The sequence below is a fragment of the Hevea brasiliensis genome, chromosome 16, assembly GCF_030052815.1.
Source record: "Hevea brasiliensis isolate MT/VB/25A 57/8 chromosome 16, ASM3005281v1, whole genome shotgun sequence".
Lineage (NCBI taxonomy): Eukaryota > Viridiplantae > Streptophyta > Magnoliopsida > Malpighiales > Euphorbiaceae > Hevea > Hevea brasiliensis.
Window position 1 is genome coordinate 57,586,525 of NC_079508.1, and position 279,509 is coordinate 57,866,033.

A 279,509-nucleotide genomic window follows, 5' to 3' on the forward strand; every position below is an offset into this window, starting at 1 on the left:
GCATATATCGGATAAGAAAGGACTATTGGAAACTTTTTTTTTTTTTTTTTTTTTAAAAAAGCAAGGATTTATGAGAACATTATGCATCCGCTTCTCTTTATCTGAGTTTTTGTGGTTTTCTGCAAGCTGATGAAGATGATGTATGGGTAGAGGAGGACCTTGAAAACCAGTCTGATGAGGAAGATGATATATACGCGTAGCCCATGGAAAAGGGTATATGCTTCCAAAATTGAAAGTAATTAATTGTATGGGCCATGCTCTCCTACTAACCACAAAGCAGATGTGGTAGAGAATACACTTACCTCTTTCCTTGTATGTGCGGCTTGTACTTGCTTCCACGATCTTCATATTTGCCCAAAAACCCTTTAGGAACATGGATATTCTCAGGAATGTGATATCTCAAAATCACTTTTCTAAATTTCTATTGGAAAGAAGAATTTTATAAATTGATTTTATTTTAGTAAATTTTTATATTTACAATAAAAAATTAATTATTTTTAATTTAAAAAAATAAAAATCAAATAAGATTGCATGAAAATGTAATTGAATTTTTTTTTCTTATAAATTATTTATTTAAAAAAAAGCCTGTATGTTATAAAGAAAAAAATGAAAAGTGAAGAATGAGAGGATTCCAACAATATGTAATAGTTGTGTAATGGTATAATATATATACCATATACACAATATCATTTATTTAATTATTATTATTATAATTATAACCAAGCACATATTTTCACTAGAATTTGCTTCATTTTTGTGCTAATTTTTTCTACTACGGAAATTATTTTTATGCCAAATTAAAAGTAATATAATCTAACAATATTTATTACAAATTTGTAATTTTTAGCTAACTAAAATTATGAATATACAAAATTTTTAGTTTTTCTCTAGTAAAATTATTGAATAATAGGCTTTATCATGTAAAGTATACAAAAATCAGAACTTGAAATCAAAATTATGTGAAAAAATGTATGTCCAAAGCTTAGTTTTATGTTTACTATCAAGTTGGAGATAAAATAAACAAATAATAATGATAATTACCCTTCTTTCTAAATAAAATATATCTCCAACTACCAAGTTGAAGAAAAATATATTTTATAAAGAAAAAGTCGGAGGAATGTGATGTTAGCTGTGAAATAACTTCCGTATATGCACGGGTCACAGTAGTATAATTTTAAAAATAATATCGTTCTCACAGAAAATTGTGCTTAAATTGGAAATAAAAGGAGAAGCTAATTAGAATGCTGAAATTTAAAGATATTAGTAATAAAATTTAAAATTAAAATTGGTATTTGAGGAATTTAAGCTAAATCAAATAATTAATTAAATTAATTAAACTAGATTACCAAAATTTAAATTGAAATTGCTAATTATGAAATTGGGAGAAATTAAATCTAGATTCAATAAAAATTAAAGTGATTCCAGAGATAGGGTTTTCAATATTGTTTGCATGTAGTTTATCTCCAATTTAGCCAAACACATGAGAATTACAATTTCAAGGGAAATCAATTCTTAGTTCTTTGAAACTTTTTTCAAGCATTTTAAAGTTGGTATTCATCAAATCAAACTCTGTTTTTACGGTATTTCAAACCTAACAAAAACTCAATTAAAGCTCTAATTAATTTTAAAAGTCCCCTTAATTCTCTTAGCTTATCTCTAATACCAAGAAAGTTAAGTTTATTGCAAGATTATTTATCCCAAATATTCACTTTTCAGCCCATCTGTCAATGATTAAAACTTAACTTAATGAGGGCCCATTCATAAAGTAAGGGAACAAGCTCACAAGCAATAAATTAAAATGAAGCAAATCTTATTTAAATGACTAAATTAGTTCAAAAACCATAATACAAGGCAATATTTATAAAACCCATCTCTAGAATCTCAAAGATCTACTCACAAATCATAGTTTCAAGACAAACCCAAGTATAAAAATGAAGAAATAATGAAAATCTAAGCTAAGGGAAAGAAAAACTCAGTAAAATGATAAAGAATCTGCTGCTGGAGTGTTACAGAAAATGTCCTCTACTGCTGCTGCAAAACGATCTTGCATGCTCCTCCTCCTCTTTCTCTCTCTTGCAAAAATCTCCTTCTTTTTCTCCTTGTAGAAAGAAAGAGAAAAAGAAGTTTTTATATGGTTCAGAGGTCTGCCCTAGAATGGGTTAAAAGGCAGAAGATTCTAGAGAAAGTGATGTATTAAATCAGAGGGACGAAAGTGTCACGTCAGCCATTTTCATTAAAACAACACAAGCTGAATCAGTTGTGTTGCGCCTTGTGTCGCAAGTTGTATAACTTTCTGCCCAAGAAAAACTTCATATCTGACAACGACACAACCTGTGATACAACCTGTGTCATAGGTTGTGCGACTTTCTGTTTCTTTAACTTAACTTCAAAATTTTGTAATTCAACTCTAATTTCTTCCAAATGGTTACTCTGATCAAAATACACAAAAATTCTCTAAATTTAACCTACAAAATAAATAAATTTCAAAAATTAAACTAAGAATGTAAAAAGGCAAAATTGACTAAATATATGCTAATATCTATAGTAATAGCTATAAACAATGGTAAATTATGTGCAAAAATTATACCTAAATGATGATATAAAATGCATGCATCAGAATGATATATCATATAAATTTATTAAAATATCCATAATGAATAATATTTTTTTATGATGCATAATGAATAAATTATTCAAAGGTCTTCATCAATATAATATCAGAATACCATAGGCCTAATTTCCGCTATAAAAAAAAAATCCTGTATAACTATATATTATGCATGGTGAACCAATCCATACATTTCATTTACTGTTTAGGAAATGAATTTCTTGAAAAATTCTTTGAATTGGGCTAACTCCAATTCCATGAAAACGAAAGATGATAGTTAAATTACCAGTAAAGAATTATAATCCTCTAATTGCATTGAAATCCATTATCGGTACATGACAATGACAAAGCAAAAAGTGAAACTTGGGCGAATGTTAGTAGTTCCCTAAAGTACTTCGCTTTATGACTGATGTTAATTTGAAGAGATAACCCTCTGATCCTAGCTATTCTTTGCTACATCATTAAATTGCGAATGTGAGAACCAAGCTGCTTGATGGGGCGTGAACCATATCAAACTGATAAAAGGCTCTCCCACCAGTTGTTTCTATCAAGAAAGAGAAATTGTATTGAAAAATGTAATGTCTCAACTATATAAAGAAGAAGAAAGGTTTATATAAAACTAAAACTTTTAGATTTATGACTTAAAATTTTATTGAATTTGGAATATATCTTTTTTAAATTTGAGTGAAAGAAATATTTCTTAATTGGATGAAAGAGTATTACCTATATATATAGAAAGAGAGAGTAGAAATTATAGTGTTCTTCCTAAATTAAGTTTGGATTCCTAATTAGATTAGGATTGAGGGGATTAACATAAAAATAATAGTATTATGAAGAGATTATTTGGTTTTTGCCTAAGGAAGAAGAGGTTTTTGCCCATTGGAGGGAGAAAGGTATCGGCCAAAGGTGAAAAAAGGTTATAGTCCAAGAGGGAGAGACTATTGTCCATTGTAGTCATATGAAAAGAAAGAGGTTTCAGCCTAAGGTAGACAAATGGCATAGAATTTAAAAGAAAAGAACTCTTGTCCAATAATGTTGGCTCTTACCTATGTAGTTGAAGATACGTGGTGTATAAAGTAGTTAAAGTAGTAATTATATTGGCTTATATCTAAAGAAGACTAAGAGGACTAACTAATATATTTATTATGAGTAGTTATATGATAAGGTTCTCTTGAGTATAATTAAACCAAAAAGTAGATAGTGTTGAGCTTGTAATTGTTAATTTTTTTTATTGATAGTGAAAGATAGCATGCCCGTATATGTAGCCTATATTAAGAGAGTGAAAAGTAAAAATTATAGTTTATATGTTTGTTTAGTTTTTTTTGTATAAAGATTACATGTTTTTGCGGTTCACAACAGAAACTAACTAGCTAACAGCCTCACTTACATAGCCTAACTAACTAACAAACTAAGAATAAATAAGTTGTTGCACTTGTAGCTTGTGTATGTATTTCTCCACAGTTTTTCATTATACTCTATGAGAAGGAAACTTAGATGTTGACTCTCTCGCAAAGCAGGGGTTGTCTCAATTTGAGGATTTTATAGCTTTAATTTAAAAGAGTTGCCATGATTTGATGAAGAATTTATGCCTTGGTTTGCTATGAAACCTATTGAGTTATTTTGTTATTGTGCTGCTGCTGCTGCTGCCATGGTGTGGTGATCGTGGTTTTACCCCCTAGATGTTTCAACTTTGAGTTTTAGTTTTCTCTCGGCTAGTTCTTTTTTCATTCGGATTTGTTGTTTTCTTCATTTTGTAATTGTTGGTCTTCTAGTCTAGAGCTCTATTTTGTCCTTTGCTTTTTTTTTTTTGGGAATTGTACAACAAGTTTGCTGCTGGGCTGATTTAAGAGGGGATACCTTTTATGAGGGTTTAAATTGAGAGTTTTATGCTAATTTTTTTTTTGTTACTACTTTATTATTAATAAAATCATCTACTTATAAAAAAAATTGTATAACTAATAAAATATTCAATTTTAAATATTTAACGGTAATGGTGATCAATAAACCTTTTGTTTAATTATTTGAATTTCGATATATCAGAAGTCTATGTCCTCCAGAAAGTTTCAATCCAAATTTTGGCTTGTACCTTTTATGTTATTATTTGGTCCACTTGTATTGAATGAAACAACATTATCTTTAAAGGCTCTAAACTTGATACATTATCCATATGCTCACTTATTCTATTCAGGGTGTCGACTTGGCTGACAGCAAGAGATGCTAGCTTCCCATACTCTGGATTAGAGATTCTGTTGAATGTCGAGGCTATTAAGTCATAGTTGAATCTTGTTAAACTAAGGCTATTTGTTGCTTAGATTCTCCCTTCTCCTTCATGTTATAAATGGAATGTCGATGTTTTTTTTTTGGGCAAATTGGTCATTATGATATAGGGGGTGTTTTTCAAGACTCACATGGCACTTTTCTTTATATGTTTTCATGTCCAACAGTTATTAAAGAATTAAACATTGCAGAGTTGAAGGCCATTCTAAAGGCTATTGAATTACTATTCCTTTTTCCATAGTTAAGCTTTGCCGCATCCAAAATCTTCATTAAATCAGATTCTAGGAATGCAATTTCCTGGGTCACCAACCTAAAGGCAGCTCCTTGGAAAGTTGAATGAGATTATTAGTTCAATTCTCAATTGTTTAAGTTCTATTACAAATCTCTCGCGCTAAGTAGGGTTTTCCCATTCTCATGACTTTGTTGCTCAGTTGTAAACTATAATTGTTGCACTTCCATGGAGATTCTGCTCCTTGGTTTGCTTCTTCAAGATTTGCTAGATCAACATTGTTGCCTTGAATTTTGTTTCTATTGGATTGCTTCCCTCCTCTTATGGTTACTTCAATCGGCATGGATTTGACTTTCGCTTGTTCTTCTACTGGACACTCTACTTTCCCATCTGTTGTAGCTCTTCTTTTTGGCTCTTAGTAGTTTGTTTATATTGTCTTTCTTGTTTCAAGAACATTAGATTGTCTTTCTTGTTTCTTTCTTTTGTCGTTTTTGTTATTGGTGTTTGCATGGTGTTTGTAATTTTATTGGGCTTTTTTTTTTTACTTAACATAAATTGATTTAGATTGACTTTTTGGGAAGCCTATTTGCTGGGGTTTAGCTGAATTTTATATGCTAAATTTTTCCTTAGTTTACCGAAAAAAAAAAACCTTAAATAATGAGAGTGTTAAATAATAATGCAAAATTTTCCCATTAAAACTATAATAATAATAATAATAATAATAATAATAATAATAATAATAATAATAATAATAATAATAATAATAATAATAATAATAATAATAATAATAATAATAATAATAATAATAATAATAATAATAATTTCACTTTATTATTTCAAAAAAATAATAATAATTTCACTTTAATTAATTTGTCATTTATCAAAAAGAGGAAGTCTAGTTAAGGAAAAATTAGAGCGTGCACAAGAGTACTAAAAATAACATTTTTCATAAATATAAAATTGTAATTATTTCTTAAATTTAATAATAATAAGTCCATATTTTATGAGGGAGAGAGCATATACTCCAAGAATAAACAATAATTTCCCTTGCAGTTTGTTCAAGTTAGTTTAGCGGATGCTTATCATCAATATTTTCAAGTTCAAGCTTGTCATGTGTATCAAAAGGCTAATGCTTGTGTCCATTAATTAGCTAACATATCATGCTATTAGGTTGCCATTGGGATGCATTTCTTCTCAAAACCTTCATTGAATTATGGTTGGAGAAGATAAAATTCATAGTAAGCTAGCAGGATGGAAAGAGAAGCTACTTTCTCAGGGGAAAAAGAAGCGTTGATTAAGGCAATCACAATTGCCATTCCCATCTATGACATGTCTAGCTTTAAGCTACCGGCTTCATTATGCGGAGCCATTAATTCTATGGCAGCAAAGTTCTGGTAGGTTCAAAAGGAAGAAGAGAAAGGACTGAATTGGATTGCTTGGGATAAAATGTGCACTAGAAAAGCAGAAGATGGAATTGGTTTCAAGGATCTTGAATCTTTCAACAGAGCCTTGGTAGCTAAACAAGGTTGGAGAATAATGCAAAGGCCCAATTCCCTCCTTGCAAGACTTTTGAAGGGTAAATACTGTGCAATTTAAGAAAGCAGAAGAGAAAAATATCATTTCACTGAAAAAAATCCTCTGTACAGAAGTTTTTATTATCTCACTAATACATGCACTATTAAGCCCAACAATACTAAGCCAAACATCAATGTTACAGCCCACTAACATAGCATCAGCAACTATACTCTACAATACATCAGCATATGTAGAAGGTTCATGACTTATAGACACATTACACATATAAGTGTGGTAGGAAGGGGTAAACTGTATAGGAAAAATAATACCTGAATGAGAATGTGATGAAATGACTGAAGATGCAGAAGCAAGTGGACTAGAAAAGGAAGCTTGTAAAGTCTTCACCGTTGGTAGTCCGTACATTCTACTGTTCTGACAACTAATGTTTGTCCGGATAGTCAGGATGTCTGGAACTACACTTTAATGATAGTGTAAAGACATAAAATGATAGAATACATAATAAGAAAATACAAGAAAAATTAAGAGAAAATAAAAGAAAGGAAATGCAATAGGTTAAACGATCCGGAACCGTAGCAATGGGTGACCGTACCGAGAAGTCACTGCGTAAACAGTTGACAACCTCAGGACCATGGAGAAACCCGAGAAATATTTTTGGGACATATTTAAAAGTCTACTGAGATATAATTGATATTAAAAATATCAATGAAAATTTAGTAAATCGGTACAGATGAAAACGAAAATTAAAGAAATCGGCAGATCAGCGATTAAATCGGTGTTACTAAAAAATTTGAAATACAACCCAAACAGGGGCATTTTGATCATTTAACACCTAGAGTTGACTTTTGACCTAAATTTCCATTAAAAATAAATAGTATTAAATTTTAAAAATCACATGAAAAATGAAATTAGAAATAAAATGCAATTAAGGGAAATTAAAGGGGAATAATGTGGGATAATTAAAAGTTTAATTATAATATTATTATTTTATAATTAGTGGAGGTATAAAAGGGTACTAAAGGACAAGTAGCACCACTTCAGCACTTCTTCTTCTTCATTCCCTAACCTTGCCAAATTCAAATGCCCCAAAAACCTCCATAGCCATTTCTTCATGCAAAACTTCAATCTCCCCTTTTTCACTATAATTTCCACAAGTCCCCTTCATTAAAGTTAATTCCCACATCACAAGAAAGCTTTTGATAGTAATTTGAAGAGGTAGAAGTGAAGGTTTTAACAAGCTCAACTAAAGGTAAGTGCTTAAATCCTTTACTTGCTTCATTAAAAGTGGAATTGAGGTGGATTTGAGTTGAATTGTGCAAGAAAATTTAGAAAAATGATGGGTTATGAGAAAAGTGTAATTCGGCAGCCTTCAATTCCATGGGATTATGATTTGTTCTTTCATGTATATGGTGATTAGAGAGGTTGATTAGAGTGCTTATATGTTCTAGAACTTAATTGTCAAGTGTATGCTTGAAATGAATACTTTGAGGTAGGGTTGTGAATTGAATATGGAAGTTTAAAGTATATGTATAATTGGACAGCCTTGATGTACTTAGGAGATGCATTAATTTTATGTATATCAATGTTGATTAATGAGTTAATGAATGTGTATTGTTGATGTTGATCAATTAAATTAGGAATTTGAGTTGGTGATTTGAGATTTGTATAATTTGTTGGACAATTGACCTAATTGAATTGAGTGTTGCTGGATATTTAAGTGAATTGAGTTGTTGTTGGACATTGATTTAATTGAACTGAGTTATTGCTGGATAATTAATCAAATTGAGTTGTTGTTGGACAATTGACCAAATTGAATTGTGAACGATATCCATTAGAAGTGCAAATTTTCAAATGCAGGTAGAGGTTGTTGAGGGCAGTATACATTTTAAGCCATAAATGAATTTGTGTGATCCCAATTGATATGAGACCAATTGAAGGTAAAACTAGACTTATAATGGACCAAATTTCATGTAGAAGTCTTGCCAAAATTCTCTCTAAATAGTAACCTAAAAACTGACCAACTCTGGAATTGGAAATGTGAAACCTAGAATTTGACCATATGAACAGTATTCATGTAAATGGCTATAACTCACTGTAGATAGGTCCAAATGACCTAAAATTTATACCATTGGAAAGCTTAGATATAGGACTACAACTTTTGTGAAGATCATATAACTCAGAAATGTCATTAACTAAGTCAAATTGCTTGCATAAGTTGAGGTACCAAAATTGTCCAGAACCATTACAACCCAGAATTTGCCAAATAAGTGCAACTTGACTAGTTTTGGTAAAAAGACCATATCTTGGTCTATACAACTCCAAATGACATGAAATCAGTGCCAAAATTTCAATAAGACATAGACCTACAAAATTGGTAATTGGAACAAAACCCAGAAACTAAGAGAAATAGGTCAATTAGCTTGATTAAGTTGATGCACAAAAATTTGGAAAATGCATAAGTGACCAAGGAATCTAGAATATTCTTTTTAGCATATCTCCCACTAGAAATCTTTAATTGAAATGAGCCATAGCATTCTGGAAACCTAAGAAACAGATCTTCAACTTTGTTTTAGACATCTTCCTTAACTTATGAATGTAAGAAGCTTAAATTATAGGTCAAAGTTACTGACCTAATTGAGGATTATGTTAGTATAGGACAAATGAGTCCAGTCTAATAATGTGGCTATAATAAATTCTACAAGACTTGATAAATTACAACTAGAAATTCTATGTGACCATAAGACATAGGGCAACAAATCCTATAAAGCACATTAGGCCTAAATGTCACTATAAATTGTCCAAATAAATTGGTTAAGTTCAACATCAAAACTGCCTAGTAAGGGAACCAAAATCCAGAATTGACCTAGTTATGGCTATTTAACCATAACTGGAGTTATATAAATCCAAATGACATGATTCAAAAAGGAAAATAAAGATAAGACATAAAGGAACAACTTCCATTGAGGAAGTGTGGCCAAACAGTAGCCACAAATTGCTCAATTTGATATGTAAAGATAAGACATTAAAGCTTAACCTAAAGAAAGGTTCTAGAAATAAATTATTTACTTATCCCTAATAAGTCATTACATGCTAAATTACATGAAATAGATATGTGGAACACACTTTTCTCACTTTCCTACTACAAGGTGACATGAAATTAGTTGATATATAAAATATAAAATTACCTAAATGGTTTGCTAAACACATAAGTCATAGGAAAACACACTTGGAACCTATGTTTCTATCATGTATGAAATAACAATACTATAAATATGTATAGTACATGACATAAAATAATGAGAATGATAAATACATAAGTTATATGAATATGTACTTAGGACCTATGTTCCCATTATAATGACATGAAAATGGTACAAAGCATAGATAGTATATGAAGTGAAATGACAATATGTTATGAATCCTTAATAGTACATAGCATGAAATAATAAAACTATAAGTGCTTAATAATACTAATTTACCCAAAGTGTGCCTAAACTTATATATATATTTGGATCGATTGGTATACCAATTAGGGACTACAGATTGCAGTACTGCCTACATGAATAATCATTGATTGACAAAATATGTCTGATATGATTTCTAACAGCTGGCCTGACAGACAGTTGTATATAGGCTATTATATGCCTGCCCACTGGCCTTGTACCTAACATGACAGATGCCATTGTGCATAATTGTAATTCTGGCTTCAACAGCCTGCCCACATGACAGTTGTATATAAGGTAGACATATAGAAGTCTAACCCATATACTCCCGTGTATCCAGCATTATAGTCTGTTATAGGTTACTTGGGCAGAAATACACTGATATGACATAAAATACACTGATATGACATGAAAGATACTGAAGTAATTTTAAAGACTCTGACATGAGTTTAAAAAGACAGAGAATGAAATAAAAAGACAGAAAAGATACAACTAATTAATTTATTCCCAAAGTGCAGTAAAATATGCAAGTGACATAGAATTACAAAAGTTTACACATAATTATTATTTATAATTATTTAGTTAAATTTCTTTAAGATTATGCACCACTAAGCAATTTGCTTAGCGCATTGGATTTTCCATCGCATCGATCGAGACCGGATCTGTAGCCATAGCGATACTACGATTCTGATTGTCACGATGCACTCTGATCCGAGTCCAGAGTCACCTCATCAGTTATAATATTTTAGTAGGGCCCATGTATAGACTAGTATTTTGGTTCATATAAGTATAGTTGATGATGTAATAAATTGTATTTATATTTTTGAGATTGTAAAATAAGCTTATGAACTTTTGTGTATAATTTCCATATGTATGAATGAATGAAAAATATTATTTTCTTGAAATTGAATGAATAGATATGATATGATATGTTATATGACAAGATGAATAGAACAGATATGATATGAAATTATTTTTGACAGGTAACGATTGGAACCCGCTAGAGGCCAATAAAACAGAAGAGGCTCTGTCCAGGTTTTCATAGAGATAAATTATGATAAAAAAAATATTATCACATGTTTTCTACAAAGTTTAAAAATTAACAATGAACACGACATGATAAGATAGGGTACTCCGACATCGAATGTAGCACGCTTTACTCGGATACACTGTAGACAGGTGATGGGTGTTACATTTTGTGGTATCAAAGCAAAGGTTTAGGCGGTCCTAGACCTAGATAGATAGAAAGAAATAGTTTACATCACATGCATGGGCCTTTAAATAGAGTCAAGGTGACACTAATGCAGATCTATTTTCTCTGGTTATTTTAGGTTAAGGTATGGATCTCAGTCCACAGAAAGTCATAGATTCGAAAAGGATAAGTATAGGAAAAATCTGATCTATTGGGATATACCGTGGTAACTATGCAATATTCTCGATGTATATGCTGTAAGCTGCAGATTACAGTACTGACTTGGGACTAATGTGTAAAGCTACGTATTTTCGATAGTAAATCAAGATGAGGATAAGATTGTAGAGCAAGGATAAATAAGACAGACTAAAGAGAAAGTGAAGTATTATAACACGAAAAAGCGAAAAGACAAGGAGATAGCGGTCCCTCGATTATTTACACTGAGTAAATTTTGAGGATGAAATTTTATTTAGAGGGAAAGAATTATAACGCCCTCACTGTCGGTAATCTGCACGTTCTACTGTTCTGACGACTAATGTTTATCCGGACAGTCAGGATGTCTGAAACTACACTTTAATGATAGTGAGGAGACATAAAATGATGGAATACATGATAAAAAAAACACAAAAAAAATTAAGAGAAAAAAAAAAAGAAAATGCAACTAGATTAAACGCAGTGGGCCGTAGCAATAGGTTATCGAATCGAAGTCATCGTGAGCAGATTGGCGACCTCAGGGTATGGGAAACCCCGAGAAATATTTTCGGGACATAATTAAAAGTCTACTGAGATATAATTGACATTAAAAATATCAATAAAAATTTAGTATATCGGTACAGACAAAAACGGAAATTAAAGAAATCGCCGGATCAGGGATTAAATTGGTGTTATCGAAAAATTGGAAATACAACCAGAAGAGGGGCATTTTGGTCATTTGACACATAGAGTTGACTGTTGACCTAAATGTCCATTAAAAATAAATAGTATTAAATTTTGAAAATCACATGAAAAATGAAATTAGAAATGAAATGCAATTAAGGGAAATTAAAGGAATATAATGTGGGATAATTAAAAGTTTAATTATAATATTATTATTTTATAATTAGTGGCGTTATAAAAGGGTACTAAAGAACAAGTAGCACCACTTCAGCACTTCTTCTTCTTCATTCTCTAACCTTGCCGAATTCAAATGCCCCAAAAACCTCTATAGCCATTTCTTCATGCAAAGCTTCAATCTCCCCCTTTTCACCATAATTTCCACAAGTCTCCTTCATTAAAATTAATCCCCACATCACAAGGAAGCTTTTAATAGTAATTTGAAGAGGTAGAAGTGAAGGTTTTAACAAGCTCAACTAAAGGTAAGTGCTTAAATCCTTTACTTGCTTCATTAAAAGTGGATTTGAGGTGGATTTGAGTTGAATTGTGCAAGAAAATTTAGAGAAATGATGGGTTATGAGAAAAGTGTAATTTGACAGCCTTCAATTCCATGGGATTATGATTTGTTCTTTCATGTATATGGTGATTAGAGAGGTTGATTAGAGTGCTTATATGTTCTAGAAATTAATTGTCAAGTGTATGTTTGAAATGGATACTTTGAGGTAGGGCTGTGAATTGAATATGGAAGTTTGAAGTATATGTACAATTGGACAGCCTTGATGTACTTAGGAGATGCATTAATTTTATGTATATCAATGTTGATTAAGGAGTTAATGAATGTGTATTATTGATGTTGACCAATTAAATTAGGAATTTGAGTTGGTGATTTGAGATTTGTATAATTTGTTGGACAATTGACCTAATTGAATTGAGTGTTATTGGATATTTAAGTGAATTGAGTTGTTGTTGGACATTTGATTTAATTGAATTGAGTCGTTGCTGGATAATTGATCAAATTGAGTCCTTGTTGGACAATTGACCAAATTGAATTGTGAATGATGTCCATTAGAAGTGCAAATTTTCAAATGCAGGTAGAGGTTGTTGAGGGCAGTATACATTTTAAGCCATAAATGAATTTGTGTAACCCCAATTGGTATGAGGCCAATTGGAGGTAAAACTAGACTTATAATGGACCAAATTTCATGTAGAAGTCATGCCAAAATTCTACCTAAATAGTGACCTAAAAACTGACAAAATCCTGAATTGGCAATGTGAAACCCAGAATTTGACCATATGAACAGTTTTCACGTAAATGGCCATAACTCACTGTAGACAGGTCCAAATGACTTGAAATTTATACCATTAGAAAACTTAGACATAGGGCTACAACTTTTGTGAAAATCACAAAACCCAGAAATGTCATTAACTAAGTCAAATTACTTGCACAAGTTGATATACCAAAACTGTCTAGAACCATTACAACCCAGAATTTGCCAAATGAGTGCAACTTGACCAGTTTTGGTAAAAAGACTATATCTTAGTCTATACAATTCCAAATGTCATGAAATCAGTGCCAAAATTTCAATAAGAGATAGACCTACAAAATTGGTAATTGGACCAAAACCCAGAAACTAAGAGAAATAGGTCAATTAGCTTGATCAAATTGATGCACAAAAATTTGGAAAATGCATAAGTGACCAAGGAATCCAGAATATTCTTTTTGGCATATCTCCTACTAGAAATCTTCAATTGAAATAAGCCATAGCATTCTGGAAACCTAAGAAACAGATCTTCAACTTTGTTTTAGACATCTTTCTCAACTTATGAATGTAAGAAGCTTAAATTATAGGTCAAAGTTACTGACCTAATTAAGGATTATGTTAGTATAGGACATATGAGTTCAGTCCAATAATGTAGCTATAATAAATTCTACAAGACTTGAAAAATTGCAACTAGAAATTCTAAATGACCATAAGACATAGGACAATAAATCCTATGAAGCACACTAGGCCTAAATGTCACTATAAGCTGTCCAAATAAATTGGTTAAGTTAAACATTAAAACTACTTAGTAAGGGAACCAAAATCCAGAATTTACCTAGTTATGGTTATTTGACCATAACTCGAGTTATATTAATCCAAATGATATGATTCAAAAAGGAAAATAAAGATAATACATAAAGGAACAACTTCCATTGAGGAAGTGTGGCCAAACAGTAGCCACAAATTGCTCAATTTGATATGTAAAGATAAGACATTAAAGCTGAACCTAAATAAAGGTTCTAGAAATAAATTATTGACTTATCCCTAATAAGTCATTACATGCTAAATTACATGAAGTAGATATGTGAGACACACTTTTCCCACTTTCCCACTACAAGGTGACATGAAATTAGTTGATACATAAAATATAAAATTATCTAAATGGTTTGCTAAACACAAAAGTCATAGGAAAACACACTTGGAACCTATGTTTCCATCATGTATGAAATAACAATACTATAAATATGTATAGTACATGACATAAAATAATGAGAGTAATAAATACATAAGTTATATGAATATGTACTTGGAACCTATGTTCCCATTATAATGACATGAAAATGGTACAAAGCCTAGATAGTACATGAAGTGAAATAACAATATGTTATGAACCCTTAATAGTACATATTATGAAATAATAAAACTATAAGTGCTTAATAATACTAATTTGCCCAAAGTGTACCTAGACTTATATATATAGTTGGATCGATTGGTATACCAACTAGGGACTACAGATTGAAGTACTGCCTACATGAATAATCATTGATTGACAAAATATGTCTGATGTGATTTCTGACAGCCGGCCTTGTGCTTGACAGATAGTTGTATACAGGCTATTATATGCCTGCCCACTGGCCTTGTGCCTAACATGACAGATGTCATTGTGCATAATTGTAATTTTGGCTTCAACAGCCTGCCCACATGACAGTTGTATACAAGGTAGACATATGAAGGTCTGACCCGTATACTCCCGTGTATCCAGCATTATAGTCTGTTATAGGTTACTTTAGCACAAATACACTGATATGACATGAAATACACTGATATGACATGAAAGACGCTAAAGTAATTTTAAAGACTCTGACATGAGTTTAAAAAGACAGAGAATGAAATAAATACACAGAAAAGATGCTGCTAATTAATTTATTCCCAAAGTTCAGTAAAATATACAAGTGACATAGAATTGCAAAAGTTTACGCAGAATTATTATTTATAATTATTTAGTTGAATTTCTTTAAAATTATGCACCACTAAGAAATTTGCTTAGCGCGTTGGATTTTTCATCGCATAGGATCAAGACCGAATCTGATGGCGCCATAGCGATACTACGATTCTGATTGTCGGATCTACTATAGTCCAGAGTCTAGAGTCACCTCATCAGTTATAATATTTTGGTAAGGCCCATGTATAGGCTAGTATTTTGGTTCATGTAAGTATAGTTGATGATGTAATAAATTGTATTGATATTTTTGAGACTATAAAATAAGCTTATGAACTTTTGTGTATAATTTCCATATGTATGAATGAATGAAAAATATTATTTTCTTGAAATTGAATGAACAGATATGATATGATATGTTATATGACAAGATGAATAGAACAGATATGATATGAAATTGTTTTTAATAGGTAACTATTGGAACCCGTCAGAGGCCAATAAAATAGAGGAGACTCTGCCCAGGTTTCTACAGAGATAAATTGTGATAAAAAAAAATATTACCACATATTTTCTACAAAGTTTAAAAATTAACAATGGACACGACAGGATAAGATAGGGTGCTTCGGCACCAAATGTAGCACGCTTTACTCGAATACACTGTAGACGGGTGAGAGGTGTTACAAAGCTGATGTAGCTAACTTAACAAAATCTTTAAGCCAACTAGGTTTATGTACTTGCATATAAGACCTTCTAAGAGGAACAGAAGTAACATGTTCAAGGGAAGAATGTGTTGGTGATTCAAAGGACGATGAAGAAGAATTAATAGAATTATGTTCTAAGACTGACTCATTAACTAGAGAGGAAATATTTGGAGAATTGATTGGAGAATTAGTAGAGGAAGGAGAATCAAAGACAGGAACAGGAACAGAAATGGACTCAGAAGACAAAGTATCTTTAAAGGCGAAAATTGATTCAAAAAAAATAACATGCCTACTCACAAATATATCCCCAATGTTAAAATTATATAACCTATACCCCTTATGGCTCCATGAATAACCAAGAAATACAAACCTAATAGACCTTTCTGCAAACTTATCCTTATAAGGTGAAAGATTAGTTGCATAACACAAACACCCAATAACTCTTAAGTGATCATATTTAAGAGGCCTACCATATAATCTCTCATAAGGACTAACCCATTGAAATTGTTGAATAGGCAATCTATTGATCAAATATGTAACACTAAGCACACATTCAAACCAGAATTTTTTTGGTAATTTTGCTTGAAGTCTTAAAGCTCTAGCAGTATCCAACAAATGTCTATGTTTTCTCTCCACTACCCCATTTTGTTGTGGAGTATAAGGACAAGATTTCTGAGGTAAAATACCATTAGCACTCGTCAATTGAACGCAAGTTTTACTTAAAAACTTAGCACCATTATCTGTCCTAAGAGTCTTAACTATAACACCAAATTGAGTTCGGACATGTTAATGAAATTGGATAGAATTTTAGCACATTGAGATTTGTGATGCATCATAAAAGTCCAAATTGCTCTAATAAAGTCATCCACAATTGTAACAAAATATTTGGCCCCTATAACTGATTCTATTGGATAAGGTCCCCAAATATCAACATGAATGAAAGAAAAAACACGTTCTATTTTGATATGACTAGAATAGAAAGGCAACCTAGACTGTTTTGGTAGAGGACATATCAAACAAGTGAAATTGTCATTAGATTCTAATGACATTCCTTGTAAAGGTTGCATTTTCCTAAAAGAAGCATGTCCTAATCTAGAATTTAACAAAGAAAATGAAAGTTTGGAACCATTGATTTTATTCTGAGAAGTGGAACAAGAAATTCTCTCTTTATTACCTTGATGCTTAGAGTCATGGTATTTACAAAGGGATCAATTGAGCGAAATGTTGAGAAACAGTAAGTAAAACCTATTCTATAGTATGAGAAGAAAAACTTAGTTTATTGATTTTGCAAAGACTTGCTTCATCCTTTCCCACTGCAATAACATCTTCAGTTAGTTGGTCCTGAAATAAATAACAAGTTGGAAGGAAAATGAGTTTCAAATTTGTGGTTTTAAGAAGTTTGCTAATTGACAACAGGTTACACTGGAAATTTGGTATAGAAAGAACATCTTCAAGTGGCAATATGGAATATAAAGAAATGTGACCAGCTTGGGTTACTTGTGTGAAAGTATCATCAGGTAAATGTATCAAAAGTGGTTATGTAAGGTGATGAATTGTGTGGAAAATGTGTTTAGATGGTGTCATATGATATGTGGCCCTAGTATCTATTATCCACTCACTATCTACTTATAGTTTAGCACAACAAGTACGCACTGAACCAAAATTACCAGCACAAGTAGTTAAACTTTGAATAAAAGAACTTCCTATTTGTGACATGAAAGATGGCCCTAGCCCTGTTCCTGCCACCAATGCAGTTTTTCCTTTCACCAGCTTATGAATTTCTTGTTGAAGAGAATTCAACACAGTACTAATCTCTTGAATTCTGGAGTTATCATCAAAAATTTCCAGAGGAGTATCCGAATTACAGATACTCTCAGCTACAGCAACCCTTCTATTTCCATATGAACCTTTAGATTGCTTACCAGACAACGAATTTCCCTTGTTTCTACCCTTAAACCAGTCAGGGTACCCTATCAACTTGAAGTAGCCTTCCCTGGTATGACCATCCATATCACAGTATGTACAATGCCCTTTCCTCGGATCATATTTCCTCTGATCCTTCCTAGCACCTTGTGATTGTGGTTGTAAAGGGCTAAAGAGTCAGTAGACTCAGAAACACTAGACAATACTTGTTTTTGTGATTCAAACTTAAGAACTGTAGAGTATGCCTTATTAATGGAAGGCAAAGGATCTGTCATCAACACTTGATTCCTTACTTGATCAAAAGCATCATTAAGCCCCATTAGGAATTGCATTACCTTATTCCTATTGTTAATTTCATCAATAAGCTTTCAAACACCACAAGTACATGGAGGTAGAATATCAACAGACCCTAACTCATCCCAGAGCTTCTTCAGTCTAGTGAAATACATCGAGACAGAATTATTATCTTGCGAAATTGAAGCTATTTTCCTCTGTAACTAGTAGATTAAAGGGCTGTTACTCCCCATATCTCTCAGTAATATCTAGCCATAACTCTCTAGAAGAGGTTGTGTAGATAAATGCCTCAACCAATTCTCTAGATATTGAATTCAATATCCATGATGTGACCATGTAATCACATCGTTTCCACTGTTCATACATCTCAGAACTCTCATCTGGAATCAGCACTGTACCTTCAACAAACCCTAACTTCTGCTTGAGCAATCCTCATTGCTGTACTCCAAGTTCGAAAGTTTCTACCAACCAGAGGTGCAGATACTAGTAACATACCTGGATGGTCTGAGTTTTGTAGATTCAACGGTCGTCAATATTCTGAACTCTATAATCTTCTTTTCTGGTTGATCCTCGAACAGTTTGCTCTCCATTGTTCCAGCGATCTCCCATTATCGCAATCAAACAAGGCTTCTCTTCCTTCTCAATACCAGTTTTATAGAGAAAAATTGGTAACCATCACTCAAGATCTACCCACTCTAATACCATGTACAATTTAGGAAAGCAGAAGAGAAAAATATCATTTCACTGAAAAAAATCCTCTGTGCATAAGTTTTTATAGTCTCACTAATACATGCACTGTTAAGCCCAACAATACTAAGCCCAACATCAATAATACATCAGCAACTATACTCTACAATACCCTACAAAGACTTCCCCCATACATCTTTTTTGAATGCTCCTAATTGTACAAATATGTCCTGGGGATGGCAAAGTATACTCTGCGTTAGGGATATTTTAGCTTGTGGTTTGACATGGCAGGTTCAAAATAGCACCACTATTCTATGCAAAGAAGACTTGTGGATACCAAAGAGTTTTCCTAACAAGCCCAACCTGAAGCCAAATGCCAACCCAAATATCAATTGGGTATTCCAGCTGATTGATACCGATCGGCATTGTTGGGATATTAATGCCCTTCGTTCAATATTCACAGAAAAATGAAGTTCAGAATGTCCTCACAATTCCGCTGCCTCTTATAAATAGAGAAGATCGCATGATCTGGCAATACACTAGGGATGGCATATACTTAGTCAAATCTGGCTATCAGGCCGCTTGGCAATTGAAATCCCAACATTCAGCTACTTTCTTAGCTGGACCTGGGCCAACTGCAACACATAACAATGGTAATATGTGGAAAGAGATTTGGAAGCTTCCGCTCCCTCCCAAACCATCGATCTTCCTTTGGAAATTTTGTAGAGACAGTCTTCCTTCAAAAACGGCGTTGAGAAGAAGAATTCATAATATTGATATACTTTTTGCGAACAAGAGGAGAATATTAAACACATATTTTTTCTTTGTCCAAGAGCAACTAAGATTTGGATTAATTCACCATTCCGAATGCGTTCCACACAGATTACAGGATCATGTATGATGGATTGCTGGCTGGAAATTAAAGATGGTATCACTCAAGTAGCAAACGGGTTGGATCTCCTTAATTTATTGCCGTTCTTGGTTTGGCAAATATGGAAGAGCAGGAATGCCTTGAATTTCCAAAACCAGAGACTTCATCATCAATACATTATAGATGCAGCAATTAAGCATCATGAAGATTATAATACAGCTCAATTGCTTCCTTTGATTACCCAGCATAGGACTGATCTGCAACAAGAATGGCAACCTCCTCCCAATGAAGTCATTAAAATCAATTTTGATGCTGCTGTCAACAAATAGCAAAGAATGGGAGCAATAGCAGCCACTGCTAGAGACTATCGACGTAGAGTTTTAGCTTGGAGCTGTAAGATCATCCCTTATATTGACGATCCTCTTGTTCCTGAAAGTCTTGCGTGCCGAGAAGCTATTACCATTGCTAAAAGCAGGGGCTCCCATAGGGTAATTATTGAAGGAGATGCCAAAAATTTCATTCAGCGCTTTAACGGGGGAAGTGTTTTATTCTGGTTTCTTCCAAGATCATGTAATAGAGTGGCTCATCAATTGGCCTCTAAAACTCTTCATGATGCATCTTTTGGGTTAATGTTATGACCCAATCTTCTTTTGTATGTAACGAACTCCATTTGGAGATTTGCTGAGTAATGCTATTCCATCTTTTGACAATAATAATAATAATAATGGTTATGGATATGTTAAACTGAATTTTTCATGATAGTAGGGGTGCATGTATTGTCATAGGTGTCTTGTTTAGCTTGGACATTAACTCAGAAAAAAAAAATAATAATAATAATAATAATAATAATAATAATAATAATAATTAATGATTTTTTTTAAAAGAAAAAGATGGATAATGGTGAATATGTATAACTTGGTAGTAACAGATATACACACTGAGAGAGCCAACTGTTTTTTTGATAAGCAGCACCAAGGCTGAGACAGCCAACTGTTAGTGAATCAGAAACTTGCCAAATATAATATAAGGTCTAAGGCTGGCTTAAACAAATAAAAGAAACCTGTCCTAAAGTTTCCTTAAATTCTCACTTTCATCAAGAAATTACTCTACTGATGGGAACGATTGCTGAATTTCTTACAAATCATGCCAAAGGATTTCAGATTTTTCTTTCCTTTTATCCGTGAAAAATTTCCCATTTAAGACAATTCTTACAGCAACAAACTGATCCCTTATTCCTATATATATACCAAAATTCATACATCACTCACTGCTGTCCTTGAGCCATTCATCTGGAATCTTTTTAATTCTTTACTATCTATATGTTCAAGCACAGATAACAAAGAGACGGGAAGAAAATGATACCCAAAAAAAGAAAAAGAAAAAAAAAAAAAAAAAAGAGGCAAGAAATGTAAGGAACAAGAATAATCAACCTCTATTAGTACTGAAATCAAATGTGCACTGAAAGATATATCCATCCAAAATTTTTTAGGCTAAAAACTGGAAATAAATTAACAATAATGCACTTATTACATCTCATAAGTCTGGATCACACAGGAATATTAAAAAGGGCATCTTGAATCTTGATTGCTGCATACCAAATATATATCATATGTATATCTTAAGGAGCAGGTGCATCTTCATCGTCTTCTTTTGGGGGTGGGAGATTAAGATCAAGAACAGTAGTTTCAGGTACTGCAGAAGAAGGGCCAGCAGATTCGCCCTCCTGGGGCTGAACATTAAGATCAAGTTCCAATACTTCCCTGCTTGTTGTGCTTGGAGCAATTTGCTCTCCTTGATTCATTTTTGCAAGGGTCTCTTGAGCAGCATCAAGAAGCGCGGGTATCACTTCTTGTTCCATCACTTTCTGGGTTGCTGCTGGCGATTGCTGCTGACTATCACCAGTGCCCCTCTGAACCCAGTCAGGGTTGTATGCTGGTGGAGGAAAAGCACCTCCCCACTCTCTATTATTATGCGAACGGAGATGCCCAAACAAAGCATAAAATGAAGGAAAACTCCTGCTGCAAACTGCACAAACTGCTGGTACTCCAGCATCAACCCTCCTCCTAGGCCTCTGGCCACCACCACCACCACTGCCTGACGCGCCTGGATCATTGATCCTCCATCTTCTCTTCCTAGATCCCTCTCCGGAGCCACCACCACCAGCAGTCACATCGCCACCCCCACCACCACTCCTACCCTGCAGAACTCTAGCAGGAGGAGCAATACTAGAAGACCTTGGGGGTACAGTCCCAGTTGCTTCAATAGTCACTACTAGGGTAGGAGCAACAGCTTCACTCCTGGAGATAGGAACAACATTAGATTGTTCATCCCCAGCATTCTGGGGTTTCTGGGTGGAGGACTTCTCAGGCTGATCAGAGTGATCCTTTGGGTTGTCCATGGCGTAGAATTTCAAAAAACAGATTAATAATAATAATAATAATAATAATAATAATAATAATAATAATAATAATAATAATGTTCCCGCGTGCCTAAGGGTTGCGGTGCATGGCTTGATCGCTTTTTATGCAATGGTGGCCTGATTTTGGCAGTTATTTTGATCAGTTATGGCAGTTTTTTAAATTCGACCAAAGGTGCGATGTTTGGTTTTGTACCATTTGATGATTGTCGCTTGATGTTTTTTCGATTGTCCCAACGAAATCTTATCGGTTGTGCTTGATGGACCATTCACGTGGACTGATGATTAATCAGACGGTTGATATAGTTTGATTCGTGGTGGTTGTAATTACAAAGGGATAAAGAGTGCCATTTCAAAACGGCGGGAAAACTGATCGTCAAACTTTGGCTCTGAATTCTGATTGAAGATTTCTAAATGGCCAATGTGTATTGCCACAACAAGCAGCATCCATAGCTTTGAAAGTAAACCATACTTTTGTAGTACCATTACATTCGCGAAGTAATAACGATGCTGTGATTGGAAAATTTGATCGGATTCTCTCGCATCAACTCCGAGTTGAATCATAAATTCTAATAACTAGATTGTTACTTTGTAAATGGAAAGAATCATCATTTTCAATGATATATTTTATATCCCGTTTCCTCACATTAACTTCAAGTTGTGTTATAAATTTCATATCATAATAATCAAATCTGTTATTTTATATAATATGACAATGAAATATACAAATATAATGATACATGCATTTTAAAGTAATTAAATTTATTATTGTTTTTAGTAATTATAGACTATTCAATATGCACTAACTAGCTAGTTGTGTGTATCTATATATATATATATATATATGAAAATTATAGATTGAGGAAGATTTTATTTCAACTCATGATAATCACACAGCTGTATAAAATGGCAAACTATATAATATATAACAAGCCCTTTCAATTATTTTTTTAACAAAACAAAAAGAGCAATAATTTTCCTCATTAACGATAAGAGCGAAGTTGCATGCAGCCTCCTACGTACTCTAGTTATTACGATCATCTTCATTGGCTTCTTCTGGCGGAGGAGGCAGATTCAAATCAAAACCGCGTAGGCTTGGATGAATAATAGTAGAAGGGCCAGCAAGTTCTTGTTGTTCCCTATTCAATTCAGTATCTCCAGCCCTTCTTGAAGGAGCAGCAGCATTAGCAGCACCACTACCATGATGATTAGTCATCCTCGCCAAGGCCTCTCTACCCAAGGACAATAATGTTGGAGCCAACTGCTGTTGCAAAATTTGCTGATGATTAATATTTATCGCCCCTGCCTTTTCTTTCGGTGGCGGAAAAGCCCCACGCCACTCTCTTTCTGGATGGGCTCGCATATGTCCAAAAACTCCCTTCCACGAACCAAATTTCTTATTACATATACAACAAACAGGCTCTGATATTGGAGAATCCATTTCGCCTTTCTTTAACCTCTTTTGCACTCCCTCTTCGTCACCCTGTTGATCATTGCTTCCCGCTTTCTTCTTCCTAGAAGAACAACCCTCTTCAGACTCTCCACCAACGGAACTCCCCCCAGGGCCAACCTGAACTTCCGGTGGCGGAGTGGGGGAAGAAGAAGATGATGAAGAAGAAGGAGAAGAGTTGACCATGGCGGGAAGAAGTGATTCGATTGACTGTGTTGTGATCAAAAGAAAGAGACATAAAGTTGGTGCAATTTATATAATGGAATTTGACAGTTACTTTCAGAGCCGTTGTCCAAAGAAAAAGGAATTCGCAAATCGCACCGTTTTGAAGAGGTAACTGATTTGGTTTTTTTAAATCTCGATTTTGCCCCTAAAAGGAAAGTTTAATTTTCAATTTAATTCAAACAAAAAATGGAATTTTCTAGTTAAATCTTCATTTTTAATTTTCATTTAATTCACAATATAAGTAAATTTTTTTTAGGGGATACAATAACAAAATAAAGTTTATTAATGAATATATATATATATATATATATATATATATATATATATATATATATATATATATATATATATATATATATATATATAAAACTGGAATGTTAGAGTTATGAGCAATAACTGCAAAAGAAAAACTGGGATTATGAGCTTCAGAATAACTGCACTTTACATACAAGATTACGGTGGCGGATGAGTCCACCATAGCACCGTGAGAGGAAAATGAAAATCCATTTTTCTTGTTTATGCATAACCGTTTTCAGGTTTAAAAATGAAAACGAAATTGACAAAATTTATATAAAAATAGCAACGCTTAACTGGAAGAATTTCTTATTTAAATATATATATATTTGAAATTGAAGTGGTCTGAACACCTTCCAAAATTTCCAATTTGATTTCTCAGGGTGCAACTCGAGTTGTGCTCCATTATCACTTTACTAATAAAATAATATTTTTATTAACACTGATGAAACTACGCATTACAATTTTATAAAATTAAAATAACTTACATTTTAAAAAAAATGGATTATAAATTTATAATTTTATATTATTTCAAAAAAAAATTATAGCACAACCACATACATTTCCTTATCCAATCACATAACGTGACATAATTAAAAAATTTATTATTTTTTTTTTCATTTCGATCACCGTTTTAAATTTTGATATTTTCTCTCAACAAACTTTAATTATAGAAAGAATTCCATAATTAGTTTTTATTTTTTAATTAAACAACTTAATTATAAATATTTTCATTTAAGCATATAGCATTTATTCTTTTTAACTACCAAAGTTTTCAAAGCTATTATCACGCGCGTCATTTTTTTTTTAAAAAAAATGTATTATTTTAGAAATTATTAAACATATTTAGAACACATAATTTTAATGTTCATTATATTTATGTGAGTAAAGAAATAATCATCCGAACGTATTTTATAATATACCCTTCCTCTGGAGGCAACATTCGCTTTTTCTTGTCATTGACGGATGAGCGCTCATCCGATTATAGCAAGAACTTGCGATTAAAAATGCGGAAATTCTCCAAGCAAATGACAAGAAATCAACCTGTGACCTCCTTCCACCACAATTGATACTTAAATAAAAGCCCCATCAATTTTTTTTTTTTTTTAATTATATTTTCACGTGCAAGAACCAATTATAACAGCAAGAGCAATCCGCAGACCACTCTAATAAAGCATGGTAAAAAAGTAATGCAAATTTAACCATTGACTGCTGTTAAAACTATAAAATAATACCAGTAGCAACCTGCTCGCTCCAAATCGATGCTGATCCCAGAAAATCAATTTAAGAAACCTTTACTTGTCTTTCCATTTACACCAATTTAATTAGTATTCTTTCCATGATCGAGACACCAACAAATGAGACAAAGAAATGAACTTATGATTGGCAGAATGTATATGTTTCCACTAAGAACACGAGACATTTCTACAAGGGGAAAAAAAAAACAACAATTTAACATTTCCAAAAGTTCAAGAAACTTTGCAGACAATTCACATAACAAATCTAAATATAAAGTATGTACAAGACACGCTGGACTGATAACCCTCACTAAGGGAGGAGGGAGAGAGACGATGAGAGATAAGATCATTCTGTGATCAGACAAACCAAGAATGTTCACAGCCCTAACTAACATAATTGAAATTATTTATACCCAAAAAGAGGGCTTGAATACAACTCGGGTCTAGACTGACAAAGTTCAGCAGTCCAAATGGACATTAACCAGATAAAATAGAATGTAAATAAATTACTGACCAGAATTCCCCAAAAGTCGCTCCACTGCGGCATGGACATTCCCTGCAGTAGCAATTAGAGCCCGTATATTCTCTTGTGTGTCAAAGAAACCCATTTCTTGAAGCTGTGACAACTGGGTTGCATAAAGTTCTTCTGGGGGCACTGACAATATGGAAAGGAGTGAATGCAATATAGACAAAAACACAAAAAGGAAAGTACATAAAAACAAGGGCAAGAATAACAACCATTGGATCTGTTGGGAACAGCAAGGCTGCCAGCCCCAAGGCCACCAAACATGTTCATCAACATCTCTAAACCCATATTATTAGGTGTTCCTGCAATTATAAAGACAATAAAAAACAATCCAGTGACTAAATAATCTCTCCAATTTTATTTTGTGCGTGTACACATGCGAGCATGCACCATTGATGGTACATCTGCTATTAACATATGAAAAAGTGTATGGTCCATTGCAGACCCCACAAAACCATGCAATGCCAATTGTGGACATGCAGTTCTAACGGATATCATGGACTTTATTGAACAAAAATAAGCAAAACATAGAATTCCAGAACTTCAGAAATTCATTACAAGAGATCTAATATAGTAGCCTTTCCAAAGATAAATGCTATGACATCACATCTATGCTTAAGACTCTCATGTTTCATCAACTAATGGGTGTGCCAGTGCACAAAGCTTCCCACGCTAAGGGCTCTAAGCGAATTAGATAAATGCAGCTTTACTTGCAATGGAAGGGGATTTCCAAGGTTTGGATCTGTGAAATCCAGGTCAAGATGAAGCAAACTTAACATTGCTCACCCTCCCAAATTTAGTCTACTACGAGGAAACATGCATGCTATTCATCTCAATACACTAACAGACCAAAAGTTAATGATTGTTTCTAAAAATGCCTAATACATAAAATTAATCCCTGATTTTACTTTTGACCTATTACACCATTTTTTTTTAATTTTTATAATCAATAAGGACAATTTTCTCAACTCAATATAAATAATTGATAAATCAAGTTTAATCTATTATAAATTAAAAAAAAAAGATATATCAACCTATATATTTAATTATTTTTATCGATAAATTTAAACCCGGACACAAGGCCGGTTCCGATTCGAACTAGCCCATAACCAGAACAATGAAACCCCCAAGGTTCTAGTTTAGGTTCCGGTTTGATATGGTCCAAATCCAACAGTCTAGATATTTTATCAGATTTTTAAAAAATTTTTAAATAAAAAAGATGGTTCGGCCAAGAATCGTCCGGTTTGGTTCCAATTCAATTCCACCCCAGTTTATTTTCAGTTTGAGTCAAAGACAGGTTTGACCAATTTCGATTTTGAACTGGCCCTAAGGATGTCATAGATCAAAATAAAAGATCAAGGGTGCACTAGGCTTTTTTCCAGATAGTTCAAGGGTAAATTTATGTAGTGGGGCTTTCTATAAAGTTGATTTATAGGTAACATAAAATATATTAAATTACTCCAAAAATCAAAGAGCTCAAATAAAAGGCTAAACATCACCATTTGAAATCCATTTGGAACAAAAACATTGAAATGAAGCAAAGATGGAATCTTATGAGGCCTATTTTTGGAACTTCTCAACATTCACTCACTTTTAGACAGCTTGAATCATGCACAGTAAAAACCATCAAACATAATAAATTAGATTTAGTTACAGCCAAAGAAGAAAGTATATTATAGACTGTCTTCATTACCTGTTCCTGCACCAGTCTGACCTGGTTCCCTGCAAGAAAGCACCAATTTAGTAAACCAAAAGAAATAATTAAACAGCAAACTAACATAAGAATGGGCATGGTCAATATAAAATTTGAAATCATATAGGTGAACCCATCCAAGGTCTTGATGATTTCCAAAGGATAATAAAACTTTCAAAAATAACTAGAGAGAGAGAGAGAGAGAGAGACAGAGAGAGAGAGTGAGAGAAGAGAAAGAAAGAAAGAAAGAAGGTCATTGCAATACTTACTGAGTTGACTGCTGCCGACCAAGCTGAGACAGCAGAGCTTGCTGGAAACTCAAAAGTTGCTGCATACAAGAAACCACAAGGCCTTATGGTTAGCCAACTAGAAAATATTGTGAGAACTATTTTCCAGTTCACTTAAGCACATAATTAGCTTAAACAAAAACAGTTTAATATCTAATTGCAATTTGCACGTCATCTTCCACCCACAGGCATGCACGTGCATACATGCACAAACAAGAGACTAAGATAGCGTACGGGTAAGCACAAACAAAAACAGAATTGTTGTACCTGCATCGTCTCAGGAGAAGTCAATTGACGAAGAAATTCCGGGTTTTGCATCATTTCTCTAAATTGAGAGTTTGAATCAAGCATGCTGCGAAATTGAGGATTAGCACCAAGAATCTGAAACAAAATTGTTGTTAGGGTGCAAGACGTTTCACACAGAAGAATTTTAACAAGCAACAAGATAAATTAGTACCTGGTTCATGTACTGGGGATTGGAAAGGAGACTTTGCATCATTTGTGAAATTGCCGGATTTTGCAACATCTGACTCATTGCATTAGCATCAGGCATAGCACCAAACATGTTCTCAAACTCAGGAAGGCCGAGTCCACCTAGTCCAGCAGGTGCCTGCTGCGGCCTAGCATCCCCAGCAGTATTCAACCCTGTAGTGTTTGTTTGGGCACCACCAGCTGCAAGATTTGCATTCAGTGGTTTTGAAAAAGCAGTCAATTAATTATATGCTATTTTGCATCTTTTTAAGCAATGAAGATTAAAAATTGAAGCAAATAAAACCTTAATCATAAGAAAAATACTTCAACAATTACTTTCAAGGCATATAAAATAAATAGAGAAAAAAAACAAATGATTAAGATCTATACAAAATCACTGAAAAGCTGTGGCATCTTGCATTACCACATAATTTTTCATTAAAAAGAAATTTTCGACCTACAGATTCTAGTGTAAATGAATTGACTAGAAAGGGAATCTCTCATAGGTAAACTAACACCAATGTAGTTAAAAAAATTAATCAGGAGAAGAAGAGGGAGGTAGAAGAAAAATGAAGATAGAGAGGTTTATATTGAACTGCTTCAAAATGTTGAATATCTTTGACCAATTGCTTCAACACCATAAAAAGATGAAGAGAAAAAGCTTACTCCCCGCAGCAGTCCAAGGGTTGGGCAGTGGATTGGTATTTGGAGCGGGGGAACCAGTGGTTGACTCAGAACTAGTAGTTGATGGATTAGTTGACCCATCAGTAGCTTGGTTCCTTGTTTGGTTCCCCAGGAGAGCCGCAAATGGGTTTGCATTATCACCTCCAGCATTTCCAGCCATTGTGGTTGCATTCAAAAATGGCTCCTGAACAGTTTCATACATGCGTCTAAGCATGTTAAATCCCTCAGGTGAAGATTCAATGTTGCTCATTGCTCTGTCAGTGTTGCGCATCATCTCACGCATAAGTTCAGGGTTTCTTGCTGCTTCAAGTGTTTGACGGAGAGTGCTAGGATCATTGAGTATATGAGCTAGCTCGGGATTTCGATCAATGATTTCACGCATTTGTGGATTGTTCACTATCAAGTTCCGCATGATTTCTGGATTATTCATTAGATTCTGAATGGCTGGCATATTCATGATTTCTCTCATAATGTTAGGATTCCGAGTCAATTGTTGCTGCACCTGTTCAAACTCTGGAAGTCCAGCTCCAAACAAACCACCACTGCCACCCAAGCCATTTAAACCAAGTCCTGGAAATAGTGAGGCTTCAAAACCAGATCCTCCAAGTGCTCCACCTTCATTGGAACCAACAGCCTGTGTATTAGTTGAAGCAGTATTTGAAGCTCCATTATTGCTAGCAGGAGCTGTATTGGCTGCTGCAGCTGGTGAAAAACCACGAACCAAGTGGACAGTGTGATCTGCCTCCAAGCCTATAAATCATAATAGATGAATAGTCACATCCCATGAATTCATGCATTGAAAACAAAAAACAGTGACAATTAACTATTATATCATCAATTGTAGATGCTTACATAAGCAACAGAAGTTACAATGCTACTAATGTAAAAAAACATGCTGACAAGAAGTTCCCATTTGATAGAGTTAGGAACCAAACAACACAGAAAATGGATAGAAATACTGAGATTGTATTAAGAATTTCTAAGAGAACACAAAATACAGAATAGGCAATGATCCCAGTACAATATAACTAATCTCAAGACTGAAATTCCAATACAATAAACTCATGAGTTAACATAGCAAACTTAAACATCAGAATATGCAAAGAGAAGAAGTTGCAAGCATATAAAATGGTTTACATAAGATATGCCACAATTTCTAAAGGGGATGATACTTGTAATGGTTATTCTACTAGCAGAGGGAAATGGAATGCAAGCAAAGATGTCTTGCAGTACAATAAGAATCCTTTTCTCTCCTATACAGCAAGCTAAAACCAAAACAAAAAAGTTGTAATTGTGGCCTATAGGCAATGATCCCAGTACAATATAACTAATCTCAAGACTGAAATTCCAATACAATAAACTCATGAGTTAACATAGCAAACTTAAACATCAGAATATGCAAAGAGAAGAAGTTGCAAGCATATAAAATGGTTTACATAAGATATGCCACAATTTCTAAAGGGGATGATACTTGTAATGGTTATTCTACTAGCAGAGGGAAATGGAATGCAAGCAAAGATGTCTTGCAGTACAATAAGAATCCTTTTCTCTCCTATACAGCAAGCTAAAACCAAAACAAAAAAGTTGTAATTGTGGCCTTTAAACATGAAAAAAGGCAATGCGTCAAAAAAAAAAAAAAAAAAAAAAAGCAAAAAAGGCAAACAAAAAAGCTATGACAATTACATAACTTTGAAATATACCACTAAGAATTAAACAAAGCAAGCCAACCTAGCTTACATGTGTAGGGGGGAAAAGGTCAAAGTGACAAATAGGTACCAGACTTACAATTTAAAACACAACTACGACTCGAGGCAGGCAATTGGAGCCTCCTCTCCTTTCTTTCTCTATTCAATTGCCTCACAACTCAGTTCCCAACTTTCAAGATAGTTATCTCCAATGATATGGTGACAAAGGCACTGTGGCAAAAGATTTCTAATAATTCTTAACAAGCTTCCTCCCTTTACAATGATAGAACATCTAAAGGGAATTTGTTAGATTACATTTCATAACCAATCCAAATAAGAGCAGTACTTTATAAAAGCAATGCCAAATTCATTAACAGTTAGTGAAAATATCATTGGCGTTGAATTTATGCATCTCAGTTGATTGTAGAGGAACTGGTCATTGAGACTGGAGGGAACATAGCTTCCACAACGGTTTTCAAGTCCCTTAAGCACATAGGCAACATATAATTGCAATCATAAACATTTTAGCCTGAAGAGTTAAAAGTTCACATGGGAAGATGCATAACGAGGAAGCACGACATAGAGACAATGATAGAATCCAAAAACAGAGTATACAGTTCAACACTCGGAAATATAACTCAGTTCCCTTCCCTGCCAATGCTACATGTCAGTGTGATGAAGCTAAACAAAACTTCTCCAAGTTCACATTAGGGCAATATTATACAGAGAAGAAAGGGCACCACAGCCTATACTCTAAATGGCAATGAATATGGTGTAGTGGCACTGGCAATGCAGACAGCAAACAATGCTGCACTGCTTGACACACACATTGTAAGTGGGATTGTATTGATGCATGTTTATGGACATTTTTACTGTGATTGCTTCTAGTCAGCTATAGCTTTAATAACAATCAGTTTCATTTTGCAAGCGATTAAGTAATAATCATGTAGCTTGTGAAATTTTCCTCTTTTATTCCACTGGATATCCATATATGTTCTCCGGTCCAGTGAATTTGTCTTCTCTCATTACGATTTTTCTAACAAGTGCACCATGTTAAGGTTTTATTTATTACTAATTTTGCATCCGAAATTATCAATATTACATAGAAATATTCAATATTACAACAACAAAAGGTGCATATGTAGTGGAAAATATAATTTCCTATGTTATGGAAGCAAAATTAGTGATAAATAAGCATATTTAACGATACTTAACAAGTGCAATGTTGCACTCATTAGAAGAACCGATTTATAGTTTTATTGAATTTGACCACCACCAGCCGCCCGCCACCACCACCCCCCCCCCCCCCCCAAAAAAAAAAAAAAAGTGTAAAAAGTGTAAATTACGTCCCCCATTTCACAATTAATCATAAAAAGATGCGCATATAATTCATTAACCAGTACTAATTATAGATAGGTGGTATTAAAATCCCTAATCTTTTCAATAAAATCAAATATTGCAGATCATCATATTTCTGCCAAAATTTCAATCATTTTTGTCTACCGAAAAATACAAAATTAAAAATAAAAACACAGAAAATAAAATAGAAACGGATTACAGATTTGGATATACCATAGCTATGCAGTGTTTGATCGTCCTTCAAGATCCGACCCTTGTAAATCAGCCGCTGTTGATCGGCCGGCACATCGCACTTCCCCGCAAGTACGGCCTTAAACGCTTCAACCGTCGAGGATAGGCTTATCCCAACCGAAAACTTTGATCCATTGGAACATCTGATATTGACGGTGACTTCATCCCCACCGCCGTTCGATTCACTGACCTCATCTACAGCTCCATTGCCTCCTCCCATACTCTCTCAGCAAGCTATTTAATTAATCGCCAAAGAAATTAAAAAAAAAAAAAAAAAAAAGACAGCCAAACCGAAACCGAAACCGAAACCCTAACCCTAGATTGAGATAATCGCAAAGAAATCCAATAGGGCAGAAAGAGAGAAGATGAGAGAGGCCGTAAGCGTCGCGATGGTGAAAAAATAAAATTAAGAAAGGGAATTTTGAATGATAAAAAAAAATATTAATATAGATACAATTTTTTAATAAAAAAATTTTTATTTTAGGAATCGAAGGTGACTTGGCCCAGCTAAGCCAGTAAGGTATACGTTGTGTACCTGGGAAAGTTCACGCGCTTTAGATTCGAGTTTGTTCACTTTCTCCTGATACAGTGGTGCGTTGTCGGAAGACAAAACACAAAAGATTCCTAGAACAGAATAGTAAAGTTTGATTGGTAGAAGACTTGGGGCAGTGTTTTCCACGGACTGAGGCTACGCGTGTCTTGGAATTTTCACATTTGGGCTTTTCCTAGATTTTTTAATGTTCAGGGATTTGGGCTTCTAGGGTCCATGTTATTGACCATGCACCTGCCCACTTATATTTGGACTTCAATGCCTGACACGTTTATGGTGATGATTGGTTTATTTTCTATTTTCATTATTAAATCAATGAATAAAAAATTTGAAAAAAATTTATGCAGAAAGTTGATACTGTTTCGCGAATCAATTGTGAATATGAAATCGAAATAAGCAAAATCTATTTTGAAATATTTGTATTTTACGAATTTATTAATTTATTGCAAAAAAGTATTAATTATTTAATTTTAAAATAATGATAAATTTAAAAATTAAAAGTTAAATTATTTTAGTGAAAATTATTAAGGTTATACTGTAAAATATATATATATATATATATATATATATATATATGATGTTTATTTGATGTTGCCTGTGATTTTCAATTCAAAAAACAACTCTCCTGTGACCTGAAATAGGAAAGTATACGAGGTAGGTGGCTCAAGTCAGTAAATATCTAAAATATTTTTTTCTTATTTGAACTCCTCATGTTTTCTTCAAACATCTTGTATCTTTTTTAACACATTGTGTCCTATTTCAACACCTTATTTAATTACCCTAAATGGCCAATATGAATTCAATCCGATACCAAATGATCTAAACACTCCAAAAACTTATTATACTTTTGGTACCTACTATGTGAATATTGTATTATTTATTGAGTTCTATTATTTCTAAATAATTATTTTTTTTAAGTGTCGACACCATATTTTGATCGATCACCAAAGTCAAGGGACTTTAAAATCGACTCTCAGTCGACGTCCTTAATCATAAATGACTTTTTCGAACACATCGATTGCTCGACCATGAAATAAACCGATCTCACACTTAGTTAATTGTTTTCTGATCTCTCTTTATAAATATTGTGGAAATTCATTTAGCTAATACTAGAATCAGGTTCCTCACTTGAATGTCCTAGATATTTCTTAAAATGAAGTTAAGGTTTCTGTCCGGTCTACTGACGATCCCGATCTTAAGAGTTCAAATCAAGTCTTTCCAATGTTCTAAAGATTTACCCGGTGTTTGGTCATGGCTAAGTCCGGTCTCAGGCTTACAATGTTTTTCGATATCTTATACTTAAGTTAATGGTGGCTTTCAGGTTTGATGTCCAATACGTTCAAAAAAATAAATATTCATACGATTTGGACGCTTTCCGATCTTATCAAGAAATTAAACAAAGAGAGGACTTCAATTCATTTCAAAATAAAAATTTACAAGTCATTCGGCAGGAGGGTCTCCCCCAGCCTGCTCCCTAAAGACATTATCAATTCTCTCATCCCTTCCCTCTCTCTCGGGCTCCTCCTCGCTCTCCTCTTCATCTCTAGGAGCAAGATCCACCATCCAGGAGAAGTCTTCCTCGGGATAGTGCTTTTCAAGTTCGACCAGAAGATCGCCATGTGCATTCACATAAGTGCCAGCTTCCCTTGTCACGGCCTCCTCTTCTTTCGCTCTGATCTGCTCAGTAAGGCGAGCGACATCGACAGTTCGACAGGCTCGAGTTTCTTCTAGTTCACGCTCCAATTCGGCTATCTTGTCCTCATAAGATTTTGTCCGATCCTCAATCTCGAGGATATAGTCTTGAGCGGACAAAAGTGGGGCTCGGGCGGAAGCAGCGTCCTGGACCACCTTCAGAATTTCCTACCTCAGGAGATGAGCCTTTTCCCTGATTATGTGTTGGTTCACCAAGCTCTCTACTCTCAAGCTCATCGTCTGAGCCAAAAGATTATCAAGGCTATCCAGGGTCAGCCTGTTCCGGTCATCCTGGAGGCATATGGTGGCACCCAGAACTTTAGGCAAGCCCGAATTCCCCCGAACTGAGCGGTTCTTCTCGAGAGAGTGAATGAGGACCTGGGCACTACAAGAAAGGATCCTTAGAGTAGGTTGAGAAGATCCTCCCTCAGCACTTGAGAAAACAGGCGGAGGTGGCGGTTCTTCCTGTCGAGGAGGGGAAGGAGCGATCTCCACCTCTGGGATCGGTTATTCCGAAGAACGGGACGAAGAGCCCGGCACTTCTCCCGAATCTCACCTTGGCGTCTGGGATGCCGCAGCGATCTTCATTTCTCGTACCTTTCGGGAGACTTGATACTGGAGAGATCAGGGAGTGAGAAGGGACCTGATACTAGAGAGATCGGAAAAGGAGAGGGTCATAATAGGAGATCGAAAGAAATAGAGATCGGAAAGCACGGAGAGATCAAAATAACTTTCAATCAACTCTCTTCATAATCAGAGCCAAGTTAGTTAAAGCGTTGCAGGTGGATCAAATCTTCACCGCACGCCCCGGTTGCAGAAACGCCCACCTAGCTGATAAACGCCAAAATAGTTATGGCAGTCCTGTACACCTCGATCTCCACCGTTGATCATACTTGTAAGAACGGACCCGGAGCCCTTGGATTAAAAAGCAGACGACAGGTTCGGCGCTTTTTATTCCTAGCCCTCATATCCATCTTGTAAGGCAAGACCCTGAACCATTGGATAAAGAAAAGAAAGGACAGATATTCTAAATGAAATCTCAACCCTTCATTTTGATTCTCTTTAATTCTCAGACATCGGATTGTGTCCTTTTGAATCCAAACCCTCCGTCTCCCCTAATGAGATCCTGACCCTTCATGAGGAGCACCCGTTCCCTATAAATACCTGCATGCAATACTGTAGAAGGGACAGACAAAAAAGGTAATGGTGATTATAGTGGAAAGGCTCTGAAATTTGATTCAGTCTTGCTACTTTGCCATTCTAAGCTTTCATAGAATCGAGAAACTTCAGAAACCAGTTTTTTTAAGTATCTCCGTTGAAGGAGTTTTAGACCCTGAAATTCTTTATTTTCAATGTCGGTTCATTACTCTGCGAGACCATTTTTTTGTTCAGTTTTGTCTTCATTGCCCTAACGTCAGCATATTATTCTCCAAGCTTGACTTCATTCCGACCCAGTTACCGTCGCTTTGGCTCAACTGCATTCCGACCTGGTTCTCATTACTTCGAAGTAAGTGTTAGTCCTTCGACCATTAGCTTTCAACTCTACAATATTTGTGGTTCCAGAGTTAATTCAATAGCCTCAACCTCCCACAGGTAAGTGTCTAGACTGTCATTTTGCCGAATGCTCATGTTTTATTTTATCTGTTCTTGTTCTTGAAAATTCTATTATGTTCAGTCACACTAAAATCCCAACGTAGATTATTCAGGCCGATAGTTATTTCCTGAGTCTATTTATTCTATTCATTCGTAAGCTTTATTTATTTCTTCTTAGTTTTCATTTCCTTCGAAAATAGGTGTTCTGGTTGTGGGCAAATTGTAGGCAACTTAAAACATATTTATAGAAGTATCTTAACGTGAAAGTTTTCAAACAAATAAAAATAACAAAAGGCCAAATAGTAGATCAGAGGAATAAGTTATGAGGTCAGGCTACGAAACGAGCCCAGAAGATAACATAATAGAACGGGAATTGAGATGAGATCGGGTCCCGGACTAGTAACCAAAAGAGATCGGATATCGCCAATCAAAGAGCTCTGATAAGGCAATCACATAGGAAATTGGCGAGAGGTTCGGTCTTGTATCCACCCTCTAGTTATAAGGCATCAGTGGGTTAAGAGAAACTTTGCGCAAGTTTCTGGCACCTTCAGGTGCCAGAATCTTTAGTTCAAGGTCCTTACGACATGCGACCCTAACAAACACTCTAAGAGATTGGGGGAGAGTTCTTACCTGATTCTCATTTAAATAAAACACGAAGATCGGAGGAGAGTTCTTATCCGAGATCCTCCACTTAAAAAACTCTAAACCAAATACTTTAAGAGATCAGGGGAGAGTTCTTACCTGATTCTCATTTAAATAAAACACGGAGATCGGAGGAGAGTTCTTATCCGAGATCCTCCACTTAAAAAAACTCTAAACCAAATACTTTAAGAGATCGGAGGAGAGTTCTTACCTGATTCTCATTTAAATAAAACACGGAGATCGGAGGAGAGTTCTTATTCGAGATCCTCCACTTAAAAAAAAACTCTAAACCAAATACCTTAAGAGATCGGAGGAGAGTTCTTACCTGATTCTCATTCGAGATCCGAGATCTTTCGCTTAAAACACTTTAGACTGAATACTTTAAGAGAGCGGGGGAGAGTTCTTACCCGATTCTCAGCTAAAACCTTAATAAAATATGTGGAGATTGGAGGAGAGTTCTTATCCGAAATCTCCCGTTTAAAACTCTTAATAAAACATATTTAGAGATTGGGAGAAGCTTCTCACTCGAGCTCTCTTAACAAAAACCCAAATTAAAATAACACAATACACAAGATAACTCTACACAATACCTATTCACTAAAGGGTCATCTCATAAACTTGTGTTCTTGGGGCAACCTAAAATAAGTGAAATATCAAGTATTCCTTCATTTTGCACGAAGGATTAACATTATCACTATTCCAACCCTCTAATTATCTTTTTTAATTCATAAAAGGGCATAATGTTAAATCTGTTTACCCTCGTTGAGGGACGAGGTGGGGTGCCTAACACCTTCCCCATCCGTATACGGACCCCGAACCTAGAATCTCTGTTTTCGAAGTGGTTGCTTTTTAATTTACGTTCACAAATGGTTTTCTTTAATTTCCCTCAAAATTAAAGTGTCGACTCCTCACTTTTCCCACTTCAGTGAAGAGCCTCGTCCAGGCGACCGCAAATTACATTGCAACACTAAGTACAACATAAAGACCTTTCTATAACACCCCTAATTTATAAATTTATTATTTTGTGGGTAAATATTAATATTTTATTTTATTTAAATTTTGAAAAATTATTTGAAATTTTTTTCAGATTTTAGAAATCGGGTTCGATTTTCTGAAAATATAAAACTTTGATGGTTTTTAAAAATTAATTTAAAGACTAAGTGATAAAACTAAAAATATATTTAGACTCTATGAATTTTTTTTAGTTTTTTAGAAATTTTTTGAAATTTTTGGGCCTCGTTTTCGGTTCCAAGGCAGAGTAAAAGTTCAAAATTTTGTATCCTGAATCGGACCGATCAAATCAAACCGGCCATTTCTCTTTTTCTTTTTCCTCCTCCCACGCGCGCATGACACTTCCTCTCTCCCTCCTGTTTTCTCTCTCCTCTCACCCCCTCTCGCAGTGCCGCCACCACCTCAGCCCTCCCCAGTCGTTGGCGCGCCGCCCCAGCCCTCCCCGCCGCCGACCGACGCTCCAGGCATTCAGAAACATCGCGCAAAGTTTCCCCTGCGTCCGCGCGTCATTTCACCTTCCCAACTAAAATCCGGCCAATCCGGCCACTGATCGGACCGGGTATAGTGTCAAAACTCTTCTACACCTCGGGAGCTTTCTATAGACACCAAAAACACCAAAATCTATTGAGTGGTTTGTCCAATTTTTGTTTAGAAAGTTTTAGCCCATTTTGAATTTTGGGCTAGATTTCTCGCAAACCGTGCATTGAGAGCTTCGCGATAATATAAATTTCAAAATTTTCTGATACCGTTTTTCGATGAGTCCCATTAAACTTCGTAGTGTTTTTCTCAGCACTAAATGAGATTAGAAAATTCCGTAAAAATTATATACTAACTCCTGTGTTGTGGGCTTCATGTAGGTACCTTCAATTCGCAGAAATTCAACGGTTGTCCGGGTCTATAAAATTCCGGTTAGACAGACAGGCTACCGAAAAAATCTTGGAATTGGGTCAAGATTTTGGCTACCCCACCATTGTCAGACATCCCGAGCGTGTTCCCGGGGTCGGAATCGGTATAGGTAAACCTGAACCTTACTTTCTCTTAATTATCTAGTGCTTGAATTGAATTAAAAATCCATAAAATATTCATGGTAGCTCAGAAAATTATAATTCCTTTTGCATTAGCTTAGTAGTATTGCTAAGGACCGCGGAGCAAAGTTTTAAAATTTTTAGAACTTATTTGGGTTGTTTTTGCAAAAGAATTAATTATAATGACTAAACTGTAATTTTTCATATTTTGATTGTTGACTATTTGGATGGGCTCACAAGGGGTTGTGTGATGTGATTGAGTTGTGGGTATGTGATTTGTGGATATAAAAGTGCGTTTTAAGCCCTTTTGTAGGTTAGATAGATCCTAGGTATAGGGGAGACTCTGCCGGATTTTCGGCACGACTTAGGACATCTTTAGTCTTTTCTTAGTTTGTATTGAGTCCAATGTATTAAACTGTCACACCTTACCCCTCTGTAAGGCATAACATGATCCCGTAGAATACCTAATGAATTACCGAACTTCTCTTACCGATAACTCATTAAGTACCCTACAAGGGATTTTAAAACAATTTTCTTATCTTTGACAAGTGGTGAGCATTTCTAATAAGTATTTAATACATTTAGTTGAAATTAAAACTAATTAATATTTTTGGCTATTTTAGTTTTCCGCAAATTTTATAAAAATTTTGACAGAGTTTCCTCTGTATTTTGAGAAAACCGTTCTTCGAATACCTGTAAAAAGCACTTCTAAAAGTTTTTCTCAACCACTACTTCGGTTTCACAATCAAACTCAGTCAACTTCTCAAAATTCACAAGTTCAATAGTTCTCAAAATACTGTCAATCAATATCATTCATATTTCATTAAAAACGAAATAATTTATACACAACCTTACAAATTTATATCAAAAGAAACATAAACTAAACTTTATTACAAACTTCATACAAATTTTTGTACAAGCTGCTCAAGACCCATTTTTACATGTCCATACATTTATGTGCAATATATACATCAAAAGAAGTATTTACAATTGGGGTATAAATTATACCCGAAAACTTTAAGCTGATGCTCCTCACACCTCGTGACTCATCACGCTTCTTCTAGTCTCTCAGATCTGCGATAAGAATAGAAGCTATCGCTGAGTACTAGGACTCAGTGGTGCACAATATACTAAAATAATCTTTATGCAGAATATAATCACATTTATTCAAAAATTTGACTAAACATAAGCATTAAACACAAAACGTGAATTATGAAATTTTAATACAAACCAAGTTCATTTCGAAGTATCAAAATACATTTCATAAAACCCACAGTTAGATCATGCCATTCGAAACAAATAGAATCTCAATAGCCAGAGGCTAAAGAGAAATCATATCACAAGGCTAGCTAGCTCAAATATATGGATATCCATTCACATCCTCTTCTACTGGCACACCTCAACACTTCTCCAGAGAAGGAATCAAAATTCGAAACTAATTACCTTCACTAGTCGTGCTAGTGAGGTGTTCAAATATATGGTCATGACACTGTGGTTTCAAAACTTATCTTAACAATTTGCTAAACATTGTCATTTCAATATACATAACAACTTTCAATAATTTAAATCAAAACATCATAAGAATGCCATAATTAAATATTTCACATTATTCAAAACAGTATGCAAAAGATGATTATAAAAAGTATACGTTGTGCACAAACCTCAAGTGAGTCGCCTCTTGGCCTTGACTCAGTTCCTCGGGTTTTTTTCCGGTATTCTTTTCAACTGAAACACACAATTTTACAATGTTTCAGTACTAGAACTTAACATAAATCCCAAAATAATTTAACTTTACATTTACCTAGTTCTAACATGTTAAATTCGACGTTCTCGAAATTTTTGTGTTTTGGGTTACTATTCATTACACTATTCAAGTCAAATAGTTGACTTTCTAAGGCTTAATAGGTATGGAAACTCCAACTTCACCCACATACCACATTTTGGTCACTAAACTTGTTGGTTTTGGTTGTTTACTCAAATCATAAGTCTTTTAGGCAAATTTGGTAAATTTCAGTTTTGGAGTCCTAAGTTGCACTGTTCCATTAGTCACTTTATTGTTGGAATTTGGTAAAACTTTCTTCATAGAAAATGTTCCCCATTGTCTTAAGTTTATTCTCCTTTTTGAATCACCCCAATTGGAGTTTTGTAGCTCAAGTTATAGCCAAAATACAGATTCGCTCACGTGCAATCGCTCATGCTGCAATTTTGGTTCTAGCAGATTTTTGATCCAACTTCGTTCAATAATTTGATCAAGTTAAGTCCATAATTTGGTCTAATTTCCTTCATACGAAATGTTCTACTATGTCTTAGGTTTCCATCGGTTCAAGATTCACCTAAATCAGAGTTTTCTAGAGAGAGTTATAGCCATTGAAACTTTACTGTTCAAATGGCAATCCTGCAGTTTTGCAGGTTCAGTAACTCAACTGTGCTCAATAATTTGATTAGGTTAATGGCATAATTTGGGTTGGTGCTCTTCATAAAAGTTTTAGATCTATATCTTATCTAATTACTGGTAAAAGTTCAGGTCATTTTGACCTTCCTAGCTCGAGTTATGACCAAATGAACAATTACTGTTCATTTGGTCGATTTATCTGATGTGATCGCTCTAAACCAACTTTGGTCAATTGGTTCACTAGGTTTTGGTCAGTTTTTGGGCATGGTTCCTTAATGAAAATTGTGTCATTTTATGTCTATTTTCATCTCCAATTGGTGGCATATCATTTGGACTTTTAAAATTTCCGTTTTGGTCCTTCAAAGTTGGCTTGGTCATGCTGCCAGCAGCATGACCATTTACCCTACGAATTTGACTTCCATTCTAAAAATTCCCACACATCTCCTTTGGTCATTATTGACCATTTTTCTCTTCACAATAGGTCAAAGTCATCATTTATGCATTTTTCTAAAATTTGCCTCAAAACCCTAGGCCTCCAAACCCTAATCTCACTACTTAATTACCATTAGTAATTTCAAAGTTCCCTACTATAATCCTTCAACTACAGGAGGTCCATAACTCATTCAAACCCATTAAATTCATGCACATCATGGCCCCCTTCAAGCTGGCCGAAAATTCAATAATGGTCCCTCTCCCATATTTTCATTTCATTTCATTAATTCTAAGCTCATTTCAACCATCACATATGCATTTAAAATGGAAAAATGACAAATTAACAAACTAACCTCAACTTAAACACCAATCTTCAATTTTCTCTTTCTTTCTTCTTTCTTTCTTGTTCCTAAGTTGAGATTGCAAGGTCTAGTGAGGTTTTTAGGGGAGTTATGTAAATTGGGTGGGAATTTAAGCTTAGATGTAAGCTTAGATGAAAGATTTTCATGGGAGTTTATGGAGGAAGATGGGGCGGCAACCAAGGGAGAAGAAGAAGTGATTTTTGTTTTTTTTTTTTCTCTTTTCTTTTCTTTATTTATTTTAGTTATGGAAGACCACAAAAAACCTAATTAATTAATTTATTAATTATACCTTTTATGGCATCATGCATGATGTCATGCATGATGTCATCACCCTTTTTACTTTTTCATTTTGCTCTTTTTTTTTTCTATTTTTCTATTAGTTCTTTAATTTAATTCTTGATTCCGAAATTTTCTTTTCTCCGATTTTATTTGACAGTTAGGTCAGGAGTCAGCTCTCGGGGTCAATTGACCAAATTGCCCCTCGCCGGTTCATCCCAGTTTGTAAATAATTCCATACTTCTTCCGGCTCCCTGACCTAATTATTTGACTGGCTTAACAGTTCTTTTTCGTGATTTTCTCTTTTCCACTGTGTTCATAAGGGTCCTAAGGACCGCAGCGTCACTTTTTACGGTTCGAAATTTGAGTTTAAAACGACTTCGCAGTCGTTCCCGAGAAGGTCACCCATCGTTGTGACTCTCGGCTCGTTTAACTTCTTATGTTCTATTTTTCTTATTTATACTTAACTACTTGAACATTACTAATAATTTGTGTTTATGGTTTATCTAATTGTCTTAAGTCTGGTTTTAATCCCCTTAATTGTCCGGACCGACACCGGTCACCGGAGCAGTGAAATATACCAGGCTATACAAATAGGGGTGTTACATAAACAATTGTAATAAAATTGTCAGATGAGCCGGGACAACCTTCCTCCTCCGCTCAGCCGCCACAGTGACTTTGGTTAAGTCTGTGAGTAAAATATTAATTTTAATTATAATTTCGATATTACTATATATTCAAGCATGCCCATGCATCACTTATAAATATGTATATATGTAGTTAAATACTAGGAACATTTTATATTGCATCCATAAATATTGAAGTGCCATGGATATTGTTTTTGGTAATTTGGAGCAGTGTGTGTGCGTGGTGTGCATGTGATATGGTATTAGATATGGACAGGACGGGTAGACACGACTTGAGAGATACTCGCTAGGACCTAGTCCTGTGGGGTCAACACAGCTTGAGAGACACTCGCTGGGACCCCATATTTGGTTTATTAAGCGAAAGTCCGGCTTGAGAGACACTCACTGGCATAGGTTAGATTGAGAGGGTTGTATAGGGGGATCAGCTCCCATATATTTACTGTTTGACAGTGTTGGGTGTGTGAGTTCTCTAAATTGCCTTTTTGATGTGATTTGTATGAAATTTATGATGATGTTGCATTTCACTCTACAGCGTGCATTAGCTTTAGATAGCTATAGAGATTATGGTTAAAATTGATATTTTACTGTCTGAGTCGAACGCTCACCCTTGTTCATCTATTTTTCCAAGCTGCAAGAGGATTATTGTTGTAGCTAACTTGCTCTTCTTCTTTGCAGGTCCATTGATAGTTTTTAATGTGTTTTGTTCTATTGGGCTAAATTCTTAAACTCCGCATGTGTTAGAAACACATATTTTTTATTTTGGGCCTGTAATATAAAAATTATATTGGATCTGTAAAATTATTATTTGCATGCATGATGGGATTGGATGAGAGAGTGGAGCTCCCATTTGAATTATGATAATTTGATTATGAGGAGGGTAATCTGAGCTCCCCAATTTATTATATATTGTGTTTACAGGTCGGGCGAGTAAAAAACTCCTCGTTAAATGGTCCATTTTATGGCCGGACTCTGTCCGGTTGAGTTCTTGAAATTGGGCCCAAATGGGCCTTAGAGTTAGGTTAATGAATAGTTAGGCTTACTACGGGCCTCGGGGGCTTTAGGCTAGCCCAGGTCCTAGTGTCGGTTCAGCCCATAGGTTGGGTCATGACAAATGTGGTATCAGAGCTTAGGCTCCAGATTCATGGGGAATATTTGTCTAAAGTGTTGGGAAGAGTCTAATAGGAGTCACATGCGGAGAATAGGGTCCACATTCGTCTTGCATTGTCATCTTTGCTACTAGTTTCTGCCACATTCATCTTGCATTGTCATCTTTGCTACTAGTTTCTGCTTTATATAATTGTGTGTAAATATGAGTCTATAGAGCTGTGTAACATGCCATTTTGAATTTTTATGGGCTAATGCTCCTGAATTTCAGGAAAACGCATAGAAGCAGAAGAGTTGCCACCTCACCAGAACCAGATGTGCCTGATGAGGTGTCTGCACAGGATGAGGCACCTACCCTGAGGAGGCGGGGTAGGAGGCTTAGAGCTGCTCAAGTACAAGTGCAGCTGCCACCAGTTCAGGATCAGTCTTTTATGGCTTAGGGTCCCATGGACCCAATGGCAGCTATCTTAGCCGGATTACAGAGAACTATTGATATGATGGCACAGTATATGGTCCACCCTCCCCAACAGTAGCAGTCTACCGCACCAAGAGGGGAACCTTATAAACAAATAATTAATTTTAAGAAGTTGGTGCCTGGAACTTATGATGTGTTAGACGATGCCTATCAATTTTTGGATTCCTACAAAAGGGCAGGGATGAAGTTGCAGTTGACTGATAGGAGGCTTATAGAGTGTGTGCAATATGTATTGGGGCCAATGCCAAGACAGTGGATGACAGACTATGTACTACCTCGTATTGAGGGATTATCTTAGACCCAATTTGTAGAACTGTTTATCAACAGGTTTGTGCCAGAAAGTTTCAGAGATCAAAAGCAGTAGGCCTTTGAGGCCTTAAGGCAGAATGACAGATCTGTAGATGAAAATGCTGTAGAATTTCTCGAACTGAGCAGGTATGCCCCTACAGCAGTGGCTATAGAAAATATGAAGGTGAAAAAGTTCCTAAAGGGGCTGGACAAGAGGTATGCAAACCTGGCCATGATGTCTGATCAGTCTTTTGATAAAGTAGTTGATCGAGCCCGACAGATTGAGATTAGCTATATAGGAGATGACAGTGGAAGGGCAAAGAAGAATAGAGCAGAAGGTTCTTCAGGTGTTCCCTACACGGGTACCACGGATAGTGGCAGCCAAGGTCACTGCAGAGGAAGAGGTAGAAGCAACAAGAAGGGTGATTTTAAACACAAATCTCGAGGATTCAGACCAGGGTACGAATCCAGCAATGGTCACAGTTCAGGTTATAGTAGTTCTGGGTCTGGTTCAAGATCCTTCTTTGCACCTTGCACACGGTGTGGAAGAGGACATTCATGACCTTGTATGATGGGTTCAGGAGTATGTTTTTGATGTGGCCAGCCTGGTCACTTTGCTAGAGAATGTCCAGTGTGCAGTGAGCCACAGATGGGGTCACAGAGTTCTGTTGCAAATATTCCTCGTCAGTTGTATCCTAGTGCTTCCAGCATGGCAGGCAGTCAGTTCAGTGGCCAACAGGGTCGAGGATAAGGAGGACATGGATTTGGAGGTAGGTTAGGAGGTAGAAGTCAATATCAAAGTTTTGCAATGTAGGGTAGGGGTCAAGCTCGGGTTTTCACCCTAACCCACCAGGATGCTCAGGCTTCCAATATAATTGTGGTAGGTATTCTTCTAATCTGTTCCTATGAGGCTCGTTTTGATAGATCCGGGTGCTACGCACTCATTTGTCTCCCTAGTGTCTGCCATGAGATTGGGTAAGAACCCTACAACTTTAGAATGCCCTTTGTCTGTAGCTATCCCACTTAGTGATAACATAGATGTAGATATGATTTTTTTGGGTAGTCCAGTAGTAGTGGATGGAAGAATCCTCCCAGCAGACTTAGTTCCTTTACCAGTAATGGATTTCGATGTAATTTTGGGAATGGATTGGTTAGCAACTCATTATGCCACATTAGACTGCAGGAATAAAAAAGTGTATTTCCACATACCTAGTGTGAAAGAGTTTATCTTTGATGGTGACAGGAGCGTGGCTCCATATAATTTGGTGTCAGCAATTAGTGCTAGAAAAATGTTAAGGTGTAAATGTTAAGGGTATTTAGTATTGGTGAGAGACACATCTGTAGAAGGTGTCAACAAGGAAAATGTTTCTGTCATCAAAGAATTCATGGATGTTTTCCCTGAAAAGCTTCCAGGGTTGCCACCAGGAAGAGAAATAGAGTTCTGCATTGATGTTGTGCCGGGTACAAACCTATATCAATGCCTCCTTGTAGGATGGCACCAGCAGAATTGAAAGAGTTAAAGGAGAAACTACAGAAGCTTTTGGACAAGGGTTTCATACGTCTGAGGACTTCACCCTGGGGCGCTCCCATTCTATTTGTGAGAAAGAAAGATGGGTCCTTGAGATTGTGTATTGATTATAGACAACTGAACAAGGTGACTATGAAGAACAAGTATCCACTTCCTCGGATCGATGATCTGTTTGATCAGCTCCAAGGGGCTAGATTCTTTTCCAAGATAGACCTATGATCAAGCTACCATCAGTTGAGAATCAGGAATGAAGATGTGTCCAAAACAGCATTCAGGAAAGATATGATCATTATGAGTTCTTGGTGATGTCTTTTGGACTCATTAATGCACCAGTAGCCTTCATAGACTTGATGAATAGGGTGTTCAGGCCATTCCTGGACAGTTTTATCATCATATTCATAGATGACATTTTGGTATACTCTCGGATCGAGGAAGAACACATGTGGCATTTGAGGATGGTGTTGCAGACTTTGAGGGAGCACCAGCTATATGCCAAATTTTCAAAATGTGAATTTTGGCTAGAAAGCATCTCATTATTTGGACACGTGGTTTCTAGTGAAGGCATTCAAATGGATCCCAAGAAAATTGAGGCTGTAACTAATTGGCTTAGGCCTACAACAGTCACTGAAGTGCGAAGTTTTCTGGGCCTAGCTGGCTACTATAGGCATTTTGTGTAGGATTTTTCCAGGATAGCAACTCCCCTAACTATGTTAACTCAGAAGAATGTTCCATTCATTTGGACAGATGATTGTGAGGAGAGTTTCCAGAAGCTTAAGGAGTGTCTAACCACCGCCCCTGTGTTGACATTACCAATGAGTGGTGAAGGGTATACCGTGTACTATGATGCCTCCATAATTAGCTTAGGGTGTGTTTTGATGCAGAATGGAAAAGTAGTGGCTTATGCTTCAAGGCAGCCAAAGAGGAATGAGTAGAACTGCCCCACCCATGATTTGGAAATGGCGGCTGTAATCTTTATACTAAGGATCTAGAGACACTACCTGTATGGTGAAGTGTGTGAGATATACACCAACTACAAGAGTTTGAAGTACATCTTCCAATAGAGGGATTTAAATTTGAGACAGAGGAGATGGATGGAGCTTCTGAAGGACTATGATTGTACCATCCAGTACCACCCTAGGAAGGCCAATGTAGTAGCAGATGCTTTGAGCATAAAATCTTCTGGCAGCTTGGCGCACATATCAATGGAGAAGAGACCGTTGATTCAGGAAGTACATGAGTTGATAGATCAAGATCTGATTTTAGATCTTTCTAATGAAGGGGTATTATTGGCCCATTTTTCAGTGAGACCAGACCTACGAGATAGAGTCAGAGTTTCCCAGCACAGAGACCAGCAATTGATGAAGATCATAGAAAGAGTACAGCAGGGTGAAGGCGGTGAGTTTGGATTTGCCAATGATGGCACCCTTATACAAGGTTCTAGGATATGTGTGCCCAACGTGGCCAATCTCAGAAATGAAATCATGCGAGAGGCACACTATACACTGTATGTCACACCTCACCCCTCTTTAAGGCATGACATGATCCCGTAGAATACCTAATGAACTACCGAACTCCACCTAACGATAACTCATTAAGTATCCTACAAGGGATTTTAAAACCATTTTCTTGCATTTTAGAAGTGGTAAACATTTTGGTAGGAATTAAAATCATTTATTCGAAGTTTTAAAATTACTTAAAATTTTTGTCCCATTTTATTTTTCCGCAAATTTTATAAAAATTTTGACAGAGTGTCGTCTGTATTTTAAGAAAACAGTTCTTCAAATACCTGAGAAAAACACTTCCAATAAATTTTTCCACAACTCCCAACCAAAAATCAACTCAAATTTCTCAAATCAAACCATTTCAAAATAATTCCATCAACATTGCATTCAATAAAGCTAATTTACATTCACAAGTTTAATTTACAAATATAAAATCCAAAAATAATATTATTACAATTTATAAATACAACTGCTCAACTTTACATTAATACATATGAACAATATTTATTTACATCAAACTAAATTACATTGGGTATAAAATAATACCCGTACAAAATCAGTGAAGGTTTTTCCAGTTCAGCAGCTCACTCTGCTGCTTTTTTCTTGCTCCTATCTGCGACAGCAAAATAAGCTATCACTGAGTATAAAAATACTCAGTGGTACACAATAAAAATTTGAAATACAATACATAAAATATTCATTGATAAATCACAATTTAAATATTTCACAATTACATTTCATAAATTATCAAAACTCATTATCGCACAATTTTGGTCAAACAATTTAATAAACATAGTGTTGCCAATTCATAAACAACTTAAGCCATAACATAAAATTTCCGATCAATGCCGTGTTGTACACCACAACAAAGCGATATACAACCCCACTAATCGAAATCAATGAGGGAGGTGGCTAGCTAGCTAATAAGTACTCATCCGATCTACAACCTCAACTGGTAAACCAGAGAGGGAGAAAAAATAATCGATCTCACCCCATAAATGGAGGAGGAATAATAAGGCACTGTCATGCTAAGTGTGAATCAAAAATCTATTTCAAACATTTTATTCAAATAATTCATGAGAAATTTGATAAATTTCCAAAGTCATAGTTTCATTCACAAGGTGGCAACACAATTCATGATTAACATCAAATTTTTATAAATCATACTAAATCAATTTTTCAATGACAAAACGCTCAAATAAGGTTTATTGTGCACAAACCTGACGTGAGTCGCTTCTAGGCCTTAACTCAGTCTCTTAGACCTTCTGAGTCTTTTTCAGCTGAAAAACAAAATTTATAGTGTCTCAGTATCTTTACTTCATAACAATTCTAATAATTAATTCCAATATATTCAATTCTAGCCCAGTATGCTTAAACTTATATTCTTGAAAATTTTCATGTTGAGATTACTATTTATGGTATTATTCAAGTCAAAATATTGATTTTCTTATACTTAAAAGGTATGGGAACTCCAACTATCCTCATATACCACATTTTGGTCACCAATTTTGTTGGTTTTGGTTGTTTTCTTAAAACTTGGGTCTTTTAAGCAAAATTATAAATTTCCAGTTTTGGTGTCTTAGGTTGCACTGTTCTATTGGTCATGTTGCTGTTAGAATTTGGCTAAGTTTTCTTTATAGAAATTGTTCCTTATTGTCTTAACTTTATTCTTCTTTTTGAATCACTCCATTTGAAGTTTTTTAGCTCAAGTTATAACCATTTGAATCATGGCTGCCCTATTGGACTTAACCCAGATTTCTGGGCACCAAATTGTTTCTGGCAGTTTTAGGTCACCAATTTTGGGTGGCCAAATAACTTGGTTAAGGGCATAATTTGGGTTTGTGTTCTTCATGAAAGTTTTAGGTCTATATCTCAGGTTTCCACTAGTAAAATTTCAAGTCATTTAGACCTACGTAGCCTAAGTTATGGCCAAATGAACAAACACTGTTCATTTGGTCATTTTTGTACAGGTCAGATTACCTAAGTCCGGATTTAGTCAATTTGTTCACTAGGTTTTGGTCACTTTTTAGGCATGATTCCTAAATGAAAAATGTGTCATTTTGTGTCTAGTTTCATTCCCAATTGGCCTCACACCAATTGGGCTTGTAAATTTTCAGTTTTGGTCCCTGAAAAGGACCTTGGTCATGCTGTTTGCATACTGCCCTTAACCAGTCCGAATTTCCATTTGGTTCTAACACTTCCAACATATACCAATTAGTCACAAATGACCATTTCTCACCTTAAACAAGGTCAAACACACTATTTGACCACTTCTTCAACTTTTTGTCTTCCAAACCCTAGGTGCCAAACCCTAATTACCCTAATTGTTACATTTCACTAAATCAAAGCCTACCAACATCATTCCTCAACTCAATTAAGTTTCCATACACTTTTAATTATATCAAATTCATATATTACCATGGCAAACCCTAGCTAGCCAAAATCCCTACCTAGACTTCCAATACTTATTTTCATTTCATTTTAAGCATTCTAACAAGTTTAATTCATGCATTTAAACATAATAATTCAACTAGAAATTAAAAGTTTAGCTTACTAACCTCACTTTGAATTTTCACCTCTTCAAAACTTCTTCCTTTCTTCTTCTTTTTGTTGTCAAGTTCTCTATCAAAGCTTAAATTGAAGATTTAATGATGGAAAATTAAATTTCTATAGTGGGATTTAGGGTTTGATCATGCTCAAAATGAGCTTCCATGGAGTTTGTGGAGAGGGAGAGGTGAGAGGGTGAGAGAGACGGCAACTTGATGAAAAAATGAGTCTTCTTTTTTTTTTTCTTCTTTTCTTTTATCAATTTTTATCCTCTTGGAAAACCAAAATTATCCAAATTATTATTCTTATTTTTAGTGTTTATTGCATCATGCATGATGTCATGCATGATGTCACCACTTTCCACTTTTCCTTTTTTTTTCATTTATTTTTTTTAGTTCTTTAATTTAATTCCCGATTCCAAAATTTCCTTTTCAACGATTTTATTTGACAATTAGGTCAGGAGTTAGCTCTCGGGGTTAATTGACCAAATTGCCCCTCGCCAGTTCGACCCGGTTTACAAATAATTCAACATTTCTTCCGGATCTCTGACCTAATTATTTGACTGGCTTAACAATTCTTTTTCATGATTTTCTCTTTTTCCACCGTGTTCGCAATAGTCCTAAGGACCACAGCGTCGCATTTTACGGTTCGAAATTTGAGTTTAAATTGACCTCGCAGTCCTTTCCGAGAAAGTCACCCATCGCTGTGACTCTCAGCTCATTTAACTTCTTGTGTTCTATTTTTCTTATTTATACTTAACTAATTGACAATTACTAATTATTTGTGTTCAGAGCTTATCTAGTTGTCTTAAGTGTGGTTCTAATCCCCCCAATTGTCCGGACCGACATCGGTCATCGGAACAGTAAAATATACCAGGCTATGCAAATAGGGGTGTTACACTGTACAATGTCCACCCAGGCTTCATCAAGATATACCATAATGTGAAAGATAGCTACTGGTGGAATGGCATGAAAAGAGATATAGCAGACTTTGTGTCCAAGTGCTTGACTTGTCAAAAGGTGAAGTTTGAATACCAGAGGCCGTTAAGAAAGCTATAAGAGCTCCCTATCCCGGAATGGAAGTGGGAAATGATTACTATGGATTTTGTGTCTGGGTTGCCTCGTACCACACGGGGGTATGATTTGATATGGGTAATTATAGACCGTCTAACTAAATCAGCTCATTTCTTGCCTGTGAAGATCACATATTCTGTTGCACAGTACCCCCGGCTCTATATTCGAGAAATAACCAGATTGCATGGAGTTCTTGCTTCTATAATATCTGACAGAGGGCCTCAGTTCACTTCTCGATTTTGGAGGAAGTTGCAAGAGGCACTTGGAACACAGTTGAACTTTAGTACCGCTTTCCACCCTCAAACAGATGGGCAGTCCGAAAGGACAATCCAAACACTGGAAGACATGCTTCGCATGTGTGTTTTGGATTTTGGAGGTCAATGGGATGACCAGCTACCCTTGGTGGAGTTTGCCTACAACAACAGTTACCATTCCAGCATAGGAATGGCACCCTATGAGGCACTATATGGCAGAAAGTGTAGGTCTCTTATGTGTTGGATGGAAATGAGAGAAGCGAAGGTGTATGATATAGACCTTGTGCAGTACACTTCAGAGATAGTTTCTTTAATCATGGAACGATTGAAAACAGCTTTCAGTAGGCAGAAGAGTTATGCAGATCCCAGACGAAGGGATGTGGAGTTTGCAGTAGGTGATTACATATTCCTGAAGGTTTCTCCAATGAAAGGAGTCATGAGATTTGGAAAGAGGGGCAAGTTTGCACCTTGATATATTGGACCTTTTGAGGTTACTGATAGAGTTGGAGCAGTTGCCTATCGGTTGGAGTTACCACCCAACCTTTCTCATGTTCATCCTGTATTTCACATCTCCATGCTTAGGAAATACATTCCTGATCCTTTTCATAAGCTACAGCCAGATGTAGTAGAGCTAAAAGAAAACTTAACGTTTGAGAAGTAACTTGTAGCCATAGTGGACTACCAAGTGAGGTAGCTAAGATCAAAACAGATCCCTATGGTTAAGGTTTTGTGGAGGAGCCAGTCAATGGACGAGTGCACCTGGGAGTCAAAGCGGGACATGCATAGCAAGTACCCTTATCTATTCAATGTATAATTCTGTACTTTATTCTACCATATGTAAAAATTCGAGAACGAATTTTCTGTAAGGGGAGAAGAATGTAACACCTTTAATTTTTAAATTTATTATTTTGTGGGTAAATATTAATATTTTATTTTATTTAAATTTTGGAAAATTATTTGAAATTTTTTCAGATTTTAGAAATCGGGTTTGATTTTTCAAAACTATAAAACTTTGATGATTTTTAAAAATTAATTTAAAGACCACGTGGAAAAACTATAAATATATTTGGACTTTACGAATTTTTCTGAGTTTTCTAGAATTTTTTCATAATTTTTGGGCTTCATTTTTTGTCCTAAGGCAGAGTAAAAATTTAAAATTTTGTATCCTGAATCGGATTGGCCAAATTGAACCAGACCAGATCAGACCGGTCCAATCGAACCAGCCATTTCTTTTTTTCTTCTTCCTCCTCTCGCGCGCGCCCGACACTTCCTCTCTCCCTCCCGTTTTCTCTCTACTCTCACCCCCTCTTTCCGCGCCGCCGCCACCCCAGCCCTCCCCACTCTCCGGCGCTCCACCCCAACCCCTCCCTGCTGCCGTGCGATGCTCCAGGCATTCGGAAACGTCGCGCGAAGTTCCCCCTGCACCTGCGCATCGTTTCGCCTTCCCAACCAAAATTCGGCTAATCTGGCCACCGATCGGACTTGATCTTATGTCAAAACTCTTTTATACCTCGAGAGTTTTCCATAGACACCAAGAACACTAAAATCCATTGAGCGGTTTGCCCAATTTTTGTCCGGGAAGTTTTAGCCAATTTCGATTTTTGGGCTAGATTTCTCATAAACCGTGAACCCCACGAGAAAACTGAGAGTACTGGAGCGCTCCACTCGTCGAGAGCTTTGCGGCAATATAAACTTTAAAATTTTTCTATACGATTTTTTGGTGGGTCCCATGAAACTTCGTAGTGTTTTTTCGAGCACTAAATGAGCTTAGAAAATTCCATAAAAATTATATACTAACCCTTGTGTTGTGGGCTTCGTGTAGGTACTTTCAATTCGAGGAAATTCAATGGTTGCCCGTGTCTATAAATTTCCGGCCAAACAGATAGACTATCGAAAAATTCTTGAAATTAGGTAGAGATTTTGGCTACCCCACCATTGTCAGACGTCCTGAGTGTGTTCCCGGGGTTGGAATTGATATAGGTAAACCCGAACCTTACTTTCTCTTGATTATCTAGTACTTGAATTGGATTAAAAATTCATAAAATATTCGTGGTAGCTCAGAAAATTATAATTCCTTTTGCATTAGCTTAGTAGTATTGCTAAGGACCGCGGGGCAAAGTTTTAGAATTTTTAGAACTAATTTGGGTAGTTTTTGCAAAAGGGTTAATTATAAGGACTAAACTATAATTTTTCATATTTTGATTGTTGACTGTTTTGATGGACCCAGGAGGGGCTGTGTGATGTGATTGAGTTGTGGGTGTGTGGTTTGTGAATATAGAAGTGTGTTTTAAGCCTTTTTGCAAGTTGGGTAGGTCCTAGGTATAGGGGAGACTCTATCGGATTTTCGGCATGACGTAGGACATCTTTGGTCTTTTCTTAGTGTGTATTGAGTCCAATGTATTAAACAATTATAATAAAATTGTCAGGTGAGCCGGGATAGCCTTCCTCCTCCGCCTAGCTGCCACAGTGACTTCGGTTGAGTCTGTGAGTAAAATATTAATTTTAATTGTAATTTCGATATTACTATATATTCAAGCATGCCCATGCATCACTTATAAATACGTATCTATGTAATTAAACACTAAGCATATTTTATATTGCATTCATAAATGTTGAAGTGCCATGGATGTTGTTTGTGGTAATTTGGAGCAGTGTGTGTGCGTGGCGTGCGTGTGATATGGTATTGGATATGGACAGGATAGGTAGACATGGCTTGAGAGAAACTTGCTTGGATCCGGTCCTGTGGGGTAGACACGACTTGAGAGACACTCACTGGGACCCCGTATTTGGTTTATTAAGCGAAAGTCTGGCTTGAGAGACACTCGCTAGCAGAGGTTGGATTAAGAGGGCTGTATAGGGGATCAACTCCCATATATTTACTGTTTGACAGTATTGGATGTGTGAGTGCTCTAAATTGCCTTTTTGAGGTGATTTGTATGAAATTTATGACGATGTTATATTTTACTCCACAGGGTGCATTAGCTTTAGATAGCTATAGAGATTATAGTTAAAATTGATATTTTACTCTCTGAGTCGAACGCTCACTCCTGTTCATCTATTTTTCCAGGCTACAGAAGGATTATTGTTCATCTATTTTTTCAGGCTGTAGGATGATTATTGTTGTGGCTAACCTGCTCTTCTTCTTCGCAGGTCCATTGATAGTTTTTAATGTGTTTTGTTTTATTGGGCTAAATTCTTAGACTCCGCATGTGTTAGAAACACATATTTTTTATTTTGGACCTGTATTATAAAAATTATGTTGGACCTGTAAAATTATTATTTGCATGCATGATGGGATTGGATGAGGGAGCGGAGCTTCCATTTGAATTATGATAATTTGATTATGAGGAGGGTGAGCTGAGCTCTCTAATTTATTATATATTGTGTTTACAGGTCGGGCGAGTCAAAAACTCCCCGTTAAATGGTTCATTTTATGGTTAGACTCTGTCCAGTTGAATTCTTGAAATTGAGCCCAAATGGGTCTTAGAGTTGGGTTAAGGAATAATTAGGCTTACTACGGGTCTCGGGAGAGCTGGCCCAGGTCCTAGTGCCGGTCCGGCCCATAGGTTAGGTTGTGACACTTTCTTTCAAAACTAGGTCTATAGTTTTATAATGAAAAGTTTATATAATAATCGCTTTACAAAGATAATCAATTATTAATAATAATTTAATAACGAATTTTAAGCTAAAATTTCTATATCCTTTTTTCCTGAAAAGGAAATACAGACAATACAAACCAACAGGTTATATTTAAGAAAATAAAACTTTTAGTATTGATGGATATAAATATAAATCATATCATAATCTATTACTAATTTTACTTTATTTTTTTTTTAGATTGGTTTGGATCAAAATCATCTGTTCTCAATTTAATGATCCAAAAAGACTCGGAATTGAGTCGCAGGGTCCCTTCCAAATTCAATTTAACTTTGATTTTGTTAAATTTTAATCAAATACAATGGTTTTAACAATTTTTAAAGGAAAAAAAAATCCAATTTTTACTCAAACTTAGATAATTTTAGTTCGATTCAACAGATTTTAGGTCTAAGTTAAGCTAACCAGGTCAAGCCAGGCCTTTCATTGTGTGTTTATATTGTGATATATATATATATATATATATATATATATATATATATATATATATATATATATATATATATATAATATGGCATAAATTTGTATCAACTGTATCTCAATTTATATTTTATTTTATTTTAATCATTTAACTTTATTTTATTAAAATAAAATATTCTTAATTTTAGTTTTATTTCAGAAAAAATTCCACTAACCGGTTTTAATAGGTTTTCAAAGTAAAAAAAAAATGACCATTTTACTCTTCTTTCATTTTTTTTTTATTTATCTTTACAATTAAATTAATTAACAATTTTTATCAATAAGATTATTTTGTTTAACTAAATTTATTAATTAAATTATTAATTGTATATATGTTGCTTATTATTAATTAAAATTTAATTTGTAACAAGGAAAAATAACATAATTTTAAAATTTAAAATAATATTTTATTAATATATGATATTTTTATCAATGTTTATTTTTTATATATACAAAACAATAAATAATAATTTATAGATTTATTTTTATTAAATATTAGTTTATTGTTAATAAAAAAAAATGAACCTAAAAACTACTATTGCAAGTTAAAGAGATTTTTTCATGAAACAAAATTAAAGTTAAGAGATTTTCTAATAAATTAAAGTTGAGTGATTGAAATGAAATAAACACTTAAGTTGGGAGACAGTTTGTACAATTTATAATATAAACATGCAACATAAATAGTAATAAACTGATATTTATTGAGAAAAAGGGGAAGGAAAAGAAAGAGATAGGACGGCTTGGAAATGGATTTCTAGCTACAAGTGAATAACTTCATGTGGGAAAAAAATTGTGATAGAACTCATGTTTAGATGGTTATATAAATGGCTGGCAATGGAAATGTTTGTAAATGAATTGTTTAAACTTTTATCCTGCATTAATTTGCAGCATCATCTCATGCCTAATTGGATTATCACAAGTTAAACAAATTAGCTCTTCTTTCATTCTAAATACCATTGGCTCTTCTGTACTACTAAGAATTAAGAAGCTTCCTTTCACCTCACTACTCATCACTTAGTACTTTCCTTCCAAACATTTTCTTCCCTTAAGTAGCTAAATTTTGTTTTAATGTTATTAAGGATGAAAGCGAATCTATATAGTCGACTCCAAATTTTTGGGATAAAGGATTAGTTGAGTTGAATTGAATTGTTATTAAGGAACATTCTAAAATTTTTTATTTTAAATATAATAAATTGAGATAGGGGAGTGCACTCTCAAGAGTCATCAGTTAAAAAATTATAAGAAAAAAAAAACTACTCAAGTGCATACTTTAGTTTCAAGGATGGCGAATTATCCCAAGGACATCATCAATTATTTTATGGGAAACATGATAATAATGAAAATAATAATTCAAGTAAAATGGGGTGGCTCTAAAATAAATGAATAATAATAATAACAACAATCGAATCGCACAATAAGAGCACAGGAAATTCCTTAGGTGCTGAAATGGCAAGACCTAATTGGTCCACGTTAGGAGGATAGGTCAACCGACCCTACAAAAGCCCAAGTGGAGAAGAGCGCACGGGAGCGGAAACCAAACAAAAGAAAAGTTTATAAACCCAACAGCCAAGGAAAAAGCCCATAAATAATTTGAAATCAGATGCGGCACGTCACATGCCAACTCAGTGAGTGACCGTTGTTAGGACAACAAAGGAAAGTCTTCGCCAATCCATTGATCTAACGGTCACATTTCACTAGCCGTTGGATTTGAAAAAAGGTTCATATACCCGTTGTTTAGCTTCTCTATTTCTCTCTATCTATCTAGGTTTTGTAGATTCACTTGCCTTAAGGCTCTTTTAAAATTTCAGACAAAAAAATAAAAAGGGCTCTTTTAAATGCACTTTACTTAAAGTTCATATCTTCAGGGGGCAACAGGAGGAGGACGAGGAATAGGGAGGCTTCAGGTGTTCTTGTTTAGCGGGCGTGATTGTTCCTTTCAGATTTTTGTTTTTTCTAGTTGGCTTGAGAAAATGAATATATCTGATGAGAACAATCCTAACATTGTCAAACCCACAAGTTTTCAAGGTAGAGAAGTGAAATCAATCATGAGCAGTCTGGTTATATATATAGCTGTTAAACCTCAGGATCTGACATGGGTTATTTTGTTTTCCTTGGATTTTATAGGAGGGCTTGAGATGGGTAGCAGAAAGTTTGGGCAGGAGATTAGGCACAACAGAAGAGTTTTAAATGTGTTAAATCAGAATTTTATTGGAGCAAAAGCATATCCTTGTGCTGTTAACAAGAGAGGGTTGTCAGAGTAATGGTCTTGATATGCTAATTATTTAGTTACTGACTAAGAAGTTTCATTTAGGCTAATTTCTTCTTCTTCTTCTTCTTCTGAAAAATATTCTTTTGTTGTTGTTTTTCTATTAAGAAATCATGGAGTCTCCGAAAGAAACCCACTTCATCCTTCACATCGACCGATTACAAGGTTAGAATTCGCTTTCTCTTTCTTTTGTTTGGCTGATGAGAGCAAAGAAAGAAATAAAAAAAACTATAAAGATTCAAATATTTGAATCTCTAGATCTCTTCATGTGGCGGAGATAGAAAACAATGCCTGCAGCTTAACTTAGCTAATGATTGAGTTTGAGACAAAGTATTTTACTCTTCAGCAGTTAAAATAGTATATAGCATAAAAGTTTTTAACTCATTTTAGCAAACTAGTAGTGGAGGGTTCTAAAAAAATTTTCTCATCAAAAGTTTATTTTCAAATTCTTATAGTTATGTTTGAATTTGCCACTTTAGGAAGTTTGCTGCACAATTGTCAAGTACACATCAGCACTGTCCACAGGTATCCTCTCTTCCTCTTTCAGAGAAAAAAAAAAGATGGATCTGTACCTTTAATTTCTTCTTTATTATCCAAGGCAATGCTAATCTCATTGAATATAATGTTGAGCAGGAGGCTAAGAAGCAGAAAAGCACAAATAAATTTGGAGACTGCATATTCATAGATGTCGAAGAAAATATGGCACCTGCAGACCACCCAGTACCAATGTTTTTAGAACAAACAGAAGCTATCCTTGATGAAATGGATCGGATGGTAATCTCTCTCTCTCTCTCTCTCTCTCTCTCTCTCTCTCCCATTATGGAAAATTCTTAATTTAAAACCCATAATTGACTGTCGAAATCTGTCAGGAGGAGGTTGAAATGGAGGACATAATTGAAGAACCCATTTTGGATATCGATGGCTGTGATGTAAAGAATCCACTTGCAGCTGTTGATTATGTTGAAGACATGTATGCCTACTACAGAAAAATGGAGGTAAACTTAACTTGAAAACATCTGAATTTTATATCAAGGCTCAGTTTAATATGGTTGTGAGTATATGGTGATCTCAAATGAAGATGGCTTGATTCTGAATTAATTAATTATTGGATTGATGCTTCAGAATTCAAGTTGGCAAACTTCCTAATAAGTAATTCCTGTTTTTATATAATTTTATGATATGCTTGAAAGTTAAATTCCTATGATGACTTGTAAATTTTATCCCAAGTTTGTTGACTAAATACAGCTCAATCTGTGCAGAGTTTTAGCTGTGTTTCCCCAAACTATATGGCACAGCAAATTGACATTAATGAGAAGATGAGAGCTATACTCATTGACTGGCTTATTGAGGTAAATAAAATGTTTACCACGAAATTTATTAAAATATTAATACGGTGATCCATAGTAAATGACCGTAGTTGTCTGAATCCGCAGGTGCATGACAAGTTTGAACTCATGAAAGAAACATTATTTCTTACGATTAATCTTATCGATAGGTTTCTATCACAGCAAACGGTGGTAAGAAAGAAGCTTCAATTGGTTGGATTGGTTGCTATGCTCTTAGCATGCAAGTATGAGGAGGTTTCTGTTCCAGTAGTGGGAGATCTAATTCTTATATCAGATAAAGCCTACACTAGGAAAGATGTTCTTGAAATGGTAATTTTTACTCATCTGTCTAATTGTTAGTTTCTATATTCTAATTGTTAGTTACTCATTTTCTTCCTTTACAACCTGCAGGAAAATTTGATGCTGAACAGATTACAGTTTAATATGTCACTACCAACGCCATATGTTTTCATGCAAAGGTTCCTCAAGGCTGCTCAATGTGATAAGAAGGTGAGTGAGCAGTATATTATTTTTCAGCCTATGAATCGAGTTCTTTCCTTATGGCGTTAATATATTTTGTAGTGAGGTTGTGTAATTTAATTAATCTGTGACCAGGTTGAGCTACTGTCCTTCTTTTTGATTGAGCTTTCTATCGTGGAGTATGAAATGCTCAAGTTCCCGCCATCTCTATTGGCGGCCACGGCAATCTATACTGCACAGTGCACTATCTATGGATTCAAGCAGTGGAGTAGGATCAGTAAGTGGCACAGCAACTATTCGGAAGATCAACTTTTGTGAGTATTTCTCCTATTAGCATGATTGATATTCACAGAACGTTGGTTTTCTTGCATAGGAAAGCACTAATAATAAACTTGGTTTCTTGCATACCCACAGAGAATGTTCCAGACTAATGGTTGGTTTCCACCAGAGGGCAGGGACAGGGAAACTAACTGCAGTACACAGGAAATACAATACATCCAAGTTTGACTATACTTCAAAATGTGAACCAGCACATTTTTTGTTAGAGGCTAAAAAATAGCAGGGAAATGTGTACAGCTACTGACTATTACTTGATTGGGGTTGATGGATTTATGCGCAATAATCAGCAACTTTGGTTGCGACTTGGGAATTGATATTGTGAATTGTTTAATACCTTACAAGCCATGGTTGAGATCCTATGTTCTGTTCCATTTTAACACATTTCCTCACTGTAATCTTTTTCCCTATTCAATTGAAATCAATAATTTCACGACATGTTCTAATTCAATTGAAATCAATAATTTCACGACATGTTCTAATTCAATTTTTTTTTCTCTTCCTTTGTAATTCATAATTTGATTTTAAGTTGAACAATCCAACATTGATGCTGCAATTACTAATTCTGAAAACCCTAGCGCAACTCCAACTGTCCCCACCAGTAAGATAAGGATTGAAAAAACACTTTGTTGAACTATACATGCATATATCCATAAATTAGCACTTGTCAAAATCCTGAGGAAAGTTGTTGGCAAATGGAATTTTTCTCCCTAATCCCTAATCAGCTCCCTGCCAAATAAACAACCTCGCCGCCAACTTTTGGTATTTTTGGAGTGCAAGGAAAGTAAGAAAACTGGTGATAATAAACGACACCGTTTGGTTCACTCCCACCAACTCCCTTGAACTGCTTGTGCCCATATTCAATATTATATGTAATTATATTCAACTTTTCCCTACATATACCTATCAAAGTTTCAGATTCTTTTGCCCCTCAGGAACAGAAGAGTGTTCTCCTCTGCTAAAAAAGGAACAATATTTTTCTGTGTTTCTCTTCTTCAGTCTCAGCCACCATGGCAACAAAACTCACCTCATCACCAAACTCTCTCCTCCTCCAAAATCCTTATCGCCACAACCTCCTTAAACCCAATTCCTCCGCCACCTCCTTCTCTAATTTCGCCACCCAAAATAAGCCCATTTCAATCAGATGTGCAGCCACATCAACAGCTGCAGTCTCGCCAATCCCCGCAAATCAAGATCCAGAAGACCGTGTCTTCAATTTCGCCGCCGGGCCAGCCACCTTACCTGCTAACGTCCTCCAGAAGGCCCAGGCGGAGCTCTACAACTGGCGTGGATCTGGAATGAGCGTAATGGAGATGAGCCATAGAGGAAAAGAATTTCTCTCTATTATTCAAAAGGCTGAGGCTGATCTCCGTTCTCTTTTGAATATCCCCGAAGATTACGCCGTTCTGTTTCTTCAGGGCGGCGGAACCACCCAGTTCGCCATGATCCCGTTGAACCTGTGCAAGCCCGATGACCCGGTTGATTATGTGGTTACTGGATCTTGGGGCGATAAGGCTTTCAAGGAGGCACAGAAGTTTTGCAAGCCCAAGGTGATTTGGTCTGGGAAATCTGAGAAGTATACAAAAATCTCACCTTATGAAAGTTTAGAGCAAAGCCCAGATGCCAAATATTTGCATATTTGCGCTAACGAGACCATTCATGGAGTGGAGTTCAAGGATTACCCAACTCCCAAAAATGGGATTTTGGTGGCTGACATGTCTTCAAATTTCTGTTCAAAGCCTGTAGATGTTTCCAAGTTTGGTTTGATCTATGCTGGAGCTCAGAAGAATGTAGGGCCCTCTGGGGTTACAATTGTGATAATCAAGAAAGACCTGATTGGAAATGCTCAGGAGATCACTCCTGTGATGCTGGACTACAAGATCCAGGCAGAGAACAATTCACTCTACAACACCCCTCCATGTTTTGGCATATACATGTGTGGTTTGGTCTTTGAGGATCTTTTGGCACAGGGTGGATTAACGGAGGTCGAAAAGAAGAACAAGAAGAAAGCAGAATTGATATACAAAGCTATTGATGAGAGTAATGGGTTCTACAGGTGCCCAGTTGAAAAATCTGTAAGGTCATTGATGAATGTGCCTTTTACACTTGAGAAGTCTGATTTGGAAGCTGAGTTTATCAAAGAAGCTGCTAAGGAGAAGATGGTTCAGCTTAAAGGGCATAGGTCAGTGGGAGGAATGCGAGCTAGCATTTACAATGCAATGCCACTGGCTGGAGTGGAAAAGTTGGTAGCTTTCATGAAAGATTTCCAGGCAAGGCATGCTTGAATCAGTGATTGATGTGAGTGTGCAATTCCCCTTTTTAATGGGGCTATAAACGCCTCTTATGAATTAGAGATATGTAACGTTTTTGGATTTTCTGTTGCTTCTGTTCAGTTTCATCTCAATGGATTGTTAAAATTGGTATCTTTAGTTGATTGCATTCTTGAGCAATATACTCATACAATTAATTGTGGGATGGCACTCTGCATTACCTTGAGAATGACACTGCTACTGCTATTACTAGCTAATTGGCTAAAGAATCTGAAAAAGGTGGCCGCCAGATTTCTTGTGAATGGTTATTCATGAATAAATTGGTTTACATGGGTCGGTCTCGGAACTTTGTAACTGGTTTTCCTTGTGATTGCGGTGTGCGAGTAAGGATGAACGCTGTTCTTCTGAAAAAATTTGTGCTTTAATTTTACATAAAATATGTATTTATAAAATATATATTCAAAAGAAAATTCATTTATTTTAATTTTTTTTAATATAATAACTGAATCAAATTGGTCTAATCATAATAAAAATACAAACTTACACCCTTTCATTAGTAATGTTAATGTGATCTTTTAATTTTGTCAAATTAACAAACTAAAGAAATAGTTACGTATCAAATGTGACCCGAAGAAACACTACTGAAAAGCACAAGTAAATTGAATCACGCAAAACACAAAAGGACAACTACCATTGGATCAGTCTTGTCCGACGGTTCATGTGCACCGAACACAAATAGATAGGGAATGAAATAACCGGGACCTACTTGTATTCCACAATTTCAACCGTAGCCAACACCTTTTCAGACACTAATAGAAATTTGAGATTGAAGCACTTCTTCGGTTTCTGAACGAATGTTATGAAATATTACTTTATCAAACAAGTTTTTCTTTTTCACCTATACAATGGGCTATCATAAAGGAAAAATGGAAATACAATATTCTGGAAGAAAAAGGCTTCATTACAATTCTTCCAGAAAGTATAACTGAATGCTGCCAAGATGTTCTTCCTCTCCATGGTTATCATATATCATTCTCTTGTGATTTTTCTTTACAATATCTGAAAAGTTGCATGAAAAGATAAGGGTTGTGTGTTACAAAAAGAATACAAACGGTGATGGCAACTCTGCTTTGAATCTGCTCACAAGCACCCAACACTGCTGTGCCTGGATAGCAGTTGCAGACACTTCTGCAACAAAACAATTCTCTAGTGTGTCCCTTTCTGGTGTTATGTAAATGAGAATCTTGAGAAAAGAGAGAGTGTGGATCCAGAAGAATCACTCGCAGGACTTGGTGGAACATCATTAGATGCATGGTAAGCCTGTTGCTATTTCACCACCTGCTTTCATAATAAAAAAAAATACACAAGACATACCAAAGTTAGGTAAATTGCACTGCCTGATATTTGGAAATAAATAAGAACTTGAGAAGTCAGTCCTTTGAAATTAAATGTGGCATATGCAACTATTAGGATTTTGAACCCTGAAATGGCGCATACCATAAGCGCAGTGACCTTGGAACATTCATCAAATGGCCATTGTAGTCCTGTGCATCTACTACACATGCTTCCCAATACACGAGCATACACAAAGATCCCAAAGAAAAGGAAATTTTAATTCAATTTATGATAATTCCAATAAGCAATTCCATTGATCAATAACACTATGCAATACGCCTGTCTATAAGGTGAAAAGGGGAGAGGGGAGGGAAGGAGAAATTATTCAACTTATTGTGTTTGGCAAGTTAAAAATTATTTAGTGAAGCCCTGTGGAAATTTTGAATTGTGTTTGGATGATAGAGAGGAGAGGAGAACTTTAATTGTAGAAGACCAAAAACTCATTAATGAGAAAGGATTCGTATTATAATTGCCACTAAAAAATGAGGTTAAAAATGACAAGACAATAGAAAAAGTCTCTCTCTAGGAGCTGAAAATTTTTTACACCCTGATTTTGGATGTAATCAATTTCAACTTATGAAGGGGAATGAAGGAGAATGACTACATTCCTTTCTCCTCCACCACACCCACCCCCCCACCCCCCTCCCTTAAAAAATTTAAAGGCCCAACAAGGGGAGAGGAGAAACCCCTTCCCCCTCATTTTAGCCTTTGCCATGCATAGCTTTAGCATTCTAATGTCCAAACAAGATTCCACACCTCTTCGGGACTAATTAATTACAGAACTATGAAGCAGACCAAGAATTTCACCTCTTTGGGACTGAATTGCAGGAGCATTGCAACAGCAGGCAATAGTGCCTCCACTTCCCCTTTTCAGAGAAAATTCAACAGGATAGATCAAAATCATCAGAATTTGGAACATCCCTTGTACCTTAATACTTCAATCAATGAAAGGAAGGACAAGAAAAAAAAAAAAAAAGATCTCCTTTTGTGATTGATCTGCCAACATACATGGGTACCTGTTTCAATTAGCTTCAATATGGCATTTTTCAGATACGTCATATCTACCCCCTCCCTTTTCTGTGTTCTTTCCATGTTGCGTAGCTCAGCCTTCAACATGGCTTCCTGGACTCATCACATTAAAATCTAGGGGTGAGTATTATTCGGTTCAAACCGAATAAACCAAACTGAACCGCCTTAATTCGATAATTCGATTTGGTTTTTGAGATAATTCGATTTGGTTCAGTTTTATATTATAAAAATTTCGGTTATTTTAGTTCAGTTCGGTTTTGAAGAGAAAAAAAATCGGTTAAACCGAACCGAACCGAATAGTTTTATTAATTTTTGAATTGATTTATTTTTATGAATTATATATAATTTTATATACATAAATTGTTTAATTTCATTAATTAATGGTTATTAGGTTCAAATCAATGTCAAAATCAGACCGAATAACTTAAAAATCAAGTCTAAATTAAAAAATCAATCAAAAATCAAAACCAATCAGTTTGAACCGAACCGAAGCGAATCGAAATAGAGCAGTTCGGTTCGATTTAGTTTTTCATCCACTTCGGTTCAGTTCGGTTTCTAAAATATATAATTCAGTTTTCATGATTTGATTCGGTTTAGTTTGAACCGAATGCTCACCTCTATTAAAATCTTTCCATCATCATGTAAAATGAACTAGTTAACAAAATGGATAAATAAAAGAAAAAAAAAACAGAATAGACATTTTTAACTTCAGCTTGCTAACTGGGTTCTTCCTATCCATCACATCTACTCCTCTTTTAACCAACCAATCAAGCAGATATTCAACAACAATGGTTTCATTCCCTGTTACTGCAGGCAGCTAAATTTCTTTCATCATTTAAGTTCTATCTAGGGTCATATTCATCTATCTCAACATTATCACTTCAACTATTCTTATATCATAAAGACATTTCTTTACAACAGTGTTTCATGGCTCCACATGGATCTACAGAAAGAATAGAAGACACCAATAACAGAAATCACCAGTGATCCAGGCATTTATACCTATTGGCTGCGGAGATGATTCTCCCGTTCAAGTTCCTCAATTTCCTCCTAAATCAAAATTATCAGAAACTGAACTTTATACTCAACTCAACTCAACTCAATTAAGCTTTTATCCCAAAAATTTGGAGTCGGCTATATGGATTCGCTTTCTCCGCTCTAAACGATTTTGGGTTAAATCCTCAGAAATATGTAATGTTTCTAGGTCATGTTGTACTAATCTCCTCCAAGTCAATTTAGGTCTACTCCTTTTTTTTCTTTCTATCTTCTAACCTAATGTGCTCTACTTGTCTAACTGGAGCCTCCAAATGTCTACGCTTCACATGACCAAACCACCTCAATCTCCCTTCTCTCAACTTATCCTTAATTGGCACCACTCTTAACTTTTCTCTAAGACTCTCATTACGGACTTTATCTAGTATAGTATGGCCACTCATCCACCTTAACATTCTCATCTCTGCAACTCTTATCTTAGACACATACGACTCCTTCAGTGCCCAACACTCACTACCATATAACATAGCCAGTCATATGGCTGTACAGTAAAATTTTCCTTTCAACTTATTGGGAATCTTACAATCACATAAAACTCCCGTGGCACGTCTCCACTTCAACCATCCGGCTTTAATCCTATGATTAACATCCTCCTCACATCCCCCATCTACTTGAAGGACTGAGCCGAGATATTTAAAGTGATTACTTTAGGACAGTACAACTCCATCCAAACTAACTCCTTCCCTATCACCAGTTTGGCCTTCACTGAACTTGCAATGTATGTATTCTGTCTTCGTTCTACTTAACTTAAAGTCCTTTGACTCTAGAATACTTCTCCAAAGCTCTAGCTTTCTATTGACTCCTTCTCGCGTCTCATCTATCAGAAAAATATCATCCGCAAACATTATGCACCAAGGAATACTCTCTTGTATATGTTTCGTCAATTCATCTAAAACTAATGTAAAAAGGTAAGGGCTTATAGCTGATCCTTGGTGTAATCCAATTGAGATCGGAAAATCTCTTGTGTCCCCTCCGATTGTGCTCACAATAGTACTTGCTCCTTCATACATATCTTTCAACACTTGTATGTACCTAATAGATACCCTCTTTTGTTCTAACACACTCCATAAGACATCTCTTGGAACGCTATCATAAGCCTTCTCTAAATCAATAAAAACCATGTGTAGATCTTTCTTCACATCTCTATATTTCTCCATCAAGCTTCTAATGAGAAAGATCGCTTCCATAGTTGAACGACCGGGCATGAACCCAAATTGATTGAGAGAGATAGAAGTATCATGACGTAGTCGATGCTCCACAACTCTCTCCTACAACTTCATAGTATAGCTTATGAGTTTAATTCCCCTATAGTTTGAGTAATTTTGTATATCTCCCTTATTTTTAAAAATAGGCACTAAAATACTACTCCTCCATTCATTAGGCATTTTCTTTGAGTTTAGAATCTTATTAAATAATTTAGCTAACCATGCCACTTCCACATCCCCCAAACACTTCCACACTTCAATTGGTATTCCATCGGGTCCACAGGTTTTACCCACTTTCATTCTCTTAAGTGCTTCATTTACTTCTAAAGATCTAATCTTTCTAGTATAATTCACATTCTTTTCTATTGTTCTATAGTTTATAGTCACGCTATTACCATTTTGATTATTATTAAAGAGATTATTAAAATAATTTCTTCATCTTTCTTTAATGTCCTCATCTTTCACCAACACTTTTCATTTTTTATCCTTAATGCACCTAACTTGATTGAGATCTTGACATTTCCTTTCTCTCCTCCTTGCTAATCTATAAATATCTTTCTCTCCTACTTTAGTTCCAAGTTTCTCATATAACTTTTCAAAGGTCTGTGCTCTTGCTTGACTAACTGCCTTTTTTGCCTCTTTCTTTGCTATCTTGTATTGTTCATATGCCTCATTATTATCACATTTAGGTAATTTCTTATACCACTGAACTTTATAAAAGTAATAAAATAAAATATAAATTGGACATGATATAACTGAAGTGCCAAAATATGCCGCTGTGATTGTGCCAATTCCTCCTCCTCTCTGTAAGCTTGTTGCCTTGCCAAAAGCTGAAATTAAAAAAAAAAAAAAAAAAAAAAGAAAGATTATCACAGAGCAATTGGTGCCCATCTAACTTTCCTAGCTCAAGCCATAGTCTGAAACGACCATCTACAAACTGCTTGGATGCATGCATTGAACATTAGTAAAAACAGAAACAAATAAAAAAAGAGCAGATCAAATGAGAAGTGAAAATCTTCTCCTACACAGATAAACATATGAGAAATGAGTTTCCCAGTGATTTGCTGATCTTCATCAAGAACAGTTAAGCTTTTTGAATAAATATAGCAATCAAGAATTATCTAGACAAGTCTCAAATAAAAAATCAAGCATCAGATTTCATTTTATAAAAATATACCAAGCCTTGGTAGCAACAATATTGCTAGATTAGAATTATGACAAAAAAATATACAAAATACATAGGACGTAGGTAAACCAGCAAGTGTTACAACTATATAAACTTGTCCGTCAGACATGGTTGAAACAAGCTCAAGATTTGATGTAGCTTTCCAGTAAAATTTTACCATCTGGTGGTTTTAGGTATCCTGATACTAGGGGTGACCAATGGACTGGAACCAGCAGTTCCAATTGAAGGTTCAGGAGGACTGGAACGTCCCCTCAGTTCCAATTTCATCAAATCCAATTGCTGAAATTTTTTTTCAATTTTTTATAAAAGAAAAAAAAATTCGGTTTTGGCCCAGAACTGAACTGTGTAGTTCTGGTCTGGTTCAAATCTAGTATTGGTCAATCCAGTCTTGACACATTCTGGTTCTGAACCAGCCCTTGGATGGGTCTACCTGAATACCATACCCAGCAAGATTATAGCATATGATAATAACGAGAGAATGTTTTTACCAGAATTTGCTGTTCTGCAGCAGAGGTGCTTAAATTTGGTGCATCCTCTTTTTTCAAGGCTAATAATACCAGTTCAAATAAAGGATTAGTTATAATCATATTGACAACCAATAATAGATAAACTTGGAAAACCATAAAGATTCTACCTCTGGCTTACTAAAATAGATTCGTGTAAAGGCATGTCCCATACCTGTGATATTATTTTCATTTTGATCATCCTGGAACACGTGGTTAGGCCAAGGATTACAATGATGCAAAACTATTTCATGCGAAAGTTTTAGGTAACAGGCTTAGCCTTAGAAAATTGTGGAAAAAGAAGAAAACATACTTGTGGCCTTGATTCCAGAGAGTAACAAAGATTCTTATTGTCATCAACAAGTTTAGAGATTTCTTTATCCTTCTTTCCAATCATTCTATCAGCAAGGTCACGGAATGAGTCATGCTCTTCCTGCATGTTAAGGATCCAAGTAATTCATATGTAGAATTAATTGCTTTATCTAAAGCCAAACAAATCGAAGGAAAAATGGGAAGCTACCTTCAGCTTTTTATACCGTAGTTTGAACTCTTTTAATTCTTTTTGTATATCTTGCCGACAAGTTGCTTATTTTCTGCCTTCAATGCCCCATATCTCACTGCAAATTTGTCACCAACTCTAAACTTGATTAAAATCTCAATCAATATATAATTTCAGGGGAAATGAAGCAGAAGGGAAGAAAATTAAAAAAATACTACTAAATTAAGCATAGAAATATTACATCACCATGATTCTTCCAAATTTTGGAGGTTTGTTTCCCATGCTTCTTTCTCAAATTGGTAGTGAGCATTTGCAGAATCAAGTTTTATTTCTATGCTCTTGATCTGCTGCTTGGAATTGTTAATAGCTGCATCTCTGAAATAGTAGTAAATTTGAAAGTTTAAGATAGATGCTTTGCAGTCCCCAAATTTTCGTCATTTGAGTGTAAAAGGGATGTTGAAGGACGGTATCCTATGAGATAATCACAGTAAGACAGTATTGCCAACAAGAGATAAGGACTATTTAAACACATACATCAACAACAGCATTGTAAAAATAATGATAATGAGAATATGAATCAGTGATACAATGAAAACAATGTGACCCAAACACAAAAAAAGGAGGAAAAACAAATAAGAGCAAGCCTGGACAATAAAAACAAGATTTAATGGCTGGAAAAATCCAAATCTTTGGTCAAATTTGTAATTATGGCCAGTTCTTTTAATTTTGTCAATAATATACACAACCTTTTAAATTGGACTCAATTGTAGCGAAGTTTGGAAGAGCATAGGCTAAACTTCCACATTTTCTTCCCCTCTTCAGAAACTGCTCAACAATACCACCTTTCAAGAAATTCTTTCACCATGAAAAGCAACCAATATACACCAATGCAAGCTTAAATCAGTGCCCACAGATCCACACAAACTTCACAGATGACAAGCAAATGGCCGTCACTTACTCCTCCCTTTTCCACGACATATTAAACCCAGTTTCCATGGAGAAACCTCTCCTCCGTATCATACAAATCAAAAATGGAACTAAAGGAAGCACACAAAGAAAAGAAAACCACCCACAAAGGTGCCTTTGTCTTCCATTTTTCTGAACTTCCGTCCAAAGGAAAGTTTTGCCCATATCTCTTTTTAACTTTTTCCCTTTTTTTTTTCAACAGGGCAAAAGCCCCAAAAGGAAAAGCTAAATCATACAAATGTGAGAAAAAGCAACAAGAACACTAAGTCACACACCAACACCATGCAGCCCTATGGGCAGAGCATTGAAAACATGTATCTCCAGCAGTAAAGAAGCACCAAAGTTTGTAGCCAGTCAGCTACAGAAGTACACTCCCAATACAAATGTTGCACTATGGCAGATCAGTCCTTTTCCAAAAGAATTGTTATGGCACAAAAAAGATGATAACATTCATCAACTGCCCATGAATTAAGAGTAAGCACCATTCAGTTCAAATAGAATTATCAAACTGAACCACCTTAATTCTGAAATTTGGTTCAGTTTTAGATTTTACAAATTCAGCCTATTCTGTTTGCAATGTAAAAAAACAGCAATAACCAAATAAAACCGAAATGTCGAAAACACAGCATTTTGAGGGGAGCCTTTCTCCTTCGCTCGCAGCTAAACCCAAAAACTGTGGGACCAACTCATCCCTCATTTCCTCAATGCTTCATGCAATTCTCAGGCCCAACTCCCAACCTCAACCTGAACCTCAGTCCCAACATGTTCTGTTTACCATTCACACTTTCTGGTCTTTGTCAAGTTGTCATCCACTGAATCCAATTCCCATTCCAAATCGTTTTTCCTACATTTCCCTGGAAAATAAAATCCCCACCCCATACACTTTCTCCCCATTCACCAATTCTCAATTCTCAAAAACTCATTCTTAGTTATTACTTTTGTACCTCCAATCAGAAATTAAGATGGATATTTTTGTCATTGCAGATACGGTAACCATAGCCACACTGCAAAGGGTGTTTTTTGTGAATACGCTGCAAACCAGGAGGATGTGGCTGCTTAGTGCTCAATCCATCAGAAGCATCTCTCAAAAACCCCAAATTGTTTGAATCAAATCTATTTAACACTGTTAAGCACAAAGCAAGCACAATGTTGTTGAATCCTCCTTTCATTTGCATATGACCATTGATCCTTTCTTTTTCTATCACTCTTTATTATTTGCATGTAGCTATTGCTATTCAATATCTCTCACCTCTTTCCATTTATCATCTTTTGTGTCTGCATACCATGATGAGCCCTTCTGGGTATGAATCTTGCTATGCAGCTATCAAAATTTTTCTGTCATTCTTGATTTGGATGGAACCTTATGGACACAGGTCCCTTGGTTCCTTTTTTTTTTCATTTTAACAAAATGGGTAATTTACTTTTTCTCTTTTAATGGTTCTTGCATTGCGTTTATTAATGTGCACCAATTGACTGAATCAAACTGATTATTTCAGTTTGGTTTAATTCGGTTGCTCTCTACAGTTCGGTTTCTCATAAAATAAATTTTGGTTATTCGGTACCATGAATCATAATAAGGTGTAATTTGCTGTCCACTTCAAGCATTACATACCCATATCTTATTTATAGAAATTTTACCCACCCATACACACACACAGAGCAAGACATTACCAGAGAGAGGAATTTGAATAAAGATAGGTCATTGTAAAAATTTTGAGCAATTGAGTTACCTTTCGGCAAGTTCTTTGTCATGATTAGCCAACACATCCTGAAAATCCTGGAAAGCCTTATCCCTTTCTGAAGATACCAATGACAATTCTCTTTCTGCCTCCTATAGAATGGAAAGTGCCATCAGCAAAGGAAAATCTATAAATTACCTGACACTTATTAATAAAAGGAAACGTGGGCATGTACTTTTATAGGTTCCTCCAAAGCTCTAAGTTGTTCAGAGTCATTAGCTGCGGCTAGCTCAACATCCTTTTTCTGAAGTAGTGCATGAGCACGAAACTGTAGAAAGAGATGATTCTCATATATTTCAATTAATCTGTACATGGGTATTTATATACAATTGATTCCTATAATTGTGTTATACTAATTAGGAAGAAATCCTAAATAAGAAATCCTAAATAGGAATACAGAAATAATATAATGTTTGACTTTCCATAACACTCCCCCTCACGTTGGAGCATAGATGTTAATCATGCCCAACTTGTTACAAATGTAGTCAATCCTAGCTCCATTCAGAGCTTTTGTGAAAATATCTCCTAACTGCTCTCCAGTTTTGATATGTCCTGTTGAGATGATCTGTTGTTGAATCTTTTCACGAACAAAGTGACAATCAATCTCAATATGTTTGGTCCGCTCATGAAATACCGGATTAGAAGCAATATGGAGAGCGACTTGATTATCACACCACAATTTGGGTCTTAAAACCTGTCTCATCTAGTAATTGAAATATCCATATTACCTCACATACCGATTGTGCCATGGCTCAGATTCGGATTCAGCACTAGATCGAGAAACTACACTCGCTTCTTGCTTTTCCAAGACACCAAATTTCCTCCAACAAAAACGCAATATCCAAAGGTTGACCTCCTATCAACCTTAGATCCAGCAATCGGCATCAAAACATTCAACATTTAAATGCCCATGATTACCATATAACAAACCTCTTCCGAGCTCCTTCAAATAGCACAAGATTTGTCCCAAGGCTTCTCAATGAGCAACAGTTGGGGAAGACATAAACCGACTTACCACACTAACGGCATAAGCAATGTCGGTAATTCAATTTTTCTACCAATCTCCTGTATCTCTCTGGATCTTCAAACAACTCACTATCTTTTGCCAACAGCTGTAAATTTGGAGTCATTGGTGCACTGCAAGGCTTAGCACCTAATTTTCCTATCTCTGTTAATAGATCAAGGACATATTTTCTTTGAGATAAGAAAATACCCTTCTTACTTCTCATAACTTTAATACCCAAGAAATACTTTAACAATCCCAAGTCTTTGGTCGTTTGGAGGAAGGTTTTAAGAGATGAAATACTGCAGAGTCACTCCCGGTGATGATAATGTCATCCACATAGACTACCGAGAATTAGACCTCAGATTGCTTATAAAATAGTGATCACACTTACTCTTTTGCATACCAAATTCTGTCATCGCTTCACCAATCTCCCAAACCAGGCCCTAGGACTTTGTTTCAAGCCATAAAGAGACTTAAGCCTACAAACTTTACCCAACTCCCCGAGAAACAAACCCGGTGGTTGCTCCATATACACCTCCTCCGAAGATCACCATGAAGGAAGGCATTCTTGATATCCAATTGGTGCAGGGCCAATCATATGTAGTGCTAAAGAGATAAACAAGCGAGCAGTAAGTTTAGCTACAGGAGAAAAAGTGTCGAGTAATCAACCCCATATGTCCGAGCATATCCTTTTGCTACAAGGCGTGCTTTTAATCTAGCCAGAACCATCGATTTACCTTTATACCCATTTGCAACCAATAGCTTTCTTACCCCCATGTACCATTAGCATCTAAAGCCTCCATTTCCTCTTTCATAGCCCAAGATGAGACAAAGGCCTCACCAACAGTATTAGGGATGGGAATAGAGTATAAAGAAGTAACAAAACACCGAGAACAAGAAGACAATTGATTATAAGAAACAAAAGAAGAGATAGGGTAAGTACATGAACGTTTACCTTTACGAAGAGCAATTGGTAAGTCTAGATCAATCATGATCGGTATGAGTCTGTGATCTCCCAACGAAGTAGTGGAGGATCCGAGTCAGAATCTCCAATCTCCTGGAATAAACATGAACAACGGGAGGCCGAGTAGGTCTAGAGACGGAAGAAATAGGCTGTGAGAGAGGACTAGACATTGGTTGGACAGTATATATTAAGATATCATCTTCCTCCCCCTGACTCTCATACACAGATGATTGAGAAAAAAATGGAGTGGACTCAAAAAATGTGACATCTGCAGAAACAAGATAACGATTAAGAGTAGGAGAGAAACAACGGTACCCTTTTTGGATCCGGGAGTACCCAAGGAAGACACATTTGAGAGACTTTGGATCCAATTTAGTAACGAACATCACGTACAAAACAAGTACAACAAAAAATACGGGGTTCAACGGGAAACAAAGATTTTGTAGGGAACAAAGCAGTATAAGGAATATCCCCATTAAGAACAGAAGAAGGCATACGATTGATCAAAAAACATGCCGTAGAAACTGCATCCGCCCAAAAGTGTTTAGGAACTTTCATCTGAAAAAGAAGAGCACGAGTTACCTCAAGAAGATGCCGATTTTTTCTTTCGGCCACGCCATTTTGGGATGGGGTATCCACACAGAAGATGATGAAGAATGCCATTTTGTGTCATATAAGACTAAATTGTGAAAAATATTCTTTAGCATTGTCACTTCTTAATATGCGCATTAAATATTAAATTGAGTTTTGATTTCATTACAAAAGGCACAAAAGATAGAAAACAACTGATTCTTCATTAAATATAACCAGTAACACGAGAGTAATCATCAACAAAAGTAACAAAATAACGAAATCCAGTTTAGAAGTAATGTAACAAGGACCCCAAACATCGAATGAACTAACTCAAAAGGGATGAAGCCCGTTTATTGACTCTAGACACGTAAGGCAAACGATGATGTTTTGCAAACCGACACGACTCACATTCTAGTCTCGATAAAGACGAGGACACAACTTCTTCATGGTAGACAAAGAAGGATGACCCAATCTACAATGAGCTTCAAGAGGTGTTAAGGGAGCAAACAAGCGATCGCGGTACATGATTTTCCGTAATGTAGAGACCACGACTCACGTCCTCTACCAATAATGTAAGATCACAAATAAACACCGATCGAAAAAAGAAATAGAACAATTTAAGGTACGAGTAAGTTTACTAAAGTAGATTAAAAGAGAAATTTGGTAGACACAAAGCAGATGACAAAGAAATTGAACCCATGACACAAGAAGTAGAACCATCAAAGTAATGAGAGGAAGTGGGATTAGAAAGTAGATAGAAGACTAGAATTACATCATGTGATCTGTTGCACGGTAATCAATAACCCATTTGGATGAGGAAGACACAAGGCATGTAGTGGATTTACGACTCGATCGCGATGATAGGGAACCGTAGGCTTTAGAGATGCCAAAATCCTCTGCGGATACCAAAGCAGTTTTCTCGGAGGAAGATCTTGTAGAATCCTTTGCTGCCATATTTGCCATCTGTGATCGCTGATTTTCCTCTGAAGTTGCGGACAATTATATTTTGTATGGCCGTGCTCATGACAATAATAACAAATGACTCCTCTTGAGTCCGATTAGAACTAGCTTCTCCATTACGCTGATTACTTTTGTAATTCCTCCTCTACTTCCTCTTCTATTACCCTGTTGTCCATTTGGATTACGGCTAATAAGAGCACTCGAAGATTGGGTACTCTGAAGGACCCGTGTGAATGTTTCATGCAAAGAGGAAATCTCGAAAGAATCGAGATTTAGTCATACTCAAGGAAGGCAGAAAACTCATAAACTTTCACATCGTAACTAAAAGGCAACAATACATTAAGTTCCTCATATACCCGTTTAAAATCCATAAAATAAGCCGTGAGAGACTTATTCTCTTTCTCGAATGCCTTACAAACATCATAAATACGAGATATTCCCTTTACGAATACTGAAAAATCTAAGTAATCCATCAATTCCTTAACAAATTCACGTGATTAATTAAACTAATTACCTCACAATCGAGTTCAAACAACCGAGCATCCTCCCTTAGCCAAGTTTGTTGTGTATCATCGGTGGATCTTTAGTAAGGTGATCATCCTTATCAATGCTACGCAAATAGACCCTAATTACTCCACTCCGATAATTCGAACCATTAAGTTTGTGTTCCGTGATCTTAGTCATCATCGAATCACATCGTAAATAACATTCTTATTGTCCGCCATTTGTTGAGACAAAGAAAACTAACCAACGCTAATCCAAAGTAACAAAATAATCCAAAATCACAAATCAAGCAAATAAATAGGATCGAGAGCCAAACCTCGGAAGTCCTTTAATGGTGTCTTGGATCGGGTGGAATGAGGGGATTGAGGCGACGGCAATGTTGATCGGAGACGCCAAGGTCTCTGGGTGGTAAGAACAAATAATTACCCTAGATAGATGACCTGCTCTGATACCATGTAGAAAGAGATGATTCTCATATATTTCAATTAATCTGTACATGGGTATTTATATACAATTGATTCCTATAATTGTGTTATACTAATTAGGAAGAAATCCTAAATAAGAAATCCTAAATAGGAATACAGAATACAGAATATACACAGAAATAATATAATGATTGACTTTCCATAACAAAAACTTATATGAGGAAAATTCACTTTCAAGGTGGTTGATCTGCAACTCATAAATTGATAAGAGGAAATTATCAAAGCAAGATCAGAGAGAATTTAAACCAATACCACTTCCTATTAAGAAAGTACTAAATTGCAAAGTAATTGTCACTGATGGGATAGTTTCCATGGCTGGCTGATGATGTCAATAACCACTCAGAGGATTTGCTGCCGACAATTAAATGAATGAATGTAGATAAAAAGGTTTTTCTAATAAATTTCTAAATCAATTCCCAAAAAGTAAATTCAGGCTATCAGTATTGCAATAGAAGTCCATTAATGCACCCTTCCAATTCAGTAAAACTGCTTTCAAAAATAAAAAACAGCAGAAGCTAAATTACCATCTCTATTTTGCAATGTGCCAAATGGGACTACAATAGATTGTACTTTTACAAAAACCAAAGCCAGTATGCTAACCACAACTAGTTTCAGCCATGGCAAAGTAAGTCTTATGTACAAGATGTCCCAGTCCCTAACAATTTGCAGTGCTCTTCATTAATGTTTCTGTTTATTTTTTAGAGCACCATTTTCAACATGGATATGAAGTCCGTAATCCAAGTCTCTGGCTCAAATGGTTGATGGTTTCTTTCCTTTTTCGATATGCAGGTTTAAGATGAAAGGACTAATCTGTCCTCAGCATGAACTCTTCTCCACAGCAATTGACACAGATTTGGAAGGGACATTCTTCTTAGATTGACGAGAATTAAAGATAAAACACCCAATCTGCAAAGTCAACCATTGTAAAATTCCTCACTCTGACCAACACGGAATTAAGGGAACACAACATGATACCTCCTCTTTGGCAGCCAACAGTTCACCATCCTTTTTGTTTAGCATCTGGTTTTGTACAGACACTTTTAATTCCAGCTGACGTGCAAAACATTGAAAGCACGAATACACTATTAATCAGCATAAAAGATGAATGAAAGTTAAGTAAAGGGTGCACACATACTTCTCATTTTAGCTGCCTCAGTTTCAGCACGTATGCAGTTGCTCTCAACAATTTCAAGTTTCATTTTGAGTGCCCGGGAGGCAGATTCCCAGCTCTCTTTTTCCTTCTCCTGAAATCACAACACCCTTTATGGGGCTAAAACCCAAAATATATGCACATAAACTAGCTAATGCACAAAATAATGAAAGAAGTGATAACACACATCATATGGCAACAAATTGACAAGAAAGAATGAATGGTATTCTTAAAACAAAAGAATTATTTATTGGTAGTTATCCATCATTTTTTCTAATGAAAGATTTTATTTTCTTCTAGATATATGTTGTTATTATAGGATTTGAGCCTGAAGCATATCCATGGTGCAATAGGTGGTCCAAGTAAGATTAATGGTGCCAGGCTACTGTTCTTAGTTCTCACCATGATGCCAAGATCCAATCATGGTTTAAGCTGGCCATTTTGAATGCATAACTATAAGATGCATCAGAGCAATACAAGAACAGATCCAGAATGGAAAGAACTAGAATTAACTCCCAGCAAGAAAGCAATTTCACCATAAGTCACCAGGACCATGGAAAATTTTTGACAGCTCACAACATAAACGGCTTTTAGTAAAGTTCATAAAACATTTCATGGACCATATTATTCCATGAAGGTATTCAATTATTCAATCTAGATATTTAACTCATACCTGCTCCTGTTTTTGGTGAGCAAGCTCTGCTTTTCCACTATCCAAAGCAGCTCTAAGCCAAGCAGCTTCACCACTTGAAGCAGCATCCATTTCTGCAATTCTAGACTCTTTCTCTGCAATTAGCACCTGCAAAAGGATAGCAGTGCTGAGTTGAACTCATCTCATGGAATCTTCTCAAGAATCAAGCAGCATCTAGCTAAAAGTAGTGCCCTTGGGATCTTTAAAGTCAGGATGTTATCTTTAAATAGTTTTTTTGTACTACATGTTAAACATGACATTTTTAAATTAAAAAATAAATTTGCCAGAGAAGAATGTAATCTTTGCTTCAAATCCTGGAAATAGAGAAACCCAACATTTCAATAGCCTTAACCCTATCAGCTTAAGCATCAGCGAGTTGGCCTTCCAAGTTCTCTATATTCTAGGAAACAGAAACAAACTTTAGGCACTCATTCTTACAAAAGAGAATGGCAAGCCAAGCTTGATATTTGAAAAAAGAGCATGCCTCTAAAACAGAATACCTTCTGATGTTTAGCAGAGAGCTCAACTATTGAAGCTTGTGTTTTCTCTTCTGCAGATTGTAGTAAACCTTTCATGTCTTCCAACACCTAAAAGTAAAGCAAATTAACATACAACATAGGAAACAAATAAAAGAATATCAATTCTCCAGACATATGACTGAACAGGAAAAAAATGTAAAGATTGTATATTGGACAATTTAACAGAAAATACAAAAATTATTAGCTAAAAAACAATTAGCTTGTAACTTGAATATATAGGCGCTGCAGAAAATTTGCATTCAAAAAATGCATTTAGCAGGACTGGCAAAACATAAAGCATGATGAAACACATTTCACAGGATCTCAAATTTCACAACTATAAGTGATAGCAAGCCATTGAAGATCCCAAACTGAGTAATAAAATTGACAGTGCAATAAAATTAGTTAAAATTTGAAGACTTTGGCACAAAGGCATGGCAGGTAATGTCAGTTACAATATATTAGGATTAAGAGAATAAAGAAGAAATTGAGAGGTTTGAAACTGATACATCCATGAACTGTAGGAGACGCAATAGGTTTACCAAGAGCATAAAAGAGCCCATACAGACATTACATATGTGCAAGCACACGCATGAGTGCACACGCACACAAATAGAGCATTGACAAAGCAAACTTCAAGGGGGAGCATATCATTCAGAACCTGTTCTTTCTCCAAAAGTGACTGCTGTAATGCCTCAAGAGCATTCTCTCTAGATTCAAATGATCGGCGCAACTCTTCAATATTGTCACGGAGTCTGGATATCAGTGACATTGTCACTATTTGGACAACAAAATGGAAAAATAATACAGATGGAAAGTTTGAGTTTAATTATAGAAACGTTTGTTTGGAAAGTTTGAGTTTAATTATAGAAACATTCGTTCCTTTATCAGCCCATAAAATGATGTAAAGAGCACATAATGCATGTGAAAAGTTACAAAAATTCACCTATCAACTGGATGTAACAAAAGTTTTACCCATCAATTGGACATATTCTTATAATTGTGAGGTGCATAACTAATTTTTATTAAGAAATAATGAGAATGCCAGCAATAGCTCTTACCACAGCGTTTCATACTCTTTAGATTTTTTTTTTTTTTTCCAAAGAAAATATGGCTGCAAATGAACAAAAGGATAAAGAGAGGAATTTAGATATCTCTCTCATATTTTTGTTTAGTTTTCAGATAAGATCAAATCAATAGGACCTCAACAAAGCCTAAATCCTGACTATCTATAGAAGGGAGAGCAAAAAAAAATGGCTGCATATGTAGTGCACACAAACAAAAGAGAAGTGTTTTCTCCAACAAATTTATCTAGCACCAGAGACTCACAAGTTTGCAATCAATGAACTGGCATCTGATATTCGTGCGCAAATTGATCTTAATTTACAGTTTTTTCTTTTTTTGGAGACAGAAGGGAGGGGATTTAGCGAAGGGAATGATAAATTCAAACATGCAGAAAATTAGATATTTTACTTATTGTTTGCACTTCTTAATTGTTGCCTCTCAGCATCCATTGCTTTCAATGCATCATTTGCTTGTTGCCTCTTGCGTTCTATATCTTGCTGCAGTGTTGACTGCTGTAATGATGCTCGTTCAGCAGCTTTGTTAATTTCATGAAACTGGGCTTCAAGGTCATCCCTTTCCTGAAATGATAATCTCCAAACAATATTTGAAATCAGTTTCTACACATCTGCATATGCTACCTTCAATATTTTTTTTTAGTACACATGCAAACATTAGCCTCCCCCAAAATAAAAGAATTTAAAGAAAATATGGTTTCCCCTAATTATAGTTGTCTGCTAATCCCCTTACACTAAGGCAATGTGTTCAATCAGTTTTTAACCACAAAGCTGTATCCCCCAGTCTCCTTTGTTACTTTTTGATGGCTCAATCTTCTGTTTGAAAATTGGTTACAGGGAGAGGTTTTCCAGGGAAACCAAGGGGAAGAGGGAAAGGGAGGGAGGTAAGACCATCCTTAACTGTAAAAGAAATATATTCATAAAGAATAATAGACTCATAAAAGTTTCCATGGCCTTTCTGATCAAGAAACAAACAAGGTATACCCATGATCAAAATAGAAAATTTCATAGGAAACACAGAAGCTCTAAAAGACCATTTTCCATTGAATTTAATGGAACATTTGTTATTCATTTTTCTTTATTTATTTTTGTCCACAAAATCAATCCCCAGGGACCATGCCATTGCCAGTTCAGTAACAGTGTTTCAAAACTGTTCTTGACTGGATATGGAACCAGTCATAATCTTATTAAAATACATACATCTGAAAAATGTATAAATAGCAGATAACTGATGTAAAAGTTCAACATTCTTGACATTTTGATTTGGAAAGATAAGATTGCATCACATATCCTTCTTTTCTTTTCCCTCTACAAATAATATCATAAAAAAGAGAGAAACAAAATGATCTAGAGACAGAATTTACCTTCTGGACCTCTTGAATTAGTTGTTTTGCTCGTTTATGAAGCCTTTGAAATTTGGAATCAAGTTCAGAATACTTCTCTTCACACTCTTTTATTTCTTTATCTAACTACTGTTAAGCTACCCAAAGAAACCATGCTATGAATTCAGAGTTTTGACACAATAGTGGATAAAAGGACAGTGAGATCATACCTCAAACTACATGAACTTGAACATCATGCAATTCCAAAAATTCTCTTTTCTTTTCTTTTTTTTAAAGATTTTCACAAGGCAAAGCACATCTAACCCTCTTGCCCACAGATATAAATAATCATTTCTCCAGACATATAACTTGTATTATAATTTCATCATTTTATCAATAATTTTTAGCATGGAACTTTAACTATAAGCAACATCAAAAAGTTACAAGCACTACACTTCAATAAACGATCATAATTAAACAAGATCTCACTGAAATAGTATTAAACTCCAAATAAACAGACAATCTGACCTTCAGCAAGCTTTGCAGATTGCTCTTGGGATTTTGCATCTGCTTCAAAGTGTGCCTCACGTAGATGCTTCAAAGCCTCCTCTGCTGCACCTCTTTTTTGTTTTTCTTCGAGAAGTTCTCTATTCAAGGACTCAATCATTTTATGGAGTACATCCATATCAGCAGATTTCCCAGTTTTTTTATCACGTGCTTCTGTTCTCTGTTGAGATCCATCATCTGCTGATTGAAGATTTTTCAAAGCCTCAAACTGAGACTTCAAGAACTCATTCTAAAACTTTAGCTCGATAACCATTTGTACAAGCTTGTCATGAGCAATCTGTGTCAACGGAGTGTCATCTTGCAGCCCATTTTCTTTGGTAAGATTCCTATTACTTCCATGGTACATGTCAGACAAATGTCTCTCAGCATCTACAGAAGAATCTTGCATGTAAATTTCCGTTGTTTCACCAGCATTGCCTTCCTTCGTTGACATTGTTGTTATCTTCCGGAAGCACAATGTTTCTCAACTTGTAAACTCTTACCTCATAAAAAATATGTGGAAGAGCTAAAGAAAGGATTCAAAGAAATGTAACACTCTAACAAGTAACAAGACTTCCACATCCCAATGCATGACTCAGTAATGCCTAAGGGCGATCAGATGCTAACCACGTAACTTCAGATACACACTGGTTTTATAGCTGAATTGGGAAAATTGAAATCACATCTCCCACTTTTTGGCAAAATTTGAATATAATTAAAATTAAAACAGAGACAAATGACAATTCATTCCATCCAAAAAACTTCAGCAGCTAAAAAACAGAGCAGAGCCAAACTCATTTAAAACTAATCACAACGATACATCACTATATAGATTTCAACAAGAAGTGCAGTGACTGTACCTTTACTATTACCGTTGAAAGGGAGATCTATCAAGTTAAATCCCTAATCTTGATTCAATTTGAATTAGGGAATTCAACTGAGATCATCACTGGAAAAGGATGAAGATTGAATCTGACGCAGCCAACCTTGCGCGCGAAGGCCAAATAGAAAACGTTGCCGTTTCTACAAGCCCTATTTTTTGCGGCACGTGCATAGATACGGTTCTGTTATTTTATTTGTTATTCTCTGAAAGTCCTTCGGAGTATGGAATATTCAATTTCCTATGGGTATTATAGTAATTGATTTTTTTTTCATTTCTGTTAATTTATTTATTTATCCATATCATTTCGTAAGACTCTCATACGTTAAAATGAGTTCTAAAAGCACCCTACAATTGATGAGAATGGAAATTTCTTTCTTATTTATTCGATTTCGTCAGATAACATTTCAGAATTATTTATTTTGAACATATTATATTAATGTGAAAGAGTTTCTTGCATTATTTTTTTAAAAAAAAAAAGTATTCTGGGGTTTTTTGACAGGTGCAACATCTTCATCAGGCTTTTCAGGGCTTTAAATTTTCAGCAGTCCCTCATTCAGCAAATGAAGCGGCTCATAAATTGGCCAGGTTTTATAGAATAGCCTTTTGTAGTTTTAATTGAATGAAGATGATTTCTTCTAGTTCGTGTTAATATATTCTCAGATTTTCATCCTGAAAAAATATACTATTTAGAAAAACTATAATAAAGAAAACAAGGGTACATTTATTGGATGATGAGTCTAATATCCCATATCAATTGAAAAAAAGGAAAGGCAAAAAATGTCTGCCTTTAGAAACACAGCAAGGCCAATTGGCAATCTGGGTATTTCATTATAACTTGATCCTACTCCATTCCAAAGAAGTAAGAACCTCATTTAGCATGTTTACAACGGATCATGGTGTGCAGACTGTCGATTTAGTTCTGAACAGAACCGAATTGATAAAATCGAAAATTGAAAATAAAAAATTTTAAAAATTAAACCAAACCGATTATTAAAAGAAAATCAAATTGAACCAAACTGATAAATATTGACTCGATTTTAAACCGATCAAACTGAATTTTGTAAAATTTCATATTTTTAACATTAAATCTCAATAACAAAAACGTAAAAAAAAAACTCAGAAATCAAAACTAAAAAATCTTAGGGTTTCCTTGATATATATATATATTAGTAATTTCGATTCGGTTCAGTTTTTTTGATTTTTTATGAAAATAACTGAATCAAACTAATTAATCAAAATTATCAAATTTATAAACCGAACCGACCCGATTGAATTTTAAAACTGAACCGATTAAACTGAATTGACTCAGTTCGGTTTTTCGGTTTAAACAGAAATCTGCTCACTCCCGAGTCAACGGAAACAGGACACAAAACCCAGGTTCTTCATCCTGAACAGTGGGCAAAAATTTGAGCCCCAACATCTCAGCTTATATTTCACTACTGCTACTACAAGAGATCACCCATTACAACTATCATGAATTTATCTTCAGTTATTTTGTAAAATAACATCCCCACTAGAGAACTTGCACTGCCAGAGGTCTCTTAAGTCTCTTCATCATTTTTCCCCTGATCCAGAGCCGCTGAAACGAAAATTTGTATGCTTATGTTACATCATCACAAATTTGCTAGTTTCGTTGACAATTTTATTTTTAAGAAACAAATGAAATACAAAAACAAAAGCAAAATGACACTTACCACAGGAATTTCTCTCTCTAAAAGTAATAGCTAGATGTTCAAAGATTTCTTTTGAAGCATCTGCACATTCCAAAATTGTTCATAATAAGAATCTGAAGTCTTCCATCATATTTTAAATGCCAACGCAACCACAAATTCAGGAATGTTAGGCGCACATTTCACCTATTAGATTTCTTTCACAACAGTCATTCACTATCCTAAGAGCAGATTTTTACTACATATTCTGCCATGAGTGGACAATACTGTGCTCTAGATAAAATTGGAATACCTAACCAGGTCCATATTTTTGGCCCAAGCAATCTTCAAACGATTCAATCATCTAATAAGTATTTCTATATGCCTTAATAAATACACTACAAAGGCAAACTTGTTCTCCAATGATGGCAGTGCCAACTTCCAAACATTAAAACATTGAACTAGAAAAAGCGAACAGATGTCTATGTCATAAAAGTTTCTGTGAAATGCTGAGACAAGCACTTCAGTCTCAAAAGCAAATAGTAAAGTCATGTAGAGTAGGAGAAAGTGACACCTGTTCTCAAAAAAATGACGTACCATGCTTCATTGTGAGGGATGGATCTTTCTCATCTACATACCCTATGACCTTTGCAGGTGTTCCTGCCACCATGCTTCAAAACAGCAAAGAAGAAAAAAATCATTAAATAGGAACATCACCCATGTATCATTATAGCAAAACTGATTCCACTAAGCACTGATCATGGAATGTAGAAAAATTAGAAATTGTTGTCTTACCTGTGTGGATCAACATTCTTTAATACAAGAGAACCAGCAGCTATCATAGCCCCTTCACCTATTTTTATATTCCCAAGTATTGTTGAACATGCTCCAATAAGTGCACCATCACCTACTTTTGGATGGCGATTACCTACTTCTTTGCCAGTCCCTCCTAAAGTAACACCCTGCAAAAAATATTTGCAATGAGATACAATCTCAAACAACAAGCTGTTGGAGACCCATGATTAATCCTTTAAAAGTTATATAGGCAGGGTATATTTTTAATATTAAATGAATTACATCGTTTAACCGGTCACTAAGGGTTTTGAATTCGGTATTTTTCAGAGAATGTGTTTTTTAGCAGGAATTTCTGACACTTCCAATTCCCAGCAAAAAATTTATACCACAAATTACCAACCCAATCAATAAAAAAAAAAAAAAGCTTCAAACAATTAGTAAATATGGGAGAAATATAACATTTAACTAATAAGAAAATGGAAAATAAAGTTCTCAGGCAGAGATGAGGTTGCCAACTTAACAAAGCATATGCCAAAGGAAGCTACTTAGTTTTATGTCAAGATGACCAGATTAACCAAGATACTAAACTATGGCAAATGGGAATAATGAGGCTGGCTTACATGCATCATCGATACCCTGTTTCCTACAACAGCAGTTTCACCAATAACCACACCAGTCCCATGATCCAATAATATGCCCTCTCCAATTTTGGCAGCTGCAAACAAATGAAAATGGTAAAAGGACTTATATGACAGTAGGAAGAATCTTTATTATTTGACATTAATAGAAATGCAAAAGGCATCACTCAAGGATAAATTGTTCAAACTTGAACTCATCTCTGTTTTTAATTTATCAGTAACATTTTCTTAGCAATCCCAGCTTAAATATGTTGCCTAAGGGGAACTGCAGCTACTTAGCTGCTTTCTACAATTGGTACAAAAATATGGATCACCTTGCACGTAAAAGATGCCATTCCGATTTGGCCACACTCAGTGACATGTTTATAGACAAGGTTGGAAATTTTGGCATAGAACACATAACATAACCATAAAAAAAAAAAAATAAAAAAAATAAAAAAAAAATTACCTGGATGTATGTCAACTCCAAAAACCTGTGAAAAAAAAAAAAAAGAAATATTATAATGAGATAAAAGAAAACTAGAAACCAAAAACAGCATGGTAATTATAGTAGAATACTCATGAAGATCAGTCAAGTATGAAACTACCTCACTAATTCGACTCTGTAATGCCAAGGCCAATACTTTTCGCCCTTGGTTCCACAAAACATGTGCTACTCGATAGGATTGCAGAGAATGGTAACCCTGAAAAAACAAAGTAACTTGTCAAGTGATGGTCACATTGTCTATTTCTGTTCCAGTACTTTATTAAAGGAAACCCTCGTCCCCAACCCACCCCACCCCACCCCACCCAAAAAAACATTAATTGAAAAGAAGAAAAGAAACTATCACACTATAAGAGTATCTCAGAGCCACTTCTGGTCGCTGAGAGGGAAAAAGGGAAGGACCTTAAGATACAGTAAAGCTGAACAATATGATAAACAAGCAGGATCCCGATCTTTGAATGCCTTGAAAAGGAAACAAAAAAAGCATAAAAGTGAAGATCAGATTCCCTATTGTTGTCGACAAAAACCCTCTAAAAGGAAAGGAATGCATTTTGTGAATTACCAATTAAATTACCTGCACATCTAATCGAATTGAATGCTGAATACCTCTATCATGCATCATTACATAAGAAATTGTATCTAATAATTGAGTTGCCAAGAGAGTAGGATTTTGAAGCCGATTTGCAAGAACAAATGCCAATGCTTGCTCTAAGCAATCGTGGGACAAGATACTGGCGTACAAGAAGCTACTTAGAATTGGTTCTTTTTCTGCCTGCAGGTTTACATGACAACTTCAAATGTATAAGAATTTACTGGGAAAAAAAATATTTCAAAACCTATATTTAAAATACTTCACGTGTTGTCTTTGATCCCCCCCACCCTTCTCTCTCTGTTGTATAATTCCTAAACTTCACATAGACATTTAATAATGCCAGAAATAACATCCAAAAAAGCTTGTATCAATAGATCATGCATCAAGGCTCCATTCGGTTTCAGAAATAATGTGAATACAAACTGAAACATAGACTATTACTAAAATTAATCAAAAGGGCTTTATTTCTTAAATCACGAGTTGAAACTAAACAATTTTAGATATCCAAATCAGATACGAGTTTATACACCAATGTGACAGAACTTTGAATTCGCAAGTTGGTAGTAACGATTGCGAAGTCACATAATTTTCCAATCTATTCAAGCTATCCGACTGCCAGGAAAAAAGTCAGTCTATTGAGATTGAATTGAAACTCAAAAGAAACACTCTTTGTACGGTGCCATGCAAAGAATTTCACATAATCAAATCTCTAACCCTTAAATTCACTGCACAGAAATCCTTTCATGATCGAAACATCAGTAACCCAGTAACCAAAAGTAAAACGAAGAAAAAAACGAAACGGTTACCTCCAACTTGGCCTCTTCTCTCACAGCGTCCCAAATCGGGTCAGCCGATTCGGCAGAAGCCAATACAACAGGGTCGGAGTCGGGCTTGGAAAACCCCATTGCATAAACGGGAAAGACCTTCTCAAATGGGAAAGGTGTAGAATTGGTATCTGGTTCTCCATTTTCTATATCCTCTTTGAAAGATAAGCGTACGAATACCATTTCAGGAAGAGAAGGAGCCCAGCTCTGATCGTTTAAACAAGCCATGAGAAGAAGAACAAGAAGAAGAAGAAGAATAGAAGGTGGGGATTGATTGATATGGAAGAGAAGGATGTGTCATGAAATGAAAAAAGCAAAGAGAGAAACAAGTGGTCCTTGGTAGAGAGGTGAAAGTGAATGCAGCAGCCAGTTCCGTTATGTCGTTAGCTTGAGGGAAAGAAGGTAAGGAAGGTGAGAGAAGGTGATGATATATAGATGTGACTCTTCCCTGTCACTGGTGGCTTTACTTTGCCTATGGCTCACATTCCCACATGCCCTTTTCTACTATTTTACCTTTTTTTCTAAATTTTTTATTATTAAAAATATATTTTAAAAATATGTAAATTACGCTCCACAAAAAATCAATTACAATGAATAAATATTTTTGTTCGGTGAATATTTATAGTTTTATAATTTGTTTTTATTTTCATGAAAATATATTTTATAATATATTTTAAAATTCACTTTTTAAATAAAATATATAAAAATTAATTAAAATATTTATTAATTGTCAATTTGTAAATTTTTTTTAAATGAATTAGTGATATATCTTAATTTTAAATTGTATTAAAAAAATAGTAAAGTAAATAAAAATAAAGAAGCAACGAATCAGCGGTGTTTGTTTTATAAAATATATATATTTCAATTATATAAAATAAAATTTAAATTAATAATAAAATAAACGATATATATATAATGTTCTCATTTTCAAATCTGCTTAATTGTCGCCATGATTTGATAATCATCGTAGCTATGGTCATGTCTTTTTTTTTTTTTTTTTTTTTTTACCAGAGAGAGAATTTCGTGACTTTGTTATAAATTGATGTGGGGAATTGTAGGATGTGGTCCATACGTTAATGACTTCAGTTCCAACATGGATTTTATTTTATTTTATTTTGGCATGAGATATATGCTGAATAAGAAGTGAGAATAGTTTAATTGAGATAAGCAAGTAGGCAATTAATTAGAGGTGGTCGGTTTCAAATTGAAAATGATTCGATCAAAATTAAATTAAAATTAGTCAAAATTGAATTGAGCTTCAAATTGTATCAAAATTACATTTCTACTATTTAGTGTGAGTTCATATTTTTTAGAAATCGTGAATAAGTGATTTGAAATTGGATTAAATCAATAATTTCTAATCGGATCAAATCAATAATTTAAATATAAAATAATTCAATAAATGTCTAACATCGTTTTTAATTCATTTATATATATCAATAATTCTTTATATAATTATTATCTATATTTTTTTAATTCTTAATATTTTTTTAATTTCTCTCAAATTTTTTAAATAATTATTTTTTATACTCCTTTTAATTCATAGTACTCTCATAATTCTCTTACTTTATTACTTTATATGTTCACTAAAATTTTTAATACTATCTTAATTACTCTATTATTATTTTATATCATCAATAAAATTTTCAATGTTCTTTATTTGAATTTTTTTTCTTTTATACTTTTTTAATTATCAACTATCATATAATTTTTTTAAAAATGACAAACAATATAACTAAAAATTTTTATTCTTCTAAATTCAAAAGGGATACATGACATAATTAAGCTCGTGCACCTTTTTTATTTTTTTTAAATTAATTTTATCTCTAATTTTTTAATAAGTTTAAATCTTTACTTATTAAATTTTTCTTAAAAATAAGTTATTTTCTTTTTTTTTCTTATTTTATTTTGATTGAAAGATTTTTAAGAAAAATTAAAATATTTTTACAAATATAATTTAAAATCTAAATCAATAAAATTTTCCTGTAATTTTTTCATCTAAGTCGCTCTTAAACTGCTCCTAAATCGCTCCCAAATCTTCCTTCAAATCGTTTTGAATCGTCATTTTTTAAACTACCCTTTAAATCATTTTAAATTGTGACTCGAACCAAAATTAATGATTCAGGAATTGTCTTCTAAATTGTTCTATGGCAGTTTGATTCAGGTTCATGATTTTATTAAATATGAATAAATAATTTATGAATCGTAACCGATACTCCTTCAACCGTTACCACCCCTACAATAAATACTCTTTTATGGGTGTTAACATCTTTCTCAAGTAAACAAGCTAGTGAAGTTGCCACTTGCTAGTATAGTGATATGTCATAAATTAAGTCCTTAAAACCCAAACAAAAGAAGCCCATGGCCATAACAATCGGAGTCTAACAAAACTTATACCGACTCAAATATGAAGACTCCAACCATTAGAAAAACCCCAACTGAGATAGGTCGTGGATTCGAAACCAGAGACCTAGAAAAGGATGTTGCGATACAAACATAAGCCATTTTCGCTGACATCCATTATCGGAAGGGAAACTAATCTGAAACGCCTTTCTATGGCCCTGCATGGTAGCATCGCCTGATCTAAATATTGTTTGGGAAATTTTTTTTGAAGGGAAATAAAATAAAGAGAGTAAATTAAGGAGGAAAAATAAAAGGGGGTGAAAAATATTTTCCTTCACTTTGTTTGAATGTAAATAAGAAGGAAAATAAGAGGGGAAACTAACTTTTTGAATAATAAAATATCTATTTTTTTCTCTTTAAAATAAATTATTATAAAGATAAAAATATAATTTCATTTATTTATTATTCACTTTCTATCTAATTTATAAAGAAAGTTACTATGGGGCATACATAATATTTTCCTAACTTATTTTTCTCTCTCACTTATTTTCAATCAATCCAAACAAGTGAAGTGGAGAAGTCTTTTATTTTCCACTCTTATTTTCTTCTCTCCCTTATTTTTCACTAATCCAAAATGGTGTAATAGGCCTCTAGTATAAACCCAAAAGCTTTGAACCACCCTACGAGACTTCAACCGAACAAAAAAGCATAGAAACCATGGAACTCAAAAACGCGTAACTCTTGGGAGAAGAGAATTGTAGATAAGAGAGAGAGTCCATGTGAATTCTCAATCTCTTTTAGCTGAAAGGGGAGGCGATGGTCAAAGTACATGTTACTAAAACTTAATCCATCGGAATCTCTCTTTCTTAGTACCAATGGTTGAAGATCCATAATCCAATAGTTCGAAGACACCCTCACCATCTTCAACCCATGGCCAACCACACCCTTAGTAATAGAAGAGAGGTAGCACCACAGATCCTCCAGACAAAGCATTATTTCACAAAGACCCAGATTTATAACTCAAAAATTAAGACCAAAAACACTATTTACAACCCATTCCCTCGGAGGGAGAAAGGGCAAAGAGAAGTCCACCTACCCAAAAAGAGCAAGGAAACTACTGAAATTAGCAAGAGAAGAGGAAATTAGATCTCCGAAGAAAGAAAACAACAAAGTATTTCTCTTTCTAGCAAATCTAGAGAGAAGGTCAACTGTTTAGTAATATGGCCTATGAGTTTGACTAATAATGCTGCTTATACAATCTAGCTAATTTATTATTTTTTCCTAAAAAAGAAAATTAAAACTCTAAAAGCAATATTTTTCTCATAGGTAAGGGAAAGTGTTTTAGTTCATTTAAGCGAAGTTATAGCCAAACACTCAAATCAACTTACCATACAAAACATATTCACTATTTTATTTAACTTTTTATATTAAAAAAAACAATTATCCGTTTTTGGGAAATAAATTACAATGATAAACAAATAAAAAAGAGAAAAAAAAAAACAGAAAAATTTAGCAATGCAATGGATGCGTGTTGATTAAATTAAAGTGTGATTATTTGGCCTGCAGAAAAAATGACGATGATTTTATTATTTACGAAATGTCTAATTATTTCAAGAATTGGTAAATCATATTACAAACAATTAAAAAAAAAAAGATTAAATTATTTTTCATAAAAGCACTAAATCAAGATATGATAATAAAATGGCTTAATTAGGCATGTGATAATATGACCGGCAATTGTTATCGAAATCGATTTAATTCGCACTCTTCTTTGACTCCGTCCTAACTCATAATATTTTGCAAAGCGAAGACTAGAAAAATACTTGCATAATAATATATTATTAAATAAATATTTATTTTTATATATTTAAATATAATTTTAATAAAAAAATAAATATTTTATTAAAATTATATTTAAAATTTATGTTTTAACTTGTAATTTATTTTAAAAAAAATAAATTTATATTATATATATCAAATTAAAAAAAAAATTCGTTTCATTCTGCTCTCTGGTAAGAAAGTCTCCACCCCAATTATGAATTTTTATGTATGAGATAAAAATGAAATAAACAATCTCTGCTCTCGATCCGTCCACAAACTACTTAGGACAAAAAGCAAAATTGACATGCGAGGTCATAGTGCAATGCACGTGCTGACCCTTTCGATGTCTTTCTGCAAGGGCCAGGGTGCTTTTGTACATGGCCATATTTAAGGCCAGAGACGTTCTACATTATTATTATTATCATCTACCTTTCAGAATCATTGTCGCTCAAATTTCCTATAGTATTATATATTGTCGTTTTCTTTAATATGGTACAATGAAAGTGGACAAATTAAAATTGTTTTTGCAATGCAACATTAGAGGATGCGTCCACCCGATGCCGCACTAATACTTCAATTGGACCGAATATTACTCTACTCACTCGTTAATTGGATCAATTTTATGCATCTTTTTGTCTTCATTAGCGTGCCTATTTTATTAAAAGGGGAAATGATAACTTCCATTAAATATAAAATACTTTAAATTAAAGGCAGCAAGAAATATATATATTTTTTTATCGTTGTTAGAAAAAATATGAAATTAGATAAATTGATTTACTATTCAAACCTAAATATTGTAATTTTATTTATTTATATATAAAAAATATAATAATGCTATTTTTAAATTAAGAGATATAATTATCATTGAATTAATTTAATAAATTCTTAATTATCGAATTTTTAATAATTACTTTTATTTTTTTTTAGAATTCATTATTATGACTACTAAAATTCACTGGACTTTTCAGTAAATGGATCGATCAACTTAGATTGGGATTAACAGGCATCAAGTGGGCCAAGTTGGGGTAGACAATAAAGAAAATTTAAGAAATTGGGCCAGGTCTATAAGGTCCAAGTTGAATTTAAGGCAACTGAAGCCCATGAATATATTTATATTGAAAATTAGTTAGATTTTGCTGTTTACACAGATAGAATAGAAGATCATCACCGCCAAAACAAAGCACCGCATTCTTTCTGCAGGCTCGAACACTAGGCTGAATCTTTATACATCTGATGCCCTGTAGGCCTTGTTATGCTAATAGCATTTCTTTCTTTTTGAAAAACAAATCACATATTTCTGAAGTTACGAAGGAGATGTTGTTTAAAATGAAGTTAAGGCCTTGTTTTGCTACACTATTACATTGATTCTTCACTTATTTCCAAAGTTTCTTTTCCCCTAGATTTTGTGCCATCTTCTTCATCCTCATTGTTTCTGTGAATCCCTTAAAGGGTTTCGCACAGGTTGCTAATAAGAATACATTAGGGTAACGTAATAGTAGAGGATCTGATTGATACTTTCTCGAGGTCAACTGGTTCCGAGTTCTTTTCCAGATTCACTGCCCCCAAAATCTTTTGCCAAATGGAACAATCGCACATGACCCAAATGGAACAATCTGGTTGCACACAACTTTTCCTCTGTGCTTTGATTTCAAAATTGAGAAAATGAAGGAGATGGCAATAAGCTGTTGAAACAAAACGATGTTCTTCTTGCGCTCACATCACCCAAATTTGAGTCAGTTTTGTTTTGACTAAAATAATTTTAGATTTGCCATTCTACTTTTAAAAAACCCGAATGATAAAACGGGTTTGGGTCTGGGTACCGTTCCTCGTCAATGGTATGTGTCTAAATCGGCTGCGCCATGCGACAATTACTTTTCTAACTAGGAATATTTGACTACTACACCCAATCAAAACTCAACACGCACGATGCATCTCGACTAAACGCCTTATCCTATTGGCCACCCTCATAATCTTTCAGTAGTCTTAAGTGCACTCGAATACTCACGGTCAAATATTTTGTTACCGATTTTTTTTTTCTTTTTTTCTCCTTTTAGGCTTCTCTGATCGCTCAATCAATCGAAAACCATAAAATCAATCTCAGCGGAAAATACTCCGACCCGGCGAAAAGAGAAAGAACCAAATTCCATGGCCAGAAGATCCATTCCTGTTCTGAAGAAACTCCTCTCCTTATCGCAGAATCCATCGCCATGCTCCAGATTCACTTCTCGCCGATCCGTCACCTATATGCCCCGCCCTGGTGATGGCGCCCCTCGCGCTGTAACCTTAATTCCTGGTGATGGAATTGGGCCTCTGGTGACAGGTGCCGTGGAGCAAGTGATGGAGGCGATGCACGCGCCGGTTTACTTTGAGCGGTATGAGGCGCACGGGGACATGAAGAAGGTTCCGGCGGAGGTGATCGAATCAATTAAGAAGAATAAGGTGTGCTTGAAGGGAGGGCTGGCCACTCCTATGGGCGGAGGTGTTAGTTCATTAAATGTGCAGCTGAGGAAGGAGCTTGATTTGTACGCTTCCCTTGTAAACTGCTTCAATTTGCCTGGATTGCCTACGCGCCACGAGAATGTCGATATTGTTGTGATTAGAGAGAATACTGAGGGAGAATACTCTGGCCTTGAGCATGAGGTTGTTCCTGGAGTCGTTGAAAGCCTTAAGGTACTCTTACCAATAATTTGTTTGTTTCTTTTGTTGGCTTGATTTAATCGTTTTTGAAGTGAATTTGGTATTAATTGTCATAAATTGCTTTTTTTGGTGGTACGTCTTTGTTCTTAGTTCTTAGACTGAATAACTAATATTTTTCTTTTTTTGGTTTTTTAAATTTGCTTTTTTTTATTTTAATTTTTTAAATCCTTTTTAAGAGATAGGCACTGAACTATTAGGCTACTGCTGCAATGGATTTCATTTTATTTATTTATTTATTTTTAAATCTCATTACTACTAATTTGGTAGGTGATAACAAAGTTCTGCTCCGAGCGTATTGCAAAATATGCTTTTGAGTATGCATACCTGAACAACAGGAAGAAGGTGACAGCTGTACACAAAGCTAACATCATGAAGCTTGCGGATGGTTTGTTCTTGGAATCTTGTCGAGAGGTCGCTACAAAATATCCTGGGATCAAATACAATGAAATTATTGTGGACAATTGCTGCATGCAACTTGTTTCAAAGCCGGAGCAGTTTGATGTCATGGTATCGATTATGTATTCAATCAATTGCTACTTATTGATATTTTCTTTTCTGCATTTGTCTCCATGTATTTGCTGGAGCATGTTCAGTGTTAAACTAATGGAACTATATCTTTGGTGGAAAAATCAGATCCTATATTGATGTTACAATTTATTTAAACAATTAATACTCATGCTTTAATAAAAAGAAATTAGGTTATGGAGAAACCGATGAAATTCTAATGTGCTGAAAAGAATAAACTAAAGAACTATATTAATTCTTGAGGATCTTAATCAAGGAACTGTAGAGAATGAGAAATAAATCTTGGGGATTAGGCTTCAGATTCCAGCAATAACTTTCTGGAAAATTGATTAGTTAAACATATTAAAGCTGCCATGCTAGGAAATTTAGGAGCCCAATTTGAAGTAAGGACAAATTGTTTCTATTAGAAACATTTGTAGTCAGTTCTATGATGAGGGAAGTCTGTCACTCCTACTACTGTAAGAGAGTGGATCAATTTGGATATCTCAAGACAATGGATGTTTTCAACTTTTGAAATCTGATCATGGAGAGAGATATCCTTTCTAATGCAGGTGACGACTTTTAATACTTATGACGTGAACATAATTTGCATAGATAGTTCCTGTCATACATTTCACGAGTAAGGTGGTTTTTCTAGCACCATTGGTTAGGAAATCAGAATAACAATGAAAAAAAAAAAGCCAAGAAAATTGCATGTGTAGTGTAGTTTTCAGATTTGGTCATTTTTTTATGAATCTTGTTGGTTGCTTATCTACTTATCAAAAGTGGAAAAAAAAAAAGAGAATTAAAAATAAAAAGAACTTTTCTTTGGAGGATTTGCATATATTAAAAATCTAATTGTGTCTCTATTTGTTGCTTTAGTAAAAAAAAATATAGATTGATCTGAGAATACAATCTATTTGCAGGTCTGGCAATTGTTTGTTTCAGTTGTGCTGTTTTTTTTTTTCTTCTAGAAGTGAAATATCATGCATAAATCTTATATTTGCTCCCCCCAAAAAAAAAAAAAAAAAAAACACATTGACACAGACAGCTTGTAACATACTGCTATCAAAACTGCAATGACTCACTACTGCTCATTAAAATATAATAGAGCATTATTAAAAATCAGAAATATTAGATTAGAGGACTGGAGGATCTAAATTTAACATTGAGAATGTGGTAAAGCATTCAGATGGAATCATAGAAAGTATCAATTGGTTGACATAAGAACCTTTTCTGCTGGGTTGTTCCTGCTTGATATTGCTTTTTGTCTTTGGCTTTAATAGGCTTTAATATTTGGCTTCTGCTTCAAATCCAAATAGATAGTTTCCATGGTTTGAATTAATGAGGTAGTGGGGTGGGAGAACGTGAGTTCTTAGCTGATGAGGATGGTTTTACATTTTGCAGGTGACACCTAATCTTTATGGCAATCTTGTTGCAAATACTGCTGCAGGTATTGCTGGTGGAACAGGAGTCATGCCAGGAGGTAAATCCATGAATATACTTTGTCTTAGATTCTTGTTTCCTTGCATCTTCTGCTGTTTTGGAATAAATGGTGGAAAACTTACAAGAAGTCGGTAATGGGAAGCTATCTTGAATAACATGTATTTCATATAGGGTTTCTTGACTTAATGCTTGATGATGATTCTTGAGGCATCTAAATAAAGCTTAATTTTAGTAAACTTTGATCGGATTCTGTTCTCCTTAAAATTACTTCATGTCTCATTTTAGAATATTCAGATTATCGAATTTTTGAGTTTTGATTAACAAAATAAATTGGCGGGTTTTCATAGCATGTGATTTTACAGTTAATTGAAGCTTGTTATTTGTATTATTGATAATGAGTATCTAAGGCCTTATGGTTTGATCAGTTGGAGGGAAATAAGAATGCATGTCTCTCTCTTTCTCTCTCTTATGTGTTTATATTGAATCTATTACAGGTTTGTATTTTGCTATTGTTCTTGCACTTGATTTTCTTCTGGCTGAAATTGGGAACTTCATTCAATGTATAACTGATGTTGATTCTGTGCATTTGACTTAGAACTGTTCACACTTAGAGGGATTGTGGTTAACCCAAAACCAAATAAAGTTACAAGCAACCTTTTCACTTAAAAAAAAAAAAGGTTTTCTCCTTTAATTTAATGGTTTTGATTTCCAAAATTTGGAAACCAAATAGGGAAGTTTAGGTGAGGTTTTGGTTACCGCCCATGTGACCCAACCCAGTTCCATTGAAAAATGTAAGTGTACAAACGCATGCCTTGATCTTGTTGCTGGAAACAATGTGTATGCCTTGATGAGTGATGAGTCCCAGGAAACTTTTGTCTATGATGGAAGATGAAACGTTTACTCAGCAGCTATCCTTTACTATGGCATCCATTCACCTAACAATTAGACTCTTGCAAACAACTCTATTATGAATTAGTAAAAGTCAACAATTTATTGAAATTAAACATGAGAAGAGGCATAGCAGATTATTGGTCTTAATTCCGAGTAATGTGAGAAGGGCTTCAATCTGGGAAATGGTTGTGGGTGCACTTTAAATATATCAATCCCATCCAATTTCAAGTATACAGTTGTTGAAAAGTCAGTAGTCGATAGAGAACAACACATGTATGCAAGGAAGGAGAGAAAAGACAGATAATGAATGAGACTTTAGAATGTTGTTCACCATCTTCTCTTACAAATGTTCCCTGCACACCCACCCCTCCACCCCCCCCCCCCCCCTCTCTAAACCAAAAAATACTGCATGGTCTGTTTCTAATTCAAATTTCATGAAATTTTGAGAAAAAATTTGCATGGTCTGTTTCTAATTCAAATTTTCATTCAGAATTGCTTAAGAGTGCTAAAAAGTGGGGTGACATGCAGGCAATGTTGGTGCCGATCATGCTATTTTTGAGCAAGGTGCCTCAGCAGGAAATGTGGGCAATGAGAAAATAGTGGAACAGAAGAAAGCAAATCCAGTGGCACTGCTTCTCTCATCTGCTATGATGCTCAGACACCTGCAGTTCCCTTCTTTTGCTGATCGACTAGAAACTGCTGTTAAACGGGTAATTTCAGAGGGCAAGTATCGGACAAAAGACCTAGGAGGACAGAGCAGCACCCAAGAGGTTGTTGATGCAGTCATAGCTGCTCTAGACTGATTGGGTAGATACTCGTTTAGCTGCTGATCTTACTAAATATTTGCCGGTGGACGTGGAAGCTTTATCTTCCCATATTCTTTATTTGATACTTTGATTCCAACATTTCTCTGCTGCCGTCCCTCACCAGTGTGAATTATCCTTTCCTTTTTTATTTAAATAATCTCAATTGAAGATGATAAAATGCCATTGTTAGTCAAGTTAAATACCTGTATAGAGAAGAGGTCATATTCTGTGTTTGCTGCGATTCTCAAGTCCGCTATATTTGAATTTTAGTGAAATCATATTTGAGGGAAGTAGGTCTTGAATATCACTAAACTTCTTACGTCTTTGCAGACCTTGCATGATTAAGAGTTTTGACACCCATGGATGTTTATGAAATTATATTTTTCGTCTACTTGCATGTTTGATTTGAAATTTATTTTTGTCTTTATTTGCGTTGGGATAGGAAATTTATTTTGGAGGTACTCTTAAAGGTTTTATTATTATTATTATTATTATTATTATTATTATTATTAAGTTGTTGAAAAAAAATACTTTTTTAAATATATTGAAAATTGATTTAAAATTAAATTTAATATTGTCATAAAACTTTTAAAATGATAAAATATATTTTTTAAAACAAAATTTTAACACTATTTAAAATAATATTTGTCTAAGAAGTGCTTTTTTTGACATAGAATTTCATTGCTTAGGCTGCTTGAAGGGCAGTTCTCAAATATGATTTAGTGAACTAAATTGAGCTGTGGATGACGAGTTAGAGCCTATGTTTTTGGAGTTACAGTGTAACACTCCTTACTTGATCTATATTGTAGCTGGATAAGGAATATTATATTTTGTGTCAGAGCACCTTATCTTATTTTATTTTATTCATTATTAATTTCGATCTCATTATTAAGTAAATCAAAATATTCAAATGAAAAACTGACGGAATTTCCCTTATTTTATTAAGATTTGTCATGTTTTATCAATCACCTGCTTGAAATACTTTTATATATAATCTCAATTCAATTTTCATCCATTCTATAATATCAAATCATTAAATCATTTCTCATTCACATTCATTTCTATAAAATTTGCATATTTATTCGTATCAAATTTCACTCATATTATACATAGAATTTACAAATTTTATTAATTTATATGATGTACAAATTAATTATACAAATTTCATAATTTACATTACAACTTAATGAATATTTACAATGTACAAAAATAAACTTATATGATCTAACGGACCTACCAAAATATACTGTATGAGTGAGATGACACACTGGATACTAGTGCAGATTCGGACTCCAAAATCCTAGTATGATGTCTACTGGGATTTCTCTTCAGTACCTATGCATAGAAAAATCAACGCGCTAAGCATTTCTGCTTATTGGTACAATAATACAATGAAGATATAATATATAAATAAAAGTAATAATTTCATGGTTGTAGTAATTATAAGGAAAATGCATATTTAATGAAGTATGAAATAGTTTAAAACTAAGTAAGATTTATCCTATCAACTCTTTTTCACCTTACTGATTAATTACATAGTGATTTTGAATATCTCTCTTTTTTTTTTTATCTTTTTCTAGAATTTTTGGAAACATGGATCTTTCTTTTTCTTTATCTTGCTATTCAGTTTCCTTGCTTCATTTCAACACATATTTAATCTTATTAATACTTTTCAATGCCCAAGTAACCTATAACAGATTGACTGGACTGGATAAGCGAGTATCACTAGCACTAGACACATCTGTGTCTCAGGCTGTCATACCATGTAACACATAATATCAACCAGGTATGCAATAGAATGGCTAAAAAGCCATAGTAGCAATTGGGCATAAAGTCATGTACATCATAATGCAACAGAATGGCTAGAAGCCATAATGAACAGAATGGCATAAAAGTCATAATCACATAATGGCATAAAGTCATAGGCAATATTACAAAATAGAACCCTTCTTGGCATGCCAATCTATCCAACCGATACCCACATGTTTAGGCATACATGGGCAATTAGTATTTTTAGATATTCATAAGTCACATAATTTCATCATATGTTCTATTCATGCTTCATAGCATTTTTATTTCAATCATGTTGAGAACATGAGTCCCAAATATATATTCACATTGTAAGATTTTGTCCAGTAATTAATATTACATATGGGCCAAAATCAATTCCTTTAATGTGGCCTAATATTAATTGATATTTATTTTAATTAATACAAATTCTAATTGTATAAGGATTACTCTAATTAAAGTAAATCATAATTCTAATTGTATAAGGATACTTGATGAATGTATCAAATTAAGTCTTAGATATATATATATAAGCTGGTCCTCTCTCTACCCATAAGGTTATACGCATTCTCTTTTATAAAGTCAGAGATATTAGGGTCATCTCAAAAAAGTCTTCCATCACTAAAGTCTTGTGTGTAAATCAAGAAGAGTCAAGAGGGAGAAATCAATTTGTTGAATCAAAGAGTCTCTCTTAATTACTGTCATGACTCAAGTAAAACTCCGCATAAGATACGCTTTCTAGATCTGTGAGAATTTATTTGTTCAAGATCCATTATTAGAGTGATAGTTAAATCTTACATTGATTATTCACATTATGTTTATGATTGTTATGATCTATTAAGATTTATTTTTACACACATCACTTTCATGTTCATTGAGCTATTGGTATTAATTACCCATCATACTTCAAGTCATTTTTGGAGTACATCATAATTTTGAGAATTTCAATCTTGAATTTGCTCTTATATTAGGCCAAACTACAATAGTAATTTGACCACACTTTCTTCATGAAAGTTGTTCCTTATTGTCTCAGTTTTAATTTCCTTTTTGAATCATCCAATTTGAATTTTTGTAACTCTAGTTATGGTCAATTTACCAAGTACTGGTCTAGTGACCAATAATATTCCAAAATAGGGTAGATTCTGTAACTCAAATTTGTCAAGCTATTTATACAAGTTACAGTCATAATTTGGCTTCGTGTTCATCATATAAGTTGTTCTCCTGTGTCTCATGGTTACACAGGTTCAAGAATCACTAAATTTGAAGTTGTGTAGGGTAAGTTATGGCTAATTAACCAACATGAACTCCTGGATCTTGTGACTAATGAATTTCAGGTTTCAGGTCTGTTTTACAATTAATATTTAAGGGTCTTACACTCAAAATTTGAGAAAAGTTTCTAAACCAAAGTTGTAGCCCTAATTCTTAGGTTTTCATATCATTTTGATTCATTCTAATTGGGATTTTCTAGTGAAAGTTACAGTCTAATTACTATCCTAAGGTCAAATGGCAAAATAGTTCTAGTGTAGGAATTCCAGGTTGGGAATTCCTGACTTCTCCTAACAATTTCCCTAAGTTGCTTTGAGATTTGGATTCTGATCAAAACATAAAAATTGTAGTTCTATGTGTTATGAGCATTTTGGCTTTGGAATCACTGCATTTACAGTTTTGTAGCTCAAGTTATAACATTTTTTCCACAACTGGTCGGATACCCTAAAGTTCAGGATTTCCAGGTTCAGGATTAGTCCAGAGCAGATTTGCTGGGCTAATTTTGCCTAGTAATTTGGTTGAGTTAGGGTCATAATTTAACTCTAAGTCCTTCATATGAAATGTTATCCTATGTCTTAGGATTCCATAAGTTCAAGAATTAGGTCAATTGGAGTTTCCTAGTGTGAGTTTTGCTTAAATTACTAAACACTATTTATATGGTCATTTCTACAGGTCCAGAATGTATCATTCCAGATTCAAGCTTAATTTAGGGCAACTTGTGGTCAGTTTCTGAGTAAGCATCCTTCATGAAATTTCTAGCATTATGTCTTAAGTTTCATCTCCAATTGGCCTCACACCAATTGGAGCTGTGTAGCTCTACTTATAGCCATTCAAATCTACTGGACTCAAGGGTTTAAAATTCCAGCACAAGAGTCACACTTCCAATTCATTAATTTATCTCAACCACTAACATCATTTCATGCTCAATACACATCAATTGGTCAATATTTGACCACAAGAACATCAATTTCATACCATAACACAAAATTCCCCAAATTTCCAAAACCCTAATTCCCACATAATTCAAATTTCATGCAATCACTAGCAATTCAACACACCATTCAAATCTATCACCTTACCCAAGCTAAAAATTCAAGTTTTATTTCAATTAAACACATCAAACCTCATCCTATCATGGTTGACCAAAAATCACTCCCCTCATACATGCATCATTTCCTTCAATTCTCATGCAATTTCCTCATATTCAAACTTAAATTCAAGTAAATTACAAGAATTTAAGTTGAAAGTGCACATACCTCACTTGAGAGATTTTTTCCAACTTCCAAAACTTCAATTTCTCTTCTTCTTTTTGCTACCAAACACTCTAACAAGGTCTAGTATCAAAATTTAGTGAAGTTGGCTATAGGTTTTATGGTGAGATTTTAAGGAAATTGAAGCTTAAAATTAAAAGAAATTGGTGGAAGGTGGAAGAGAGCATGGATCGGCTGGCCTTAGGGAGGAAGAAGAAGACTTTTTTTTGCATTTAATTAATTTTGTCTCATCTATATATATTTATCCGTAATTTCAATTTTAATTGTAATTATTTTAATTCAAATTTTTAACAATTCTCTAAGTTCCTCATATATCCTTCATTCAATTCAATACACACTTTATATTTTTAATTCATTTTCAATATTTTAATCTCACCCATTTTAATTGACATTTAGGTCAAAAATCAATTCTAAGAGTGAAATAACCAAAATACCCTTCATCGGGTTATAGTCTATCTCTTTCGATAATGATATTTAAATCCATAACCTGATAGTCACTTTGACTTTTATACTATTTATTTCAATTTATTTTCATTTTATTTTTAATCCTCAAATTGGCTTTAAATAGTACTATTCGTAGACTGAAAATAGTACTGTTCAGACCTCAGAAATTTAGGACGTTACATATAGAGCCGGTGGGTAATGTCGGAAACAGGCATGAGTTGGTAATTTGATTGCTATAAGCTCAAAAATACTACAGTACTTATTAGACGATGACAACTGGAGTGATTAATATGGTGGTGGAGAATAAAGAACCATGTCAATGGTTTAGGTTGGAAGCTTCCCAGTTTCGGTAGCATCTTTGTTCATCATCCATTTTTCAGGTGATTTTGAGCCGGAGTCATGGAAATCTGTGGAGGGTCTTGTCCGTTGCTCTGCAAATTACTGCCAAGGTGTATAGAGACAAGACCTCAATTATTTATGGTTCTGTTTGGTTGGAGGTGAGACTTACGAGGGTTGTCTCAGGCTAGCTTCTGCCTTAACCCAGTTCCGTGGCGATGTGGTGGAGTTGATTTTGATTTTGATTTTTAGCTGCTTGTCGTGCTGGGCTGGTTTAGAAAGAAATTTGCCATTTGGGTTAGCATTATTTTATTTGATTGTAGTTTTCGGATAAGCATTTTGGCTTTGGATCATTCCATATATGTTGAGTGTTTCAGATGCAAGTTGCTTTCATTTTTGTTTCTTCCATTCTGGATTTCATTGAATAATGAAGATAAGGCTCATGAATATTTGTTCCTTTTTGGATAGTGAAGATTAAAATATACCAATTAGATTTCAACCTAAATCAAAATGTTTGGAAGACTTTTGTCCTATCCATCATCACACAATGGACGCTTTCTGAAATGAAAAATCTTAGCTTAGGTAACCCCACATTGCACTGCTCATTATTGAGAAAAGAAAACACTCATTCTTCCTTTGATATTTTATATTGGAACATAGAATTTATAAATTAATTAAGTGTGAATGAATATTTATAAATAAATTTTATAAATAGTATCTACTTAATAATGAAATAATAAATTCTAAGAATTATAATAATATATCCAATTAATTTATTATTTCATATATACGTATAATTTTATTATTCTTTGATAAGTCAAAACCTCTTTGAAATTTGAATTTTTTTTTTAAATAAATTATAAGTTAGCCTCGCAATTTACCAATATCCACAATTTAATTTTTTGACATATTGTGTATTAATTGAAACTAAATAAAAATTTCCCAATAAATCAATATGCTATAAATTAATTAAACGTGAGCATGCATGCCTTCAAGCCATTAACCAGGCATGGCATTTGATTAGGACACCCAAACTACTTGTCATGCAATTCGTTTTGCTATCTATTTCAATTTATAAATAAATTAAATAGAATAAAACTAAATTTATTTAATTCTTTTATTTTAATATCTCGTTGATTTGCCCCATACTCCCAGCCACATGCATCCTAATAGAATTGGGTACCTGTAAATTATTTTAAAATCTAATATTTATATTTTATACCATCTTTACAGAAACAAAGTAATTAATTATAAAAAATTTTCATGTAAAGGGATAATCGTGATTAAAAGAGAAAAAAGGGATAACTTCCTGTTTAATTTTCTAAAATCATCCATTTGTTTGGTGAAGTGAGGATTTAAATATGAGATCATTTAGTTTCTGTTTCAATTTTAATTTCATCTGTTGTTTTTCAATTTTGAGATTTTTTCATCATTATTTTTTAATTTTAATTAGTATAAAAAATATTTAAATTTTAATTTATTTAGTCTCGTTCAAAGTTCTTTTTGATTATATTGTATTGGATATTTAGACATGATTAATTGGATTATATAAAATAAAAAATATTTATGTCTTTGTAACATTAAGAGATATCTCATTTATTTGTTTTTTTCTTATTTTTAGATAAATAAATTTTAAATTATTTTTTTATTTATTTAATTTACTTAGGTATGTTCAATTCAGTTTCTAATCCAAATACTCAATTAAATTTAATTAAAATTTTTTTTGAGTGATATTAAATTGAATTTTAAATATTTATTGTGATGTAAATTAAAATATTTGACATAAGGACGATAATGAAACAATCCTTAAAATTTAATACCGTGAGTGACATTAAGCCAAACCAATGAATTTTAATAGTATAAGCAATTAAAGATGAGTGGCCATGTGATATATATATATATATATTAATATTATTTTACATGATGATTATTCAATATTTATATTTATATTTATATATTTTAATTAATTTTTTATAAATTTTAATGTATAAATATTTAACTTTAATATCATTATTTTCTTTATAATTTAACAGTGATTAACTTCATTTATATATGAGTTCAAATTTATATTAAATATATTTTAAATATCATTTAGTTCTTGATCTTAATAATTATGAGAATGGTTGTTAGATATAATAATTAATAAAATAAAAAGACGAAAGGAATAGAGTTAAATTTTTATCCAAGGAGAGGAAGAAATCAAATTTAATAAGAAATTGAGCAAAATGCCATGAAAATCCAAACAAAATACATGAACAACATAAATAAGAACATGACTTGATTTTTGAAATTTACTTAAGATTTATAAATGAAAGGTGGATTAGGAGTTGTGGAACTTGTAGCTCACTTGGTGGCATGTACGGCAGGATACTTAGCCAAATTCAGACGGATAATATGGGGATAGATGATAGAACCACAGTACAGATGAGTTCCAATCTTCACCCCACTTGTAATCAGCATTAACCTTGGATCATGGTACTGAGAAATTAATTTCCCCTCCAAATCCACCACAAAAACACCACCATTCTTATTCGTTTCTAGTTCTCCTATGTGCTTCAAAATAATTCCTGCAGCCTTTCGGATCACTGGATACCTGAATGCCATCTTCCAGAAAAGTGTAATTTCCTGACACATTTGCACATAATTGATCAGATTACTATTCCATGCAAATAATAGAGGAAGGTGGTAGATATTACCGTGGCTGATGCAATCCAAAAATGGCCATCTCCATCATAATGGATGTTATCAGGTATTCCAGGCATATCAACAAATTTTTCAGTTTGCCCTCTTCTATTGCCTCTTATGTAATATCTTTTACACCTTCTCCTGCAATTAATAAACCAATTTCAAGCCAAAAAAAAAAAAAATTATTTACCAATAATAAGATACGTGCCAAAAACTTACATGGCGGTTTCACAGTAGATTAGGGATTCTTGATCAGGAGAAATTGCAAGTCCATTCGCAAAATAGAGGTCAGAAACCAGAATTTTGGTCTCTTTAGTTGCAGGATCATAGCTCAATAATCGACCATGAGGCTTACCCTCTAAAATGTCCCACATGAAATCATGAAGATTGTACTTGTGGGAAGCATCTGTAAAATAGATAGTTCCATCATCTGCTATATCTACACCATCTGTGATTTTGAATTTAATACCCTCTGCCTCATCTGTCAGCACCTCCACTTCACCATCTTCACTTATCTTCAGCAGCCCCTAATATTCCACACCAAATTTAGATACTGACAACCCATATGTTATGTTAATTATCTTATGAATTATTAACATAAACAGACTTTGGGAAAAAAAGACAAAAGAGTGGCAGCTATGCAATAATCTAGTGAATACTAATGAATGATCCTAGGCCCCATGCATTAATTTGTCTGACCATCGCAGCGCATGTTAGGGACAGTAGGCTTAATTAATTCAGCAAATTACATTTTTTATTTTTAAAAAATAACAAATATATTATTTTTTAAAATATATTATCATGCTCACGAGACCTGAAAATAGAATAGAATTTGTCTTGACGCACCAACCTTATAGGCATCAGCCACAATAACATCACTGTTGCGGCCCAGGACAACTCCAAGGGGTCTACCGCCGGTATTGACCCAATTCTCCACCACCGTATCGGAAACCGAGTCATTCACCGTGGCTCGCTTGATCCAACCATCTGCGCAAGTCGTGTAAATGACTCCCGACTTGCTGTCATACGCTATATCTTCTGGTCCCTGCAAAAGCCCAACGCCCAGAAATTCTGATCCTTGAAGGAGGCGACCATTTTTCATCGACGGCTCCGGCAAGTGGTGAGTCAACTCATGGTTAGGGAAAGGAGCAGGGTCGAAGGAGTCGAGGCGGAAAACGAGTATAGAAGCTAAAACAGGGGCTATTATTATATATCATTTTTTGTCATTTAACTATTTAATTATCAAATTTTTGTTAATTATTATTATTATCTTTATTAAATCAATTTTAAAGATAACTTCATTTTATGTTAAATTCAATTTTACTTTATATATTAATATTATATTAATAAAATATCATATTTTTTTCTTATTACAAAAAAGTAAAATAACAATAAATTATTAATCTATTTTAACAATATTTCTAGTGCTTTTCTTTTTATTTTTATTATAAACACTACTTTAAAATAGTAAGGTTTTAATTCACATTATTATATTTTTGTTATAATTTTATAATTATTATTATCTAAAAAGTAAATATTTATAAACATTTTCATAATATCTATTTAAAATTGTTTGTTTATGTGTAATTTTGATTTATAAGTAACAAATAATTAAAATTACTTTGCTCTTAAATTTTTATGTAATTTATAATATATTTAATTTATTTTAATAATTTAAAAATATTTTAACAATGTGAACATGCATTATCTTTATATGCTAAAACTATTGTATTTAATGTGTTTAATCAATCTAAGAATCTTCAAAGTTTTCCTTTTAAATTATAGGGAATTTAAAAAATTGTATGATATATATATATATATATATATATATATATATATATATATATATATATATATAAAAGATTGAATTTTTTTTCCTATTTTGATACTTTTATTATAATTAGATGACATTTCCAAATAATTTATATGTATAAAATTGAATATGTTTTTGTCTATTATCAATGGAGAAGTCTTATTTTCATGCTATTTGATTAAAGAAAAGTTACTTATATTAATCTTAATTTCATTAATTAAGTAAAAATTTAGAAAATTAATATTTCACTTTGATTTTGATTTTAAAATTAAAAAATATATATTTCAAATGAGATAAATTATAGAATATTGTTAATGCATTAGCAATACACATGATACTTATAAAAAGTTAATTTTTCTTTAAATATAGAAATGAGTCTAATGTAATTTTTAAAAAATATATATTACTTTGAATAAATATTAAATAATAAAATATTATTATGAGTGATATTGAATTTCTTCTTGCTCATTCTTAAGTATTTTAATGTAAAATACTATGTAATTATATATAAAAAAAAGACTATACAAATAGTGATACACAATAATATTACATATTAAGATTATGATAAATATAGAAAAATAAAAATATTAATAAATAATTTAAAATTAAACTTAGTATATAGAAAAATGATAGCATTATTTATTTTAATTATGTTCAAAAAATTAAGATCAAATTAACATAATAGTTTTAATTTAAAAAATCAAACAAAGAATTTTATTTAAATTAAAATTTAAAATGTTACAACTATAGACATAATATATATGTGCATTTCGTATACACAATAAAGATTTGAGTTTCATGATATTATAATTATATATTTTTTCATTAACAAATTTCATAAATTTTCTAATGAAATTGCATATTTATTTTAATTGACATAATTCACTATGTAATTTGTTAGATTTAATCAAGTTTTAAAGTTTTTAAGATCTATATAATATTTACCAATAAGTAAACACTTGAACTAACTTTTAACGTCTTAAAAGTTAATCAATAAAAAATAAAATGAATATGCGGTGAAAGATTGATCACCTATAATAAAATAAAAATTACATAAAATAAATTAATTGTTTGTATTTTAAAAAATATTTATAATTATTATTTAATTTATTGACCATCTTTTAAATAATAAAAAGCATATTATATTAAAATATATAACTATTTTTAATTTTTGTTAAGTATACAATGTTTACTTTATTAAAATAATATATTAAAAATGAATTTATTTACTAATAATGTTTACACATAAAATTTTTTTTAGAAAAAATATTACGAAATTTAAAATAATCAAGAGTTAAAAAATTTAAATTTTTATATTCTTATAAATTAATACTTATAAAATTAACACAAATTTACATTTAATATTATGGAAGGATATCGTGTCAATCCGTGGCTTGCCAAGGATAATCGTGTTTGTATTGTTCTATTAGGCACGTAAACTTTGCTTGTTTCCTTCCCTTTGTTTTATATGTATGAAATGAAAATTGCAAGTTATCAATTCCAATTTTATTTTTATTTAATTAAATCAAATGATTAATTTCTCTAAAAAATATAGTAATTTTAATTAAGAATTGAATAGATTAATTCCTATCATATTCAATTTAATTTTAATTTTAAATTTCACGGATCTAATTTTGATTTTAAAACAATCTTTTGGCGGGTATAGATGGAAAGATATTTTATGTTAATATTTGTGCACATGATGTGCACGAGGACAGATAAAATTATATGAAATATGGATAAAAAGGACATGATTGAATTTAATAATAATTATATAAAAATTTATTATTATTTAGAAATTTTAATTTAATTAAGTAGATTGGTTAGAAGAATTTTTTTAATTTACTTAAAAATTAAAGTAATTAATATATATTATAAATATATTCATTAATTTAGTAAAAGCAAATTACTAATTGTTTTTTTTTTTAACAATGACAATGTGTTGATGTTAAGTAAAATACTGAATTTAAGACAGTGGGCTCCACTCCTTGGAAATTGTTATGGAAATTGTGAGCAGGCAATGAACATGCATGTGTTTGCCACCTACTTTAGGCAATGAACATGCATGATAGAAATTGTGGAATGATTCATTTCATTGACTTCACATTCATAGCTAAAGTCATCAATTGAGTTATTAATAAGGAAAATGCTTGGTATATAAAAAAATATTTACACAAAAAAATAAAATGTCTACTTTATTTTTAAATTATTTAAATTGTAAATTAATTTGGTTCTTATCAAAATCATTTCCTTCTAAAATTCAATCAATTATAATCCATATATTTTTTGACTAATTAGTTTTTATCAATATCTTAACCAATCGTATTCCACCAAATTTTTGACTAATTAATAACTCTTACTAATCTTTCAACCAATCATAGTTCATAAAAATTCAGTTAATCATGTCTAATCACACTAAAAATTCAACTAATTACAATTGATTTATACGGTGTGTTAGAATCAAATTGAATCGGACCAATCGAATAGATTTAAATGAGAATTGGGCCAATCACTAGTTTGATTCGACCTTTAATCCATTTATTTAGCAAACTGGAGTTGACCCATCTAAATTGGGGGAATAACCAATGAACCAATTAGATTAAAAGTTAAATGGCTGTATCAATTAAATTAATTAATCAAGTACCTATTAGTAATTCTATCATGAATTAAATAACTGTGCCCAATTAAAATATAATCAATGGGATAAATATATCACGTAACTATTGACATTAGATCAATTAATCAATTAGATGTTAAACAAGTAACTATTATTAATTATATCATAATCAAGTACGGTTAAGTATTTTATTAATTAATCAAGTTGATCATAAATTGAATACTATAATCAATTAGATCATAATCAAGTATAATCAGATATTTTATCAATCAATCAAGCAGATCATAAATCAAATAATTATAATCAATTACATCATAACTAAATATTATTGATTGTTTTATCAATTAATAATTGCATCATAATCAAGTACTATTGAGTATTTATCAATTAATAAAGTATATCATTTTCAATTACCTCATAAATTAAATAACTATGATCAATTACATTATCATCGAGTACTATAGTGTATTTTATAAATTAATCAAGTAGATCATAATCAATTAGATCACAAATCAAGTAACTATGATTAATTAAATTATAAATCAAGTAATTATGATTAATTATGTCATAATCAATTAATCAATTAGATAAGGGTGAGCATGATTTGGTTTAAATCGAAAAAATCAATTGAACCAAATTAATTCATAAATTAATTAGGTTTTTTATAGAAATTCTGTTCGGTTTAATTTTTATTTATGAATTTTTTGATATATGTAACAACCAAAAAAAAAAAAAAAAAGGTCAAAGGATGGGACTTGGCGTGTGACAGTGGATTTCCATTGTCACTGCCAAGTTAAAAAAAAAAAAAAAAGTCCAAAATCGGGGGGAGGGCCCCCACCAAAGTTCTCTTCTCTCCTCTCCTCCCCTCTCTTCTTCTTATTTCCTTCTCCGGCGACTGGCCGGCGACCTCCCAAGCGGCTCCCCACCCGGACGGCGACCCTCCAACAATGGCCGGAACCACAAGAAACGGCGGCAAGAGAGGGAGAAGAGAGAGAAAACGCGCGCATAGTGGGCAGCGGCTTTTCAGCGCGATTCCGACTTCATCCGACGTCCGATCGAGGCGATTCAGGTGGCGTTGGAAAGTTTGTTCCGAGAGCTTTCTTTTGATACCAATTTTGTAGCAAATGGAGGTCGGATGAATGAGATATGGAGGAGAGAAGTTTCAGGTTTTTCAAGCTTTTTCGTCAGATCTAGGACGATCCGACCGTTGGATCGACGATCCGAGACCACATATGGACTGAGGAAGAGGGGAGGAACATGATGGTATGATCAGATCCGGCAAATGTCGCCGGCGACCGGCGACCGGCCACTGTGCGCGATGGTTCTGGTGGTGGTTCTGGTGGGCTTTGGTGATGACTCAACTTCCAGAGGCTTTCTCATAAATTTTTGGAATTTTTGAGACACAGATAAGCTTCGGGTAAGATTATTTTCATTATTTCTCTGTCTGTGGAACATAAATGCAGTGTTTCTTAAACAGGAAAATTTTGAGAAAAATTCTAAGAAAAATATATGATGAAAGTAAAATTATTTGGAGATATTCTATGGTGTTTGTAGAATTTTTCAGTGATTGTAGAATATTTTTGAGAAAAATAGATGGATTTTAGTTAGATTTTTAGCATATGGGCATATAAGATTATTTGAAATTAAGATATTTAAATTTTATATGATTGGTTGAAGATTGAGGATGGAGGTTTAAATATGTGAGTATTAAATTGGGTTGAATTAAGAATATGTTAGCTGTTGGAAACTTATGAAATTGAGTAATATTTTTGAATAAAATATTCATGGGTGATTAGAAAATTACAATTCCTTTTGCAATAGCCTTATAATATTGTTAAGGACCGCGGGGCAAAATTTTAGAATTTTTAGAGCTTGTTTGAGTGAATTTTTACAAAAGGTCAATTATAGGGACTAAAACATAATTTTTGAGGTTTTGAGTATTGCTTGGGTTGGAGGGCCCAGGAGGGGCCATATAATGATAATGAGCTATGAGTTGAATTTAGAAGTGTTATTTGAGCCTTTTTGCAGGTTGAGTAGGTCCCAGGTATAGGAGAAATTCTGCCGGATTTTCGGTATGAATTAGGCTGTCCATTGCCTCTTTAGAGTTTTATTTTGACTTAGTATTAATAAATTTATAATTTAATTATTAGGTGATCGAGATCAGCTATTTTTCTGCATCCAGCAGCCACAATAGTCATCGGTGCACTGTGAGTAAAATATTAATTTTAATTGTAATTTCACTATTATTATATGTTTAAGCATGCTCATGCATCACTTATATGTATATATCTATGTAGTTAAACTCTAGGCACGATTTATATTGCATTCATAACTGTTAAAGTGCCATGGATGTTATTGTGGTAATTTGGAGCAGTGTGCGTGCATTGACGTGCGTGTGATGTGGTGTTGACTATGGATAGGACGGGTAGACACGGCTTGAGATCTTCGCTGGGACCTGGTCTTTCAGGGTAGACACGACTTGAGTTCTTCGCTGGGACCCCAATTTGGTTATTAAGTGGAAGTTCGAGCTGAGTTCTTCGCTAGCACAGGTTGGATTTAAGAGAGCTGTATAGGGGATCAACTCCCATATATTATGATTGATATTACTGGGTGTGTGAGTGCTCCAAATTACCTTTTTGCTGTTATGATGTGATAATATTGCTGATGTTGCATTTCACTCTACAGGGTGCATTAGTTTTAGATAGTTATAGAGATTATAGTTAAAATTGATATTTTACTCTCTGAGTCGAACGCTCATTCCTATTCACCATATTTTTCTAGGCTACAGGAGGAGACATTTTTCAGAATAACCTGTCTCTTTCCTCGCAGGTTATGAAAAGATTTCTTAATTGTATTATTATTATCTAATTTGTAGTTTAGAATTCCACATGTACTAGTAGTAGCATTAATTCTGTCAGGGACTGCACGAATTTAAGTTTTTATATTAATAAATGAAAATTTTTATGAGTTTTAAATAATTTGTAAATGATGTAACAGGGTTGAGCTGGGCTCCCCTAATTTAGTTTCTGATAATTACTGGGCTAAGTTGGTCCGAAATAAAATTATAACAGTTTAATTTAAATTATTTTATATGCATATTGGGCATAAATTATAGGCCTACTCATGGGTTGAGGAATAGTTAGGCTTACTACGGGCCTCGGGGGCTTTAGACTGGCCCAGGTCCTAATGCCGGTCCGGCCCATAGGTTAGGTCGTGACAATATATTTGGTTCGGTTTTGGAAACAACATAATATTTTTCTTTTTTTTTCCTATTGTGAAAATCGGATTACTTAATTAATTATATCATAAATCAATTAACTATAATCAATTAGATCATAATCCAATACTATCATATATTTTATCAATCAATCTATTAAATCATAAATCAATTTATCATTATCAATTACATTATAATTAAGTACTATCGGGTGTTTTATCAATTAATCAAGTAGATCATAAGTCTAGTAATTTTAATCAATTATATCATAATCAATTAGATCGATTAATCAAATAACTATTAACAATTAAATCATAATAAAGTATTAATGGATATTTTATCAATTAATCAGGTATATTATAATTAATTAAATTATAAATTAAGTAACTATAATCAATTCTATCATAAGCATTTAATTAATTAGATAGGGATATGTATCATTTGGTTCATATCTAAATAATTGATTGATCAAATTGAATTCGATGCTATTTTTGTTGAAATTCAGTTCGGTTCAATTTTTAGTTTTGAATTTTTTGGTTTATTCAATTCTATTTTGAAGATAACATAATATTTTTTCTTTTTTTCCTCCCTCTTGTGAAAATCGGACCGTCTAATCAATTAGATCATAAATTAACTATGCTAAATTAGATTATAATCAACTAGATCAATTAACCATGTAACTAATAATAATTAGATTAATTAATCAAGTAGCTATTAATTAATTAGATCATAAATCAAGTAATTATGATTAATTACACCATAATCAATTAGATAAATTAATCAAGTAATGATTAATTAATTAAATTTTAAATCGATTAATTTTGATTAATTAGATTATAATAAAGTACTATCGGGTGTTTTATTAATTAATCAAATAGATCATAATCAATTAGATCTAAAATAATTAATTATGATCAATTACATCATAATTAAGTATTATAGGATATCTTATCAATTAATTAAGTATATCACAATCAATTAGATCATAAATCAAGTAAATATTATCAATTACATCATAATCAATTAAATCAATTAATCAAATAACTATTAACAATTAGATTAAGTACTATCAAGTATTTTATAAAATAATTAAATAGATCATATTCAATTAGTGTAAAAATCAACCATGATCAATTACAACGTGATCAATTATGTAGGGGTGAGTATTATTTGGTTTAGACTGAAATAACTGATTGATCGAACATAATTAATTTGGAAATTGGATTCGGTTTTTGTAGAAATTTAGTTCAGTTCAGTTTTTATTTTTAAATTTTTTTGTTTATATGGTTCAGTTTTTAGATAACATAATATTTCTCCTTTTTTTCCTCCCTCTTGTGAAAATCGAACCACCTAATCAATTGATCATAAATCACATAACTATGATAAATTAGATCATAATTAATTAGATTAATTAATCAAGTAACTATTAACAATTAGATCAATTAATCGAGTAACTATTAGTCAAATATCATAAGTTAAGCAACTATAATTATGTACATCATAATTAATCAATTAGATAATAGTGAATATTATTAAATTCAGACTGAAATAATTAACCAAACAAATTTAATTCGGAAAATTCAATTTAATTTTTATAGAAATTCGGTTCAATTCAATTTTTATTTTTGAATTTTTTAGATTATTTAGTTTGATTTTAGAGACAACATAATATTTTTATTTTTTCTTCCCTCTTGTGAAAATCAGATTGTCTCTCATTGTTGTAGAACTTTTGTATGAGAGGGAAAATATAAATTTAGTTTGGGGAAAAAAATGGAATGGATACACGAAGAAGATACTTTAGATGGGTATAGAGTCTCTTACTTGAGAATAAATTATGGAATTAGAGGTTGAGATGTACTATTATTGATTAGAGTAATGGCGAAATTTGATAGGTTAAAGGAATGGTAGGTTTTGATAGGTTAAATAAATGGTGAGATGGTATTTTATTGGTTGAATAATTAGTAGAACATAATAGTTTAGAGTATTGATGGTATTTGATTAAATAACCAATAATAGAAAAGAGAGAAATTATAAATTTTAAAATTCAAATTATAAAGGGCTAAAAAAACATTATACATAAAAAAGTACATAAAATTTATTGAATTACCCTATTTTTATACACAAATTTTTATACACCTAGTCAAGTCCAACTAATAATTTGAGTTAATACATGCTTTTACAGTGACTAATAATGAAATTTAAATTTTTTATTTTCATTTTATTGTTTCTTTTTAAAATTATAATTTATTTATAATTAAATAAAAGTAAGAAAAAAAAGGAATAATGAGATGGATAAAAAAATAATTATTTTATATTATAATAATAAAAGATTAAATTTAATTAGCCAAAATCAATATATTTTAAACATTATGCTAATTTTTTACATTAATATTTAAAGAGAAAAAAAAAATCTTCATAATGTTTGACGTACTCTAACCTATTTCCTTATAGGTATATTATAAATAGTTTTTATTCTAATTAGGAAAATCTGTAAATAATAAAAAAAAAATTACATAAAAATAATAAAAGGGACAAATGGCTGAGAAGGTCTAAGAAGGCGACCTAATTCCTCCCTCTTGCCGAAAACTCACATGGCCAACGCTATCCGCCGAACCCATCATCATCCAAGCTCCCAATGATGCGTTTCACTCACGCTTGCAGAGTATTGTGCTGATTTTCATCGCTTGGTGGGCAATGAAATTCGTGAAGTTGAACACTGATTTTTCTTAAACATAATTTTTTTTTATTTTCTTTTATATTTTTAAAAAAGTGATATCTATAATTTTATATAAAAGAAATATGTGATTAAGAAGCATACACTAATTCCTCATACAAATATCTATAATTTCTCTGCAAATTACTCTGTTTCCCAATAAAGGGTTTTCCATCGGCCGGTATCGCTATGAACCACTCAGCACTTGATTGAAAGAGCGCTTCCATGTTCCTGAAATCACGGCTTCATTTATTCAAACATGGTGACAATGGAAAATTCATCCTCTAATTTATCGCCGGAATCAATCCGATCCTTTGACAGGGCCACTACTAGATGGGCTTGAGCAATTTAGTATGCATGGTGTATAAAAATTTCTTTGTGAAATTATTGTAGCATAGTTTTAAAATTATTATTATTATTATTATTATTTTAATAATATTATAAATTATTTTTCATGTGTCATGATAAATATTTTTTTAGTTGAAAAATAGACGATTAATTCATGCTTATAAGAAAAAAAATTCATGATTATATTTGTCATGGAAAAAAATTATGTATAATAAGTAACAGGAAATAAAAGTATAAAACCACCGTGTACGACGAATCAACATTCCTTAATTATCATTTGATGATTCAAATATTAAAAATTTGCAACTGATACAAACCCTTGATACTGGAACTACAAGAAATTACAGAATAATATAAAAAAAAGCCAAGAAAAGTTTTTTTTTTTTAATGAAAAAAAAAAAGAAAAATCATGACAAACAAATTAAACCTTTAACAATTTGCAAGGTTACTCGTGGCATTGGCTTTCTCCCTTAGAACAAACTTTTGCACCTTTCCAGTGAAATTGAGTGGAAGATCCCCAAAAACTGTAATCTTTGGAATCATATGGTTTGGCAATTTATCTCTACAAAATTCAGTAATCTCTTTAGCATTAGCATCACACCTATCTTTCAATTTCACAAATGCACAAGGCACCACCTCCTTCAAATCAGCATCAAATTTTCCAACCACAGCAGCCTCTGAAACCATTGGATGACTTAGCAAGGCAGCTTCCACCTCTAATGTGCTTATAGTCCTTCCTTCAGAAATTATAACATCATTTGCACGATCCTTCATTTGTATGCTGCCATTTGGATGTCTAACTACAAGGTCTCCTGTGTGATACCATCCACCCCTGAAAGCTTCTTGGGTAGCTTTTGCGTTGTAAAGATATCCTGACATCAAAGTATTGCTCCTGAACATCACTTCTCCTATGGTTTTCCCATCATATGGTACACTTTTCATGGTTTTTGGATCCTTAACATCAATCCCTTCAATCAAAAGATTGTGCAGCCCTTCACAGCTTTTGTATTTTACTTGTTCATCATCATCATCATCATCATCATCCATGAAAGAACCATTAAAATCTGAATCAAGTTTCCATGGCCTAACAATGGCCGGACCAAGGACCTCAGTCATACCATACCCATCAGTGACTTGAAACCCTAATTCTTCAACCTTCAGGAGGATTTTAGAGTTCAACAATGCACCTGCTACAATAACATTGACCTTGCTTGGAAGTTTCCTTTGCTCACTTGCTTGTGCATTGGCAATAATGTTCAAGATAGATGGGGGACCACATAAGTGAGTTATCTTGTGAAGTATTAGTGCATCAAATATTACTTTAGCTGAGACATTTCTGAGGCAAATATTAGTGCCCCCAACAGCAGCCATAGCCCAAGTTAGACACCACCCGTTGCAACGAAACATGTCTACTGTCCATAGAAAAACTACCGGCATTTGTCTCATATCACACCTGAAAATTTCTGCCAACGAATTTAGATAGGCAGCTCTATGGCTGTACACCACCCCTTTAGGATTCCCAGTTGAGCCTGAAGTATAATTCACTGAAATTGGATCACATTCGGTACTCGGCCTTATTACTTCGAAATCAGGTGAACCCAGTTCAAGAAGAGCAAAATAATCTAAGCTACATAATTCTTGGTTGTTGGACAGGGAATAAGTTGCTCGGTCAAACTCAGGGACCAATACAAGCTGTGGTGGCTTGCCATTCTTTGTGGAAAGAATGTCCAATGCCTGGAGGGCAACATTAGTATATTGATAATCTACAAAAAAGAGTTTAGGTTCTAATTGTTGTAATAAAGATGCTAAAGTGGTTGCATCCACCTTAGTGTTAAGTGCAGAGATAATTGCTCCAGCCATTGGAACACTAAAATGCAATTCATAGAGTGCTGGAATATTAGGGGCTAAAGTTGCAACCTGCGCTCAAGCAAAAGAAATTGGAGAGATGTGTTAACATTTCAAAAATAAGGAATCATGTAAAATTCAATGATAACATAATTGCCCCAATAAATAAAAAGAAAATCTATTAATTATTCATGTTGTGCGTAGCTAAGAGGAAATTCTACCAATAAAACTTGAGATCTCGTTCTGTTAATTAACAAGTCTCAAGTTGCTGACATTATCTAACAACCATGGAAGAATTCCAAAGGAAGGAGCCAGGAAATGATGAGAACCAACCAAAAATGAACTCGTAAAGTTAGCCAACTAATATGCATAATAATTCGCTTCCCTGAAGACACGAGTCACCCTAATATCCCAACTCCACCAAAGGAGATGTTGAATAAAAGCTAAAAGAGAAGATTATAGAATACTCTTGTCAGATATAAAAATAGTGCTCCCTCTCTTACAAAAAAGTAGACCCTCTTTATAATATAAAGAGTGAATTTCACATAATTAATTATGAGAATAATATATATACACCGATGCACGTACACCGAGTGCACCTAATAATCTCTCAGCTAACAGGGACCGTGTGTATTATAAGGTTTATCTCGCTTCAAAATCAAATCCACCGCATGTATTATCACACTCAAGAAGAACCCGGCGAAAGCCCTTGCTCGAAAGCTAATCAAAGCCCTTCAAAAACTGCCCATATAGTTATGCCTTTTCTACTGAACATCCACCAAAATTAGAAACAAAACCCATGCTATTGGCCAGACGAATCTCACAATAATACACCTTTAAAAGCCAAGCCACTACTCTCTTTACGAGAACTCTACTTAATGGCGGATTCAGAAAAACATTTTTTCGAATCAACTTATAAAAAATATATATAAAATATTATAAAAACATTCTTTCATTTATACTCGATTAAGTCTAGTACCTTAAAAATTTTTCTCACCAACTCACTCTACATTAAAAGTCAATTTAAATAAATATAAATATTAAACATTTTTAATAAAAATAAAAGTCAATTAATTTTTTATTATAAAAATATATATTTTTATAAAAAAAGATTTAATACTTAAATTAAAGAGATGTCAATTCATAGAAACATATATACATAAAAATACTTGAAAAAAAAAAGAGGGTCAATTGACCCCTCATTAATTAATAGCAATGGATCCACTACTGACTATACTGCCAGCTTACCTAGACCAGTTCATGCTAAAGAGCATTAATCTCCACAAGCGGAAGTTGAGCCTCAACCTTGTGATATTCCGTTGTCCTATGAAAAATGGTTGTAACATTACCTCCATTCTCAACGAACTCATCATTGAATAGTACCTGGTTACTCTATGCCAAAGAAAACAACACACTACACAAAGTAGACCCAGTGAATGCTAACAGTGTGCCTCGATAAATTACGGCTAGGGGCAGACGCAGAATGAAATATGAAAAAGGCTAAAATACTCATTTTGTAATAGCAGTGGAATATATATATATATATATATATATATATATATATATATATATATATATGTGTGTGTGTGTGTGTGGATAAATAGATAAATCTTTAACTTCATTATTTTCAATAACTATTGACACAAATAAAAAAATAATTGAAAGTGCTTTAAAATTTATATTTTTTTTCTTTTTACATCTTTATTTTTAAATTTTTTATTTATAAAATATTTTAAATAGATATTCATATTTTAAATTATTTAATTATTATTATTATTTTCATTTCTATAATTTTTTTTAAATCATAGGATCTCAACTCCATAAATTTATTATTATTATTATTATTATTATTATTATTATTAAGATAATTACTGTTACAATATATCTACTTTAAAAAAATTGAGGGAGAAGGGCACATTTTTTTTAAAGAAAAGAAATATTATTTAACTAAGAAGAAATTAGTTCAGCCAACTCAAGAAGAAACCAATTCAGTAACCATAAAAGACATAATAAAATGAGGAACTTCCTTAAGCCAAATGACTTCCTCAGACGAAAGAGAAAGAGCAAATTTAGCTAATCCATGGCTTTTCTAAAAACATGGCCACACTCAAATTGGGGGAGAAGGGCACACTTATATTCCCCATATTCTAGAATTATGGTATTAGAATTTTATCATATCTTTTTCTTTTTTTATTTTAATGAAAGTCCACCCCTAGTTTTGGCTGACATAAGAGCAACCACATATGGCTCTCGAAAGAGTAGTCCTTAGGCATATGCAATAAAGATTCTTCACCCTCCACGCACACATCCATATGCCTTCGTATCTTGTGTTGGGAATATTTAAGTATTAGCACTTTCCCATCGGAAAGAGACAGGGTGAGCAAAAGACATACAAGTAGCAATGATACATAAATTTATTGCCTTAAGAGTTTTAGCTTAAATATGATATTAGGTCAAGTTTATGATTATGTTCTTTCATAAAATTTATAAAGAATGATTTTGTACAAGTGCTTTACGCTCTCTAAATCTCTGAAAAATGATATCAGAGTCAATGATTCGAGTAGGCCTAAGCAATTTTTAGTTTGAATTGAAAAATCAAATCAAACTGAGTTAATTCAGTTCAATCAATTTAGTTTATTTAAGAGTTTTGATAATTTTAATTATTTAATTTAATTCCATTATTTTCATGAAAAAAAAAAAAAAAAGAACCGAACCGATTCCATTTATACCTTTCAAACCCTAAGTATTAAAATCTCTTATTCTTCTACCTATACTTTCATTTCTCACGCCACCACAGCCCCACCCTCCTCTTCCTACTTCTTTTTCTTCACTTTCTCATTGTTTCCCTTGATTCTTCCTTTTCTTGTTCTTCTTTAGTTACTTTCCTCTCCCTCTTCCTCAATTGCTTTGCCCCTATGTGCCAGAATAGAATGGCTCCAACAGGTCACGCCTTTTGCTATGATAGCAAGGACTCTATGTCTCTGTTGGCAATTTCTCTGATTGCTCTGCCTTTTGCTGCCGTCATGGTCGAGTTGGTTCGCTAGATCCATGGATAGTTTCGAGAATCTTTGAGTAATAGATTTGTTTCTCTACTTGGGTTTGTTTTCCACCTTCATTTGCTGATGGTTCAACTGTTTTTATTGTCATTTTGGTTGTGATCTTGTGTTTCATGAGAGTTTCCTTCAAGGCGTACATATTTTTATTTTAGGCTTGTAGCTTTGTCGTGATTAAAATTGTATTTGATTTAATTGAAACAATTTTAACTTGAGTTGATCTTAGTTTCCTTTCTGTGTTTATGATTTTAATTTGATGCATCGAGAATTTGGGGGATTTTCTGCTGAGGATTTGAGAGGAGGGTTGGCTCTGTAATTGTGGATGAGAAATGTTTTGGAACCGATTGGACCGAACCAAAATAAACCGATTTTTTCAGTTCGGTTTGATTCGGATTTACTATATAGTTCGGTGTGGTTCAATTCGTAAAATTACGATTTTTAGTTACTTGGTTTTTTCAATTTAGTTTGATTTAGAAATGAACCAACCGATTGCACACCATATGGAAGAGCAAGGAGACTCTCGATGATTGCCTTAAAAATTTAGATTGAATCTGGTGTCAAACTTATGAGGTATTTTTTCACAAGACTCGTTAAGAAGGATTATCTTTAAGTGCTTTGGATTCCTATATCTCTAATATTTTGTCAATAGTCACTCATAAACAGCAAACAAAAGAAAAGTGCACATTTGTTATAGTAAAGTGCCAATCTTAAACCAAGTTCCACACTGGATTCCTCATGTTCCACGCATTTTTTGCTAAACCAAAATATGCTGAACTAATAGTAAAGTGCCAATCTTGCAACGATGCTAGAAAACTTCATTGGGACTTTTGGAAGAAACAGTGGATATATATCCGTAATAACCAATAGAATAGTAAAAAAAAAAAAAATGAATTGATCCCAATCCCAACCTCAGACTCACACACATAATTAACAACGTGATCATGAAGCAAGTGAGCAGGGACATCATCCACTATATTATCTTTAAGAATTTCACCCCAATAAAAAAGTATACTTTTGTTGTTGCCAATAAATGGGCGTGTGACAGAAGGATTCCTAATGGCTAGAGATGAGGTAGAGCTGCTCAAGGCATTAGTGAACCTTAATATATCAATGATTGGATCTTAGCTTAAAAATTTACCTAGTGCATGAGAGTTACAACAATTGAGGATAAGTTACAACAATATAACAACATAAGTTACAACAAGGACGTCACAAATTTAAGTGTACCTAATATACTAGAGCAACATTGGTGTAGCACAGTATAACAACATAAGTCATGACGAGGACATCAAAAATTTAAGTGAGAGAGATTACAACATTTTACATCAGAGAAAAATGATTTTTTAAATAATTTAAGTGACCTTAGCCCCTAACTAATAAAATAACTTTGGTTATTAGGCCAAATGGATTAGGTCTAAAAATTAATTGAGCCAATTGGGTCTATGGTGTTATATGTACCCACAAAACTTGTTACTTAGTAATTAAGCCCCATGCTAGTTTTATCATAAAAGCAGTTTTCAAAGACTTTAAATCCCTAAAATCCAAACCTCCACACTCCTTAGGTTGCCTAACATTATGCCAAGCAACACTACAATAAATATAGGTTTTGACAACATGCTTTATATGCTATTAAAAGTTTAAAAACATGCTATTGATAAGAATTATTAGTAAGCAATTAGTGATGTGCATAAATCCTATAATCTAAAATTTTTAATAATACTTTCACATAATTTACAGGTACTATTATGCAAAATATTATATATATTATTTTTTATTTTTTATGTTATCTTGATGTTATTTGAATATCATATACAAAATGATGTTAAAAAAGTATTGTTGAAACCTATATTTATTATAGTGGAAGCAACAAAACCCTTATTTTTATCACCTGAATTACCAAAAATGAACTTTCTACAAGCTTTTCAACTTTATCACAAATATGCAATGAAAGTTTAGTAGATTTCATTGCATAAAAAGGCATGGTGAAAAGAATGGAATGAACCCAGGCGACCCTTCATTACAAAGATAATTAATTCACATTCCACCCAGATAGTCGCTTTTGCATGATATCTAGGATATAGTTGTACTAAAAAAATGATTTTTTTCGATGAATCAAAATTCCGTCGCTAATAATATTAATTAGCAACATCTGTATAACTAATTTGTTGCCAATACTTTTAGTGATCTATTAAATTCGTCACTGTCCCCTTGTTCTTTTGATCAAAATTTATTGGCTTATACCAAGGAAAAAGAACATAAAAGTGGACTTCTATTTTGTTTTGCTTTCTTCTTTTTCTCTATTATTACTATTATTTAATTGTAAACAAAATTGACAACAGTTTATCAACTTCTACGGACGCGTACAAAAAAAAAAAAAAAAAAAACTATATATAACTCGACTCAGTTTCATAAAGTCCATGGGATGATGGGATCCATTCCTAGTTGGCAATTTTAATTTATTCTATTTTCATGAATCTACTTGGCAATGAAATAGTTTATTAATTTTGATTTGAGTTAAACTAATGGATTAATAGACTGACACCATTTTTTTATTACTAAGAAGTTAGACTAATTTACAATAAGCGCGTTAATTACCTAGGGGAAGCCAATAGCCAATATTTATAATATATTTTTTTTCTTTTTTCTTTAAAGATAAGTTGTTAGCTTAAAGAAGACGAAGACTTTTCGAGTTGAGATTCAGAATGCATTCACGAGTTCTTTTTTTTTCCTCCATTTTCGCCAAAAAAGAGCAAGAGAACTTGTGAGCTCTATGTTAGCGATTGTAATATTTTTAAACTTATGATATGCTGAATTCGAAGTTCAGTAAAATAATAACAGAAAAAAGTAGTTAATCATCATCATTTCATATCAGCGTCAACTATAACTACATGCATCGTAAAAATTAATATGAAGAGTATACGAAATGTACTCACTATGATCTATAAATACGTAAATCTTTTTCTTTATGCGATTTAGCTGTGATTTCTTGCTTTCTAAATTTTAATGGAAAACCATTTATTCTCTTTTTCCTTTTTGTTTTGAAGTAACGTAATTTCTAGATGATATTTATGCAAGAAAGGCTATTTGAAACATAAAAGAATTTGGCAAATGATAATAAGAATATAGAAACAAATATGGATGAGGATATGTATATATAAAGAAGTGATAATGAAGAGAAACTTACAATATCACCTGGAGTAACCCCCAATCGGACCAAAGCAGAAGCGAGCTTGAGACATCTTTTATAGGTTTTTTCCCACGAAAATCTGACACCGCCATAGACAATGGAAGTCTTGCCTCTATAGACGGTGGCTGCTCTTTCCAGGAAGCTTATTGGTGTCAACGGCACATAATTTGCAGAGCACAGAACAAGACCCTCCATTCTATTCAATGAGGCCTTCTCATCGGTGAAATATATAATCCAACGTTTATATTATAATAACAATAATAATTTATGACCATGATGATTCTCCAAGTCAGCGCATAATCGTTATATTAAATGGAAAAAAAAAATTAAATACCTTGCAGGCAAAGAAAGATAAGGGCGGCACGTAATTTACACGTTCATGATTCATGAGCCAGCATCATCTTTCTATCAGGTTTAGGGATGGCTATAGTTTGGGTATTTGTGATACCCAATTTGATCAAATCCTAATACAATAAAAAGGACAGGAAGAAACCTGCTAGAGAGCAAAACACTAGGACACCAAATCAACAAGATACCAAAATGCTAGAACAAACAGCAAAACACCAAGACACGACCAAAAAATACAGGGGACGCTCAAGTACAGGACAAGGAACATGTGAACACTCAAGACCAAAAGATATAGCAACAGGATGAGGGAGCAAGGCAAATTATTAGATACTTTAGATGTATGTGTATCATTACTTACAAAATTGTGGGTCCTATATTCTTAAATTAGAGAATAATCAATTTTTTATTAGTTATGGATGCACTATTTTTTAGTACATCGTTGTACCCTATAATTTGGTAGGCAGTAAACGAAGAGGGCAACCTTAAAACCAAAGATGATTGTTAGGAACAAAAACTGATATTATTGGCTTGAAAATCTACTGTAGCGGTCAAAGTGTTAACACAAAAATCTAACATGACAATCAAAGTATTACCGCTTATAAAAAGCGTCAAAGACCAGGCGAAAGGCTGCTCGACCTAAACCGAACAGAGTCGAGCCGAACAAAACATAGTTGGTCTAGGCTCAGACAGGACAAGGAGTAGTGCTTTCACTCTCCTAACAAACCGAGCGTAACTATTCTGAGCAAAAGTAACATCAGGCAAAGACAAAGCTAGATTTTTAGGAGATAATCTCGACATGTTAATCCGCGATCATCTCCATGATTAAATCAACGTCTATTTTTCCTAAAAACTTATAAATATTAAAGAAGGATCAGAAATGAGAAACACATGCATCTATCTAAAATCTATATTGAATTATTTTCTTAATCTCTCCTTTTTAGATTTTTGTTTTTGTGATTTGAGCATTGAAGTGGCTGATCAAAAGGCCACTAATCTCATTCTTCTTTGATTTTCAAACTTATGTGACAATTAAATTGAATCCTTGAAGCTCATGGTAGTATTAAAAACCAAGCAACAACAACACGCATAAAAACCTTTAGAGATTCAGCAAATCAGAGGGAAAAAAATAGGGCAGCAACAAGTTCAAAGGCAACAAGCTCGAAGGATGTAAAAGAACTAAGAAATTTTGGAATAAGAATTCTGATGTTTATTGCCCCAAAAATCAAAGATATATAAAAATTTATAGCTAATAAATAGGTTCCTAATCAAGCTAAACTACCAAAATTGTATCAGAATCATACAATAAAAGGTAAGAACAAATATGCACACAAAAATTTCTAAACAAATGCCCTAAATAAATGCAACATAAGTGGCAGCTAACAGCTGCCTTTCCAATACCCCCCCTCAAGTTGGAGCATGGAGTTCTCGAATATCCAACTTGCAAAGAAGAAAGTCAAACTGATCATTTTTCAATGCTTTTGTGAAGATATCCGCAGGTTGCATTTAACTACGTACATAATCTGTTCGAATGTTACAATTCAATATCTCATCACGGATAAAATGACAGTCCACTTCAATATGCTTAGTACGTTCATGATAGATAGGATTAGCAGCTATATGCAGAGCTGCCTAACTATCACAATACAAATTCATAGGTTCAGTATGCGTCACACCAAGAGAATTCAATAATCCTTTCAACCATTTAAGTTCACAAGTTGTAGTACTCATAGACCGATATTCAGCTTTAGCAGATGAGCGAGACACTGTCTGTTGCTTTTTAGTATTCCATGAGATAGGGGATTCACCCAAAAGAATAAAATAACCGGTCAAAGACCGTCTCATCAAAGGACAGCTAGCCCAATCAGAATCACAGTAAGCAGACAATTTGAGATCACAATTGGCATGCAGTAGTATACCCTGACCTGGATTTCCTTTCAAATAATGCACAACTCTAACAGCTGCCTTCCAATGAGCTTTCTTCGGTTGTTGCATGAACTGAGCAAGAATATGCACACAATAAGACAACTCAGGCCGAGTTATTGTTAGATAAATAAGCCGTCCCACCAGTCGCCTATACTGAGCAGGGTCATCCATATCATCACTTTCGGTAAGGGCTAGCTTGTGATTTTGTTCAAGAGGAGTTTTAGCCGGCTTGCAACCCAGTAATCCAACTTCTGAAATTACATCCAATGCATACTTACATTGACACAAGAAAATACCATTCGAGTTTCTGGCTACTTCAATCCCTAAGAAAAATTTCAGCTTCCCCAAGTCTTTCATATGAAAGCAACGACTCAAATAGTTCTTGAATTTTTGTATAGCGGAAATATCATTGGTGGAGATAATAAGGTCATCCACATAAATAAGCACATTCAATTGAACAGTCCCAGCTCGAAAAGTGAACAAAGAGTAATCTGAATATGATTGCTGAAATCCATAAGCTTTCAGAGATGCAGCCAATTTCGCAAACCAACATCTAGGTGCTTGTCGCAAATCGTATAGAGATTTCCGGAATTTACAAACCTTCCCTGGTGATTGAGAAGCAAATCCAGGCGGCATCTTCATGTAAACCTCTTCCTCCAAATCACCGTGTAAGAAAGCATTTTGGACATCCATCTGATGGAGTTCCCAATTCTTTGTAGCCGCAATGGCAAGAAAGGTGCGTACAGTAGCCATTTTTACTGTAGGAGCAAAAGTCTCCTGATAATCTATGCCTTCAACTTGATTATTTCCCAATATCATTAATCGCGCCTTGTATCGTTCAACACTTCCATTAGAATTGTATTTAATTTTGTATACCCACTTGCTTCCTATTGTTTTCTTCCCAAATGGCATATTTTCAACTGTCCATATACCATTATCCTCCAAAGCCTGTATTTCTTTTCTCATAGCCGCTCTCCACTGTTCATCCTTAACTGCTTCTGCATAAGAGCTTAGTTTATGTCCTGTAGTAATGGCTGCCAAAAAACATCGGTGTTATGCAGAGAATTTATCATAATCCACATAATGTGCTATAGAGTAAGGCGTACCTGAGGAATCAGATTGGGAAGGTGAGCATGCCAAGAGGCTTGTTTTGATGGCGTTTGTCACATAATCCTTCAAACGAACACTAGGTTGCTTGGCCCTTTGTTCCCTACCTAGTTGCTCTTCAACAACTTAACCTCTATCCACTCCCTCACTGTTTTTATGGATCAATTCTTCCGTTTCAGGATTCACGAACACTAGGTTGCTTGGCCCTTTGTTCCCTACCTAGTTGCTCTTCAACAACTTAACCTCTATCCACTCCCTCACTGTTTTTATGGATCAATTCTTCCGTTTCAGGATTCACCTCACTTTCTCTACCCACACTTTCATCGTGTTTCTTTCCCAAGTTGTTCTCTAAACCATCAACTTTATCACCCAACTCCTCAACTCCATTTTTAATGAGTTCATCACCCATTGTTTTCTCATTTGCATATGGAAATTCTGTTTCAGCGAATACCACATCTCTTGATACAAAGTATTCTTTAGTTTCCAAATCATGCAATCTCCATCCCTTCTTTTCAAATGGATACCCAACAAAAACACACCTACGACTTCTACTACCAAATTTATCTTTATCCCGATTCAGATTATCATAGCACAAACAACCGAAACCCGAACGTGTTTGTAAGAAGGTACTTTCCCAAAGAGCATCTCATATGGGGTTTTACTATTTAATAACATAGATGGAGTCCTATTAATCAAATACCCGACTGCAAGTACACATTCTCCCCAAAATTCTATAGGTAAATGTGCTTGGAAACGCAAGGCTCTTGCCACATTAAGAATATGGCGATGTTTTCTTTCCACTCGGCCATTTTGTTGAGGTGTTTCTACACAGGAAGTCTGATGCAACATCCCTTGTTCATCAAAATATTTTTTCAAGCACATAAATTCACTTCTGTTATCACTTCTGACAATTTTCACATTTTTTTCAAATTGGCGTTTAACCATCACAATAAATTTCTTAAGAACACAAGCTACTTCTTGTTTTCCATTCAGCAAATATATCCAAATAGCACGAGAGTAATCATCAACAATTGTTAAGAAGTAAATTGCTACACAAGAAGTTGGGACTCTATAAGGTCCCCACAAATCACAATGTATCAATTTAAAACAACCATCAGCTTTATTGTCACTAGAAAAAATCTCTCTTGTTTGCTTTGCTCTAAAACAAACTTTACAAGTTTTATTAGTTTTCCTAACTATGCTACCAGCTTCTGGAATTAACTCTATCACCTTATAAGAAGGATGACCCATTCTCTTATGCCAAAGCTCAAAAGACCCCACATCAGTTACCTTGCAAGCATGTACCGATGTCACTCCTTTGAGAAAGAACAACCCCTCGTGTTGCTCACCCGCTCCAATCAGGTTCCTCGAATTTAGGTCCTGTATAGCACAAATTTTGTTAGTGAGTTGAATAACCAAATTTGAATCATTAAGTAGTTGTGATAGAGAGATCATATTGCAATTTAAATTTAGCACATAAAGGACTCGTTGCAATTTCAAGTCTACTCCAAGCAATACAGTTCCTTCTTTCACCGCGAAGGTCTTTTCTCCATTAGGTAACCCGACTGAGCATGGCACAATGTCATGCAATTTACTAAAAAATGCCAACGTTCCTGTCATATGATGGGAAGCTCCTGTGTTAATAATCTAAGGAAATATCCTCTGCGTACCTGTCATCCTCTCATTGCCACCATTCTAACAAGAATTCAACATGCCCAGCAAAGCAGCCCACTACTCTTCATTTAATCCACTAAGACCCTTTCGATATGAATCTGTCACAATTCCACGCCCACCATCAACTCCAGTTGCTTGTGTGGTGTTGGCACGAGCAACTCCTCCCTTGCTACATCCTGCTCCATTGCCACGCTTTTGACCACCTCCTCGTCCAGCAGAAGTTCCACGTGGTCTATTACCCCACCATTCTGGATAACCTATCAGCTGGAAATAACTTTCAGCATCATGTCCCTCTTGGTTGCAATTAAAACAAATTGAGGATTTGTCTTTATCCCCCCCTGAATTTCGACTTCCTGCTCGAATTGCAAAACTCATAGGATTGCCTCTTTCTTCCTTGGTTCGTGTCATAGTTCGCACCCGCTCTTACTGAACAACCATAGCATAGGCACGATTCAAATTGGGCAAGGGTTCAGTGCTCAAAATATTAGAGTGCACTGTTCCATATCCTTCTTCATCCAAGCCCGTCAAAAACTGATGAACTCTCTCTTCTTCACGCTTTCTTTCCAATTCAATGGTAAGATTGCATCTGTAGCCTGCACAGATATCCACTGGTATTTGATCATAGTTGTTTATTTCATCCCATAACGTTTTGAGTCTTCCAAAATAAGACACGATCGGTTGACCTTCCTGCCTACAGTTCGCCAGATCCGATCTCAATTGCTGCATTCGTGGACCATTCCCAGTCGAAAATCTCTGTTTAATATCCTCCCACAGATCCTTTACGTTCTCCATGTGAGAGATGGTCGAGCGAAGCGTCAGTTCAACGGTGTTAAATACCCAAGAAACCAGCATAGAGTTAACCGTCCACCAATCTTCGAGTTTGAGTCATTTGCTGGTTGCTTAACAGATCCATCAATAAAACCATATTTCTTTTTGGCCCGCAATGCAGTCCGCATAGCTCGCGCCCATTCTTTGTAATTCTCGCCCTTTAACTGAACTTGGGTAATCAAGTTACTTGGATTGTCATTCGAATTCAGTGTGTAATAACTATAAGTTTTCTTTCTTGATCCAGAACTCTCATTTTTCTTTTCATCAGCCATGGCTCTGATACCATGTAAAAGAACTAAGAAATTTTGGAATAAGAATTCTGATGTTTATTGCCCCAGAAATTAAAGATATATATAAAAAATTACGGCTAACAAATAGGTTAATCAAGCTAAACTATCAAAATTATATCAAAATCATACAATAAAAAGTAAGAACAGATATACACATAAAAATTTTCAAACAAATGCCCTAAATAAATGTAAAATAAGTGACAGCTAACAGCTACCTTTCCAATGAAGGAAACACCATTGCCAACCTACCAAAACAATACTACAAGATAAGCCAAAAACCATCCCCACCAGACTTGCAAGCACGGCAGCCGAAGCCAAATCCAAGACTGCACGCAAGAACTTGTCATCCCTTCAAAAGAACTTGTTTTCACCCTCTAAATGACACCTCGCAACATCAAGTGTTTGCTTGATATTGAATTTGGAGGTTTAAATTTGTTTTTAAAGAAAAAAATTATTTTAAATATTATTAAAAAAATAATTTGAAAATTTATTTTATTATTAAAATATTTTTATGATAAAAAAATTTTAAATTTAAATTTTTTTATTTTTTAATATTTTTTAATTAATATATTTAAAAATATGTTTTTCTTAATGACAGTTGTAACAGCAAGGCACACGTATCCTAAGGTGGTGGCCGAAATGAAGCATCGCCAACGAGATAAAATCCTCGAGCTAATAGAGGACAAAATCAATCCTATTAGTAGTTGTTGTTTCTTTCGAGCGCATAGGGTTTTTTATTATTATTATTATTATTTTAAGTTACAAAAGAAATTTAAAGCTCCAAACTAACACAAACAAAATATATAGACTCGCATAATATAGAAATTAAATATTTAGATAATGTTTATTTTGGGAATTTTTTTTAAAATTTAATTAAATATTAAAAAATAAGTTAATAAAAATATTTTTCTAATAAAAAAAAGGTTAAGTTGATTTTTTTTATTAAAAAAATTATTTTTTAAAGTTTGATCATCTCATAAAAACGTATCACTTATATACACATAATATAAATATATATTATTAATTTAATATTATAAAACAAAGAGAATATAAAATATAATATTTTTTTCCTAGGATAGTACGTAGTGCCACCATCTTTATTGATGGCCAACAATGTATGCAAAATATACGTAAGCTTACCAAGTTTGCACTAATTAAGTGGGTGTTTCATCATTGATTATATATGAAGTTTCTGTAAAACCCACTCATCAAAAGGAGCTGATGACGGTAATCTAATTAATAATCATTATCATTCTAATCTCCTAATTAGGATAAACTTCAATTAAATAAACTTAAAAATAAGTGCAGCATTTCAACATTACTCCACCATAATGCACTTAAAATATGTCATTAATAATTAATCCAATGTGTCTTCCATTGATACTGGAACTACATGTTGGGTTTATTGGAATCATCGGTGTCATGTCATGATTTGCTAATTTTCCATGATTTATTTAATGTCTCAATTTGCAATCAAGATGGATTGTTTGCAGAAAAGTTCCCTAGACAATGTGAACACATGCCGACATAGTATTGCTATGTCTAGACATTCTATCATCATGTTACCCTTTTGGTTGGACCATTTCAGACCAGACTAGTTAAATTTTGAGCTTAGTTCGGTTCGACCCAAATAAGGCCCAATAGGAAAAATCATGTCCCTGCCTAGCCCCATAAAATTGTCCAACGGGCCTTTATACCTGTGAATACGTGTTAACAATATGATCTTTTTAATTTAATTTTTTTTAATAACGATATCATCTTTTTAATTTAATTTTTTTTTAATAACAATATCATCTGGTTTGATTTCACCAGCTCTCAATTTTAAGGGTAGTTTTGTCATCGTGTTCTAATTTTAATTTGTTCTTATTTTAATTTATATCATAAAAATATTCAAATTTTAATTTAATATCACTTAAATATGTATATATCTAGATAAATTAAATAGAATAAAAAATAATTCAAAATTTTATTTATCTAAAAATAAAAAAAATAATTAAAAAAATTATTAATAATGTTTTAATCACAATTAGATAGGCTATTTTCTCCACATAGTTAAGAGAGGTAATTTTTATTTTGTTTAATCTACTAAACATTAATTTTTGATCGGAGTACATAATTAAATCTGATTAGAGGGATTTTAGGTAATATTAAATTAAAAATTAAGTAATTTTATAACACAAATTAAAATTTAGTAATAATGGTATGAAATAACCTTAAATTAAGAGGTGAATGAAATTAAGCCCTTATTATTTAGAGGTAATTATCAAACCATATATATATATATATATATATATATTAATTTTCCTTTCTAATATTAGAAAAGGATTGCAATTGGTCAAATTTAAACCATTTTAAAAACACCCTTTTAGGTTCAAGAAATGGCAACAAGCAAGACATGAAATTTTTCATGAGAGTGGCTTAAATTGCAATTTTTTTTTTATTTTTAATGAAGAAATTAAATAAGTGGAAACTCGAAATTTTTTAAGAGTAACCCATTGCTCCCAATAGAACTTCAATTTCTTGAGCATCCATGGGCCCTCTTCTTACGCCAAATTCATGTCTTATCTCTGGCAAAGATACTTTATTTCATCAACCATTGCTTTGCTCTCATCAGTGAAATTGTTTTAGGTTGACGTCAACCCATTGCTTCCACGAAGGTCTCCAATAATCAACAAGCGCAACCCAATAAGACATTGTCGGTGACGATTGACACCCAGAAAAGAGCGTACAAATCATGTCATATTTTTCCATCTTGTCTGGTATCAGAACATCCCCAAAGTAATCATTATCTTCAGGATGTAGCTATTTATTTTCTTATCGTGCCCACAGCTATTATGAAATCTGCAAATTTTGCAGCCACAAACAACCCAGTTTCACTTTTCATGTGCAATGAATCAACATCTGAGATTTTAGTGCATGATCCAATTATCCAACTTCAAGGTGAACTGATGATTGAGCTCCCGATAAAATTGAGAGGTCTCCCATTTCCATTTTCAATGGTGCAGTGGATCTTGGCTTTGCAGCCTGTTTTTATCTAATAAAAGAGACAAAACCAAAAGGGAAGTTTTCTTCTTTTCGCTTTTTCTGTTTCCAAAAAACTTTTCTTTAACACAATCAAATGAATTATTTTAAATAATATTGAAATAATCAATCCATTAATTTAAATAAAATGAGATCTTTATATATATTTGATTAATATTAATGTTATGGAGCATAGGCTATGATATATATTTTTAAGTCCAGATAAATGTAGATTCTTAGAGGTCTGATATAATAAATACGTCACATCATATGTTATAAATATTTTATTAATTAAATTGGGTTTGATTTAAAAAAATAAAAATTCCATCCTTTTATATTAGATTTGAATAAGTCTAATGTAATAAAAGCTAGTTATAATTTGAATAGAATAGAAAAAGCCGTTTCCACAAGAATAAATAATTAATAAATTAATTTAGTTTTTTCGATGTATTGAAAAACAATATATTAATTAGTATGTGAAGACTTCAAGTCAACCCCGACGACCTCACTGGCATTCATTTATGTATACTACTTTATTCTCTGTTGTTTTGTTTGCTAGCTTGGCTACTTCAATTATGATTTCCTTGCTTTACAGAAGAGACTGAAAATGATAATGTGAGGTACACATTTCATGAAAGTGATGATGGAAAGAGCACTTCTTTTTTCTGTTATAACAAATTTTGTTTTCTAATTAAATTCATTAATGATAAATTTAAATTAATCGAATAGATATATAGAGAGCAAACATTTGAAAATCAAATTAATTAGATGTTATGGGGATAATTCATCTGATTCATCTTCATGATCAAGATATGACCTGCCAAAAGACTGCTGGCAGCGATGATGCACAGGGGACAAAACAAGTGTTGGTAAAGAATACAAGATAGAGATCGAATGGCAGAGTTCCTTGTAAAAAATTGTACATATTAAAATTTCCATAGTAGAAGAAAAAGAACCCAGAAAGTAGAAGGAAAGCACATGCACAGGCACAGCAACTGCAACTGGGGTGGAGGTACGTAAGAGTCTTGTTCTTTTGTGCTGCAAAAAGTCAGGTCATGCTTTGGGAAAATGGTCTCTTCCCGTCTATGGTCCACCTATATGACTAACCGTGTGAGACCCACTGCGTTCCCTTTCTATTCAATTCCCAATTAACTTTTCTTCTATTGTTGTTATTTTTTAATTCGTCTATCATTCTTTCTTCTGTTCAATTTCCATATACACATTCATATATATAGAGGGGGCCTCCATTGATTCCCTTGTGTAGCTAGAGACAAACTTAATTTCACACTTGAGCTTACCTTTGTTTCTTCAATCAATGGAGTTTGATCAGCTTCCTGGCTTTAGGTTTCATCCCACTGAAGAAGAACTCTTAGATTTCTACCTCAAAAAGATGGTATTAGGAAAACAGCTTCAATATTCTGATATCATTGCTTTCCTCGACATTTATCATCATGAGCCTTGGGATTTACCAGGTAATTATTATTTTTTTATATATTTTTTTACTTTTAATTACTAGTTCTATCTCTAAATTTCATATATAATTGAGGAGTTTGCTAAGATACTGAATCATCTTTGAAGATGATATAATTTTAATTTAGTTTAAGTTGCACGAGGTTTAGTTGCTTAATTGGGATGATAATTAATTATATAGGGCTGGCAAAGATAGGGGAGAGAGAGTGGTATTTCTTCGTGCCTAGAGAGAGGAAGCATGGGCATGGTGGAAGACCCAATAGAACTACTGCAAATGGTTATTGGAAGGCAACTGGATCGGACCGCCCCATCCGTTGTTTGACGGATCCTAAAAGGTTACTGGGCCTTAGAAAGACTCTGGTTTTCTACACCGGGAGAGCACCGAGAGGATCCAAAACTGATTGGGTCATGAACGAGTACAGATTGCCCAGCACCTGCTCCATACCGAAGGTATGCTAACGGTTGATTCAACTGCTTTCCTTTTTACAAATGGGATGTTGGAATTGCTGATAAATTAATGGGATGCGAATCTATTTGATGCAGGAGGACATAGTTCTTTGCAAGATATACAGGAAGGCAACATCACTGAAGGTTTTAGAGGAAAGGGCAGCTACAGAAGAGCTTGCTAGGGCATCCCATCTCACATCTTCATTCACCATGGCAGAAGAAGAAGAAGATGCTCTTTCTTTCTATGACCAACAAATGAACTTCGGTAACTTTATGTATTTGCAAGGCATTGGTGATCAGGAAGTAGAAGAAAAAAAGTGGTAGTAAAAGCTAGCTAGATTGAGGAAGCTCAATTAGTTGAGTTTGGATTGGATTATTGATCTATGTTAGGTATGGGCTCTAGTAAAAAAGAGTCCCATACAAATGTGAAGGAATGTAAATGTGTATTCAATAATTTCCTTTGTAATTTAGTTGAAGAAATTAGTAGACGATAGCGAATTGGCAGAGTATTGAATCTTTGGTTGTAGGAATAGTAGGAGTTAGTTGTTGGTGGAGTTAACATCCAACTTCTAAAATTTGGATTGCTTAGCTTGTATAAAAAATTGTCATTAACGGATCTTTTTTGTCAACCCTTTGCCCTTTTTATTTCCGTAATTTAAATAATGAAATAAACTCTAACATTTTCAATAATATTTTAATGGAAAATACAATTTGAAATTCTAATGTACATATCTTTTTTTTTTTCTCACAATTAAAGAAGACCCGCTACTAAATTAATAATTCCTTAATTGACTGTATATATTTTATAATTCAAAATTTTAAAAATTATATTTTAATTAAAATTATAATAATAAATATTTTAATTATATTTTAATTAAGAGAATAAATTAAATTAAATTAAATTAAATTTATATTATTATTATTCAATAATTATATATTCACTATCAATAATTACATGTCAAACATGATTTATTATAGAGCTGTGCTTAAATTGCATCACCTTGTACAGAACTATAACGCTGTTAATTAATTGGTGATGCCTAACTAATTAAGCAAAAGGCCTTTGGTTATGGCAGTCCAGGTTATTGCCATAACCCACTTTCAGCAAGTCACAGTATCTTTTATAGAAACCGATTCGATCCTCCACTTTCGGGTTCGACCCTTTCCCGCATTCGATACCACCATTGATCATGTTGCTGATGACCCCTTATCCTGGGACCCAACCAGCTCGTGTGTCAGCCGTCGATGGCTTCCATTGGCCAGTGATGACAGCGTGGCACGATGGTTTTGGTGACTGTGGTGTCATCCAGAACCAGAGAGCAGTCTTGAAGGATATGGTCGGGTCGGTTGCTACAGCATCGGGGTTGTTTATCAAGTCAGAGTTTATAGCCTTTCCTGCTGGGCCATAGTTGTAGTTGCTGCAAGCACAAGTCAAGGTCAATAAATATAATTCATGATCTAATTCTGTTTCATATTTGTTGAAAATCTTATTAATAACCCAAAAGCATTTGAAGCAGCAGCAGCAGCTATTGTTGAAATTTATAGTTTAATTCATATAGAAAATATCATAAAATTATAGTCTAGTTTCCTGGATGACTAAGTTTTCAAACATATCCAGAGCCATACCCTACAAGCCGGTAAATTTTGATATTTTATGACTGTATATGGAATTTGCGTCTGGCTCTCTTATATGTTTTATCATATTAATTAACAAATGTTGACATACATCAAATGATGGAAGTTTGCTATAAATATCAAAAAGCATTGGATAGAATTCATACAATGGCACCCATACCTATCAAAAATTCAAAATAAAATAAACAAGGAAGAGAGGTGCGTAAGTGCATGGAACTTACTAAGAAATTTGGATGGGACCTCGGCCATAATACTTCTTACTAGGGGCACATGGCCATTCTTGACTTTGAACCCAATAATCTCCTGGATTGCCTTGTTCCTGTATAAAGCAAAAACCCCAAGCATAGGGACCATCTGGCACACCACTCCAACCTCCTTCAAATATAACAAATGCAGTCAATTTCAATTCATTCATATCATATAACTAGAATTACCAGAAGTTTATGATCACGACAGGATTCAAATCCTCACAACAGTATGTTAAGAAAAGTACTTCCAAATCCTGATACACTGTGTTGTGATGGTTGTTTTTAAATAATTAGCACATATATGGACGATTTGAAAGAAATTTGAGAGTTGGCTTAATTAAACCTGTAGTTTCATGTGAAGTTTGGGCCAAAAAAGCAGCAATCCCTCTTTTACGAGTGTCACTATCGCCAGTTGTGTCAAATCCACCAAATGACTTTGCCGCAGCGATGAAGGCATCGTAGGGGTAAAAGCCCTTTCCAGGACAATTACCATCGTTACGATGCTTCAACATTTGATTAAACAGGTCCCGGCTGATGAGTGAACTAATGTCGCCACCTCCACTAGGGGTCGGAGTCGACGGTGTGGAAGGAGACCCACCGGAGGTCCTATTGGCTCTGGCATCCACTGGAGCAATATTCAACAGCGTTACCACAGCAGCCGAATTTGCTACAACACAGCCAATTCGGACATAGAGCTCCTCCTGCTTGGCTTCCACGTTGCTCAGCCAACGCCCCTAGTGTGGAGACCAAAGGCCCAAAAACTGATGCCCAGAACCTCATTTTTACTGTTTCTACTTACCGGCGATGAGTTTTTCTGTTGTTCGTGAAACTGAGCATATGACGACCAGGAGCAGTGGGATATTCTGCTGGGATATGCCAATTAGCCATTACCTGTATGAATGTCTCAATCTAGAACCTACGCCGTTGAATAGATGAAAATAAATGTTGAATAAAACTAAAATTAATCCGTTCTAATTACAGAATAAAATCATTTTTTCTTTTCCAAAAATAAAAATTAAAAAAAAAATTCAACTTTAAATTTAACCAAAATTAAATCCGAAATAAAATTAAAGGGGACCATGCATTCCTATTCTAACCCTAAAAAAATTTTAAATTCAAGTGTTTTCATTAAATAATTGTAAGATTTATCCTGTCTAATATTAGGAGTTGATAAAAAAAAGAAAAAAAAAAACCCTCCCTGTATAATTTATACTAATTATTCGGTCTACAAACCTTAATTAAATTAAAAAAAAATTGTATGTGAACTTTTATTTATGCATACGACAAAATTGATGTGTGGGAGTAAAACTTTTTTTCTTAATTTACACATTATTATTTTTTTTTTCTAACCCACATACAAAAGTCAGGATATTTGGAGAAAGTTTCTTCTCCTTCTATCTTTTTTCTCAAACAAAGCCTGAAGAGTTTTATTATTATTATTATTATTATTATTATTATTATCAATCATTAAGGGAATTAAAAGTTATTACCTCAATAATAAATTTAGATAAATTATTAAATTTAGGTTTAGAGAATTTTGCCATTCAAGAGTTAGAAATAAATTTTTGTGAACGAATTAAATGATTTATACTTTAAAATTTTGCTTACTAGATTGGTAATAAAATTTGGTCTCCATCCATTAGATTAGAAATATCTAAACCTAAATTTAAATTAAATAAAATATTCTTTATCCTAAACTTTCTACAATTAGTCTTACAAAAGTTGTAACCTAATATTGTAATATAATATTGAGCATATTAATTATTAATATAGAAATGAAAAATGATTGTATAAAATGCACGACAACAAAATTAATTAAAATTAAAATTACCTAATTACTTAATCCCGTGCTTCCGCCCATCCTTCAATTCATTTAACATGTAACTTCTATTTATTACCAAGCTAGTTTTAATTAATTTATATGCATATTACGATGAGCTGTTATAGACAAAATTTACTTGCACATTATATTGTATATTTCCTATCGTTTATTGGACTTGTATAGTTTTTTAAATTTTTTTATTTTTATAATCTTAGAATAAATTAATAAAGAGATTTGAACCGAAAACTTCTTTATTCTTTATACTTTTAAAAGTGAAAAAAAAAACCAATCAAATACTATTTAATTTATTATAATTTTTCAATTAATAATATATATATAAACTCATTGAGCCTGGATTACACCACACCTGCCTGTCAAACATGATTAATTATAGGGACGTGCTAAAATTGCAACACCATGATTCCTATAGCATGATTCCTATCTTTTATACAACTCTTCTTTCGGGTTCGATCATTTCCTGCGTTCGATACCATCGTCAATGATGTGAGTGATGAGCCCGTATCCTGGGACCCGACCGGCTTGTGTGTCAGCCGGAGATGGCTTCCATTGGCCAGCCATGACAGCGTGGCACGATGGTTTTGGGGGACTGGGGTCATCCGCCAGAACCAGGGGAAGCAGTCTTGGAGAATGTGATGAGTTAACCCCAATAATATATTTTTTTTAATAGAATAAGTTAAAACCTAGTAAGTTTAGAGATGCCCATATGTATTTGATTTATTTTTTATTTGATAAATATTATTTTGATATTTTAATTATCTATGCTTTAAATTTTAATTTGATATGTTATAATAGATTAATATTATAAGAAAATTATTATATTATTTTCCTAAAAAAAATTTTTCGCGAGTACTCAGTAAAATGAACCTACAAAAATATTTATTACATTAAAATTTTCTTTTTAAAAAAATTATTAAATAAAAAAATAAGGAAAAATTTAACATAAAATACTTATTAAAATTCTCTCCATTTTGGTGAATATTAAAGCCCCTCAACAAACTCCCAAAATCCTTTAAGGATCTAAGCAAATTAGAAAGCAACATTCTTCCATTGCTTTATTCTTGGATTGCCTTCTGGAGAAAAGTCTTGCTCACCTGCAATTCCATAATTTTTTCAATCAATTGAGAAACAATTAAACTTCTTGATCTCGGTAGATGAAAATTGAAGTCAAAATCAAAATCAAGCATCAATTGTTGACCTGTAGACCACGGACTTCTTGGTTCGATCTGACGAAGACCCAGGTCCATCCCGCGGTCGAATTTGATTTGTGATGTTTGAACGGTCCAGAGCCTCTAGCTAAACCTTGATGAGCTTAGCTAAACCTCTAGCAATATTGGCATCCATGCGCATCTGTAAATCCTTGATGGCCTCAGTGTTGTGTACGGTCTTGCTCTACTCGTGAGAGGATTGAAGGCTCTCATTGAGACTTTCCAATTCCATTAGCTCGTGAGTTGTGGTGGCTTCTATAAATGGAGGTCGATTAACATATGCCCATCGCCAACTCCAGCTACTGTCACAAGCCACCATCGCCACCTTGTTTTTCTCATCCTCGTCCAATTCATTTGTTCTTCATCATCAAAATCGATAAATTTGACAACTTTACACTAAAATTCGATAAAATTTTAATTAAATAAAAATAATTGTATATGCACTTTCACTGATGCAAAAAACAAAACTGATGTTTGGAGGGTAAATTTTTTTTTTCTTAATTTATACATTATTTTTTGTTCTTAAGAGCTAAGCATTTAACATATGTAGCTTCCACTTATAATCATGGTAATTTCAATTAATTTATATAAATATTGCAATTAGCTATTGCAGAGAAAATTTATTTACCGTTTCCTATAATTTATTTGGCTCTTATAATTTGGTTCATGATCGAATAATATATCAAACATTATATATATATATATATATATATACACACTGAGAGTCTGAATTACGCCACATTCATGATTTTATTATAGCTGTGTGCTAAAATTGCATCACTTTATAAAGAGGCTCTTTATAAGGAGCTAATAACTCTATTAATTAATATTGGTGATGCCTAACTACGCAAAAGGCCTTTGGTTATAGCAGTCCAGGTTATCGCCATAACCCACTTCCAGCAAGTCACAATATCTTTTATAGAACCCGATCCGATCCTCCATTTGTGGGTTCGACCCTTTCCCGCATTCGATGCCACCATTGATGATGTTGGTAATGACACCGTATCCTGGGACCCGACCCGCTTGCGTGTCAGCTGGAGATGGCTTCCATTGGCCTGTGATGACATCGTGGCACGATGGTTTTGGTGACTGTGGTGTCATCCAGAACCAGAGAGCAGTCTTGAAGGATATGGTCGGGTCGGTTGCTACAGCATCCGGGTTGTTTAGCAAGTCATAGTTTATGGCCTTTCCTGCTGGACCGTAGTTGTAGTTGCTGCAAGTCAAGTCAAAGTCAATATATATAATTCATGATCTAATTCTGCTTCATATATGTTGAAAATCCCATTAATAACCCAAAAGCTTTTCAAGCAGCTACCGTTGAAATTTATAAAATTTAATTTATATATGGAAAATATCCCTAGTTTCCTGCTGGATGATTACTTTATATGGAATTTGCGTTTGGCCTTCTTATATGTTTTATAATATTAATTAACAAATGTTAATATACATCTAATGATGGAATTTTGCTATAAATATCAAAAAAGCATTGGATAGAATTCATAAATGGGACCCATAACCCATCAAAAATTCAAAATAAAATAAACAAGGAAGAGAGATGCATACGTGCATGGAACTTACTAAGAAATTTGGATGGGACCTCGGCCATAATACTTCTTACCAGGGGAACATGGCCATTCTTGACTTTGAACGCAATAATCTCCTGGATTGCCTTGTTCCTGTATAAAGCAATAACCCCAAGCATAGGGACCATCTGGTGCACTACTCCACCCACCTTCACATATAACAAATGCACTTAATTCCAATTCATTCATATCATATAAATAGAATTACCAGAAGTTTATGATCACGACAAGATTCTAATCCTCACAACAATATGTTAAGAAAACTACTTCCAAATCCCGACGCTTTGATGATTGGTTTTAAATAACACATATCTAGAGTCTACAAGAAATTTGAGAGTTGGCTTAGTTAAACCTGTAGTTTCATGCGAAGTTTGGGCCAAAAAAGCAGCAATCTCTCTTTTACGGGTGTCACTATCACCAGTTGTGCCGAATCCACCAAATGAATTTGCAGCGGCAATGAAGGCATCGTAAGTGTAAAAGCCCTTTCCAGGACAATTTTCATCGTTACGATGCTTCAACATTTCATTAAACTTGTCTTGGCTGATGAGTGAACTAATGTCGCCTCCTCCAGTAGGGGTCGGGGTCGGGGTCGACGGTGTGGACGGAGTCCCACCGGAGTTGCATTGACTCTGGCAGCCATTGGAGCAGTAATCAACAGTGCTACCACAGTAGCCGAATTTGCTACAACACAGGCCATTTGGACATAGTGCTCCTCCTGCCTGGCTACCACATTGCTCAGCCAACGCCCCTAGCGTGGAGAACAAAGCCCAAAAAACTAAGGCCCAGAACCTCATTTTTACAGTTTTTACTTGCTGCTGATAAGTTTTTTATTTTTTGGTGTTTGTGAAACTGGAACAGAGAATATATAGACAAAGAGCAGTGGCATATTCTTATGGAATATGCCAATTAGACTCGCATGAATGCCCTATGTAGACCGGCCGTCAGGTTTGCAATCAAAATACAGAAATTGATTAAAACAAGATTGAGGCAAGTCGATTTAAGATTCTATTGGAATCCATCAATTTGATTTATTTTGGCTTAAAATCAATTTTTTAAATTAAAAATTTTTAAAAATTTCATTTGGTAAATTTGATCAAATCCAGAGTCATGCAACCTGGTTCCAATCTCCCTGAATCTTCAACCGAAATTGATGGCCACCCCAATCCCAATCAATGAATTAAAAAAAAATCAATTTCAATTTCAATTACAATATAATTAACGCTTTAATAAGTCAAGACTTATAGTTTTGTCGATGTCACATTTTTTATTATTTAAAAAAAAATCAATATGTCGGAAAATTGCCCCGCACGACAAGTTAGAAAAATAATATGATTGTTAAAATTTGTGTGGTGACATATTAATTAAATTATTGAAGTGACGTATTGGTAGGAGTTAGATAAAATAAATTTATCAGGCAAAAATGCTCAATTATTATCTCTAACATTATAAATGGAATCAAAGAAGGAAGGCTTGTCCTTCCTGTGCAACCTATACACTTGTCGGTTTCAATACTCCCTAATGTGAACATGCATGCACTCTAACATTTTAGCTCTTTATTTTAATAAGCCAAAAATTACAAGGTGTATACAGAGTATTAAACTTTAGTATTCCTTACACTCATATAATTGTACTTTACTTTATAAATCATGCAAAGTGAGCCCCTTATTTATGTGATTAAAGAAATATATGCTTCGCTTATATTATAGAGCTAGGAAATTATCCATACTAATATATGTGGTTATTAATAATTTTAATTTATATATATATTTTTAATTTTAATATATAAAAATAATATAATATTTTAAATTTTTTAATTAATTATTTTAATTTTAATTTTTATTACTTTTATCTCTCAATCTTTTTAATAAAAATTTTATGATAAAAATAATTAAAATTTATCTATTTATAATATAAATATAAATATATATAATTAACATATGTTAATATATTGTAAGTTATCTTATAAAAATAATTAATTATTATTATATTAATAGGGTCACTATTAATATATAATAGTAAATATCACGTAATAATACTATAAAAAAAGATTACATATTAGCTTCGCAGTAATATTATAAAGAAAAATATACCTTGTCAAATCTTTTAGAATATATATATATATATAATATTATTAATGTTAAGAAAAAGAAGGATAAGACCTTCTAAGAAAAAGATCAAAATTCAAGATGAAGATAAAAGATCTACAAAGGCAAGAAAAATCTAAAAGGAAGCAAATAAATTCATATATAATAGAAAATTAACGAGTGTATATATAAAAATAAAAGAGCTTGTCGATACTATGCGACCTTTATACTTATCGGTTTTTATATCGCGTAATTTGAACTTCTATACCCTTGCATTTCTTTTTAATAAGTAAAAATATATTATTAATATTGAGAAAAGGAAGGCTAAGACTCTCTTAAAAAAAAAAATTCCAAATTCAATATAATGATAAAAGATCATTTTGAAGACACGAAAAACTCAGAAGGAAGCAACAATGGCAACACCTAGAACTTGACTAAACTGCAATACCATTAATTGAATAACCAAGCCAAGCAAACAAAATCAAAGAGGAACAACGACCCCAAATCATTTGCAACACCACCAAGATAAAGCAAAAAGAAAAGAAAGACGAAAAAAACACCTTGCAATAAACAAGCAAAGAGCAGCAATAAAAAAGTACTAAATACAAGAATAAAAGATTAGAGGCCTTAGAATCTTGCCTTATCCCATTGTCCCATTACAAAGCCATGATGGGATATTATTAAAAAAAAAAAAAGGGAAACAAGAAATGGGAAGAAGCCAAAATTAACTTCGGTGGAAGAAGAAATGGGAAATGGATGAAAAGAATTAGTGGGAGGGCCATGCTAAAAATATATAATAATTTACGTTATAATCATAATAATAATAATAAAGAGAACACAACTTATCCCCCTCAATCTATTTCCATGTCTTGTGTTCTCCATTGAAGATTCGTGATGTTAATTTTGAATGTTTTGGAATGAAAATCTGGTATGAGAATCATCAATTTGTGAATGTGTTGATGGGACTTGCCTGAGATTTTATTGCTTCCTTCATTTTTAAAATTTTAAACCTTACGAGGAAAACAATTGAAGAATTCTACATTTTTTATATATATTGCGATATTTTAAAGTTGAAATATGTATATAACCCGATGTTTTGAGAAAACATTATCTAAAGTTATGCAAAATATAGTTCTCCAATAATATTGTCTAATAATACAGAAGTCTGATTTAACATATCCCTGCCTTCTTAATTAATCTTCCTAGAAAAAAATAATTTTCCTTTTTATTTTATTTTATTAATATTATATATTTATGTTATCTATAATTAAAAATCTATTTATTTTAATTATATTTTATAATATGGGAAATATATTTAATTAAATATACAATTATCGCTCTAATGTATAATTAATTCATATCCGATAAAGATTAAATCATGATAATGAAAATTTTAATTTATACTTGATTCATTGTAATTGTGAGATATAATATATATAATGAAATATACAAATTAAATGAACAAAAGTTACATATTTATGACTTGAATATATAATAAATGATAAGTTTTTATTCTTAATAATAATTGACAATTAAGGATTTCTAACACTCTAAAACAGAGCGTTATTAAACCTAATAATTGCAAAATTTATCACTTCATGGTTGTGCTTCTCTTTGTTTTCTTCAACCTAAAGTCATTAATTTTTAGTCTCTTCAAATTTCACTTAAACGTATACTTCAAATACAAAACAAATACTATCCTTCCCATATAAATACTAAGTATATTGAATCTCTGTTTCTCAACCATATACGTACTCACTCTTATCTCTCTCCATTTTTTAGATGGATACATATAAAATGGCTAATATTTTCAAGCTTTTCTTCTTTCTTGTTCTCTTGACATCTAGCATGGAATTCTTGGCTAAAGCACAAACCTTCAGCACAAACTCAAATCTCTTGGCTCGATTGAAGTTAGATGATGAATCATCAAGTTGCTGGGATTCTTTAATTCAACTTCAAGCATGCAGTGGAGAGATTATTCTGTTTTTTCTTAATGGTGAAACATATTTAGGCCACAGTTGTTGTGAAGCTATTCGTATCATTACAAAGCAATGTTGGCCTTCCATGATTGATACGTTAGGTTTTACTACGGAGGAAGCCGACATACTTGAAGGGTATTGTGATAGAGCAGATGGTTTACCACCACCGCCAACCTTGTGGCTCAGTAAGGCTATTGCTAGAAAAGCTATAGTTCCTTGAATGGAATTTGGTACTGGGTATTAATAATTTATGATATATACAAAATAATTATCAATGTCTTCTAATTTCTTTGGTGCAAAGTTGTTGAGTGAAATTTAGTTTGATTGCTTGTGTTGATTTACTTGTTCAATCTCTTTAGCTCCCCAAACCTGCATAATAAATTTTATCAGAAAATATAATAATTAGAATGACTTAGTGAAATTTAAATAGTAGAATATTATAAAATAAATTAATTTATTTTAACTGTAGACCATGAAATAAGCAATCAGTTGATATTTCTTACCATAATTTTGTATAAAAAAAAGGCTCAAGTTGTATTTTAATTGGATTGAGCGAAAGTGAAAATGTTAATTGTAAGAACCAATACGGTGCCGTTACAATCCTACGTCCGGACTCCAGTGCACAGCAACGCTGTAAAACCCTAATTGAACAATCAGAAGCCAAAACCCTGAAGAAGATATGGGAAAAATCCCACTTTCATTACGTTCAGCAGTGGCAACGCCAGCAATAACCAAGAAGAAATCACTAATTCACGCAGTGCCTCCATCTCCATCTGAGAAATCTCATTGCTTCACCAAGAAAAAACCATCCCAAATTCCCCAGAAAGCCAATGTTCTAGCCTCCACTGGAACCCAACAACAAAGGCCCCTCTTCAAGTCTCCGGAACTCGATGACGCCAAGAAACTCTTCAATTCATTCATTTCCACCTCCCGGGTTCCTCTCGATCTCCGCTTCCACAATTCTTTTCTCCAATCCTACGCCTCAATTTCCACCATTGATAACTCCATCTCTCTCCTCAACCACATGGTCAAAACTCTCCCTTCCTTCATCCCTGACCGATCCACTTACCATATTTTGCTCTCCCAGTCCTGCAGAACAACTGCTCCCTCCCTTTCCCCTGTTCACCAGACTCTCAATCTTATGGTCAATAATGGGTTTAAGCCCAATCAAGTTACTGTTGATATTGCAGCACGCTCTCTGTGCTCTGTTGGTCGAGAAGATGACGCTGTTGAATTGGTAAAAGAATTATCCTTAAAGCACTCCAAGCCTGATACTTTCACCTATAATTTTCTTGTTAAGTGCTTGTGCAAGTGTAGGGCATTGAGTAATGTTTATAATTTTATCGATGAAATGAGGTCTTCATTTGATATAACGCCTGATCTTGTTACTTATACTATTTTAATTGATAATGTTTGTAATTCTAAAAATCTCCGTGAGGCTACAAGATTGGTCGGTGTATTAAAAGAGTGTGGATTTAAGCCCGATTGCTTTGTGTATAATACAATTATGAAGGGTTACTGTATGTTGAGTAGAGGAAGTGAGGCCATTGAGGTTTATAACAAAATGAAGGAAGAAGGAGTGGAGCCTGATCTTGTTACATATAATACTTTGATTTTTGGGTTATCAAAATCTGGAAGAGTGAGTGAAGCTAGAAAGTACCTGAAAATCATGGTTGAATCAGGTCATTTTCCTGATGCAGTTACTTACACTTCGTTGATGAATGGCATGTGTAGAAAAGGGAATGCATTGGGTGCATTGGCATTGCTAGCGGAGATGAAAGAAAAAGGCTGCAGTCCAAACTCGTGCACTTATAATACATTGCTTCATGGGTTATGCAAGGGGAGATTGTTGGATAAAGGCATCAAGTTGTATCTAGTGATGAAGGAAGGTGACATGAAGCTTGAGACAGCTTCATATGCTACATTTGTAAGGGCCCTTTGCAGGGAAGGTAAGGTTGCAGAGGCTTATGAGGTGTTTGATTATGCCGTAGAGAGTAAGAGTTTAAGTGATGTTTCTGCTTATACAACATTAGAGAGTACACTGAAGTGGCTAAAGAAAGCCAAAGAGCAAGGTCTAGCTGTTTAACTGGTATGTTCTTTTGTTTTGTTATTAATTCTCCTTGTTCACAGTTCTGTTGTTCTTAAGTTGGGAAATCGGCTAGTTAACTCTAACTATGTTAAATTTGAGGCTATGGTGCTTTGCTGCTTTAGCTTATTAGTCAAAAAAATATTTGCAACCTATTTGAAGCGATTCTCATGTTGGAATTCAGTTCATTTAAATTCAAATAATTGTATAATGGAATTCCAATTTGTGAAATAAATTTTAATGCGATAAATCATTTGAACTCCAATATTTGGAAAAATTGTTAGTTTTCCTATTTTAACCTCATTTGTAACCAGACCAGACAAATTAATTTTAAATAAGTGTGTTTTGGGTTTTTAGTATTAGCCATAAAGGAATTGAATTTTTGCATGCCGCTTTTGGCATGATTTCTATATTTTTCAAAATAGCCTTTTTTTTTTTTTTTTTTTTTTTTTTTTTTTTTTAACTTAATAGAATACAATTCTAGCAATCATGTGCTTCCCAAACATGAGTTATTGAATTGAATTATAAATTTCTGTTTCTTTAGACTTCCAAATGGACACTTAAGCTCGTCAACCTTCAAATTTAAGAACTAAGCTAGATAATATAGTTGATTAAATTTTTCATATTTTGATATCCAAGGGAAGAGAACCATTGGAAACTATTTCATTTTATACTCATACACGGAGTATAAATTTTAGTTAACTTAAAAGTTTGCAAGTAGGCAAATTATAAGTATGTGAATTGATCAAGGGCTAGATAACTGCTTGTAGTTTGGCACTTTCGTTTCCATAAATCCTTGGCACTTAACAATTGGTGCTTATCATGATAGCTTGAGTGGTAATTCTATTATTTGGAAAGCACTTACCGATTACAAGCACATGCTAGTTCTGTAGTCAATTTTTAAATGATTTGTATTATGTGCAACTTGTTTGCCTATTTGTGATACTCAATAACAATTGATACACACATATTATGATTCAGTAATGTTTTTTTGGCTGATCATCTTAGCTCCTTCATGTTTAGCTTAGTGGTTGTCTATAAATTTGTCCACTCCTAAAAGGGCAAGGATGCAGTGTCTCCTATCCTGTGAACCTTCTTTTTTTTTTAATATATATGACCAACAAGATGAAGAGGAATACCTGGCGTTACAACCTAAACAATATGAGCATATAACACAAACTATCTTTGTAGAAACTACTCTGGCTAATGATGATGGAAGTTATGGAAAGAGTTTATGTATAATACTCCTCAAACCTATTAAGGCGTATAAAATTATGCTTGGTGTGTAGAAATCTCTTCAGATGCCTCTCAAGGAAGACCTACAGAAGCTGCTACTGCAAATTGGGTAACTGTCCCTTAATGAAGGAATTTTAATACTCACTTACTTTGTGGGCATAATATTAGTGCTATCTTTTCTTTGTTGTTGATTAGCTTATGTGAGATCACAGAGTGTATCATCAAGTTTTGGTGGAAGTAGATTTTCCTTGGAATTCAGAACTTTCTCTTATCCATTGCTTGCTGTCGAATTGGCCCAAATAGATAATCATCAGACTAGCAATTGTAACAGAGCATGATCATATATTGAAGTCAAAATGTAAAAAAAAAAAAAAAAAAAAAAAAAAAAATAATAATAATAATAATAATAATAAAATAAAATTCCATTGCGTAACACGGCACTTTTCTACCCAATGTAACATGCGCAAGTGTATCCACGCTGAAGCATATGCCAGGAACCTTCATACTGTACCTGCTTTAATAGCACTGATATCTTCTACCCCATCTTGCTAACTTTCTTATTTTTGGTTCGTCATCGAAAGGTAGCATTTTGTAAAATTTTTCTGGCGGATAGTTTGTGAAATATTAGGAACTAGTTAACTAAGGGAGTATAACTTAATTGGTTTTGCTTACAAGTAAATTGTTGGTGGGAAGTTTCGACTTGAGTCCTTCCCTAAAGCCCCAAAAGTAGAAGAAGAATCTACTTTTTTAACAATGACTCTTGGTTTAGGCCAGTTTGCCTTTGACATGGAGGTTCCAAGGCTTGAATCTTTATGGTTCAATTTTCTTGTGTTTATATTTGGGATTACGAATTGACAATTAAGATTCGTCAATGATATGACAGCCTTGATGATGAATATTTTAAGCTAAGCATTCTTAACATGCTTTAATAGTATAATTATTGTCATGAGTAGTGATATAGAATAGAATATTAACCCAATGTTCTGCAGTTGCCAAATTTACAACCAAACATTAGACTGTAGCTTTTAAAAATTCAGAATTAAAACATAGGGTGAGTGCAGGAAGCTACTTTACCAAGAAAATAGCCAGAAAATGGACCTAGTAGCTTACCAGTGAATATCTCAAAAAGAGTAGTGAAAAATGGAAATGATTTTGCTTGTGTTCATTTTTGTGAAAATTTATATTTATGAAAAATTTTTTCTGAGCCTCTTTATCTTGATTTTGGGTGCTGTAATAGGGTAATCCTTTTCTGACCCTCTCTCCACACGACGTCTCATTGTTTTTTCCTAAGCTGACATTTGAATTTGTATTTTTTATTGTTAAAGGAAACAAAAAATCCTTATTGTTGTCTTCTTGTCTCTCAATAGCCCATATGGAATTTCTGTGCTGCTAACACCAGTGCCATGTGGACTTGTACGCATTTATATGGAATTCAGTGCCAGAATAATAAATTCGGATTTATTTTATCCTATGTTATACTACATATTACTTAAAAATTCTTTCAAGTAATTATTTAATACTATTTATCCTACAATAAATAGATCAAGAGTTTAAATTTTGATACATCATTATGTCTATTAGAATTTCCAACTCAATTAAAAAAAGAACTCTTAAAAATGTTAGTACTATAATCTAACCCAGAAAGATGATTAAGTCGACAACATAAACGAGAATAAGATACTCCCAATGAAAAAAAAAATCTTAACCTCGAATTTGTTGTTCTTATCCAATTCTATTATTCTTCTTTATCAAATTCGATTCCTTTCTCTGCTTTCTCTGAAAATTAGACAATCATGCAAACTGCCAGCCTTTCGTGTTCACAACCTAATTAATTACCAGAACATGATTGAATCTTTGATCAAGACAAAATATGCACTAATGATTAGGGCGGCAATGGGGCATATGGCCTTCGCGATCACGACAGCTTCACCATCATAACACAAAAATTAATCCAACCTATACGTTTCTCATCTCATTTGCCTAAAAGAAATATTTCATGGGTTGCAGATTGCTGGCTAAAGTTGTTACAAGATCTTACAATAGTGCAATGACCCACATTGCTTTCACATGCCCGGCTGCTGTGCTTAGGCACGAAATTGATAGCCAATGTTTCATATAAATAGGTTGCAAAACCATCATCAACATTCAAAGCATCAACTGGAAATTTGAGTGTTGTATTCAGTAATCAAAGCAATGAATTCTGTGCATATTCCTGTCAGGTCCATTAGCCTGCCCTCCAGGTTACATCCCAATTCTCTCAAAATTGAGGAAGAGCTAATCAAGCTAAAATCTAGGGAATTTTTATCATCTGATTCTACTACAAATTCTATAGGAGCTGAGAGCATTCAACTGCGCTTGACTAAGCTTGCAGAGTTGTTTTTTCGCATTGAGGAACTCACTCACTCTTCGCAAACCCAACAAGCTTTTCACCCTCAGCTTTTAAACCAGGTTGAACAGGTACTTGACGGGTCCGTGGGATTGATAGATGTCTGCAGCACTGCAAGGGACATGTTCTTGTCAATGCAAGAACACATCCGGGACCTGCAATCAGCGTTGCGTAGAAGGGGTAAAGATTCATCAAGCGTTGAAAGTGATGTTCGAACTTACATTACTTTCAGAAAGAAGGCAAAGAAAGACATCACCAAGTCTCTTGCAACGTTGAAGAAATTGGAAAGCAGTGCCTTATCTTTTCCTACATTGGACGAAGAGCATCATTTATTATATGTAATTAAAGTGATAAAAGAAGCTCACGCCATTGCAGCTACCATCTTTCGATCTGCCTTGTTATTCTTATCTCTACCGGCAACGAAGACAAACATGGTTGGCCGGTTATTGATATCGAAACTGACACATTCAGGGTTGCTTGCTTCTGATAGAGAAGAGAAGATTTTCAACGAGGTGGGGCAAGTTGATATTGCTTTCTGCTCCATTCATGGACAAATGAGGAAAAATAATAATGTCAAGTTTGATATGCAACAAGTGCAAGAGAGATTGGGGACACTTAGTGTTAGCATCCAAGAGCTTGAGTCTAAATTAAGTTGTCTATTTAGATGCTTAATCCAAAATAGGGTGTCCCTTCTTAATTTTTGCAATTTTACAAAAATTTAGATAATTTGAAGTATTTTGATTTACTGACTCCGATCCAAATGGTTTATTTATTTATTTTATGATGAATATCTGAAGGATATCTTTAATTTGTAATGTGTCAAAAATGGTAAATAGTTATTTATGCATAATCACTTGTATAATGCCATAGGAAGATAATTTAGAATTTTTTTTTTATAAATAATAAGAACATATGTAAAAAAGGTTAAAATTAGAACGTGTAAATAACATTATTTATTTAAAAAATATACAATGCTGAGTCTCATCTTTTAGTTGTAACCCTCTTTTTATCAATTCTATTGTTTGTGAAAATTATCAAAATACCATTTAATGGCATTATTTATTAATCTATTAATCTATCACGTCCGTATACTAAATCAATATAATTATTTTATGATAATATAATCATAAATTAATATATAATTTAATTTTTAATCAAATTTCAAAAAATTATTAAATAGACAATTTGTCTATCAAATTATTTGTAAATTAAGTTAATAAAATCATTTTAGGGTAAAGAAATCATAATATAAATAATTACAGGGAAATATGGATGATGCATAATGATTTAACTGTCTTAATAATTTAACATACATGACAATTGCTGTTGGAAAACAAAATCTTTGATTTTGTTTCCATTTCTCCAGAGCTATCCATCCACCATGCATGTTTCCATCATTTATTTTTACGGAGTTCTTTCCAGTGAATTCCACTGGATAAATGGTTCTAACTCGTACGTTCATCTTCTTGGTTTTCCTTGAATTATTTCTAATTAGTTATAATATAGTGTTCTAAAGTTGGATTTATGTTTTTGCAGGCTTATGATCTGAAAGTCGAAAGTCGAAACCCAATCTCCGGAATGGCATAAGACGCTGAAAGTGTTGAAATATTCAAGGTATTTTTTCTGATTTCCCTTTTTTATATATATTTTGTCTTTTTGGTTAAATAATTTTTCTGCCGACAGAATTTAAATGTTGAATTTGCAGAACGAGGGATTGCAAGGGTCTCAGGCAAAATAGATCCTGAAAAGCTCTTGCTCATGCTAGCAAAAGCAGGGAAACATGCAGATCTTCTCTGGCTTGATTCAGGAAACCATTCTGCAAATCCACCTATAGGGCATGCGACTATGGTGAGGCTGCATGTCATTTCTATAATGCATGGCAGTGGTTATGGGCATTACAACAACTATCTGTACCCTCCATATGGGGTGATACACCTGCCTCGGTGCACAAATATATACTAGACTCAAAAATTTTTGTTTCTCATTTTCATGAGTATTCTTAATTCTAATAGAATTATTTATTTTTCCATATATATTTTATTTATATTTTCTAGTTTATTTAGAACTATAAAATATTACTTTTATTTAATTTAAGATTTTAAATATGTTTTTTATTTAGATTAGAACTATTTAATTCATTCCTACTTAGATTAGGATTTAGAACTCTATAATACCCATTATTTTTTCACTATGTACAAGTTTTTCATATTTATTTCAATGAAGTTTTCTTCTTAATAAATCTTATTTGCTTTATTTTATTTTTAGATTCTAGATTTAATCTTGTATTTTTTAAGATCTTGGATTAAAACTTATTTATTTTCAGGAGTTTGATTGTATGTCGATCCTTTTCTGTACATGCTACGTTGGGTGTTATCGGAGTAGAGATTTCACTTTCATTATGATAGCCAATGCTGGTGGTGGTGACAATCAACCTCGTGATGGTAATCAGGTCACGAGGTTGCCAATTGTTTGGAGAGCAATCGGAGAACAGCGGAACAATATGAAATAATTTAAAATAAATTTGGAATGCCAATTTTAGGAGCTTCAAGAGTAATGGCGTACATGTTGAATATTGGTGAAAATAGGAATCAAGTACCTATTCAAGCTGGTAGAGCTAATCTCGAGAGTGCTGAAATTGATCCTGTTCTCTTCAACCCTAGAAGAAGAGCTATGATGGAAGATGATAGTGGTGATGAGGAGATGAACTTCAATTATGTTGCATGCTATGGACAAGGAAGAGGTGGTCGAAATTTTCAACAATGCCATAGGAGGGATGATAACTTCAAATTGAAGATGGATATTCCTACCTTTAGTGGAGATCTTGACATTGAAGTTTTTCTTGATTGGTTGACCGAGGTGGACTGCTTCTTTGAATATGCTGAAATTCCGGAGGAACAAAAGGTTAAACTAGTGGCTTGTCGATTGAAGGGAGAAGCTTCCGTATGGTGTGATCAATTGAAGGAAACTATAAGGTGAAAAGGGCACAATTCGGTCATTTCATGTAGGAGAATGCAACAATTATTAAGGGGTAGATTTTTACCTCCAGATTATAAACAATATTTATTTGAAACTTGCCAAAATTGTTTACAAGAAAATATGAGTGTCAATGAATATATCACTGAAGTTTTAAGGCTAGAAGCAAGAAATCACTTGTCTGAAAGTGATAATCAACAAGCAACATGATATTTGAGGGGATTAAAACCTTCAATTCGTGATAAAATTGGGATCTAAATGGTTATGAGCATGCAAAAGGCAAGGAACTTGGCGTTAAAAGCTGAGATAGAGATGGAAGAAACAATTTGCCTTGACCCCTATCAAAAGTATGGTGGAGATGTCAACCATTGTATATTTGAAAACGTAAAAGAAGTTGCACAAGGCAAATAAAGCTCAAGTTTGTTAGCATGGAGAAGGTGAGCAATAAAAATATAATGGGTGGAAGTAATAAAGGTACAACTTTGAATCCTCCCAAAACTAATAATTTATATGCAAAACCTACTCCTATTAAATGCTATAGGTGCAATGAGGAAGGGCATAGGTCTAATGAATGTCCAAAGAGAAAAGCCATCAACATCATTGAAAAACATGATGACGATGATGGTGAAATCTATTATGAACCTGATAGAGAGGATGAAGAGGAAGATTGTGAAGAAGATGAATCGGCATACTTGATAAGGAAATCAATGTTCATACAAAAAATTGAAGACAAGTCATTAAAAGATTTTGTAGAACAAAGGGATCATCTTGAATTTGAATTTGACATTTTTGCAATGCCTCTTGTTATGATAAATAATGAAGAGTTTGAAGAGAGTGTCATGGAGAGAGAAGAACATCAATCCAAAGAGATTTCAATAAAGAATGAAATTTTCTCTACCAATTTTCCTAGTGTTTTTATTGATTTTGTTTTTCCAAGTGAGTGAGCATGCCAATGAAGATGCAAAATTGCTCAAATTAATTTTGTTTAAGCCGATTTTATTAATACCATTCAAGAAGAAGATATGGTGTGATCTTCTAATGGAGATTTTGATTTATCAACACTTTAAAATTCAAGGCCAAATTTATCTCAAGTGGATATAAATGGTATGGGAGATAGCTGTTTTATTATTATTTGGTTTAGAAATTAAAATTTGAGGTCAAATTTTCTCAAAAGTGTGGATGAATGACGCGGTGCCAAATCTATATTAGACCCAAAGACTTTTGTTTCCTATTTTCATGAGGATTCTTAATTCTAATGTGATTCTTTATTTTTCCATATATATTTTATTTATATTTCCTAGTTTATTTAGAACTTTAAAATATTATTTCTATTTAATTTAATTCTTTAAATATGTTTTCTATTTATATTAGAACTCTTTAATTCATTTCAATTAGATTATGATTTAGAACTCTTTAAATACCCATTGTATTTGATTATGTACAAGTTTTCATATTTATTTCAATGAAGTTTTCCTTTTAATAAAACTGGTTTGCCTTAAATTTTGGATTGAATCTTGTTGTGCATCGCAGAAGTGTGTAAACTGCAAAGAAATAAAGTAAACATACAAAATACATATATTTACGTGGTTCACCCTCTCAACATAGGGCTACATCTACGGGCATGTCATTTTCCACTATCATCAATAAATAAATCATCATTACAATCTAATAGCTATATTACCCATAAACCCAATTACACCCAAAAGAACCCATACAATATCAAACTACTCATAGTAAATAAATTAGTTAGTTTCTCTCAGTCCCCTCTAGACATAACCAAATATATTTACTATTACAATACTACATCATAAATGGTGCATTCAACTATATAGGCAAAAGCCCTCTCACCAATGAACAAGAATCCATTCCTTTTAAATTCTATGTCCTTTCTCCACCTTAGGCTCTATGTCCTTTCTCCACCTTAGGCTGAAGCCTCTCTCCACTGCAATGGGCAAAAGCCCCTCATCAATGGGCAGAGCCAAATCTACAGCAATTGGCAAGACCCCTATCTACAATGAGCAACAGTCTCACTCTATAAGCTGAAAGCCACTCTTTTGAATGGGCAAAAGCCAAATAACTTTTTCCATCATTTTCCTATTTATAGTGTTAATTCCCTTAATCCTTATCTGATTAGAAGTTCCACTCAATTTAGGAATAATACTAAAATAAGAGTTTCACTAATTATAGGAAATATTCCTCCATCCTATTGAGAAATATTTCTCCCATTCAAATTAGGAAAAGATCTCTCTCCAAATCCCATTAGGATTTTGAGTCATAATTCTAACAATCTACACCTTGACTCAAAATCCATCAACCATTACATACCTCAAATCTTGGGTGTCTTCAAATCATCAAATCTCCATGCTTGAGCTTGAACCCTTCAAATCATTAATTCTTCAATCTTCATCTTGGGTGCATACCTCAAATCCTTGGGTGTCATCAAATCATCAAATCTTCATGCTTAAGCTTGAACCCTTTAAATCATCAATTCTTCAATCTTCATCTTGGGTGTAACTTGCTTTATTCTTCAAAAAATCTTCACGTAATCAACCATCTTAATTTTGCATCAAGAGCTCCACCTCAATTTCAACTCTCCACCACCACCACCATTATTGCATGTGTGATTTTCTACATGTCGCAACAGCTTTACCTTCAACCAAACTCACCAAGATCATACCCATGCTCTGATACCAATATGTTGTGCACCGCAGAAGCATGTAAACTGCAAAGAAATAAAGTAAACATACAAAACACCAATATTTACATGGTTCACTCTCTCAATATAGAGCTACATCTACGGGCATGCCATTTTCCACTATCATCAATAAATAAATCATCATTACAATATCATAGCTATACTACCCTTAAACCCAATTACACCCAAGAGAACCCATGCAATATCAAACTGCTCATAGTAAATATATTAGTTAGTACCTCTCAGTCTTTTCTAAACATAATCCAATATATTTACTATTATATTACTATACCACAAAGGGTGCCTTCAACTATATAGGCAAAAGCCCTCTTACCAATGGATAAGAATCTATTCTTCCACCCTCTCTCTACTACAATGGGCAAAAGCCCCTCATTAATGGGCAGAGTCAAATCCGCAGCAATTGGCAAGGCCCCACTCTACAATGGGCGACAGCCTCACTCCATGAGCTAAAAGCCACTCTCTTCAATGGGCAAAAGCCAAATAACTTTTTTTACTATTCTCCTATTTATAGTGTTAATTCCCTCAATCCTTATCTGATTAGGAGTCCCACTCAATTTAGGAATAACACTAAAATAAGAATTCTACTAATTATAGGAAATATTCCTCCATCCTATTGAGGAATATTTCTCCCATTCAAATTAGGAAAAATTCTCTCTCCAAATCCCATTAGGATTTTGAGTCATAATTCTAACAATCTACACCTTGACTCAAAATCCATCAACCATTACATACCTCAAATCCTTGGGTGTCATCAAATCATTAAATGTCCATGCTTGAGCTTGAACCCTTCAAATCATTAATTCTTCAATCTTCATCTTGGGTGCATACCTCAAATCATTGGGTGTCATCAAATCATCAAATCTTCATGCTTGAGAAATCATCAATTCTTCAATCTTCATCTTGAGTGTAACTTGCTTTATTCTTCAAAAAATTTTCACGTCATCAACCATCTTGATTTTGTATCAAGAGCTCCACCTCAATTTCAACTCTCCACCACCACCACCATTATTGCATGTGTGATTTTCTACATGTCGCAACAGCTCTACCTTCAACCAAACTCACCAAGATCATACCCATGCTCTGATACCAATATGTTGTGCACCGCAGAAGCGTGTAAACTGCAAAGAAATAAAGCAAACATACAAAACACCAATATTTACGTGGTTCACCCTCTCAATATAGGGCTACATCCACGGGCATGCCATTTTCCACTATCATCAATAAATAAATCATCATTACAATATCATAGCTATACTACCCATAAACCCAATTACACCCAAGAGAACCCATACAATATCAAACTGCTCATAGTAAATATATTAGTTAGTACCTCTCAGTCTTTTCTAAACATAATCTAATATATTTACTATTATAACACTACACCACAAAGGTTGCCTTCAACTATATAGGCAAAAGCCCTCTCACCAATGGATAAGAATCTATTCCTCTTGAATTCTATATCTTTTCTCCACCTTAGGCCGAAGCCTCTCTCCACTACGATGGGTAAAAGCCCCTCATCAATGGATAGAGCTAAATCCACAGCAATTGGCAAGGCCCCTCTCTACAATGGGCGACAGCCTCACTCCATGAGCTAAAAGCCACTCTCTTCAATGGGCAAAAGCCAAATAACTTTTTTCATCATTCTCCTATTTATAGTGTTAATACCCTCAATCCTTATCTGATTAGGAGTCCCACTCAATTTAGGAATAACACTAAAATAAGAGTTCTACTAATTATAAAAAATATTCCTCCATCCTATTAAGAAATATTTATCCCATTCAAATTAGGAAAATATCTCTTTCCAAATCCCATTAGGATTTTGAGTCATAATTCTAACAAATCTTATATTTCTTAAGATCTTTATTTTCAAGGGTTTTATCGCGTGTTGATTCTTTTTCACTACGTTAATATCCCTTAGTTTGATGAAGGGTACTCCTCCACCAAAATCTTTATTGTACCACATATGATCCACTCTACCCATCCCATGAACCACCTGTTAGGAGCTTTCCCCCAAGCACCTCCTCCAATACACAACCCTAGGCTTGAATCCTTTTGCAACGTAGTTTTTTAATGTCTCTATCTCCCATTGATGTAGGATATATATGAGTCGTATCATATGACATTGCTGCTTGTGCATTTTTAGAACTGATTATATGATCCATTTTAGTACCACTAATAATTTAGCCAGAAAATCATGTATACATGACCTTAGTCCATAGAGATTAGGCACAACAAGAGTTGACTTGAATAATCCATAAACCTAGTATTGTCAATGTGGTGCCCAAAGAACCAATAATTCCATGTGGGAGGTTGCTGTTTTGCTTAGGACATCTTTTCTACACGAGAAATTATAGGACTAAGCTATTCATCACATGTTGTAACAAGAGACAAGGCTATATTTGAGGAGAGGGAATCTGTTAATGGGATTGCTGGGAATACAAACTTATGCTTCTTAGCTTCCGCTAACCATGGCAAAGGATTGTCACATAGGAATCAAAAGAGCTTAATTTATGCAAGGAACATCACAAGATTACTATCATCCCATTTGCTGAATGGCATATTTAATTAAACATATCTATGAAGCCGATTATTTATACAACTCCTCAATAGAAAGCCCCAACACTTTGTGGACTAACTGTACATATGGTTGAACCACTTGTGCCACAGTGCTTTGTCACATGTATCAACAGTAAGCATGATTTGTAATAGGTTCTAAACTGCAAATAATGGCAAAATCTTGTTCTTCTTTATGCTGGTTTCTTTGATTGTCGAGATTGCATGCACCTAGAGGGATTGATGAAGATTTTGGGGCTTGGCATCTGCACTGATTCTTTCTCTGAATACAATTCACAGGGACATTTCATGTACAATGCACAATGTACGGCTTGAAAATTATAGGGTTGCATTCAGCAAACCATAGGAGACAAGAAGAATCATTTCCTTATTTTTGGCATGTGATGCCAACATGAGGCATTCCGATGCAATTGTTTAAATTTGCTTCTTTATGTCATTCTAGCAATTTGCTCTCTATATCATAATTTTCTATACTGTATTCTTCTGATTTCAGATTAGATAAAAAGAACAATGCCTCCTTGTCTGCCGAGGACACCAACTATACTTTCAGTACAATTTCTTTTGATTTTCAATACTTGGAGCTAACAACGCTAATTTGCCTTCGTTGATCTTACCATGAGCCTAGATTCGTGGCCGGCAATGAGCTCTAAATGATTCAACAACCTATCCTGAGCAAGCCTAATAATGTCTGAAAATGGATTTCAATCAAACACATTATTACTCAATGAATAGCACTAAATTGTGGCTCCAGAGGATGCTACTAGCAATGATAGGGGAGGCAAGGAGGCACACATCATTTTTTTGCCTGTAGCCTGTATTGTTTGTTTAAACATTAAATCAAACTTGTATCGTCTCTTATCCCACTATCACAAGATTAAAGAAAGAATTAGGTGTTGCAGATTGTTGGAGAACAATGCTGCACAGTAGTCAGAAAGCAGGGTAATTCACATGGTTATCACATGCATATTGCCTTGAAAGAACCGGTAATGCTTCAACATTGTGTTCCAATATAAAGACTGAGGAAGTTAGTCATTAACATACCCTTTTTGCATTTTGAGTTATTTTAGCTTTTACAAAACTAAAATGGCAGGCTTATCTCCATCTCCTTTCCTGCATCTTCCTGCTAGGACTATTAGCTTGCCATGTAGAGCACACCAAATTCTCTAAAATTTAATGCGATACTTAATCACCTAAAAATCTGGCAGATACTATCAGCTTCAGAAACAGCACCCTTCGGAGCAGATAGTATTCAAATTGGTCTAGTTGGTCTTGCAGAGTTGTATAACTGTGTTGATGACATTATTCTGTCTCCACATGCTCAACAAGCTCTTAGTCGCTATCAAAGTGGAAAGCTAGTGGAAGAAGCTCTTGAAGGATCGCTTACATTGCTAGATCCATGTGGCACTGCAAATGATATATTGTTGAAGATGAACGAACATGTTCTAACCCTTCAGTCAACTTTTCGCAGAAGAGGCAGAAATTCAGGCATTGAAGGTAACATTTATGCCTACATTAGCTCAAGGAAGAAGGTACAAAAGGACAAATCCAAGTGCCTTGTATCACTGAAAAAATTGAAAAGCGAAGTTTGTTGCTCTTTTCCAATTGATGCAGACCAACACGTATTGGAGCTGATAAGAGTTATAAGAGAATCAAGCAGCATCGCCATATCTATTTTTCAGTCTCTTTAGTTATTCTTTTCCATGCCAGAAATGAAGACAAAGGGTGGATGGTCATTAGTTTCAAAACTAATGCAAATAAAATCATCATCCGCTGATAAAGGACGGAAGATTATAAATGAGGTCAATAGTTTAGATCTCTGTCTTTTTTCTCTGCTTGAGAAGTTACAAGCGAATGATCCCAAAGCTGAAGTGCAAAAGATAAAAAGAATGTTAGAAACTCTAAATTCTAGCCTTGAGGCCGAATTAGAATGTATGTCTAGGTGTCTAGTACAAAATAGGGTATCTTTACTTAACATCCGCACTCAGTAGTGATCTTGAATATTTGTAAATCATAGATTGATGATGGCATCCACATTTTAAAGGATTTGAATTGCTCCAACTTTCACCTTGTATCGGACTTGACATTCAAAATGTAATCTTATAATCCAAATCAAACTGTTAATTAGAGTGTTCCAACTGTGTTGCCTATTTTTTGTTACTATTACTGTAATTAGTTCTGTAATTTTGCAGGATAGGAACAGTGAGACCTAAAAATATTTAACAAGATCTGTCAAATTGTCTGTGAAGATTCCGAAGTGTCTAAAAAGACTTCTGATCTAGTCCCTAACCATCTAGAGCTACTAATCCACAGTTTTTACAGAGGAAAACCAAAGCTGCTGTTCTAATTCTTCCTGTGTGATTCCCCAGTTCTTTTTGCAATTAGATGTCAGTCCAGTTTCTGTCTTTGCTTTAAGAATCATGTTGGACGTGCATCTGATTTGCATTAAAAAGGGGAAGGCGGGGGTTTCAATTACAATTTATCATCATGAAATGCAATTACTGGTTCTATTCATTGACAAGAACAGTTCCATTAAAGTTTTCATTATGTTCCATTGATTTTACAGTTAATTAGAGCTTACATTTGGACATTATGGCTTTGTTTCCATGCCTGGTTAATAGGAACCTGCTACTATCTTGCTCCTACTGCACAAGCCACATCATAAGAGAGCACCACCTGTCCCCAGAAGCCACAAACAGGATTCACCTGCAATGTCTTCACAGCTTTAACAAAAACAATCAGTAGCAGGTGAATACATGTGTTGAGACCGAAAGCAGCAAATGTGTCTTTATGCTTACGGTAGTTGAGAAAATTAAAAAATTAAGAAAAATTCTGAATGCATTTAATATTGAAGTTTAGTAGAGCATTAGCAAACAAAATGCAGACAAGACAAATACAAACCACTCCTGCACACACAATATATTAGTGGTTTGACCTGCAATAATGATCTTGAAATTCTACCCATAATGCATTATCCATCTACTTTCTTAATTTCAACAGATCTCTGGATCTTGATTTGTTTAGTAAATTTTTCTGTTCTAGTTTCTTGAAATTGAGACAAAACGGGCAGGTCATTTTTTAGACCACCTTATCTCTAGCTTGCTGTGAAAACTGAAAAGATACCATGTTAGATCAGTCAGCTTGCCCTTCAAGATCCCATACCATTCTTAAAATTGAAGAGGAGCTTTACAAGCTCAAATCATGGAAGGCATCATCAACTTCAACTCTTATTGGCCTGTATGACTGTATGGACTACAAGACTTGTACGAATGTATGCATGATCTATTTAATAATACTATGGCATCAATTTAGGGTATATATATATATATATTAATCAAGATTAATGAAAATGAAATATTAATATAATTTAAGTCAATAATTAAATTATATCTTTTAAAAATATTTAAAGAACGATTTACATTTGAGAAAACAAAGTCTGATTTAATCTGTAAAGATAATGAAATGACAGATTGTGTGCTTATAATGCGGCTTTTTGACAGATCTATAATAGCTGAGCAAAGTAATCCCTTTTGGTGAGAAAAACTATCTAATTCGGATCAGTTTTTGTGCCAATTTGTATTGACTAATTGTTTGCTTTTGCTTTGTATGAGGAAAACGATGATGAGCAATTTGAATAGCTGAGCAAACTTCTACATGACACCTTATTTCTTCAAGGAGCACCAGAAACTAAAGAGCAGTGCACACGTGTTACCGACATGCACGATTGCAGAGAAAATTGAGGCAATGAGATTGCTAAATATTGCAGGCTATTTCAGCAATCAAGCTCAATAATGAATGCAAGCCACTCGTGCACGCAATAGAATAGTACCTCAAACCACGCATGAGACTAATATTCTAATCATGCACCATCCATATATAAATATCATATTTTATTTTAATATCTGCAGATCTACATTTGCATTTTTTAGTGTATCTTTGGAGATATCAAAGCTATATGTTGCTATAATTAAAGGTAGGGAGGGTAAATGTGGCAGTAGGGGAGGCAAAATTGGGGATAGAGTCATCTTGGTATCTTCATATCAAACACACAAATGACAAAAAGGCAGGACAACTCATACCTATACTATAATTGTGGAGGACTTCAAAGCTAAAAGCATCACATTATTGGAGCTATGTTGGCCAAGGATGTGACCTGATAACCATATTCGAAGGACTGACCACATTGGCTTCACATGCTTACCACATTGACAGAACTGGTCTTCTCTCTAATAAATTCCTGCACACCTATATATATACAGATGCTTATAGCTGGTTAAACCATCTAAACATCAAGCTTTCTGTTGAGAGCTTCTTGTGAAAAGAAAATAAGAGAGCAGCCATGGCTAGCAAGTATGAAATTAGATCAATTAGCTTACCTCCAAGATCCCATCCTACCGCCCTTAGCATTGAAGAAAATCTGAACAAGCTCAAAACATGGGAGGCATCATCAACATCTACATCAGGGTCAATTTGCATTGGCCTGTCAGGACTAGAAGACTTGTGCATAGGCGTGAACCATCTGTTCAACATGTCATCAACACAAGAAGTCCTCTCTTACTATCAAAAGGAAAAATGTCTCCACAATTTGTTGGATGGATCTGTGAGGATTTTAGATATTTGTGGAATTACAAGGGATGTAATGTTACAATTTAAGGACCAAGTTCAAGCTCTTCAATCTGCACTACGCAGGAGAAAAGGATATTCCAGCATCGAAGGCAGTATAGCTAGTTATTCTTGCTTCACAAAGAAGATGAAAAAGGAGGCAAAAAAGTCAATTGCTGTACTGAAGCAAATGGGCAGCAAACTTAAGGCATCTCCACTTCAAGATCATCACTTGATTCAGTTGTTTAAAGAGGTTATTGCAATGAGTAGTTCTGTCTTCCAATCCCTGTTTTCGTTCTTGTCAACATCAAAACCAAAACAAAATAGGTGGTCTATGGTTTCGAAATTGATGCAAAAGGGAGCACAAGCATGTGAAGAAAAGCAAGAAATTGTGAATCAGTTAGAAAGTGTTGATGCTGCATTAAGCGAGAAGCCTCATTTTGGGCAGATGCAAATTGCACAGAAAAGGCTGGAGGCTTTGGAGATCAGCATTCAAGACATTGAGAATTGCTTGGAAAGTGTGTTCAAGCACTTAATTAAAACAAGAGCCTCAATTTTGAACATTATCTCCCAATAAACCCTTCTCTACACTGATTTCTACCAATATCCTGTAAAAAGGCATCCAAATTTTAGAGGATCTGCCAAGGGATTTCAATTTCCAAATCCGAATCTTTTGTATATAAGTCAAATTTTATGACTAATACAATGAAATACAAAAAAGTTTTATGGCAAATTTTTTGATGATTTATTTTCTTGCTTTCCCTATATCAAGTAAAAGATGAGAAAAAATTACTAACTTCTGAAATTTCCTTCCGCACCTGCAATCTGGTTGATGAACTGTGCCAACTGCCAAGGACTTGGAACTAATAGATGAATTCAATGTAAAAAAATGCAATACTAACTGTCTCAGGCAGAGATGGAAAATGGTATGATGGACTCACAAATCTAAAGTTAACACAAACACAAAATAGAGAAGAAAAATATAATACAAAATTTATGTAGTTTGACTGTACACCAGTGTGAAAAGTTACAAAAAATTAAAAGAACAAGTTACAATTTATATGAACTCTCCAAAACCTAAATGCAGTGTGACGCTGAAAACTTTTCAGGTTGAGTCACAATGTGGATGCAATAAAAAATTATATGTAAAATACAAAGCCATATCATAACAGAACAACAATATGATAAATATATCAGTCCAGAGTTCTGCAAATTTTATTATCTTTGATTTTAAGGGTTGTCATCTTCGTTAAATTTAAGCCTCATTTAATTCAATTAGGCCTTCTAATCTTTAACTCTACAATATTATAAGCTGCAATTTACTGTCAATTTAGAGAGAGAAAAAATTCACAGCATAGATCTGTTTTTTGCGGTAGGACTCAATTTAAAGAAATTATTTGAGCAAATAGATGCTATTTATGCATGCTTTTGAATCCTAACCTCTGCAAACATTAAAAGCCTTCTTTGTTGCATTCAAATTTTGCTTCAATGAGCCATTTTCTTGGTTCAATCTAGGAATATGATCCTGTCAAACTGAGCTACCAAAGCGTTCTTTGCAAGTTAACACTTAGAGAAACATATAAAACAAAACCCATACTAGAGAAACGGTGACATTGAACAAAGGGCAACCTGCAAATTTGACATATTGAAACTATTTGCCATTTAATCTTTGTTGAATTAATTTGAAATAAATCATTTGGAAGAAAAGAATTCTCACACAGTCATACATAAATTATATTTCTTTTATTCCAAACATGATAATTGGTGAAAAAAAAAATCAATTCAATTGAACTCTCACAAAATTCTACATTCCATAAGAAATTTTTGTACAATAGGTAATAGCTCTGAGCCCGTTGAATTTCTCATACCAAGCGTTTACTCTGCAATATGAACAACAAAGGACAAGTTTCCTTTCCCCTCTCAACTTTTTATTTTTCTTTTATGATTTAAAGATCCAGTCTTTGTTTTCTTTTTCTTTTATGATTAAATATGATCCAAAGATTGAAAACCACTCGTGCATTAGGTATAGAATAATGCCTCGACCGATGTATGCACCTATTATTCTAATCGCCATCTATATATAATCTCATATGCATCCATTGCAGATCTAGATTTCTTTTTCTTTTTTTTGGGAGATAAACAGCTACAACTTTTATACTAGAAATTGGAGAAGGTAATGTACTAATGTGGCAGTAGGGGAGACAAAACTGGGATGACCTTGTTATCTGCAATGCATATCAAACACGCAAATGACAAAATAGCAGGACAACTCATACCCATATCATAATTGTGGAGAATTTGAAAGCTAGAAGCATCTTATAATTGGAGCTGTGTTGGCCAAAGATGTGACATGGTAACCGTATTCGAAGGAGAGATCACGTTGGCTTCACATGCTTCCACATTAATTGACGTCAATAGCTCTTTGCGCCCCTATATATACAAACTCATTTAATTGGTTAAACCATCTAAACATCAAGCCTTCCTGTTAAAAGATAAGAACAACCATGGCTAATAGTTACCATGTTAGATCAATTAGCCTGCCTTCAAGATCCCATCCTACCACCCTTAGAGTCGAACAGGAGCTGAACAAGCTCAAAACATGGGAGGCATCATCAACATCTACATCAGGGTCAATTTGCATTGGCCTGTCAGGACTAGAAGATTTGTACAAAGGAGTGAATGATCTACTCAGCATGTCATCAACACAGGAAATCCTCTCTCACTGTCAAAATGAAAAATGTCTTGAAAATTTATTGGATGGATCAGTGAGGCTTTTAGATATTTGTGGAGTCACGAGGGACTTCTTGTTACAATTTAAGGAGCAAGTTCAAGCTCTTCAATCTGCACTACGCAGGAGAAAAGGAGATTCTAGCATTGAAAGCAGTATAGCTAGTTATTCTTGCTTCACAAAGAAGATAAAAAATGAGGCAAAAAAGTCAATTGCTGTACTGAAGCAAATGGACAGCAAACTTAAGGCATCTTTACTTCAAGATCACCACTTGATTCAATTGTTTAAAGAAGTTATTGCAATGAATAGTTCTATCTTCCAATCCCTCTTCTTATTCTTGTCAACATCAAAGCCAAAACGCAGTAGGTGGTCTACAGTTTCGAAGTTAATGCGCAAGGGAGCAATAGCTTGCGAAGAAAAGCAAGAAATTGTGAATCATTTACAAAGTGTTGATGCTGCACTAAGCGAGAGGCCTCATCTCGAGAAGATACAAATTGCACATCAAAGGTTGGAGGCTTTGGAGGCCGGCATTGAACATATCGAGAATTGCTTGGAGAATGTGTTCAGGAACTTGATTAAAACAAGAGCCTCCATTTTGAACATAATCTCCCAATAGAGCCTTCATAATATTGATTCTGATTTCTACCCCAAATCCTGGAAAGGCATCAAAATTTTAGAGATCTGCCAAACCTATGTACATAAATCAAATAATTTGACTATACAATGAAATACAGAAAAGTTTTGTGGTCCATTTTGTGATGATTAATTTCTTTTCTTTTTTTTGTTTTCTTGCTTTCCCATTATCAGTTAAAACAACAAGATAACCAGAAAAATTGTGAGGAGAAATAAATTGATCCTAAATTTCCTTATGTGCCTGCAAGCTGCTATCTCATTGATAAAGTGTACCCAGGATTTGGAACTAGTAGATGAATGTAATTTAAATAAATGCAACAAAAATTGTGTCAGGCAAAGATGCCAGAATAATAGAGTCAATATATCCATCATGAGTTCTGTTAATTAGTCCTTGATCTAAGGCTTGTAATCGTTTGATTAAATATAAAAGGTTTATTTAATACAACCAGAGCTTCTAATTTTTAACTCTATAATAGTAGAAGCTTCATCTACAGTCAATTTGAAGAAAAATACAACCAGAGCTTCTAATTCTTTACTCTATAATAGTAGAAGCTTCATCTACAGTCAATTTGAAGAAAAACTCAAGTTCATTATGCAACAGCTTGTGACCATGCACTGAGGACAGAGAAAATCGGGAAAATATTCAAGTTTATCCTAGTGCACAAGTTAGAACCTGTGAGAACTTCCTGTTACACCAAAGCCCACCCTCAAAAGCAGTCAAATATTGCATGGCATCTTAACTACTTGCACCATAACTCTGTTGCAGGGGATCACCTGAGCATGGAAATCATGCTATCCGTGTTTTGAATTCTTGCCTCATATGCAGCAGATTCTGCAAGACAAAAAAATTCTTTTAAAAATGTAAGGCCGCAAAAGATTACGAGAAATGTGGCTTAAAATCCTATTTATTAAATCAATGTGCAACTATTAACTATTATTTTTAAGGAATGGCTCATAAATTTATTATTGTGTGTGTGAATTTCCTCATACGTATTTTATATGTTTATTGAGTTTAAAATCTCTAAGGTCTCAAAGCATGATGATGATGTATTCTTGGTTTACTTTTTCTTTTGATTTCCTACTATTTTACCATTTGCTACGTGTCGAAGACGAAGCGAGCAATGTGGAACTCAAGGCAGGGAAATCATATGATAACAAAGAAGTTGATTATCCTTTACTCCAACATGTGGTTCATGGTTCCGCAAAGAACTTGATATCTGGGCATGAAGTTTTTAACAACTTTTTTGGTTTCTTTACCAAGGAAAGGCACTCTTAAATTATTGCAATAAGATTCCTAGCAGTAGGTAAAAAATTTCAGAATTACAGAACCAGAGGACCCTATCCGCATTATTCTACATAATCATTCTCCAATACTGTTGAAATCTTCAAATTTTTCTCAAATGACTCCCCCCTTTTCAAAATTTCCAATGTAAAAATCTTAATTTTTTTTTTAACCAGAGAGAGATATCAGAGACCTAATACAGGAGAAATTAGCATCCATGCATGATAGTACAGAAGTATGATTAATTCATAGATTAAGTACAAATCCTAAGATCTGTGCATCATAATTATATAATCAATTACCAGACTTTTGTCAGGTGGGCAGCAATCCTTGAAGTGAAGGGGACATAGTGAGAACATGCCACTCGTGCAGGAATAAACTGATGATATTATCTTCATATTTGTTAATGCTAACCACCGTATGCATATATATTTTGAAACTGATTAATATATAATTAAGGTTTCTAATCTTCCCGGATCTCAATATCTAAAGTTTCAAGGTTCTTCACATCCAGAGAACCTGGAAGGATAATTTTTCAATCATATAAATTTCCACGAACTGAAAAAAAGAAACGGCTAGATTTTGGCAGCAGGTAAAGACGATGCATGAGAAGGAGAGAGAGATAATCCTATTTGAAATTTTTTAGAGTAATGTAACAATGAGATGCATTGTATTGAAATAACAATTTTGAGATTGCATTAAGTAAGAAGAACTTGTCTTTTTATCTTTGGTGCAAGACATGACAACAAAACTATTCCATTGAATAATCCCCAGAGGCTTTCCACATTGGCGTGATGTTAGGACCTACAGGGCTCTTTTAGTCTCCCTCCTGTTCCACCTTCACTAATTGGCAGTAGTATAAGTATCTGATAATTGATCATATAGCTGCTTCAGATTTAACCATTTCATATGCTAATGAGAGTAACTATGTCTGCTTTCTCACCCAAGCTTACTCATGTTCGTTCTATTAGCTTTCCTGCTAAATCTCCTCCTAAAATATGCAAACTTGAAGAAGAGCTGAACACGCTTAGTTCTTGGGAGGCATCATTGGCGAATGCAGAAACAATCCATGCTCGTCTTTCTGGCCTTGGAGAGATATACAGATGCATAGAGGATCTGCTAAATTTGACAGCAACTCAACAAGCTCTAGCACAACATCAAGAGGAGAAATGGGTAGGTGACATGTTAGATGATTTGATTAGGTACTTAGATGTATGTAGCAAGACAAGAGACGCTATTTTGTTGATGAAAGAAAGTGTTCAAGAACTTCAATCAGCTCTTCGAAGAAGCAAAGATGGAGGAGAGTCGAGCATTGAAAGCAATATCATTGCTTATATTTTCCGCAGAAAGAAGATGAAAAAGGAGACAGCAAAGTCTCTCGCATCATTAAAGCAGGACAGCATTTTTGCAGAGCCTGCTCTTCTAACTTCAAATGATCATTATCTATCTGCAGTAGTGAAAGCCCTCAAAGAGGCAAGCTAGATCACCGTTTCCATCTTTAGTTCGCTCTTGTTGTTCCTCTCTGTACCAATCCTGAAACCAAAGCCCAGTAAATGCTTTTTGCTTTCCAAATTGGTGCACAAAGGCGTAGTAGCATTTGAAGGGCAACCAGAGAACATGAATGAGTTAGAGAATTGGATCTTGCACTTACCAAGCTGTTGGTGACTAATCCAAGCAAAGATTTAGAGTTAGAGCCACAGAAGATAGAAGCTGCACAGAAAATGCTGGAAATTTTGGATATCACCATCCAAGAATTCGCAAAGGAGTTGAAATGCTGGTTTAGGCACTTAATCAATGCTAGAGTTTCCCCCCTGAACATACTCTCTCACCAGTTAGTGTAATTTTAACTTCCATTTGTATAATTTTAACTTCCATTTGTATCACTACAGCATCCTCAATTTTTAGGAGAATCTTCTTTTTCTCAATCAAATGTACAATGATGTTGATGAATGTCATTTGACATCAGAAGATTATAATAAAATTCAAATTGTATAGAAACTCTTTATTCATAAAAGCAGTTCGTAGAACAGAACATACCACAATAGCAAAGCCATCTATCTAGCCGGCATTATTATTGTATCATTTGGCTTTATCTAACCAGCATTATTTTCAGTATCAGATTAAAGACCTTAGCATTCCTTTTACTAAGAAGGAGTAACCATCTGCAAGCACCACCCAGCTAACCTTCATTTCTGCAAACCCAGTTGCAGACCTGGTTTCTGAAGCATACACATTTAAAATTTTATAATTTAATCCCACAATAATATAAAGTCCCATTAAATGAAATATTTGAGTTAGTTAAAAAAAATTAAAACGAAAATATTTTTTGACTGAGGTTGATGTTATAATCATATTTTAAAAACTCATCTGTAAAATTAATAATATTTTTTTTCTTAATTTTCAAGTTGGCATATATAGGTTTGTATGTATAGGATAAATTGAATGTTCCATGCAAATAACGTGAAATAAATAAAGTTGTTTGCAAGGCTTGAATCAGAAACAACGAAGTCCATCACTTACGCTCCTTGCTGTTCTTGGATTGGAATTGTATTGTTCTGAAGTAAAATCTGACGGCATCGCATCTGGATTTAATCACAATGTACGCTCACAATCACAATGGGACCCACCAACCACGTACTAGGTAACATAATGGCTATTTTTCCTCTGTAACCCATGGAACTCATCACAGTTCACAATTAATTTTTACAAATTAGAATGGAATATTACAACGTTTCACTAATGAAATTTTCCTCTCGCAGCCCATCCAAATCGTCCGATCAATATCAAGAAAATTAATAAAAATTATTACAAGTAGATCGTTAATCCTGAAAGTAAAACACCCCATTGTCTGCCTCTCTATTCACGGGACCGTCACAGCCATGACCGTCGCGAGTGTGGCCATTTCTCGCACCAAGAAACTCATGAAGCTCACTCTCTCCATTTTTAGCCAGAGCTTTAGCTCCTCTAGACGGTACATTTCTTTTCTCAACTACATTTTTATGCCTCTCCTTTTGGTTGCCCAGAAAATTTGTTTACTTTTTCTTGCGTCTAGCTGTTGGAATATTGTTTTATGCGCTGATTTTTTGTTTATTTGTGTTGTGTCTTTTTTTTTTTTTTTGGGGGGGGGGGGGGGGGGTGGTGGAGGGGGTGAGTGGGGATAGGAAAACGGCGGCGAAGATGGCAGTGGCGAGGATAAAGTTGCTGAGGAACAAGAGAGAGGTGGTGGTGAGGCAGATGAGAAGATACATTGCATTGCTTCTTCAGTCTGGTGAAGACGCCACTGCTAGTATCCGGGTGCAGCTTTATCTTATTTATATTGCCCTTCATCGGATAATATTAATTTAGTTAGGTTGGGAATTTGTTCTCTTTTGGCTTCACGAACTCTGCTTAAGCTTTATTTTCGGTCATTGTTATTGTATTTAATATATTGACATTGTTATTGTATTTAATATATTGACTATGTGATTAATTATGTTGGAGAACTAATATGCTTCTGAGAAAAACCCACTTGGATTATATGGTAAAAGTTCTTACTTTTCCCCTAGATGCATTTGTTTCCCCCTATTTTTGGGGCGGGAATACTATATTTAATCAGGTTAGATGAATTTTCAAATTTGATTATTCCATTTGTTTATTGAGTTGTTGAGTTAACCCCTTGAACCTAGCTAAATCTTGCACTAGCAGATTGTTTTATCAGATGAAATGCGGAACTGTGATTTAGAGGAATTACTTGTTGTCTCTAGGAACTGGAAATGGGAGTTCAAACTCCTCTTAATTAACAAAAATTTTGGTGATGAAAACCATATGGGTCGGAATCTTGTGATGATTGGGTATTACTTTCAAGTGTTATTCAACAGTATTTGCAATGGAATTCAAATTTAGGAATATTGTGTTTTATGGCAACATTTGTGCTCTTGTTAGACATTGCTCAGAGTAAGACCATTTTAGAGTTGCAATGGTGAAGCTCGCCATGCAATGAATTGTAGTCAATATTGTTGTCATTCTGCATTTCCCTGCAGCACTAATTAAGTATCTAGAATAAGGATAATTTACGCTCATTTTAATTGGGGCATCCAAAAACACTGCCTCTCAGCAAATATAAAACTTCAATGCTTTGATGAAAACTTTCAAGTATTTTTACAGTTTTAACTGTTTGTGAAATACAAAATCACCGCCCCTCAGCAAATATAAATCTCAATTCTTTGATGACAACTCGTAAGTATTTTAAAGTTTTAACTGTTTGTGAAATACAATTCTTTCCGAGGTCAAAAGGAGACAGCCTCATCTTCTGTTAGTTTCATGAACAAAACACATTAAAGTGTAGCCTTACACAAGCTTCTCTTTCTTTTCAAAACTTTTGGTTCAGTCAAAAAAGATAATTTGAAATCTTATTTCAAAAGAAATATGCCTTAATGACCATACATCTGATGTATTCCCATTTGTGATTAAGAGTATGGAGGGAATAAAATGTGGACAAGGCACATTGCAATACTTTCTCAAGAGTTGATTTTTAGTACCTAGCTCTGTCTTGAACATCATTTCTGTGATTAGATATGGGGGTCAGGAATTAGGAACAGATCATCATGAAATGTAATGATACAAGCTGATATAATTGTCAAGGAGTTATGTTCCCTTACAACATGATTGTGGATTGACGTAACTTGCAAATAAGTTTCATGGTGTTGAAGGTTGAGCATGTAATAAGAGAACAAAATGTTTTGGCTGCAAATGAGTTTGTTGGGCTCTTGCGTGAGTTAGTTGTGGCCAGACTTACACTAATTGCAAAGCAAAGGTGAGAATAATAGAATCATTTACTAGCACATGTACATGGAGTTCTGATGTTGATTTGACTTGTTCCAGAGAATGCCCAGCAGACCTGAAAGAAGGGATTGCCAGGATAATATTTGCATCACCAAGGTGCTCTGAAATTCCAGAATTAGTGGCAATGAGGAATATATTTAAGAGGAAGTATGGGGAAGATTTTGTATCTGCAGCCATTGATCTGCGACCCAATTGTGGTGTAAATCGAATGGTAAGTACTCTGTTATCAAGAAATTAAAACTTTCTAAAGTTTCAAATTTAAGCATTTATCGTCCACTGGATTGACATCGTCTAATTTTTTACTAACTAAATGGATCATAACGGCATAAAGCTGGTGCTAATTTAGGATTAGTTGGAAAATTGTCTTCTCTTAGCCACTCAAGGAAAATATTAATTGAGTGCCTTCTTTTCTTGTAGTTAATTGACAAGCTTTCTGTTAGAACTCCTACTGATGAAGTCAAGTTGAAAGTTATGGAGGAAATTGCAAAAGAATACCAAATTGAGTGGGATACAGCAGAATCTTGATGCACACATTTTGCATAGTCATTTAGGTCTAATTTTACAATCATTTTATTTGGTTATTAGTCATTTTTAGCTAATTTCATTAGTTAATTAGTTAGTTTTTCATAGTTGTCAATTTTGCACTAATTTGTAATTTTTACTTTGTTTTGTAGGAAAAATGGTATTTTTGAAGGACTAAAGAGAATTTTGTCATTAAGGAGTGTCTTCTACAGCAAAAAGAGGTCAAAAACAAGTTTTCAAGCTGAAATATGCATTGACCAAACTGTGCATAACTTGCCGCATAAGCTATGCAGATCTGCATAAGGAGGAAGATCACTGTTCCAGAGCAAATTAAATGTGCATAAGGAGATCGATAGCTTATGCACATTCTCACCTCCCTTATGCACATTCACGAAATTGTGCATAACCTATGCACTAAGTCATGCAACCGCATAAGTGACCCGTAATCACCAAAATCGCATAATGGATCGCATAACTTATGCATCCACTTATGCGATCCATAAAGAGTTCATTAATGAGCTGGCAGAAGCTTCCCTTCATGTATTCCTCCTAGACCATACTATTTTAGGGCTCCATGTCAGAAAAATGCTATATAGAGTCTCATTTTCCCATTTAAAAGAGGGGGGGCAAGGAGCAAAGAAGAAGAAGAGGAGGTGAAAGTGAATTTGAGGAGTCATTTTCACATACCAAACCAATTTCAACAAATATTTGCAGATTTCTTTCTTTCTTTACACTTTTCTACATTTCTAGTGTTTAATTCCTTACTTCTTAGCTTAGATTAAAGCTTTATTTCCATTTAAACTCATCATATCTTGTAAAGCATTATGGATAGTGAGTAGTTTACTTTTGATTCTGGAGTAAGGGTTGTAATATTTGAGATATTTTGTGGGTTTTGATTGGGTAATCCATATTTTGTGGTCTTAATGAGTTTTATTCATTTCTTATATGCTTAATGACATGCTTAATGTAGGATCCCATTGAGTAATGTTCTTAATCCATGGTTGAAGCACCGAAAGGAGAAGGCCTTGTGATAGATAATCAGGAAATTGGACTTAATTAACTTAGACCTAGAAATAGGCTAAGGATTAAGAGGATTCACAGATTAATTAAGGAACTTAATGGGTCTTAATTAATTCTAACTCCACGAAAGTAGGATTAGTTTGATTAAGGCGCTCTTTGTCTCACTCGAAAGGGAATTCAAAGGATTTAAGAATTAATCTCCTTAAAACTCATAAGTTTCATAAGATTGGACAACCAATTTAAAATCCCAGAATAGCTCGAATATGAAATCCCGAACTCCGGAATCACCTTTTTACCATTGTTAATTTCTAATCGAATTTAATCATTTGCCATTTTAAATATTGCCATATTTGAACTTGCTTATTTCAATTTGATACAATTTTAGTTTAATTAACACATTGTTGAATAGAATATTAATTTTGCACATTTAGACTTCATACTCCATTACCCATTAATTCATTATTTTAATTTCATAAATACTTCAATTTAGTCAACTTTTATATCGAAAATTCAATCATTAACACAACTCCTCGTGGGATCGATATTTTTCTATACTACTTGTACGACCCGTGCACTTGCGGTTGGGACGCATCAAGTTTTTGGCGCCGTTGCCGGGGAGTTGTTAGTTTAAGATTGAGTTTTTGATCATTTTAGTTGTTTTTAGTTTTATCTTTGTTATCTTTTCATTTTGTGTTTGTTTGTTCTTTTTCAGGTACTTTAATTTTTTTTATGAGAAGAGCTAGAAGCACAACTGACACAACCTTACTGTTCAATCCTGAAATTGAGAAATTTTGTAAAGCCAACAAGAAAGAAACCAGAAAAAGAAAGGAAGCTTTGAGAGAAACCGAAATTGAAGCAGACATGGCTGATGAAAGAGTTAGAATTGGTGTTGGGAATGCTGGAAATGGTCAAAACAATGAAAATGAAGCCCAAGGTGAAGAAGTTGTTAATGCAAACGTGCCTAGGGGAAGTATGATGGATCATGCTTTTCCTAGTTTTGATGACTTGAGAGAGAGTATAGCAAGACCAAGAATTGATGCAAATAGTTACAAGATGGATTTTGGAGTTCTTCAAATGATTCAAAACTCTCAATTTGGAGGACATCCTTCTGAAAATCCACACACACATTTGAAGAAATTTGCTATGATTTGCGACATGCAAAAACAACCTGGAGTGTCTGATGATGCAGCAAGATTGAAGCTATTCCCGTTCTCTTTGAAAGATAGAGCATTGGACTGGCTTGATTCTTTACCTCACAACTCCATTACAAATTGGGAGCAACTCACTGATGCATTTCTTGCACAATATTTTCCACCTGGAAAAACTCAAGAGTTGAGGAATCAAATGACAGCTTTCAGACCAAGAGAAGATGAAACTCTTTATGAGTCATAGATGAGATGGAAGGAATTGAAAAGATTATGCCCACATCATGCCATTCCAAAATGGATAATAAATCAGAATTTCTACACAAATGTCACTCCTGCAATCAGAGGAATCATTGATGCTCAAACAGGAGGAGAATTTATTATTAAGCATGAAGATGAAGCTTATGAGCTATTGGAGAAAATTGCAAAGAACACTCATCTTTGGAGTAGTCCAAGAGGACCAGCTCCAACTCAGAAAAGGCAAGCTGCTGGAATGTATGATCTTGATCCATTCAATATGATTAATGCAAAATTTGATGCACTTACAAATGTCCTTGCTAAGAAGATGGAAGACCTGAGTATGTTGGTTAGTTCATCATCATCAGCTGGAAGTTCACAACAAGTGGCTTATGCAGAGGAAACAACCAGCTGTGGAGTAGATTATGGAGAACAAGCAGCATATGTTGGTAATTATGGAAACAAGCAAATGGGGAATCCTTATTCTCAAACTTACAATCCAAATTGGAGGAATCATCCCAACTTTTCATGGGGCAATCAGCAAGGTCAAGTTCAAAATCAGAATTTTCAACCACAACAGCAGAGTCAAGTTCCATATCAGCAAAATAGGCAACCATTGCCTAATTTTCAGCAGAAAAATATGAACCCTCCACCAAAACAGCAAGAACGAAATTCCACCACTGAAGCTTTATTGCAGCAGATACTTGCCAACCAAAATAAGCATGATGAGGAGATGAGAGAGGTGAAAGCAAGGCTGGAACAGATGCAAACACACAGAATCTTTGGAAAACCAGATTGCACAACAAGCATCTTCCTCAAGTGCCAAATCTTTTGGAAAGCTTCCAAGTCAACGAGAAAATCTAAGAGAGCAGTGTCAAGCTATTACTTTAAGAAGTGGAAAAGTTATAAATGATGAGAAGAGTGAAAACAGTGAGAAGAGAGAAAATGAAAAAGGGACTGATGAGAGTGAAAAACAAGAGAGTGCAGAAAAATGTAAGGAGAAATTTGAAGAAAAAGAAGAGAAGTATATACCTCCTGAGCCCTACAAGCCACAACTTCCCTTTCCACAAAGATTTCACAAAGCCAAGCTTGATAGGCAATTTGGGAAGTTCTTAGAGGTTTTGAAGAAACTTTACATAAATGTGCCTTTTGTTGATGCTCTTTCACAAATGCCCTCTTATGCAAAATTCTTGAAAGAAATTCTCTCAAAGAAAAGGAAACTTGAAGATGATGAAACAGTAGCTTTGACAGAAGAATGTAGTGCTATCCTCCAAAGGAAACTTCCTCCAAAGCTTAAGGATCCAGGGAGTTTTTCAATTCCATGCCACATTGGAGAGTCTTGTTCTACAAAAGCTCTATGTGATTTAGGGGCTAGTGTTAGCCTTATGCCTCTCTCTATTTATGAGAAGCTCAACATGGGAGATCTTAAGCCAACCCACATTTCTCTTCAGTTAGCTGACAGAACAATCAAGTATCCTGAAGGAATTTTGGAGAATGTGCCCCTGAAGGTTGGAAAGTTCTATATACCTGTTGACTTTGTCATCTTGGACATGGAGGAAGATTCTAATATTCCAATTATCTTGGGGAGACCCTTTCTAGCTACAGTAGGAGCATTGATTGATGTGAAAGGAGAAAAGCTGACTCTTAGGGTTGGTGAGGAGCAATTGGTTTTCAATATTAATAACTCTATGAAAAAGCATCATTCTGAAGCTGATACTTGCTTGAGAGTTGATATCATTGATGAGCTGGTTGAAGAACACTTCAGGAAGAAATATCCAGAAGATCCACTTGAAAATTGTTTGGTTCATGGAGAAGGCATAGACTATGACAACCCTCATGTAGCTGCATATGCTCAACACTTAGAGGGAAGTCCACCATTCATTTCTGCTCCAGTTTTTCAACTCACACAAAAGGAAAAAGCTGAATTTAAGCAACCATCATTCAAGGAAGAAGATGCACCTAAGGTAGAACTTAAGCAACTTCCTTCTCAGCTCAGGTATGAATTTCTTGGCACTAATAACACTTATCCAGTAATAGTAAATGCAAACTTGAGTACTTTAGAAGCTGATAAGTTGTTAAGAGTGTTGAGAAAATTTAGGAAAGTTTTGGGATACACCATAGATGACATTAAGGGAATAAGCCCACACTTTTGCATGCATAGAATCATTTTGGAAGAAAATTGTAAACCATCTATTGAACATCAAAGGAGGTTGAACCCAAATATGAAAGAAGTTGTTAAAAAGGAAATTTTGAAGTTGCTTGATGCAGGGATCATTTACCCTATCTCGCATAAGACTTGGGTGAGCCGGTACATGTTGTTCCAAAAAAGGGTGGAATGACAGTTGTCAAAAATGAAAATAATGAATTAATTCCCACCAGAACAGTGACTAGTTGGCGAATGTGCATAGATTACAGAAAATTAAATGTTGCCACTAGAAAAGATCACTTTCCACTTCCCTTCATTGATCAAATGTTGGAAAGACTAGCTAGGCATTCTTACTTTTGCTATTTAGATGGATATTCAGGTTTTTTTCAAATCCCTATCCATCCAAATGATCAAGAGAAAACCACTTTTACTTGTCCATATGGAACCTTTGCTTATAGAAGGATGCCATTTGGGTTGTGTAATGCACCAGCCACTTTTCAAAGGTGCATGATGGCAATCTTCTCAGATTTCATTGAAGACATAATAGAGGTTTTTATGGACAATTTTTCTGTTTATGGATCTTCTTTTGATATATGCTTGGCTAACCTTTCTAAAATTTTGCAGCGATGTGCAGATACTGACCTTGTGTTAAACTGGGAAAAGTGTCATTTCATGGTTCAGGAAGGGATAGTGCTTGGACATTTGGTGTCTAATAGAGGAATAGAGGTTGATAAAGCCAAAGTTGAAGTGATAGAGAAGATGGCTCCTCCTACCAATGTCAAGGGAATTCGAAGTTTCCTAGGACATGCCGGGTTCTACAGACGCTTTATCAAGGATTTTTCTAAAATAGCTAAACCTTTGTCTAATTTGTTAAGTAATGATACACCATTTGTATTTGACCAAGAGTGTTTGGATGCCTTTTGCAGGTTGAAGCAAGCTCTTATCACTGCACCAATCATGTAACCACGATTGGAGCCTACCTTTGAAATTATGTGTGATGCTAGCAACTATGCAATTGGGGCATTCTTGGTCAAAGAAAGGACAAAAAGGCTTATGCTATTTATTATGCTAGTAGAACAACTGGATGAGGCTCAAACAAATTATGCAACAAGCGAAAAGGAATTTTTGGCAATTGTCTTTGCATTGGAAAAGTTCGGACCTTACATTATTGACTCAAAGGTGGTTATATTTTCAGATCATGCGACCATCGGTATTTGCTCAGTAAAAGGAGGCTAAACCTAGGCTCATTAGGTGGATTCTGATGCTACAAGAGTTTGATTTGGAGATTAGAGATAAGAAAGGAGCTGAAAATGTAGTTGCTGATAATCTTAGTAGGTTGAAATTGGATGGTGAAGAATTGGATGAAATCCCTATTGATGAGTTTTTCTTGGATGACCAACTTTTCTCTCTTGTTGCTAAACTACCTTGGTATGCAGACTTTGTGAATTATCTATCTTGTGGGGTTTTACCTCTAGGTATGACATGGCAACAAAAGAAAAAGTTTCTGCATGAAGTGAAGTTTTATAGATGGGATGATCCTTTACTATTTAGGAGATGTTGTGATGGTTTAATTAGAAGATGTATTCCTGAAGAGGAGGTACAAAGTATTTTGCATCATTGCCATGCTTCTGATTATGGAGGTCATTTTGGAATCTCTAAGACAGCTAGTAAAATTTTGCAAGCTGGTTTCTTTTGGCTAAATCTTTTTAAGGATGTGAGGAAATTTGTGTTGGATTGTGATAAATGTCAAAGGAGTGGAAATTTGTCAAAAAGAGATCAAATGCCCCTAAATAATATTCTTGAAGTGGAATTATTTGATTTCTGGGGAATAGATTTTATGGGGCCATTCCCTCCTTCATATGGTAATAGATACATCTTAGTTGGGGTTGACTATGTGTCAAAGTGGGTGGAAGCTATTGCAACTCCAACTAATGATGCTAGAGTGGTAGTGAAATTTTTGAAGAAATTTGTCTTGAGCAGATTTGGAGCTCCTAGGGCTATAATTAGTGATGGGGGTTCCCATTTTTGTAATAAGCAATTTGAGAGCTTAATGAGGAAGTATGGTGTAGTGCACAAGATAGCTACCCCATACCATCCTCAAACTTCGGACAAGTTGAAATTTCTAACAGAGCTCAAGCATATTTTGGAGAAAACAGTGAATAATTCTCGGAAAGATTGGTCTATCAAACTAGATGATGCTTTATGGGCATATAGGACTGCCTACAAAACCCCTATAGGAACTACTCCCTTTAGGTTGGTGTATGGTAAGTCTTGTCATTTACCTGTGGAGCTAGAACATAGAGCATATTGGGCCATTCAAACCTTGAATTTTGATCTTAAGCAAGCTGGTGAGAAAAGGTTGTTACAACTTAATGAGCTTGAGGAATTGAGGATGGATGCTTATGAAAGTGCCCGTATTTACAAAGAAAGAACTAAAGTTTGGCATGATAAGCATCTGAGGAAAAAGGAATTCAAAGAAGGTGATTCAGTTCTGTTGTTCAACTCAAGATTGAAATTGTTCCCTGGAAAACTTAAGTCAAGGTGGACTGGTCCGTATAGAGTTTCTAAGGTTTTCCCTTATGGAGCAATAGAAATTTGGAGTGAAAAATCTGGGAATTTTAAGGTCAACGGGCATAGATTGAAGCATTACATAACTGGAGACCCAATACTAGGAGCAAGCTGTTACAAGCTCTCCAATCCCTCACCTCTTTTCAGTAAAATTCATGAAGAGTCCAGCTAAGGACTATAAATTAGCCCTCTTGGGAGGCATCCCAAGTCCTTTTATTTTGCTTTTGTTGATTTACTTTCATTTTCATTAATTTTGTTTTTATCTTAAATCTCCCCAAATTTAAAATTTTGACATTGTTAAATTTTGTCTCTTGTAGATGTCATTCAATGAAGAAAGGGCTGGTGAACTGTTGAGAAAGTAATTCTTAACTTGAAAAATTTTGTCATTCAAAAGAACTGATAAGTTTTTGCTGCATAACCTGTGCAGGAGCTGCAATCTGGTTTATGTAGAGGAAATGTACATTCTGCAGCAAAAAGGGTGTCTGCAGCAAAATGGCTCATGTTTTTGATGAGGTTGGATGTATTTAAATGGAGAAAGGTTGGTGAACTGCTGAAAGCTGCAATCTAGTTATTGCAGAGGAAAAGTACATTCTGCAGAGCAGAAAAATAGAATCTGCAGCAGATCACTTGTGTTTTTGGTGAGGTTGGGTGGGTAATTTTCAAATATTTGTGCTTATAATGATATTATGGTGGTCAGTTGGTCATTTTTGCAGTTTCGAGCTCCTTTGGGGTTGAAAGATTCAAGGTAGAAATGTTGCATTTTCTTGGCAAATCTTGGAGAGTTCATTTCTCATTTGTGGTTAGATGCAACTTCATGCAGATTTTTATGGAGTTTTATGTGCTAAATGTTGATTTGCAGAATTTGTCTTAAAATGGCATAGTTCTCAAAGGTCTTTTATGTAGGATCCATTTTTACATGCTTGTGTGATGCCTTTTTGATATACTTTGTATATATTGATGTGTTTTTGTTGAAACTTCTCATGGTTTATGCTTCATGGAATTATATTTCCTCATTCTAGGGTATTTTTCACACTTGCAATCCATGTTCTATTGCATTCTTGATCTTGCTAACTTGTGCATAAGCAACTGCATAGCTTATGCAATCCTGCATAACCAAAATTCTTGCCATTTTTCACCTTTATTGCAAGTGCATAAGGAGAGTGCATAGCTTATGCAACTCTGCATAACCTCATTTTGTCAAATTTCATATCTGTCAAAACTTGCATAAGGTGAGTGCATGACTTATGCACATTTGCATAACTTCAAATTCTGCATTTTCTCTCTCTGCCGAAGTCTGCATAAGGAGAGTGCATAACTTATGCACTCCTGCATAACCAAAAATCCAAAGCTCCAATTCTGCCGAAGGTTGCATAAGCAGAGTGCATAGCCTATGCACTTCTGCATGACCAACAACCCAGAAAAATCAACCTTGCCGAACAGTGCATAAGCAGAGTGCATAACCTATGCACTTCTGCATAACCAGAAATCAGAAAATCCCAAAAGTTGTCGAGACCTGCATAAGCAATGTGCATAGCCTATGCACTTCTGCATAACCAAAATTCTGAATTTCAAAACCTACCGCAGAGTGCATAAGCAGAGTGCATAGCTTATGCACATCTGCATTACCACCAACCAAAATTCCAAAAATTGCCGAACAGTGCATGAGCAGAGTGCATAACCTATGCACTTCTGCATGACCCAATTTTCTGAAAAATCACTTCTGCCGAAACATGCATAAGGGGAGTGCATAACTTATGCACTCCCGCATGACTTCGATCCTCAACATTTCAAGGGTCACCGAAACATGCATAAGGACAGTGCATAACCTATGCACTTGTGCATAAGCATTTCTCTGAAGTTTAAATCATTTTAAAACATGTACAAAAGAGTGCACAGGTTATGCATAAATCATTTTCCCCTTATGTAGTCTCCTACAAACCCGATTCAAATTCATTTTCGGCAAAGAAAATTCCCACCACCTCCACTTCCCGACTCTTCACCCCACGACCGCCCTTCAACCTCCATTCCTTCCGGCATTCTCGCCGTCTCTCTCCCATCTTCTCCACCAGCGCTCTCATCACGAAAACCCTAAATCCCCCTACATTTTCATTTCCCCCTATCTCTTCTCCATCGGCAATGGAGTCCCCTCCACATTCCCGCCCCGCCTCTCCTCTCGAAGTCTCTCCATTGTCTTCGATACTCCCCACTTCCAATCCTCCACCACAAACGACACCCCCACCACCTCCACCAACCACATACAAACGCAAAATCCGATCCAAATCCGTGCGACCCATGTCCTCTGCTCCTCCTCTGTCCAAACGCAAAGACCCACCCACCCCATTTTCGGAACCACCTCCTAAAAAGCCAAAAGCTCCAGCCTCTACACCTTCTTCCAGCAAAAAGACAATTTCAGCAACCCCATTTGTATCAAAGCTACCCTGGCCTCTCCCTGATACAATCCAAAAAGCCGCTTTCAAGAGACTTAAAGATAGAAGGGTACAACCTACTAGGTATATATCTGTTGATGCTCTACAATCTCTTGGTTTATTTGACAATGTAGTTACATTTCTTGACGGTATGGGTTGGACAGAATTTGTGCATAAGCAAGAGGTAGTTTATCCAATTCTAGTTTTGGAGTTTATTTCTTCATTCTCTGCTACCCTCAACTTGCATGACGTAGACCATAAACCAATCATGACATTTAGATGCTTGGGGCAAAATAGAGAACTGTCATTAGACCAATTTCATGGCATTTTTGGTTTCGCACTTGATGGGTTATTTAGAGTGCCACATACTGGAGTAGAGGTAGCTAACAAGGGCATTTGGAATCCTGCCCAATTTTGGAGAATTATAACAAACCAACCTCAAACTTTCTCTGCTGGAAAATCCAAAACATCCCAAATCCTTGACCCTGCACTTAGGTTTATTCATAGGCTGATGGCTAGCACCATATTGGGCAGAGGAACTAGTTCTGGTGCTGTGGGCAAATCTGAATTATTTATGTTATGGTGTGCATTTCACAAAGTTAAGGTATCTCCTGGTTACTTCTTTTGTGAACATGTGCTGCACATTGCCACCAAATCCATAGGTGATATTGTTTTGGGTGGGCTTATCACTGTCATAGCCAAGCATTTTGGTTTTAATCCTGCAGAGCACTCAATCCCAGCACTTGAAGACACTTCCTATTTTGATACTGCACATTTAACCAAAACAGGGTTTACTCTGTCATGTTTTGATACTGTCCACCCTGCAGCAGAAACTGAGCCTATTGCACAACCAGAAACCCAACCTTTCACACCAGTTCCACAGCACCCTACTACACCTACCCCACCCCCTCAGCCTACACAGGACATTCCAGCTACCTCTGCTCAGCCCATTCCTCCTACAGCTGAACCTACCTCATCCACAGCACCTCCTGCATTCAACACTAAAGCCTTATTCACCTATCTTGAAAGGCTTAGTGATGATATATTCTTTGTGGATAGGAAGCTTGACAGTGGTCTTGATACACTAAAGGATCGTCATGATCAGCTATTTGACCTTGTCATGGAAACCAGGGACAAACAGAAAGAACTGAAGGAGATGGTGAAGCACCTCATGATCTTTTTGGGCATGCCTCCCCCACCTCCATCACCTCCTCCAGCACCATCTTTTCGACAGCCGGCAGCAACCACCAGCCCCTTAGCAACATCCTTGGACAAAGGAAAAACAATAGACATAGATTAGTGTTTATTTTACTTTTGTTGAATCTTGTAGGACCTTTTCTTTGTAAATATGTTCAAACATTTATAGTTTGTTTTGGATTATGTTTGTTTGTTCTGAATTAGTTTCTTTTAAATTCTGTTTCTTTTGAAGTTTTATTGGATAGCTATTACATTAGTCTTCTTTGATTTTTTTTTTATTGCACTTATTGCCTTTTTGTACATATTTGCCCATACTCTATATATATTTCCATACTTCTACTGCTGGTTGTACATTTCCTCTTGCCAATTCCCATGCAGCAGCTTTGTATACACTGTACAGCTATGAATTTCATCATGCATAACCTTTGCATAGCCTGTGCAACTCTTTCTATACTGAGCTGCACAGGTTGTATTCCCCTTATGCCACTGTCCTGCATAGCCTATGCAACATATATTGCCTCTTATGCAGCACCGCATGGCTTATGCACCTTACCTATGCAAATACTCTGGACAGCTCTTAACTCTACATGACCTATGCAGCTTCTTATGCATCCCTTTAGCTTGAATTCTCATACCAGGTAACTCTTTCTTTTTGCTCTTAATTTTTACAATTCCTGGTCCATATTATTTGCTTTGAGTTTTGGTTATCTACTGTTTGAGACATTGAGGACAATGTCTAATTTTGAGTTTAGGGGTGCACATTTTGATTTTTAGCTTCATTTTTCACATTTTGAGTATAAGAGCATCTCATCCCATTTCATTCACATATATTGTAAATATTTTACATATACATCCATACATACATATTCATTACACATTTACACACACATTATACATCACTTAGAAATTGTACAAATTGCATACAAATAGACTTCCTCCATTTAGTTCATGCATTACTCATTTTAGGAATCATGCACCATGCATTAAAATCTTTTGCCAAATCCCTTGAGTATTGAAAATGTGCCTATGAGAGTGATTTGACTCACCTTTTAGTTGGGTTTGTGGATTGAAAGTTTCCTAAAAGGTGCAAGGTTTTGAAGTGTCTATCCCTTGCCTATATCTTCTTAGCCAAAAAGCTACCCAACTAGTCATTTGGAGATGGAAGTGTTTAGAGGGAGTTATTAGATATAAGGTAGTCAAATGATGTCTCCCCAATCCTAGAACAAATTTTCTAAACCTTTCAAGGCGAAATATCAGCTTATACTTGAAAAGAGAGATGATTAGGTATTCTTTGATTTAAACCTTCTCATTTTAAACATTTGGCCCTTTTTCCCAATTAAAATTGACCTTTGAAAACCCCTTTGAGCCTTTTTATCCCTAATTTTTCTTGAAACCCTTATTGCTACCTAGCCAATGAACCAAACACTCCAACCCTTTTCATGAGAATAATTATTTACAATATTAGGTACATATAAAAAAAAATTAATTAAAAAAAAAGAAGAAGAAAAAAATACAATAAAAGGGAGAAGAAATACTTGTCACCTTGTAAAAGTGCTAGTATATGTGCTTTTCACTATTGCCATTCAAAATGAAAGAAATCCACCCAAAGTATTAAAAGAAATGAGTTTGGGAGTGGAAATTTTAGGGACAATCATCAAAAGAAAATGCAAAATACAAGTTAAAGTATCAAAATGTCCCTCCATTTTTATGTGTTTTGTAAACTATGCTAGCACTTGACAATCCTCATTGTGTATTTCTCTCTCCCACATATATAAAAATATATATATATATATATATATATATATATATATAATAAAGTGTACCTTATGTTTCAAAATTGCAACATATTCTCATGCTTTGAATACTTTTTACCCGTTTTTCTTCTTAGCCTCTTTTTGAATCCCATGGCCCCATTACATCCATAAAAAGACCTTTGATCTCTTGAAAGTACTTGCTACATTAGTGGAGATAGGGGTAGGGAATTTGCCTATGGGATTGGAGAACTATTCATTCATTCATTCAAATCCATCATTCTATATAGAGACACTTTGACTATTGATTGTTCTAGAATTCCTTTTGAGCATGACTCTCTCTTTTGATTGGTTGGTTTGGGGATTTTGAATGATAATTGACTTGATGGCTAAGCGGTGAAAGTTTGGATAAGCATTAGATTCTTTGCATTTTGAGGGATGGGTATATGGATTGTTGGTATGGCTAAAGGTGTGTTAAGTTACCTTAATGAGTGATTTTCATAACTCTTTGGATAAGGCACCCCTAAAAACTTTGCACCACATTTTAAAGTTTGCTTGAGGACAAGCAAAAGCTTGAGTTTGGGGGTATTTGATGCACACATTTTGCATAGTCATTTAGGTCTAATTTTACAATCATTTTATTTGGTTATTAGTCATTTTTAGCTAATTTCATTAGTTAATTAGTTAGTTTTTCATAGTTGTCAATTTTGCACTAATTTGTAATTTTTACTTTGTTTTGTAGGAAAAATGGTGTTTTTGAAGGACTAAAGAGAATTTTGTCATTAAGGAGTGTCTTCTACAGCAAAAAGAGGTCAAAAACAAGTTTTCAAGCTGAAATATGCATTGACCAAACTGTGCATAACTTGCCGCATAAGCTATGCAGATCTGCATAAGGAGGAAGATCACTGTTCCAGAACCAGCCGAAATGTGCATAAGGAGACTGCATAGCTTATGCACATTCTCACCTCCCTTATGCACATTCACGAAATTGTGCATAACCTATGCACCAAGTCATGCATAAGTGACCCAGACCAGTAAACCTGCATAAGGGACTGCATAACTTATGCAGTCCACTTATGCAGTCCCATAAAGAGTTCATTAATGAGCTGGCAGAAGATTCCCTTAATGTATTCCTCCTAGAACATACTATTTTAGGGCTCCATGTCAGAAAAATGCTATATATAGTCTCATTTTCCCATTTAAAAGAGGGGGGGGCAAGGAGCAAAGAAGAAGAAGAGGAGGCTGAGCAGAATTTGAGGAGTCATTTTCACCTTCCACACCATTTTCAACCAAGATTTGCAGATTTCTTTCTTTCTTTACACTTTTCTACATTTCTAGTGTTTAATTCCTTACTTCTTAGCTTAGATTAAAGCTTTATTTCCATTTAAACTCATCATATCTTGTAAGCATTATGGATAGTGAGTAGTTTACTTTTGATTCTGGAGTAAGGGTTGTAATATTTGAGATATTTTGTGGGTTTTGATTGGGTAATCCATATTTTGTGGTCTTAATGAGTTTTATTCATTTCTTGTATGCTTAATGACATGCTTAATGTAGGATCCCATTGAGTAATGTTCTTAATCCATGGTTGAAGCACCGAAAGGAGAAGGCCTTGTGATAGATAATCAGGAAATTGGACTTAATTAACTTAGACCTAGAAATAGGCTAAGGATTAAGAGGATTCACAGATTAATTAATGAACTTAATGGGTCTTAATTAATTCTAACTCCACGAAAGTAGGATTAGTTTGATTAAGGCGCTCTTTGTCTCACTCGAAAGGGAATTCAAAGGATTTAAGAATTAATCTCCTTAAAACTCATAAGTTTCATAAGATTGGACAACCAATTTAAAATCCCAGAATAGCTCGAATATGAAATCCCGAACTCCGGAATCACCTTTTTACCATTGTTAATTTCTAATCGAATTTAATCATTTGCCATTTTAAATATTGCCATATTTGAACTTGCTTATTTCAATTTGATACAATTTTAGTTTAATTAACACATTGTTGAATAGAATATTAATTTTGTACATTTAGACTTCATACTCCATTACCCATTAATTCATTATTTTAATTTCATAAATACTTCAATTTAGTCAACTTTTATATCGAAAATTCAATCATTAACACAACTCCTCGTGGGATCGATATTTTTCTATACTACTTGTACGACCCGTGCACTTGCGGTTGGGACGCATCAAATCTGAAAAAGGAGCTTCTTAAGGGTCCAGGGGAGCTTATTGTGAGTCCTTATTTCTCTATCATGCAAATTTACTATCTTCCTCATAAATAATTGTGCTTTCTTTTTTTTTTTTTTCAATCAGAAAGGACCTAACCCTTTCGTTGGTGCTACAAGCTTACCTGTGAAGCCAGCCTCTTTTAAAACTGCTGAGACTAATAATCCAACTATCAGTTAAGTCGGTTGTTTTACTTATCTCTACACACTCTCAAGAGATTTAGATGTCAAAATCCACCAATTTTTTCTGCATGTTTTCTTGTTCTCTGTCCAGATCAACTACAGAAGGAGCAATGGGCAGTATGCAGTTTGAAGACACTGCATCTGCTGCTGAAGCAGCTGCAGAATCTGCTAAGGAGGCAATTGCAGCAGCACAGGCTGCTGCTTATCTAGCCAACAAGAACCACAATCAGGCCTCTGAACCACCTCGTTTTTAATAATTCAAGCATTAATCCTGCAACGGCTACTGCTTATCTAGTGAAAAAGAACTTCAATCAGGCCTCTCAACCACCTGATTTTAGTACTTCATTCATCAATACTGGATTTGGGGTGCTTTCTGGCAATTCGATGGGCATTGCAAACAATCCTCAGATCAACTACACGAATATGGATCATCAATCTCAAGGTCCTGTGAGATTACATGACCCCAGAGTTTTAATAGGTCTCATTATCTAAGCAATGTGGAGGCAAGATCAGTGCAGATGGATAGTGAACACATTTATAGGAGACATAGCCACAAGGAATCAAGGCCAATCCAGATGGATGGTCAAACTGTCCATAGGAGACACAGCTACAATGCATCTTCTCCAAATTCAGAAATGAAGTTTGATGAATCAGACTGTGATGGAGAGATTGAAATGGAAGATTCTCGAGTTGGCATCTATCCACCACCACCACCTAAGCAGCCTCCTCCAGTACCTTCATCTCATGTAGACCGAGTTCCTCGAGTTCATCCTAAATTACCAGATTATGATGAACTGGCTGCTCTCTTTGAAGGTCTGAAGTACCACAAATCACAAACCTTGAAGCTCTAAAGCATCCCAAATCACAAGCCTAGAGCAAAATGCTTGGTGTATCATTTTTGTTAGCTTTTACAAGCCTTTGCATGGTATGGATGATCCTATATGGTATAGATAACAAACAATGCGCATTCTTTTTTCTAATATCTACAAAAATAAATCACTATCATTGATGAATTTTATCTTTTCAACTCTGTCTTTATTTCCGATGCACATAATTCAATTTTTTTTTTCATTTACTCATTCTATGAACTTGACCGATCATTCATTCATCAAATTATTAATAATAATAGTTACTTTTAAAATTGTTTTCTTTGCATATGTGATTCAATTGCCATTTTTCTGTCAAAAGCTAGAGTTAAATGAGCTAAAGAGGATGTTTTGTTTACCTGTTGATTGCAACGAATCAGAGTGTTTGGTAAGTTTAAAAAAATAAAGCTGATAGCTAATGGGTAACTGTGTCCATATATTATCATTTTTTATTATCATTTTTTTTATCATATTATCATTTTTTATGTAAATAAAAAATTAATATCATAAGTATTTTAATTTATAATCTTAATATCTTAATTAACCTATTATAACTTTATTAAAATATTTTTCATTAGTAACATAAAATATAAAAATTTATTTATTATGAAAAAATATTTTTTTATCAATAATAATGATTACTTTATTACTTTACAACTATATTTTTAAAGCTATTTAATTATTTTTTAAATAATTTAATTATTTTTTAAATAATTTAATTATTTTTTATTTCAATGATAATAAAATAAGTAATATAATATAATAAATCAATAATTATATAATATAATATAATAAATCAATAATTATATATTTATTTTAGTAATATAATAAATGATATATATATATTAATATAATAATTATATATTTAATTTAATAATAAAATAAATAATATAATTAATAAATTTATAATTTTATATTTATTTTAATAATAAAATAAATTATATAATATATATCTTTATTATTTATTTTACATGCGAATAATAACAGTTAAATATAAATTTTTCAAATACTTAACATAAATCATCTATCATCAATTATCAGTTATCACTTGTTAATTATATTTAGCAGGTAAACCAAATAGATCTTAATCAAATTCAACTCAATTTTATAAATAATTAATTATAAAATAATAAAAAGACAATTAAAAATATGAATTTAAGTACTGCAGGTTGAGATATTCAAATTACTAATGAAAATCTTATAAAATAACTTATTTCCCCTATTCTTTTTTTTTTTTTTAAATCACCTTCAATTAAACGACACCGTTAAATAAAATTGTGGAACCTCCCCCGAGCCTCAACTCTAAACCCTATAGTGCCAACCACCTCATTTCTGTCGCAGCCGAAAAACCCTTATTGCTCACTTCTCTCCCCAAAACAACGCCTTCTCCTCTGCTTAAGTGCTGCTGGAGCATAGGCTCTTTCGCTCTCTCTCCTCCTCTTCCTGTAGCCATCAATGGCCGCGACGCCACCATCTTCTAGTGTAAGCCCCAAAACAGTAGACAAAGCTGTAAACGCTCTACTGAAATGGCGAGCTGCCAAATCCAAAACTCAGAAACCTCAATTGCTAGAAAACGATGAATACGTATACCTAATTTTAACCCTTAAAAAAATCCCACAAAAGGGTGTTAGCCGCATCAATCCCCACAAAATCTCTCTCCCTAACCCCTTAATTAACCCTCAAAACGACAGCTCCGAACTGTGCTTAATCATCGATGACAGACCCAAATCCGGCCTTACCAAAGACGCTACTAAGAAGAAGATCCAAAACGAGAACATACCCATCTCCAAAATCATCAAGCTGTCCAAGCTCAAGACTGACTACCGTCCTTTTGAGGCGAAAAGGAAACTCTGCGATTCGTATGATATGTTTTTTGCAGATAAAAGGGTGATCCCTCTCTTGCCTAAGATGCTGGGGAAGCAGTTTTTCAAGAAGAAGAAGATTCCGGTGGCAGTGGATTTGAAGCACAAGAACTGGAAGGAGCAGATTGAGAAGACATGTTGGTCAGCTTTGTTGTTTCTGAGGACTGGAACTTGTAGTGTGGCTAAGGTGGGAAGGATTTCAATGGGGAGAGAGGAGATAGTGAATAATGTTGTGGCTGCTATAAATGGGATTGCGGAGATTGTGCCTAGGAAGTGGGGTGGTATTAGGTCTTTCCATTTGAAGTTGCTTGATAGCTTGGCTTTGCCCGTTTATCAGGCGCTTCCTGATTTGAAGTTGAAGATTGAAGGGGTTAAGGAAGAGGAGGAAAAGGCGGAAGAGGTTGAGAAAGAGATGGTTAAGGAGGAGAAAGTGACGAAGAAGAAGGGGAGGATACATGAGATTAGGTATATGGATAAAAATGTTGATGAGGATGATATCGAGTTGAACAATTATGGTGAAGGAAATGTTGATGATTATGGTGATAATGAGGGTAAAAATGGCTCCCTTGAAGTAGAGGTTAAGAAGAGAAAGAAGGGAGATAAAGGGAACAATGAGAAGATAACTAAAGTGAAGAAAGAGGATGGCATCAAGCGAAAGAAAAATGTAGAAAAAGCAAAAAATGAGGATGGTGCTAAGCAAAAGAAGCACAAGAAAGATCAGTTGGCTTCAGCAAAATTGAAGTGAGAGCTGCGAAGCTTTTAGCAGAATCAATGTTGAGGATTTTTATCCTTTGAATTTTTGGTATGAGGTTTGATTTTTTTTTTTTTTTTGGTATTTCTATTTTTCAGTACTGTCAGTGAGAAGTTATTAGAACCTAATTCACAAATTTTCTGCAACTCCCTCTCTTTCTTTTCATTTTCTTGAAATAACTTATTGCATTTTTATTTTTATAATGCTGGGTTTATGGGTTATATTCATATGATATTCTTGTGTCCGTTTTACATGCACCCATTCTGGCAAGCATTTTGCTTCTGTAGGAAAATTTTCTATTTATTCTTTACGGCCTGAGCTGTTAGAATTTCATGGTTTAGTTCCTGTAGAATTCTGTTACCATTTGATGTAAGTCATTTTCTCTTATATTTTTTTTTGTTATGAGGATATCTTCCATCATGGTGTACTATAATGCTAAAACTAAGCCTATATTTTTTCTTTTTGGCTCTCCATTTGGGATTAACGCATAGCTTGTTGTTTGTTCGCCGTTTTCCTTCTGATGGCGCTTTTAGCTGAGGCCTATCTTTCTTAATCTTATTCTCAGCTACTTAATGTTCATCCTATCTTAGGACAACAAAATAAACATTTGATAACTACTGCAAGAAAATGCTGGATTATCTTGATAATCGGTGCGCTCATTTTTCCCTGTAAAAACCTGAAATTATTGGATGCCTTTATAAGTTACTCTATTATTGTTAGGAATTACAAGTGGATGTAGTCTAGGAAAATTTTTAATTTTAGCAGCTTAGTGATCTACAAAGTTGTTGCTTTGATGTTGAGCAGTAGGATAGAGGTAGAATTTGTGATTACTAGTATATTCCCCCTTCACCTTTAACTGTAGTTGATGGAATTATGGTTACTTGGGTGTTGAACAAAGTCACTAAGCGGCCTCAAGTTTTTGAAATGTGCTGAACAGAATTTTAGATCTGAACTATCTGTTTATAATGACTAATGATACGCCTGAACACCAGTTTTTTAGGATATCTTAGACATGGCTGTTATATTAGATACTTACATGAGAGTAGAAAATTAGGGAAAAAAAAATATTTGTTGGATAAGTAGGCTATGTTGAAGCTGGTAAAGTTTAATCAACATTAAGGAGCCACATATTAAGAATGTGGGAGGATAGTGTCCATTTCAAAACTAGTATCTATGGCACATGTTGTGGGCCTGTCATTTAAAGTTAGCCACATTTATTAATCAGAAGGAGTTTCCTATTGATGGCAAATAGCAACAATACAATTATAGCTTAGACGGACAACTGCATCTGCTGTCCTGATAGTTTTCAATTCCAAGATGCAACTTTTTCATGTAGAGCGAATTAAATCTTTTAGACATATGAGGAGGTACCTTTCTTTGCCCCGTACACAGTTGTTGGATTGTACTTGGGTTTTGACTGTTGGATTATGAGCACACTTTGTTGTCAAAGACATATTGAGAGATCTTGGTATGTTTAATATCGTCTCCTATGTATGTTAGTTTCCATTGACAGTGTTGCATGTCATATTTTTAATTTCCCCAAGTTATCTCTGATTGTATATCATAAAGTATCAAAAGTAAATTATATTGCTAACTTTGTGTTATTTTAGGTATAAGGGCATCTTTTGTTCTTGAACTTGCTCTTCGTTCCTCTATTTGTTTCTATTTGAGTTTGTCTACAAACATAAAAGTTTTGCAATCAAATTCTTTCATTTGATATTTTGTTCAAATAAGACTTTCATTAGCTATTTGATCTACTTTAAATGGTAGAGTATGAAATCAAGCTGTGGTCTGCAGGTTTTTTAACTTGATAAAAAAAAGTTGTGATGGCCTAAAGTCTAAATTCACTGTTTTCTAGCTGTTTGAGTCCTGTTTTTGAGGATAAGAGGGGATGGTTGTAGAAGACATAGGAGTGCAAATTGAGGAAAGAGAGAAGAATGGTGGAGAGGAAGAAAAAGAGGGGAGGTGCTAGATAGTAGGTTTCAACAAAGTAGGCTTGGTTGCAACTAGGTAAGTTGAAAGAACAATGGATCCTTGGAAATATTATGATTTATGAGTGAAGATCAAAGAAAATTTCTCTTGGATAATTACATAAGGTCAAATAAGTTAAAAAGGTCCTATTCTGGCATTTTTCAATTGCCATAGAATGATCTTTAAAATCACTCTTCTCAGAGCTCTTTTGGTCCCTGGTTTGAGAAATGTCTGTCCTATGGGGCCTTCTTGGCCAAGCTTACTTTTCTTGGCTTAGGCCTTTGTTTTCTTTTTAGCTCTTGTTTGGGTTGTCCTGTGATGTTCTCCGGTGGCTGGCCTTTTGAAGAGGAGCGCAGACTACTCCAGTTGCATGGTTCCTGTTGTCCTCCAGTTCTGCTTTGTTGCTGTTGCCCTAGCTAGGGCTTAGTTTGTATGGGCTTGGGTTCTTACTGTGACTGGGTATGGGCTGTTAGACAATGATCCTTTTCCTTATGGGCATGGGTTATATGGCTTCTATGCTTTTAGGCCTTGGGCCTTGTATTTCAATATCCATCTGAAAGGTAAGGTGAGATTGCAATCTTCCTCAATAGGGTGAGATTGCGTCCATTTGAAAGTAGTACTCCTGGCCAATGTTTGTGGGTGTGTTACTTGAAATTAGCCATTTTTATTGTATAGAATAAGTCTCCTGTTTATAGTAGCAATGCCAGTGGAGGTTTAACAGAAATTTTATCTTGATAAGTCATGACCCTAAGACAACATTTTCATGTAGGGTGAATGATGAATTACTTGCAAGACGATCATATCTTTCATAACCAGCTGATTCCCCATAGTATTATAGTTCAACTAATCAGATGTGATTCCATATAGCAACAGGATCACTGCTGCTTTAGGAATAAAGGTTATGGGCCCTCTAGAAGCTTGGACGTTTCAAACTTTAGCATTTTGAATCTTTTTTCCTAATTGCTTTGATGAAATGCGCAACTGTGATCCCTGCTGAGGTCCTGGCTGATGAAATTTACGGTTTTTGTTAATGTTAGCCTGGAATTAGGATGTGGATTTCTTGGCCTTCTGGCCTATATGCAGATGAAGAATTTAATGGGATGGTTTGATGGCTACCTAAGTTTAGATCTTGCATATATGCTGTATTATAAATGCAAACTAAGACGACTAAAATTACTTGTATGTTCATGAGATGATGGGAAGATCTTTCATTTTTTATTGGATCATGTATGGAACGTGATTATGAGTCAAGAATATGCTAGAATTATATTTATTTTTGGCAAATAATTGCCCAGTCTGCATATGAGTGACTGGTTCTGGACAATGCAAGTTAAAACCAGCTAAAGGCAAAAGGCGGAGTTTCAACTGCTTTCTATTGTAAGTTTGTGCATGGACGGTGGATCATATTCGTGGGTTGCTGGAAAACAGTTGGGACCTGATGGTCCAAACATCGAATCTAAACGCCCAAACCCCAAACAAAAAACCAAGACACCCAACTCTCTTCTGTGGCCCTTATCATCCTGCCAAAGCCCAAAGCTGTAAAGTAGGTTACTTGCAATATAACAACCATTAGAAATATAGCTTAAATGTCAAAAGATGTGGGCTTCTTCCAAATTAACAATTATGTCAAAATTTTATCTCAGTAGAACCCTAGCCTTCACCTTGTGAGACAAATTTTTCTTATTTTTTATGATAGGATTGGAACCAAATAAATAATTAAATTAGGGCATGGATGAGGCTTGTTATCTTTTGTACAAATATGGATTTTAGTGCCACCCAGTCGTCAACTTTCCATTTCCAATCAGATTCTTGATTTAGATTTTCTCAATGTACTTATTTACTAAAATGCTTCATGGAGATAATAAAATATTACGTAAGCTTAAAAAACACTTAAACAGAGAGTTTGGAACCTAGTTCAAAGAAGCTTCTGTAGGGTATCCGATTTCCATATTCGGGAGATAATATTGCTTCTGGTTGACGTGTGTTATTCAACCTTTTTGTGATTGCTGGGTCATGAACAAAAATCTGTCCAAATTGCTTCTTTTCATTTGTTTTATTACAAATTTGTATATCCTGTGTTGTCCTGGCTTGGAGCTACTTGGCCATTCTTAGAAGAATTGGCAAAAACTCATTAGCACTGTAACCGATGGTTAATTTTTGTGGGGAATTATCAAAAACTTAAAACTACTTTAATTGAAGTTGAAGCTAGTGTGTATGAATTATATTGTTAGAGATAATAACATTTTTTTTAATATATATTTTTACTTAAAAGTTTTAATTTCTAAATTGAGTATTTTTGGATGCTGTCTATTAAAAAGATGATCATATTATCCTTCCCAATACTTTTAAGAATAAAAAAAATTAAAAACATATAAAAATTTCTTCTCTCAGGCGGTTGAGCTCCTAGAAGGACAAACATATGCTAGCATGAACACTAAAGTATTATGTACCAAAATTTGAAAAAAAAAATTAATTTTAATATAAATTGTGAATTTCAAATGACACTATTTTTTCTTGCAATAAATCATTTATAAAAAAGAGAATTTCAAAGAATTTTTATACCAGTATACATGAATTCTAGTTCTTTTAAAGTTAAAATATTTGAATTCCTTCATTCCAAACATGAAATTAATAAAAAAAAATTTAATTAATTAAATTTTTATAAAATTATAATTTCTAAACGATGGAATTAAGAATTTCAAATAATATTATTTTATAAAACATTTTAAATTCACACTCAAATAAAATGATTTCTATATTTATGAACCTAGTCTAAATTTATGCCTTTAATTAAATAAAAAAATGATATAAATTTATCAAATTCAAATCTCACGTTTTAAATTTGCATGAATATAAATATATTTAATTTAAGTTTGATCGATTTAATTAAAAGCATGAATGAAATAGGTTAGATTGATTTTCTTTATTGCATCGAAGAAATCTTCCAAGGAAAGAAAATTATACACACACACACACACACACACACACACACATATATATATATATATATATATATATATATATATAAACTCATAATGTCTTGTAATACCAGATGGACATTCCTTAAATTATACATATGGCTTGATTTATTAAGTGTTAGGTCTATCCGCCTAGAGATACAATCTTCTCGTGCCTGGCTATATATTTGAATCCAGACTGGAACTTGGAACAATGACCCATTAGAGATTTAATAATGTTTAGTGGCTGTAATTACTTGCCACATCTCAGCCTATAAATGCACAGAGATCTTAACTAAACCAAGAAAGTAGTAGAAAGCAATTCATAGTTCAAAGTCATATGGATTGGAGTTGTTGGTCTGTTTCACTTGTTATTGTGATGGTTATTAAGTTGCAGGTGGGAAAGGCAAGTACAGAAATTCCACCAATTTTTGTATTTGGCGATTCAACTACAGATGTTGGGACTAACAATTACTTGCCTGTGGAAAGAGCAAGAGCTGATTTTCCCTTCAATGGGATAGATTACAGAGATGCTAAACCAACCGGAAGATTTAGCAATGGCCACAACATTGCTGATACTATTGGTGCTCTTATTTTTTTGGAAATGGCACAATTCAACTATTCTTTGAATATTTCTATCAAAGTGAAATAATATATAAACATAGAATATTTACATGTAATGTTAATGAATAATTATGAAAATGATGAATTAAGGTAACTCTTCAGTTGGGTGATTATTATGATATGTTATAAACAGTGTTTTGTTAAACATATTTATTGTTTCATTACTTGTGATGTGGTTTAGCGAGGTTATTCGGTCACAAGAGAAGTCCACCACCTTTTGTGGCTCTCCTGCGTAACCAGCCATTTTTCAAGCGCAATGTTCTCTGGGGTGCCAACTTCGCCTCTGGAGGTGCCGGACTCCTTGATTTTACAGGAAGGCAATTGTAATCTCTACATACCCTGACAATTATATATATTAAGCTTGAATTTTATGACAATAAAGATGAAGAAATAAAAACTTCCACTGTGTTTAAATCACAGAGGAAGGTGATAACCATAAGAGAACAGGTGGAACAATTTGGCACTGTGTGCAACAATATCACGCAAGTAATGGGTGAATCTGCAGAGAAAGTAATTTCAAATTCACTCATTATCATCAGCATAGGAAGCAATGGCATTTTCGACTATCTGCTCTACAATGATACCCACAATGTGGAATACTTCATAACCACTGTCATGCAAAGTTACCATTATCATCTAACGGTCTGTGATTTCAACGTTCTATCTTGCTACCTTCTTTCTTTCTGTTAGGCTCTGATAAACGAATGGTCTATGGGCCAGTAAGGAGCCTCTGGCCATTCACCCTAAACTCACTCTGAAATTTTTGACTGGGTTGGACTAAAAATGAACCCAATCCAACTTATTAATGAATGGGTTTAATTTGATAATTTCAATTCCCTTCTCTGTCCAATTGCAGAATCTACTAAATCCGGGGGCTAGAAAATTTGGTATTGTAAGTGTTTCACCAATCGGGTGCATTCCACGATACAGGGTCCAAAATCCTACGGGAGAGTGCATTGAAGAACGAAACTTGTATGCTCAAAAGTTCTCTATAGAACTTGAAGGCATAATGCAGAAGCTGAGCGCGGAGTTCGAAGGGATGAAGTATTCCCTGGGAAATTCATATGAAGTGACTTCTTATATCATTGACAATCATCTTGCATATGGTGAGCCAATTAAATATTACTCTCTACAATTAATAATTTAAAAATTAGTTTAGATTAAATAAGATAGAACAATATCTGGTGTTCTTTTTTCCAATAATAATAATTATTATTTCTCAAATTTCTTATTATTAGGTTTCAAGGATGCTATAACTGCTTGTTGTGGATTAGGAAAAATTGGCGCAGAATCACCATGTCTACCAAATGTGACTGTATGTCAAAACCGGGATGACTTCTTCTGGTGGGATCGGTACCATCCAAGTCAGGCCAGTTGTGAAGTGTTAGCCCTAACCCTCTATAGAGGTTCCCAAAAATACGTGAAGCCTATTAGTTTCAGTCAATTGGTTGAAGATATATGATATGCAGTTCGGTCATGCCAATCCAATATTAATTCTTCCTCAAGTGCTCCTCTCAATCTTGCTTATCAATGATATAATGCATGGGCTGTGTTTGAATAAACAGAAGTCGTTTATCAACTTCACAAGATGAATAAATATTAAATAAATAAAGTAAACATGCAGAGTTTCATACATAAAGATGGACTGTGAACTCTACGTGTCTATGAGTCAAAAATTAATTACAATTTAATGCAAAGAATAATTTATTGTTTGCTGTTTTTCTTTATTGAGTTTGATGTGGGATTTCTAATTTTATAAATAAATTGATTATTTGTTCCATACTTTACAATAATTTTGTGTAATTTTTTGTGGCAAATTACAAAATACACCCAACGTAATAAACAGTTACACCTTGAAATTAGAAAGATGGACCCATTATTTTGTGAGTGAAGCACCAGATGAATCTAATGATTTATCTAATTTTCTTACAGATCAAGCATAATTACTAGGCTATTAAATTTCCTCCAGCAGCGCTTCTCTGCACACTCATTGTAGTTTGCCGGGTTAGGTCTTCAACGGTGTAGGACTGGTTTAGTCTAGATTTTGTTATTATTGGGCTTTGGGCCTTCATTTTTTGGCTATATAAGCTGAGCCTTTTATTTGGAGTTCTTTTGGGCGTTGTATTCGCATTGGCCTTTTGTAAGGCTTTAATGGAAATATCTTGTCTTTTTAAAGAAATATTTTTCACAGGCATGGTAAACGGCAAAAGATTAAGGAGACTCGAATTAAAGAATTAGCTAAACATACTCAAATTAAAATAATATTTTTTAAGAATTTTCAAAAAAAAAAAAAGAAACTCAATTTTGGACTAATCGAAGTAAATTAACTTGCCAACCAGCTAGTTTATATATATATATATGAGGTAAAAGGAACAGACAGCAAAAAACCACAAAAACAAAATATGAAAACCTTGAATTTGATGAACATAAACAGAAGATAATTACTCCGATACATGGTCATTGATGCATTTACATTTTATAAGCTTTTAGGACATATTTTGCATATATTTTGTCTTTATAAATAGTAATTTTATATAATTTTTAATATGTTTTAATTTAATTAATTTATTTATTATAATTTTTTTATTTAATTTGTGCTTTCCTTATATTTTTAGGTTGAGTTGGGATTGAAAGATGCTGGGACCAAAAATTTATGTTGATCTAGAAGCTCAATGTGTTTGAAAACAGTAGAGAAAACTCAAGTTTTATATCAAGTAGAAAATTACACGAGCTTCAATATGACCATATTTCTGCATGTGTAACCATAAATCGTCAAAACATAAATTATGTTTTCATTTATAGTAATGTAATCTCTAGTATTGCAAGAACAAAAGGAGCCATATAGAAGCAGATGGAAAAGCATGATCAGTGTTTTCACTCGTGCAATGACATATCAAGCAATTACACTAGCCTTGTGTGACGTTTACACGCCTTATGCTTCTCCAAATTTGTAGACTGATTGTGACCAATAAGTTATACGAGGTGTGTTAATTGGGCACTAAATTTGCACTGGTCATGTAAATTAACCTCGAAGCTGACATGGATTACACAAATTTTGTTTTTCTAAATTCTTTTTGTACTATTTCTCTAACTTAATAGGACTACAATTTGACAGTATATAAACATCATTTTCGTAGTTTTTGCTAAGTTTGGAAAAGAGAGAGAAATACTTGAAACAAAATTTTGTTTTCTTTGAAAGGGGAAAAATAGTAGCGAGAAGACTATCATTTTCTTCTACACCAATTAGGTTTCAGTCCAGATTTTGTCACGTAAATTGATTCTTCATTTGTTTTCTTTAATTCTTTAGCTTATTTTCATGTTACTTTGTATTTTCTGCATAATTCTCTCTGTAATTTTGAACATCAATGAGTAGATTTCTTTATATTTCAGAGTTGAGATATAATAATACTCTGTTTTAACCTATGGTATTAATCTGATTTTGTTTAATTAAATGAGTAGTTGTGCTTTGATTCTATTTCTTATGCTTTATTTACATACTTTGTGTTAGGTCTCTCAAAGTTGTGCTTTAAATCATTGATTGATGAACTGAAAGGTGAAGATCAATTATAAAAAATCAAGATTCAGAACTTATAATTTTAGATATAGAGATAGACTAAAATTATGAGAGGATTTATGTAAATTAACTATAGACTTAATGGATTTTAACTAAATCAAGAGTCACAAAAATAGTATTTTGTTTAGTTAAAATACTTCTTTGATTTCTTGAAAGAGAATCTTAGAGATTTTAGAATTAATATCCTTCAAAGACACAATTATCCATTCATTAGCTATTTGATAAATAACCAATTAATTGGAGTGTAAACCCCCAACTTTAGAATCTCTTTTTTATTAATTGTTACTTGTTTGTTTTAGCTTACTATATTTAGTTTAATTCTTGTTGATTTGCTTTTTATTGCTTATTGTTTAATTCTTACCTATAATTATAGGTCTAATAGTCTATATCATCATAGTTTGGTATTTAACTCGATTCTCATGAGAATGATATCTTTATATTATGTACGATTCATGCACTTAAGGAATATAATTTATAAAAAGAATTAAAGTATTAAAAGGAATATGATTATTTAATTAATTCAAGAGCTAGGTTTTCTAAAATTTTATTAGCATATTGAGATATTTTCTTTTCTTTTTTAGATTTTATTTATTTTGTAAAAAATAACTTGTATTTGAAAAAATATTTTTCTTGAAAATTATTTTTTAAGAAATTTTTTTCTATAATAATATTTTTCATTACTTGGTTACAATATTAAATTAATAGTATATTGTTTATATCATTTATGTATTTAAAATTAGTGGATGGAAATAGGTTGTGAACAAGAATTCACATAAATATTCACGATTTGCAAGTTATCTTAGAATTTCTCAAAACACCAATACAAGGGAACATATATAATATAATTAATTCGTGGAATAATTATTGATGCGAAGAAAGAATGAACAAATATATGCACCAATACAACTCATTGTTAAGCATATTCTTGCAACAAATTTCGTTTATGCAAGCTAGATGGTGAAAAATCCGAGCAGGCAGACATAGACAGCCATCGTTCCAAGCAAGGTGGGGAGGCAATTAATCAAGCAAACAGTGATTGCCTATACAAGTCCAAACAATACCACAAGTTGCCGCATGAATTTTTCCACTAATAATTGTTTGCCATGCTGATTGAGTTTCTTAGTTTATAGTGTTCTCTCCTAGCTATCTTTCAAAATTCACCACTTAGTATTTGCCGCTTTAACTTTCCATATATATACTATAAGTTGTTTTTTTATTTTTTTATTTTTAATTTTTTCTACTAGGGTTAGATTATATCACGAGTTAAACTTTGTACATCATATGTATTAAGTCTATTCTCCATTTTGCTGCATAATTTGCATTGAAATTAGAAGATTCATAAAAACATATTTTTCTATGATATGTAGATCTTATGATTGAGCCTCTAATAAAGAAGGTTAAAATCAATAAATTTAGTTCAATAATATTAGAGTCTTTTGCAGGAATATAAGCCTCAAGTTTGAATTTGATCAAACTCAAATGAATAAAAAATTATTATTAAAATTAAATTTACCAAAACATCTAAAATCCTTTAAATAAAAATGAATGACTTACTATGAACCCATTTGGCATTTTAATATATATATTATTTTAAATGTTATTGAGAAAAAATTATTTTATTATTTTTAATGTTCTTATAGTTAAAAAATATATATTAAATATAATTTTAATTAATTTTTAATATTTTTTAACTAATATATTTAAAAAGCGTATTGTTAACTCCAATAGCAACGTTAGATAGTCCCCACACACACATATATAACCACATATTAAAATTATTTGATTGAAATTAAGTGATAAATTTAGTAAACATTAATATAATTAACCCAATTTTAATAACTGTCGAATTATGCAATTTCTAGACTCGAATAAACACTTTAGATCTATGATTCTAGCTAGATCTATCTGCCTTAAATTTTTCTAGCAACATTGTTCTCACTACAAAAAAAGTGAGTATAGGGGACACATAAAATTGTCCCCAAAACTATGAATAATTGTCCTCAAAGGTATAGGGGATGACATTAATCATCCCCACCTGTTGTCTTCTTTATCTCCGTATCCTATTCTATAGGGGACGACAAATCATAATGTCGTCCCTAAAAAAAGAGATGATGGTCGTCCCCAATATGGGGACAATAGTTGTCCCTAATATGGGGACGACAATCATAGTCGTCCCCTAACATGGGGATGACTGTCATCCCCCTATATGGGGATGAATGTCGTCCCCATTGTCCAAACTCAAGGGGGACCATAATCGTCCCCTATAAAAGGGGGACGACGCTGGTCCCTAGTTTTGGATTAGACTCAAGGGGGACCATAATCATCCTCCTATTAAAAGGGGATGACATTCGTCCATATTTAAAGAGGACAATACTTGTCCCCAATTATGGAGACCATAGTCGTCCCTTACTATTAAAGAGACAATAGTCATCCCCTAATAAAAATTAAATAGGGATAATTTTTATCCTCATATCCTCATATTTTGTTCCCTATAAAGTTGCTTTTAATATTGGGATATTATATTTATAATTATTAAAAATATTGATACTCGTAAATTTCATGTTTAATTCAAAAAAACTATATGATAAAATTAATATATAAGGCCATTAATATGATCCAAAGTAATAAGTAAAAAATATATAAAGGCCTTCAAGAAAAATAATGCTTTATCTTGAATTTGAGTGTGATAATATAAAAATAAAATAATAAGCATTGGCAAACTGCAAAAAGGGAATTAGTATTAATTTGCTTAACCTTATCCAACTTAGTGTCCATGGGCAATGGGCTAGCTATTAGTTAACAATAATAGTATTGCATGATCAATTATGAACGTGGGGTATGAGAACTGAATGGAAGGTCCCCAAATAATAGCAATTATATGTTTTAGTAAAGAGAAAGGAGCATTTCCAATACAGAATTTCTCTAATAAAGAAAATCAGCAATATTATTTTCAGAATAAACAGTATCTGAGCTAGATGACAATGATGGCAAGACATGATAATTAGCCCTTAAAGAAAGGATTAGAATTAGGTCCTGCCATTTTTTAGTTAACATTTATTATGCCCAAATTTAAGTGTAACTATATGGAAGGGAAACCATTCTAAGCCAGAAATCTTAAACACTCTTCATATCAGGGTTTCAATTTAGTCCTGTCATTTTGTTGTATGTGCATTAACTTATTATTATTATTATTATTCCCAACTCTTTATGCAGATAACAAGTTTTGGAAACTTGATTTGGTAACATAAATTGTGGTAATGAAAGTTCTGTACAAAACTAACTACAAAACCCAAAATTGAAAAGTCAAGTTCATATTGTGTGTCTACAGGATGATATTCAAGTTAGAGATTGAATAGATAAATGTATACATCAAATTGGCCTTATCAATTGGTTTAGCTAGAAGCTTAAAACCAATTGTTTTGCTCAAGAACTACTTGCTTAATCTCCAATGGCATATAATGTTGTCCCAAAACTAACAAGAATATCACATATCACTTGGCAGCAAATGAATTATTAAATATGTTCAAGGAAATTAATGTAAATAATAGTTCAAAATAGTAAAACAAATCCACAATGAGAATGAAGGGTCTCTCTTTCTTCTCTTTTCTTTTCTTTTCTTTTCTTTTTTTTTTTTGGATTTTGGTTTTGATAGGTAGTAGGCCTGTTAAGATTTGCAAAATTGTTGTACTATAAGAGTACAGACTGCATTTGATAAATGATTTGTATTTACTTAAAAAGGGGCTTGTTTGACGTGTGCACATAGTCACATAGTTTGTCTTTGGCACATGACAATATAAAATGGTTAAAAGCAAGTGCATGAAAATTAAAAGGGAAAAAAAAGTAATATAACAGCTATATTTATATTCACAAGGCTTTTTAAATGCAAGCAATAAAAAAATTTTCTAAAGTCTAGAAAATTTTCAATTAAAAAGGGACAAACCAATCATTTTTGTTATAATATTAACGTGGTTGCCATAAAATAAGCAGAAAGAACATTGCCAAATAACATTTTCTTAGCTCTCAACTGTAGAAATATTATATTATATTAATAGACAGTAAAATAATCAATGAAAACATATTGGAGCCATTGAAATTTCTGGCTTCCATGTGTATCAAACACTGCTGATTAATATAAATATAGACAAGATTGGAGGTATGCCTGTTGTTCAACAAATAAAGAGTTTAAACACTTGCTATAAAAAGAACTATATTAGTATAATCTTCTCCAAATTTATTAGTTCAATGACTTGTTGGGTTGTTTCATACAACCACAACACCTAAATGGATAAGGGTATAATTCAACAAGTCTATTACAATTACCTAGAGGAACAAAAATTCAACAGGTTATTACTATTTTCTTGTCAGCACCAAAAATGCATCTTACAACCAGGAAGCAGCACTTCCATAAGAACAAATATCAAAAGGAGATATATTTTGACAAAAAAAAACAAACATTTTGAATATTAATGGCAGAAGAACTACATCTAAATATAATATATAGCAGAAAATTGAAGAGGAAGTTCAATTGCACCCGGCACTCAATAACCCATGCCACAACATGTTGGATGAAAACTCGTGGAGTTCTATGAATCCCCAAAACACAAAAAAGACTATTCAAAATCTCCACAAAGGGATCACAAATAACCTCGTTAGCTAGGTGGTTCTCTTTGTAATATCCCTAATTTTCAAATAATTATTATTATATATATATATATATATATATATATATATATATATTTTTTTTTTCTTTTATTCTAATCCTAGTATTGTGGACTTCGCTTATGTACTTTCATTTCATGGAAATTCGATCGTCGCCCAGATCTGTAATTTCGAGCCTAGCAGATAAGCTACTGGAACCATTTTAGAACCGGGTTAAGATTATAGGCTACCCCATAGTTTTCAGACGTTCTGGACGTGTTCCAGTTGCCAGATTTGGCATAGGTAAACTCGAACTCTACACTACTCAATTTTTGCTTTGTACTGGGTTAGAATAAAATTTATAAAATATTTATGGATAATAAGAAAATTACGATTCCTATTGCAATAGCCTTATAATATTGTTAAGGACCGCAGAGCAGGTTTATAGAATTTTTAAAGTTAGTTTGGATACTTTTTGAAAAATATTAGTTTTGAAATCTTATAATTGAGTTGTCTGATGTTGTGATTATTGCTTGGTTTGGAGGGCCTAGAGGGGCCATATAATGATGATGAGATATGGGTTGAGTTTAGAAGTGTTATTTGAACCATTTTGCAGGTTAGTAGGTCATAGGTATAGGGAAGACTCTGCCGGATTTTTAGCACAACTTAGGGTGTCTTTGGTCTTTTCTAAATTTGTATTGAGTCAAATATATTAAATAATTACAATGAAATTGTCAGGTGAGCTGGGATAGCCTTCGTCCTCTGCCCAGCCGCCGTAGTGACCTCGGTTCAAGTTTGTGAGTAAAATATTAATTTTAATTATAATTTCGATATTATTATATGTTCAAGCATGTCCATGCATCACTTATAAATATTTATCCATGTAGTTAAACACTAGGCACGTTTTATATTGCATTCATAATTGTTGAAGTGCCATGGATATTGTTTGTGGTAATTTAGAGCAGTGTGTGTGTGTGGCGTGCGTGTGGTATGGTATTAGATATGGACAAGACAGGTAGACACGGCTTGAGAGACACTCGCTGGGACCCAGTCCTTCTGGGTAGACATGGCTTAAGAGACACTCGCTGGGACCCCACACTTGGTTTATTAAGCGAAAGTCCGGCTTGAGAGACACTTGCTGGTAGAGGTTGGATTAAGAGGGCTGTATAGGGGATCAACTCCCATATATGTATTGCTTGACAGTGTTGGGTGTGTGAGTTCTCCAAATTGCCTTTTTGCTATTATGATATGAAAATTATGATGATGTTGCATTTCACTCCACAGGGTGCATTAGCTTTAGATAGTTATAGAGATTATGATTAAAATTTGTATTTTACTCTCTGAGTTGAACGCTCACTCCTGTTCATCTATTTTTCCAGACTACAGGAGGATTATTTATTGTAGCTAACCTGCTCTTCTTCTTCGCAGGTCCATTAATAGTATTTAATGTATTTTCTACAATTGAGTTAAATTTTAGACTCCGCATGTGTTAGAGGCACTTATTTTTATTTTGGTCTTGTATTATAAAAGTTATGTTGGACCTGTAAAATTATTAACTGTATGCATTATGGGATTGGATGAGAGAGCTAAGCTCCTATTTGAGTTATGACATTTCGATTATGTGGAGGGTGAGCTGAGCTCCCCAATTTATTATATATTGTGTTTACAGGTCGGGCGAGTCAAAAACTCTCCATTGAATGGTCCATTTTATGATCGGACTCTGTCCAGTTGAATTCTTGAAATTGAGCCCAAATGGGCCTTAGAGTTGGGTTGAGGAATAGTTAGGCTTACTACAGGCCTCAGGGGCTTTAAGCTGGCCCAGGTCCTAGTATCGGTCCGGCACATAGGTTGGGTCGTGACAAAAGTGGTATCAGAGTTTAAGCTTTAGATTCATGGGAAAGTGTGCACCTAGAGTTGTCACATGCGAAGTATAGGATTCTGTTTCATCTTTTTTCTATAATTCTTCGTTTCTAGATTCTGCGTTATTCCTCAATTAATATAAGAGTGCTTCAGTTTAGCACCTCAGTTTTGTAAAGTACATAGAAGTGTGAAATAGAGTTAGTAGACATGTTGAGGTCTGCCATGGAAATACATTCTCCAAGAAACACTACATTTCTATCAGTATGGGTGTAAATGTTGTGCCTATCTGGTGCTAGGCACGAGTACATAAAGGTGAGTTTTGATAGTATAATTGCACTAGATAAGGGTGAGGATACCACTGCTGGCAGTTTTCAGTGGATGACCTAGTCAGAGTAAGTTTATGATAATAGTATATTCAAGAGAGATAAGAGATTAGGAGACCTAGTTTGTCAAGACGTATCGTAGTAACTATACAATGTTCTTGATGTCTGCTATGTAAGCTGCAGATTATAGTACGACATGAGATTATTGTGTAGAGCTGCGTGCATCCCCGTGGTGCTCCATAATGAGGGTGTTTGCGGATGGCCTCTGTTTTGGTACAATTATGCCAGAATAGAGTTCTATATCTACAGAGGAGTTGGGAACTTCTGGTTAGGGATCTAGAGCTAAAATATCGAAAGGTCACAGTTGGGTGGTAACTAGAGTCAGTTACTCATTTACCCTAGCATGAGCTCGAGTTACATCAAGAGTTGCCATTAGACTAGAGGTTACGGATTCGTTGCAAAGTAAAGGTGACATCTATAGAGTGAGATCATCTGGTCTTCGGTATGGAATTTTGGATGGTTTTTGTAGTACGATAGATGTTTTGCTTAGAGCTTAGTGAGAATAGTATATCTTTTGTGTATCAGCAAGGTGTAAAGTACAACCCTACTACCTAGGGAAGGTCGGAACTATGAATTAATGATTTACAGAGCTATGATATGATAAGAGAGTCATTAATTTGACATGATTTTGACAAGGTGGTAAATGTAGTACCTTTGTTGCAGTAAGTTAGGGTATAGTCCTATCTTTTCAGGAGGGATCGAAGGTTATTACTGATAATGATGACTTATGGAGTAGTGTCCCAGATGGGATTGTAGCGTGAGATAGAGAGTTGTTAGCTTAGGTGTTCTGGAGAGGGTACAAGTTCCATGTAGGAATTATAAGATGTAAGATCAAGATGTATGTAAGCCTTTAAATTGAATGACGGGTTTAAATATCTAGTATTTTAAGTTTCAGCTAATTAAATGGATATGAAAAATTAGAGTTGCTACAGATCCCCTCCCTAAGGTAGTAGGGGGTAGTATGTAGTCCAAAAGGGCAAGAATAGAGATCACGTAGGAGAAGTATGACTGCTATTCCCTAAGTTTATCCTTAGTTTCTTAATGCTTAAGACTAAAGTATACTCCAAATAAAGTAAAAGAAAAAGGACAAAAGTTAGCATCGATAAATCATAGAATATGTACATATATATATATATATATATATATATATATATATATAGATGGAGTGCGGTTCCAATACAGTAGGAGAGATAGCCTGAATGCCAATAGAAGTCTAGCTAGGATAGTTAGAGGATCAATTCTGAGTAGCATTAAGGTATAGATGACGTGGTAGGGATAGTGGAAAGGTATAAGTTTCTGATATGACAATCAGGTTCAAAAAGAAAATAGAGCTAAAGGATGGAAGAGTGAAAGTTTAGATTTGGGTAAGATAAAACGAGTTGGCTAAAGAATAAACTGGAAAAACATATTAGAATAAGATTAAGAAGAATAGAGCCAAAATACCAAGGAGGTGAATGTGGTTCTAGGAAGGGTAAACGAGATAAAAAAAAAAGGATAGAGAACGTAGAAAAGGATGGCATTAGGAAGAACATTGTTAAGTTATGAAACCCAGAAGTACAGGACTTAGAGCAGGTCATAATTGATGTAGTGTTAGGAGCCTGAGCCTAGAGTTTAGAGTTACAAGATCTGGATTAGACCTTATCTATTTTCTACCCCCAAGGTAGGATAATGGGGCAATGGCATAAGAACCCTTTTGATTGTTGACAGTATAATGGAAATTAGGTGAGGTGTGCGATCAAAGTAGGTAGTAACTGTTGAGCATGCTGTGGTAACTTGAATTGTATTATCAGATAAAAAAGCAAGATCAGTAGGAGTAAGTTGGATAAAAGTCAACATAAGGGATATAAATATGCAAGATGAGGGATAATGTCACAGAGGCTTAATATTAAAATTTAGAGTGGTGAGACCTAGAGTCAAAAATTGGATTTAGACATATATTTTCAGTGTGATCGATAGAATAATTATGTAAAAAAAAAGAGTAATAATAAATAAATAAATAAATAATAGTATGATAATATGTAGCAGAACGCTAATAATGGTCAAAATAGGACAAGATAGGTATAGGTATAATTATAAGATATTGAGAAGTACATGGATTAGAGGAGTGATTGTTGGTAAGATTGGAGTAGATCTGAAAGAATCTGTGAGTGCTTTTATCTTTTAGAATATAACTAAGTATAAGGAGCATTGAACAAATAATTATAAGTATGGAAGATAAATGGAGAGTAAAAAGGAAATAGTAAATTCTAAGATGATATGTCAGGCAGGACAACAGTATAACAAATAGTAGATACAATTGATATCTTGTAATAACGCACAATAATTACAAAGAAATAATGAAACTAAAAAGAGAGACTAAGGGATATGAGCTAAATCTTGTTTATCAAACAATGGTATACCATAAATGGTGGGAGAACATTTCTCCTTATCAAATTGGCTTGTATTTTGATTCTAGGAGATTATGTTAAGAAGAGAGACCGTGTCAAAGTAACCCAATTAATTGAAAATTTGATGGGCGTTAGTACATATCCAATCTTTTGAGGTGAAAATGACGATAATGGTGTACCTAATGTTAAGTATGAAAGTATGATCAGAGAGGTGACAGGAGTTAAATCGAGTTAGTTACTAGGGCTTACAACCCTTTTGAACTATAAGTTGGAGGAAGTGTTATTGGCTAATGAGTTACAGGGAATGAAATTGTTGCTAATGGGAAAAGTTGAGGCTGAAGTTTAAAAAGCTATGGGCAGTATATGTGATTATATTAAGGAGAACATACACGTGAAGTATCTTGTTTAGAATTAAGGCATGGCACATATTTCCCACAGCCGTGTTAGTTCATATGGAACTTATAATTTATGGGGCTCCTATCTATCCAGGATGAGCAATTTCCTACTAAGGCTGGTAGGGAATGATAATTTTCTGATAGATAAGTTAGAAAAGTGGATACAAAAAGAACTTTCTATGGTTAATTACAAGTGTTACATAATGTGAAGAATGTGCTAATAGGAGTCAATCGTAAAGTTAGAATTCTCGAAGTAATAGAACTAGTAATCAAGATAAGACTAAGAAATTAAAAAAAAAAAAAGTTAAAGTTGATGATGGGATGGACATCCTTGAAGGAAAAGGTGTAAGGGTGAGATAGGACTAAGATTAAGGAATAAGTACAGCATGTTGAAAAGATATCAACGATAGCAGAAATAGGAAAAGAAAGTAGATAAGATCCAAAGGACAGAAAGAAAGCTCGATAGAGCTAGTTATAATGATGAGGATAAGAGGAAATAGGTATGCTAGGAACACACTAAGAGATGTTTGAAACAAGTTATTATGAGATGATAGATTAAAGGAGTAGTAGAGCCTTGATCTAAGTGCCAATGTGTCAGAAGTAGGCCACATACTAAGAAACTTTAGGAAGAAGTCTAGATATTTCCATTCCAGAGAAGGAGTGGGAAACGATAAAGTTGCATTAACTGGGTTGTCAAGGAATACAAATACATTTGTCCTATAAGAGAAGAGACCCAGTTCACTTTCCAATATTGATAAGTAGTGTATGGTATGCTTGACATTGGATGGAGCTCTAAATAACTAGTTACATAAGATGGACAGGAGCTGGTCTAAGGACCTTAGTAATTACACAAAAGAGATTGAAAATTTGAAGTATCATGGGAGTGAAAAGATTTATAGGTATTAACCATTGAGGTCATAGGATAAGTAAAGGTTTCAAACGAGATGTATATGATAGGTGCTACAGAAAAACATTTCATAGGATACTATAGGGTAAGGAACATAAATCATATTTTTGGGGAACAGAGATTATTGAAACAAAGGAATGAGGACTGAAGTCACTAAGAGACACGTTAGGGCATAATAAAAGTAAGGTAAGTGCCAAAGTTGATTAAAGTTATCAGATATCAAGTCGAGAGTAGTGGAGTTATAATGAGTACTAGAGATGACCAAAAAAAAAGAAGGGTAAACGAGTAGTCAGATGTGATGATTTAGACTCAGAAGGAAGATGGTAGCTGGCATACTACTACAGGGGCAGATAGACATAAAAATTTTTAACCATCCATGCAGATCCAAGGTGGAAAGATATAAAATTTGCAATGGGTGACAGTGTTCTTGAAGGTTTCTCCTATGAAAAGGGTTATGAGATTTGGAAAGAAAAGGCAAATTAGCACTCCGTTATATAGGACATTTTAAGATCATGGACAGAGTGAGAGCAATTGCCTATCAGTTAGAGTTGCCATCAAACCTTTCTCATATCCACCCAGTATTCCACATTTTCATGCTTAGAAAGCATGTTCCCGATCCTTCTCATGTGCTGCGACCAGACACAGTGGAGTTAAATGAGAATTTGATCTTTGAGGAGTAACTAGTAGCCATAGTAGACTATCAATGAGACAACTTTGGTCAAGGCAAATCCCTATGGGTAGTCCTGTGGAGGAGTTAATCTATGGAGGAATGCACTTGGAAGTTAGAGCAGAATATGTGTAGCAAGTACTCATAAGTTTGATATGTAACTATGTGTCATTGTTTTGCCTTGTGTAAAATTCGAGGATGAATTTTCTATAAAGGGGGAAGAATGTAACATCCCTAATTTTCAAATAATTATATATATATATATATATATATATATATATATATATATATATATTATTCTAACCCTGGTATTGTGGACTTCGCGTATGTACTTTCATTTCGTGGAAATTCAATCATCTCCCGGATTTGCAATTTCAGGCCGAGCAAATAAGATGCTGGAACTATTTCAGAACCAGGTCAAGATTATAGGCTACCCCACCATTTTCAGACGTTCTGGACGCTTTCCAGTTGTTAGATTTGACATAGGTAAACTCGAACTCTACATTACTCAATTTTTGCCTTGTACTGGGTTAGAATAAAATTTATAAAATATTTGTGGATGATAAGAAAATTACGATTCTTATTGCAATAGCCTTATAATATTGTTAAGAACCACATGGCAGGTTTATAGAATTTTTAAAGTTAGTTTGGATAGTTTTTGAAAAATATTAGTTTTAAAGTCTTATAATTGAGTTGTCTGATGTTGTGATTATTGCTTAGTTTTGAGGGCCCAGGAGGGGCCATATAATGATGATGAGAAATGGGTTGAGTTTAGAAGTGTTATTTGAACCATTTTGCAGGTTGGGTAGGTCATAGGTATAGGGGAGACTCTACCGGATTTTCAGCACAACTTAGGGTGTCTTTGATTTTTTTTAAAGTTGTATTGAGTCAAATATATTAGATAATTGCAATGAAATTGTCAAGTGAGCCGGGATAGCCTTCCTCCTCCACCCAGCCACCGCAGTGACCTCGGTTCAAGTTTGTGAGCAAAATATTAATTTTAATTGTAATTTTGATATTATTATATGTTCAAGCATGCCCATGCATTACTTATAAATATGTATCTATGTAGTTAAACACTAGGCACGTTTTATATTGCATTCATAATTGTTGAGGTGCCATGGATGTTGTTTGTGGTAATGTGGAGCAGTGTGTGTGCGTGGCGTGGGTGTGGTATGGTATTGGATATGGACAAGACGGGTAGACACGGCTTGAGAGACACTCGCTAGGACCCGGTCCTTCGGGGTAGACACGGCTTGAGAGACACTTGCTGGGACCCCGCATTTAGTTTATTAAGCGAAAGTCCGGCTTGGCAGAGGTTGGATTAAGAGGGCTGTATAGAGGATTAGCTCCCATATGTGTATTGCTTGACAGTGTTGGGTGTGTGAGTGCTCCAAATTGCCTTTTTACTATTATGATATGAAAATTATAACCATGTTACATTTCACTCCACATGGTGCATTAGCTTTAGATAGTTATAGAGATTATGATTAAAATTGGTATTTTATTCTCTGAGTTAAACGCTCACTCCTGTTCATCTATTTTTCCAGACTACAGGAGGATTATTTGTTGTGACTAACCTGCTCTTCTTCTTCGTAGGTCCATTAATAGTATTTAATGTATTTTGTACAATTGAGTTAAATTTTAGACTCCGCATAAATTAGAAGCATTTATTTTTATTTTGGGCCTGCATTATAAAAGTTATGTTGGATCTGTAAAATTATTAACTGTATGCATGATGGGATTGGATGAGGAAGCTAAGCTCCTATTTGAGTTATAACATTTTGATTATATGGAGGGTGAGCTGAGCTCCCCAATTTATTATATATTGTGTTTACAAGTCGAGTGAGTCAAAAACTCTCTGTTGAATGGTCCATTTTATGGTCGGACTCTGTCCGGTTGAATTCTTGAAATTGGGCCCAAATGGGTCTTACAGTTGGGTTGAGGAATAGTTAGGCTTACTACTGGCCTCGGGGGCTTTAGGCTAGCTCAGGTCCTAGTGCCGGTCCGACCCATAGGTTGGGTCGTGACACTCTTTCTAATTCCCAAAATCAGAAAGAGAGAGAATCAAAATGGGCTCAAATTGGGATATTGGCTTGTTCATTTTTGTGGAGGAAAATGAATGAGAATAGAAAGAGACAATAGGGAGATTCGAATATATATATATATATATATATATATATATATATATATATATATATATATATATATATATATATATATATATATGTGTGTGTGTGTGTGTGTGTGTGTGTGTGTGTGTGTGTGTGTGTAAATACCTGTTCCTTGCCTAACTGAACAGCGGCTTCATGTAGCTAGCCTCCTTGCCGGAGCTGCTTCCATAAAAGTCTCTGAAACCTAGACTTAGTTTCTTCAAAATCCACACTTAACAGCAAGCAGAGCCTTCCAAATCCACTTTTCGAGAATTGGGAATAATCAGTTTTAACCCTAATGAACAATAGATTAATTTTGCTTTCATAGAACCCTAAAGGAACACGTTAAGACTACAATATTAGGAGAAATTAGTTTTGAGCAGAAGTTACCAATTTGAAGAACTCATGACACAGAAAATCTCGCTAGAGGGAAAACAAATTCTAAAAGAAATAAAATAATTCATTAACAAGGGTAATATTGCCCTCGTCAAAGACTTTTAAAAATTGAAAAAATAAATTAAAAAATATCAATATATTACTTTTTAACAAGAGAATTTAATAATGGTAGTTAAAAATTAATACAATTACGACCACTTATAGTATTGGTCATTATTTATAAATTATTAACAAGGAAATTTTAATTTTATTGATAATTCTTAATCGTTAAAAGGTCATAATTCTTGTAGTGAATATATAGTTATATAATTATGTAAAAAAGCTTAAGATGTTTCTAATTTTAACATTTGGAGACTAAAAATTTTTGTCATCTCCTATACTTGTACCCTTAACTCACACTTCAGGAACGAAATATATAATTGTTTTCTATATTTGAGAATTTTTTTTAATTTTTAATTATGATAGAAAAGTTATCCCCAATTTTAAATAGTAATTCAATTAGGGATAAAATATATATTAGTCCCCTATAATATAAAAAAAATTATGATTTGAGGACCATAAAAAAAAAAATTTGATCCCCAAAAATTGTCCCTTATACTCACTTTTTTTGTAGTGTCTATTGTCCATTTGTCCATTCTTTGGGTACTATATACATATATATGCATGTTAAAGTTCAAAATAGAGATTCGTATAATTGCTGCTAAAAGCTAGAGTTGGGAAAGTAGTTCTTCCAAGACTTTTTCCCATGGCACTGACAAGTTCTAGTTCATTTCTTTGTTTTCATATGTTGATGTTAACCCTTTTCTCTCTTATCTCCGCCGAGACTACCCTGCAGGTCCCAGCCATATTCATATTTGGTGACTCAACCTTTGATGTTGGGACTAACAATTTCTTAAATGATAGCCAAGCGAAGGCGAACTTCCCATACAATGGGATTGATTTTCCTTATTCTGTGCCTACCGGCAGGTTCAGCAATGGCTACAACAGCGCAGATCAGATTGGTATGAATTATCTACTTGCAAGTTGTTGTTAGCTAGCATGCTTTTTAATTTCCACGAAAATTAAGCAAATTTTCTTATCCTCAATCTCGTAGTTTAACAATAATTACTTCGCCAACTCTCTGACCAAAGTTTGTTTGGACAGTGAGGCAGTTTGGATACAAGAGGAGTCCGCCACCTTTTTTCTTCCTTCTCAACCGTAGTTCCAGTTTCAAGAAGAGAATACTCCAAGGTGTTAACTTTGCATCAGGAGGATCTGGGATTCTTGAATCTACCGGGTCCGACGCATTTGTAAGCTATTTTTACAGCACTACTCTCTCAATCTGTAAACCAAAATATCATTCCTATTCCATTTTTTATGTGTTTCAACTGTTGCAGTTAGCTGTCACTTGTTATCAGTAAGATGACATCTTAGCTTTGGACATTGCACTTAAAATTTCAAACTACGTACACTCCTTCTGCAAAATTGTTGCAAATGTCATGTTTACCAAACATCCAAATTAGCCATTGGAAGCTCAAAAACCAAAAGCTAGTTCCCAATCCCCGAATCAAACAAAAACTTAAATGCATGGCGATGCGATGCTTGGAGTAGTCATTTTAATTTCCAGAGACGATGTGCTCGATACCCACAAAGGCTAATTACTTTGCCAGCTACGTCACAGAAACAACTAAGATCCAAAAGAGAAGATGATATGCTTTAACTTTTTCGGTTTTAATTGAAAGTTAAGAATCAAATTGATTTTAAGAATATGTAAAAAATTTTGTACCCTTATCTGCTTATTAGAAATAAATATATATGCACAAATGAATGTGCGATGCTTAAATTCGTCACTGTGCAGGGCTATGTTTGAAAGGTTTCCTAACTGCCACCTAGTTCACATAAATCAACAACGAATAAGTCGAAAGAAGTTGACATCTGTATAGAAGACGATTCTGATGAGAGTAATTTGGTTTATTATATGGAATGTGAAAGGAATTAAATAGTTTTTCCATGTAGAATAGCTCTTCTAAAATTTTGGTCAAATTTTAAATTGGAATATAACTACAATATTTCAATTTTTAGTTAAATTTTCAATTGTATTTTGTTTCTAAGCCTAAGAAGAAAAACTAACTTTAAGTGAATTCTATGCTATGTTTAAATATGTACAGAAAATGGTGATTCCATTGAGAGAACAGATCCAACAATTTTCCACAGTTCGTGACAACATCTCAGCGTTACTGGGTCCTGAGAACAATGCCATGTTGCTTTCTCAATCACTGTTTCTCATTAGTGTTGGAAGCAATGACATCTTCGATTATCAACGAAACACAAGTGCGAAAATGACTGTCCAAGAGTTCCTGGACATTCTTCAGGAAACGTATCAGAATCATCTCCAGGTTAGAAACAATAAAATATTGTTCTTTTCCCTGACAGCAGTTGGATAGGACTAGAGGAGCTAATCACCGAATCATAATTACCTGGACTAGGCATAAATTTTCTATGTTGACATGGCAGAAACTCTATGATTTGGGTGCTCGAAAATTTGGCATTGTGGGTATCCCAGCACTTGGATGCTGTCCATTTGAACGTTTCATCAGAAAAACTGGTGATTGCGTCAAGGAGTTGAATGATTTGGCTCAAGCATTCTTCAATGCCACAGAAACCATCTTAATAAAACTGAGCTCTCAATTTGTAGCGATGAAGTACTCGCTTGGAAATTCTTATACAATGACGCTGGACATCATCGATAACCCACTAGCTTTTGGTAAGAAACGGATTCATATATTAGTCTAGACACCAAAATTGATCATCTTATTCCATGGGGCTAATAGCCCCATGTTGGAGTTGCAACTGAATAATTTTTTTCATTAATCAGCCCACAAATAGGTATTATACATAAACAACCACCTCCCGTCTTTCAGGTTTCAAGGAGGTGAAACAAGCATGCTGTGGTAATGGAAACTTCAATGGAGGAGCTCCATGTAACGCAAGTGCAAATCTTTGTCCTGATCGCCAAGAGTACTTGTTCTGGGACTGGTTCCACCCAAGTGAGGCCGCTTCTAGATTGGCAGCTCTAACCCTCTTTGGTGGAGAAGTAAGATATGTGACACCCATGAATTTCAGTCGATTGGTGCAGACTACTTAACACGCCCACTCCTGAAACTAATAAATACCAGATGTGCTAACCATCTCCTTTGTGAGCAAAATAAGATATTGTTTATTTATCTTTTCACCTAAGTCAAAGGTCTATTGAATTTGTCTAGTGATTAGACTCCTTATTCTCTTCATTGTAACTGGCTTTCTAGTATCCCGGAGTCTTTGCGGACAATTTGTTCTCTTATGCCTCCTTGGCTAGCTAATTAATGCATTATCAATTAAAAAAAAAAACTGTTTATTGGACTTTGTTGAGGTATGCACCTATCACTATATATGCCAAGTCATTTGGTGCAAATCTCTATCTTGCATTTTTTTTTTTTTTTCATTCCAAGGTGTTATGATAAGAACAATTGTCAAATACTATTAATAGGCCAAGGTGTAAAAATGTATGCTTATTTTCACAAAAATTTTTTTAAAAAAATGATTTATCTATTCTACCCTTAGTTAACTCTATAGTAACAAGTAATACTAATTAATTGCAACTTCGTATATTTTAAAAACAAACAATTCTAAGGAAAGAGAAAAATAACAATTTTTCTAGGAAAAAATGAGGGATATAAAAGGAATAATGAAATTTAAAAAATGTGAGTCAATTTATGTTTTCTTAAATGATGTGAAAAAAAATATGAAAGTAACAGCTTTTTGAAATAAAGGGAGTATTTCGAAAATTTTCAAAAAAAGTGAGTATTTCGTAAGGACTTTCCAATGCCGGGTTTCTTTCTCAGAAAAATAAAGTCCAATGATTCAACTGAAGAGAAAAAAAAAAAAAAAAAAAACTAATTAGCTATTAGAAAATGGGAAAATTCAAACAAAATTGAAGAACTCCCAATAATTTTTTTGACATTAGAATATAATATCCTTGAGGCTACATTAAGGTTAATTTGTCGTACTCGCATAAAATTGGTTTTTGATGCATTGGAAAGAAATTCTCCTGAATGCTTTAAAAGAAGCAACAAATCAAAAGGCCAAACTGATTAATTTCTAAGTAGAAAAAGAATCCAGAGAAAGTTCAAATTCCTATAATATTCCTTATACCCAATTACGTGGTGAATACCTGAAGAACAATCCAGTAATTGCAAGACAAAAGGAAAGAAATCTTATATTACAAGGAATAATAAGGAAACCTTTGGCCTTATATCTTATCAAAGTGACCATTCAAATTCATAGTAATATTATGAATTTATTGAGGATTTTGTTGCTCTTGGTTAGGCTTGCAGAATTTTACTTTTGGTTTTGGCCCCATAATTGCACCTCTCTTTGGACAGTGCTAAACGTCACAAATGCTGTGACACAAATGACACTAATGCTCATAAAATGACATAACTATCTTTATTAAAATTTTGAATGGAAGAGATGTGAGGAGATAGAGTGAAATTTGAATTTTCATTCTCTCTCTTCTATCTAACAACTACTTGAGTAAATAGGATGAGAGTTCCCATATTTTTCTTGAGCTACCTTCTATAATTAATATTATATGAGTTCCAATTACCTTTTTGAAAAAGTTTAAAGGAGTATATTGTTGATTTATTAAACAAACCCTTATTTGTATCTATATTCATATTCTTTCTAAGAAACTCTTCATTGTAAAGCATTTTAGTTCCAGTCCTAGGCCTCCTGGCTTTTCTTCCTTGAGAGAAAAATTTTCTGGCACGTGATAAATTCGATCACACAATGACAAGGAAGCATATATCTGAGAAAAACAAAAGTAGTACAAAAGTCTATGTTGTATTCACTGGGATTAAACCTGGAATCTATCATTCATGGGATGAATGTGCACCATTGGTTATTGGTGTTAGTAAAAGTGTGTACAAATCTTACGAGACCATGTATGAGGCTGTAGAGGCCTACAATCACTTCTTGATTTCAAAAAATAATGGAGAGAGCAGTTGCAATGACATCCATTTCGCAATATCAACAAAAGAGTTTACCTCAACTGATAGAGCTATACAAGTCACACGTGAAGATGCTGTTTGAACATGCAGTAGATATTGGAGTGAAACCGACAAATTCTTCGTTGGCTTTGTTATTGGGATGTTGTTTGTAATGCATTTGTCCAAGCGTTAAATTGTTGAAATAATTTTGGTTTGATGATATTGAATTTAGCTACTTTTGAAGATTTTGTAAGCGTTCTTATTAAAAGTAAATCATGATTAAAGAACTTTATTTAGCACAAGAGTAGTTTTTTATTAAAGAATTTTGTTTTATTTTTCTTCACTTATTAAGATTAGCAGAAATAGATCTTACAACAATGGTTTTAGTGTTACTTTATATTAGCATGGAGGTGTAATTTAGTTAATTGATGTACATAAAGCAAATACTATGGACTTTATTAAGTTTTGGATATTAGGTTAAAAAAAAAATGCCATGAAATTTTTGTCCACCTGAATCCAGTTTGGAATGAGAGTCTAATGTTATTGATCCCAGAACATATTCCTCCTCTAAAATTGGTGAGTTGAGTTTGTCTAGTGGAATTAAAACAAAAATTATGAAAATGCCTACTGAACCTTCTCTATACATATGAACCACTTGGGATATGTATACATTAGATATATGTATATTATCTGTATTTTATATTGAAGAAATGAAAAGCAATTTTTAGTATTATGGAGTCATTTTTCTTTTTATTGGAAAAGAATGTTGCCTATTTTGAAAGACTTTTTTAGCTCAACTTTTCTGGGTTGGGTTGTTTGTTCACAATTGATCTATGATAAAGATACATTTTCCACTGATGACTTCATGGGTGAAGCTGAGATAGACATTCAACCTCTAGTTGCTGCTACCAAAGCCTATGAGACTTCCACAATCACTGAGCCAATGTAGTTTGGCAAGTGGATAGCTAGCAAGGATAACACTCTATTGAAAGATGGTGTTATCACCTTAGTAGATGGGATAGTAAAATAAGACATAAGCCTCAGGCTACAAAATGTCGAGAGGGGGGTGCTAGAGATCAAGTGGAATGCGTTCCTCTTACTCAATAGTTAATCCAGATACACAATTTCCATCAACTGGAAGATGCATAGTAGGAACAAATGTTTAGTCTGCTGCTATTTATATATAACATCCTATGTATTGTTATAGGGACTTAATTTTCACAAATGAGGAAAAGCAATCCTTCAGAATTTTAATATATTGCAGATATACAATAACTTGAATTTGAAAAAAAAATGCTAGTTTCCTTGCAGCAAAGGCTTAGTAACATGCTTAATTCATATACAATAGAAGTCCCAAGCCAATGAAAACAATACTGCAATAAAAAAAAAATCCAGCTTCCAAACTTGGTAAGGATAAAAATTATGGCAAAACATTAGACACACATAGAGGATAACATAGCATATTGTCTCATGAAACATAAACTTAGCATACTATATACACAAGACAACACCAAAAAGGACCCTAACCAAACTGTAGCTACTGCCCAGCCCTTGTAATTTCAGTTTGAAACTCAATCCTATTGTCATCAGCCACTGTCAAAGTGAATTCCACCTCATCATCCTTTCCCAATTGGTTTTCCTACACAAATGCACACCATCCTTTTTCAAACCTTGCTTTCTTGAAGACTCCCTCTTGACTAAACCAAGTCACATATTGAACTTGAAATTATTTATGCACACCAAGTACTTGTATGTGAACCAACCTCCCATTCAAACCAAGAAACGTCTTCGCAAATTCAATTGAAATATTCTAGTAAATAACACAAGATACATTTTATACATGTCCAAAATTATTTGAAAAATAATTTACATAATCAATAAAGTTTTCAACATAATTCATAAATAGCTAGTTTACCACTTTGTATTTCCAATCAAAGGTGTTCATCATATACACAAAGTTTGGCTAAGTTAGAAGGGGTTCTACATCAGGATCAGTGTTGTGCTCTATAAAAAATATGGAATTTAATAATAATAAACAAAAAAACAAAGCAAGTTCTTATTATTTTATTGGTTGCATGAAAGAAATTAAAAAAAAAAAACTTGTAATGCGAAAGTCAGCACATTCACCTATTACATTATCATTATCTGAAGATATTTGAATTACTTCCGGTAATGGTGGAAATCCATAATCAATCTCAACTCCTTTTGTATCAAACATTAACATATCAACCTCCTGTGTACTGATGACAGAAAATATGATACAAAACTTTTGTTTCAACTTGTAGTATTTGATAAGTTCATCAACACCATCTGTAAAATATAAATTCCCATATTTCTCATCCACTACAACTGCAACCTGCCATGAGTGACCTTCCAAACCTTTAACAAAAAGTGTTACGGTGTCAAAATTTAAATCGTCTAGCAGATGAGTAACATGATTCGGAATCCTCTATATATGTCAAAAAAGGACGTGAGATCACTTACCCTTTACGCTCTCCAGGTATGTGTTTTTGGAATTTTTAATAATTTCTATATTTTCATGCATTAATTTTAATTATTGTTTTAATGCAAACTGAATAGGAATCAACTCACCTCTGTGTACTTGGACATTCACATTTGTTTGCAAGAATTATGACTGGAAATATAAAGTGGTAATTATTTACAAACTCTATATTAAATGAAATTATTGTATGATTTAAATTATTTATTATAATTTTTCTCAAATTTATTTATTTCTTGTGGATTTTATAGTACATTCCAGTTCAGGAAGCACTGAGTCATCTTGGCACAAGAAATTGCACAATCACCCTTAAGCGTGCTGAAAGATCAATTCCATTACGAGTAGGGTACGTTTGTAGGCAAGTTTCAATAAGAGCAATTGGATATAATAAGTGGATGACTAGGTTTGAAAGTAGATGGATGTCATTTGTTTAATGATATGAACTGAAGAAAGGTGATGTGTGCACCTTTAGTAGATCTGCAGCAGAGCCTACTTCGTTTTTTGTGTCTGTAAAGCATTTTGGTCAAGAAATTTAAACATATTTTATGCTTTTGAAATATGATTGTAGCCCAAATTACTGTTGGTTGTTTAAACATTGACAGTTTGAGTTTTTTTTTTTTAATTTCTTATTGTTAATTGACTAATATATTTCTGCTATTTATATCATAATTGGATTTGTAAAACTTAGAATCCAAATTTCATTTATGCATTTATAAAGTTTGTATACAGGGTAGGGAAAACTACAAGAAAACTGAAATAAGAAGTAGGATTGAATAAATATAATGAACATGCCTAACGAGATAAGACAATTCTAAAAGTAGCCATTCCTTATTATGAAACTAGGTAGCTAAAAAATGAAACTAGCTAAGTAGAATTAAATATGCTCAAACTTATTGAGTGATAAGAATTTTCCTCATGTAGTAAAGCATCAACAGGTGACAAATGCTTAAATTAGTCATGAACAGTATGTATAGTTGTTCAACCTAAGTAAAAATAGGATGAAAATTGATCAGCTAATTTCAGAAACTACCTACACTATTATAGTGCTTAAAGTTAGAGTATGGTGTGTCAAATTTACACTAGATTTTACTAACGTGTATCATAACATGAAACCATAATTTTATAAACATGTAACTAAAAGTATCAAAATTAACAAAACACGATATTCCCCTTCATAATCATCATAAACTTTATATAACAACTGAATAATTGTTCTGATGCTCTCTTCTTTTTTTTTTTTAATTGCAACATTAAAATAACTTAAAGACTAATACAATTTTCAGCAGCTTGGCTAGAAAAAACACAAAAACTATCATCGACATTCAATGTAAGATTTCTTACATCAACATTTGATGCCTGCAAAGGTGAAATGAAGGAAAAAAATTGTTATTGATATGCCTTTAAACTGTTAAAAAAATCTCTAAGTAAAATAAACATAAGAGTGGATGACACATACTTGGTATTGAGATTCTTGAGTTAAAGCATTATTTGAAGCTTGTCCACGACCTCTGCCACACCCTTTACCTCAACTACGACCACGAGAACCCCTATTAGGCCTTCTTTCAAATGCAGACCTAGAACGACTACCCCATGGACGTCCTCGACTAGATGCAACAATTCGATTTCGGACAATCATTGTTTGAGTTTGTAAATCTCCATCACCATCATCCAGAGCATCACCATTTACATTGTCATTAGCATTATTGGATCGACCATCCCAATTTTGAAATTCTAACTTCAAATCCAATAGACATGTCTTCATATGTTCAAGTCTTGTGTAACACCCTATATGCATAGCTTGGTATATTTTACTGTTCCAGTGACCGATGTCGGTCCGGATAATTAAGGAGATTAGAATCACATTTAAGACACCTAGATAAGCCTTGAATACAAATAATTATTAATTGCCAGATAGTTAAGTATAAATAAGAAAAACAGAACACAAAAGGTTAAATGAGCCGGGAGTCACAGCGATGGGTGATCTTCCCAGGAAGTGATTGCGAGGTCAGTCTTAACCTAAATTTTGAACCGGAAAATGTGACGCCGCGGTCCTAACGACTATTGCAAACATAGTGAAAAAGAGAAAATCATAGAAAAAAATCGGAGACCTAGAGCTTACTCCTGACCTAACTGTCCAATAAAATCAGAGAAACGAAAATTTCAGAGTTGAGAATTAAATTAAAGAACTATTAAAAAAAAAGGAAAAGTAAGGAAAAATCACTTTATTACATCACCTTACCTCATGTATATGACATCATAAATCAATTTAAATTTCATACAATTTTTTACTAAGTCAAATTGACTTAATAAAATACAAATACATAAGAATTAAAAGCAAATCACTCATCTTCTCTCCCATACAATTTCGGCAGCCCCATCTCCCATAGCCCTCCATGTGCAAACCTCCATGAAAGCTTGCACTAAGCTTCAAATCCCCCATTAAACCCTAATTTCTCTCATAATTAGTTCATAAGACCTTGTTTTCTTCCCTTGAGAAGATGATTTAGCAAGAAAGAAAGAAGAAAAGAGGAGAAAAATTGAAGATTGAACTTCAAAGTTTGAGGTTAGTGTTTAACTTACAATTTTTAGTTTAAATTATTTGTTTATGATTATATATACTTAGGAATTAGAGAAAATAAAAACAAAAATAATTGTTGGGGGACCAAAGGGAAATTCGGCCAGCCTTAGGTGGAGGTTGAATTGAATGATTTTGATGGAACTAAGAGGTAATAGGTGGAATTAAGCATAAGAAAGTCAATAATTTGACTTGAATAGTGTCGTAAATAGTAACCCCGAAGTGCAAAATTCAAAGAATGTTAAATTAAGTATATTAGAGCTAGACATAAGTAATTGTAAATTTATAATTGAATTTATTATACGTTATGATACTGAAACACAGTAAAATTGTGTGTTTCAATTAAAAAGAATACCGGGAAAGAACCCGAGATATCTAGTCAAGGCCTAGAGGTGACTCGCACGAGATTTGTGCACAATATAAAATTTTTCTGTAAATTCTCTTTGACAATTTATTTTGATAAATAAATTATGATTTATCTTTATTACAAATTTGTGACTAAAATGAATATTATGTTTTTGACCTAAATTATTGGAAATTCAATTGTATGTATTTGAATTGTCAATAAATGTTTAGTAAAATGTTAAGATAGTTTTGAAACCACAGTGTCATGATCATATATCTGAATACCTCATTAGTATGCCTAATGGGAGGAATTAGTTTTGAATTTTGATTTCCTCTCTGGCTGAAGTATTGTGGTGTGTGCCAGTAGAGAAAGAAATTGAGTGGGTACCCATAGATTGAGCTAGCTAGCCTTGAGATTCCTCATAAGCCTCTGGCTATTGAGATGAACTTTATACTGATGGCATGATATAACTATGTATTTTTATGAAATTGTTTTGTGACTTCTGAAATGAGAATGTTTGACTAAACGTATAAATTGTTTTTTGTATCTGCTTTTCCTTTTCAGTACCATAATTGAATAAATGTGATTTGATTTACAAATAAAATTGTATTTCTGTTATGTTGTGTACCACTGAGTCATTGTAATAGCTTTTCATTGCTGTCGCAAATAGAGAGACTAATAGAGCAACGGAGTGAGCTGCTGAGAATTTCAGAGCTACTTCTAGACCTTTTCTCGGGTATAATCTTATACCCTAATTGTATATGTTTATTTTGATATAATTAACTGTATGTATATTTGTAAATTGATAATGAGCAGTTGTAAAGATTTTGTAATAATATTATTTTGGATTTTTTGATGTAAATTTTGGACTAATAAATGTAAATTAATTTTTCTTTAATGCAAAATGTATGAAACTAATTATCTTTATTTTCAAAAATATTTTAATTGAAATTCTTGAGTTGTGAAATTTTAATTTGAATTATGGGAGTTGAGCTAATTTGTGTTGATTTGAGTTGAAATGGTGGTTGTGATTTGATGATGTATTACATTGAAAATGTTTTCTACAGGTAAAATTTTTCGATTTTCTCAAATATAGCAGGCACTCTATTGAAATTTTTTCAAAATTTGCGAAAAAATAAAAATGGACAAAAATTTTAACTAGTATTTAAACTTCAAGTAAATGTTTTTAATACCTGCTATAAAAGCTCACCACTTTCAAAAAGTAAGAAAATTATTTTAAAATCCCTTGTAGTATATTTAATGGGTTATCGGTAGACGGAGTCGGTAATTCATTAGGTATACTATGGGATCATATTATGTCTTACAGAGGAGTAAGGTATGACATCTTAAAACACTTTCCATAGCCATATCTGCAGCTTCATTAAAACTCTTGTCAATTTCCTTGAATTTTTTGCATTCCTCTGTCATATGAGGGTACCCTGCATCACAAAACATCTTGTTGTGCCTACGGTAAACATCTTTCCTCCATCTCCTTAACACGTATTTTCATGAATTTGCCTTATATCTTTAAGGGTAATTACCTTCAATATATGAGCGCATAATATGCCATTTGATTCAAATTTTCTGCAATTGCATTTGAACACAGAGCCTTCTTTATTGTAAAGAACAGTATAAACATGTTGCTTCACATACCAGTCATTCATCAAACTTCTTTCCAAAATTTTATGTTGTTCAAACCCTAGCTCGATTAATTCTTCATCACCTTCATTAACGTCTTCACCTGGAGCAGGTTGATGCACATTGCAATACTAAATTCGTTTGATCTCATTCTCAACCTATTTATGCATGCCAGTAGTGTAGGCCTCTTGAAATTGTTGCTCCCATTGAAAATTTGAAATGCAATTTACAATTGTGTTTTTGGATCTGAAATCTGCAAAGAACTCTTTTTCAACCTTATCTCTTAATGCAATCTCGTATTGCTCAATAAATTGCTTCAAAGTGCTCATGGAGTTAACATACCCATCAAAATAAGCATGCATACCCTCACTTCTTTGACTTGATAGCATTCTAGCCTAGAAGATATGGTTGACATAAACTGGAAACCAGAATTGTCTTTCATTGTAAAGCTTCAATAACCATTCGTTACCTTCCAAATTGTACTTCACAACAAATTCATGGCAATTTCTCTCGAACATTGTAGGACTTAGGCTGTCATATATGAGTGCAATAAACTCCTTACTTGCCTTGTCATACTCTTGAACACGTCTCAGCTTCTCAGGAACCTTACAAAGAATGTGCCATATACAAAACCTGTGGGTTGTATTAGGCATAACTTCCCTTATTGTGCTTTTCATGCTCTCACATTGATCTGTCAAGATTGCATTTGGAGCACCACCACACATTGCTGCAAGCCATGTACTGAAAACCCATCTAAAAGTCTTAGCATCCTTATGAGAAATAAGTGCACTACCCAATAGAATTGATTGGTCGTGATGATTAACTCCAATAATGCTTGCAAATGGCATTCTGTAACGATTAATTAGGCATGTTGTATCAACACTTATAACATCACAAAACTCTTCATAAGCCGCAATACTTCGAGAATGCACCCAAAACACATTAGTAAGCCTCTGGTCCTCATCTATATCAATCAAGTGAAAAAAATTTGTATTTTGTTGTTGCATTCTTAAAAACATCCTGTTTATGCAACCAGCATCTCCATTGCCAAGCTTCCTCCTTCTTGATATGTTAATAAAATTGCGATAATCCCTTGGGAGGCAACTTAACTTCTCAGAACCACCAGCTTGCACTTCTAGGAGTCTAACACTTTTGCTTGGCCTTATTCCAGCAATGTCATGTGCTTCAAGCCTTCTTTTTATAGCTGAAGGTATACTGCTATGCGCTCTCATGAACCTGGACATATTAGGGTCCAACTCATGATTATGTTGGGTTTGTAATTTTGTCACTTGCCAAAAACCATTACTTTTTAAAATTGCGCTTAGGCATGCAGGGCAATTTATTCTCTTTGATATTGATTTTGCATAAGATTTTCTTCCTCTATCACAACTAATTGTTTGATATTTATGCACATTGCCATTGCCTTTTGAAGCAGGCTTCTTAGCCACACTAAAACCTTTCTCCCTAGCATAAGAAAGGTATGCATCGAATAGAATGTCAATACTGGCATAATACATGCCAACACTTGGAGGTTGATCACGGCCTGCTAGCTCAATTTGTTGATTCTCATCATGAATCACAGAAATCTTATTGCTATTACCATCACTAGCTTCACCTACTTGAGATTCCCCTCATGTTTCATTTTCTTCGGATTCTTGTCTAACTGTACTACTATTGCTTCGGCCCATTTGATCTTCATGTCTACTATTATTGGTATGGTTGGAGTGATCAACAAATCTGCTATTGTTATTATGGATGATTAATTCTTCCATTTGTGAAAGATGGAGAAAACTTGTAGAAGGAGAGAAGAGTATTTGAAAAGATGTGTTTTCTTCAATGTGTATAGAGATAATAAGTGTGAGAAGAAGTTTTATTTTATTTGAAAAGATGATTCGAAGCTCATCGATTTTCAAAATTTATTCAGCTTGAACTCGGTTCAATGAAAGTTCGAGGAGCTCGAGATTGGCTTGAAGCTCGAGCTATATATATATTTAAAAAAATTAAAAGTATATATATATATATTTAAAAAAAATTAAAAGTACAATAGGATCAATAAGGATTGACGAAAATGCATATATGAATATTGGGAGGCTCGAGCTTGTATTGCTCGCAAGCAAGCTCGACCCTTTTACACCATTAGAAAAATTCACGGTTATGCTTCAACCCTGATATGATTATGTTTTTCCTTTATAAAATATGCTTGAATTATGATATAATTATTTTTTTTGCTTCATAAAAATTCCATGCCGATAATTTAATTATATTTTTCAATTATATTTTTTCAATTTAATTTTTTGATGACATTTTAACTCTTCATAAAAATTGTATTATGTAAGTACCACCTAATACAATTCATATATGGAGGATATGTCAGCACGTCACATTTTCATCCAACATGTCAATGGTTAAATCCTTGCCAAATAGCTGACCACCTCAAGGTTTACAAATCAGCTTTAAGTTGTGTTAATTGCGCATGGCATTGGTAATACGTGAAACGGTTAAGGAGTTAAATGTGGCACAAGAAACCAAAAGTCACCATAATTGAATTCAAACACAAATCAATGCGTTTCAACCTATTAAAATGTATCACAGTTTTGACCCTACCATTAATGAGTGTTTAAGTTTCCCATTACTTCATTAACTCCACTATTTGTAAAGAAAAACTGAGTTGATTAACATTGCATACCTGTAAGCATTCTCCTTTTTTTCTCTATAAAACATTTCAAAAAGAATCCTCATGGCTGACTCTTTTTGGGTGATGCTGCATGATGATGATTTTAAATACGGTACAATTGTAAGTTGAAAGACTATATCAGCTTTATGTATTTCCTATACCGTTTTTCAATATTTCACAACATCATTATAATCAATTGATTTTTTTTTATTCTTTTGTTTCCCAAGTTAATTCCTTCAAAACACATGAGGGATTACACCACCACACGTGAATCAACTTTCTGTTTATGCATGCCCACGAATGAAACTTGGGACGTTAATGTCATTACTGGACTAGGTAACAGCTTGATGAGAAAGGGACTACAACAGTTCTTAAAATTTTATGGTGTGAAGGCTGGATATACTTGCTAGTTCATGAGTTTCATTCTTGGAGAGTTCAATGTAAGAATTTTCGATACCATGGGTACTGAAATCCAATATCCATTAAAGAATGTTGTAGTTACACCAAGTAATAAATCATACTCTTTAATGATAATTTTTTATATGTTTACTGATTATATTATTGATTTCTTTATTTTATTTTTTTTGGTAAAAAACAGTGTCCCGACAACTTGAAGAATTACCTTGGTCATTCACGGTTGTTCTAAACAGGACGAACTGGATGTACAAAGTGGTAGATGAATTCTATTTTTTGTTATCAAGATGGCAAAGTTGTTTCTTCCTAATCATGATTGAACTAGACTAATAATTTTTTTTTATTTTTTTAATGAAGGACATACCTACATGCGCTACTTTGTATAAGATTGGTAATGTTAGCAGGATGATTGTTATTCAAATCCACCCTCAATCTATGCAATTTCCAGTTGGATATGTGTGCCGAAGACACATTCATGGAACACCTAAGTTGAATGTTCGTTACTCAACAGGGATTAACAGTGGCTGGATTCGATTTGTTCAGTTCTATAGAGTTGAAAAAGGAGATAAATGCACATTCACACAACGTACTTCCACAAATTTCTTTGTATCTATGAGAAATGGGTCACAAATAGTTGGATATGATGTCTAAAACCATTATATGAATGTATGGAACATTTTTATGTGGTTATCTTTATTTTCGGGTCTTGAGCTTGATGGCTACAATTCCTTTGCTAAGATTAAATGAGTGGATGAGACTAGCCAACAAAATTTTACTACCAAGTTTAAGTAAATTTTAAAGTGGTTGTGTTAAAGAATAAGCTATTTATTTGCAACTTATCAACTAGCTTTGTGAACAATCAGTGGTCATGCAATGCATAATGCTAGTCTTTTGAAATATTCATGCAATATTAAATGCAAGTACCTTATTTTTTCTTTGTGCATATAAAATGATATTCTAAATGATGCATTGCAAACCAACATTGGAGGTCTAATACACTCATCTAATGAAAAGAAGCCCTTGTAGTTTACATTTCATTATGCTTGTTTTATGCAACATGTAAATTTCGTATTCAATAGCACAATATGATGAAATCAACTTTGAAGCATAACTACAATTAACCATTTTAACATTTGATTATTTATTAATACCTCATAAATGAATTGTGTCATTAGGGTGTGAGTAGTGCGGCCAGCAAAAATATGAGGTCTATTTCCAACACCAATGCATGATACAGAAGAATCCTTGGGGTACCATAAAGAACTTCCGGATAATGGATGTAACCTAAGCATATCTCTGGTATTGTCAAAACCAATATAGGCTTTGGAGTTGATAGTCTGAAAATATCTTTTTAAAGCTCCAGTAATAGATTCCCTTATTTTAGAAGCTCTTGCAGATCTTCTTTAGGAGTTTCTTGACTAAACATATACTGTCGACTTTTTTCTCTCACTCTTGTATGGTAGGTAATAAAATTTCTCAAGTCCAAATTTCTACCACTTGTTTATTCTAATCACTTTTATGAATTTTATGATAATTTTTTGAAGATTCATCAACTAAAAAAAAAAAAGAAAAAAGCTATTGTGAACAAGCATAAGGAACAACTGATAAAAATTCACATTCTTTTAGGGAAAAAGTTAACATTAAAATCTAATTAACTTATCTGTTCATACAGTTCCACTGTAAAAATGAGAACAAATTCCTCCACTTGAGAGCAATAAACAAAACCTTTCTCATGTAAAATAAAAAACCAAAATCTATAACTTACCCTTTAAGATCAATATGTATGTCCAAGTTACGTTCACTAGTGATGACATTGGAACCACCCCTTGCAAAAAATATCTTCAATTACGCCTTGGCATCCTAAATGTACTTGCATTGCTTCTATAGGTTTGTCTACCTTGTTGTCCAGACTTAATGTGTAAAGATCATATTAAAACAAAGAAAATATACATAACATAATATTAGTTGTGAAACATGTTAAAAAAATTACAAAAAAAATTAAGCATAATCAAATATAAATGTACCTGATCAAGATTGCTATCCTTGCTATTGTTTGATCCTCGTCCTCTACCCCTTTCTCTTCCGTGGCCTCCATTGCCTCTGCTTCCACTAGGAGTACTTTTCTTTTTCTTTTCTCCACTTGACTTGTACCTATTTTCCCGTGGCCTTCCACGGCTAGTAATAATCTTTGGATCTCTAATGGTCAAATCCCCCTGACTAACACCATCATTCTCTTCCAAATTCCCTTATTTAGTATGCTGTGTGTTCCAATTGTGTTCCCCACCCTGCCAATTCATCAAAGCTTGCTTTAACTCATTTAATCGTTGCTTTATAATCTCCATCATCTCATTGTTAGACAAACCCAAATCAGATACTTCACCAAACGACCTCTCTAGCTCTTTGTATTTCTTATAATCATCTGGCATTTGTGGATATGGTCCATCAAAAAAAATCTTACTATATGGGCGAACAACATCCTTTCTCCACCTTTTAATCAAGTATCGTTCATTGATAAACTATACATTTTTCACAGCCATTAAGGTGAAGGTGTGGCAGCATTGTATTCCTTTTGATTCCCACTTTCTACAAGAGTAGTTAAAATACTAGCCATTTTCCCGATAAAGTACCTCATAAACAAATTCTTTCACATACCAATCATTTAATATTGACCTCTCCATGACTTTGACTTTCTCAACACCTGGATGAATATCATATTGCTCAGCTTCCACAGGTTTAGGATGAATAATGAAACAGTACAACATGCGCTTTATCTCAGCTTGAACTTGTTTGAACATAGAATTTGTGAATGCTACTTGGTACTGCCTCTCCCATTTGAAATTAGTTTGGCATTTTATGACATTGTATTTTGATAGGTGGTCAGCATGGAACTCCTTAACTGTCTTGTCCCGAATTGCTATCTCATATTGCTCAACAAATTGCTTTAACGTGCTCCTTGAGTTGACATAACCATCAAAATAAGCGTGCATTCCCTCACTTCTTTGTGTTGATACCATTCTAGCCCAAAATCTATGATTCAAGTAAACGAGAACCCAATTCTCTCTCTCAGAATAAAGCTTTATTAGCCATTCATTTCTTTCCATGCCTTGCTTCGTTAGAAAATTATTCCAATTACTCTTAAACATCTCAATACTTAAGCTGTCATAAATCACTGCTTTAAACTCATGGGATATGCTTTCATAATCATTTGCACTCCTAAACTTCTCAGGCACTTTGCGTAAAATATGCTATAAGCAAAACCTGTGTCTTGTATGTGGCATTACTTCCCTGATAACTTTCCTTATACCTTCACATTGATCTGTTATGATGGCATCAGGATGAACACCCCCCCCCCCCTTTGCTTCAATCCATGTATTGAACAACCATTTAAAAGTGTCTGCATCCTCATGTGATATCAATGCACATCCAAGAAGAATTGACTGACCATGGTGATTTACTCCCACGATTGTAGCAAAAGGCATTCTGTACCGGTTAACAAGGTATGTTGTGTCAAAACTCATAACATCATGAAATTCTTAATAAGCAGCTCTACTACAAGGATGAACCCATAAAACATTACATAGCCTATTGTCATTATCAAGCTGCATTAAATAGAAAAAATTGTGATCTTTTTATTGCATGGTCATAAATAACTTGCTAGTTGCCCCTGCATCACCATCACCTAACTGCAGCCTCCTCTTATTTTCAATGAAATTCCTACAATCTTTTGCTAAGCAACTCAGATTCTCTAGCCCACCCACTTCCACTTCGAGCATTCTAATGCTCTTGGAAGGCCTTATGCCACATATGTCATTAGCCTCTAAAACTCTCTTCATGTTAAGAGTTAGTTTCCTATGACCACGCATAAACCTGCACATTGAAGGTTCTAGATCATGATTGTGTCTTGATATAGTTTTAGTGACCTCCCACATTACGTTGTCTCGTACAACAGCATTTATCCTTGTAGGACATTCAATCATTTTTTATGACTTATTAGCATTTGATTTTCTTCCCCTATCACAATTGATACAATAACATTTCTGGCCCTTCGAACATGATTTTTTTACAATACTAAAACCTTGTAATCTCGCATGCTCTTGATAAAACTCAAACATGTTGTCCACACTTGGAAACCACATACCTGGTCGTGGACCCTCATCTACAGAATTACATTGAACATCCTTGACAAAATTCCCTTCTTACATACCTTCATTCATGGTAGTTTCACTCATGTCGATACCTTTAACATCTTCATCATCTCCTTGATAAAAAATATGAAGACCGTCGTCCATAGAGCTCACTTCCTCGATATCTGCATTCATGGAGTTTTCATTCCTGACAGTATCTTCATCAACTGTGTCATCTTCTTCATTGAAAATACTGTCATCTTCACTACATCTGAATATATCAGCAACTACCCTCTTACGTATTATTTCATTTGTCACTTCCATCTTCAAAGAGTTATATGAATCAACAGATTCAAAATAAGATTATTATTCTTTTAGTAGTTCCATTTGAGATTATTTCATTCTGATATGTTGCTTTCATTGTAATATTAATTAAACTTCTTTCATTTAATACAAAATGGTAGCTAGCTTCATTAATTATTCTTTTGGAACTATCACAAGCAATATTTATGAGTTAGTTGGTAGATTATTTTACTTTAATGAGTAATAATGGCACCAAGTTTGGTTCACCATTTTTCCTCCCAATATTCCCTCCATTCATATGAAGGGTAAGTTAGACAATTTACATCCATTTGTGCCATTTGTGACATTTCTTTTGTGTCAAAAAGCATTTCCCATATATATATATATATATATATATATATATATATTCTATCACATATCAATGAGAGAGAAATTCCACAAAAACCAATGCAATGGTTGTTGTGCGTTGGCTAATTTTAACCACATAGAAAACAAATACCAACAAAAATAAGACCCGCAAAGGAGGAAAAGAAAAAAAAATGTACATATGAATACGTCATTTAATTACACTGACAACCACCCTTGTAATTAAACCATACGTTTTAAACAGCGCAAGAATTTTCCAAAAACTATCTAATTAAACCTCCATGCAAGCTTTGAAAAAAAAAAAAAACACTCCATGCAAGGTCCCTTTTTGCCTGCAGGAGCTTTATTATTTTTTATTTCTCTTCGATTATAAGCCACAATCTCAACAAACACAAGCTATTTGTCTAACTTTGGAATTGGCATTCAATTATGATATTTTGGCAGGCCAATATATATATAGGTTATTAACTTAATTAGCGGTAACTTGAAATTGGAACAATTAGTGATCAGCCCTAGAAAATGCCAAACAAGTAGGTTTTTTTTTTTTAGGTTGTAACTTTGGTGGGTGTGCATTCAAATTTATGTAGAAATTAATGCAAGAAGAAATAGCTAATAATTGTGGGCAGTAGTTTTTCATAATGATGAAGACCATCTCCATTCTCCTACTCCAACTGATCTAGCCTAGGTTTTTCAGAGATTCTGTTCTTTACGAAAAGCCATAAATATATAGTCCCTATAGCTATTACACACAAAAATAAAAATAAAAGAATTAGAAAAAAGATTATGATTGAGGGATCAAGTAGATTCATATTTAATGTGGATTAAAAGGTTTTCAGCAATATAAATTGTCTTATTTACCCTTAATACTTTTGAAGGTAAAGTTTCTCTCCATCTTCTACTCTTCCCTCCTTCAATAATTTTCTTCAATCACATTCTCTTTTTTTTAGCAAACAATGATAAATTATTTTTTGATTTTCAAGAAAAAAAATTTATTTTTTTTGTTGAAACTATCAAATAGTGCATATAATGGTAGATAAAAATGGTGATCTTTTACTATATATTATAAATTAAGGCCAATATGAAGTATAATTTATGAGTTATCATATTAATTAATTATTTTGTTAATTTATATTACATAAATATAATCATAGATTATATTAAATGGAGTTAATTATACATTGATTAATTTATAATTAGCTATGTGACATGTAACATAGATCATATGTGAAGGTCCATATAGTTAATTATACATTAATCAATTTAATAATTAACTATGTGTCATGTAAAGTAGATAAGAGGTGAATGCTTATATATTTAATTTTACATTAATCAATTTTATAATTTACTATATGACATGTCACATAAATCACAGGTTGAGGCTCATATAGTTAATTTTACATTGATAAATTTAATAACTAACTATGTGGTATAGATCATAGGTTAGTGCTTATATAGTTAATTTTATATTAATCAATTTAATAACTGACTATGTGGCATATCACATTGATAAGAGGTGAAGACTCATATAATTAATTATATGTTGATCAATTTAATAACTGACTATATAGCATATCACATAGATTAGAAGTGAAGGCTCATATAGTTAATTATACATTGATTAATTTAATAATTAACTTGTGGCATGTAACATAAATTAGAGATGAAGGCTTATATAGTTAACTTTAAATTAATCAATTTAATAATTAACTCTGTGACATGTAACATAGATCAGAGGTGAAAACTTATCTAATTAATTTTATATTAATCAATTTTATATTTGACTATGTGACATGTCACATAGATCTCAGGTAAGGCTCATATAGTTAATTTTGCATTGATTAATTTAATAAGTGACTATGTGGCATACAACATAGATCAGAGGTAAAGGCTCATATAGTTAATTGTATAATGATAAATTTAATAATTGACTATGTGGCCTGCAACATAAATCAGAGGTGAAGGCTTGTATAGTTAATTTTACATTAATCAATTTTATAATTGACTACGTGATATTTCACATAGATAACTAGTTAAGGCTCATATAGTTAATTTTACATTAATCAATTTAATAATTGAATTTAAGAATTGACTATGTGATATATCACATAGATTACACATTAAGACTCATATACTTAATTTCACATTGATCAGTTTAAAATTGGCCATGTGCCATGTCTCACACAACACACACACATATTGTATATATATATATATATATATATATATATATATATATATATATATATATATATATATATATATATATATTATTTTTAGTATTTGTAGATAGCTATATTATTGAAAAAATTAAGAATAAAATTTTTGTATATACTAGCAAACATAGAAAACAAATTTATAGTAAGCAAAATATTTTAAGAAGAACGACAAAGTTTTATGGCATGGAGGGGAATGTATGTTCAAGAGTATAATTTGAGAGATTCTTCAGTTAATAGTTAACACAATTAAAAGAGCCACCTTATAGTCTCAAAAAAAAAAAAATGGTGTCATAATAATGTTTCCATATTTACGATGAACCTCTATTATTTAGACTTAAAAATGCATTTACTTCTCCTAAAACCAAACACATTTCTTTCAGTTTTGGAAGAAAAGAAAATCTTCTAGCCATGTAAACACACCTCTTCTTCTCCCATACTAATTCTCTCTTCTGTCATGTAAAATCATTTCTCCATCAATTATTTTCGTGGATTCTTTTTGTCAATATAAGTTCGCAAAGTACTTTGTTAGCCATAAATCAAAAACGCATTAGGGCCACCTAAATCTATTCATCTCTTTGTTGCAGATTCTACAATAGGATGACAGTGAAATGGCTTACAAGACTGCATATTTATTTATGAAGATCACAAATTGGTATGAACACAATTTTTTTTACCCATTTATTTGTTCTTTTCCTCCCAAACCCATTCATCTTTTTTATTTTCTTTTGAATTCATGTTTGAGCTGTGAGGAAGAGGTTGTATGTTTACATCATTGAGAAGCAAATATATTGAAGGTGTGAGTATGTGCCAAGAAATAATGCCAAAGAAGTGATGAAGAAAGGAATGATTGAGAATGGGTGGATCAAGTTTGTTGCAGTCCACAACTTGAAGAAAACTAATAAGGTGGAGTCATCATGACTGCAAATGAACTAAAATATGTTCTCTTTTATGCCATAATCAGAAGGCAAAATTAGAGATATGTTGTTTTTTTTTATTTGCCATAAGAAAAATATATATGTGTGTGTGTGTGTGCGCGTGTGTATGCGTGTGTGTGTGTTTTATTTAAAGAACTAAACTTTTAAAACCTTTTTTGCTTCTACATATTTTTAAAAGGTAGATGGAAGATGTTTCATGTCACTTAGTTCTTGTGGTTTTAGATTCAAGTTTTGTATATTCTACAGTTGTTTATATTAATATTATTATATTACTATTTGTTATATTAATCTTATTTTATTACAATTTCTTATATTAATCAACTTAAGTTATACTTTTTTAGTCAAGTATAATATATAATCTCAAGTACTATAATAAAGTAAGGATTAAATAGGATTACAAATTTATAACATAGCAACATCCCATGCATGTTAATTCTCATTTAGCAATGCTGAGAGAAAGAGAGAAGGACTGTTGAACCTAACTCTAGGATGATTGACTTAGCCCCCCATCTTTCTTGCTAACTGGATTGCTTTCAGCACTGCCCAAGCTTCTCCAAACAAAGACAAAGAACAAAAAATTTACTTGGCTGACCTATTAATAAGACTCCAAAAATGATTTCTATTCACAACTGCAATTTTTTTTATCTCTTTTTTTTTTAGCTTATATTGATGTAGATTAGTTGAGAAAGTAATAATATATTTGACAATATTAATACTATAAAAACTACAAACAAGATCTACTACAACCAATAAGTTTCTTACTAAGTTATAATATAATCTATTTTCGAACTTATGCCACTGCGTAAATCTTAACAATTAAACAAATCTTATTCCAATCTATAGTGGAATTCTTAACTCAACATCATTGTAATTCTCTTTTGTTTTTTATTTTTTAAGATTGTCATGTCATCTTTTTTAAAAAAGCAACACTATCTTTTCTTATAATTTCATTTATTGACATTGTAATTCAATTATTAAACAATTAATAGACAAAAAAATGTAGACAAAAAATATTAATTTCCATTAATATTGAATCTTTCTTTGATGAACACAAACTAATATATATCCCAATAAATAGAGCAACTATCAATTGATTGACATTTGAATTATTAGATACATTCCCTTCCTCTATAATTTTTATATTTGGTGTTGATGCAGTGATATTAGATAATAAAGTTTCTCCATCTGAAGATGAACTTACATTTCTCTTTGACTCAAAATAACAATTATAAGCTTCAATAGACTCTGCCTCTGTATCATAAGATTTGTATAAACTCTTGCTAACTCCAATAACGTTAAGTGCAAATTCATGCCATGAAGTGTATATTATAGGATTAGCACTTTCAAAAATAACATAATACTTTGTATTCTCTTTCCTTTACCCACAGTAAGTTGAAAAATGAAAAATAATAGAAAAAAGTAGATTCAAAGAAATGAAATTATCTTGTTTGAAGATGAAAGCAACTACAGAGATGGCTCTAACGGAAAATGGAGGAAGTGGAAAAAAAAAAAGATGAAGATGAAGATAAAGGGGCATATCTCATGTAAATGTTGGGCAAGAAGAAGAAGATGAAGATTTTCTTGTTGGAGAGAGAGAGGGAAGGAGGGCTTACAGAAGAGGCGGTGTACAAAAGGAATGAAGATGAAGATGAAGATGTTCTTGAATAAAAATTGAAGAAAAATGAGAGAATGGGGATATAGAAGAAGGAAGCATGCAGGAGAAGGAGGAGATGAAATGAAAAAAAAAAATGTAGAGGTAAAAAAAAATTAAAGTGGTAGACATACATTAATTGGCATGTGCCTAAAAAGTAGTAACTTGACCTTGAGACTTGTAATGCTTAATAGATGAGAGAGAATTTATAATTTGAATTTCAAATTCTGCATATTATTTTAGGAAAATCTCTACGAGGATAATAGTGTAAAAACATAAATTTTTAATGAATGAAATTACACAAATGACCCCAATGATCCACATTAAATGTGAATACACTTGATCCCTCAAGCTTTTTTCTTAAAAAAAATATATCTATATATTTACTTTACAATAAGGTTGTATATGTTGGGACAAGATTTAAACTTTTCCAAGGCAAATATCCGAATCAGCAATAGTTTAATCCGCCCACATAATATTGTTATGACACCATTCTTTTTGGTATAAATAACAAAGAAATCTATAGGCCAGCCAATAATTAGCTCATACAGAATAGAAGAAATTTGGGATATAATTCTTTTGATTCATGGCAAAGGGTGGTTGCTCTGGTTATTTTCTGCTGTTAATAATTCTATGCATGGTAGCCACTAACTTGGGTGCCGTGGAGGACGTGCAAGCAACTATTTTTATATTTGGTGATTCCACAGTTGACGTTGGGACTAACAATATTCTAAATGGATCTGCTGCCTTGGCCAATTTCCTTTACAATGGGATTGATTTTCCTCACTCAATACCAACTGGGAGCTTCAGCAATGGCTTCAACATTGCTGATCAGCTTGGTATGATTCCATTATATCCTTTTTTATCATTTTAATCAGAATGTAATCACAACTTTAATTTCTGGATTAAACGGTATGGAGATACCATTATATAATTTTATTAATGGACTTAATATCGACATTGTTATATATTGGAGCTCTATTTTATATATATATATTAGTTACATAATGTTAAGAATTAATTTAAAATTAAAATAAACATCTTTTAGTTATGGGAACACAACATCATAAATCATAATTATGTCATAACGAATTAACCACTTGAAATAAATTGTATAATTTCACACACTCTCCGTCTGTCTAATACAAGAATTTATTGATGATTTTTTAGTCCTTGTGCGGTGCTATTTGGATATGAGAAAAGCCCACAACCTTATCTATACCTTGTCAAGAATATGTCAGTTTTAAGAAAGGAAATCCTGAGGGGGTTAACTTTGCATCTGCCTGTTCAGGAATTCTTGACAACACTGGATTCAAATTGTGGGTGTGTTGACCCCGTGTAACTCAAAATGTGCATTGATTTTGATGATAACAAAACTCAAACAGAATCTATCTAACCCAACTTTAAAGTGATGTATAGATTCTTTTTCTTATGTATAAAGAACCTTTGAAGTTGCACCTAAGGAGAAAGAATACTCAAAAGCATCTCAAGATAAATCCAAGATGAGAAAAGAATAAGATTATGAAAGCCAAGACTCAAAGTAAAGGTATGAAAGTCATAGAGTTAGAAATTGAGTCTTAGGACTTATGTGAAAAGAATAGATGAAAGTTTAGTCGAATGGAGCTCAAAAATGAAATTTTATTTTCTAATTATTTTATAAATTTTTTTTCTCTCATCATGACCTTGGATACTGCTATTGTAACTTATTTTTTCTTAAGGTCTAAATCATTTTTTTAAAATATTACAAGTTGAGACATGCAGCTGTTGACTTAGTTTGCTAACTGCTTTACTAAAATATTAGTTTGCTAATGTGTTTGCTAAAACATTAGTTTACTAACTAGTTCACTGCTGTTGCCAAAATTTCATTAGTTTGCTAAATGATCAGAGCTGCTCAACTTCGCACAGAAAGACAAAATAACGGCCATTTTGTCTTGAGCAGTGTGTATAACGTTCCAAAAAGGTTTCAAACGGTCTAAAATGATTTGGGACTATAAATACAACTTCTTTACTTTATTTTATTTTGGATGAAAGCTTACATTTGAACTCCAACTTTGATTTTTCATTTATTGCTTTCATTCAAGAGCTTTAAAGTTTTTGAGCTACCATTGGCAAATCAACTCATCTCTTCTTTATAGTTTGATTTGTATTGAGTAAGAGTGAGTGTTAAAACATTAAGTTGCATTTAAGAGAGGTTGTACAAGCATCTATTGAAGCTTGAGAGTGAGTAAGTGCTTGAGATAGTACTTGTCAAGGGTTCAAGCTACCTTGGTAATAGCTTGGTGCTGAAAAGTTGTAAAGGGCTTTTGGTTTCTTGCCTTTAAAAGAGCAAATAGTGGAGAGAAGACTCAAAGAGGATTCTTTGAGAGAGTGGATGTAGGCTAGTTAAGCCGAACCACTATAAAAATCATTGTGTTTGATCTCTCTAACCTTAATCTCTTTACTTTTGTGCAATTTAATTTTTATACATGACCTTGAATGTTGATTGAATATATTGAGTTGGTATATTTGAGGATTTATGAGTATGATGAGAAATTAGTTGAATATTTTGTAATGCATGTTATGATAGCTATAAATAGTGATTAAACCTTGAATTGCAACTTAGGGACACTTTATTGAAATACATATCACTGTCATTATATATTAAAAAGCACCTAGTTGAACAAAGCCACAATTTTTCATTAGGCTACAAGCAAGGGCCGAAAATTTGTTAAAATCCAATTCACCTATATTGGGACAACAGGGTGAGTTTTTATTTATTGGATAATTAAGACACAAGGTCCACTAGATTGCTGATCTTGATTCTTGTTGGAATAAAATGCATAATTTAGGGTAGAGTTGTACCGTTGAGAAAGCAGATTCAACAACTTGCATTAGTCCGTGGAAACATCTCAGAGTTGAAGGGTCCAGAGGAAGCAGCTAAGATTATTTCCAATTCATTAGACATCTTCAGCGTAGGATCAAACGACATCCTTGATCCTGTACGTTTAGGAACCAACTTAACCATGGAATTGTTGGCTGTTATACGCTTAACGTGCCACCAACATCGAAAGGTATATATATATATATACACACACACACACACATTCGCCCATTGGCCTAGCTAGTACTCTGAAGTTGACTGAATTATACCCTTGAAGTTTTATTTTTTTTTTAACTTATTACGCCCTCGATTTTTTTATTCATCCTGAAATCGTGGATATTACTGACAGATTGTGTTTTCCATGCATGCATTAAATTGGCAGAATTTGTACAATATGGGAGGTCGGAAATTTGCCATAATACCTGCTGCACCAATCGGCTGCTGTCCATTCTCGCGTGCTATAAACAAAAATGGAGGTGGTGATGGTGGTTGTTAGAGAGAACCGAATGAATTTGCGCGAGCTTTCTACACAGCTGTTGACACTCTCTTACAAAACATGAGCTTGGAATTTCCAGAGATGAAGTATTCACTAGGCAATGTCTACAAGATGACCAAATATATCTTCAAGAATTATCGTTCCTTCTGTACGTATTCAGTTCATTTCCACCTTCAAAATATATCTCCAAAACTAGATTAACGCATATGATTGCGTGATTAATTATATTAGTGGATACTAAATATGTCAATTATTTTTGTCATAACGTGTTGAAATGAACAAATCAATTGGAATATTACCTAGTAATTAATTAAATAAGCATTTTTGTCATTTATTATGCAATAAACAAGCCATGAAAATGATATATAAACTGAATTGTGATTTCTTCAATATCCGTAGGCTTCAATGAAACGAAGAAAGCTTGCTGTGGATCCGGAGATTACAATGGAGTAGGGTATTGTAATAAAGCACAAAACCCTAACCTTTGTGAGAATCGTGACAAGTGCCTGTTTTGGGACTTATATCATCCATCTCAGGCTGCTACTCTTTTATCAGCCTCAACCCTTTATAATAGAGAATCATACTACATGAAACCTATGAACTTCAGTCTCCTGGCACAGCTTCAACTCTAACATGGGATCATTTGCGTTTCTTTCTTTGTCGTATTTGGATTCCATAATATAGCCTTATCTATGTAATGTATCAATCAAATAATGATGCTTTCGAAATCTTATCACTGTTATCTTTGGAATAAAAAATAATATACAATAAGGTTTTTTTTTTTTCCGAAGATATAATAAGGTTATTCGATGAAAAAAATATATATATTAATATATTTTTTTTTTCTTTGCAGTTGGGGGTATCTTTCTTTAGTTCTATTTGCAGTTCAGTTAATTTTGTTATAATGGTGTCAATCGATACTGTAACACTCCAAAATTTTAAATTTTATGAGCATTTTTGGTATTTTAATTTTATTTAAATTATAGGAATTTTTTTTGAGATTTTTCGGATTTTAAAAATCGGGTTTGATTTTCCGAAAATATAAACTTTGATGATTTTTAAAAATTAATTTAAAGACCACGTTGCAAAACTAAAAATATATTTGGAGTCTACGTATTTTTCTGAGTTTTCGGGAATTTTTTTTGGAATTTTTGGACCTCGTTTTCGGTCCCGAGGCAGAGTAAAAATTCAAAATTTTGTATTCTGAATCGAACCAGCCGAATCGAACCGGACCGGATCTGACCTGTCGAATCGGACCGGTCTTCTTCTCTTTTTCTTCTCCCTCCCGCACGCGTCGACCTTCTCCTCTTCTCTCTCTCTTTTCTCTCTCCTCCCTCCTCCCCTTGCCACGCCGCCGCCTCCCCTGCGTCCCCACCTCGGCCCTTCCCCACGGCCGGCCGTCGCCTGGAACGCCGGAAAACGGCCTCAGAACGGACGCGCAGCGCGCGCGCGATTGTTGGACTTCCCGGCCAAAATCCGGCCGATCCGGCCACCAATTGGACCGGGTCTTGTGTCTAAAATCATCTACTCGGCGAGAGCTTTCCATAGACACCAAGAACGCCGAAATCCATCGAGCGGTTTGTCCAATTTTTGCTCGGGAAATTTTTAGCCCATTTTAACTTTTGGGCTAGATTTCTCGAAAACCGTGAATCCCACGAAAAAACCGAGGGTACCAGCACGCTCCACTCGTCGAGAGCTTCGCGGCGACATAAATTTCAAATTTTTCCGACACCGTTTTTCGATGGGTCCCACGGAACTTCGCAGTGTTTTTCCGAGTATTTAATGAGCTTAGAAAATTCTGAAAAATTTATGTACTAACCCCCGTGTTATGGGCTTCGTGTAGGTATCCTCAATTCGCGGAAATTCGACAGTTGACCAGGTCTGTGAAATTCCGGCCAGACAGACCCGTTACCGGAAAAGTCTCCGAATTGGACCGAGGTTTTGGCTAGCCCCCCATTGTCAGATGTCCCGAGCGCGTTCCCAAAGTCGGAATCAGCAAAGGTAAACCCGAACCTTGCTTTTTCATAATTTTCTAGTGCTTAAATAGGATTAAAAATCCATAAAATATTTGTGGTAGTATTAGAAAATTATGATTCTTTTTGCAATAGCTTAGTAATATTACTAAGAACAGCGGGGCAAAGTTTTAGAATTTTTAGAGTTTATTTGGGCAATTTTTGCAAAAATGGTCAATTATAAGGACTAAATTGAAATATTACATACTGTGATGGATGATTGATTTGATGGGCCCAGGAGGGGCTGTGTGATATGATTGAGATGTGGATATATGGATTGTAAATATAGAAGTATGTTTTGAGCCATTTTGCAGGTTGGGTAGGTCCTAGGTATAGGGGAAACTCTGCCGGATTTTCGGCACGACTTAGGACGCAATTGGTCTTTTCTTGAATTGTATTGAGTCAATTGTATTAAATAATTGTAATATAATTGTCAAGTGAGCCGGGACAGCCTTCTTCCTCCACCCAGCCGCCACAGTGATTGTCGTCAAGTCTGTGAGTAAAATATTAATTTTAATTGTAATTTTGATATTATTATATGTTCAGCATGCCCATGCATCACTTATATGCATATATTTATGTAGTTAAACTCTAGGCACGATTTATGATGCATTGATAACTATTAAAGTGCCATGATGTTGTTGTGGTAATTTGGAGCAGTGTGCGTGCGTTGGCGTGCGTGTGATGTGGTGTGGACTATGGATGGGACGGGTAGTCACGGCTTGAGTTCTTCGCTGGGACCCTCGATTTGGTTTATTAAGTGAAAGTCCGGCTTGAGTTCTTCGCTGGCACCAGGTTGGATTTAAGAGAGCTGTATAGGGGATCAGCTCCCATATGTTATGATTGATGCTACAGGATGCGTGAGTGCTGCAAATTACCTTTTTGATGTTATGATGTGAAAATGATGTTGATGTTGCATTTCACTCTACAGGGTGCATTAGTTTTAGATAGTTATAGAGATTATGGTTAAAATTGATATTTTACTCTCTGAGTCGAACGCTCACTCCTGTTCAATATTTTTTTTCAGGCTACAGGAGGATTTTATTTTGGTTAACCTGTTTTTCTCCTTCGCAGGTTGTTTATCAATATTTGTGTAATTTTATTTACTCCTAGAAATTCCGCATGTGTTAGAAATGTTTATTTGATTTGGGTCTGTAAACTAAATTATTATTTTAGACCTGTAAACTTATATTCTATGCATGTTGATGGATTGGATGAGGGAGCTGAGCTCCCATTTATTTTTATGCTGATCAGTATGTGGAGGGTGAGCTGAGCTCCCCAATTGAGTATTTATTATGTTTACAGGTCGGGTGAGTCGAAAACTCCCCGTTGGAAAGTCTATTTTATGGCCGGACTCTGTCCGTTTGTTTTCTTGATATTGGGCCCAAATGGGCCTTAGAGTTGAGTTAATGAACAGTTAGGCTTACTACGGGCCTCGGGGGCTTTAGGCTGGTCCAGGTCCTAGTGCCGGTCCGGCCCATAGGTTGGGTCGTGACAGATACAGTCAATGCTGTTTGAAAAAAAAAAATCTTTGTTTATATATCCGGAAAATGGAAAATCTTGGGAAGCTATGAACAGCTCGTATCATTGGCATTATCCATCTATCCAATATATGTATTTGCCTTTACCACTAAGTTGTACATAAGGCACCGAATGAATCACTTGCCTCTTAAATAAAAGACACAATGGATTGATATAAATATAGAAGTACCACAAATTTTTTCTTTGTGGTTTGGGTTTCTTATGGTATCCTCATAAGTACCATAAGAATTTAATTTTGCCACTTTAACATAAAAAATATATATTTAAATGTATTTTCTACATTACTTTTATATATATATAATATAATAAATATTATATTTATAATATTCAATTTTAATATATATATATATATTAAAAAAATATAAATATAATATCTTATAAACTATATTTATTTTATATAACAAAATATAAAATATATTTATTATTTAAATATAAATTTTAAATGAAAAAAATATTTTATAAATAAAAAAAATTAAAATTAATTATTATTTTATATATATTCAAAATAAAATTAAGAACATTTGATATTTTTATTATAATTAATGATAATTTAAATAAAAATTGAATGAATGGATTAATTTGTATACAAAATAATAAATAAGAGATTAATTTTTTTTATTTTAAAAATACATAAATTGTTAATGGTAAGTTTTATCAAATTTTAAATATTATATTCTAAAAATTACTCATTAATTTCGACAAGATGATAAGTTGAATTTTCTTCTTTACCCTTGGTAAATCAAGAAAAAAAATCAATTTAAAAAAAAATCAGTTGAAAAAAGAAGGAGACTTTTCAAGTCAAATCAGAACGAGTGGCCCAGTAAAAGCCCAACGCAACCAGGGTCGTCATTGATCTTGGTGGACAAGTCAAAACAGGACGAAGGCTTTTCAAGAGATAAGTGCTTCGTTCATCTAAGCTCCCTGCGAGTCTTTAAGCTCTTCACCAATCTGCGAGAGAGAGATGAGTGATAGGAATACCCTTTACCAGTGGGCCAATCTTCCAAAGGAATTACTGCAAAAAATTGGAAAACACCTTGATTGTCGCATCGACGTGTACCGATTTCGGGCTGTGTGCACTTCATGGCGATCCTCTGTTTCTCCCTCCTACAGGCAATCAACTCGCATCCCTCTCAAGCTTCCTCCCCCAATCTTTGCAGACGCTTTCTTATCTCCTGTCACAATCTGCCGTCTCGAACAGGTGGAGGACAATTTCAGCTCTTCGAGCTCTAATTCTATGGCCTGGTTGACTAAGGTGGAGGAGTCAACGGTAGGCGATATGCAGCTTTTGATGCCACTCTCAAACCGCCAAATTAAAGCTTTATTCTGGCCTGTTCCCAAAAAAACGTTGAACTTATTGAACTTTCGTTTGGTGGAATTGGCTAAAGCTTGTACTCTTAAACGTGCAAAAGGCCGTCCAGTTCTTGGGATTGATAAGATGGTTCCGTTTCCAAATACCAATCTGAGTAATGATGTTAGTAGCAGTGATTTTGGGCTTTTTGCTATCTTTCATGAAGGAAAATTGGGTTATTGGAGAAATGGAGATGAGAATTGGAATCTATTAGATGATAGGAATTTTCATTACGATGACATTATAGTATACAAGGGACAATTGTATGTTATTGATAGATGTGGAACTGTTTCTTGGATTGATTCTTCATTGAATTTGATTCAATACTCACCTCCACTATACGGTTGTGGTAGCAAGAAGAATTTGGTGGAGTCCTGTGGGGATCTTTATGTTGTGGATAGGTACCTTGATGGAGAAAGGAGGACATGGCAAGGCAATGAAGATGAGCATATAAATCAATACTTGCTTTATCTTGTTAGAAACTACCGAAGAAGTAGAGCTAAGACAGTGGACGTCAAAGTTTATAAGCTTGATGAAGATTGGGGTACCTGGGTAGATGTGAAAACATTGGATGATCGAGTTTTTGTTGTGGGAAATGAGTGTTGTTTCTCTTTTTCTACTAAAGAATTTGATGGATGGGATGGGAATTTCATATATTTCAATGATCCAAGCGATGAAGATTGCAGAGGAGAGTTAAGTGGTTATGTTGGTCACGTGTTCAGATTAAGCGATAGAAGCATAGGGAAAGCAACACATTTCCTTGGCAATTCTCAGATATCGAAGCTACCCTCTTAATTTTGTTCAAATTTTCTTTGATAACAAATGTATGTGTGTTTATTTGGACTTAGACATGTATATATTTTCTATGACTTCTTATAGACGATCAAAAATTTTCTTTTTCTTTTTTCTTTTTAAAAAATTAAAGGTTATATTTGGTAGACATAACATAATATAATATAATATAATATAATATAATTAATTATGTAATGTAATATAATGTTATTGTCATTACATTTCTGTGTTTGGTTACAAAATAAAAATATAAATAATATATGTGATGATAATTTTTATTTTAATATTTAATTTATTTATAATATTAATAATAAGTGATAATGGTTATAATGATTGATAATCGAGTAATAGTTATGATCAAGTGATAGTGGTAGTAGCGATAGCGATGGTTAGATAGTAGTGGTGATGACAACGATGGCGATATAGTAATAGTGGTAGTAGCCAAGTGGTATAGATATAACAATGGTTGAATGGTGATAATAGTGGTCAAATGGTAGTGGTGGTGATAGCGATGGTAGTAATAGGATAATGATAAGGATGGTGATGGTGGTGGTAGTGATAGTAGTGACAGGGTAGAGATAATGGTAGTAGTAGCAGTGACAGGGGATAGTAGTGGTGGTAGTGGTAGTATTAACAATAAAAAAAAATTAAAACAAGTAATCATAATTATATTTACTTTTATATGTAACGATTATTACATTTTTTTAAGTATAATTGATTATATTATGTAATTATTATTTTATTACATTAATTTTTTTTATATTATCAAATAATATAATCAAATATGTAATTATAATTTTAATTACACCATACCAAATATGATCAAAGTTTATCAATAGGCAACAGAGGCCAAAAAAAATTACATGACCCTAAAACATAGAGGGCTTGGAAGTCAAAAAAAAATTATAGACCAAATCAAGAAGCTGAGACCACAAAAAAATATTTCTAATTTAACAACCAACCCAATCTCAAAGAAAATCAAGCTAAGCCCATGTACTATTAGCCCAAGCCAGCTTCAAAAATCCTTGCAAATTAGAGAGACATCCCACAGAGTTGTCTCTGTCGTTGTTGCAACACGAGAACATCACTAATGTCTTTATTACCTTCAAGGATAAACCAACTTATTGAAGCACTAAAGGATCCAAAAAACCAAAAGAAAATCCTCAATAGAAACTAAACCTTGTAGGCCATTAAAGTTGAAACATTAGGACCTTCGACAAAACGCAACACAAGAATCTCAAGCCAAGAGATAGTAGAAATGATAAATTCGACACAATAGCTAGTAGAAGGAGGTGGTAGTCCTCTTCGGCATCTCACTCGCGCCTTCTAAGCGGCCATTTGGTTTATTGGTTCCCACGAATCCCCATCTTCTAACGATCAAAACCTTTTGCCACACCCCATAATTTGAGACAGATGAACTATAAGTTCCTTGAACCCATTTCCAAACAGCCATGCCAAAACACTTGGACATAGAGTAAAAAATGCATACTCGAAATCAAATCTCCCATTAATGCTTATTGGTCTATATAAAAGAAGAAACCTAAAACTATTTACACGCATCCATTGAAGGGGAGAGAACTCACTCACCGAGTAGGAGAATAGGAGGCCTTCCTCTGCCCTGAGAGGCATAAAAGGCCAATGAGCAACAAAGGTGAGGGTCTGAAATCCTAAGGCAAAAGGAAAAAAACAAGGACTTTCAAGAGAAAAAAGCCAACACTACCCATTGTTTGGATACTTAATTATGCAAGGGAAGTGAAAAGAAAAAAAATGAGAGAAATAAAGAGAAAAAAAAAAAAGAAAGGAAATCTGATTTAGTTTGTATTATTTAAATAGGTTATTAGAATAGAAAAAATATAATTTTTCAATAAGAAATAACTATTACACCCTCTTTATTTTTATGTCTATTATATAGTAGAAAAAAAATATTTAAATATTTATTTTTTTTCATTTCTCACCGATTTAAGGAGAAATGTTTTATATTAAATATACAAAATTGACAAATTAAATTTCTTCCCCTTTCTCCTCTTTTCTTCCTTTACTTTCCTTCATTTTACACCAAAAATATTTCTTTCAGGTAAAAATTTTCAATGTTGAACAAGGCAATCCAACAACCCTAAACTGAATTAAGGAAATAAATACAACGCAATTTTTTAGCATAACGAGGCCAAAAAGTTCAATCTACCCTCCAATAATATGATGGTCTAAGTCGCTCTGTTTACTAAGCAGCTCTCTCTGAAGCCACTACAAACTAGCACACGCTCTCGGTAACTTTCTCTACCAAATTTCTTCAAGATGAGCGAATGGAGCGATCTTCCAAAGGAGCTCTTACAAACAATCGCCAAATGCCTTGATTCTCGTGTTGACGTTCTCCGACTTCGCTCTGTCTGCACTTCCTGGCGATCCTCTGTTTCATTTCCTTCCTTTGATGAAGAAATTCCTCCTCTTATCCTTAAACTTCCTCAACCCATCGGCATCGATGCCGTTCTCTTCCATGCCACCATATGCCGAATGGAATTTTCCCATCAGAATGCTAATTCTTCTTCTTCAGAATCGAATTCCAAGGGCTGGTTAACTAAAATTAGAGTGTCCAAGCTGGGTAAATTGAAGCTTGTTCATCCACTCTCAGATTACCCAATCATGTACTCTCCATTCACGTTGAACTTGCTGGACTTTCGGTTTTTCGAGTTAAGTAAAGCTTTCATGCTTAAATTCCCATTTGGGTTCCCCCTTTATGAGGTAAATAAAGTCGTTTTATTTCCAATTTCTGCTAGATGTAGTAAATATGAAATTTCCATTCTGGCCATTTATCACGAAGGAAAATTGGGTTATTGGAAATACGGAGATGAAAGTTGGACACTTTTAGATGATAAAAATTTTCAATATGATGATATTATTGAATATAAGGGCCAATTTTATGTTGTTGATAGATGGGGTACAGTTTCTTGGATTGATTCTTCCTTGAAGCTGATTCAGTATTCCCCTCCTTTGTTCGGTTGTGGTGGGCAGAAGAATTTGGTGGAGTCATGTGGAGATCTTTATGTAGTTGATAGATATCTGGATGGAGAAAGGAGAACATGGAATGATTATGAGAATCTTGATGTTAATTTCCCCGCTCGTAGAAGGACATACCGGATGTGTAATCCTAACGCTACTGATTTCAGAATCCATAAGCTGGATGAAGAGTGGGGTACATGGGTTGATGTGAAATCCTTGGGTGATAGAGCCTTTGTGTTGGGTGTGGATTGTTCTTTTTCCATTTCATCTGGTGATTTTTTTGGAGGGAAAGGGAACTGTATTTACTTCACAGATGATGATAATTTCAAGGGAAAAGGATTAAGTAGTGATAGCATTCGCGTGTTCCGATTAGAAAATCATATCATTGAGAAAGTAACAACATTGCCTGAGTACTCTCAGATTTTCTGGCCACCCAACTTTGGCTTAACAGGATCAAATTCTGCCCCGAAGTTTAATGTAAGTTCGTATCGTTGTGATGTTTCTATCTTATTTGAGTTTGGTCTTATTGATCCCTTATTTTTATGTTGGATTACTTTTCCTTTGCTATTGTCTTTTATCAACCATTTCTCTTTGCTATTGTTTTTCCAATCACATAAAAGAACATAATTTGTCGTTTCAAACTTAGTAAATCAAGGAAAAAAATAATATGCATTAAATGGATCCTAGACTTCAATGGAGATGATAGGCAGAGTGTTAATGCTCCAATAAATGATCAAGACTTCAATGAATGATCCAAAGTGATTGGTATTGAGAACTCAAGTTGGTGGATTGTTTTTCAAATGAAATTGTAGTTACTAATTAGAGAGGATTGCAATCTTGTAATCCTGCTATTGAAATCGTATTGCAATCATCCTTTTGCTTCTGGTGATTTTATAGAATTTATATTGTTTAGCATTGAGGATTGATAATTCCTAACTGTGTATGTTTAATTTGTTTGATAATTCCTAAGTATTTGCAATAATTATACTCATTTGTAATAATTTTTTGAAATGATTTTCTATAGGTGACCTGTTAAAGAGCTTGTCTGCTGTTATGAAGGCGTAGGCTGCTGGTCTAACGTGTTTATTGTTAACAATGAGTTTCAGCCCTCATCATCCACACCTTCCCTTGCATTCTCTCGCTTGTAATCAGTGTATGTACTTTAAGATTATATAAGCATGTGATCTATGATGTTGATGAACCATGAATTAAGGGATGTTTACATACTATCATTATCATCTATCTGAATCTGGGCAAGTTTACTGTTTACCTGTTTGTTTGTTTAAACAGTAAACACAATCAATTCTGTTGAAATAACTGCAAATGCAGCAACAGGTGTGCCTTTGAAAAAACAAATTTTATTCGACTGGCTTCACATTAGGCACGGAACAGGACTGGGAAATAAATAATAAAATAATAATAATAATAATATTAATAAAAAGACAACGGCTTTGTGAAGATTATGCTGCTGCATCTGTTTGAAATTTAGCTGAGAGGATCGTTCTAGCCCCCCAGCTAAGATAATTTGGCTGAAACAGACACATTCGAGTTAAATTTCGAAGATTAGCGAAGGATACAGTCCAAGGCTGCTAATTTAGTTGTCAATCTGCTGGAAAAAGAATAATTGAACAGAACAGTTTGAAGGCATGCCTTCAACATGACGCTTAATTTTATAACTGTTTTTCTTGATCACATCTAAATGTGTATACATAACTTGATGAGAACAAGAGAAATTTCAGATTGTTCTCAATCTAAAACTAGTTTAAGTTTTAGTCCATGGCAGTTTTTACCCCTCTACTCAAAACTAGCCAAGTTACAAAACGAACCAGGCCCTTAAAATCCTACCTACACTTCTCACTTCCAGTAACTTTCACAGTTTCAGTTAACAATAAATTGAAGACATTGAAATTTATCACATCTTACTGGAAATGTAAATGACATGATTCACTAAGGGAACCAGAGCAACAAGAATATTACAAGATAACTACTCAATGCGGAAATCTGATTAATCCTTCTGATAAATTAAAAGAAAAAAAATTCTGATTAATCTTTAGGATCTGCAGAATATCAATTGGCAAAAGCGCAGGAATTAGTATCAATATGTTGAAGGATATATTTATTTCTTAGAAATACCAATTAGTAAGACTTGGCTCATAAGTCTGTCATCTTTGCAATTGCCCACAACATCAGCAATGGCTTCTTTCCAGTGCCCTGCAGGTGCAACCCAAATTCTGCAATTGTTTTGACCTCGGCTTTCCTATATATTCTTCTGCACCTGTAAAAGATTTTGTTTCATGTAACACTTTATAGTTACCACTTGCACTTGCTCTTGCATCATTTGCATCATTACTAATATAAATATGGGAAAATCCCGCATTATGGTCAGGCATTGTTGCTCTTTTCGCAACTACTTCCAACTTAGCTCCAATGGCAGAACATGAAACTATCCAGATGTCAATATCAAGTGGTTTTTGGGAAAGTATAACTGCTTTAATACACAGCTTACAAGCTGAAGATAGTCATGATTTAAATTTTATTATACAATAGGTTACGAAGCATTCACATGGTCTAAAACTGCATTGGCGGACTGTTGGGCAAAAATCTTCTGCCTGAATTGCACATATGGGTACCCAACAAATGACAGAAAGTGAGCAGGCTTCGAGAAGGAAAGTACCTCATACCACACCTGATTATTCTCATCCATTTCAATTGAAAAACGCTCTTCCCCAGCCTGCTTTGCAGCAAAACAGCAACCAATATTAGAAACATTGAAGGCTTATGTTTCCTGAAGTGGACTTCACGTGCCAAAATTTCAATGTCTAAGTAATTAGACAGTGTGCAAAACTAATGCCGAGGACAAGACCACATAGATGAAAGCAGAACATTGCATTCATAATGCCTCAATTGAAAGAAATATTGAAACTGGTTGTTCCAAATGATACAACTACACCAAAGAATTGTCATTCAAACTGTTATAATTTGGCCCTAGAATAGCTCTTTTACTTTTAAGTTGAATTAATGCAACATACAACACCATTAGCCCCATTCTGAAATCAATAATATTTGTTTATCATATAAATATTAGTTTTCTTAGTAAATCACATTAGAAGAAAACAAGCCTAATGCTTAAACAAGAATGATTATAAAGAAGTGAACATATTTATGTCCAGAGTTCATTCCCTTGATCATGCATATTTATTTTTGGATCTTAAAATGCCAAGATGTGGACAACTTTATTGGTAAACATTCATAAATTCTTATACTTGTCTTAAGCTCTACCAAATCAATGCAGGTAAGTCACTGAGGTAGTCAATTACTTCATTAAAAAGTGTCCTAAAAATCCATCATGAATCTGAATGCTTAAACTTGAGCTAATTGAAGATTCATTGCAAAGAAAAATGGAAATCTGAATCACAAATAAGAGGAAAACTATTCACTTCTATCTAACAATTAAATGAAAAGTTGTAGATATGACAAAGAAGTTCATGCAAGGTCAAGGTCTAAGTGAACAGATAAAAGAGTGAAAGTGACAATTAATTAATTAAAGATAAAAGCTAGAAAGCAATATGTTTATCTAAACACCATGAAATCTTCATTTCACTACAGATAACAATAAGCGATATTACTAGATTCACATATATGTTTTCAAACTATTTCTAGGACTTCTAGGAGCCCACAAATCAAATTTTTGCAAATAGAATTGGGATACTGTCATTATGAATCAAGTTAAGGCTGCAATACAAAATGAAAAATAAAATTGCTGCAATTGAGCAAGATTTTGGTGCCACGAGGTTCGAAATATAGTGCACGCACCATGCTTTTAATGAAGTAAACGAAGCACATAAGAATCTTCAGTCATGTATTTATACAGGACAGGAAGTAATGAAGATTAGATCCACTTAACCTCAACAATGAACTGAATTTGCAACCCTGACAAGTCATCCAAATTCATATTCTAATCCCAAGCAAAAATGATATGACTGGCAAAGAAGCACTAACCAACAGGTGACCTTGAAGAGTACCACTGCCAAAAGAAAATGAAGCCATGGCTTTCTTAGACTTTTTACTTTCTTTAACATAAACCACCTGAAGAGGCATCATGACCCATGGCAGAAACTGCTTTAAACAAACACAGAATTTCACTCCAGTCTGAATGGGAGTCTTGGGATCAACAAATGCCCAAGTTAATCCAAAATGCCTGCATATCAATTCTATTATTATAGGCATTTTCCCATCATTAAGGGCTATGAGGAATGGGTAAAATAAGCATAAGTTCACGGACCTCCAAGTTTGAAGAGCTAACTTTCCCTTATCAAAAGTCTCAAGACCAGAACCAACTAACACACGGGCATGGTTTAGTAAGAAGCCATCTTCTGAGAACTGATGGTCTTCTTTAAGGGAAGATACAGGTTTAGCAGTAGCTCCCCTGTACTTTGGGTTATAGTTGAAGGCACCTAACCTAAATGACAAGGCCCAGCTATAAGCAAATATAGAAAAATCAAAACTGAAAATGGTTCGATTTCCCAGTATAACAGAAGAAAATTCAGAGTTAGATTCAATTCCATTTACTTGTTCAAGCAATCCTTCTGCTCTTGAGGAGAAGGCTTAGCCCAGGACAAGAAAACCATCTCTGCCAAAAAACTATCAATAACACAATTACAATCATCACGAGTGTTTCTTATCGAAATTTAGATGGGGAAAAAGAAAACATATATTTATCCCAATTGCTGAAATTAGAAAATGTTAATAGCAGAAACGGCATGGAAATTAGATGCTTACAAATGCTAGGAGTAAGAAAGATTTTATTTTACCTCGTAGACTTCAATTTCGATGCCAAGCTTTCGTTTCCCCAAGATAAATCACTTGCCTTTTTAGGAGAAGAGAGGAAAGCGGGAGACCTTGGAGGGTGAAAGCGGAATTTCGTTCCAGAGCCAACGACGTGGCGTTTCTCCTTAACCACTTTCTTTAAATCAAAGGTTTGGGCTCGGGTATAGTAGAAAAAATATAAGGTTTAGGCTCGGGCTAAAATCTTAGTCGGCTCGGGGCCGGGCCTCGTCACGTTAGGGATTCGGTCCAGAAATTCAGCGGAAGAACAAGTCCAACAAAATTTCATGAAAAATCTAATCAATGCCTTCGACGATTCTTTTATTGTAACAGAGTAATGGATGTAAATGGAAACATGATCTTCACTCTATTCTCACAGCATTAGCACTTTTAATCTCAATCTCAACTTTGTGATCTGATAATATCCACCATCATGCCTTTCATCTACTACCGTCGTGAATCCGATGTTATAATTCAGTCGTTTTTTGCGGAGATTCCCACAGGAAAAGCTCAAGCTGATGTTACTCCAAGCAGAACTGAAGAAGACAAAGGTGAGACTTCTTCTTTAGAAGCTTCCAAATCAAATTATGAAAAGCCTCCTGACTATCTGAAATCCTGTTTAGATTGTTGTTCTTTTTTTTTTTTTTTCCCAATGGGTATTATGTGGGCAAAGAAAAACTAGTTATGCTTTTGTTGGCTCAAGGTCTAATACCAGGAAAACCAGGGGAGATCATGGAGGATACAGCAAAAATTATAATTAATGAATTAATTGGCCTGCGGATGCTTCAAGTACATTATCCCTTTAAGAGTAGAATAGAAGTCTCTGAGTTCTATAGAAAATTATGCCTTCTTGAAGTTGAGGAGCAAGATTTTGATGTTGAAGTTAGGAATTCGCCTATTCATGCATTAATTGAGAATGATGAAAAAAAGCCATCTCCTAACTTAAAAAGCCTTCCAATTCGATCCTTGTTTTGCGATCGTGAGGGACTGTGATCATCATTTAGGAGCCTTTTCTCAGGTGTATTTACAAAATGTTTGTGCGTTGCAGGTTTTGTTGGTGTTGAATTTGACTGGAGAAGTGGAGTACTTACCTGATGAATTGGGAGATTTGGTTCATCTGAGGTATTTAGGCTTGAGTAGGTCACTAATAAAGAAGCTTCCAAGGACTATCGGTAATCTTCAAAACCTACAAACGTTGAATGCAGATAATTGTTCAAAGCTATTTGAACTACCTATAGAAGTTCTAAATATTAAACAGCTGAGGCACCTTTTATTGAGCCATAATTACCAGTATGATGGTGGAATTAGAGTACCAAGGGGGACTGGAACATTGGTAAATCTTCACACATGCTATTTGCAGCCATCATAAAACTGGAAAACCTCGTCTCTCTGCCACTAAATGCAGAAGAAGCCATCAGTGGCACACTTCTGCCTGAATTCGAAACATTTTCTCCTCCACCTCATCTTCAAAGCTTCGTTTACGTGGTGGCCTAGTTGAAATGCCCAATTGGCTTCCCTCCATTGAAAACCTAACCACTCTAGAACTATGTCATTCTCATCTCTTGGAGAATTCATCTTTAGTTCTTCAGTTTCTTCCCAAGTTAAAACATCTCAATCTATAGTACGCCTGCGAGGCAAATTTCATTGGTTAAAGAGTTTTGTTATGCAAGTGGATTTCCAAAGCTGGAAACTTTGAAGATTGCTTCAAGCCAACTAGTGAAGTGGACAGAGATTATAAACGTGGCCTTTCCAAATTTGAGGAGTCTTCAATTTTGGCATTGTCTTGAATTGAGATTTCTTCCAGAAGGTTTACAGAACATTTCTACCATTCAGGAGTTGTTTTTCGCTCACTTGCATGGAGACCTAGAAAGGAGATTGACTGATAAGGAAAATTACAAAATCAAGCATATTTCAAAATTTGCATGGAACCGGCCAACTTTCTGAGGAAGTCAAATGGAAGAAATCATCAAATGTATATATATATATTTCATGTTTGCGTTTCTTATGTTTTTAAAAATGCTTTTCTTCGCGTTTCGTTCTCATGCTACATAGTTACATGGAAGCAATCGTTGAACTTGGTTTTGAACTATGATCAACTTGAGAGAACATTCCTTTTAATAAAGTTATTTAACAATGCTAATTTTATCAACACTCTCATTCCCATCCACGTACAGAAATATACATCTCTCAGCTTCTTGTGCATTTGTTACGTATTGCTTCCTTATTTCATTATTATATTAGCATTTATTTTTACTTCGCTTGTTAAAAAGTGCTTTATCTCTCTATTAATTAGTCTATTGTCCCTGGCAACTCTTCCTTCTTCAATTATCCTTTGATAAAAAGAAAAAAAGAAAAAAAAAATCTCCTCCTTCATCGCCAACAAGGTTAATACTACCGTGTTAACAAATTTCTCAACTTTTTAACATTTCGCAAATCCTTTTAATTTTGTTTCTCTGTAATCTTCTATCAAGGAAAAAAATATGCCTTGGAAGCCTTGGTATTCAACTTGAAATCTAACAAAAAATAACAATTTATCTTATAACTAACCCAATATAAAACTAAGAAAATTACGTCAATATCTCTGTTTCTCTCTCTCATCCTGGTCTAAGCTCTAATATACATTAAATTAAGAGGCACCTCGCCATTCTTTCTCTCACTATAAGCCTACGGGCTACGGCCCAACAACAAAAATTCAATCATTGTTTTTTCCGATTTAATTTACGTTACGATATACACCTCATAGAGTACACAGCCACAGGAGAATCCATCGTGGGTGGACCGTACATCTAGAATGATAACTTTCCAATCCATAATCCATCATCGGACGGCACTCCAAATCCTCATCGTGATCATGAACAAATTCAGGAATTTCAACCTCATTCCTCTTTACAGGGTCCCACAGAGAGTCAATCCAATCCCACTGCCGCCCTCATTGGTAATAAGTAAACAAAAGGCTTAATACAGAAAAATATTAAAATGCGCCTCACCGGCCGCTGAAGAGAAGGCGGCCAAAGGTGGCCAGGAAGAGCCTGGCCTGTAAGCCTGGATGGACAAAGTCAACGGCCTGGATATTATCCTTGACGTTGATAGGTATCGTGTCGTAGACAGATCGTAAGGCTGAGATTCCAGGAAAATTCTCACTTCTTTGAACTCCGGTATGAACATACAACACAGAAAACGGCTTATTCCCTATGCAAGGATAGATCTTCTCCTCCAAGTAACTCCTAAGCACATCCACACCCGGAAACCGAGCTAATAATCAACCAAAAAAATATTAATAATCAAAATCAGAAACAAAATTATCAATTGCATGCAAAAAAACAATAACAATAAAAAAGAAGATAAAACAGAGAAGGATAGGTTAACAGGAAAGAATTTGGCTATAATGCAAAGGATCTTGCGGCCATGCTTGTCTCTTCCCTGGATCTTGAAGATCTTGAGTTTCTCGATGAGTTGTTCTCGGTCAAGCTGCGAAACGTGAGTGCACATCTTATTCGCTTTTGCTCAATTAGGCTACGTTTGGAGAAGACGGTTCCCGCAAGGATGCGAAACAGCAAAGTGCCACGAGAGAGGGAGAAGGGGCCGCCCGGGGGAGGGGCTGAGGGGGTGTGGGGTGGGGGGTTGGGGGGCCGCGGGGGCGTGGGTGTTTGTTGAGGAAAGAAGCAGCGAAGGCGAGGACAAGCTTATTTATGGGTTGGGTTGAGAAATATGAAGCTAGTGTCACTCTCAGAGAGGATATTCTAAAGCATCTTCCTTCTTTTGTGGGACCACGCTGATCCTTTTCAGTTTCAAGTTCTTTGGTTTCAGATGATCTCCACCGTCCGTTTTAAATTTGGGGTCAGTAGGCCAATTCTTTTGCTTGCATTTTTCAACGGCGGGACATGGCCCTTAAATATTAAGGCCCAGCCCTAAAGGACAGTCCTCATCTATATATATATATATATATATATATATATATATATATATATATATATATATATATACATGCATTGTTCAATTTCACCCGGGCTAAAATGAGTCTGTGGTTTAATGGAAATGAATCAAAATAGAATCAAATTTGTAATTTTTTTTCCCGTGCAATAAAACTTATTATAATAGCTAAAATTTTTATTGAAATAAAATTCTTTAGGTTATGCTAATTTTCAAGTTTAGGATGAAGTCTCATCTTTTTTTGTCTCTTTTAATTTGATATTTTCTATTCAAATAATTGATCTTTAATTGGGTGTATATGATAAATTTATCTATTTAGATTAGTGTGGACCTTTTAAATTAAGTTTTTTTTTTATTTTATAATATAATATAATAAAAAAATTAGATTTTTATATGAAAATTAAAAAAAATGAAATGTAACACCCCTAATTTTTAAATTTATTATTTTTGTGTAAATATTGATATTTTATTTTATTCGAATTTTAGGAAATTATTTGAAATTTTTCGGATTTTAGAAATCGGGTTCGATTTTTAGAAAATATAAACTTTGATGATTTTTAAAAATTAATTTAAAGACCACATGGCAAAACTAAAAATATATTTGGAGTCTATGAATTTTCTGAGTTTTCTAGAATTTTTTTGAAATTTTTGGACCTCGTTTTTGGTACCAAAGCAGAGTAAAAATTCAAATTTTTATATCCTGAATCGAACCGGTCGAATCAAATCGGATCGGATCGGACTGACCGAATCGGGCCGACTCCTTTTTCTTCTTCTTCTTCTCCTCTCCCGCGCGCGTTCTCCTTCCTCTCTCTCTTTCTCGTTTTCTCTCTCCTCCCACCTCCCCTCGCCGACCAGCCGCCTCCCACCCACCTGCCACGGCGCTCCCCAACCGCCTCACCACCACCGCCGAACGCCGATGCCGCCAGACGGCGACGCTACGCGCAACGCCCGACCCTTCGTCTTCCCTGCCGTTCCGGCCACCGATTGAGCCGAATCTTGTGTCTAAACCCATCTACTCATCGAGAGCTTTCCATAGACACCAAGAACACCGAAATCCATTGAGTGGTTTGTTCAATTTTTGCCCGGGAAGTTTTAGCCTATTTTGATTTTTGGGCTAGATTTCTCGCAAACTGTGAACCCCACAAGAAAACCGAGAGTACCAGAGCTCTCCACTCGTCGAGACCTTTGCGGAGATATAAATTTCAAATTTTTCCGACACTATTTTTTGATGGGTCCCACGGAACTTCGTAGTGTTTTTCCGAGCATTAAATGAGCTTAGAAAATTCCGTAAAATTTATGTACTAACCCTCGTGTTGTGGGCTTCGTGTAGGTATCTTCAATTAGCGGAAATTTGACAGTTGTCTGGGTCTGTGAATTTCCGGCCAGACAGACCGGCTACCGAAAAAGTATCCGAATTGGATCGAGGTTTTGGCTACCCCACCATTTTCAGACATCCTGAGCACGTCCCTAAAGTCGGAATCGGCATAGGTAAACCCGAACCTTACTTTTTCATAATTTTCTAGTACTCAAATGGGATTAAAAATCCATAAAATATTCGTGGTAGCTCAAAAAATTATGATTCTTTTTGCATTAGCATAGTAATATTGCTAAGGCCCGCGGGCAAAGTTTTAGAATTTTTAGAGTTTAATTGGGTGGTTTTTGCAAAAAGGGTCAATTATAAAGACTAAACTGTAAATTTACATATTGTAATTGAGGACTGTATGTATGGGTCCAGGAGGGGCTGTGTGATGTGATTGAGTTGTGGATATATGGGTTGTAAATATAGAAGTGCGTTTTGAGCCCTTTTGCAGGTTGGGTAGGTCCTAGGTATAGGGGAGACTCTGCCGGATTTTCAGCACGACTTAGGACGTATTTGGTCTTTTCTTAGCTTGTATTGAGTCAAATTTTTTAAATGATTGTAATAAAATTATCAGGTGAGCCGAGACAGCCTTCTTCCTCCTCCCAGCTGCCACAGTGACCGCTGTCAAGTCTGTGAGTAAAATATTAATTTTAACTGTAATTTCACTATTATTATATGTTCAAGCATGCCCATGCATCACTTATATGTATATACTTATGTAGTTAAACTCTAGGCACATTTTATGTTGCATTCACAACTGTTAAAGTGCCATGTATGTTGTTGTGGTAATTTGGAGCAGTGTGTGTGCGTTGGCGTGCGTGTGATGTGGTGTTGGCTATGGACAAGATGGGTAGACACGGCTTGAGATTTTCGCTGGGACCCGGCCCTTCGGGGGTAGTCACGGCTTGAGTTCTTCGCTGGGACCCCGATTTGGTTTATTAAGCGAAAGTCCGGCTTGAGTTCTTCGCTGGCACAGGTTGGATTTAAGAGAGTCAGATAGGGATCACCCCATATATTATGATTGATATTACTAGGTGTGTGAGTGCTCCAAATTACCTTTTTGCTGTTATGATGTGAAAATATTGCTGATGTTGCATTTCACTCTACAGGGTGCATTAGTTTTAGATAGTTATAGAGATTATGATTAAAATTGATATTTTACTCTCTGAGTCGAATGCTCATTCCTGTTCAATATTTTTCCAGGCCACAGGAGGATATTTTTGAGGTTAACCTGCTTTTCTCTCCGCAGGTCATTTATTAATTTTTGTGTAAACCTGTTAACTCTTAGAATTTTTGCATGTATTAGAAATATTTATTTGAATTGGGTATGTAATATAAATTATTATTTTGGACCTATAAACTTATTATTTTATGCATGTTGATGGACTGGATGAGAGAGCTGAGCTCCCATTTATTTTTATGTTATATGAGTATGTGGAGGGTGAGCTGAGCTCCCCAATTGATTATATACTGTGTTTACAGGTCGAGTGAGTCAAAAACTCCCCGTTGAAAGGTCCATATTATGGTCGGACTCTGTTTGGTTGATTTCTTGAAATTGGGCCCAATGGGCCTTTGAGTTAGGTTGAGGAATAGTTAAGCTTACTACGAGCCTCGGGGGCTTTAGGCTGGCCCAGGTCCTAGTGCCGGTCCGGCCCATAGGTTGGGTCGTGATAAATGTGGTATCAGAGCTTAGGCTCCAGATTCATAGGGAATAATTATCTAAAGTGTTGGGAAGAGTCTACTAGGAGTCATATGCGGAAAATAGGGTCTACATTCGTCTTGCATTGTCATCTTTGCTTCTAGTCTCTGCTTCATATATTGTGTGTAAATATGAGTCTATAGAGCTGTGTAATGTGCAGTTTTGAATTTTGAGGGCTAATGCTGCTGAATTTCAAGAAAATGCGTAGAAGCGTGAGAGCCGCCATCGCACTGTAACAAGATGTGCCTCGACTGCCAAAGACAGATGAGGCGCCTGCCCCGAGGAGGCAGGGTAGGAGGCCTAAAGCTACTCAAGTAGAAGAGCAGCTGCCACGAGTTCAGGATTAGTCTTTTATGGCACAGGGTCTCATGGACCCCATGGCAGCTACTCTAGCCGGGTTACAGAGAACCATCAATATGATGGCACAATATATGGTCTACCCTCTACAACAGCAGCAGTCCATCGCACCAAGAGTTCCTTACAAATAGATCATCAATTTTAAGAAGTTGGTGCCTGATACTTATGATGTGTCAGACGATGCATATCAGTTTTTGGATTCCTGCAGACAGGTAGGAACAGAGTTGCAGTTGACTGATAGAAGACTTATAGAGTGTATACAGCATGTCATGGGGCCTATGCCTAGACAATGGATGAATGACTATATATTACCTAGGATGGAGGGTTTGTCGTGGACTCAGTTTGTGAAACTGTTCATCAACCAGTTTGTACCATAAAGTTTCAGAGATCAAAAGCAGTGGGCCTTTGAGGCCTTAAGATAGAATGGCAAGTCTGTAGATGAATATGCTACAGAATTCCTGGAATTGAGCAGATATGCCCCTACAGCAGTAGCTACAGAAACTATGAAGGTGAAGAGGTTCATAAAGGGGCTTGACAGGAGTTATGCAAACCTGGCCATGATGTCGGATCAGTCTTTTGATGTGGTAGTTGATCGAGCCAGACAGATTGAGATTAGCTATGCTGTGGATGATAGCGAAAGGGCAAAGAAAAATAGAGCAGAGGGTTCTTCAGGTGTTCCCCATATGGGTGGTCCGGATAGTGGTGGCCAGAGTAATTACAGAGGAAGAAGTAGGAACAAGAAGAGTGGTTTTAGACACAAACCTCGAGGGTTCAGACCAGGATATGGATCCAGCAGTGGTCACAGTTCGGGGTACAGCAGTTCTGGGTCTGGTTCAGGATTTTGGGAACCCATATATATTTATTATTTATTATTATTTTATTTTAATTAGCTTACAATAATTTAATATATTAATAAAAAAAATATATTTTTTATTAGATGGTCTGCTTATTTATTTTTAGATATATATATTATTTTTGAAATTAAATATATATCTGCAATCTGAATAACTCAGTTCAATAATAACTCTTATCCCATTCTACACCTAATAAAACTCTTGAAATATATATATATATACACCCTATTCATCTCTTCTGCTAAACTTTGTTTTTAAAACCTGTTTGTCATCTCCTTTTTCTACCAAATACTCTCAACAGGTATTTTCATCATCTTTTAATTATTGTTATATATGTATATATATATATATATATATATATATATATATATATATATATATATATATATATATATATATATATATATATATATATATAAAAATTTAAGATTTATAATCTGATGCGTGCAGAAAATTTCTAAAATTTTATTTCTCAATTCAAAAAATTCTCATTCCTTGTTTAATAATGGGTGAATCTAATTTTATTTTCTTTTATTGATCTGTTACAACTACTCTAAAAATTTATTTTTGATTATTGGTATTGAATTGGGTTGATCATAATTACTGTGAGACAATATCTTTAAATTTAGATTTTATATATATATATATATATATATATATATATATATATATATATATATATATATATGGATGAACAGTGAAGCACCGAAGATGAAGGGACGCTTCCAATATATATATATATATATAATGAACAGTGAAGCACCGAAGACGAACAGGGACGCTTATATATATACATATATATATTGAACAGAGACGGGACGCTTCAATTGCTGCTGAAGACGAACAGGTACGCTCTAATTGCTTCTAATATATATATATATATATATATATATATATATATATATATATATATATATATATAAGTTATTATATTTTATTATTATTTGATATTTTTCTTTAATATTTTGGGTGTGTAGGAGATTTGAATATTCAATTAGTCAGTTGAAATTGTCTCTCTTCCATTGAAATAACTATTGTCTTGAAGGTTCCAGGTGAGTGGTAATTATAGTACATAGCACCTTTTTAGTCTCTTTTAAAATTTCTTAGCATTAAGTTTTGTTATTAAATGAAATTTTAAATCAATATTTTAACAATTATTTTATATGTGATTTTCTAGAGTTTTATTTTATTATTGAATTTTATTTTGATTTTGATCAAATAATTGATTTTGTCAATTATCTCTGCATTAGATCCATTAAGATTCCGGGAACAGGCCTTTAATGTATTTATATTGATTGATATTTGACTATAAAAATTACCGATGTGTGACTGAATTTATTTGATATTGATTTGATTTTATTGACTCTCTAAAATTATTGCAATAAACTATTGAAGTTTCACTATCAGTTATTACTTGCTATCTGAAATTTTTTATTGATTTTGATTGGTTTGTACAAATTGATTTTCTGTTTTGAATTGGTACCTGTGCCCAGTATCTGTTTTTATTATCTGGCCCCGCCGTGTGGACTATCACGGTATTAGGTTGCATTGTTGAGTCATGCATCATTGCAGTTTATGGGTTGCATTAGTATCATATGCATTGATATCTGTGAAGGAGGAGGAAGGTATCTAATATCTGGTAGCGCGCTTACCATCTGGCCTTTGGTGATGTGGGGTATCATCACTCTGGTGCACTGTACCATAAAATTTTTATTGAATGAATTTCTTTTATATATATGTTTTATGAAATTATTTTATCAATGATTTTGACAGCATGAGCATGATTTTATTGAATAGAAAATTTATTGTGAAATTAATCAAGCGTCTGCCTGTTCCTATTCCGTTGTGTGCTATAATTATCATTCACTGAGTATCTAGCTCAAACCACATTTTCTCTATCTGTTATCTGTTTCAGATCAGTAGAATTCTGCAGCTGATCCAAATATTCAGTCCATTTTCTAGAGAGGGACAACTTTGATTTGTTCTCATGGTATGCCCGAATTCATATTCTCTCGGGCTAATAATTAGTTTAGTTTATTGAACAGTTTAAGTTTTTATTGAAATCTGTAGAGACTCCATAATTTACTTATGGGATATTTATGATGTTTATTCAGCACTTTGTTTATTTAGATTTTGTCTATTTTTGGGATTAGTAAGTGACAATATATTCATTCAAGATGCTCTGATAAGACTTGCATAATTTAAGAATACTTAAATTATGCGCCGGTCATGGTTCAGAATTTTGGGTCGTGACAAAGTTGGTATCAGAGCTCGGTTGAGGTCTAGTAAACTTGCGAAGCATAGGATCCTTAACGTCTTTTCAGTTTATCATTGCTTTAGATGTGTGCGTTCTTCGTACCTTCTCACCTATCTTAATTTGGCTCACATTTTCAAATTTAATGCTTGTTTATTAAAATGAATAGGTGCCTGGGTCTGTTAGACGTAAGAGGAGAACTAGGGCCAAGGGTCTTAATGGTGCAAACCTTGATCCAACAGGGGAGGTACCACTTCAAACTATTAATCAGACATCTGAACAGACGCCTATGGCTAAGACTAGGGCACAACCATTCCAATTAGCTACTGCAGCTCAAGCACCTAGGGCTAGTCAAGTTACTGTGGCAGATCTGCCAGCGGGATTGCATGCAGTGAATCGTGCTGTTAATACTGTAGCTTAGTACCTTACAACTCAACCACAGCAACCAGTGGTTGGCTCTATTTCAACACCAACTCAGGATAGGGCTCGATTTCTTGACTCTACAAACTTTCTCAAGCTAAAACCAAAGGAGTTCACTGGAGAGGATGCATTAGCTGATCCCTTAGATTTTCTAGATGACATGGAGAGGTGTTACGACACTATGGGTTGCAGTAGTGCTAGGATGGTGATGTTGGCGGGAAATCAGCTTAAGGGATTTGCTCATGAGTGGTATATCTTTAAGAAGAATGGGCGACCTGAAGGTTCTATCCTCTCGCTTGAGTTTCACTCTCTCTTCTTAGAGCGATTCCTCCCTCCTAGTGTTCAAGAGGCTAAGGCTTTGGAGTTTGAAACCTTAAAGCAAGGTAAAATGACAGTTACAGAGTATGAGATGAAGTTTACCAAACTATCTCGCTTTGGTAAACACTTGATTCCAAATGAGGAGAAGAAGGCCCACAGGTTTGAAAGGGGCTTACGAGACAGGCTAATTGATCGTGTAGCTCCTTTATGACTACCTAAATATGAGGAGGTGGTTGATCGGGCTAGACAGATGGAGATGTATGATGATGAACGTTGGGCTCGTGAGCAGTGCAAGCGGTTTAAGAAAGATAGTCAAGGTAATCAATTTAACAGAGGATAGAGTCATCAGGGTTCTTATCAGGATAATAAGCAGGGTTCTCAGTCTACGGTTGGCAATAGGGCACATCAATCTGGAGTTGGTCAGGGACGTGAGCAGAGGACACATGCAAGGAATGCTCGGTATAGCCAGATTAGCACTGAGCCTATTACCACTCCTTGTCAGCATTGTGGTAAGCCATATAAGGGCACTTGTCATTGGGTCACTGGAGCATGCTTTGGTTGTGGACAGCTGGGACACCGTAGACAGGACTGTCCTACTAGTGAGACAACTCAGGGTGCTGGTCAAGCAACACATTCTACTCCCTCTCAGGCTCAACCAGTTTCACAGTATAGTGGTAGAAGTCAGGGTTTTGGTGGTCGCGGACAGGGTGGTAGAGGATTTGCTCAAACTCAGGGACAGACATCTGGTGGTAGAGGTCAAGCTAGAGTTTTTGCTTTGACTCAACAGGATGCTCAGGCATCTAATGCAGTAGTGATAGGTACACTTCCTATTTGCTCATTTGATGCTAGAGTACTATTTGATCCTGGTTCCAGTCATTCCTTTGTTTCTCCATACTTTTCCATGAGATTTAGTACACCACCTACTTTGTTAGAGTATCCTTTATCTGTATCAACACTTATGGGGGATGCAATAGACACTGATATGGTGTATAGGGGATGTATAGTTCACATTGGAGATAGGGAATTAGCTGCCGATCTTGTTTCTTTGGATATGTTTGAGTTTGATGTGATTTTAGGCATGGATTGGTTAGCCACTTATCACGTTTCATTGGATTATCATAATAAAGTTATACTCTTTAAAATTCCTGGGGAGGCAGAATTTCAATTTCAGGGAGATCGCAGTATAGCCTCTAGTAATCTTATCTTTGTAGTGAGTGCTAGACGATTATTGCGAAAGAGGTGTAAAAGGTATCTAGCTTATGTTAGAAATGTTCAGGTAGAAGGTGCAGATTTGGAGAATGTTATAGTGGTTAAGGAGTTTCCTGATGTGTTTCTAGAAGATTTATCAGGCTTACCCTCAGAGCGAGAGGTAGAGTTTAGTATAGACTTAGTTCCTGGAACTGAGCTCATATCTATGCCACCTTATCGTATGGCACCCACAGAACTTAAGGAGTTGAAGGAGTGTCACACCTTACCCCTCCGTAAGGCATAACATGATCCCGTAGAATACTTAATGAACTACCGAACTTCACCTACCGATAACTCATTAAGTACCCTACAAGGGATTTTAAAACGATTTTCGTACATTTTGGAAGTGGTGAGCATTTTAGTGAGAATTAAAAGTCATTTATTCAAGCTTAAATACTAGTAAAAATTTTGTCCATTTTAAATTTTGCCGCAATTTTTATAAAAATTTTGACAGAGTTCTGTTTGAAAACTGGAGTAAACAGTTCTTCAATTACGTAAAAAAAATACTTCCAAAAATATTTCACAACTCCCAACCTTCAAAAACTCAATCAACTCAGTTCAATACACTTCAAAATAATTTCACAATACAAAACAAGATTTCTCATCTCAAAATATTTAATATCTCCATTCACAAGCATAAAATGAGAAATTCATAACTACAAATATTAAATTTACAGAAGAAAATCCAAAAAATATTATTACAATTTATTTACAACTGCTCAACTACATTGATACATACAACATTTCCATATTTACATCAAAATTATCTACAAGGGTATAAAATAATACCCGTACAAAAGCTTGATGTGATCTTCAACTCAGTAGCAGCTCACTCTGTTGCTTTTTTCTTGCTCTTATCTGCGACAGCAAAATAAGCTATCGCTGAGTATAAAAATACTCAGTGGTGCACAATAAAAATTTAAAATGCAATAATTAAATCATTCATTGCCAAACACAATTTAAATGTTTCTCAATCACATTTCACAAATATTAAAGTTCATAATAACATCATTTTGTCAAATAATCTATTAAACACAGTTTAGTCAAACAATTTCATAAACACAGTATTGCCAAAGTCATACACAACTTAAGCAATGACACAAAATTTCCGATCAATGCCGTGTTGTACACCACGACAAAGCAATCTCAACCCCATTAATCGAAATCAATGAGGGAGGTGGCTAGCTAGCTAATGAGTACTCATCCGATCTACAACCTCAATTGGCAAGCCAGAGAGGGAGGAAAATAAACGATCTCAACCCCATAAATGCAGGAGGAATAATAAGTAACTGTCATGCTAAGTGTGAATCAAAAATCCATTTCAAACATTTCATTCAAATATTGCATACAAAAATCAAATCAATTTCCAAAGTTACATTTTGATCACAAGGTGGCAACACAAAAGTTCATAAATTCATAATGCGTACTAAATCAATTTTTCAAGGATAAAATGCTTAAATAGGGTTTATTGTGCATAAACCTCAAGCGAGTCGTCCCTTAGCCTCGACTCGGTTCCTTGGGTTCCTTCCCAATATTCTTTTCAACTGAAACATACAATTTTATAATGTTTCAATACTAGAACTTAACATAAATCCAAAATAAATTTAGCTTCACAATTACCTCGTTCTAACGTGCTAAATTCGACATTCTTTAAATTTTGTGTTTCGGGTTACTATTCACTGCACTATTCAAGTCAAATAGTTGACTTTCTAAGGCTTAATAGGTATGGGAACTCTAACTTCACCCACATACCACATTTTGGTCATTAAACTTGTTGGTTTTGGTCATTTTCTCAAAGCTTAGGTCATTTTGGCAAAATTGCCAATTTTCGGTTTTGGTGCTCCGAAGTTGCACTATTCCATTGGTCAATCTACTGTTGGAATTTGGCAAAAATTCCTTCACAAAAAATGTTCCTTATTGTCTTAAGTGTATTCTCATTTTTGGATCATCTCAATCGGAGTTTTGTAGCTCATGTTATAGCCAAAATACAGTTACTGTTCACGTGCACTGTTCATACTGCAACTATGGTTTTGGCAGGTTTTTGATCCAACTTTGTTCAGTAATTTGATCAAGTTAAGTTCATAATTTAGTCTAACTTTCTTCATATGAAATGTTCTACTATGTCTTAGGTTTCCATCGGTTCAAGAATCCCCTAAATCGGAGTTTTCTAGAGAGAGTTATAGCCATTGGAACTTTACTGCTCAATGGCAATTCTGCAGAGTTGCAGGTTCAATAACTCAAATTTGTTCAATAATTTGACTAGGTTAATGGCATAATTTGGGATGGTGTTCTTCATGAAAGTTTTAGATCTATGTCTTATCTAATTTCTAGTAAAATTTCAGGTCAATTTGACCTGTCTAGCTCGAATTATGACCAAATGAACAGTTACTGTTCATTTGGTCATTTAATCTTGATGTGACTGCTCTCATTTCACTTTGGTCAATTGGTTCACCAAGTCTTAGTCAGTTTTTGGCCATGGTTCCTTAAAGAAAATTGTGCTATTTTATGTCTATTTTCAGCTCCAATTGGTGGCATATCAATTGGACTTGTAAAATTTCTGTTTTGGTCCTTCAAAGTTGGTTTGGTCATGTTGCATTTGACCTATGAATTTGACTCCCATGCTAATAATTCTCACACATTTCCTTTGGTCATTATTGACCATTTTTTCAGTCCAAAATTGGTCAAAGATATCATTTATGCATTTCTCCAAAATTTGGTTCACAAACCCTAACATTCAAACCCTAATCTCACTAATTCATTGTATTTAACTACATTAATGGTTTTAATGCTAATCATTCAACTAATTAAGGTTTCTACACTCATTCAATGTCACACCTTACCTCTCTGTAAGGTATAACATGATCCCGTAGAATACCTAATGAACTACCGAACTTCACCTACCGATAACTCATTAAATACCCTACAAGGGATTTTAAAACAATTTTCTTATTTTTGATAAGTGGTGAGCATTTTCCAATAGGTATTTAAAACATATGATTAAAAGTAAATCTAGTTAATATTTTTGGTCCATTTTGTTTTTACGCAAATTTTATAAAAATTTTGACAGAGTTCCCTCTGTATTTTGAGAAACCAGTTCTTCAAATACCTGAAATAAAAGCACTTCCAATAATTTTCTAACTACTGCTTCAAATTCATACTCAATCTCAACCAATTTCTCAAATTTACAAGTTCAATAATTCTCAAAATACTGTCAATCAATATCATTCATATTTCCTTAGAAACAAAACAATTTAGATACATCATTACAAGAAATTTTCATTAAGAAAATCCAAACTAAAATTTATTACAACTTTATACAAACTTTATACAAGCTGCTCAAGACCGATTTTACATGTCCATACAATTACGTGCAATACATACATCAAAATGAATATTTACAGTCAGGGTATAAAATTATACCCGATAACTTCTAGCAGGTAGCGCCCCTGTCCTCAGCAGCTCAATCTGCTGCTCCTCTAGTCTCTATATCTGCGACAGCATAACAAGCTATCGCTGAGTAGTGAACTCAATGGTACACAAACTAACAATTTAAAACTTAATACAATTTATGCTTGACAATTCATAACAAATAGAATTTTAAAATTTCTAAATTCTTCAAAATCCATAACCTTTAGAAATCAACATTTTCATTCATGCAAATTATTCATTCGAATAACATTTTGATCAAATAGTAACTATTTATTTACATTTCTTTTAAATTCCGAGACAATGCAAAAATTTTTGAATCATTGACAAATTATTTATTTCAATCACAATTTATCAAATCATGCATAATTTAAAGGGCGTTGCCAACAATACACACAGTCGAACCCATGACCCAAAATTCGAATAGATGCCGTGTTGTACACCACGACATTTCACATACTCCCAATAACCGAGGCCAAAAGGGAGAAACAAAGACTAGCTAGTATATATGAGTACTCAGTCACATCAGTCCCCAACTGGCAAGCCAGAGAGGAAGAAACTCGCCCCATCAAGTGGAGGAGTTATCTCACTAGACAAGCTAATGAGAATTCACAACATATTTTGTCATGTCAACTGTGGTTTCAAATCATATTCAAAACAATTTCTATTTACAAAGCATTTACAAATCAACATTTTTAATCATCATAAATTCATGCTCAAGGTTGGCAACACATCAAACTTAAAATTTACAATCCTCAAAACAATGCAATAATTCCTTAAATGCATAAGAAAATTTGTATTCAAATTATACAATTTCATTCAATAAGTTAAAATTCTCAACACAACAAAAATCATAAATCATACAATAAATTTATTTCAAATCAATTTGGAATTGAAAAATAACAAAAGAGTTAGTTGTGCACAAACCTCAAGCGAGTCACCTGTTGGCCTTGACTCGACTCCTCGGGTTCTGTTCCGGTATTCTTTTCCACTGAAACACACAATTTTATAGTGTTTCAGTACCATAATTTAATATAAATCCAAAAATAAATTTAACTTCACTTTTACCTAGCTCTAACGTGCTAATTTCGACGTTCTTAAAATTTTTGTGTTTCGGGTTACTATTCACTGCACTATTCAAGTCAAATAGTTGACTTTCTAAGGCTTAATAGGTATGGGAACTCCAACTTCACCCACATACCACATTTTGGTTATTAAACTTGTTGGTTTTGGTCATTTTCTCCAAGCTTAAGTCATTTTGGCAAAATTGCCAATTTTCGGTTTTTGTGCTCCGAAGTTACACTATTCCATTGGTCAATCTACTGTTGGAATTTGGCAAAACTTCCTTTATAGAAAATGTTCCTTATTGTCTTAAGTGTATTCTCATTTTTGGATCACCCCAATCGGAGTTTTGTAGCTCAAGTTATGGCCAAAATACAATTACTGTTCACGTGCACTGTTCATACTGGTATTTTGGTTCTGGCAGATTTTTAGTCCAATTTTGTTCAGTAATTTGATCAAGTTAAGTTTATAATTTGGTCTAACTTTCTTCATATGAAATGTTCTACTATGTCTTAGGTTTCCATCGGTTCAAGAATCACCTAAATCCGATTTTCCTAGAGAGAGTTATAGTCCTTCAAACATTACTGCTCAATGGTAATTCTACAGAATCACAGGTACAGTAACTCAACTTTGTTCAATGATTTGAATGGTTAATGGCATAATTTGGGTTGGTATTCTTCATGAAAGTTTTAGATCTATATCGTATCTAATTGCTGGTAAAATTTCAGATCATTTTGACCTTCCTAACTCGAGTTATGACCAAATGAGCGATTCGCTCATTTGGTCGATTTAATGTAGTGGCAGCCTGCTCTCATTTCACTTTGGTCAATTGGTTCACCCAGTTTTGGTCAGTTTTTGGGCATGGTTCCTTAATGAAAATTGTGCTCTTTTATGCCTATTTTCATCCCCAATTGGTGGCATATCAATTGGGCTTGTAAAATTCCCGTTTTGGTCCTTCAAAGTAGGTTTGGTCATGCTGCCAGCAGCATGACCATTTGACCTACGAATTTGGTTTTCATTCCAACAATTCCCACACATCTCTTTTGGTCATTATTGACCATTTTTCATCTCATAATAGACCAAAGTCATCATTTAAGCATTTCTCCAAAATTTGGTTCACAAACCCTACCTCCTAACCCTAATCTCACTTAATTGTTTCATTTAACCAATTCAATGCCTATATACATGCTTCTTTAACTCTATCAATCTCATATACACCTTAAAGTCCATCAAATTCATGCACACACATCAAACCCTAGCTAGCCTAAATTCAGCTTTGATCCCTCACAATTATTTTTGTTTCATTTTAAGTTACTTTCTAAGTTAATTAAACTAAGAACATAGAAATTTAGTAAAAGAATTCAAATTTATATACTAACCTTTGTTTGATTTTCCAATCACTAATTTTCTTCTCTTTTTTCTTCTTTCTTGCTTCTTCAATCTCCTCTTCTAGTAGCCCAACCAAAGCTTAATCATAATTTAGTAGAATTTTTGGGGAATTTATGGGGTTGATTCAAGCTTTGAAAGCTTGAATTTCATGGTTATGGAGAAAACTAAGGAGAAAAGAGAAAGAGAGAGGAGAGATATACATTTTTGAAGAAGAAGAATGATTTTTTTTTTCTTTTCTTTTATGTTTTTATCCCTTTTTGAAGACCAAAATTCCCAAATTAATAAAATAATTTAATTAATCTTTTATGACATCATTCATAATGTCATCACCTTTGACTTTTCTAACTTCTTTCTTTTCTTTTTTTTTCTATTTATTTTTTTCTATTAGTTCTTTAATTTAATTCTCGATTCCAAAATTTTCTTTTCTCTGATTTTATTTGACAGTTAGGTCAGGAGTCAGCTCTCGGGGTCAATTGACCAAATTGCCTTTCGCCGGTTCAACCCGGTTTGCAAATAATTCAATATTTCTTTCGGCTCCCTGACCTAATTATTTGACTGGCTTAACAGTTCTTTTTTGTGATTTTCTCTTTTTCACTGTGTTTATAAGGGTCCTAAGGACCGCAGCGTCACTTTTTACGGTTCGAAATTTGAGTTTAAAACGACTTGTGATGCGTTCAGGAGGTCACTCATTGCTGTGACTCTCGGCTCGTTTAACTTCTTATGTTCTGTTTTTCTTATTTATAGTTAACTAATTAAACATTACTAATTATTTGTGTTTATGGATTCTCAAGTTGTCTTAAGTATGGTTCTAATCCCCTTAATTGTTAGGACCGACACCGGTCACCAAAACAATGAAATATACCAGGCTATACCAATAGGGGTGTTACAATTCTCCCCCCCCCCCCTAAAATAATTTCGTCCTCGAAATTCTGTTCACTATCTATCCTCAAATAGTCATACACATTGTTTTCTCGTGTTTTTCTCACATTTCTGCGTAGCTTGATAATCAGAATAATGGTCTATAGCACTTTAACCAACACTATTTACTCCTCAATTGCTTACCTCGTGTGCCAAGTTTCTTATGAGCTTCTGTCATAAGTTAGATTCAATTTCATTTCAGTTTTAGACGTAAACAAATCTGTGTGCTAGTGGATCCACTCTTTCTAGGACCTCGTATAATCCTATGGGTGAGAACTTAGTTTTACTCTTTTCTTATCAAATCTCTTGATCATATGATGCATCCTTCAGTTTAGTTTAAAATATTTTAGTCTTTTCTTATTGTTAATTTAGCAATTATTTTCCTTTGTAGTTTTTTTTTCTTGAATGACCTTGTTGGTCATATATGAACTGCTTATCTCTTTCTTGGTTATAGGTCCATAACCATTATCTTACTATCTCCATTTATGACCAAGGCCTATGTATCATTTTGCACTATCTTGTTTGCTTTTGTTTAACTTATTTCCTTCTTGATAAAATAGTTCGGGATATCATTATGCGTCTTAAGTAAGTTGTTTTCCCTGGTGGCAAATTCTCATCTAGTGTTTTTCTCATTTCTTACTGTTCTATTTGTTTCTTTTCATTCCACAACTTAACTTTAATTATTTTATTCCTCAATCTTATCTTCTTCCTTAACTTGGTTGTCGAGTTGTAATTTAGTACCTCTTATCGTCCCTAATAAATCCACTATACTTCAATATTACTTTGATTTGGTCCTTTGACCATTCTAGTCAACACTTTAACTAATATTTTTAACGTTTCTTTATTACATTTGCACCAACTATTCTAATTTTTACTTCTATATTTTCTTTTATCTACCAATATTCTATAGCTTATTTTCTACTAGTTTGTGATCATTACCCTTTTTTTTTTAACCATAAACAATTCTTTAATCTTAAGAAGGGAGTCTACCGGACTCTCCTGTTTTCCATGCTATTCAAAAGTTTCGCTTGAATTCTAATCTAATCCTTATGATCCGCACAATAAAATTGTGCTCTTCCTAAAGAATACTTGACCAACTACTTCCTGTCGAATTGCTGTTATCAGTAGAATATTGTTTCTTAACTGTTTATAAGTTATAATTGTCATCCATAGCATCCTGTCTCTTCTAGGGAAACAAAATTATATTTTGTGTCTTACCATTACACAAATAGAGTACTGTTCCTTACTAAACTTTAAGCAAAAGATCCATTGCAATACCAGAACAACTATAAATCCCATATCGGAGACTGGATGACTTATCCCTATAGGTGTTATTTTTAAATTTTTACCATGCTAAAATCTTTAGTCCCATAATAATTTTTGATGTACCGTAATTCGTGCTAGGGTAACGGAGTCTTTAACTCTCACTACCTTGCAACCATGATATTTTGATATTCTAATTGTAGAGTTTTAAATCCCGAATTAGGATTTTCAAACTTAGTCCTAGTAATAGAACTCTATTCTGGTATATTTGTACCAGAGCGAAAATCATTTATAACTATTCCTATTCTTATGTACTATTGGGTAGTACGTAGCTCTACACAATAAATCTCAAGTCAATACTGAAATCTGCAGCTTACAGCACAAACATCAAGTATATTGCATAGTTACTACGATACATCCCAATAGATCAAACTTCCCTATGTCTTATTTCTTTCAAATCCACTAATATCTTAAACTTATTTTGATTATGGTACTTACTGACATCTATCAACAGTAATACCTTTACTTCCATCTAGGGCAGATATATTACTACAACTTACTTTTAGGTCCTCTTGCCTTACCTAATTAGGCTTACTAATTAACTTTATAATTTATCATAGTCTAGGAGATGTCTCTCACTAGAAACTTTTCCAAAATTAATTCCAATCAGGCTTATTATCGCAATTCCTATCCTAAAAGACTAATTACTAACACATTAAAATTTATCTCCATGCAAGGGAATAGCAGTAGAACATATAGTTTTAGCATTAGCATATAAACAAGTAGAGCCGGAATCAAATAGTGCATAATTATTCCTTTCACAAGTTAAGAACATACCGGCAACTACATTTGAAGTCTCTGCTTCTTCCCCTCGATGCACGGCGTTCCCTCTTTTTAGTGTATTCCTCTGCTCGGGTTGGTCCATTGTACGAGGATTACCCGAAGTGTTG

General features: G+C 34.0%; 25 protein-coding genes, 1 long non-coding RNA gene, 1 other non-coding gene and 4 pseudogenes across 31 annotated transcripts; 17 read left to right on the plus strand and 14 right to left on the minus strand.

The window, feature by feature from the left end:
* Positions 1–21,450: 21,450 nt before the first annotated feature.
* On the minus strand, positions 21,451–22,230 carry LOC110662257 (uncharacterized). Its single transcript, XM_021821189.2, has one exon. It carries the CDS (start codon positions 22,228–22,230, stop codon positions 21,451–21,453), a length of 780 nt encoding a protein of 259 aa, XP_021676881.2.
* A 916-nt stretch (positions 22,231–23,146) lies between these two features.
* Positions 23,147–23,958, minus strand: LOC110662098 (uncharacterized). Its single transcript, XM_021820975.2, has one exon. It carries the CDS (start codon positions 23,882–23,884, stop codon positions 23,273–23,275), a length of 612 nt encoding a protein of 203 aa, XP_021676667.2. The 5' UTR covers positions 23,885–23,958; the 3' UTR covers positions 23,147–23,272.
* Positions 23,959–25,685: 1,727 nt separating this feature from the next.
* Positions 25,686–32,833, minus strand: LOC110660623 (ubiquitin domain-containing protein DSK2a). Its single transcript, XM_021818970.2, has 8 exons — positions 32,374–32,833; positions 29,099–29,866; positions 28,419–28,633; positions 28,229–28,342; positions 27,944–28,002; positions 27,675–27,703; positions 26,194–26,283; positions 25,686–26,110 (listed from the first exon to the last, which is right to left on the minus strand). The coding sequence occupies exons 1-8, from the start codon at positions 32,609–32,611 to the stop codon at positions 25,962–25,964; spliced, it is 1,662 nt and encodes a 553-aa protein (XP_021674662.1). The 5' UTR covers positions 32,612–32,833; the 3' UTR covers positions 25,686–25,961.
* Positions 32,834–57,655: 24,822 nt separating this feature from the next.
* LOC110660560 (G2/mitotic-specific cyclin-2) lies at positions 57,656–60,742 on the plus strand. The gene is made up of 11 exons (XM_021818911.2): positions 57,656–57,922; positions 58,022–58,154; positions 58,272–58,328; positions 58,643–58,688; positions 58,797–58,937; positions 59,033–59,158; positions 59,423–59,512; positions 59,597–59,818; positions 59,900–59,998; positions 60,104–60,282; positions 60,383–60,742. Exons 1-11 carry the CDS (start codon positions 57,868–57,870, stop codon positions 60,525–60,527), a joined length of 1,293 nt encoding a protein of 430 aa, XP_021674603.2. The 5' UTR covers positions 57,656–57,867; the 3' UTR covers positions 60,528–60,742.
* A 182-nt stretch (positions 60,743–60,924) lies between these two features.
* Positions 60,925–62,733, plus strand: LOC110660570 (phosphoserine aminotransferase 1, chloroplastic). Its single transcript, XM_058137708.1, has one exon. It carries the CDS (start codon positions 61,315–61,317, stop codon positions 62,587–62,589), a length of 1,275 nt encoding a protein of 424 aa, XP_057993691.1. The 5' UTR covers positions 60,925–61,314; the 3' UTR covers positions 62,590–62,733.
* Positions 62,734–63,321: 588 nt separating this feature from the next.
* LOC110660614 (protein GRIP-like) lies at positions 63,322–83,073 on the minus strand (annotated as a pseudogene).
* Positions 83,074–84,058: 985 nt separating this feature from the next.
* LOC110660586 (serine acetyltransferase 4) lies at positions 84,059–88,254 on the minus strand. 2 transcript variants are annotated; one of them, XM_021818935.2, is made up of 10 exons: positions 87,795–88,254; positions 86,971–87,168; positions 86,799–86,858; positions 86,500–86,595; positions 86,361–86,385; positions 85,895–85,989; positions 85,275–85,441; positions 85,077–85,150; positions 84,525–84,584; positions 84,059–84,409 (listed from the first exon to the last, which is right to left on the minus strand). In XM_021818935.2, the coding sequence occupies exons 1-10, from the start codon at positions 88,038–88,040 to the stop codon at positions 84,372–84,374; spliced, it is 1,059 nt and encodes a 352-aa protein (XP_021674627.1). In that variant the 5' UTR covers positions 88,041–88,254; the 3' UTR covers positions 84,059–84,371. The 2 variants fall into 2 exon arrangements, with proteins under 2 accessions (XP_021674627.1, XP_021674636.1); XM_021818944.2 differs by lacking the exon at positions 84,525–84,584 and having other exon boundaries at positions 87,795–88,248.
* A 5,072-nt stretch (positions 88,255–93,326) lies between these two features.
* On the plus strand, positions 93,327–98,711 carry LOC110660580 (isocitrate dehydrogenase [NAD] regulatory subunit 3, mitochondrial). The gene is made up of 4 exons (XM_021818926.2): positions 93,327–94,646; positions 94,941–95,180; positions 96,585–96,663; positions 98,043–98,711. Exons 1-4 carry the CDS (start codon positions 94,122–94,124, stop codon positions 98,315–98,317), a joined length of 1,119 nt encoding a protein of 372 aa, XP_021674618.2. The 5' UTR covers positions 93,327–94,121; the 3' UTR covers positions 98,318–98,711.
* Positions 98,712–105,590: 6,879 nt separating this feature from the next.
* Positions 105,591–107,314, minus strand: LOC110668447 (protein STRICTOSIDINE SYNTHASE-LIKE 5-like; the record flags this gene model as incomplete). Its single annotated transcript, XM_021829663.2, has 4 exons — positions 105,591–106,050; positions 106,122–106,251; positions 106,330–106,637; positions 106,961–107,314. Coding segments are annotated over 4 exons (1,074 nt in total), but the record flags the coding sequence as incomplete, so codon positions are not given.
* Positions 107,315–117,065: 9,751 nt separating this feature from the next.
* Positions 117,066–125,111, minus strand: LOC110672543 (butanoate--CoA ligase AAE1-like). Its single transcript, XM_058138649.1, has 2 exons — positions 124,901–125,111; positions 117,066–118,735 (listed from the first exon to the last, which is right to left on the minus strand). Exons 1-2 carry the CDS (start codon positions 125,096–125,098, stop codon positions 117,248–117,250), a joined length of 1,686 nt encoding a protein of 561 aa, XP_057994632.1. The 5' UTR covers positions 125,099–125,111; the 3' UTR covers positions 117,066–117,247.
* Positions 125,112–126,880: 1,769 nt separating this feature from the next.
* LOC131174676 (uncharacterized mitochondrial protein AtMg00810-like) lies at positions 126,881–127,345 on the minus strand. Its single transcript, XM_058138434.1, has one exon. It carries the CDS (start codon positions 127,343–127,345, stop codon positions 126,881–126,883), a length of 465 nt encoding a protein of 154 aa, XP_057994417.1.
* Positions 127,346–135,256: 7,911 nt separating this feature from the next.
* On the plus strand, positions 135,257–136,640 carry LOC110672545 (NAC domain-containing protein 6). Its single transcript, XM_021835346.2, has 3 exons — positions 135,257–135,566; positions 135,746–136,014; positions 136,108–136,640. Exons 1-3 carry the CDS (start codon positions 135,410–135,412, stop codon positions 136,333–136,335), a joined length of 654 nt encoding a protein of 217 aa, XP_021691038.1. The 5' UTR covers positions 135,257–135,409; the 3' UTR covers positions 136,336–136,640.
* A 316-nt stretch (positions 136,641–136,956) lies between these two features.
* Positions 136,957–138,773, minus strand: LOC110672575 (endochitinase-like; annotated as a pseudogene).
* Positions 138,774–141,673: 2,900 nt separating this feature from the next.
* On the minus strand, positions 141,674–143,346 carry LOC110672579 (basic endochitinase). Its single transcript, XM_021835380.2, has 3 exons — positions 142,878–143,346; positions 142,521–142,674; positions 141,674–142,155 (listed from the first exon to the last, which is right to left on the minus strand). Exons 1-3 carry the CDS (start codon positions 143,317–143,319, stop codon positions 141,786–141,788), a joined length of 966 nt encoding a protein of 321 aa, XP_021691072.2. The 5' UTR covers positions 143,320–143,346; the 3' UTR covers positions 141,674–141,785.
* Positions 143,347–146,406: 3,060 nt separating this feature from the next.
* LOC110672565 (egg cell-secreted protein 1.1-like) lies at positions 146,407–146,808 on the plus strand. Its single transcript, XM_021835363.2, has one exon. It carries the CDS (start codon positions 146,407–146,409, stop codon positions 146,806–146,808), a length of 402 nt encoding a protein of 133 aa, XP_021691055.2.
* A 369-nt stretch (positions 146,809–147,177) lies between these two features.
* Positions 147,178–150,164, plus strand: LOC110672578 (pentatricopeptide repeat-containing protein At2g17670-like). The gene is made up of 2 exons (XM_021835379.2): positions 147,178–148,677; positions 149,866–150,164. The coding sequence occupies exon 1, from the start codon at positions 147,268–147,270 to the stop codon at positions 148,672–148,674; it is 1,407 nt and encodes a 468-aa protein (XP_021691071.1). The 5' UTR covers positions 147,178–147,267; the 3' UTR covers positions 148,675–148,677; positions 149,866–150,164.
* Positions 150,165–165,084: 14,920 nt separating this feature from the next.
* LOC110672546 (uncharacterized) lies at positions 165,085–165,735 on the plus strand. Its single transcript, XM_021835347.2, has one exon. The coding sequence runs from the start codon at positions 165,085–165,087 to the stop codon at positions 165,733–165,735; it is 651 nt and encodes a 216-aa protein (XP_021691039.2).
* A 1,872-nt stretch (positions 165,736–167,607) lies between these two features.
* On the plus strand, positions 167,608–168,637 carry LOC110672588 (uncharacterized). Its single transcript, XM_021835394.2, has one exon. The coding sequence runs from the start codon at positions 167,663–167,665 to the stop codon at positions 168,500–168,502; it is 840 nt and encodes a 279-aa protein (XP_021691086.2). The 5' UTR covers positions 167,608–167,662; the 3' UTR covers positions 168,503–168,637.
* A 2,091-nt stretch (positions 168,638–170,728) lies between these two features.
* LOC110672547 (uncharacterized) lies at positions 170,729–171,283 on the plus strand. The gene has a single exon (XM_021835348.2). It carries the CDS (start codon positions 170,729–170,731, stop codon positions 171,281–171,283), a length of 555 nt encoding a protein of 184 aa, XP_021691040.2.
* Positions 171,284–177,492: 6,209 nt separating this feature from the next.
* On the minus strand, positions 177,493–177,600 carry LOC131175155 (small nucleolar RNA R71). Its single transcript, XR_009145317.1, has one exon. It is a non-coding gene; the product is annotated as a small nucleolar RNA R71 (small nucleolar RNA).
* A 12,235-nt stretch (positions 177,601–189,835) lies between these two features.
* On the plus strand, positions 189,836–191,092 carry LOC110672548 (uncharacterized). The gene is made up of 2 exons (XR_009144979.1): positions 189,836–189,877; positions 189,960–191,092. It is a non-coding gene; the product is annotated as an uncharacterized LOC110672548 (long non-coding RNA).
* Positions 191,093–192,231: 1,139 nt separating this feature from the next.
* LOC110672564 (uncharacterized) lies at positions 192,232–193,736 on the plus strand. The gene has a single exon (XM_021835362.2). It carries the CDS (start codon positions 192,376–192,378, stop codon positions 193,525–193,527), a length of 1,152 nt encoding a protein of 383 aa, XP_021691054.2. The 5' UTR covers positions 192,232–192,375; the 3' UTR covers positions 193,528–193,736.
* Positions 193,737–199,574: 5,838 nt separating this feature from the next.
* Positions 199,575–201,745, plus strand: LOC110672550 (GDSL esterase/lipase At5g55050-like). The gene is made up of 4 exons (XM_058138435.1): positions 199,575–199,727; positions 199,942–200,191; positions 200,324–200,400; positions 201,701–201,745. Exons 1-4 carry the CDS (start codon positions 199,575–199,577, stop codon positions 201,743–201,745), a joined length of 525 nt encoding a protein of 174 aa, XP_057994418.1.
* A 15,445-nt stretch (positions 201,746–217,190) lies between these two features.
* Positions 217,191–219,569, plus strand: LOC110672551 (GDSL esterase/lipase At5g55050-like). The gene is made up of 5 exons (XM_021835350.2): positions 217,191–217,446; positions 217,589–217,734; positions 218,593–218,820; positions 218,939–219,188; positions 219,346–219,569. Exons 1-5 carry the CDS (start codon positions 217,191–217,193, stop codon positions 219,567–219,569), a joined length of 1,104 nt encoding a protein of 367 aa, XP_021691042.2.
* A 5,907-nt stretch (positions 219,570–225,476) lies between these two features.
* LOC131174677 (protein FAR-RED IMPAIRED RESPONSE 1-like) lies at positions 225,477–236,046 on the minus strand. The gene is made up of 10 exons (XM_058138436.1): positions 235,803–236,046; positions 235,709–235,754; positions 235,250–235,465; positions 234,903–235,078; positions 234,226–234,827; positions 233,906–234,114; positions 233,623–233,815; positions 228,980–230,075; positions 228,414–228,613; positions 225,477–225,686 (listed from the first exon to the last, which is right to left on the minus strand). The coding sequence occupies exons 1-10, from the start codon at positions 236,044–236,046 to the stop codon at positions 225,477–225,479; spliced, it is 3,192 nt and encodes a 1,063-aa protein (XP_057994419.1).
* Positions 236,047–241,779: 5,733 nt separating this feature from the next.
* LOC110672552 (GDSL esterase/lipase At5g33370-like) lies at positions 241,780–245,181 on the plus strand (annotated as a pseudogene).
* A 3,783-nt stretch (positions 245,182–248,964) lies between these two features.
* On the plus strand, positions 248,965–250,351 carry LOC110672572 (putative F-box protein At1g65770). Its single transcript, XM_021835371.2, has one exon. It carries the CDS (start codon positions 249,065–249,067, stop codon positions 250,244–250,246), a length of 1,182 nt encoding a protein of 393 aa, XP_021691063.2. The 5' UTR covers positions 248,965–249,064; the 3' UTR covers positions 250,247–250,351.
* A 1,987-nt stretch (positions 250,352–252,338) lies between these two features.
* On the plus strand, positions 252,339–254,506 carry LOC110672541 (putative F-box protein At1g65770). Its single transcript, XM_021835341.2, has 2 exons — positions 252,339–253,714; positions 254,262–254,506. Exons 1-2 carry the CDS (start codon positions 252,536–252,538, stop codon positions 254,271–254,273), a joined length of 1,191 nt encoding a protein of 396 aa, XP_021691033.2. The 5' UTR covers positions 252,339–252,535; the 3' UTR covers positions 254,274–254,506.
* Positions 254,507–255,119: 613 nt separating this feature from the next.
* LOC110672573 (UPF0548 protein At2g17695) lies at positions 255,120–258,167 on the minus strand. 4 transcript variants are annotated; one of them, XM_021835377.2, is made up of 6 exons: positions 258,049–258,167; positions 257,807–257,878; positions 257,520–257,696; positions 257,237–257,435; positions 255,912–255,968; positions 255,120–255,512 (listed from the first exon to the last, which is right to left on the minus strand). In XM_021835377.2, the coding sequence occupies exons 2-6, from the start codon at positions 257,863–257,865 to the stop codon at positions 255,495–255,497; spliced, it is 510 nt and encodes a 169-aa protein (XP_021691069.2). In that variant the 5' UTR covers positions 257,866–257,878; positions 258,049–258,167; the 3' UTR covers positions 255,120–255,494. The 4 variants fall into 4 exon arrangements, with proteins under 4 accessions (XP_021691069.2, XP_021691064.2, XP_021691068.2 ...); XM_021835372.2 differs by lacking the exon at positions 255,120–255,512 and having other exon boundaries at positions 255,614–255,968; positions 258,049–258,162; XM_021835376.2 differs by lacking the exon at positions 255,120–255,512 and having other exon boundaries at positions 255,614–255,968; positions 257,807–257,867; positions 258,049–258,156.
* A 57-nt stretch (positions 258,168–258,224) lies between these two features.
* On the plus strand, positions 258,225–260,103 carry LOC110672574 (disease resistance protein RPM1-like; annotated as a pseudogene).
* A 441-nt stretch (positions 260,104–260,544) lies between these two features.
* Positions 260,545–261,647, minus strand: LOC110672544 (uncharacterized). The gene is given in 3 exon segments (XM_058137863.1): positions 260,545–260,846; positions 260,849–261,315; positions 261,429–261,647. Coding segments are annotated over 3 exon segments (651 nt in total). The 5' UTR covers positions 261,551–261,647; the 3' UTR covers positions 260,545–260,784.
* Between the last annotated feature and the right edge of the window lie 17,862 nt (positions 261,648–279,509).

Excerpts from the sequence above, each read along its gene's own strand:
- LOC110672588 (XM_021835394.2), top strand. The coding sequence starts at position 167,663 with ATGGCTAATAGTTACCATGTTAGATCAATTAGCCTGCCTTCAAGATCC.
- LOC110672541 (XM_021835341.2), top strand. The coding sequence starts at position 252,536 with ATGAGCGAATGGAGCGATCTTCCAAAGGAGCTCTTACAAACAATCGCC.
- LOC110672565 (XM_021835363.2), top strand. The coding sequence starts at position 146,407 with ATGGCTAATATTTTCAAGCTTTTCTTCTTTCTTGTTCTCTTGACATCT.
- LOC110672543 (XM_058138649.1), bottom strand. The coding sequence starts at position 125,098 with ATGGAGGGTCTTGTTCTGTGCTCTGCAAATTATGTGCCGTTGACACCA. Across the intron at positions 118,736-124,900 it reads GGGTTACTCCAGGTGATATT|GTTGCAACTTTAGCCCCTAA; the intron begins GTAAGTTTCTCT and ends GCTTGAGCGCAG.
- LOC110660586 (XM_021818935.2), bottom strand. The coding sequence starts at position 88,040 with ATGGCTTGTTTAAACGATCAGAGCTGGGCTCCTTCTCTTCCTGAAATG. Across the intron at positions 86,386-86,499 it reads TACAGAGTCGAATTAGTGAG|GTTTTTGGAGTTGACATACA; the intron begins GTAGTTTCATAC and ends TTTTTTTCACAG. Across the intron at positions 84,585-85,076 it reads ATCCCTCACAATGAAGCATG|ATGCTTCAAAAGAAATCTTT; the intron begins GTACGTCATTTT and ends TGGAATGTGCAG.
- LOC110662098 (XM_021820975.2), bottom strand. The coding sequence starts at position 23,884 with ATGGTCAACTCTTCTCCTTCTTCTTCATCATCTTCTTCTTCCCCCACT.
- LOC110660580 (XM_021818926.2), top strand. The coding sequence starts at position 94,122 with ATGGCCAGAAGATCCATTCCTGTTCTGAAGAAACTCCTCTCCTTATCG. Across the intron at positions 95,181-96,584 it reads CGGAGCAGTTTGATGTCATG|GTGACACCTAATCTTTATGG; the intron begins GTATCGATTATG and ends TACATTTTGCAG. Across the intron at positions 96,664-98,042 it reads AACAGGAGTCATGCCAGGAG|GCAATGTTGGTGCCGATCAT; the intron begins GTAAATCCATGA and ends GGTGACATGCAG.
- LOC110672547 (XM_021835348.2), top strand. The coding sequence starts at position 170,729 with ATGTCTGCTTTCTCACCCAAGCTTACTCATGTTCGTTCTATTAGCTTT.
- LOC110672545 (XM_021835346.2), top strand. The coding sequence starts at position 135,410 with ATGGAGTTTGATCAGCTTCCTGGCTTTAGGTTTCATCCCACTGAAGAA. Across the intron at positions 135,567-135,745 it reads TGAGCCTTGGGATTTACCAG|GGCTGGCAAAGATAGGGGAG; the intron begins GTAATTATTATT and ends TTAATTATATAG. Across the intron at positions 136,015-136,107 it reads GCACCTGCTCCATACCGAAG|GAGGACATAGTTCTTTGCAA; the intron begins GTATGCTAACGG and ends TATTTGATGCAG.
- LOC110672573 (XM_021835372.2), bottom strand. The coding sequence starts at position 257,865 with ATGGTTTTCTTGTCCTGGGCTAAGCCTTCTCCTCAAGAGCAGAAGGAT. Across the intron at positions 257,436-257,519 it reads TTAGCTCTTCAAACTTGGAG|GCATTTTGGATTAACTTGGG; the intron begins GTCCGTGAACTT and ends ATTGATATGCAG. Across the intron at positions 255,969-257,236 it reads CTCTTCAAGGTCACCTGTTG|GCTGGGGAAGAGCGTTTTTC; the intron begins GTTAGTGCTTCT and ends GCTGCAAAGCAG.
- LOC110672546 (XM_021835347.2), top strand. The coding sequence starts at position 165,085 with ATGTCATCAACACAAGAAGTCCTCTCTTACTATCAAAAGGAAAAATGT.
- LOC110672579 (XM_021835380.2), bottom strand. The coding sequence starts at position 143,319 with ATGAGGTTCTGGGCCTTAGTTTTTTGGGCTTTGTTCTCCACGCTAGGG. Across the intron at positions 142,675-142,877 it reads AACTTCGCATGAAACTACAG|GTGGGTGGAGTAGTGCACCA; the intron begins GTTTAACTAAGC and ends TTATATGTGAAG. Across the intron at positions 142,156-142,520 it reads GGTCCCATCCAAATTTCTTA|CAACTACAACTACGGTCCAG; the intron begins GTAAGTTCCATG and ends CTTGACTTGCAG.
- LOC110660560 (XM_021818911.2), top strand. The coding sequence starts at position 57,868 with ATGAATATATCTGATGAGAACAATCCTAACATTGTCAAACCCACAAGT. Across the intron at positions 58,155-58,271 it reads AACAAGAGAGGGTTGTCAGA|AAATCATGGAGTCTCCGAAA; the intron begins GTAATGGTCTTG and ends TTTTCTATTAAG. Across the intron at positions 59,819-59,899 it reads GGAAAGATGTTCTTGAAATG|GAAAATTTGATGCTGAACAG; the intron begins GTAATTTTTACT and ends TACAACCTGCAG.
- LOC110672550 (XM_058138435.1), top strand. The coding sequence starts at position 199,575 with ATGGGTGAATCTGCAGAGAAAGTAATTTCAAATTCACTCATTATCATC. Across the intron at positions 199,728-199,941 it reads GTTACCATTATCATCTAACG|AATCTACTAAATCCGGGGGC; the intron begins GTCTGTGATTTC and ends GTCCAATTGCAG. Across the intron at positions 200,192-200,323 it reads TGACAATCATCTTGCATATG|GTTTCAAGGATGCTATAACT; the intron begins GTGAGCCAATTA and ends TCTTATTATTAG.
- LOC110662257 (XM_021821189.2), bottom strand. The coding sequence starts at position 22,230 with ATGGACAACCCAAAGGATCACTCTGATCAGCCTGAGAAGTCCTCCACC.
- LOC110660570 (XM_058137708.1), top strand. The coding sequence starts at position 61,315 with ATGGCAACAAAACTCACCTCATCACCAAACTCTCTCCTCCTCCAAAAT.
- LOC110672551 (XM_021835350.2), top strand. The coding sequence starts at position 217,191 with ATGGCACTGACAAGTTCTAGTTCATTTCTTTGTTTTCATATGTTGATG. Across the intron at positions 218,821-218,938 it reads CGTATCAGAATCATCTCCAG|AAACTCTATGATTTGGGTGC; the intron begins GTTAGAAACAAT and ends TTGACATGGCAG. Across the intron at positions 219,189-219,345 it reads CGATAACCCACTAGCTTTTG|GTTTCAAGGAGGTGAAACAA; the intron begins GTAAGAAACGGA and ends CCCGTCTTTCAG.
- LOC131174676 (XM_058138434.1), bottom strand. The coding sequence starts at position 127,345 with ATGGATGACCCTGCTCAGTATAGGCGACTGGTGGGACGGCTTATTTAT.
- LOC110672564 (XM_021835362.2), top strand. The coding sequence starts at position 192,376 with ATGGCCGCGACGCCACCATCTTCTAGTGTAAGCCCCAAAACAGTAGAC.
- LOC131174677 (XM_058138436.1), bottom strand. The coding sequence starts at position 236,046 with ATGGAAGTGACAAATGAAATAATACGTAAGAGGGTAGTTGCTGATATA. Across the intron at positions 230,076-233,622 it reads AGGATAGCAATCTTGATCAG|AATCAACAAATTGAGCTAGC; the intron begins GTACATTTATAT and ends ATTCATGATGAG. Across the intron at positions 225,687-228,413 it reads TATGCGCTCATATATTGAAG|TTAGAATTTCAAAATTGGGA; the intron begins GTAATTACCCTT and ends TTGGATTTGAAG.
- LOC110660623 (XM_021818970.2), bottom strand. The coding sequence starts at position 32,611 with ATGGGAGGAGGCAATGGAGCTGTAGATGAGGTCAGTGAATCGAACGGC. Across the intron at positions 29,867-32,373 it reads TCAAACACTGCATAGCTATG|GCTTGGAGGCAGATCACACT; the intron begins GTATATCCAAAT and ends TATGATTTATAG. Across the intron at positions 28,634-29,098 it reads CCCTTGGACTGCTGCGGGGA|CTGGTGGTGCCCAAACAAAC; the intron begins GTAAGCTTTTTC and ends CAAATCTTGCAG.
- LOC110672578 (XM_021835379.2), top strand. The coding sequence starts at position 147,268 with ATGGGAAAAATCCCACTTTCATTACGTTCAGCAGTGGCAACGCCAGCA.
- LOC110672572 (XM_021835371.2), top strand. The coding sequence starts at position 249,065 with ATGAGTGATAGGAATACCCTTTACCAGTGGGCCAATCTTCCAAAGGAA.